This window comes from Pieris napi, chromosome Z (genome assembly GCF_905475465.1).
Source record: "Pieris napi chromosome Z, ilPieNapi1.2, whole genome shotgun sequence".
Classification (NCBI taxonomy): Eukaryota; Metazoa; Arthropoda; class Insecta; order Lepidoptera; family Pieridae; genus Pieris; species Pieris napi.
Window position 1 is genome coordinate 6,357,738 of NC_062259.1, and position 215,604 is coordinate 6,573,341.

A 215,604-nucleotide genomic window follows, 5' to 3' on the forward strand; every position below is an offset into this window, starting at 1 on the left:
GATTTTTACTGATAGGGCCCCATCAAAAGAATTGCCAGGGGCCCCAGATGGTATAGCTACGCCACTGGGTGTGTGTCAGGCACTTAAGGCTGTTGCTACTTGCCTATTAGAAAATACAAATGATCACGAAACAATACACAAATCTGAGGCCCAGACCTTAAAGGTTCGGCGTCACTGAAATAAATGTGCGAAATTTTATCATTATCTTATTCTGAATCAATTTTCGTTTCATTGGGAATCGTAGTATTGTAAATATATTTGCGAATTGTATTTATCGCAAACCATAAAAATCACATGTAGCCTTATACAATCTACGCATATGTTTAAGTTAGTTACTTAAACATTCAGTGTTTACATATACCCAACAATGAGGGCTGTAAGAGGATTTGTTTTAAAATAAGTTTCATATCAATTAACTGTCACATTGCACGTTCATTAAACACCAGTAAGCGGCGACAGGTCACAGGTGACTGCACTTGAAATGTTTGCAACAATTCTCTTTATTTCCCTGCTGTTCTGTACATCTATCGCGAAAAGAGAGAAAGACGACAGGTTATACGACGACCTTAACTATGTAAGTACAAAATACAATGTTTCTCGGCCAACTACCACAGGTCGGTCTCTGAAGGGGGAGATGGTTGTAGAGAAATTTGTTGACACATTGATGGCAAGCGAGAGATACCTAAAGATGGTAGAAACCGTAGAAAAGAAGATCAGTCACCTCGATGCAACTTTTCACGATCGAACAAACAGCATATTAAAGTATTTAGCCGAACTCTTAAGGGTTGTTAAGGCACCGCAAGCAGAAATCATGGAGGATACCTTGAGATCGCTGAAAGTTGACTTGGAAAGGTTGAAACAGTCCGTGGCTGAGAAATTAGCACAGATTCCGACAATGCGAGGTGAGACAATTTACGATTAAGTGAAAACGATTTGCTATTTATGATTTAGCTATTTGGTTAATGGAACATATTTCTGCGCCTGTCCTGATCTTGGTTCTTATTTAATTATCGCCTGGGACTCAAACTCAGTAGCGAAGGTGATTCTTTGACAGTTAAACGCGTATCCTAGACCTATAATGTCCGATTACCAGTGAATTACACAGTAGAATGTTTCTCTTTTTGCCATAAAAATTGTCTATGCAATAGGCGCAGAAATGTGGCCTTTGTAATGTAACTTAACCCAGTAGTGTTTTGAAGTAAATTATTGTTTTCTTTAATTTAGTATAAACACACAACGTATACATGATTATGTTGTATCGAAACAATTACTCGTCACAGGCAAATCATCTAAATGGTATTCATATAGAAAATGTGTTTTTGTTTGGTCGCTTCATTATTTATCAACTATCTTCGCTTCGAAATTTGACGTGCTCCAGTCTTCGATCAACAAACACGCTAGCTACTTCTCAAAATGGTAGTGAAACAGTTTTTTCTTATATACCTCTTAAGCTTTTTATGTGAAGCTAGGAGTGAGAGACATGGAAAGCACAAGAACGACCACGGCGACAAAATGTTGTGGAAAAACGAATATGAAAATGAATTAACCAACGCAATGATAACTTCGAAAAAACATAGAAATTTTACGCGGGTCCCACAATCAGCATCCGACAGTGAAATGGTGTTAGAAAAGTTGTTGGAATCAATTACGTCTAGTGAAAAATATTTAAAGAAAGTTGATAGCATAGATTTCAGACTAAATAGGTTAGATATAGAGGTACACGAAAAGTCTAATAGTATTCTTAAATACTTAACTGAGATCTTTAAAGCTGTCCAAAATTCAGGATACTCTGAGAAGATGGAACCGGAATTAGATAAAATGAAGCAAGATATAAGTGATATAAAAAAATTATTTGATAAGAATCTACGAGCGAGTGATAAGGGTAAATAATTACCTATAAGAATATTTCTATCTGCGCCTTCTCTTGCTATTCGGTATATGGTAGTAGTTATACATACGGTTTATTTATTTAATCAGACAAGATTTTGTTTCACAATGACTACTAAGTTATATAAATGCTGGTTAACTTTTTAAACTGATATGTATACCTATCCGAACCCCTGACCGAAGTCGTATCGTACTAAACACACAGCTCTAAATTATGAGATATTTAAAAAAAACCGTAACTCAATCCAGAATTAGTTGCCAATTCCCCGGGTATTTAAGAAATGATTTATTAATTTTATTGTTCAGTTGAAGGGACCGAGTACCAAATGGAATCATCATTGGATAATCGATTGACGTTTTTGGAAAGTCATATGAAGAATATAATGGCTAGTGTTGAATCAATTGCCTCGATTATATCCGAAGTGAAGACTCGACAGAATACTAGAACTGTTGTCAGGTAAGTAATATTGGTGTCTGCGATTGTATCCGCGTAATTTTGATGCATTACGCACCCTAGTTTGATAAGTAGGTATAGTAAGATGTAGCAGTCCCTTTTTCGTAAATTTTAAATACACGCGGTTTCTAATGATTTAATATATGATTTTAGCGCAACTATTATGTATACCTTCAAGTTAAAATTTTTCTTTTAAGATAAGAAAATCTCGTTAATTATTAATTTAGTCCAGATTTAGCACTAAGACTCCCTATTGATGGAATTAAGAATCGTTCCCTTACAGGCCAGACGTAACCGGATCTTTGGAAGCAATTGGACTAATTTCAGAATTTAGAAGAGCATTACAGGATCAGAAGTCCAGAAAATGTGACTGCAAGTTAGTTTTTTATGACATATATTTATCGTCGTTATTTTATTAGTAGTGCATAATATAATATATCTAAGCGAGTCTTACCACTTTTAGACGTTTATTTTAATAAGTTTATTCGTAAACTAAATTCTAAATGCGTTTATTTAATTTAATTAAAGCATTAGAATAAATTATAAGAGCTTGGTCCCCGTGGCAGTTATTTTATTGCTGGCAATTTTCCTCACTGTATCGCAACTTTTACGCAGAGCGAGGAACTCTAGGGTAGTCGATACCAATTAAACCCCATACTCCAAGAGTCTCCACTCAAAAATAATTTAGAGGAAACTCTTTAATTAAAATAATATAATATTTATTAAATTCGATTTAAAAGACGTGACGTAAATCTTCTTTATTATATTATTTAGATAGGAATCAATTTCAGATACATTTTACGTTTTATTTTTTCGTAAATGAACTCTTTGTTTCCAGGATTGGTAGAGTGGATCGCATAGAAAGATATCCAACAGATTGCCAGGAGATTCAAATGCAGGGATTCAATGTGTCTGGGATTTATAAAATTAGACCCGATGATATGGAGCCTTTCTACGTGTTGTGTGATCTTAGCAGTGCGGGCGGTGGCTGGACGGTAAGCTTATAATTTTTACTAACATACATATACGGCTTGTTTGCAGTAAGCACGTGCTGGTGGATATTCAAAGTCGAGCTCATAACATATTTTTGAAAGTCATACAATGTAACCTAATCCAGGGCCTTATATGGGGCATTTAGATTTGTTACTAGACCACAATTGTTTGGAGGCCAGCTAATGTAACGACGAAAACCATGAAAACATAGGTTTAGTTGTTTTATAAAATGTATGTCTGTGCGCTACAGAAATTTTATTTTAATTCTTTTTAAAGTAGGGGAGACCGGGTACAAAAGTAACGGCGGGTCGAAAGTAACAATTGCTCTCTAGATTCATCCAATGGGCGAAAACAGCTTCGCCGCCGTCAGGCGATAGCTGAGAGTGCCCCCCTCACTTGTAGTTAGTCGCCACGTACTCCACGCACTGTTAGGTTGTGTGAGAGGATACTATGTGTTTTTACAAACCAAAACTAAGTTTTTCGATATTTTGTTATTTAATGTTTACATAGTCGTAAAAGGATGGTAGTAATCTTTATGTTTGCATATCTATTTTTGATTAGATTGATTGTACATTGTTTAAATTTGTTTTTGTTTAGCACGTTCCGTTTTTAAGTTATATTTCATGTTTCAACAAAAATGAGGAAGGGTACAAAAGTAACATAGTCCTATGGGTACACAAGTAACAAACAAACCTAGCAAGATTGTTGCTCAAAAAGGAACTAAACAAGTAGGTGCAGTAACCTCAGAACGTGGAAGATTAGGAACTGTTGCTGTTGCCATTAATGCTCAAGGAGGACACATTCCTCCTTTTTCGTATTCCCATTTAAACAATTCCCAGACCACATGATTCTTGAGGGTCCTGTTGGTTGTGCCGGAGCTGGCAATGCTAGTGGATGGATGCAGAATGCAGAACTTTTACTTTTTAAATAAATAATTGTTGATTAAACATATAATATTGTATTAATTACCAACCTCTTCGTCTTGTTACTTTCGACCTGCCTACGTGGTCGAAAGTAACAACTGATGATTTTTTTTTAACTCTCTGTTATTCATATAAAACACACCATAGTAAAATAAATCGAGCTGCTAGTGTAAAGAACATAAACTGAATTTATATATGGTTATATTAATTTAATGACAATATTAAAACCTAGCCACAAATCAAGTGTGAAGTACAAAGTGTTACTTTTGTACCCGGTCTCCCCTACATACGCTTAGGCCTGAGCAAAGATAAAGAATATGTTATAGAGATTCATAATTGCATTTGAATTTGAAAATAGTTTTATCTGTTTATTAATATCATTTGTACGTCAACAAATTCGAATACACTTATAATTAGTGATTTATAATAACGGTTTCACACCGTTCTAATTCGCCTAAACATTACAGGTCATACAAAATCGATTTGACGGCTCGCAAGACTTCTATAAAACATGGTCAGATTACAAGTATGGGTTTGGTAACCTGGCAGGAGAGTTTTGGCTCGGCCTCGAGAAACTGAACTACCTCACGAATCAGAAACTCTACGAATTGAGAATTGAAATGGAATCTCAAACCAGCCAAGAATCTTTCGCAACATTTTCCGTGTTCACTGTTGGACCCGAACATGAAGGATACAGGATCAGTACGTTAGGAACTTATAGAGGAAACGCTGGTATGTAATCAGTCTTTTAAACTTTTATTGCCCATACCAAATATTTTGAAAATTCTGTCTCATAGCGATTTAACGGAGTCATTGAATGGTCCCTGTGCCGGAGTACCCTTAACGCCGCCAGCGATACTTATTCGTTGATTGAGGAAAGCACCAGCTTTGGGGTCACCGGTACTATCTACCAGGCGCCAGCTTAAATCTTTAATTAGCGCCTGTGCCGTTGAACCCCACGGCCCAAGAGTATCTGTTAATAAGATGTGTTATATGTTAAGATATAACAGCTAACAGTCACAGCCGTAGTATACGCAACAAAAGAAATTGAAAGAACTATTTCGAAATTGGGTACAAAAATGTATTTTCCAAATGGAAGCTACATGTGAGTCCTGTACGCAAAATAGAGTCTACAATCAATGTATGGAACTTCGGTCGATACCCGAAAGCAAAAAGTAGCTAATTATTGCTAAAGTAACATACCTAGCGTTTTCGTATTTTAGTATATTGTGTTAAAACGATAAATAATTTTAGGCGATTCTTTGTCATATCATGCGGGTCAGAAGTTTTCCACTCCCGATGTGGATAATGACGAGTGGAAGGATGGAACCTGCGCGGTGGAACATGGTGGAGCGTGGTGGTACAAGGAATGTGATAAGAGGTATACTTATTCACTAGTGTAATCAGTCTAGTGCATTTTTATAATAAACAGTTTCTTTTAAGATACCTACGAGTATGTCTATTATACACCGGTTCAAAAAGTCTTTTAGCAGGAAAACGTTTGAATATTTTATCCGCAGAAGTTTTGTTTCCACGAAATATTGTTTATGTTGACAGTAACTTGAATGGCAAGTATTCCCCTCCTGAAGATCACCATGGCCAGTCGATATACTGGATCTCATTCAAGGGGCCTAATTCACCACTTGCCAAGACCCGTATGATGATCAGGCCGCTACCAGCCAGCAGGCCTACAGATTTCACCGATCCATCTAGGGTAATATTCAAGATATTTTAATTTTAGACACAGAAATGTGTAACAAGCCTAGAATGGGTCTACCAATATGCTGCAACTTTATGATTACATTAACATTGCTAATAACCGTACTCAGAGTCGTTTTTTAATAGCCATTTAGTAAAAATTCAAGTAAGACCACCTTTGAAAGCTATAACGATTATTCACTGTCGCGTGGCTCCTTACACCAGACATCAGCTTCCGGGACTTTGATTCTGTAGTTGAATTGCACTGGTCTTTAGATAGTTAATTTATTGATCCACCTTTATGTTTACTTTAATTGACATTCTGAGTAATGAATGTTGTTTATTATTCTATTCAAAACTATAATATACACGCAAAACATAAGAGCTATTGAAGACAGAAAGCGGTCTTTATTTATTACTCGAGTATATGCAGTATTTCCTCTAAATTTGATTTTTGTTTTCTGAATAGAAAATTATGGAAACTACCAAAACAAAACCATTGGACAAGCAGGCAGCGCGTAAAGAAAAGAGCCATGACCCTCGCCACCCTCCGTACCGTTATGAGGACAACCTGCGAGCAGAGGGCTTCTTTCCGACCTACGCGTAGTTTTAAGGAAACATTATTTAGTGAAGTGTGTTATGAAATTTGACGCAACACTCGGTTTAATAGAAAACTTGTATTTTATTTAGAAACCACTTACCGACGACCTATTTCGATGAATTATTGTTTGAATTTTTATTTTCATGTTTTATAGGAAGACGTTATCTCCAACATACTTTTAAGCTAAAAATAAACTTGATATAGCATTTTTTCTCTCAATTCAATGACACCGGTTAAGTTGATTAATAAATTTTAATATTGACTTATCAAAGCTATTAAGAAAAAATCTGACGTTTTACACCATTCGCTGATCGTATACCGCTCGATGGCTTTTGTGATTTCATTATTAAGTTTAATTTTCATTTTGTTTTAGTTTACTGGTGGATATTAACTATAGTAACGTGCACTGTTTTTGTTGCTTTCGTCCATACCAATAGTGTTAATTATAATGAAAGTAAATTCTTTAAAACGTAGTAGATTAAGGAAGATACCACCGCGATACTAAAATTTTGCTCTAATAAATATTGATATACTATAAACACCATTATTAACAATTTATCTATTTTATTTATACCTATTGCCAGTGGCATAACAATAGGGTGGCAGGGCTGGCTAAATGCCACGGGCCCCCGACCCAAGAGGGCCCCTGCCCAAGAGATAATATGTTCTATGGATGAATGTGAAGTCTCCAACGCATTGGGCTAGCGTGGGGACTACAGACCATCTCGTCTAAGAGAAAGGTCTATGGTCATTAGTGGGACATATACATTATACAACCTGTAATTGAGTACGCTGAAAATTTCGAAGTTTATTAAAATGAAACTGAGTACAACGTGAAGATTTTTACTGATAGCCGATAGGGCCCCATCAAAATAATTTGCCACGGGCCCCAGTAGGTATAGTTACGCCACTGCCTATTGCAAAGATCTTACTTTACTTGTAAAGTGCCTTGTAAGTATTCGATAAATTAGATCATATCAGTGCAGATGTGTTTTTGGGTTATAAATAAAAAGCCATGAAAATTCAGTCTCATTTCTTTATTTTAGATGAATCAGCGTCTGTTAATTGAGCAACAGGAGGGACAAACTCGTTTTAGTACAAATTTTATCAAGTCTTAACGAATGTTCTATCTATAAATAAGAAATACATGGGCATCGCAATATATTTAGTATCTTTGTACAATGCTTATACTATTTGGCCCATTGTATTCCTGTACAAGCAAGCACTTATAGCAACATATCTTACCAGACGTGACACTGTGTGATGTTCAGTTTATAGTAACTACGAATAACTACGTAGTGTCGTTGAAGTTGTGAAATTGACATTAACCAAGTTGTCTTTAACTCAAAACTGTCTATTGAAGGTATTTGAGGACATAGACAATCATAAATTAAAGTAACTCGTGAGTAATTTATATACACATTATGAATATATAATATGGCCTATTATGCCGTTAGATTCTAGAGAACACAAATTATGGCGTACACTCATTACGAGAAATCGTTACAGATGGGTGTCATCATGTGTTTAAAACCGGTCTTATATTAACTGTATGGTTTAAATTGATGTATATACAGTTGATAAACAGATAACAAAAAATACCTGTAATTTGTCAGGTTTTAGAACGTACAGCGCAATATCAACGTAACAATTTCTCGTAGTGCTGCCACTTGGCGTGTTGAACACACTATACTAAGTACATTTTAATATATTTATAAACTACTATTTTACAATCATACTGACCTGTTTTTGGTATTTAACACGATTTAACTCTATAAGTAAACGATTAATTTAATGAGTGTTGGGATGAAAAAATCATATTTTCGTAATGCACCCACTCTTCAATTTTTTACAAAAGTAAAAATTATTTACTATTGACATTCATATAAGCATTTTCATAAGGTCCAAACATGTATTAAAGGTGTAAACCTCCCCAATCAAATTAAATCTGTCCCAATCACTCATATTTGAAATGGCTATACAAATTAATTATCATTATCTATGCCAGGCTATCCGTGTCAAGAATTATTCAAAATAAAAATACAGTTTTTAGTACCGTTATGTGTCTTTAGTGCACACGTAATAGCCCACTTAGGGCGGACTTTTAATGAGAAAAATGATAGGGAAATATTGCAGTTATCTAGAATATTCGTATAAAGAATATTCAAGAAATAACTAGCCGATAGAATAAAACCGGTGAATTTATCTTTAATTATTTTTGCATGCGTGTAAACGTACCCTTAGAATGACCTGGCTTAAACTTTAACAACGTCGTAATTTTTACCTAAAAATAATTCTTAAACTAATAAAGAAATATCAAATTAAAATACGTAGCACCATAAACGTAAATAAAATATTAAACACCTAAGACACGTACACTAACGAATTGCACTTGCCATTACCTATTTACACTTAACTACCCACCACCTCATTAAAAACTATAGTGGAGACTACAGAAACTTAAACATTACTTAAGTTCATTTACTGTCGCGACTCATCGATGACTCCTGTCTTCACGGGAGTTCAAATCACGACTCCGATGACCATACTAGAATTTAAATGAAAAACTACTTTTTTGCTAAAGATTATATGGGCCTCAACATCCAACATTGTTGTTACCATCAAGACATGTGGTAATTTCTGTGGGTCTTGGAGTGTTCATACCCAAATCGAAGCCGAATAAACCCGAGAGATTTTCGCATTTATCTGTGATTATTATAAAATTCACATAAATTTCACCAGTTTTTAACGATAAAGCAATAGTTCAACGTTGCAACCCCTCTATTCAATAGCCAAATTATTACGAAAACTTCCAGCATTGTACAAAAATCTCCCGTCAACTTAACCTAAAACTGTCAGCGCGTGAGCATAACAAAAATTCAAACGCTTAAAACTAATAGGCGGAGATTCGACAATGTCCAGATATACGTAATTAAAAAAAAAAGAGTAAAGTAACAGATAAGCTATTATGAAGAATACGCATTGTTTAAACAAATTATATTTATAAAAATCGCGTAATGGATACAAAACTGTGTGTCAAAAAGAACATCGATAAATTCGAATTAAAATTGTTTTGGAATTTTTTACTACAACTAGAGTTTGTGATTCCAAAGTATTTAACTTTCGTTTAACAGTTAACAATTTCGTCATTCAAATGTTCGTTTCGACTTTATATGTTTAAAAAATGTATCATTTCTAAAAAGGTATACTTATATGCCTCCAATCGGCTTTTACTTATAAAAACTGTGTGAAAAATAAGCTACTATACATTCTTAAAGAGTTCAAACATTCAAACATTATGCCTCATATCGGCTCTTACTCAAGAACTTTTGCACTCTTTTGCCTCTATCCATCAAATTTGATTTACACTGTGATGAAATAAAATAGAGTTAAAACGGTGCAATGGGTTTAATTTGTATGAATATTATTATATCATAGTCATGTTAAGGTCCACCGGAGTCATCCGGGGCCTTAAAACCAATCTGAAACAAAAAAAAAGTATTCTATAGACAAATTAATATGTATATAATTCTTCTGTGAGTGTGTATGTCACTGAACTTCTCTCAAACGACTGGACCGATTTTGATGAAATTTTTTGTGTGTGTTCAAGGGGATCTGGGAATGGTTTAGATTCACAAATCAGCCCGCCAGATGGCGCTGCAGTCGGTACTTTCATACTTTGCTTTACTAATCGCTTGAAATATCATGCAGGACAACGTCTGTCGGGTCCACTAGTTAATATGTATTTTTGTATTCTAGAAGAAAAATAATTCTGACACAATCCCGCTACGAGATGTCATTAAAGTTGTAAACATAAAATGTCCCACAACTTTAATGACGTCATGACATAGTTATTGCGACAAAATGTTTAATTAAAATATATATTATATACATAGCGGTGAATACAACAACTGGATATGAGAGATATTCTTTCGCAATAAATCAAACAAAAATATTTTTACAACCAAACCAGTAGTTTCTAGATAGTGCATTTTTTACTTTAAGTTATTTTTATTATACACAGAACTAAGTCTCGATAGTAGAAATTCAACTTAATTTTTTTTGATTCATCACGTGATCTAACTCAGATAAACGTGTATAATTTTGTTTTTTTAATTGTGGGCCAACGAGGAATGACGCCTGATTTGTAGTTTAAGAAACGGTACGCCTCTTTGAACGACTAAGTCCAATTGGTGCTTAAGACTTTGACCTAGAAAATATAAATCTATACCTCATTCATTTCCGTCAGCGATTGTCTGTTCGCTCTCCGGTCGCAACGAGTCAATACAAGCGACAATTTTGAGAGCCGGTCCAAGCTTCATAGACAGCGCCATCACCAAGTGTTCAGGTTTGATTAGAAGTAGAGCTTCACCATCCACTTCTTGCATGAGGAACTCGTCCGCATAGCCGGCACAACCCGGTATGTTGCGGATAAATTCGCATACTTCGGTAACCTAAAATATAAAATCATTCTAAGCTTTGTGACAATGTAAACGGTCAGAAATGCCGCACATAATAATATAAGTAAATAATACAGTTCTGAGATACACAATCCTAATTTGCAAGTTTTTTGATACAATTTTCGGTCCATATGACAAATGACATAAATAACAGAATCATCTAATTTCTTTTTACACGCTTTATATTAGCTTCACCAGTATGTATGTATGTAACCGACTCCTTCGGACTCGATTTTGATTTTTTGATAGTTTAAAAAACTATAAAACACGCTTTTAAAGCACATCAAACTAAAAAGTGAAAAATAATTCCTTATTTAGGCTGAAAATGGTAATGAACAAAAAATACTGGTATTATTGTGAAAAAGCGTGGGGCGCTCTATGCCATATTTTTCGTATATCGAGCAACAAGCGTGTTTTATAGATCTTTTAAACTATTTATTCATCTATGGTCTGTTTTAGCTTTTGTAAAAATTTAAACTCAATTTTTAATTTTAAGAGCAATCCCCTTCAATGTAGTCTAAGATTTGTTTTAATTTAATTTATCACTCCCCGTTATTCATAGTAAAATAAAATCAAGTAGTAAATGGATTTATTAAAAAAACCTATACTTACAGTCCACTTATGAGCATTGGGCAGTTCTTTCGCGTCTTCGTCTACTTGGATAGTATCAGGTGCCTCCGAATCTTCATTGCTAGCCTGACTAGTACTAGGAAGATTGGAGTCGTTGCTTGACGATATCCGTGGTAGACTGGTAGTAATATCCATTCTTGCTCTTTTGCCAGCTAAATTAATAAAATATCGGCGTATATAGCAGTGTTGGCCTAGTAGGTTCATCGTGTGACTCATCCCTTTCTATATACATATGAATTTTGATTTTTGTATACATATAGGGTTGTAGCGCCACAGGATTACTAATATATTGGCGTTATATAAAGCTACATAAAGCGTTGTATTGTATGGCGAAGGCAAATTAAAGGGAAATAATTTCGATTTAAAGAATTTAAATCGAGAAACGTTGAAGAATATACTATGTAAGAGGTTCACCCGACCATGAGGCAAGAGAATAGTGGGATCCATTTTGTATCCAAGATGATCAGGTTTTTTAATTCACCATAAAGATTTTTATACTACAGCCGGGACATGCAGTACTTTTAACATTATTCATTTACATATTACTTTGGGACCGATCACAGTTTTTATAATGAATACAAATCGCATGAAAACATATAAAACTGTTTGGCATATATAATACTAGCTGTTCGGAAAAATATAGAATTGTTTTGTTTATACCGTAAACATACTCACGTGGCGGTTCGTCTGTCGTCGCCTTTTCTTTCTCTTGCTCTTTATCACCAGAACTCCATTCGCGGAGCGGACGATTCACCTTAAATTTATTAGTTTTTAACCCACTTTAAAGTATTATCCGTAAAAAATTTACCCTCGTGCGCCTAAAGAAATTTCACCTCAAAAAAATTATATCATTTTTTTATAAACTTACGGCAAATGGTTCAGCTGCTTCTTGTATGACGTAGCCTTCAATCACATGAGTCAAAATGTTCGGTTTGACCATCGCCTTGGGTAACCCTTTGTCCGTAACTGGAAAATGAAAAATACGTGACACTCGGGGACTGCTGCGGTAAAGCTCTTCCATAGCATTTTTTTATAAACTTATACAATATAATTATTTATTTATTTTTTGCAGTACTTTTTTTTCTTTAATTCAAGTTTTTTCTTTGATATTAATTCAATATACCACTCTACCAGACTCAACCGATGTGAGACGCAGTATGCGTTCTGTCCCGCTCTAACGCGTACTGACACCTATATTACGTCATCGTGTGTTAGGTTCATTTCGTTGAAGAATTTCTTGATTCGGTCGACGCGCTTCAATAGCTTAATACCTTTTTAACGAGTAATATATTTTTTATTTAAATTATTATACCTGAGTTCGATTTCCGGCGACAACACGGGTTTACTGCCCATAAGGGTTCAAAAAATTGTTTTAAACATCCCAATCTTTTATGTATGGCGGTTTTTGGGTATACGTCATGTTGGTTTCTCCACCGGGGGTCGAACGTACGAACCCAATATGGGTCACGACCAATAGTGAAGATAAATACCTTGTTGCGAGCTGATGTTCCTTGGTGCACATTGGTTGCTTTTGAATGTTATCGAACTGGCCGCTACACATGTAGTCGTCGGTAACGTCATAGTCGCTGACGTCATGCTCGACGAAGACGACAACGTCGTCGAGGACGTAACTGCAACTGGTGACTGTAAGTTTTAAGATTAAAATCAGTTATCCTTTTCCTATAATTTTTTTATTTATTACTAGCTGACCTGGCTAACTTCGTTCCGCCTTATAATATCGTTGTTACTTTATATATACTTATTTTAGGATTTCATTAATGTTATTACATTAATACAACTATTTTGCAAATACAGAAATGTTTTATTGCTTGCCATTGCGAAAGAAGAATGGCAGTTTTACACATTAGGCATCTTCTCTCTAGCGTCAATATGGCGATACTGCATGTTAAGCACTTTCTGATATCCAACATCTTTTGATCAGGATCAAAGCATGGTTAAGCATCTCCTCATTCACCTCAAGATCGGAATTTGTTGAACTGACACGAATTCGACATAAAATGATGCGTAGTTTTGTCAACAGATGGCACCATATGGTTTTTGCATTCGTAAAATCATTTATTTATTTATTGTTATTCGATAACTTATCCGATATTTTATTGCTTATTCTGCTATTCGGGACGGAAACAAATCCAACAAATCAAAAACCATGGCAATCGGTCCAGCCGTTCTCGAGTTATAAGTGTTGTAACAAACACGACTTTCTTTTATATATATAGATTACGATGTTTTTCTTTTATTAAACGCAAGTCTTTCAATGTTGATGTTGATGTTGATTGTTGATGTTTTATTAAATTTTACAACTCTCCTTAAAAAAAATTCCCCTCTACGTCCAAGGAGTATTATATAATTCATAGAAATATACACAAACCATACCTGCTTAACATTCGTAGTAACCGTGCTGCTAGTGGGTGCCGAAGAGATAGAGGTTGAGACTGACGTGCTTACGGAAGCGTCTGAACGCTTAGAACCCTCACACGATGGAGAGGTATCTGTAAAAATGTTTTAACCAATATAAGTCAAAGGGTCAGGCAAAGACCGTTAAAGATTGGCTATTCAAAGTATTATTTTTATAATTGAAAGTTATATGTATAAAACATGTTTTTTAACACAGTTGCTCAAAAAGTGCCGTATTGCAGGGACGTATAGCGTTCGGGATGTGGGCTATTACACACTCGTGCTTTTTCTTTACCTTTTCCGAACTAGTGCGTTTTCTTTCCCAACTGTCAAAATAATGTCTATTAAAAAGAAAAAAACAACCACGAAGTTTTTACTAAAAAAATTCATAGAAGTTTTTATAATTCATGCAAATATTTCAAAAAAGAAGCTACTAATTTGTTTTAATATCATATTTAATGATTTGATTCAATGAGTTTAAGGTTAGGTTTCATTTTATTTCATCTCATTAAATTTCATATCAAACAAAAAATTCTACTGAAGACTTGGCTGTTTGGGCATAGTTCCCTTTGCCTACCCAGAATGGGTGAAGAAAAAAAAATCTCTGCTTATATTCTTTTACAGTTGGCGCCATTTTCCAAAAATGTTCTTTGCTAGTTTAGTTGTTTGTTATATTATATATTAAATATACATGAACAATCATACGAAATTAATAATAGTTTGTCTCAAACAGTAAATATGCAACCTAAAACTTCCCCAGTTAGTATAAAAAACTGTACCAATTTCAATGAATATGTGAATTATACCTTTTATAAGAAATAAATGATTAGTTAGTTGAGTTTATTGTGATTTTATTAAATAGCTTAATTTTTTCGCAACTGTATTAAAAATAGTCGTTCAGTACACGTGCGGAACCATCATTGCAACTTGTTCCGACTGTCAACCCTCACCTTCGGCTGCGCCTCGGCTCGGGTAGACATTTGTCGGAACTCTTTGCAATGACAAGCTTTCCGCACTCGTAATGAAATATACTATTTAAAAGGCATTATGGAATAAAATAAGTTGTAAATAATCAGTTTTCAAAAAAAAAAATAAACGTCGGCGTCACGTGACACAAAACGGTCATATTTTAGTCGAATCGACGGTGACGTAGCATGCTTATAAATAATATGTCTTCGTTTAATCCCTATAATAATCTAAGAGTTTTAATTTCGTCGGAGACTGTTTTTGATCGAAATAGGTATGTAACAGGTAAAAAGAGTAACGTGTTTAGAAGCATACGTCACGTAAGAGTTTAGGTTTTTCTTGAAATTATGAATGTTATTTAAAATCTTACCAAAAAACAGGGTGAAATATCTTGTAAAACCTTTTTTTTTTTTACTTAACAATAAAAAATTAAACCTACTTGGTGTGGTGACAGTTGTAGAAATAGTGATGTCACTAGCCGGCGCACTCGATGGCACGGCCTCCGTAGACGCGTCAGAGGTCGACACTTGTTGGACCGTCGTCTGAAAAATATTTTCAATGTAAGGAATTGGCACCCGAAACACAGCGCTCACTTTAACATCAGTCAGACCTAGCGTTGAAATCATAGTATTGTACGTTATTTAAGGTAATTGTACTCTATACTATATGAGAACAATAAAGTACTTGATAATACTTTATTTTGCGCAAGATGTGATTTTTTATTTTATTTATTTCGTAATCCTACAGCTAACATAAATTATATATAATAACAATCAGTTACACTGAAAATATAGCCAGAGATGGAATACATAATACATTTTACTACAAAAAAGTTCAAAAATTTACAAAATCAAACAAACAAAAAAAACAAAATTATTCAATACATTCAATTTATTGTAGATTTTTTTAAACGGAATTTAATGATTGGCGCTGAATCGATGTTGCCACTGGTCATTACTTGCCAGCGCCACACGGCCACATCACTTCAGTGCTCATCATATAATAAAAGAAATACATACATAATGGTCAAGTACTATGGCGATACCACGGGGTAGAGTACAAAACTTACCGAAGCCGGCATCTGCTGTGGCTTCTCATCTGGTTTCACTTGACTTTGTTGAGACACAACTTGTGACTGTAACGGCACTACGGAGCCTTGCACAGGTGCCGTTATTAGTCCAAGGCCTGAAGCCTGGATTGTTATTTGAGGTGTACTTAAACTGTTTGACGATACCTGAAAAAAAATTATAAATATTAAATCCGCTAAAACATCAAATTACGTAATGTAGAATATACCATTGTACGTCATCGTTTAAATATATATATATACAGTGTACACTCTTTATAACGTCATTATATATAACTAATACTCGTTATAACGCCATATATTAATTCTTCCCTCCCTATAACAAATCCTCTCTGTAACCACTAAAAATGCTCGGTCCCTTGAAATTCGTTATAAAGAGTTTACACTATACTTGTAAAGTTAAACGCAAAAATTTATATTAGCGCCATCTAATGGCTACTCCGATAACTATTCGATGATCTTACAATTAAAAAGAAATTATTAGGTATAATTATTTGGAATTTAAGCGTTTAACTAGATTTATCGGGTTTCGCAAACACAATTTAATTATTATTCCATTCATATAAGTTCATAAACAGACGAAATGTGTCTGTTGGCACCTTATCGTACGTTACGTACGTTTTACGTACTTAGTACTTACATTGGACATTTGAGTAGAGTTGAGTGACTGTTGTTGGATAGCCATACCAACTGATGTTTGAACCAACCCGCTTCCAACTAAGCCCTGAATTAATAAGTAATACATTTAAAAATGCCTACTACGTATAACTCTCAAATTTTCTCCTATCCTTATCTCTCTCAAGGAAATAAATGAGAGGCCTATACGTACTATATATGTAAATAGTTTTTAAAAAAGTTTTTTATTGATATTGATGACAGGAATGGTCAAGTACGACACCTAAGCACTCGAAACGTCGAGTTTATACTGTAAAAGTTTTTTTTAAATAATAGTATAAAGTTGAAATATACAATGTATAGAATTATCATTAGATATATATAGAATAGATAAAATAAAGAATAACTAAGATGACACAATGAAAATTAATAAACTTAAGTCGAAATGCGCCCACATGGCTAGAAACAGGAAAGTAGAGAATCTATATATCTTTAAATACATTCTGAAATAAGACTTATTATAAATATTGCGCCATCTATTTTCACTTATTGTAAACCCTACATTAAATTCTGCCAACCAAGTTCATTATTTAACAGTTACAGAGTACTCTGTTGAGCCATGACTGTGAATCACTTTAAATACTTGCAAAATTCAAATTTCTTTGATGAACTTAGCTGTTAGATATCAAAGTTCTATTAAGTTCTATAATAATCTTCCTACCTGCTGATGTGGAATATTTTGGACTTGCGTTAATGCATTTTGCGCTGGTTGACTAGTGTTTATTTGGCTAACTAATGTGCCAGGCTGACTAGTACCACCCAACTGCAAAATAATATTCAGCAAATAACTAAACAATTCAGGCGACTTAAAATTTAGAAAAAACGGGCTCATCTATCGTTAAGTGATAGACACTCTACCAGAAGGCAAGTGAGTTGGCGGCCTTTCAAGAATTGGTACGTTCTTTACTTAAAAGACCCATTTATAGTTAAAAAAGAAAGAAGAGAAACTTAAATCTAGATTATTCGCTGTCAAATATGTCAAACGTCATATAAAAAAAATTTTAAACAGCTCTTGGAACTAGGTTTAAGTTTGACGTTCTAGATTACTGGCCTTAACAGTTTAAAATGAACAGTTGATCCTGTAGTTGCGGGAAATCAAAATGATTTTTTTTTGCGTGATTTTCTTCACTTTATTACATTGAAATAATAGCAAAAATAAATTAAGCTAATAAAATATGTCTTTTTCAAATTTTTGTTCTTTAACCATTTAAAAAAAAAATTCAAGTGTAAGAATTCGATTAACTTACTGGATGAATTTGATGAACCATAGATATTTGCGGAAGGCCTGCCAAAGGCAAAGTCTGAGCGACTGAACCCACTGGTAATGTTTGTTGCATCCCTAGTAATCCTAGAAAAAAAAAGTGCAAAAATTTCACCTAACTGATTATAAGAAAACATTTATCCATTTAAAAAACTTCTTTAACGACATCAAACACAAACTAATTACTTAGCCACAGATTTCTATATCCGTTTGTATAGGCAAGTAGATGATTGAGGAGTAAAGGAGTAAGAGGAACAGCCAGGTCAACCCCAGTTTCCTTACGATGGTTTCTTCACAAGGCTTCAAAGCCGGCGTTCGAACCCACGACCTCAGAGATTGGAGTTCCACGCCTAAGCCACTAGGCTAAGCTCCAGTTGACAAATATTTGAATAATTATTAAAATTTGCATTGCACTGAATTTCTACAAAAAACTACTCATTACTATGTCTCATCTGGAGTTTTAACTATCGATTTTTATGCGTATCGGATAAACCATAGACAACATTAATTAAATGAATGAGTTTCATACCGGGTGTCCAAAGACCGCTCCCGAAAACTGGAAGTCACATATTCTACTCAAACTACTGAATAATATGCATGCTACAACATAATTACTCAAATAATTTTAGTTTTATTCAACACGAGTTAATATCAACGTTCCAGACTTGACATATACACTAGTATTTATTATGTCTCAATCAAGTCTTGAGCGTTGTCAGTTTAGTTAAATATGGAAATTATATCTTATAACAGGCCAAATTGTTTTTTTAAATATAGAAATAATTAGGTGTAATTAAACTAGTTATTGGTGAAAAATCGGGCGAAAGTCGCCTATATACTTTAAGAACTCGTGAAATTTATTAAGAAATTCTAGTTAAATTCGTCATATATAAACAATCACCTTGTTGATACTGTTGGACTAGCTGTTGGTTTTGCTGTTGCTGCAACAATTGTTGTTGTTGTTGTTGTTGCTGCTGCGCTTGTTGCTGTTGTTGCTGGAAAAGAATATTATAACAGTTATATATATCCAATAAGTAAGATAAATAAGCAGTATATACTTTAATATATGGAACTTTTTATTGTTATTACGATTACAATGTTCTATAATGTAAGCCTTATAATTTGTTATTAATTTTATTATTTATTTATTTTTAAATTAATTACAATAAAGAGGTAGTCTCTGTTGAAAGGAGGTATGTATACAATGATGGAGAAAGCAAATATTTGTCCTTATTTTCTACTCTTATAGTAACTTAATATTAAAACAACAGGAAACTTATTAATACAAAATTGAAACTAGAACCTAGACTTTTAATTATAATTTATAAATATTGCAATCCTTGTGAATTTAGCTACTATGCAACTAAATCAGTCATACATTACCTGTTGTAATGCTTGTTGCTGCATTATCTGTTGTTGTTGTTGCTGCTGCTGTTGTTGTTGTTGGTGTTGCTGCTGCTGTTGTTGCTGCTGTTGTTGCTGCTGTTGTTGCTGCTGTTGTTGCTGCTGCTGTTGTTGTTGTTGCTGCTGCTGCTGCACATTTTTGTTGTGAGGCTGTTTGTCTAAGTTGGCGATTTGAGTCATATGGCCCGTCGCGTTCATAACCATTATACTAGAAGTAAAATAAAAGATTTTAATGCTGAAGAATCAGTACTATTTTCTTAGTTCGTTGGGGATATATATACCAATGGCGTTACAACCTTTTACGTCTGGTACTCAGAATTCTGTGCTGTTCCATGATTATTTCTATTAGGCAAGTACAAACTACAAACACACAGTCAACTTTTTGGGTCTAATGCAATCCGGTTTTCTCACGATGTTTTCCTTCACAACGAGCGAGTGTTAACTGCGCATATAGAAAGTCTATTGGTGCACCTTCGAACTCGTTGAAACAACTAGGCTATCACTGCTCCGTCCGTCGCCAAACTTTTTTTTAAATAATAAATACTTACTGAGTTTTCTGCTGTTGCAATGAAAGTGGAGTTTTATTTGTTTGATTCGCTGCATCTTGCTTCGGCGTAGATGCACGTACACCCACCCTCATCCGTTGCTTTGCCTGTATATCAATTGCACGTGTATTAATGTACGTGTGAGATTTTTATGATTTTTGAAAAAAAAACAAAAGGAAAAAGGACGTTCATGGATTTTGTAACTATCAAATATTTAATTTTCATTTCGACGATACGGTAAACTCTTCCCTTAATTTAAAGAACGTATTTAAATAACAGTTTCGAAGCGACAAGATATATTTTTTTATATAAAAGGGGAGCAAACGAGCTTGCGGTACGACTAAAAAGGGCAGTTTTCGCAGCCCATAGACACCCATTTTTAGTAGAATGTTAGTAGTATGAAGAATTTAAATTTTATAAATGTAGAATTATGTCAGTAAATAAAAATGATTTAACTTTGTTGGTTGACAAATATTTATACGTATGTCCACAAATGTTTTTTTTTTGTAAACTAAACTACTCAAGCTACCTAAATATACAATGTTATATCGTTTTGTGATATTTCATAATAAAGTAGAGATTTTTGTATTCATTGTTATTACTTTCATAATTTAAGTTCAGCAAATCTATAAGTTGGCATTAATTGACTGTTAGGCGGCACGAAGATCTTATATTTTTTCGAATTATTTATTTAAAAAAAATCTACCACTGAATTGTAGGAATAATTAGCTTATTAAAAGATACTAGGTTAATGAAAAATAAAAGTTCAAAAAATTTCGTAAATTTGCAAGTTTTTTTAATCTGAATCCAAACGCATTATTAAAGAAAAAAAATCTAAAATATCAATATTGCCATGTTTTAAATGTTGCAAAATTGAATAACCGGGATTAAATAAAAAAATATCTTCCAGTTTTAGAACCAGCCTGAAATAAAAATCTATGAAACTATGAGTGATTTTAAGAACCATTTTCGCGAATTTAAATATTTATTAAAAATAAAACTTACAGCGTTTTGTGCCTGATTCGCGCTAGTCTGCGTAGAAACACTAGAAGCTGGTCGTATGCCACTCGAGGGCAATATGTTTGACAGCGGCCGGGGTCCTTTTGACATTCCATCGGTGGAGACTCTTGGCTTAGTGGTACTGACGGTTGACGACGCGACACTTTCACCTATAACAATATTGTTATATAGCAAATTGTATTTACATAGGAGCGCACAGCATGAGTCGCACAGCTACTCATCGATATAAATGAAAATTAATCGCAAAATATTGCTAAGCTCAAACCTCGATGACGGCTGGACCAATTGGGGTTTTTTTTTAATTTATTCCTTGAACTCTGAAGAAGGGTTTTTTAGAAAGAAAATAGGAAAAACATAAAAAAAAGAAAAATTTAGTTTTATTTAGTACATAGATATTAATTCTGGAATAACGATCAGTCTCTATCTACCAAAATGTTAGATGTGTTAGTTTATGTTGGTGCTACAAAAAGGCTAAATAAAAAAATCATATTGATGCCAAACTCAGTTCGCAGGGGGCACCTAGTTATTAATAAAATTCATTTGTGTCTTCTCTCTCAGCTTATGAAAAGAGACAGAAATATATAAAAAGACTTTTAGCCATTCAAAGACTAGTGTTGCCCATATCATCAATTTAGTAAAATCGTTGAATATATTATGTATATATAAAACTGAAAATAATATTACATTTAAACAAAATCTGTCATGAAAGTAATGGTCTTTTATTACAGGGTAAGAAATACAAGTTAAAAAGTAAAAAATTTGAAGATGTTCGTTATGTAACGTCCTAACGATTTTTTTTCAAATTAATAAATCTATTTTAATAGCTTATAGAAAAATTTTGGAAATAAGTTTTTTTACACAACAAATACCTACAAATTGTTGTTTTGTTTGTTCGCAAAATATCGGTAACTTATTATCCTATCATTAAAGGTATTAAAAAAATGTTAGCGATAACGATCCATGAATGTAGGCAATACTAACTCGTATGCTGAACATTATTTTGGGGTGAATGTTGTATGAACATAGAAGGTGGTGGATCCTGCTGCGAGCCTCGTATGAAGATGGGGTTCGGGGCTAACAACCCCCCAGCCGGTATCGTCCCAGCTTGCAATCCTCCGGCCCAAACTTGGGGTATGGCCCCTGATATCTGCCAAGGGGCAAACTGCATCTGTCCACCAGCCTGTGAAAATCACCACACATTAATTGTGCCCATAACTTATAAACATACAAAGCGCGGCAAAAATAGCATTCGCATAGATTATAGTCACATCAATGTTAAATATCAAAAACAATCGACAATCGCAACGGCATGTTATATAAGTCACTTCAATAAATCAAAATTCATTCACAAGGAAGTTAAATAAAATAGTGAAATACGAACTTTCATAAATTATAAAAATACATTTAGTATTAAAAAATTGCGGAAAATGGAAATTTTGATTTATCAAAGTGACTGCACGGAACATTGTATTAACCAACCTGTAGAGGGCTGATGATTTGGGCTTGTGGCTGTTGTCCAAGAACTGGCTGAGAGACCTGCACACATTGAGTTTGAAGGGGTACAGTCTGACCGTTTCCATTATTCACTTTGCCTGTTGTTACTTTCCCTCCACTCATCCCCTACAATTTTAAATATATAATTGCTTTAGTGTTATATGTATGCTATGTTATACTTATGCTGGATCCATTGAAAGATCTTTCATCATTAGAATTCCGCCTTAACCATGAATAACAAAGGCATTTCATGTAACTAATAAGTAGCGTGGTGTAATGTCAGTCCTGTAAACTATTTTATTCGATAACATACAAAAATATATATTATAGAAACTTGGACTAACATAGATATTACATTTTTTATTTACGACGGACTCAAACTTATTTGCCCCTTTTCGATCTCCAGAGAAATGGTTCAGAAACGCAACCCTTAAAAATTTATCAAGAATCTTCGTTTCTATTGACATGACGCTGCAATTTTAAACCTTGAGTCTATAACACAAGGTTCATTTTACAAAAAAACTTCATACGAAGCCTAGATAGATTTAAAATAGCCTGTATTATATTATCACGTTATTTAGTGACATCCATATACAATAACCATTTCTATTTACCTTATGCATATCTCCGGGTTTTTGTTGTTGATTCATGCCAGATGCCTGAGAATGGGCGGGAAGAATGCTCGGCTGGGAATTCAGCACCCCCAAAGGGCTAAACACGAATGTTTGGTTCTGCGTAGTAGGTATCGTCGGTATAGTGGTGTACCCAGGGAACGATGCTAGTAAAAAAGATAAGAATTAACAAATGTAACAATGAAATACCATCAAATTATGCCCATGAACATGCAGGTCTACGTTATCCCAATTACGAAAGTTATAAATATTAAAATTCGTCAAAGCAATAACATTGCGTCTACCCTCATTACACTGCCAATCCAAAAGCACATTCACTAAACATTATTCCAATACGATCTACATTAAATAAAAAAATACCGAATATAAAAATATTACTGCGTCCATCATAAAATTACATTGACATTCATTCACAAAACAAAAAACGACTCGAAATTAAATACACATAGAATATTTATTGTTAAAATGCCATAAACCTTGGTCCTGATACGTCGTAAGACCTGAAAAATTCACTAAAAAAACTAAATAGTGCAGCAGTTCCCTCTTAATGTGCATCGTTTATTCACTTTGAAATAATGCAACATTCGTCGACAATTTCAATTCTACTTATCGTAGATATTTTGTAACTTAAGTATTTTGGAAAATCAGTCTTATTACACCCATTAGGTACAAAAAAATCTGTACCAATATTTAAAAGAAAAAAAAAAGAGAAATTGTTTCAACGTGGAAAGGTCGATTTATGTTTATTTCGCGACAAGTCATTCCCTTACGGATAATTCAGCGGAATCTGTTTTAAAACAAGAACATTAAACATTGCACGTGATTGTCATTTCAATGAATATACTAATATTATAAAAATGAATTGTTTCATTGCATAGAAGCACCACAACCGATTTGAAGAATTCTAACCGTTACAATTCTATATTATCCCTGATAAACACAGGTAAAAAAATACTTTCAATTTTTTTTAGATCCTTATGGCGCGTCTAAACGGGCCATGTTTTGCTGCAATTGATGGCTGCACTGTTGGCAACTAATTGTCCGGCCATTAGAAAAATATTTTAATGCAGCTGATGGCCGAACAATCTATGGCTGGGCAATGTGTTGCAATATGTCTGCAATAGTATGGCCCATGATGCAGACTCCTAAACGGGCCACACAAACCGGCAACAATGGCTGACGAAATCACACTTGTCGCAGTAGCTTATATTGTTTTAAAAAAGAAACAGAAAAAGAAGAGATTGTGGATTCGACCTTACTTAAATAGGCGTGAAACTGTAGACAATTTGAGTCTAGAAATAAGTCTTGATAATAAATTATTCAAGAACTAGAATGTCAAAAGTAGTCATTTTTACGTAGTAATCTAACGTCAAATACAGCTGATCGCAAAACACAGAATAAAGCAACAGGCACACTTCACTCAAAGCAAACGTCATGTCGCGTAGAAAAGGATACACTATGCCATAACAAAGAGAGTGACTGAAACAACACGAGAACTGGCTGTGCAATATTGCAGTTGAATTCGATAGCCTAGCGATCGTCCGGCCACCCATCGGGGCAACATCGGCCATATGTGGCTATACAAAACATGTTTGGCTATATGGCCGGGACATTACTGCAATATTGCATAGTGTGGCTGCTATTGTTTGCAATGTTGCCGGCCACAGTGTTGCAGCCATCAATTGCAGCAAAACATGGCCCGTTTAGACGCGCCATTATGAAAACTTCGATAATAGGTACATCATCTACGTAAGGAGAGAAATACAAATAAAAACTCCTATATCGCATACTCTCCGGGAACCATTAACAGTGTTGTACTGTATTAGAAGACAACAAAATAATCAATACCATATTCATTCCATATTTCATAAAACAAAATTCATCCGTGCGGAGCCGGGACCGAACGCTAGTGTGTAAAATTACTGCATCAAAATGCTTATATATGTCGCGCATCTGTACTATAATAAAATCTCATATTAACGCGAGTAAAACAGATAGTTTAATAAGACTGATTTAGTGTTAAGTTTCAAGTCAAATTTCAAACTTAACCCATGAATTGTACCTACCCGGTTTTAATACGATGTTGATTTTTTAAATGTTATAAAAATACGTCTACAGCCGGCATTCGAACGTACAGTTGAAAAACGAATGCTTGACCAACTTAATTTATTTTGTTTTAATTTGTCTATAACAATTAGAGTGATTAACAAATATAGAATAGTTGTCATTGTTTCTTCACTTTGACCTTTTAGGCAAATTAATTAAAAAATGTATTCATAGAAATAATGTATACAACTTTACAGTCAATTTATACTGAGTATGAAAATTCTAGCCAAATATTCGCAAGTCAATGCCATACCCATCTGACATTTTTGACGTAATATGTCTAAACTCACCGGTCTGTCCCTGTAGTACTTGCTTTCCCTGCGTAGTCAGCATATGTGGGGCGAGCTGGTTGCCTTGGAATGGTTTGCCAGCGGCGATTACCTACACGAATCCATTACGAAAATTAATACCATTAATCAATAACTTGAATAAGGAAGCTATTCTATTAATAAAATGTACTAATTGGGGTTTTTCGTACCCGACTTTCTTAATAACCGACTTATGAGTATAACCCGGTTATCCGGGTATAGAAGTTACCCCGATATCCGGTAATATTTTATTTTAAGTGAGTCAATAAGTCTCCCTTAGCACAGTCACAATGGAATGAGATAATTCTAAGAATACATAGTTAAGTGTAGTCGATATTTCTGGGCCTAAGACCAAACATTTTTGTATGGGGTCACGTAAGCTAATATCATTCTCAAAGAATTTCGTTTGATGTTAGAGGATCGCAATGTCTCAGGCCCATAATTTTGTTTTGTAAAAAAACTAGATTTATTACCACGTAAACATGAGCGCCTATGGATATTAAAGAAATTCAGCGTTGGTTAATTTTTTTATGCTATTCCCACCGCCAGCTAATTCTTAAGGTCTTGAATTAATATTACGTCCCTATAAAATTCGAGATTTGTATGAACATTTTGAAATATTTTGGTATTTTTTATATTTCAGCTAACCGTTTTGTTGGCAGCTTGTTTATCGCTTTACTTAGTCCGCCGAGTGGCGATGAAGTCAGCGAAAGCGTTTTGCCTTGCCTGCGTGGAGTTTTCCCATTTAAATTGTCTATATTTAAAAAAAAGGGAAGAATCTGTAAATTCTGGTTATAGAATCTCCTACTATTCACATCCAACTCATCCTATTGAAACTCCAACTAATTAGGCAAAGACCCATTTATCAAAACCGCTATTAAATTGAAAGCGGAAAAAAATCCTGGTATAATTGCGGGGCGGGAAGCCCTGCCAATAGAAACTACACACACACAAACTTAAAACTGTATCATAGACATAATGAATGTACCTGTATCTGTTGCGAGTTAATCTGTGGATGTAACGCAATATTTCCTGGCATAAGAAGCGGCCCCTGTGCATTGTACAGTTGCTGCAGGTAAGTGCTATTTTGAAGTGGCTGTTGAATAACTTGTACACGTCCATGTCCCCAATCGGCACTAAAAATCGAATATTTGACATAATAATATGACATAGGTTTAGGACAGTGATTCCCAAAGTGGTCTATGTCGACCCCTAGGGGTCTATGACAACCTCCAAGGGGTCTACGTCAGCGAAAAAAAAACACTGATAGTACCTACCTATTTACTTACATCATACTATCTTATAATATTAAAACAAATACATTACAAACAAACAGATACAAAATTTTATTTTGAGTAGTTTTAATTTAAATTCAATTAATAAATGTGCAACATAATATTGTGTACTTTAAGTTTTTAACACTTAACTTCACTATAGTTAGAAATTTACAGGAAATCAATATCAGGTAAGTAGGGGGTCTACCCAACACGGAAAAACATGGTAAGGAGTCTACAACACAAAAAAGTATGGGGAACTCTGGTTTAGGATATTCATTGATGAGAAGATTTCCAAACAATTGTCTCGTAAGTCGAACCTAAATTCTAAAACCTTTAGATTTTTTCTAAATTATACTTCAAACAATAAATGAAAATGTACATGGGGGTTGGGTACATGTTATTAAATTATGTTTCTTTAAGAAATAAAAATTTACCTTAATTGCTGAGGATGTGGAGTGTTGGGTGGTAAGCTCTGTATCGGTCCCATAGTGGATATACTAGCCCCAGCCTGCTGCTGTATTGTACCAGCTTGCTGCTGTGGGACCGAAATTTCATTAACGAATTAATATCTCATTAAAAAACATGTATTTCACTTACAAAATATTGAGAATTAGTTTGTTAGAATAAAATATAATATCTGTAAAAGTATCGCCCTCCCGAGGTTTACGCCTTCTTTATTAAGGATGTTTTTTCCTTGAATCCCGAAAGCGTGCCCGTTCTATTTTTGACTTCATTATCGTATCCTGCGTAAGGCCTCCTCGTTTTCCTTATCCAAAGGGCAAAAGCGAGAAAGAAATTTTTAACATAATTAAAAGAAATTAATGTTCGAGCCTTATTGTTCGAGCTTTCTGTTTTCCTCGCGTTATTTACGCGCGGAAAACAGAAAGCTCAATGTTCGTTCCCATACTCCTCCGAAATAGCTCGACCGATTCTTATGATTTTTTTTATGCATATTCAGTAAGTCTGAGAATCGGCTACTATTTTTCAAACCCCTAAGTTATAAGGGGTGTCCACCCCAAAAATAGTTTTTTATTTAAAATAAAAAATAGTTTTTTATTGTCTTATGATACAGCATACAAAAATACTTACAACCCCTAATTTTCACCCCTCTACGCCCAACCCCTATTTTTTTATTGTTGTAGATAGTTATTCTTATTGAACTAAAAAAAAAATTTCCTAGAAATAATATACATGGCAAATCAAACGTTTGCCGGGTCATCTCATCGGATAAATTAGAACATTCTAACAACCTTCATTTTACATTACTTTTTAAATTCATTTTCAAATTGTTCCCGTAAAAAACTTACATTACAAAAAGCATCCATCTTTCGTACTGTAAACCGTTGACTATCACCCTTAGACGTAATATGACCCATTTGCTAAGTACGCAAGCTTTGCATACATCGCTATATATGCGAACAATGTTAATTTAATGTAATTCGAACATTTTTGTTTAGACTAAAACAAGAAGAGATATCAATAGTCATCAAAAACAATAGTAATATAAAAGTTACCTCAATCAATGTAGCGAATATGCTTTTTGTTTATTGAAATTACCACAGACACGCTAATATTAAAATAATACATCCAAGTACACGAAAAGGAGAAGCTTGTAGCGCAAGTTATTTAACCTTGTTGGTAATAATTAGAAGCGTAAACCAAATGTAAACAATCATCGCACACTTAAAGCCAATATGAGCACTTTAGTTTTTACCACACTTATAAATTCTATTCTCTCGTCAGTATAAGTGTAATTTAGATTTATGAACTCTTAGATAAGCCAAGTTTGTTTTAATAAGCGTCGCAACCCCTCTACCCTAATGTTGTGTTAGTTATATATAGCTCATATTGAAAGCCATTAAAGTCAGTTGTTACTCAGCTTCAATATATAGTTTCGAATTAATACTAAGAGAACTGTTTACTCATACCTAATAACAATCAACTTAGTACATGCCCGAACCTAAAATAACATGGCGCCGATGTGTCAAGCGTAGCATAGATGGCGCAATTCACAGATTTTTTATAAAATTTACATCAATTGGGTTTCGTGAATTTAAATTATCATCTAGCAGACAAACAGATAATTAAATACTGGGTGCATCCAAGAAAAATGATATTCTTAAAATCTTTTAAAATTTGAAACTTTTTTTATATTTATTTAAAGCTCAAAAGGAATAATACAAGTAAACTTAATGTGGCATCGATTATGGGAGTGGATCAACACAATACTTTAAATATAACACATATAAAGACCTTAAGAAACCTTAAGATAGAAGACTGAAGGAAGTGTTATCGGACGCTTTTCTAATATTTCATATACTTTTCTAAATAATATTAACTATTTTTAATGATTTAATAAAAAAACGTACATAATACAACATATACAATGCAGCACCCACAACACATGTATTTTTTTTAGGATTAAACTATTCTTCTAGGTCAATCGAGCTAGCTAAGTTTTGCTTAAGTTCCCAAAAAATAAAAGCGTATACTGACCTGATGTGTTGCCATACTGCTAGGCATAGAAGACACCACAGTTACTGTCTGGTGGTGTTGCTGGTTCGAATCGTGTTGTGACATACTCATTTGTTGCTGATTTTGTCCTTCTGTTATCTGTTTATTTAATATGAAAAATTGGTAGATATTATCATATTTATACACAAACTAGATGGCGCTGTGTCAGCTATGAAACGCGCTATCGTTCAAACCTACCAAAGTTAAGGAAAATAGATAGACCTACTCTATTTAATCAGAACAAAGCAAGCTTTCGGGGATACGAGTCTCCATTTATAAAATTTATGACATATCTAGATTTTACCTATCATAATTTTTTTTTTAATAATTGAATTTGTAACTCTGATTACGCAACATTACAAAAAAATACAACTCCCACTTTTACTTATTGAATTTAAAAACTAATCACGAAGAATAATTTAAAATTTTAAACTAATAGATAGTAAGGAGATTAATTTGGACCAACATTCAATATAAATACTTAATAAATTAAGAAATAAGTCGATATGAAAGACCTCCATTATGTCACAACTAATTAATATTTTGTATATGCCTCACCGACTGTTTGATCTCTCCGCTCATGCCGGGCTTGTGATTCTTGTCGAACAGAAGGTTCACGTTGTTTTGCGGTGATGCGAGAAAACTGAGATTTATTTCACCTATACCGGGCACATTGAACTGCTGCGTGTGAAGAGACTGATTATTGACCACCTGGAACAATAAGAAATAACGTAATGAGGTAACATTTCTGCATTTGAAATATGATATCATTTTATAAATAGGCAAGTAAAGTCAAAAATGCCAACAATATATCTATAATAAATACCTGAACAAATTTTTGTTGTTGCAAATCTTGTTGAGACTGAGGTAATTGCTGAATTTCAGGCTTCGTTTGTTGAGGCTGCTGCTGCAGCTGCTGCTGCTGTTGTTGCTGCTGTTGTTGCTGCTGCTGCTGTTGTTGTTGCTGTTGCTGATATTGTTTTTGTAACTAGAACAGAATAAATCGTACAGGGATTGTTATACAATAAATATTGCAAAAACATTCAGTATAAGAGATATATCGATATGATTTAAGTTTCAGTTATCTTCATCACTATCAACGAATATAAAGGGTAAATATAAGTTACTTTTTCGTGATTAGGATAATAATATTATAACTATTAAAATACTATATAATTTGCACTATTCTTATATCTAAGAACGATGTTACGTTGTATCTATTGAGGAAAAGGACCTTTTCTACATAACCGACCGACAACAGGAATACTTTATTTCGCTAAAGGTATTTTTTTATATATAATCAGAGAGATTTCCGTATCCTGTTGAAATTAATATACATATTATTTTATGTGTCCTTCATTATACATTAGTAAAAACATAGAAGTTTTAGCTACCATCACACAATCATTACTGGATGCTACTTATCGCTAAGAATGCTTTGCATAATAGATCATATATTCATTTCATTGCTACAATATTTCTCTTTCATCTCGTCAAACAAAACCATAAACAACACGCTAGTAATACAATATTAAGTATTTCCACCTACCTGAGCCGATGAGTCAAAGTACGGAAATGCCAATCACGTAACATTATACCGATAAGACGTTACTTGAGATCTCTAATAATATCAATAATTTTGACAATAATAATGAAGTCAATAATTTCATTCAAAAGCTTTTAATATCTATTTGCTAAATCTTATGTACCAATTCGTAAACATTGTCTTAGCAAAATAATATTCTCAGGTCCTCATAACTATAATATAATATTATACTAGCTGACAGCAAAGTTTGCCGGAAACGTTGTTTTGCCATGTATATTATTTCTAGGAAACATTTTTTAGTTCAATAAAAGAGCGTACTAACTATATAATAAAAATAGGGGTTGAACGTAGAGGGGTGAAAATTAAGGGTTGTATGTATTTTTGTATGCTGTACCTATCATAAAAAAATAAAAACTAAAAAAATGTCTAAAAAATAAAATGTTAGGGGTGGACAACCCTTATCATTTAGGAGTATGAAATATAGATAGTAGCCGATTCTCAGACCTACTGAATATGCATATAAAATTTGATAAAAATCGGTCAAGTCGTTTCGGAGGAGTATGGTATCTAACATTGTAACACGAGAATTTTATATATAAGATTAAAGCGGGCCATAGACGGACCCCATGTTGCAGTCGGTCTAGACTGCAACATGCGTTGCACGCACGGCGATCTGCAGTTTCCATACTAAATTCATATTCGCAATACACGGACCGCTCGAGCAGTTCCTGAGCAAACCGCATGTTGCAGTCGTCTTGACTACAACAAACAATAAATTTTTTTACAGCCATTTATTCGTGCATTTGTTTTTCGAAAACCGTGATTTATTTCATTTCCCCGTTTTAATTTTTTTCTTTGCGTCGCTCTATTTATAAAATGGAAAACCTGAAATATCGCGTTATTTACGAGTACGAGTTCCACCATGGCAATAGTGCTGCAGAAACGGCTCGAAGGATTAATGATGTGTTTGACGGCGGTGTCACAAAAGAAAACACAGTGCGTTTTTGGATCCAACATTTTCGTTCTGGAAATCTCTACGTCTGAGTTAGCTGCAGGCTGCGGTGTTAGTGATAAAATTGTATCAATCCACTTGAAGCAAATTGGGAAGGTGTAAAAGCGAGAAAGGTGGGTATTCCACGAATTGAGTGAAGCAAATCGACAAACGCGCGTCGACTGCTGCGTAACATTACTCAACCGGCACAATAATGGAGAGATTTCAAATCGAATTGTGATTGTTAAAATGAGCAGTGTTGGCTTAGAAGCTTTAGCGTGCGACTCTCATCCCTGAGGTCGTAGGTTCGAACCCTGGCTGTGCACCAATGGACTTTCTTTCCATGTGCGCACTTAATATTCGCTCGAACGGTGAAGAAAAACATCGTGAGGAAACCGGCTCGCCTTAGATCAAAAAATAGACGGCGTGCGTCAGGCACAGGAGACCGATCACCTACTTGCCTATTAGATTAACGAATGATCATGAAACAGATACAGAAAACTAAGGCCCGGGCCTAAAAAGGTTGTAGCGCCACTGATGTTTTTTTTTTAATTAAATTTTACCTGATGAAAAGTCGGAAGCCACGGATGGATATCGTGCCACAAGCGCAAATTGACTCCGAAAAAGTTACTTGTGAGCGTTTGGTGGCTAGTCCACCAGCCGGGGTCTTTTACTATAACTTTCTTAAATCTAGCCCTATTGTCTGATGTCTATTGTCAGCAACTGCAAACCATAATGGAAAAGCTAGCTGCTAAACAACCAATGCTGATCACACTGCACAACAGACCGCTACCAAATTAGAGGTGCTTCAATTGGAATATCCAAAGACATCCATATCTAAATTTAATGTATTTATTCTATTTAAAAAATCTACTTTTTGTTCTTCCCATACGAAATGTCAATTATAGTTATAATTATATTATACTCCTCTAATAGAGGCTTTTTGGAAATTGCACCTCACAGCTTCTTAGCAAATTCGTTTAGGATCTCCGCGATTTAGTTGTGGAATACGCTGCCGGAATCCATACGTTTGGCTAATCTCTTTTAAATTTCTTCAACATAAACATTTCTTATACATATCCTATTCTGCACAATCGTGACTGTTGTAATTCTTATTCTTATTCTTTTGTATTGCATTGCAATTCATAAATCCGTCTTGCACCTTAATATTTAGTTTATTTCTTTATTAGGGTTACCTGGAAGAGATCACTTGTTAGCGATAAGGCCGCCCATTGTACCCCTTATAGTTTTTGTTATTTGCTTTTCTTTTAATGTAACGCAGTATAAATATATATTAATTATTAATATATAATTCCAATACTGGGCAAATGGATGTAAAGTGTGAAGATAGATAAGAGATAGCAAGGTAATGGTTTAAGTGAACTCTTAACCATAAGTTCGAGCGTTCAAATACCAGCCGTGCACGGATTTTACTTCCCACTCCTTAAAATTTGCTCTTACGGTGCAGGCAAATATCGCGAAGCCAGGTCTTAGAACCAAAAAACTACGTGTCCGGAACAGAAGAAGAATCGCCACTTCTGTTGCAATTAAAATATTCAAGATATAATCGGTGATTAGGACCTATGTAAGTACCTACGGCCAAATATTAAATATAGATGTGTAGCTATAAATTCTAATAAAAGTAATTTCCCTGGTTTTAATTAATTTTAAGATTAGATTTCAGATTTATTAAGTTAAAATTCTGTCTACAATTTATTATTTATCAATGTAAATATTGTATAAGCCTACAATCTTAAAGGTATGCAAACCTTTTTTTCACGTCTTTGTGAAGGTACCTGCGGTTAAAAAGCTTTTCAATAAATATACCTCATTGTTCTACTCTCAAAATCCCAAATTTCAATAAGGACGACATCACTTGCAAATCTATATAACAGACAAAAGTCCCGTTCTCCAAAACCTTACGAAACGGCCTCGGAGAAAACAGGTTTGGATACCATTTACTAATTTCGGTATTAACAATCGGTGTGTAAATTTTTAAACTAATAATAAATCACCTTTGTTCACTAACCATCATTTATAAAGTTACAAATAATTGGAAAACTGAACACAGTTTTACGCTCAGTTTGTCTTTGGACATAGGATATATATATAGCATTACTTTAATACAACTGATGGACAAACAATAGTAGGTATACCTACCTATTACGATAAGTCAAAGTCAAAAATCATTTATTCATTTAGGTAACACAATGTATACTTATGAACGTCAAAAAGGAAATAAACATTAAATGCTTCTAATTTTACATTTACTGCTAGTTCTCAAATCAAGCGCATAGAACGGAAGAGAAGAACTGGCAATAAACTCTCCGCCACTCTTTTTAATCGCCAAGTTTTTTGTAATGAGCTACAACCATTACACTATGTTCCACATGACATCTTGAGTAATAAATAATAATAAAATAAATTAAAAACAAAGTTTTGTCATCTATCAGTCATAAGGCATGGTGAAAATTTCTTCTATTTAATAGAAGCACGCCCTTACATTTTCGTGGGAACAACACGCAAATACATAGTCGAAACAACTAACATCACCGCATACACGAATTCAAGTACGACCAGTCACCACAAGTAGCACCCGTTCACGAGTATGACGCCTGGCCAGCCATCGGCCTGGGTAAGTGAGAAAACTCTATAAGTGAGAGTCGGGACCCGTCATTTTAAGCTCCCAAAACCTCTAGTAGCGAGAATCAGAAACCTCTGTAAGCTCTCTTACAGAGGTTTCTGAGTCGTTTTTCCCTCATGGACCTCCGTAAGTGAGACTGCTATTTATCTATTCCTCTATAAGCGACAGTTGAGCTTTATTTATTTATATTATTTAGGAGGAACTATAGCTAAAATAAAAATACAAGCAATATTCGAAAAAAAATATGAGTTTCAAAGAGAGAAACGCTACCCATACCTAACCCATGTACCTGCATTAGCGAGGAACTCGGGTTAGTGAGAAACCTCTATAAGCGAGAATGAGATTGTGCTCCCTTGAACTCTCGCTTATCCAGGTTTGACTGTATTATTAAAGCAAGTTTTCTTTAGCGCATGCGCGACTATTTGTAAATAAGTAATGGAAGTTAGGTTTTATTAGATGCTTAGTCGCTGACTTAATAATTTAACGCGGCGTTAGTTAACATTCAATGTTTTTTACTAGGAAGCTTCTGGACCTTTTAAAAGGGGAAAGCCGGTCTAAGGCGGTTGCTCATTCAGATGACTGCACAATATTACTTTGGGATTATGATTATCTAAATTCAGAACTTTATAGATTACAATATGTGTGTGTGTCTGTGTATATATATATATGATGTTCATGACATCGTAAACATAATTTGTCAGAAAAAAATACAAAAGAGTATTATTACTGCATATAGACTTAGAAGTATATAAGGCAAACTTAAAAGCTGTTTAAAATGTATGCAAAACTAACACATTTTAGATACAACTCGTAAAAGACACATAAAAATAAAATATATTTATAAAAATTTAATAAGAAAAGTAATTTAAATTAATATGATCAAGATAAACAGGTAGATATTGTGTTGAATTTCTGAGCAAGCAAGGCGCGGGCGCCTTTTTGCTCGTTATATTTATGGCATTATATAATTATTTCGCGTTTTACATTGTGCACGAAGGGTGGCTTGATGTATCGTTCAGCTGGCGAATTCTAGATTATACGAAACACGCACTTGGTTCTCAATTAGGTTGTTTCTCACGGCCTACCCTCTAAAACGGTGCTCTTCAGACATAAGACAAACACTTACACATAGTTTGTGTTAATATTAACCTCTTCTCTCAAATTTTAAATAACCGTTGTTTCGTTTGCATACCTTTGCTTTGTCAAACATGAAAAACAAATCAGCTATACTGTCATGTTACTTTTATAGCATTCGTACAGAATTTTTATAAACGCATTGTTTCTCCAGCGTTTATCAACTACAAAAAAATTGTTTGAACTACAAGTGGAAGTAGAATGAAAATATTGGGAAAATGGGCTAAAACGTACGTTAAGTTCAGTTAGATGGAATTTTTTAATACGTCTTTACATAGATATCATGCAAAATTTTGCTCTAGCCTTAACTTAAGACTAATAAGTAACTTAAGTCCAACCTAAATTTCTAATAAAGATATTTAACATTCGAAAGAATCCAATCCTCTTTACAGCCTCTAATAAATGGAAGACACTCTGTTCTTGTGTTCTATTCTTTTTAAGTGTAAATGAAAATTATTTCAATCTAGACACGAAAAACCATAGTGTAGGAGGTATCCAGCCATGACAAATTTCCAAACTTTAAACATACAGTGTAAACTCTATATAACGACACTGAAGGGGTGTACAGTTTATTGCGTTATAGAGAGTTGCCATTAAATGGAAAGAAGACTCCTACGTATTATTTAAATGGTCAACAACAGTCGACACGTGCAAGTAATCCCAATTTGTAAGCAAAAGAACGAATTTTGTTGAAAGTTCTTATGCATGATACCGATAGTCGAGTTTATTGCGGGCTAGGATAATAAAGCGACAAAGAAACGCAGTTTTTACTAATACATATTAGCAACTTGAAAAATGTCAAGATTCTATATTCTTATGATAGGAGGACTGTGTTCTCTCTATATTTTCTAATAGAAGTATTAACTGATACTAATAGTCTTTTAACAAGAATTCTGTTGGATCTTGGATCTTGACTTAATGAAAAAATTGAAATCATTGTTTCGATCGCTGCGTCGAAAGAGTCAAATGACATGGATGTTTTTTTATAGAACAGGGAGCAAACGGGCAGGAGGCTCATCTGATGTTAAATGATACCGCCGCCCATGGACACTCAATGCCAGAGACGCGAGTGAATTTCCGGTCTTTTAAGAATTGGTGCGCTCTATCTTGAAAGGACCCTTAATAGAATTGATTCGGAAATACCTCAGTGGGTAGCTGGTTCCACATAGTGATGGTGCGCGGCAAAAACTGCCTTAAATAACGCTCACTTGTATATGATATGTCGGTGTGTCGCTAAACATCACAAGTACCTATACTATATTTGGCAGTCAAATAATGTATATACAGTCAAAAGCTGTTATAACGACATCGAAGGACTACTCATATTTGGTTGTAAAAACCGATAGTCGTAACAGCTGACGACGTTGTTATTAAGTATTTAATACAATAGAATTCAGCCGGGACCTTTGATTTTGGTCAATATAACCGGTATGGTGTTGTAAACGATGTCGTCGTAAACGGTTTTGACTGTATATATATATCTACACAGTGGAATCTCTATAACTCGAACCTACGAACCTCTTTAAGTCGAAATCCTCAGTAAGTCGAACAAATTTGCCGCTGAACCCTTAAATACGCGGTAGGTAACTATGTCGAATTATTGAGACTTTGTAACTCAAACAAAATGTTATTGTACGAAGTATTGATAATACATATTTATACTCTATAACTCGAATTTCAAAACTGAGACTCCGTAAGTCGTAGTTAGTAAAATATAATGACGTCTTACTTGGAATTTCCCGAAATAATAGAAATAAAATCCAAAATGAATATTCGGATTCGGGGCTTGTAATCTATTGCTTTGTCTTGCACACGTGCAATGAATGAATACATTATTTTTGTTTAGTGTTCAATTAAAGTAGTAGTCAAAAATATATGTAACCACAAAACTTAATTTAAATTGTTATTCAAATTCGAATCTACAAATCGAAAAATACACATAGAAATCGTGCATCTGTAAATCTCGAATTTCTTGTTAAGTCGACTTTTTTTGCATTTCCCTTGACATTCGAGTTACCGTCGAGATTCCGCTAATATACATTATATATATGTATAGATATATATATCGCCGATATTGGTGTCTTTGTTGTTACTATTATATCACCTTCGCTTTTAATGACCGTGCCAAAATATATATAGTACATATAAGAATAAGAGGAACGACTTTCAACCATAAGGTGATTTCAAACAGCGACTGCAAAACAATTATTTTTCCTACGTTACTAATTACCACAGGGGAAGGAAAACACCGTGAAACCAGAGACAACATAAATCAACGATGTGTGTCAGGCACAGAAGGCTCATAAATAAAATTATGAGGAAAACAGAATTCTACGGCAAATTGCAATTGATTGATAAACTATATTCCAAGTATAGACAATATTATGAAATATATTACAATAATGTGCCTAATTGTTAATTTTCATTTACAAAATTACAAATCGTGGTAACACGGATCAAACTGTTTAAAAATGTCCTCTTTGATGGTGTTAAGCTAGGCGTTTGTTTATTCATATATATATATATCAATTATATGTATATATAATGTCTTTAGTCTGTAGGTTAACTACAGTAACCATGCAAGACTGATGCGGCATTTTATTGTTTCACCTTAACACAGGAACAACAAGTTTAAAAATAATTTAAATTAAAAAGTAATAATACAATAATCTCGCTTATCACCGTCAAAAATTTGCTTACATCTGTAATCATTATTAAGATTCAGACGTCTAATCCTAAATCATAATAATTAGATCAAGTCATTCTTTCGTCTCTTTCTATCAAATTGCATTAAAGCCGTGACGAAAAGAGACAGTTCAGCGGTTAAAACGTGTTTGATTTAGTTTTAGATATACGCTGTTAAAACACCCCTGTTTTTTCCGTTGGGTTTTTAATATGAAACCATACTGACATAAGATTAATGCATCGTGTAGGTAGAAATAAATATAGCTACCTTTTAAACGTGGTCTCGCCCTTCGTTATTTTTCATTCGCGAGGGTCTACTAATAAGTGGCGGCTTATTTGCTGAATATTTCTATAGCATTTCTACCTAAGCATCCCTTCGATGTATATAATGGTGAATTAGACGTAGGGTACACGTTGATTTGGGGGACAATTTTTACAAGCGGCAATTTTGAACTGAATATTCAACAATTCTTTATGTAAATGGTAAACCCGATTCGGGCGCCATAGAACTGATATAACTCAAGAGTGATGACAAGGTCAGCTGTACGTTTAGGCGTGAGGTAGAAACAAGAGCTCATGCATTGTCTCGTTCTTACTTACACGTTTGGGACACGATAAGGCGAGATAACAAGATTGGCTTAAAAATTCAAATACCGTACGCTTCCATCTGACACTGTAAAATACCAAAGCGCTTTTTAATTTGGACTTTATAATGAGGCAACTTTTACTTTTACTCGGACATAAGCAAATATATCTTCATCCTATATCTATTGATCAAGATGGCGTACTAGACCTGATGAAAGTCTTTGATACATTTTCCATTTTTTACCCAGCCGTATTGAGTGGTAATGCTTAATTAAGGTTATACTAAAAGCCATTTATAAGTACATGAATTCGTAAAATAATTATTTTAGTATGTCTAAAATTATATAGATATACATATAACTATTCTTTTACTTTTAAATATAATTCAACGCACGACTGAAAGATTGGTAATGCAAATTTTGATGAATAACAAAATATTAACACAACTAGAGCCAGGTGCGAGGGAAATGGGAGTACCTATTTCTAATTTTATAAGCAGTATGAATATTCATAACGGTACTTAGTAGCCGGTGTCTTTAGCTAATTTCCCAAATGAAATTTGGCCTATGCCACTCGACAGAAATGATAAAAATAAATCAACGTTAAAATTTATATGAGGGACATGTACACAATACGAGAAAGTTATTTGGCACCGTTCGGCGAAAATATCTAAGGTACGAAAACGGGACAAGGTGCAAGCATTACAATCGCAAAATCGATACCCATACAAATGTTAGGCAAGCAGAGGGTGAAATAAAATGTAAGAAATCTTTACTATTCTTTGAAACATACAAGAAAAGAATGAGTATAGATTGAACATGCTTCCGCCTAATGCTTCAACTCAATATTGCATCATGGAAAATTCAACTTTACTCTAAGAAAACTTAATTTACGTATAATCTATACTTATAATAAAGAGGAAAGATTTTTATTCCATGTTTGTTACGAATAAACACAAAAGTACTGGATTTCAAAAATCCTTTTACTAATTGTGTCATGGACTATATTTATTTCAAAATATTTTTAAAAACCGTACGAAGGAGAATCAGCTTGCTTCTTCTTTTTAAAATTCTAATTATTTACTCAGAATTCATTTAAAACACATTGTTTACGTCTAATGGCATGTAAATACAGACTATCTAACAGTATAATTTATTGGCTTTTTTATCGTTTGTATTCATTAATATTGTACATTAGTGGAATTTTTTTAACTCATACTTGTCATGCGCCTTGTGATGGAATAAATAATAACTATCAACTACTTTAAATGGGCTTCACCAACTGACTAAATTATTTTTATTTCAACGTGAAATTACTTGCTTTTAAAGTCTATTTTTTGCTATACAAAACCGGTAGAAACTAGATAAGTTAAATAATGTTGTAACCTATCTTCAAGCGAAAACCTGTCCTAAAATATATGCCTTTTTATCAAAGTTCACTTAATGAAGTCTTTTAAAACTACGACAAACATACACGCAATACGACGGTTAGAATTGGTTAGTGGAATGAACTACCTGCTTTGTAGCTGTTGTGATCTTTCATCTTAACACAACTTGGGGCATAGTACGTGATATTTCGTATACCATCACTCAACCGTCACGCCATTCTAAACTTTCGTAATTAAATAATAACGTCTGGTTTTTAATAAATAGTATACAAAACCCGAAAAGGACAGGTCTTGTTAAGCGAAGTATTGTAAACACAAAATATGCGTACAAAGTTAAATAATTTGGAGCCCTATACAATTTGGAGGACTAAATAATTGATGTTTTAACTATGAAACTAACTGTCATTAAAACTCATACACGTAGGTACCGAACAAATTTATATTCTCAAAATTCAATGGCCGGACACGATTTCGTTCGTTTTGTTCTATTCTAATGTGTTTTTATTGCATTAGTCGGCAAAAAATATAGAATTCGTATTGTATAAGGCTTTCCTTTCTATAGTAGGTTGTGTTCCCTTTCGTCCACTTTACTTTTAACTTACATTCATTATTGGTTAAAAAAATATAAAATCTACTGTAATCTACTCTATAACTATACTTATTTGTTGGTTTTGAAAATATACCGGGTTTTCCGGAAGTAGTAGTTTTTTACTTTACCTAGTTACCTATGCACCTTTACCTTTTTATAAAAAAATATGATATAAAAGTGCGTTGTAAAAAGTTAATAGTGTGTCAGTACAACTATTTCCGACTAACTGCTGTCTTTCAGTATTCTCTTTATTGTTTTCTTGTGTGCCAAGTGGGAAAAATCAAAGTACTTACCAACTCTTGTTGGTCCTGCTGATTCTTCAGATGTTGCTGAATGGCTTGATGTTGCCTTTGTAATGCTTGTTGCTGAAATTGCTGGATTTGCTGCTGCTGCAGCTGCAACTGCTGCTGCTGCAGTTGCTGCAGCTGCTGTTGTTGCTGTTGCTGAATTATTTGCTGTTGTATCTAAAAGACATAAAAAATATTATTAAAATTATCCAATCAGAAATATAAATTAATTAAAGTAATGTCGCATAATTTTAAGTGGAAAATGGTAATTCAAGTTATTTTACAGAATTACAATCTAAGGTGTATATATAAATACCTTGTCATGCAATATTTTATTTTGTTAAGTGACAAATAAGTAAATTAGTTGTAAAAACATTCTATCTATTTAATATTATTATGTATTTACTCAAATTCCCCAAAGTAACTATACAAATAAAATATGTAATACACATACAGAAAGCAATGAGTTTAATACCTATAAACTTAATATTTGTTTTGCATGGAATAACAGATAACTATTATTATCATTTAAACCCAAATTAAAAAAAGCAAAAAAAACAATCACTTTCTAAGAAAATTATATATACAAGTATCTCACTATGTCTTATAAATTTTTTTACCTGTAACTTGTCATCATCTTCTTTTTGATTTCTGTACCTAAAATCTTCAGCCTGAGAATGAGTTTCTGGTTCAGCCTTTGGTTGTTTTAGCTCCGGCCTTCGGAATGTGTTATTCTGTTTATCTAAAGCCAGTAAAGTGTTGGCCGCTTCATATTTATCTTCAGTAGTAATACCTGCCTTTTGTGCCAATGTCTCCAAGTACTGCAAAGGTCTTTTGGCTGGTTTTGTCCCAGCTTTGGCCTTGTCAGGCTGCCCCGATCCCGGAGATTGCTTTGGGACTGTTCTTGTTATTGTTATACTATTTTTATTTAGATCGTCTTTCTTGTCATTCTTAGGCTCTAATGTAAAATAATTTTTTGGGAAATCCTTATCCTTTTCACCATTTATACTGTTATTCTCTATTAATGTTATAGTTGTAGAGTTTGTGACTTTTAATGTTTTATCTTTAGAGTCCTCCTTTGGCTGAACTGTTGGGCCAGCACCTTGTGTTGGAGAAAGGAGTTGTGTGGGGGCATGTTGTGACACTAAACTTGCACTTGGCGCTTCAGGGGTGTGAATTTGTTTTTCAGGTGGCTTAGATAACTGTTGTTGTTGGAAATTAGGACTACTTGGCTGCTCCTTTTCTTGTTCTTTCTTCTTTTGAATGTTGTCCAAAATTTCAGATCTAAAACAATAAAAAGAATTGAGTAAACAAGCAGTTTTAAATTAACGTAACAACATTGCGGTCTCACAATTACACATGACAATAATTACCTGAAAGGGTCAGTCATTGTTAAGAATTGAGAAGAAAATCATTAGTATTTTTTAGTAATTTAATAGGACTAGGTTCGTTCTCGTGCCGCGGACAAGAATTAATAAAGATGCATTTACTGTGACAATGGACCAAATGGATATTTATTGACTTGGATAAAACTATTTGATTTAGTTCAACCAGAACAAAAATTTAAAAATGTATATCTAGTATCTACAAATTAATAAACAGTAAATATTCACCAAAAAATTCATAACTCGTCCATCAATGTCATTTGTCTATGTCATTTAGAAATTAGCGGTTACTGGTTAGCATCTTTAACAGACTATATAACGTTTAGAGTTTTGAAATAAATATAAATAGTGATGTGCTTAAACCGAATAAATATATTATGAATTTTTAATAGGAAATTAAATAATTATTTTGTTTCATTAGCTTGCCACGGTAAACCATTCGTTATTGGAAAGTGACGGATTTGGTTATAACTAGTAATATAATATTGTTTCTTTTTTCAGTTACATTATTTTGATTTTAATTTATTACTATAAATACAATAACAACTAAAGCAATGTCGTTAATAATTTTAAGAAATATTTATATTCATAATAAAAATTTATATTCTCATTTTAGTAGGTACATAAACATTTATCCACCAATTATTATACATACGTATGGTATAAAAGTTAGATTATACAGTATTTCGTTTACATTTTAATGTAATATCAGAATATAATCTAAAAATGAAGCAGTATGAAAAAAGAACACCTTTTTGATCCAAATTAATTCAAAACTTAATGCTAATATTTACAACATAGGTGTGAACAATAATTTAAGTGATTGAGGTACCTTCTACTTATGAAAATAGAAGAAAAATATAAATTAAATTATTTAATTTATCTATGTAAAAGTTTATATTCCATAAATTTTCATCCATTTTATTAATACGTAGGTATATTTAGTATACATCGTGTTTTTTTTTAATTGTGCGCCATACTTACCAGGACCACAATAAGTATAAGGTTATACACCTTTTTAGGGAAAGAAACCCAAATAAAAACGGCTCGTCTGGCATTATTTCACAAGGGGAAGCAAAAAATAATGAAATGTGCGAAAGAGAGGGCTTTATACGAACACGTGTGGCATAACAGAGAGGTATATAAAGCGCACTAGGGGAGTTGGAGAGCGAACCGGTTCTGCATGTGTGCAGACAGACGGAACCCTCCCTTCCCCCGCTAACCGACCCTCGGGTGCCTCGGGCACGAGAGCCCCACATTGTCAGCATTTCCCCGAAGCGTTGCAATAATAATACCAAATCCCTTAAATAATAGTCGTTTGTCCTCATTGTATAGAGATTAAACAATGTAATATGATAACTTTAAATGTAGGTCCAAATTTTTTTGGATGCTTATTATTTTACTACCCTCACTATATTAAAATTGTATATAAGCACATGGTTTTGATGCACCAGAAATCACTATTGCTCATAAATTATTACAATAAGCCACACGCGACGCACTCAACCACAATCATTCGCATTGAAAAAGTAAAAATATAACATAAAATACCTTTTGGTGTAAAAACCGTAAGAACAACGTTCCATCGTTTCAAAATAAAGGGTTAACTAAAACGCCAACCCATGTGGCAGTTATAAAATTAAAAACAAACAAAAAAAGTAAGGATTGAGACATTCGCACGGGTGAAAGTAAACACAACACTTATTATCGACGAAAACGACATACAAACACACTTTATCGACAGTGCAGTGCCCGTCTCATTGCAACAATAACCTCCTTTCCGAATGGTGAAACACAACTGAGGTAACTGCGCGCGCCGCGTTTCTACCCTCCCCTCAAACCCCGCTAAATATTCTGTCTCAGCTTGGCCCAACGCTTACTCATCGCCAATGGTACGCCCGCTGCCGATAGTGAACTGTTATTGGTGGACTCGTTTTACGACCGTTCCACAAACAAAACCGGTTGCTAGGAACGGCACGAAAGGGCGCGAGGAACGAAATTAGCGTTTCTGCGGTATTATTACTTCTTCTATAGCTATCCTTTTCTTTCGGCTTATTTTATTTGAGAGAAAACATATTATAAAATATTAGATCTCTAATCCACTTCGCCGCACATAGTATATCTCCGCGCCATACCATTTTGTTTTTTTATTTAATTTAAAAAAGATATAATATTCTTAATACCTGGCAAGTTTAAGAAAAGTGTGTATAATATTTTTTATAGGTAATATGTAGCCTGTAGGTAGTTTTGAAGATGGATATAATGTAATACCTAAGAAAATACATATATTATGTGAAGTTATTTTTACCATGACCATGTTAAATTACACGACCAAGATGTAGAAAACAATCTTAAAAATTGAAATTCAAAGTTTAATTTTTATTAATACTAATAAAAAAGGGTTAATGGAAATAAAAGGGGAAAGCATTAACCCTTCAATTTGTGACTTAGTGATATATATGTATAAACAATTTATCTACTCGGCTTATGACTTCTGATAGATCGTATATAAGTCGATAGTCTCGATAGTAGGTACCTGCTAGTTACTATCGATATATTTATAGTAGACCTAATGTCTACTATAAAGAGATATATAGATTATAGATAAAGACAAAAACCTATTTAATTTTCATTTTTCGAAGTTATTGCTTGTAAAAAGGTTTGTTTTCAATATTATTGATTCGTTTGATTTTAATTATTGCAATTTTAAATCGGTTTTTTAATTTACCGGTATTTTATTGTTTTTGATAATTGTTGTTGTTGCCTCCAAATATAAAATATATGTTTTTTTTTACATTTGTATTTTTTCATATTTGTTGACTATAAAAATGATATATATTGGTTATTAATTATTTTTATATATTTTTACCTAATTTTGTACTGAGGTTGTATACATGACATCTTTTTTAGATTATAGTAACGCCGCTTTGATTACAGCGCCATCTGTAATTACATAATGAGACTACGACAACTTAATTAAACGAAAGCGGTTTCCTACTAGGTAATAAAAGATGTCAGTAGTAGTACATAAAACAGAACAACTTACAATTATTTACAATTTCTCCAATGAAAAGATCTCGCTCAGGACTGTGATAATATAACAATATTATTTAATTTAGCTGTTATATTTTTCGAAAACCTCTTACTAACTACTAACGTTTTAACGATAACCCTCGACTCTAAATCTTAGGTAATTAGTAGGTAGGTAATTGTAATTCTAAATAAATATTTTTTCAGAATGTCTAAACATTCTGATTCATTTACCAGACTTATCTGGTAAATGTAAAAGGATGTTCGCTGAGTTGTAGATACTCTAAACATAATATAACAAGGTGTATCGAAAGCACTGTCACCTACATACCTATACATCATAAAAAATAGAAATTTTATTAGAAGCACTAATCATAAAAATATATGTACTTAGTAAAAACATAAGTCAAGAAAAAGTAATTTTAAAGTCAACTTCGTATCAATCAAATTCTATTCATCATAAGAACTCGGGTCACAAAAAAACGGTACCTAGTCAGGTAAAAAGATTAGGGATTTTTAAAATTGTCAAATGTCTGCGGACGCATATGTTCCATCTCTTTCCCTCACGCATTGAAATCTCTCTGTCCCGCTCTGTGCGTGGGTGTGGTGGATCTGTGATGGTCGGCCGATGAACTCCAATTGCATAAAGATTAACAAATAATCAATACTGTTATGACTATATTACAAATAATTAAACTTAAAAAACGTACCTAACAGATACATCCGTTACACTTAACTTAAATATAGTAAATGTTTGTGCATCTCAGCCCGAATTGATGATTTAGGGAAGCATGATACCTATATTAGTTATAAACGTAACGTTAACAAATGAAAGCTCTTAAAAAGGTACGGCTGATAAAAAACAACTAAAGCATGATAATAAGTACCTATAGACGAATAAATTAATAGGACAACTTTAAAGATCGCAGCTTATTGATAACGAATTTGATTTACCTACGTAGTGCTCACAACTTAATTGTAAACAATAATTTATTCCAAATAAGGTGCACATTATATTAAGACCATTTCTTATAACTTCTCGATAAAAGTATGAGTAGGAATGTAGCCTAGCATAGATTTTTGGGTCTAGCTGTAGTGTCGAGGCTTGCTGATTAGTGATTGCGTCTCCCATACCTACATCAAAAACGTATTGGTTTTTTAATCCAGGACAAAATGTCTGGCATGACAGTTTTAATACGAAATTTTCCTACGTCAATCAAATGTTACTTTGCGAAAGAAATGCGTGGATACCCATATCTTAATCCTTAATTTGATGAAACTTGGACTGTATCGTACCTAAACACGTAAATTTGTGGACCAACATAACACACGAAAATTACCACCGCTGCTTGAAAACCTTAGATCATTATACTCAAATATGTATTATCAAATACCAACAAAATCGTATCCGAACTGATGACTATTGACAGACTTTTGATCCAGATACCCAAGCCAATGATAAAAGCGAAACACAAACATTTTACTAGTAAAACTTCATCATAGACAATTTAATCTAGAAAAAAACATCAGAACAAAACTACTATAACGTTTTAACATCCCTATATCTGTCGCACGTTATGGATCCAATTTAGCTATATTTAGATATAGTGCCATATAATCACGTCGGGGTTGTAGCCCGGAGTGGCTCTATCGATCGAAGGGTGGCTGCAACCCTCGTTTCCTCGCTTCCGCGATCCCTCCGAACTATACAGATAAGTTATAAAACAGGACATTGACCGAGATCAGTTGACTTTGAAACTATACGAAACCATTTGTTTACCGCGTTTAACTGCTGTGGACCGACTAGAACAATACCTATCTTTTTGTATGTTTTCTACACAGTAGTTATTCACACTTTATCGCACATACAAGAATTATAAACTATGTGTATGGTTTATCGCTATTACGAGATCTCTTACTGGCAACCTTCGTTAAAGAAATAAATATACCCATGCAAATTATAATGCATGAGTGCAAAACTTATTTTTTTAAGCAATATCTAATACATAAAATTAATCAGTTAATCATTTGCTAAAGTAAAAACTTACCAAATCAGAGTAAAAATATAATCAACTTGAAATCAAAAGAAATTACATGTAGGTAGGTATAATAACTTATTTTGAATTTGTATAGTTTCATGTTTTACAATAAACAATGGCCCTTTGACAAGTGTGATACTTGTGTAGACCAACAATTCATATTCAAGTAACGGTGTACATTAATTATAAGCGTGATAACTGAAAAGTGCCATACTCGGACTTCTTTCGAAATATAATTGGTTTTTTTTCTGCACCTTCATCTTTTTTGGGGAGGGGGATGGGCGCCGGGAGTCTCCCTCACCGCACGAAACACGAGTACAATAAGGCGAATCTATTGCATCACTGCACGCCAGCTTAGTTTGAAAAAACATCTTTCTCTAGACTTTACAAATTGGTTGTTGGAATGAGATATCTTTTTATTACATTACAACGTAAAAAGGCTTCAAACTCAGCTTTTTAAAGTTGAAGCTGTTTTCGTTTTAATCTATAATGGTCTAAGATCCCGCTATACAACGACCTTCACCGAGATGCTTATTTAATGAAACTTATTTTATATATAATTTAATATGTCAATAAATATAATCCATATGGGGTGCCTAGCAAATTTCAGTCCAGAGTAGATATGTTTAATTAATATTTAAAAAGAATTTTTTAAATCCAGCTTTCGCATTCGACGTGTCAAACAGTTTAAATTTATATTTATATGAAGAAAACCGTATCTAGAATTAGTATTACTAAAGCCTCGAATTTAGATCATGACGCGTTTTCTCTGAAACTAATTAGTTCTACCACAGAGGAGCAATTAAAATTTGGTCCCTGTCTACGTAATCGGTAAAATATTATATATCTACCTATTTAAATAGATAGAGATATATTTAATTTTTACTTGTCTACGATGTGTCCACTTTCATTTCATAATATGTGGTTATCAATGATGTCTCAAAAATATTATCGTCACTTCACATTAGGGATTCACTCGTACCATTATGCATAGTTAGGTAGGTACCTATGTGTAAACAACACTGTAACATTACCGATGTGTTGATGTGTGACTTACTAAAAAAGTAAATAATTAAAATCAGCGTCATCTTTTATTCCTTTGGATTCCATTACTGCTGAAAGTCGCCAGCTGATTAGCGATTCTCAGTACGACTTTCGTGCAGAGGCAATTGAGTCCAAGGGGGAAGCACTGCGGTAAGTTTGGACATAGCGAAAGCCTTCGATCGGATGTGGCACAGAGCACTGCTCTCGAAGCTTCTAGCCTATGGGCTCCACGAATGGGCGATTCGAATCGTCAGCGACCAGTCACTTTGCCTGCGTATTGATCCCTTGGCGTTGCGTAGAGATGTGGGGTCTCTCCGCATCTTCTACCGCATTTATCAAGGAGAGTCTTCAGAGGAGTTGTTCGGTCTAATACCTGCAGCTGAGTTTCATTATCGGAAATACAAAATACCATCCGTACCACCTCGACGTCCGTCGCTCCACAACTACCTAAACGTTATTTAAGGCAGTATTTGCCGCGCACCACAGCTATGTGGAACCTGCTGCCCACTGAAGTATTTCCCAACTACTTCGACTTAGGGTCCTTCAAGAAAAGAGCGTACCAATTCTTGAAAGTCCGGCATCGCACTTGCGAGCTTTCTGGAAATGTGAGTATCCATGGGAGGCGGTATCACTCAACATCAAATGAACCTCCTGCCCGTTTGCCTTCTATTAGGTACATAAAAAAAAGCGTGTTTATCACTGAGCCTCCACAACTGTCCCTCCTCCGATGCAATCTGATACTCTACAAACGGGTAGGCGATGATCCTCGGAATCATCCCTAACACTCACTAACGTCGAAAACCTCTGGTCTCTAGTAGTCAAAAAAAGAGATAGAAAGATGTTACCTGTTACCAAGAAATGTTGATTTTTCGTCTTTCATCGAGCGTATGTACCTACTTACATCTAAAATGGCTTCGGTAACTGCCGTGTACATTATATTGTTATAAGATGTAAGCAAATACACATCAGTTCAGCTAGTTTCGTTTTAATGAATCAAAGAACTCATGAGGGATGAGGAAATAATGGTAATTGTCCTCGAAGTAATGGTAGGAGAGCCGGATAGGGCGAAGGTCCTTTACGGATGCTTTGGGCTCGCTTCTCTCAAAACAGGGCGATTCTGAGACAGTCGTACCGGGTGGCCATAAGGGTGGCAAGGGCGTACCGCACCGTCTCTTGCGAGGCGGCGTGTGTTATTGCAGGAACTGCCCCCTGGCACCTCAAGCGGCTGCCCTAGCCAGGATTTATTGGCATAGGGCAGATAGTAGAAGTAGGGGTTTTGAAGCCCTTCCTGAACACATAAATGAGACGGGAGGCCCAAGTGTCTTACAGAAATGTATGGATGAGTTACAATAGATCACAGGGCAGGAGTCTGGACAGTTACATCTACACATCCAGTGCTCAACTTGTAGGTAAATAGAAGATGGGGAGCACTCTCTTATCGACTCGTCCAGGTCGTAGACGACACCTCATCTAACCTTGACGACCCTCAACGCAAAAATAGGCCGGTAAGACGACGACGCGATTACGCATTTACCTACTAGGTACTCCACTGTGAGCTTTGCACCGGCTTGGGCAACTCGGAAGTTGGGTTCGCAGTAGTGCAGCAGACGCTCATGACGGAGACACGGATTAATGGAAACTGTTACCGCTTGTCCATAGCAAACAGATGGGGCTGTTGGGTTTTAGTGGGTAGGGGTCCATTGCACGATACGGACCAGCACCCACACTCCCCATGTCACATTTAAAAGTTGCCCCGGCGCGGGGGTCTGTAAATCCCCAACAATTAAAAAGAAGCGGATTAATATGAACAATGAAACATTATTAATAATGGTTTTGAGTTAATCCTGTTTTATTAGACCTCACAAAGAAGTTGCCTGCCTTTTATTATTAACTGCAATCTTTTATTAAATCCAACATTATAAAAAATAATAAATTATGTATTTACAATTAGTAGGTATAGTGCTAAGGAAATATATTCAAAACCGGGGCAAGTATAACACTGCGGCAACGGGGCCGATTATATAGTAGGGTAGGTACTTCTTAACGTTCTATGATGAGCTGTAGAAATTAAATACTTCATTAAGACTTTATAATTGCAATCTAAGTAATTTGATATTTAATAACACACAGATTTAGAGTAGGTACCTATCTAACTATGCTTAACCAACAAAGTACCTAGTAATAATAATAATAATGAAAAATGGATCTATAGAAATGTAATATAATTTTTTTTTTAAAAGTGCGTGCGTATAAAGTATGAAAACTAACTTTTAAGCCTTGTTCATATTTATACAAATCTAAAACTTATATTTCTGAGACTAAGGGTGAGATCTATAGTCCGTACTTGGACTTTACTCTGACTTAACTATCGAGCTAAGACACAGTCGGTATTTATAGAGCAAACTGCGAATCCCTCCCTAGTGTTGGCTTAGCTTAATCTCAAGTCCACGAAATCGACGACTTACCAAAAACTTTGACTATAAGCCTAACAAAAATAATGGCCTAAAATTTGCTCTACCATCATATCTTTTACTGGACTTTTTATTTTTGTCGGTTTTTAATGAACGGTGTTGCCATTTGGTATCAGAGTTCCATAGACTTTGGGAAAAATAGAATTTGAATTCAAAGAAATTTTAAATGATCTTGATAAATACCTATGAAATGCATGAAATAAAATAATTATACATTATTATGGTATCTATTGTCGTTTATTTATATAAGTGTTCAACCCCATTTTTGAGAGATCTTATAAATAACTGGTGTGATATCGTATCTGTCACCTGGCAGCCCTGGCATATTATAGTGACAACGAAATTCAAACTATAACCTAACCGATGACTCTCGCTTCACATCTGTTATTTTCGTTTCCCTGAATCTTCTACCATTTATTACCTGACTACCCTAAAAAATTTGAGATAGGAGTGGAACATATAAAATTAAAAAATCTGTTAGAAATAGAATTTCTTCAACAAAAATATAAATTAGTATTAGAAATATGTATTACACTCAAAAAAAGAATCAGAAAATAAATGTTTAAAATGAAACAAGTTTTGTTTTGATATTCTTTATTACCGAACAAATTACCTAGTTAAATTGTGCAATCACAGATTGCCGGAATGCTAGACCTGTAGGAGATCTTTCATTGTTTCTGTGTTACTCAACTTCTGCTGTCAGCAAGATCACCATCATCATAAGCATAGGGGATGCTTATGACTCTATATACCTATATTATGCAATACAGCACAAGCTATAATTATATATAACTAGTATATTTTGTCAATTTTGACTGTAGTCCTAGCTGTAAACATGGAAATTTCCTTTTCTACACTCCGAAAACCCTTTCAACAATATGCCTAGTTCTTATTTGAGAATAATTATAATTATTGTCAGCTCTAGTCGTTGGATATAAAAGTGTTGTTAACATGAAGTTAAGTGCCGGATAACCGCTGTCACCTACTAAAACTCCTTCTAGTTCACCATTTAGCAGCCTTGCATACGCCTGGCAGTTTCTAAATATCCTGCTGTCGTGTGAACTGCCAGGCCACCTGGTCACTATATCAAATATTTCCATATCAGGCCCTATTATTGCTTGCACATTTACAGAAAATTACCCTTTTTTATTTCTGTATGCTTCAGAGTGAGCGATACCTTTGGGTCTATTAATTTTTATATGGGTGCAGTCAATAGCTCTGATTATACTGTTTAGGTCATGGTGAGTATTAGATCTTATTAATTCTTCAAACTTCCTTTTGGCTGTGTTCATATTTCTTGGAAAATTTACAAATCTAGGAAGTAATTTACTCAACTCTGCAGAGACTTTATTTATAATTAAACAGACTGTAGATTGGCTTATTCTGTTCAGATCACCACACACCATCTGTAATGTCAATGAATTATTATTAGTTACATATATGTTATGTTTCTGAAAGTCAGAAGACAAATGTCTTCAACATATAATGTATTTAAAATCATTTGAGAATACATAGGTACCTATAATATTCAAATCGAAAAACCATACATATTTATGAACACCCTTAGGGTGAGATCTATAGTCCGCACTTGGACTTTGCTCAGACTTACCTTACGAAAAACTTTGCTTAGTGTACACTAAGGTTAAACTATGATTTCGTATTTATAGACATTTTAACGGTGAGATTAAGCTAAGCCCAAGCTAAGACAGCAAATGTCAAAATACAAATTGATGTTTCAGTTCATGCAATACTTTGTTTATTATCCTTTAAAAAAGTAAACAATAACAAATATTTAAACATCTAAAACGGTACACATATATCTTCAATTTATTGTTATTTATGTATTCATTTATTTTATTATTGCAATAACTAGAAATTTACGAGTAACCTTTAGAAAATGTATTAATTATTTAAAGATGACAATAATTTTGTTACGTAGAACGGATCGCATTGTTTTGACAACAGCAACAGAGCACTTGTATCAAATATCAACAATTGAAAATTTTGCCTAAAGTGTTGTATATGTTCGGAACGAATACAACCAAAATCCTTCCATCCTGTACGGTGAGAATGAATTCAAAAGAAGGAACCGTATTTTGAAACACACGGTATTAAATGTGATCCTGCCACTGATCATTACAAACTTGCAACCTTATAACAACAGAGGATCGCCAAACCTACCGCAATTGCAAATACTTTTTGCATTAAGGCATAAAAATGCAACTGGATGTTTTCAGGTAATATTGTGTTCATAAATATGTATGGTTTTTCGATTTGAATATTATAGGTACCTATGTATTTTCAAATGATTTTAAATACATTATATGTTGAAGACATTTGTCTTCTGACTTTCAGAAACATAACATATATGTAACTAATAATAATTCATTGACATTACAGATGGTGTGTGGTGATCTGAACAGAATAAGCCAATCTACAGTCTGTTTAATTATAAATAAAGTCTCTGCAGAGTTGAGTAAATTACTTCCTAGATTTGTAAATTTTCCAAGAAATATGAACACAGCCAAAAGGAAGTTTGAAGAATTAATAAGATCTAATACTCACCATGACCTAAACAGTATAATCAGAGCTATTGACTGCACCCATATAAAAATTAATAGACCCAAAGGTATCGCTCACTCTGAAGCATACAGAAATAAAAAAGGGTAATTTTCTGTAAATGTGCAAGCAATAATAGGGCCTGATATGGAAATATTTGATATAGTGACCAGGTGGCCTGGCAGTTCACACGACAGCAGGATATTTAGAAACTGCCAGGCGTATGCAAGGCTGCTAAATGGTGAACTAGAAGGAGTTTTAGTAGGTGACAGCGGTTATCCGGCACTTAACTTCATGTTAACAACACTTTTATATCCAACGACAAGAGCTGACAATAATTATAATTATTCTCAAATAAGAACTAGGCATATTGTTGAAAGGGTTTTCGGAGTGTAGAAAAGGAAATTTCCATGTTTACAGCTAGGACTACAGTCAAAATTGACAAAATATACTAGTTATATATAATTATAGCTTGTGCTGTATTGCATAATATAGGTATATAGAGTCATAAGCATCCCCTATGCTTATGATGATGGTGATCTTGCTGACAGCAGAAGTTGAGTAACACAGAAACAATGAAAGATCTCCTACAGGTCTAGCATTCCGGCAATCTGTGATTGCACAATTTAACTAGGTAATTTGTTTGGTAATAAAGAATATCAAAACAAAACTTGTTTCATTTTAAACATTTATTTTCTGATTCTTTTTTTGAGTGTAATACATATTTCTAATACTAATTTATATTTTTGTTGAAGAAATTCTATTTCTAACAGATTTTTTAATTTTATATGTTCCACTCCTATCTCAAATTTTTTAGGGTAGTCAGGTAATAAATGGTAGAAGATTCAGGGAAACGAAAATAACAGATGTGAAGCGAGAGTCATCGGTTAGGTTATAGTTTGAATTTCGTTGTCACTATAATATGCCAGGGCTGCCAGGTGACAGATACGATATCACACCAGTTATTTATAAGATCTCTCAAAAATGGGGTTGAACACTTATATAAATAATGTAAATAAACAACAATAGATACCATAATAATGTATAATTATTTTATTTCATGCATTTCATAGGTATTTATCAAGATCATTTAAAATTTCTTTGAATTCAAATTCTATTTTTCCCAAAGTCTATGGAACTCTGATACCAAATGGCAACACCGTTCATTAAAAACCGACAAAAATAAAAAGTCCAGTAAAAGATATGATGGTAGAGCAAATTTTAGGCCATTATTTTTGTTAGGCTTATAGTCAAAGTTTTTGGTAAGTCGTCGATTTCGTGGACTTGAGATTAAGCTAAGCCAACACTAGGGAGGGATTCGCAGTTTGCTCTATAAATACCGACTGTGTCTTAGCTCGATAGTTAAGTCAGAGTAAAGTCCAAGTGCGGACTATAGATCTCACCCTTAGAGGGAGGGAAAAAGGAAGAAAGGAGAATTTAATTAATTTAATTGTCATTAAAATATTAAGTGTCGAAAGTTTGTAATACAAATTATAAATTAATACGTGGCGTTTTACAATTTATTAAATTTAAAAAACATATTATTTTTTTCAAATTATTATTATTATTTTTTACAATTCGTCATTTGAGATTTAAATTAATTATTTTGCATGAAATATAAAAAAGGTACTAATATTCAATAAATTCTCTTTACGAAATTTTAATTTTAAAAATAGAATTTCTATAAGGTGATTCTCCCTTCTCTTTCTCTCTCAATCGGTCACAGTCGCTCTCTCCCTTTACTTCGACAAAAACGCACAAATCTTCCTGTCGCTAATATTATTATTATTGCGTTTCATTCGTAAAAATTTTACCCTCCTGCGCCTAAAGAAGTTTCTTAAGAAACATTATCTGTTTGAAAATTAAAAATTTTTCTAACTATGACACTAATTATGAGGAATTTGATATTTTCCACCTCACCAAGGAACATGTGAGAAAATATTTGAAGGGGCGGGAAGACTCGAATTTTGTTTAGGTTGTATTTGGTATTATTTTTTGTTTTAAATATTAAATTTCAGTTTTCTGTATATATTTTTTCTATTGATGCGCTTATTTCTTTCATTTTTCTTATATAATATTGTTTATCTATGTAATCTGTTTTGGCTTTTTGTACTGTATAAGTGTTTGTTTTGTTATATTATGTATGTTAGCTGTAAGATTACTTATAATTAAATAAATAAAATAAATAAATAAATAAAATGATACTTCTATATTTTGGGGAATTGGGGATTGAGAAATTCTCAATGTTCTACCTGCCTCTAAAAAGAAATATATCAAAATATGTTTTATAAATTTGAAAAACCAATCCTAAATTTGAACAATTCCAGTTAAGAATGGGTAGCATTTTGAGCAATTATTAGAAATATTTGGACCTTAAACCTACCGTGACGTAGATCCTGGATTAATTTCCGTAAAAGTTATAATTGAATTATTAGGACACAAAAGGCTTATCCAGGAGATATTTGTTTGTCCATACCAGAAATTAGTGTTTTAAATTTTAATGACTGGTAAACAAATTTCGTCGTCAAAATAAGACCTTAAATCAAAGCAATAAAGTCGCTTTTACAAGTAAAGAGAATTCAGTGAGTTGATCCTAAATAACAATGACTGTAGTTAGATAGTTTCTGTACCGATTTTCAATATGAATGTAGTAAGAGACAAACAGAGAAAAATCTGGTTTAATAATCTTAAATCTACCAGAATAAGAGCTACAATTGCAAAGCAGCTATAGTGGGAAACGCTTTAGATATGGTTAATAAAATGTTTTTATTAATATTTATATTCTATTTTATACACATTATCTGTCCCTCAGATACAAAATCGAGATTTAGAGCTAAGTAGATATGACTCCCGTATGTCAAAATTTAATTTTGATATGAGTCGTAGTTTGCGCCAAGCTTAGAAGTAGGAAAAAAAAGTTGTGCCATATCTGTCCCCTAAATTTGGCCATGAGCAAACTATGTCGTCATGTTTTTTTAAGGAAATTTTTGTCCGTAATCGAACCAAGTATTATAAACCTAGTTGACTAGAACGCTAATGTGTTTTAGATGAGCTAATAATACAACTACAGAGCCTAATTTGGATTTCCGTGGCAAAAATTCTTGATTCTTTTTATATATCTAGTTGATATCATATAGAAATTCCCAACGCACCCTAGTAAAGGGTCAAGTATAAAAAGGCTATGACCTTATGACAAATACATAATGAATACAAATAAAGTAAAATATCATAAATTATTCATATAGGTCGCATATATGTGCAGTTAATTAACTCTAAATTTACATTTCCTGCAAGTTCTTAAACCAATGGTTTAAAATAACTAGAGCTGGCGAAGTCTCCGCCGCTATATCTCCAATTATTATTGTTTGTAGCTTGTCAGGCTGCAATCATTCCATCATGCTCTACAAGAGATTGCAGCATTATATAACAAAAATTGTTATTCAGAATGCAGTTTTTAAATTATCTATTGCCTAGCAAAAGCAGGTTGAGTTAGTACGCGCATTTTTCTGCAATGTAAAATACACCTTAATTACAAGCAGCAAAGACACAATTCGATGTGACCGGAACTGTTTTAAGGACCATAATATGTATTGTTTAAACTGCGCAACTCGGCTTCACTAATGTGATGTGTAATGATTCTGGGAATACGTCAGCAAATGATTGTTTTAGGATGTGCTTAGCTGAACAAGTTTCAATCTTTATTCTTTACTTAAAAAACCGTTAACAGACTTGTGTTGCTTCCGAAATATTTCGCTTGCGTGAATGTTTTTCATAGAATATAATTTAGATATACGATGCAATTTTATCATAGGCTTTAGTTTTAATTTTAACTCATAAGTAAATTAACAATATTATAAGTAGACTCTTGGGCCGTGGGGTTCAAGTGCACAGGCGCTAATTAAAGATATAATTTGGCGCCTGGTGTATAGTACCCCTGGTGACCCCAGAGCTGGTGCTTTCCTCGTTCAGAAAATAAGTAGGTACACGCAACGCAATACAGCGAGGAAATACTGCCAGCATCAAAGGTGCACTGCCGCAGCGACCCAACTTATTAAATTACCACTTTTTATTATTATTTTTACTATATAATAAGTTAGGATAGAAGTTGTGTATAAAAATAGTAGGTAAATGTTAAAAAACGTTACTTAACATAAGCTGAGGGAGGATAAAGTACCTACCTAATGGCTCTTACGAGAAGTGTAGGTACCTATTCAAATTTATGACCCTTATTAGTAGATTCATATTCTAAGTATTTCAAGATAATGCACACTAAAATTTAATTTGTTATCGTTATCATGGGTTTGAATTTCTCACTACTGGCAAATAAAACAGTTTATTTATACAATAGCGTTACGCACCCGTCGGTAAACTTTGTCGTGTCCCTAGTAAGCAAAAAACTCGGCTCGAATCAGGTCAGTGGGTCGACATAAACAGTTAACTTCGTTTTTATAAACACAATAAAATAAGTCTTTAATAAAGCTTTATTCATTGAATTAAGGGCTATTTAGCAAAGATATAATTTTGTTTTTATTAGATCTTCTGAAAATTAGTGGTTTCTTCGGCATTATATTACATAGCTGAGCTACATCGTAATTTAATGAACAACTTCGAGTATGGATGTACGACAGTTTGATGTTTTTAAATAAGGTTGTGTAAGTTTTGATTACACTTATAATTACTCTGACGCTCACAGTAATGAAACGAATACGCTACACTTGTAATTAAACATCGATTCAATAATCGTTCAAACGTGTGCACTTGCTAGCAAGTCATCGCAGCCCGTGCACACTGCATTCGGATCGCGTAATACCTCAGTTCAATGACACCATCGACCTATGAATAACTATAACTAACGCCATCTCTTTTCGCGTTGTGTAAACAATATTACTAAATACTCACGTCACGTGAAAGTATCAGCGGCACGAAAGCGACATCCGAATAAATTGCACATACACTCACTAAAATATTTGTTGACAAACAAAAGTCATACGAATCAACGGCACAATCCAATGGCCCGGGCTGGACTGCCCGGGAACTGGGAATCAGTGCGGTTCACTTCGATATTAGGGACGATAGATCCGGCTCAAACATTGGTTGTCGCGATAACCAATCACTGAGCTCGTTCGGCTCGCTCGCAACTGGCTCAGCATCGCAGCAGCTAGCGGTGGGGAAGGCGACATACTAATTCGCGTTCGACCGTTTAATATAATATAGATATATATGTTCTCAAATTTAAAGTACCATTGCACATATTAATGGATTACAGCATCGCGACTTACGCCCTTATTTTCTTAAATGGAGAGTTCAGCATTGAGAAAAATAATTTGCGAAAACAGACACGAATAAGCTTAACCAATTCGATTATTTTTTTATCGGTCAGTTCTCTCAGATGGCGGAAGTTAATATTCAGGGTATTTTTTTTGTTATTTGCAAAATATTGACACAAAATCTTTCTACCATCATAGGTACCTACTTATCAAATTATTAATAAGATATTCTTGTTTAAACTTGTGTCATAATTGGCATAATGTTTATTGACAAACATCGCATTTTTATGATACCGCATATCTATGTGGACTTCCGATTCCTATGAAATACGAGCCAATGTGATTCATTTTAAATTGGGAATGTTGAAATCGTTGTAGGTACTTTTTACACAAGTTGGTGGTAAAAAATGGCAAACCTTACAAAAACTATGGTGACCTATGGAAGTCATCAAAGTCTCGAATCACTTTAAGAGTCGGTCGCGGTATTCGCATCATATTTACATTAAAATTTAGGTATAGCACAAAGTTAGACCATGAGTTGATAGTGAATCTAATTTGTTTATTGTATATTATGCATAATGCAGCTCAGTCGACCTGAGAGCATGCAGGGCGATGAGAATTTAAAACGTAAGACGAGACGATACGCTGTCTCATTGTGATTGGTCAATTGTACCTACCTTAAATCCAGTCCTTACAAATATCGTTGAAACGCGATATGATACGTCATGTTATTACATCTTTTTGACCAATTGAATTTACATAATCGAACGCGTCGTCGCGTCTTTCGTTCAACACACCCCCAACTAACCCCCGAGCGGTGTAAGACGGTATAGTAGATAGTACTAAGTAGTTAAAATTAATTTATGGAAACTGAATTTTCGAACGATGATTTCATAACTCTGCTTAACTAGTTAAACTTAAAACTTAGTTATATTTTTAATCGCGAAAATAGTGTTTACTTACTTTCTCAGTAGCTTTATAATAAGTTTCACAAAGTTTATGAGTTATGACACAAACGCCTGCCTATTTATTTTATTTTCTTATAATCTGTAAGCGCGTGTTCACAAAGTTTATGACACAAACGCCTGCCTATTTATTTTATTTTCTTATAATCTGTAAGCGCGTGTTCATCAAGGATGTCTAAGCTTATTCATAAATTTTACGCAGAGCTCACTTTTATACCTTGACAAACATTTAACAATTACCTAATGTTAGTTTTGGTTTAAGTGATTGAGTGGAATTTATAAGTTATTTAGCTACCGTCTTCATATGCTAGCTAGTTACCCAGGTAATGAAAATTACCTACTTATAACATCAATCGAATTAGAAGAAAACGTGTTGTATCATGTAGGGGAGCGTGGGGCTTGTTGTAACAGGGGTAAATAGTAACAGACCTTTTTCAATAGGAATTTGAATTTTATTCACGTTTTTTTTTTACCTAATCTTAAACCTATAACGTGCCACGCCACTTTACCACAGCCAGGGTCCCGTCAGGCGGCTCAGTGAGTGGGTGTGTACAAACGCTTTATTGTTGACAGGTAACCTATAATTTTACTAACGTAAATTTTTGGTCAGTTTTACTATTTTCGTAGCTTTGAAGTTTTATGTATTTTATTTTATGCTTAAATATAACTATTTATGATGTTGTATAACAGTTTTCAAGATAACTAAGTTGATTTAATAGTTATCGTGATAAATATTAAGAACTATATCTAGGGGCTAGTTGTAACAAAACCTCGGGGCTTGTTGTAACATGTTACAATTTGCCCCCAGATTGCTGTAAGTTACTGACGGCCGATGTTCATTTTTCCCCGGCTTAAATACTCAGAAATGTTCATTCGCGGTGGACCTCAAGATTGTATTGGAGCTGGTAATTCTTCAGGGTGGATGACTGATAAAGTATGTTTGATTTTTGTAGATCATGTTATCAAAGACGCGAAACCTACCAAGAAAGAGCCAGTTACTGCTTGATAACCATGGCTCACATGTGAATATTGCAGTTGTCGAAAAAGCCAAAGAAAACAATGTTATCATGTTAAAGTTTCCCTCCCATTGCTCCCATAATTTCCAACCTGTAGGAGATGTAGGAGTCTACGGCCCTTTTAAAAACTACGTGAACAGAGCACAGACTGCATGGATGTATAATAAGTGCCATGTTGACATGATATAAGTACCTTATATACTTCATGACATGATATAAGTACCTTATATATATTATACTTCAGTACAGAATAAGAAAGATAGTTAAAATCTTAAATCTTTAATTTGTTGATTATATTTTTTTTCCAGTTAACTATTTCATAAAAAACACATTATAGAAATACCTAGTTAGTTTCTGTTATATATACAAAGCAAAATGATCCAAGATGTGAAAAAATTAAACAATTGAAGGTGTCATTTTTGTTATTACTACTTGCTCCAGCAGATGTTACAACTAGCCCCAACCACGGGGTAAGTTGTAACACTTCCCTTTTTTCAAAAAAATAATAATTGTGAGATAGTTGCCTGTAGATTTGATAATATTTCGATTAGACTTCATAGATAAATAGTTAGAGTATCGATCAAAGTTTATTTAGTAGTAATTTAGCCAATACACTTCATGATATTCAATTATTTGTTAAAATTGTTACAACTAGCCCCACGCTCCCCTATGTTCTACCTCAGAAAGATTCAAAATTCCACTAATAGCTATAGTTTGCTTAAGTTGTATAGATACTTATTTGTGATATGAACTGTCTCTGCTCAGCTTCGTAACTTGCCCAGTAGGTAAATAAGTAGGTAAGTAAGGATTTTTCTAAAGAGTATTTGCGATATAATACGCGAATATTCAATGTTATTTCTGTTCTATCATGAAACATCTGGACAAGTTACATACCGAGGCGGACCCTATGCCCAACAGTGGACATCGCTAAGAGAAGCAAGTCTGCGAGAGAGAAGGGAGTCATCTTGTTAATCTTAGACTTGAACTCAAACGCAACAAAAAAGGTTCCTTTCGAAAAATAAATAGCAAATAAGCACGAATGATTTTTTGAATACAAGATTTCTTTGTTCGAATTTTTTTGAAATTGGTGTTCCAGTCAGTCTATGAATACTTCGTCAAGCACTGATAAATTGTGTAAATTTCTCTTTTCTAGGTTATCCATCATAGGCTGGTTGCGGCATAAGGGTTTTTAGGAAACGCTCAGATGTGTAACGACGGACCTCAAGGCGACACGAGTGGAATTTTGTATTAGCCTCGATGTATTTAGATTTATATATGCCCGATTATGGAATTCAACTGTAGCTGCTACGAGTATCTGACATCAATTTAATTAGTGTTCCTATAGTAATAATAAAGCATATTTATTCAAGACTTACAATTTGTTTTGTTTACAACCTATTTTGAGAGTTCCTATAGTAGGTATACTAAATGTGTAGAAAAGGCGAATGTCTGACAAAACTATGCTAAAGTTTGTGCTAAGGAACTGAAGCGTTTTAGTATACGTCACTTCTGACAGCTAGAACATTCTATTACCAAATGTTCTATTCGAACGCTGCTAACTTCCATACTAAAATCTATCATAACGTTTCTATTACGATAGTGATTTAACGTATTAGGGACGTAATAGTTTCTACAGTAGTAATAAAACAAATTTTCTCATTTTATTTATTACATAAATGGAGGTATATCTGAGACTTCTTCATCCGGACAAGGGCATTTCATCTTCTTCCGTTCAGCCACAGTCGCCGCTTCGCCTGCCGCGTTATTCATTTCCCACCAGATGGCACCTCCTAACACATTTCTAAAGTACGGTGGAACGCTGCCTTCGCGAAGAAGGTACCTGTAAAAACACTAACTGGAGTAACTGTCTTAAAAAGTAAAACCCGTTAAAATGTTTAATAGTATATTAATACAATTATATATAGACTCGTGAAGCATACGATAGCAACTGGCACCTAGATACAACATCAAGGTAAACTTATTGAAAAGGGCTCTCTCCTAATAGGATCATCAAGCATTATTTTTTCTACGACACTAAATCCTACGACCCAAAGCCCGGGCAGAGATAATAGTTATATGTCAATCTCTATTGACTAACCTAGAATATTTAATGTTATAATTGTTAAATTGAACTATGGTGCATACTAACTGATAAAACTGTTCCTCTTTATACTCTTCACCTCGGCGACGCCAGTATCGTTTAAGATTGGAGCTCAACTCTTCAGCCGCTGCCACTTCTTGTACTAAACTAGATATTTCTTCTGTTGATTTGAACTCTCCAGTCGTCTCTCCTAAGACATATGTTTGCTTTATGGTATAAAACATTTATGTATAGTTTGACCACGACTGGTGGTAACACTCCTATTATTAAATTTTTATTCAGAAATAAAATATATAGGTATTTTGCTTGAAATATTGTAGAAAGCTAAGTCTAGCAGTTAAGCGAGTTTCATCCTTGAGAATCTAGCGCTAGACATTGGCTCCAGTAGGTAGGTACTACACTCTCAATAGCGACCATTAATTTGAAGTTAAACGAAAAGATCCCAAGATTGATTGGTTGGAAGATCCAGAAAATAAGGGTCAAGGAAGTACGGAGAAGTGTTGTAGAACTCAATGTATGTGTGAACTGAACTATGACTCTGGTTTGACAAAATACATTTTTGACAAACGGGAGACAGACCTCGCGTTAAGTCTCGTTTCTGAATCTTACCCTAAGTATAGAAACTAGATACTTATTTTTTCCATTTTCAGATATACCTAGTGGGTTTGTACGAATATAATTTTATACCGTCATCCATTTCTCCATCTATAGACATTTCTTCTTGCGACGGCGGCTCCTTTGTAGTGATTGTCATTTTGACACGACTTTGAACGTCTTCTGCCAGTTTTGTCTTCAGCTCTTCATACGTCCTATAATCAAAGGAATTTGCACTACATTTTTTTAATGATAATACAATTGAACAAATGACCAGAATCTGTGACCATATCTATGTCCGTATAAAGTATAAAGGTATGTATATATGGAGTTAGTTATCTGAAGAGTTTTCTTATAAAATGAATAAGTTTTTGAACTATGACTAATGACTACGGCTCCTGGCGAAACAATAGTTGTTACAGGTTACACAAATCCTATCGACGAGGGATTTTAATTCAACAGACTGAGATTTAAGACTGGACTATGGGGAGTTACGTAATCCAACATCAGTTAAGCTTCATATACAAATATATTTTAGTTAAAAATTGGAAGCGTACATAAATGTAAACAATCATCGCACACTTGAAGCCAATATGAGCGCTTTAGTTTTTACCACACTTATAAATTCTATTTTAACATTCCCGCTAAGTCTTGTGTCATTTAGATTGAACTCTTAGATAAGCCAAGTTTGTTTTTGTTAGTTAGGTACAAGCTTAAATTTTAAACCATTAAAGTCAGTTGTTACCCAGCTTCAGGCAAAGAGTTTTACTTAAACATCTTCATACAAAAACCGTCACCATCCTTAATTCGGGGTTAGGTTAAAAAGTTACAACTTAGCGCAAACTTTGACTTGTTTACAAAATATATAGGAAGCCTCGCTACTGAACATTACTTAGGAATCTCGGAGTTTGTTACCTATGAGCGATGGCTTGGATAATACAGTCAGTCCGGCGTTCATCTTCGGGTCGTAAGTCAATAATTGGTATATTTAGAATTGTTTTACTATCACTCTCTATAACATGACGATATCTTAGAATAGCGTACAAAAGTTCCTTGCCACCCTTCAGTTCTTCTCTTTCGTTTTCATTCCATTGTTGCTCCACGACTCTAAAGTTGAACTAAAACATCTAAATATCTCTTCTCAGCGCGGCGTAAATACAATATGATAGAAGGAGATCATGAAGTTAAAACAAAAAACAAGATTTTTCTGAATAAGATAACTTCATACACAAGGCGTGGTAACATCATGAGATAAGTAATTGTTCTGATTGGGAAAGCAAAGTCTTTTCCCTATCAGGAAAATATAAGGTCTTTAAACTTTATCGAAGCTAAGAGAAGACTATACCATGTTTCTAATAAATATGTGGTAAGTAAGGTAAAAATACGCCATGTCCAAAAGTTAGTTTTCAAGTAGTAGTAGTTGTAATAATTACGAATTGATATTAAGTATATTCAATGGGTATTAATCAACTGTACCTATAGGCTAAGTCTAGCAGACCGACGTTACCTTCAGAATAGTGGTGAGTGTGCGTATCCGGATAAACAGAATAAACGGGGTTCGAAAGAAACTCACCTAAATAAATAGGCACAAGGCAACCTATCGGGTAGAACATTATCTGGTTTCCGTGGTTTTGGTTTAAATCTTTCATATGGGCGCATCCAATGATAAAAGCCTTTACCACTATCCTTCTTAAGATCCTTATAAGTTAAATACTTGGGTTTGTCTGCCAATTTAGATTCCATTAACCATTTCTGAGAGAAGAAAAATTACGTATGAAATTCAAGAGTAGGTTTAAAACAAATTATTTAAAATATTATCATAGAAAATTTATCTGAACAAAATTGTATATACCTAATACTAAATAATTATATGTGTAGTGTAATTCAATTTCTTTAAATACAATATTTATAATTAATTTCTAGATACAGATATTGGACAGAATACCTCCGATTCATTTCTATGTACTGGAGTTAATATGGATACAATGCTTCGGTGATCGCCAAATGTGTTGTAACGATTAATAGAACACCATGGTTGCCATCGACAATCCTTCTTGTAATCCTCCACAACGGACCGATGTAGTAATTCAGAACAGGTCAAATCACTAAAAATGAAAAACCATAAGGGCAGAAATAGAATTTCGAGTCCGTGTACGTACACGACTTACCGCTTCAATATAAAGTATCTCATATTTTTCGCTTGGTATATCTCTCTACATTTTCCGTGCGTTGACATTGTGCTTGCGGATTTATTGAGAGTTGGTTTTTTACCAACTTGAACAGATTCCCCGTTTTGACAGATTTCGTCAACGACAAGAACTTCTTCAGATACCGCTTCGCTGCTCACTGATATGCTTCCTTCGTCGTTGACAACTATTTTTTTTCCAAAAGAATCTTCCATTTTTAACCAGTTTCGTTGGATTTGAGTGACACTGGACATTTCCTCATGCTTGATTTTCACCGTGCATTTTGTTTTGGACCGACAACCTGAACAGGCCTCGTAAATTATATCAAGATTTTCTCCATTAAAACACGCGGTTGTGACATTATCCATAAAGAAATTAAAATTGTTTTTGTTATTTATTGTTACGCTTGTTTCGTTAGGGGAGTCTATTGTTACATTTCCACTTGATTTGTTTATGGTAACTGTAGTGAAATTGGGATGCTCTATTGTATATAAAATTTGTACGGATACAAATCCATCTGTACGGGCCGTTTTAGTCAAATTAACCTCTTCATCAACCTTTCTTGAAGTTTCACTGACGTAGCTACTGCTATAATCAGCTTCTTCCAAATCAACACTTTTTTGCGACTCGGACCCTTTTGACTTATAAGTATCATTATCTCCTGTATCAGACTCAATCAAAGAAAAATACAGTAATTCCTCTTCATTCCACTCTGGGTATACCTCTTCATCTTCAATGAAATATTGGGTAATGATACGAGTCCCATTAGAGAAAGTAACACTTTGTAAGCCTTCCTTATTCAAAAGAATGTGAGTACCATCCATTCTTCTAGAAAACACTTCACCCAGACAATAATCTGTTGCGGTTCTAACAAGTAATTTTTCAATAAAGAAAGAATTGTCATTAATCCATTTCTCTTTTAAGCCATTTGTGTCAATAGTTATATATTCTTCAATTACTAATTCATATTCAGGTACCTTATTCTCTGATACATCTTCTTCTATAATTACATTTTTGGACGACTTTGAAGATGCTTTACTTGGTTTTTCCTTGCCTTTAACTTTGCCTTTTTTGTTTTTCTCAGAGCTAGTTTCACTGATGGTCTCCTCTAAATCATTGCAGATGCGGCGTTTTTGACAGTTTGTTATGAGTATATATGATCCATCTGGACGCAATATTTCAATGTCACCCTCTATTTTAAATACAACTACTTCGCCATTTAAACTTATACACCTCATTTCTTCATTTAAGTTTGATGTTGTGGCTATATTATACTGTTTAATATGAGATATTTGGTGAGAGTTATGTTCATGAATAGTTTCCGTGACAAGGCCATTAGGCCATGTGACAAATAACGAGTAGAAAGATATAGTTTCAAATAACTGAGGTATAGTATTGCTAAGTTTAGATGATAAATTTGGTGACTTGACGGTGCTTTCTTTCTGTTTAGCATTTTCCAAAGAAATAGTTGCCAATGTAGGTAACGGAACTTCATAAGATTGTTTTTTAACATAAATAATTACATTGTTCTTACTAACAATTCTAAAAGATTCGCAAGTATCAACTGTTTCAGGTTTAAGAGAATCTCCCAGAGCCTTATGCATCCAAAATGTATTATCACGATTACCCGGAATTATGTTTAAACTTATATATTCTAGGTTATTCGGTATCATCAATGAATATGTACTTGTAACTCGAGTTCCGTCTTGGGAAAAATATATTGAATCTTTTCCAAATACTTCAACTCTTCTATCACCCAAATCATAACCAGAAAAAGGTTTTTTAGGAGTTTCTACAAACATTGCAGATGCAGTAGTTTGTAAGCTTTTTAGAGGTTTTGGCGTTGAAGCTGTTGGTGACTTAGCTTTTTTACTACTTTTAGATTCCATTTCCGACTCTGATGGAGATTTTGTAGACTTTTTAAATTCAGAATCCTGAATTTCAGAATCTTCTGGCTCCGCATTTTCAGCTTCAATGAATTCCTTGTGTTTTAAAGATCCCTCTATAAGAAGCTCCATTTGAATATCTGAATTTTCAACACAAGATTTCGCAGTTACTTCACCAGTTAATACTTTGCATTCTGACTCCGACTTTAAAGCCATTTCTTCATCGTAGAATTTTTCTTCCTTTTGTATCCAATCATATTGTTCCTCAAGAACGAAGTCAAAGAAGTCTTGTAAACAACATGGAGTCGGCAAATGACAACGCCACTCTTCACGCGATATACCATCTGAATCATGACTATTAAAAAACATCATAATAAGGCAGTCCGTTACTTCGCAATACTTGTAGTCTAAGCAGTTAAATTTATAAAAGGCTTCGGTCATTGTTTGAAAAGCACAAGACCCACTAAAATCTTCAAAATATTCAAAATCATCAATTATATGCGCAACAGGCGTACGATTAGCAATTTCAGCCGCCGACACCAGCTCACTTATATCTGGACATTCAAAAAGAAATTTCATTCGATATGTTTCTTCATCACTCTCTGGAGACTGCACGATGTCTTCATTACTCTTAAGCATTGAAGGAAACGACGGAGATGTCGTACTCAATACACGGCACACAGAACTGCATTTTGGAAGTGGTTCGGCAAGAATACTACGTTTCAGATATATCTTTTTAAATTCTGTTATTGTACTTATCGGTAAATGGTGCTTTTTTAAGGAACTTCTATTATTGTATAGTTTACGGCAAGCTAAAATATGCAAAAGTCTATTTAATTCTGTAGTTTCTACATCGGTTCTGTCAAAACACGATAGAAGAATATTAATATGAAATTGAATTTTTGCTTCCAACTCGCCTCTAGGGTAATCGTAACTACACCATAAATTATTCGTAGGCATCCCAAATAACATACATTTTACCAAATTATCTAGATTTAAATTTCCCAGATGAAAAGTATTATATTTAACTACATCTCCAAAATTTATAATTAAAGGATTTTTATGGTTTTCGTATTCTTCACCGTAACTAATACGATACGATTTCGTCTTAGCATCAGTACTGCACAATGCATTAAACACGCCTTTTACTAAATGTTCAGCTTTATCTGCCTTATCGTCATTTTTTGAATTTTGACGAGGTTGATTGATGGTTACAGCGGTAGATAGTGAAGTTTGACTTGTAGTTTCGCCAAAATAGTCATTTTTAGAAACCGTTTGTAAGATGCTATCTAAAATGGAATAAACGGTTACGCATTCTAAAGGAATATCTTCAATAAGCCGGCAATAAAAATTATTAAACTTTCCATCACTTTCATCTTCTGGTACATTGACAATATCTACATTTTCTAAATAATGAACATGTTGCCTAGTCAAATCTTGAACATCGTACATGAGATAACATAGTTCATCGTAAATTTTTTCCGACTCACCTGATAAGTTTTCATTCTGCCAGTAAGGAGGAGAATACTCTAAAAAAGCCGTACCTTTAAAATAATCAGCTGATTGTTTTTGTATTCTTAATTGCTGCAAATCGTCCCAAAACTTTAATGACTGTTCCATTATAAGATCCGTTTGACTTTGGCCACGTTTCGTTGCCCGAAATAAACTTGACGGTATTCTAACGTCAGCCGGGTTAATTCTAATTTGTACTACGGCTGTTAAAGGTATTCCTATTTTTATAAGACTTTCAGCAAGATATGGCTCAACAAAACCTGTGACCGCAACATAAATGTTAGGACCATCTGTAGGGAAATCATCTACGTACACTTTGTCTCTCCACTCTTCACCTCTTACTCGAAGTTGCGTGTTGTACTTTTTATCTTCGTCTGTTTCTGGAACCTCTGGAATTTCCTGCTCTCCCTTTTTACCTTTACCTTTCGGGATTTCCGGGGCCGGTTCAACTGGTTCAGGTGCTTTAACAATAACAGTTCCCCGAACTTCTGCCCTGTTAATCATAGTATTAGACTCACGTCGAATGCCTTCTCTGACTTCCAGCTTTTGGCGTTTAATAAAAAGGTATTCATCTTTCATTTTCAATATCAATTTTTTTATTATTAAAGCTAAAATATCTGCCGGAATATCACGCTTTTCTTTTAAATAAGACTGGCCTTCTTCGAATACTCTAAGATTCTCATCCTTAACTTTTTTTTCCCCGCCCAATTGATTAACCATAAATATCGTTTCAGTTTTGCAGATATTTTTTATAACAAAACGTCTTTCTTCCGCTGCATATACCTCAAATTTATTTAAGTATAATCTGTCTTGGTCACTACCAGCTGCCTCAAATAAAATTACTTTAACTTTCCATGTATCATCATCTAATGCGGCTTCTTCAATGCAGGTGCGCCAGAGATATTCATCCTCTGTATCTTTACCAGGTTTTTTAGGCCCCATATTATAATATATGTAGTTGTTTAATTACAAAACAATTTATTTGTTTTATGATTATAAACTATAAATAAATATTAAGAAATGGTGCAAAATCTAAGTTCACAATAGCAAACAGTGACATTATCTGACAATAAGGTTTAAAATTTACTTTTTTATAAAGTAAACCTTATACAGCCATAAAATTAATATAATAAATAAAAATCTTGCCATTTTGTTTTGATTAAAACTTGACCGGTTTCTATGAGATTTATGTATTTTTGATAAGTATGAGAATAGGTCATTAAGTAAATTTTATTTACTGGGACAGTTCATAAAAGTATACTACCTTCACAATACTGAAGTATAAAAGAAAATAATGTTTAAGGGAAATTTTCTCAAAGCAATATTAACTTTAACAATAATATTGTAAAGTTTTAATGAGTCGATACGAAAGATAGATCAGGATTAAAGGTTTTATTAATATTACAGAAATACATGGCTTTTGAATAAGACATTTTTTAATCAAACTAAATTATATTTCTTAAAACGAGATTGTTGCTAAGGCAACTTCTTGTATGCCAGTAATCAGTATATACATACTTCACACCCTCTTAAGTTTTTAGAGAATATATGTATATAAATTCTTTAAACCCAATTGTAAGCAAAGTTCTTTTAATCTAGGGCCATACAATGGTTTCGTTAGCATATCGGCTAACTGTATCTCTGTGGAAACATGTTCTACTGTAAAGTCTCCATTGCTAACACATTCTCTAATGAAGAAATGTTTAAGTTTAATGTGCTTAGTACGCTTATGGTACTCATAGCGTGGATTTAGCGCGAGCTTTACAGTTGATTCATTGTCTAACTTCAATACTGGACTTTCGGCTTCTGTAAGTTGGCGAAGTAGGCAATTTAGCCACAAAATTTCTTGTGCTGATTCACTAGCTGCTATTAGCTCTGCTTCAGTAGATGAGATGGAGACAGTTGCTTGTTTCTGACTTCTCCAGCTAATTGCAGCTCCAGAAAATAAGCAAATCATTCCGGAAGTTGATTTCCCACTTGCTGGATCTCCACCATGATCTGCGTCACTATAACAAATTAAATGACCGGGAGATCTTCGTGTATAAGTTAAACCGATATGTTGCGTGCCTTTCAAATAACGGAAAATACGTTTTACCAACATAATATCCTTTTTGGTAGGTGAATCAAGCTTTCTTGAAGCGACACCTACAGCATATGATATATCAGGTCTCGTGCCTACAGATAAATATGCCAAAGCACCTACTGCTTGTCTATACGGAAAGTTTATATTGATATTAACTTCCTCTTCCGTCTCAGTTTCTTTTATGATTGGTGTTGGTGCTGATTTACAATTCGACATTGCATATTTTTCTAAAACTTTTCTTGTGTAAGCCTTCTGACATAATGTAATGGTCTTGTCTTTGCATATGTCTATTTCTAATCCAAGAAAATATGAAGCAGGTTTTATTGTTATTTTAAATCTGGTTTGCAATTGCTTAATGAATTCATCACCCGCTGTGCTTGTGTTATATGCTACAAGTCCATCGTCTACGTAAAGACCAATGAAAAGTTTCGTTTGTCCTTTATTTCTAATATATAAACAAGGATCCGCTTCACTCTGCATGAATCCTGATTTTTGTAAAAACTCAGCAATACATGAATTCCAACAACGTGGAGCTTGCTTGAGTCCATATAAGCTGCGTTTCAACTTGCAAACTCGTTTCGTGTTATCGGAATAGCCTTCAGGCTGTTTCATATAAATCTCTTCCTTTACTTCACCATATAGGAAAGCGGTTGAGACATCGAACTGCAATAATTTTAAATTTTCTTTAGCAGCAATTGCAAGTAAAGTTCGTACTGTGGTCAGACGAACTACTGGGCTAAACGTCTTATCATAATCGACACCAGGTATTTGGGAGTAACCCTTAATTACAAGTCTGGCTTTGTACCTTTCAATGGAACCATCAGGATTCATTTTAATTTTATATACCCATTTACAAGGCAGGGCTTTTCGTCCTTTAGGTAAATTACCCAGTTCCCAAGTTTGGTTGTCATTTAGTGAAGTAATTTCACTCAGCATAGCGTTTTGCCATTTTTCTTTATCAGTAGAATCCATCGCTTCTTTAAAGGTTGAAGGTTCAGTAGGTTTGTGAATATTTTCAATTTCTTCCGCTGCGGCTAAGATAAAATCATCATAACGCCTAGGAGCTGTGATATTTGATCTACTTCTTAGTGACCTTATTTGAACGGAGGCGTTTTCTACATTGTCATTACTGTTTACTGCTTCTCCGACACCGTTTTTAACAGGGTCTTCAATATTAGAAGAACCAGAAAGTGAGTCGTAGTCACTTTCAATATTTGTTGGTTCCTGAATATTTTGTTCCAAAATTGTATTGTTATCATTTTTCGTGTCAATATTGTTGTCATATTTATCAATGTCATCAAGCGTCATAGTAAGTTTCTTTTGTAGTGTTTGTTGTGAAGACAATTGTTGAGGTTTTGCTGTAGACTCAATTTCATTAAAAAGTGTTGAAATTCCGTACTTGTTTTCTTCGTAGTACATGCATTTCATAACTCGAATATCTTTCGAAGTAATGATTTTGTTTTTCGAAGGAATGTAGATTCTGAAAGCTTTTGACGTTTCAGAGTATCCCACAAACATCCCTGGAATTGCTTTAGGTGCAAATTTGTGACCATTAGATCCCTTTTTCAAAACAAAAGTCTTACTACCAAATATATATAGATGATTTACACAGGGCTTTCTACCAACCCATCGTTCGAATGGTGTTCGATTTTGAATGGCATTGTTTATGTTTCTATTTGCCAAATAATTAGAAGTAGCCACTGCCTCGCTCCAAAGTTTCAATGGTGCATTTGCATCTATCATCAATGCTCTTGCTTTTTCTAATAGGGTACGGTTTTTACGTTCAGCAACTCCGTTTTGGTGTGGAGTATAAGGTGCGGTAAGACGTCTTTGAATACCACACTGTTTTAAGTACGTGTCAAACTGCTTATTAACATATTCAGTGCCGTTGTCAGATTGTAAAAACTTAATTTTGTTACCTGTGTGTGTTTCCGCTAACTCTTTGAACTCTTTGAATTTTTCAAGTACTTCGCTCTTATTTTTCATTAGATAAACTCTACAGTATCGACTGTAGTCATCTATAAAAGTAACAAAGTATTTATTTTCGCGTATGGTGGGCGTATGAATAGGTCCACACACATCGCTGTGAATGATTTGTAAACATTCTGTTGTTCTTTGAGTTGTTTTATTACGTGGAGCAGGTTCACGATGAAGTTTTGCTTGTATGCATACTTCACAGTCATTCAAATCTTCCGATGCATCAAAATTTAAGCCAATTAAGTTTTCATGTCTACGCGCATATTTCAGATCTTTTACGTTCATGTGACCCAGTTTTCTATGCCAGTCATTAATACTTGATAAAGTCGTTGATTCCTTCGGAGGAGAACTTGTGACCTTATCATTAGTGACCAAATAGTTCCTTTCATGTTGATCTGGTTTCACATAGTAAAGACCGTCTTTTTGTTTATATGCTGTTAGTTTTATTCCATTTTTAGGGTTATTTACAGTTGCTTTATTGTTAGTAAATAGCACAGAACAACCAGCATCTGTCATCTTACTTACGGACAGTAAGTTGGTGCAAAGGTTCGGTACGTATAAGGTGTCTTGTAAGCGCGTTATTGCCTTACTGTTGCCATTTTTAGTTATAAAGGAAACTATTCCTTTACCTTTTATCTCTGCAGTGTACTCGTCCGTCGCAAAGTTAAGTTTTCTGGATGTACTATCTATTGTTTTAAATAAGTCTCGTTGATAAGTCATATGAGAAGTGCAACCACTGTCTAAAACCCATATGTTGTTTTTATGTTTCTTATTATTTGTAAAAAGGCACTGCATTATGTAATTATTTTTATGAGAAGAATCAAATTTCTTAGCGTGTTTACCTTTATTTTCCTTCCAGCAGTTTGAACAAATTTTATGGTGTTTGTGTTTAAAGATATTACCTCTTCGTTTACAAACTTTACACGATGCATATAAAGCTTCTTCTTGAATACAGGATTCAGGTTCGTCGTCATTGGTTTTATTGTGATTATGGCGAGCTTCATATTCTTCGATTATTTTAATTTTAAGCTCTTCAGGCTTAGGAAGAACATCTCGTGATTCAATAGCGACTCTGAAGTTCTCGTATTCTTTCGAAAGGCTGTATAGCATTAATATAGTTAAAAGGTCTTCATTGATAATTATGTCCATGTCTGCCAGTTTGTTAACTATATCCATGAATTTGTTTAGATGACTTTGTATCTCATGTCCATCTAATTTATTTAGGATTAGTTGTTTCAGTAAAAAAGCTTTACGGGCAGGTCCTTTGCTAGCGTAAATGTCTTGTAGTTTGCTCCAAACGGCTTTTGCAGATAGGCATTTTTTAATTTGGTTAAGCTCAGAGGGAGAAATCATAAGAATTAGTTCCGATCTGGCTTGTCTGTCACCTTCTGTTTCAGCTGCACTTGGATCCTTACTTAAAGGACTTTCAATGTATTTCCATAATTTGTTTCTTACTAGGACTGCTTCAGCCTGTATTACCCATGTATCATAGTTTTCTTTTGTTAGAGGATCTATTCTTGCGATCGACATTTTTTATTTCGCTTTTTCCCTTTTTTTTTTTTATTCCTTTTACTAAACGCTCTGCTACCATGTAAAGTTTTAATGAGTCGATACGAAAGATAGATCAGGATTAAAGGTTTTATTAATATTACAGAAATACATGGCTTTTGAATAAGACATTTTTTAATCAAACTAAATTATATTTCTTAAAACGAGATTGTTGCTAAGGCAACTTCTTGTATGCCAGTAATCAGTATATACATACTTCACAAATATCTTTATTGATAAAGTGTATAAACAATTATATATACAAATATATATATAAATATTATATAAAATAAAACCAATCCTAAAAAAACAAATGATATTGAGATCAAATAAAAAACAGCATAAAATTTTAATATATACTTTTAAACTTAATTCAACACATTTGAAAAAAGTAAATATTTATACTAATAATATATACTAAGAGCAATTTAAGAACATTTATATTTCAGGCAGATGCTTTTGTATCCATGAATATATGAGATTTAGTCCAGTTTTGTTTATAGAATGTCCCAGCCTATGAATAGTATGAAATTCTCCTTGGACACCTAGTGTCTTTAAGTGTTCAAAAGTAGTTTTCCCCCAAGATAAATCAACAAGATCATCACTGTTTCCATGGATATGTAGTAATGGAGGCACTGAAATATGGACTAGTTTGAAAGAATCAATTAATGTAATACAACCTACTTTCTTATTCATAAATCTTTGCACCATTTTAACTCCATTACAGTCTCTTTTCATAATATCATAAACAAAATTTGAGATAGTGAGGCAAAAGAGTGCAATCAGATTGATTAAGTTTTTATGAATAAGGAAGCCACTGTAATGCCACTTTATGAATAGTAAATATCTTTAAAAAAAATAATTACTTACCTTTTCCACCACTATCCTTAAGTTGTTTATAAACAATAGAATTATCATTTAAGAAAGAACTAAAGGCGAATGCTGCTGCTAAGTTAGGCTCCCATCTATATGCTGTGTGCAGTGCTAAAGCACCACCCATTGAGAATCCACCTGAAACAAATGCAACATTTAAATTATAAAAACTATATATGATTTTAATTTATTCTGCTCATTTGTGCATCTGTTTCATTAAGTAATTACAGTCAAGATCGTTTACGACGACATCGTTTAGAACAACATATCGGTTATATTGACCAAAACCAAAGGTCCCCGCTGGACTCTATTGTATTAGGTATTAACACTTAAAGCATTCTTAATCCCATTTTAAACTGTATCTTTATTCCACTATTATTATTTTAATTGAGAAAAGCTATATAAATATATCCTAAATCACTATCATATTATCATACACATGGGCAAATCATTTACCTAAATTAATCTAATGTATCAATGAACGCTATGAAATTAATCTAATATATGAAAAAACCCTACTAACACACCTTTGAATGAAATATTTTATCTGATATTCATAGGACACCTTATGAAAAATAAATTAATATAAGTAGTCTTACCTACTATAATCCGATTTACTGGAATACCACTTGAAACTTCTGTATTGATTAAATTTTTAACTTCTGTTTCTATTTGTGCTAGTGAAGATAAATTTTCAGGAACTTTTTGGTTAATATCTATACGATCAAACCAAACATTTCTCATTTCACCAGCTGCTGGTGTATATGGTTGTAATGGAGCTGTAGGATATATTATTTTTATTTGAGAAAATGAAAAGTTTTTAACCATTAAGTCCACCCATTGCTTCATCAAGTCACCAGTGCCACCTGGAAATAATTTTACCGTCTGTATTTAATTTTATTTATCCTCATACTTACACGTTGGAACTTCAATTGGTACTTTAACTCATTACACACCAGAGCCATGGAAAAATATAACGGTCCCTGTTTGATTGACTCCAGAAGGCATTTTTAAATGCACAGCTGGTATACGCGACATTGTAGAAAAAATATAAGATACTAATAGCAATTAGCAATTGAATTTACTATCAGGGTTCACAACCTGAAGCCAGGCAGTTATCGTACCAGAGCCGTAAAATTATCGTATATGTGATACATATACGATAAATTATCGTACAGTCAGGAAAATGACTAAAAATACTTTAAAAATCATATGAAACGTGAAAATAAAATGTTGCAAACGATTTATAGTTTAAATCTTGTAAACTTGTGTTTTTCAAATTGAAAAAAATAATACTTAAAAAAAAATAAACTTAATTCAATCTCTTCCGTCAAAGAGGAACAAAAATACGCAATATTTTCTCGTTGAACAATATGGTGTTCGCTTTAAGTGTCCTGTAACCTATTGTCCGTAAACATCGCATATTATTTTTATCACTTAAAATTCGTTAGGTATTAAAATGTTATCGAAGACTTCCAAATCTGCGTCACCATACAAATCGTGAATTTTTTGGCTGTGCATTCTGATGCGTTTTTGTGTTTGTACATTAACGCTTTGTTCATCTGCTGTAGTTGCCTTGTGACAGCATAAGTTCCTAATAGAAAAATAAGCCAATAGATGGCACTGACACTAAAAACTGTAATTGTTATTGGGCTATCTCTGTAATCATCAAATTTTTTATCAGACTGGAAATTATCGTAAAATCTGCGTACGATAGTCATGTACCATCGTACATCGTACGTAGTTATGAAATTATCGCAAATGTACGATAATTATCGTACGGTTGTGAACCCTGTTTACTATATCGCACATCCGCTCAAATAACGTCATAACTCGATAAAATGTCAAATGACTTTAATTGTACCATTCGTATCAGAATAACACATACTTCATGCTCATAAATCGTCATAGACGTAGTTCAATTATTTGTCCCTAGATGGCACTTGTGACGTTCTATTGTTTACCGAAAGTTGTGCCGCGGCGAACATAAACAGTGTCATGTTACGACTTGCGCGAGGTGGTCATACGGGCGTTGTTCAGTAAAAGTGAATTGTGTCGAATCAAGACAGTCTTTGTAAACGAGGTAAGTAACATTTTATTTTCTTTTTTGCAACTAAACTGATGCTTGTCGAGTTATGCCAGTATACGTGATTGAAACAATTCAATTTACACATTTGTTAATCACTAATAATGACCTATGCAGAGTTATGGCGGTATACGTGATTGAAATTATATTATTAAACATGTTTGTTTATCACTAATACTGACCTATGCAGAGTAACGACGGTATACGGGATTGAAACAATTCAATTTACACATTTGTTAATCACTAATACTGACCTATGCAGAGTTACGACGGTATACGTGATTGAAATTATATTATTAAACATGTCTGTTTATCACTAATACTGACCTGTACTAATGTATGACAGTATATGTGATCGGGATGATGGCACAATATGTTTTATTAGATAATAAATCTGAATTATGTTGAATTTTGACTTTATTCATAAATAAAACGACTGAAAATAAAACTATGTGTCAGCAAGAAAACTGATTTGTCTTCAATTATGCTCGTGTTTTTGACTATGATTATTAATAAAGTGATAGATTTATTAATTTAAAATTATCGTATAGTGATAGTATAAAATTATTTTAGGTACTGTTTACGCATAATGTTTTTTTTTAATTCCCTGAGGCCACATTGTTGTTTTTTTTTTAGTTTAAAACCTTAAAAAATGTTTAGGTAGGTATTTAATTGTTTTTAACTAATTGTGTTGTTCATCTTGTTCTCAGGTGTTATTCGGTTTGGCGGTGTCACTTGTAACTATGTCCAGATCCAGAAAAATATTGTCATTATGTCTGGAACCCAATGACCATCATAACACAGTAACTGATGACTTGTCTATTGTGGCGGAAGATACGCAACCAAAAGATGTAGAAGAAAATTGTGACACGTCAAATAAAGAGAATACATATCATATAAATGAACCTACTACACACATTCCCAACTTACAGGTAGAATGTAATAGAATAGAGAATGAAGACTGTAATTTGCAAGAACCCGAATCTACGGGTGAAGAAACAGACGATTCTGTTAAAGATCGTGATTATAAATTGTCTTCCAAAAAGCGTAGCAAGAATTTAGTAGTTTCTCGTCAGCGATCATCTAGTACTTCATCTACAAATTCCTCTTCGTCTAGTTCATCCTCATCTAGTTCATCTTCATCTAGTTCATCCTCTTCTGATACTCCTTCGTCTAATAGAAATTCTCCAACATCTACCTCTGTACTATTGTCACTTAATAAACAAACAAATCAAGACAACAATGAATGCTTGCCTTCAACTTCCAAAGAAATTAACTTAAATAGTATTCATTCTCCAATACCAAACGAGACCGTAGTACAGGGAAATTTCAATACACGTAAGAGACGCCGTGGAGAGGCACAATGGAAGCAGAATATAACAAAAGTTTTACGAAACTCTGGATTACCCTATCAAACGAAGTCCGGACGAAATATTTCTAAGAAACAAATGAAACCAAGTTGTGGAGAAGGTTGTAGACTTAAATGCAGCTATTTTCTTACCGATGAAATAAGAATTCAAATCTTTGATTCTTATTGGGCTTTGAAAGATTTAGAGAAACAGAGACTATTCATTCACAAACACATACAACAGATAGAGATAAAGTTTCGGTCTACCAAAGCACAGAAAAATCGAAAAATCAACTATGCATTTTACTTTGAGGTTGAAGGTTCATTAAAAAGGGTTTGCAAAACAATGTTTAAAAATACATTGGATATTAATGATAGAACAATTAGAACTGTAACAGAGAAATCTACTGGAGGATTTTTGAAAGAAGATGAAAGAGGGAAACACGGTAAACATTATACTGTAGGTGACACTATAAAAAATGATATAAGAAATCATATAAAACGTATACCGAAAATTGAAAGTCATTATTTAAGAGCACAAACAACACGAGAATACATTGATGGAGGAAAGACTATATCTGACTTACATAGAGATTATGTGAATGAATGTAAACAAGATGGACGCAACTTTGGAAACTACGTAATGTACAGTCGTATTTTTAACGGTGAATTTAATTTAGGATTTTTTGTGCCAAAAAAAGACAGATGTGAATTATGTGTAGCTTATGAAAATGCAGTTCCCGAAAGTAAACTGTTGCTCAAAAAAAAATATGATGAACATTTAGTGGACAAGGTTTTATCCAGGGAAGAAAAAAAGCGAGATAAAATAGCCCTAAAAGAAAACAAAAACCTGATTGTATCTGTATACGATTTACAAGCAGTTTTACAGGTACCTCGTGGTGATGTTTCTGTTTTTTATTATAAGAGCAAATTAAATAATATGAACTTTACGATAAGCAAATTGAAAGCAGAAGAATCGGGAAAAAAGAAAAAAAGGCAACAGACTGAAGACGATAGTTACAATGGAGACACTATTGTAAATAACAGTATTACCGATTGTTATTTTTGGCACGAGGGTCAGGGTAATCGGGGTTCAGATGAGATTGGTAGCTGTTTGCTTAAATATATAGAAAAAGAATTGCATGATTACGAGGGTGACCAACTAGCTGATATAGTTTTTTATTCGGATAACTGTTGCGGCCAAAACAAAAATAAGTTTATTGTTGGATTGTACATGTATGCAATATTGAAGTTTAGTAATTTAAATTCTATTACTCATAAATTTTTGATAGCCGGACATACGCAAAACGAAGGTGATGCCATACATTCGGTAATCGAAAAGCAAATAAAACGTTCCTTGAAAACTGGTCCAATTTACGTGCCAAGTCAGTACGTACAAATAATTAAAGAGGCTAAGAAAACTGGGGAACCACTAAGAGTTAATGAACTATCACACACCGATTTTATTAATTTAAAAAGATTAGTTAGTGATCTAGGTATTACTACTTTAAATAAGCTAAAGATTTCTGAAGTTAAAATGATGATGATTACCAAAGCCGCACCAAATATTTTAAAGTACAAAACGTCGTACACTGACATTGAATGGTCTGAAACTAATTTACTTTCTCGAAATAAAAAAATAATAGTTCCTGATCTAAAGCAAGTTTATGCTGCTAAAATAGAGATTAAGGAACGGAAAAAGAATGACTTAATGACATTACTTCTTAACAACCACATTCCTAGTTTTTATGCCAACTTTTATAATAGTTTATAAGTTTAATTATTTTTTATTACACTGTCTACTCTCGTGTTATTGCACAGCTGATTGTTATAAGTACTTAAAGTATTTTATTTTGATAGAAGTTCATTTTTAGACTTACTGTTACAAATTGTGATTTTAAATAAGTATTGAAATACCTAGATTATTTAATTTTCATAGAGTGTTTATATATTATAGTGATAGAGTGTGAATTGTTTATTTTTCAGTTAAGACGTTGTAAATTATAAGTTCCTTAATTTGATTTATTTTTTCAATGCTATAGAGGTGTACTACCCTCGTTTTAATTAAACTGTTGATCGTTTTGAAGTACATAGATTATTTAATTTTGATAGAAAGTTGTTTTTTTTTCAGTTATAAGTTTGAAAATTTAATTGTCTTTATATAAAAAGGCATTTCAAAGTCTAATATGTGTGTAATACACGTTATATTAAAGAATATTATATTGTATTTCATTACAAGTTAAAAATACTTGTGTCATTATAATAAACAAATTATAATAAAACTTTGTATTTTTTGTACATATAGTGTCACAACCCAGATTATTTCAATGTTTTTTTCAGGATTTTCAGATTACTAATAATATGAATTTATAGAGCTTAAAAAAACATTATAACTCGGTGAAGAAAGTTTTCTTCTAAAATAGTTCCCTTTTTAATTATGATCCAAAAACTAAACAAATTAAGTTGGGTAAACTTTAAATGTCTTTCCTGAAAAATGTAGTTTTTGGAGTTGTGACGTTATTTGAGCGGAGGTGCGATATATCTTTTAATTTTACTTTTCAATAAATAAACAACATTGCTAGAAATTATATAATAAATAATTATTATCTGTTACAACAAAATGCTTTGTTAACGTCAAGAGTTTTGTAATTTGACATTTGTGAATTTTGATTTTGACGTACGCAGACGCGGCTTAATTCAAAAGGTGGTGTTTATTAAGTGACAGGAAATAAATATGGAAAGATTGTAGTGAATCACAACTAAACAACCATTCTCATTCTGACTGTAATATACCAAATTTATTCATAATTATGAATAATATGACTCTAATATAATAGTTTTATCAAAATCTCGATATCTGATACAGTCTATAGATATTTTCGCTGTATTTCCTTTACATCGCTATTTATTAATTACGCATTATTATTTGCACCAATTTTATTATAAATGTTCCAGAATTGCTTAAGTAGTTGCAATCCACATAGCTGATAGCTGCTAAGGTGTGTGTACTTAGGTAGACGCGTTAGAAGTTATGTTTCTTTGGCGTAACAAAATAAAAATCTTTTCAAAAATTTTATCTTTCACCTTTTTCTACTTTTGTAGAAAAGAATTTCCTCTCATCATATATCCCTAACGCGCCAAAAGTATTACAACTTCAAAAAGTGCTGATAAACTCAATGGTTGATCGGATAAAATAAAATATTACCATAGTTGGCCGGTATATAATACCTACAATCCTATTTGTCCCCGTTACTTTAAACATTTTAATTTTTAACAAAACAACGTAGTACTTTCTTTTCTTTTTTACCACGTTTTAACTTGGATCCAAAACTATCAATAACATCATCTGGATTTAATAATTCTATTGACCTATTTAGTAAAATCAATTCTTTCTCTTCATTATTTAGTAGTCTTGATACTCCTGGCGGATTCCAATGAAATTTATGCTGATTTATAATATTACTTTTTAATCGTTCGTTATGAGTGTGTAAAATTGTTTCGATACCATTAGAAATGTTGTACTCATTTGGTGCAGGGCTCTGTTTATTGCAGGGTAGGAATCTCTGAACCCTTGTTAACGGCCCATGGCTGACTGCAGGGTAACATCTTGCTTTTTCTGGTTTGTAGTAAGCTGGTCCAGGCGTTTTAACCTTTGCATGAACCGCTATCCAGTTAAACCAAGGTCGAAATCTTGCTTCAGATGAATAGAATGGTGAACAATGTTGTAACTCTAGCTGTCTTTTTTTTATGCCTGATGGTTGCGCATGAATTGTAATGGATCTAAGAGCTTCCTTTTTTAAAGGTCTCATCCTCACCGTTTGGGATTTAAACTGCCATGTGGGATTTTTTGTTATTGTTATATCTTTATCCTCGCGTGAACCATTTTCAAATTCTTCAAGATAGTCGTGATCTTCTTCTTCATCATAAATGGTTTCTTCAAATCTTTTTGTGGACACAAGAAATGGAGCTTTTGAACATCGAATAAATTGGCAAGGTTTATATATGGGAAAATAGCTTGCTGGACTTAAATCAACTATTTTCGGAGTTTTTAGTCTTGTGGCGTGAGATAAAAAAGGTGCTCTTTGTGGTAAGATTGCTTTACATAATTTAATTGGACGTTTAGGTAGATCAAAGTCACGTTGAAGATAATGGTCTGCTGGTCCAGGCCATTTATTTTTATTCAAAATAGAGCCAGGAAATCGTGCTGTCTTTGGTCCTAAATAACTTAATTGAGTCCCTTTAATATTTTCAGGGCTATAACTACTCGGTCCAGGCAAATTGTCTAATATATTTCTTCTTTGGACCATTTCTATAAAACGGAATTGCTTGGATGTTTTTCTTTTAAAGGATCTTACTTTTTCGGCACAAATTTCAGTAATATTTGGCTCATGCACTAATGAATAATGTGCCGGCCCAGGAAAGTCGTCTTTAGCCATAGGAACTTTACCTGTCCTGCGACTCCACTTACAGCCTCTATAAAACGCCGTGGATTCATTTATTGCCGTATTATAAAATGGAGGACATTCTTTCTCAGGTTTTATAAAAACACGTTTTTGGAAACCATCTGGGGTGACCTCAAATCCTTTATCTTTTTTCGAAGGAGCTGACAGTCCACAACTTTGGTTGGATTTTGGTGGTGGGCCTTTATATAATATACGTCTAACCTTTCCTTGACATATTACTTCCGGTGGAATTTTACTATCACTTTCGCATTCGCAAACATTTGGTTCTTCGCATTCACATAAAATATCTTCGATACTAGAAAATTTATTAACAGCTTCATACGGAAATCGAGGAATATTGGACATCAAGGCAGAACAGTTAGGAATGAAGGACGTAGTATTGTTGTTATATATTGCATGAGTCCATATTTTATTGCCAGACTGTATTTTTCTTTCTTTTTTGGATAGAAATGGTGCTTTATTGCTTTTCACTAACACTGTACCAATGTTTTGATATGCGCCAGGATCTAAAATTCTAAAATATGGAGGCGATGAGGCAAATCTTTGATTACGGTTGTAAGCCATGATTGTGATCAATTTATATATGTAGGTAAAATTTTAGGAATAACAAAATAAATTATACAAAAAGTATTTTACGAAAATATTACAGTGACAGTCATGACTCGCATGGACGTTAAAGTCAACAAATTTATATCCGTCTCCTGTTTGACTATGGTCTGGCTTTTGTTTGGTTGCCAATCCTCCTACTCGCTAGATTTTATAGAGAGTACGAACCATGTAACAACTCTTCTCTACTTACAAATGTCTAAGAAACCCTCTCAGTTAACATTTCAATTTATCACATTTCACAATGCTGTTTCTTTATATCCAACAAATGAATTAAAAATATTTTTATTTTAAGTTCAAGATAGCGGTTTGCTTTTGTAAAGAAACTAAACACGTATTTAAACGATTTATGTAGGACTAGACCATTGTAAATTGTAAAATGTTGATATGTAATAACAAATTTATTAAAAGTTCTATTTATTACAGTTATTATAAAACCACATTATTTTTGGGAGAGACAGTCTAAAAAGTTAATGACATTAAAGCTACGATTAATGAGTTATATAGGGTGTCTCAGCGCCGAGTTTAAACTTTTAATATTATTACAAAAAACAAATTGTGTTTGTAATATTATGATTGCAATTAATTATATTGTATTAGTGCGGATTTTATGTACGGAATATTTAGTTACACCGTCAAGATGTCTTCCATCACGTTAATGCACTCTTGAAAGCGGACTATTGAATTTGCAGAGAACGCTGCAGGACGTCAACTGATAGCTCTCACTTCTGTCGTTATTTTAGTCTTCTAATCTAATAAATCTCTAACATTTTATGACTGGAAATTTTTCGATGGTTGTAGTCTTCTGGTTTGATTTTTTGGACCTTATAGGGATGTTCTCTTAAGTCCAATCTTTATCCAAAATTCGTTGAAGACTTGAACAGTGAAGCCACAAAGAGGCAGCATGTTTTCTAACTGATCGTCGTGCATGTCGGTCGGCGGTCAATGGTTTCAATCGATCGCAAAGATCTTTTTCGCGGACTAATTGAATGATTCACTGCAACATAGCAATGAGCGATTAAAAAATCCACACTCGTCACCTACCGATCGCTACCACTTCCCTCCCGGTAGTCCCGCGGGTTACGAGAAATTTTCGTTTAAAGTTTAAAATCGACACTTTATAACAATGAAGATATTATATAGATAGAAGATACGCCTTATCTGTGGCTGTTCGCAGATTCACAAACTATGGTTAAGTTCTTTTTTAATCTGTGACTTTTGTTTTGATCACAGATTACAATATAACTTGGCTTTGACTTTTGATGTTTACATCTTAAGACTTCGTACTTCGTAAATCCGCATCTAAACTCTAATTTAAAAACTACATTCATTTATTACTGTTCAGTGCTATTATTTCAACTGAGTTTATTTCAGGGTTCAGATGACCATAAATATAATTCAAGTTTAATTACATTTAAACACACAACAGATGAATTCTCAAGCCTTAGCCGTTGGCTACATCGCTCCAGAATAGTTTAAGTCCCTTGATGACATTGCGATAAGTGCATCAATTACTTTAATTACTTAATGTTACTGTAAAGAACGCTGCGTCGCCATTGTAATAATGAATAAATAATCAAGTCTATCTGCTGTTTTGTTTGACAAATCCCTAGTACAAATCATGTTATAACTGTGTACTTGAGTCAGATATGGGATTAACCCAATTCCTGCTTTGCGCGGCCCTGGGATGCATAGCATTAGCCTTATGCATAAATGGAGAGAAAGACAATGCTATTAGTTGTAATAGTACAAATCAAGAATTTGTAGAATATCAGTTCACAACTGATGTTGTGCGAAGTGAGCACATAGTTACATTTACTGGTTATTTTTCTAAATTATCTAGAGAAAACTATATTACAGCTGCACTTAAGAATTCAGGAGTAAGTGTTTCTTGCATTGAACTTTGAAATTAATTTAAATTAAGACTAGGTCCTCCAATGTTAATATTTTTGGTAATATATGTAAATAACTGCTTTGCGGGCCCTGGGATTAATAGCATTAGCCTTATGCATAGATGGAAAGAAACAGACTGCAAATAGTTATAGTAGTACAAATCCAGAATATGTTGACGATCAGTTTACAGCTGATGTTGTGCAAAGTGAGCACATAGTTAAATTTTCTGGTTATTTTTCTCAATTATCTAGAGGAAACTTAATTAAAGTTGCTCTTAAGAATTCATGAGTATGAGTTTTTTTCCATTGAACCTTGAAATTAATTTCAATTTAGACTACTGAGACTCCAATGTTTATATTTTTTTTATTTGTGTAAATTACTGCTTTATACATAAGTTACACACTCTATAATAATTCATTAACTCTATAATGTATGATTTGTTCATTTCAGATAAAAAATTGGACTATCTTGGAGAGAAAAAATGCAGCTATAGAATTCCCTAGTGACTTTGAAGTTATTGTACTTAATGAAGATCAAAATCTGGCTATAAAATCACTCGGTGATCACCCTGCCATACGACGAATCACAGCCCAACGACAAGTACAGCGCACTATAAAGTACATCAAAGAGGTATTTAATTATATTATATGAACAGACTGACAAAAAACCTGATATATGTGTAACACAAATTGGTTACTTATTTATAAACAGTGATATCAGTAGAAATGTGGTAAAAAAATCCATTCCTTAGAGATAAATAAGTCTTGCTGACTGGATGTTGTATGTGAGCAACATAATTAAAATGCTTTTCTACCTATTTCCTGATAACAGTGTAATAGTTAATATTTTAAATTTTAAATATATTATGGCCTGGTGACAAAGTAGTAATTAATAATAAAAGCCTACTATAGATATTATATGTGATATGGTTTCTGTTATTTCTTCACTCGACTCGACTTCTAAACAAAGTAATTGTTTTATTACAGGATGACTGTGGATCACCAGAATGTCTCTACTCTGGCTGGAGAAGTCAAAGTATCAAGGGGCAAGCTTTACACTCTCTTAGAAAGTTGCAAGAAGTTAGTACCTTATTTATTATTACAGGGATATTCATTACTATTTAGGCATACAACACAACAGCAATAAATCATGGTGAATAACCAATTGCATACAGATCAAAACTCATTGCCACTACGCCACTGTCTATCATACTATGTGAGAAATTGTATTAAGCATGATTCTATATAGCAATATAAAACAGCATTCCCTCTATATTGGGAATTTACACTTGCCTGTACACAGGAAAGCAATGTGAATAAACTGGCATCTCTTGGCATGACAAACACACAGATGATCACCTACTTGCCTATAAAGTTTACTTTATAGGAAAGTAGGGTAGATATTTATATCAATATTATTCTTCCTCTTAGAATGATGGCTACTCCTCTCGAAAGCTGTTAAGAACTGTACCACGACAGATAACGTCAGTATTGAAAGCAGATGTGTTGTGGTCCCTCGGTGTAACAGGTAAGTTCTGGTTTCCTACTTGACTTCAATGTAATTTTCTCATACTTACCATGTCTTCCATGTTTTGTCATAATCTATAGTCAAAAACAGTTATGACTATGAAGTTATGGAAACTAAAATTTTAAACCTGCCTTTATTCAACAAAATTAAGTAAGTTTAATAATTTGTTCAGTCACATTCAATTGTTTTTGTAGTGATAAGATAAGGATATATTATAAATAAGTTAAATTCAAAAAGGTGTTTCCTAGTTAATGCTTGTCTAATTAGTTATACATACATTTTGTAGCTAGCAAATTTTCTCTTGAATGTACCACTAGAGATTTAATGTTAGACTCTGAGTAAAGGAGTCTCACACAAATAATAATGTAAAATTAATTGTAGGTGAAGGCATCAAAGTTGCAGTATTCGATACCGGGCTGTCACGTAATCACCCACATTTTGGTCATATACGTGAACGTACCGATTGGACCGGGGAGAAAACGCTAGATGATGCCTTGGGGCATGGGACGTTTGTTGCTGGAGTCATCGCTTCAAGAGCAGACTGCCTTGGATTCGCGCCTGATGCTGAATTGCATATATTTCGCGTTTTTACTGATAACCAGGTTTTTTTTTTGTTAATTCCATGGGGATCGAACATGCTGAAAAACACAGCCACAACCTCAAATTGAGTAGATATTTCTGGGTACATAACATTGATCGTTAACAAGTAGGTGAGCAGCCAATTATGCATTGCATACAAATACTATTTAATTATTGTATTACCTGGAATCTAGCTTCGGAAAACCTCTGAAAAAGCTATTCGCACTAACCACTTTAACAGAGGTGGCTAGAAGTTTACCTACATATCATAATTAAAAACTCTTCAATAGCAAAGATGCTGCTTAAAGTACGTTTTTTATGAGATTTACATTGATAAAACTACGCGCCGGACTTTTATACTGCTTTTGTTTTAAAGACAGTGTTAATAAAGTCGATATAAATCATTTTTATAAAAGAATAGAACATAAAATTATTTTTAAATAACCTTAAAAAAAAATGCTTAAAACTCAATAAATAATAAAAAAAATTAAATTTTCTGTGAAGTATTTAAATTAGCTCCATAAAAAAAATAGAAAAAACATGTATTTTTATAAAATTTGAAGTATGGAAAATATATTTCTGAAACGCGGTATCGAAGTTTTTCCGATTGTTAGATATATATTAACCGAAGGTTGACTACAGAGTAGGGTCCGATATTACACAGTAAGCGGAAATCGTCACGATTCCGTTGTTAGACGATTTGATTTCCTCAATGATTATAAGGGGGACCCGTAAGTGTGTCCTCTGAACCTAACTGTGTAGCAGCTTTGACCCGCTCTTTTATTAAAGTAAACGTTTTTATATTGTAATAGTAATTTTATGATGGGATTTTTTTTGGGCATAAAAATTCAACATGTAATCGATATATATTAATGTTGTACAACATGTAATCGATATATAAAAATATTGATTTTGGTCTTTTTGTGTATACATTGAAATAAAATTTCTTTAACCGTTAATTTATTATATTATTTACACAACTTGATCTGGCGATTGCGTTCCAGCATAGGACTGCTACATCACGTTCATAGATACCTTTTTGATATTCTCATTAGGGTCCTTTCAAATATTGCCGTATTAATGCCATCTATTGACGCAAAGCGATTGAAATATTCGCGGGTTTTTTTTTAAAGCGAATGATTGAGGAGACTTATTTATTAGTAGGACTTATCTTGGATTTAATTAATTGACAACAGGTCTCTTTAACCACTATTTATTTTATCATTTACACAATTTGATGAGGCGATTGCGTTCCAGCGTACGACTGCTACGTCACGTTCATAGTCCATACCTTTTTGATATTCTCATTTCTCATTAGGGTCCTTTAAAATGTTGCCGTATAAACGCCATCTATTGACGTAAAGCGATTTGAAATATTCGCGTGCTTCTTACAAAGTCGGATTTCATTGAGTCCCCTTATTTATTAGTAAGACTTATCTGGGATTGAATTAATTGCCAACAGGTCTCTTTAACCGCTATTTATTTTATTATTTACACAATTTGATGAGGCGATTGCGTTCCAGCGTACGACTGCTACGCCACGTTCATAGATATCTATTTGATATTCTCATAAGGGTCCTTTGTCCGTATAAATGCCATCTATTGACGTAAAGCGATTTCAAATATTCGCGTGGTTCTTACAGAAAGTCGGATTTGATTGAGTCCCCTTATTTATTCGTTTTTTATAAGTTAATAAAGGAATAGTGTTAAATGTTTAATCTAGGTGCAACATACTAAAAAAAAATAAAAAATCACCCTGAATGCTTCAAATCCACGATTAAGTCTTCACTGAAAATATATTTCTGAAACGCGCTTACGTTGTGATTCCGATTGTTAAGTATATATGAACCGAACGATGAATACTAAATAGGGTCCGATTCTACACAGTAAGCGGTTTTCGTCAAGATTCCGTAATTTGTCGATTTGAGTTTAACTCTCATTATCGGTTGGTCCATAATTGGGCCTTCCAAACATAACTGTGTAGACGCTGTGACCCGCTTTTTGGTTCAGTTTTCTTTTGTCATAATAAATCAACAAAGAAAAACACTTTAAACTGTGAAACTAGTGAGTCTCAAAGAAAACTAGTGTAAAATATACTAGTTTTTTTGAGACTTACTTTCATCTACTTCCAAAACAATAATAAAAGAAAACATGTATAATCATTAATTTAAATCATAGTCAAAATAGTTTGAGCACCAAAAACAAATCAGTAATACAGGTACAGAACAGAGATAACATACCGTTGAATAAATCTTTAATTTGTTAAATTTCCATCGGTTATTAAATATCACAAAGAATTAATAATAAAATTATTTTAGGTGTCCTATACATCATGGTTCCTCGATGCATTTAATTATGCAATTATGAAGAAAATTGACGTCCTAAATCTAAGTATAGGTGGACCAGATTTTATGGATCACCCATTTGTTGATAAAGTATGGGAATTGACTGCAAATAAGGTGAGCTAATAAATCTAGAAGTTCCATTGTATGACGTATACACACACATACATCTTAGTATAACATATATGAAATTGGCGTTTTGTCGTACTGGTCACTTTGACCTCAAATATCTCTTTGTGTAGGAATTCCAAATTCAATTTTTTATTTACTCGAGCATTTGTTTTTTAAAACCATGATACATTTCATTTTCTGGTTTGATTTTTTTCTTTGCTTCACTCTATTTATAAAATGGAAAACATGAAATTATTTAAAAATTATGAGCGTTATTTACGAGTTCGAGTTTCACCGTGACACCAGTGCTGCAGAAATGGTTCGAAGGATTAATGATGTGACATCACAGTGCGTTTTTGGTTCCAACGTTTTAGTTTTCATACAAAACGCCAATTTCATATGTAAGGCCCTAATATTTTATTAGAAGCTTAAATTTATAAACATTTAGGTTTTGTGACGTTTAAATCAACGCTGTTTTGAGTAATAAATCTAATTCTTTTGTAAAGATACAACTGTGAAAAGAACTTGCAAATAAAATATTATATTAATTGATAATCAATAACAATAAATCCTAACACACAAAAACAGAGAAAAATAATTATCAGATAAATGTATGTTACTTTATAATACATTGATTTAATTTGTTTTATATTTAAATTATTCAAATTAATTATCGATATCGCTACACAATACATGCAACTCACCGGTGGTCACGGGAGGTCACTCCTGAAATACAGTTCTCACTACTTCAGGAGCCTGCTATGTAACGTGTTTATGGCAACAAAATTATTATTATTAAATAAACTTATCGTTCATCGCTGTCCATAAACTTGCAACTTAGTGAGGTTGCCGGCCTTCAATGTTACGCTCTTTACATAACTCTTCCCACATCCGAAATACTTTATGAATTTTTACTGACAGCTGGTGGTTGTTAGTGGTGGCTGGTGGTAGCAGAAAGTGCCTTAAATAGCGCTTTGATGTGTCGAAGTTATAATGAATTTAAACTGTTAAAACAGGTGATTATGGTATCAGCGATTGGTAATGATGGACCGTTGTATGGTACATTGAATAATCCAGCTGATCAAATGGATGTTATCGGCGTGGGTGGCATCGGGTTCGATGACCGCATAGCAAAGTTCTCCTCAAGAGGGATGACTACGTGGGAGTTGCCACATGTAAATATTTTTAATATTCAAAGCGGATTTACATTTACCTTCACATGTATGGTTACACTTACAATTTACATTACATACATTTTTATACGTATAATTAATCTCTTTGTACCGCCTATTTTTCAAGGACTTTGTAAAATACCTTTTTTAATAAAAAAACTTGAATACAGCTTTTACAGCGTTTATACCAGGAAACAAAATTTCTAAGTGAGAATATAAAATGAATATAGGAGTCTTTTTCTTTTACCTATCTAATATATTAAACTCTCGTGTCACCATGTTCTTTCCCATACTCCTTCGAAACGGCTCCACCGATTCTTATGAAATTTTTTATGCATATTCAGTAAGTCTGAGAATCGGCTACTATCTATCTTTCAAATGCTTAAATGTTAAGGGTGGTCCGGTCCACCCCTAAATTTTTATTCTTATTTTTTAGATTATTTTTTATTTTTTTAATGATACATACAACCCTTATTTGTAACCCCTCTCCGATCAACCCTTTATTATTAAAGTATTTTTTTTTATTGAACCTAAAAAAATGTTTCCTAGAAATAATATACATGGCAAAACGACGTTTGCCGGGTCAGCTAGTATTATTATAACCATAAATTGTTAACTTTTACTCACTCACTCACTTTGCTCTGCGACCGAAAATGTATTAGCTACCGAAATTAGAAACTTCCAGCAATTCCTGTCCTATTCCACTTCCCGTTGACTTCACAATTCCTTTCAGTTGTAGCAGGTCCACCTCTACTCTGTCGATCCAGCAGTACCTGTGGTATACCTTCGTCCCTGCCCGATCTTAGCTCAAGCGTTCAAGGTGGCCCAGTCAAAGTAGTACATGCGTCTTGTATTTGGCTATAATATTGGCCACTAATTCTTCTATTTTGCCATTCTTTCGAATTGTCCATGACCCGTCGTTGACGGTCGACAATGATAGATTGTACTCAAATATCCAATTCCAACACTTACTTTTTTTAATCGGTTGCAACAGTTTCGCAGGGAGTCTCATAGCCTAGCGGTCTTATTAAGTGGCAGCTAGGTGAGGGGTACCGGGTTCTATTCCCGGTTCGAGGGCAATTTTTAATTTAATTTAAATTTATTCTCGGCCTTTGTGAGGGTTGTGCGGTACCGGGCGAGTGCCTATACCGTACATGGAGGACATGGTCGAATTTCTAAGGCAAAATGCACGAATTATAAAAATCTTATACTTGACGCTGGCTAATGCACAAACCGTGCCAGAGCCATAAAAAAAAACAGTTTCGCATTTTTAAATCTCATGATATTAATTATTTAATATGGTTGTATTGTCAGGGTTATGGCCGCGTTAAACCCGACATAGTGACGTATGGGAGTGGAGTCCGTGGGTCTAGCGTGAATGGAGGCTGCCGGTCTCTTAGTGGTAAGTCCAAGAAAAACTATCGGCTATAAACTATAAAAATGCGAATTGTTTTAATAATAACCCGATGATCTGTTATTTTATTTATTAACACTACACTACACATACAGATAAAATATTACACTAAAAATACAAAAACTGCATGACGTACATATGTGTATTAATTCCTTACAAAAACAGAAAAAAATTATAAATAAGTTTGTTTTGTTAATATTTTCTTGAACCACATATATAATAAAATTATAAATAATTATAATATAATAAATTTAATTAAAATAGAAGTTATCTGTTTTATTAGAGGGGAATTAATGCTCTGTTGAAAGTGTTAGAATAATTAGTTAATTTGGCTTATGCGAATGAAAATTCCTGTATTGCGAAGTAAACAGTTATACAATTAATGAAAACGTATTATTTTATGTATATATAATTTATTTAGGTACCAGTGTTTAGTTTCTAAAATTGCCAAAATATTGATTGTTGCTATGTGTGTAAACAATAACGAATAACATAGGAATTATTTATTTAATTTTCTATACCAAATAAATGTATAAAAATTCTAATTTTAATTTGAAGCAATAATAAATAAACTACAATCATGAAGGTATAAAACAGAAAAAGTAAATCAAAGTATGAGAGGTGCAATATTCTTTATATAGCTCCTTAATCAGAGCCCAACAGAGCAGAGCACACAACGCATTTTCTGAAAGGAGGGAAATATAAGATGACTTGGTGCTTTGGGTACCTAGAGGGTACATGACTAATTCCAGCATTTCTTTTATATATACAGTTTAAATTCTATGTAACGTGAAACTTTTTAAAAATACACGGCTTTGGTGGTAAGAAAATAAACAGGATTTTTTTACGGAAACAACAGGTACATCAGTAGCATCGCCAGTTGTAGCCGGTGCAATAGCCTTATTAGCTAGTGGTGTGCCGAGACAGAACCTAACGCCAGCTTCTGTCAAACAAGCCTTGTGCATAACCGCTCGGAGACTGGTAGGGCCTAACATGTTCGAGCAAGGACACGGGAAATTGGACCTTATTAGCGCCTATCAGGTAATGTGGGAGCTGAAAATTGTCCGTGTCTTAATCGGCCCGAAATAAATAAAGATAATAGGATTTTTACGGGGTTAAAATCTATGTTTATGACAAAATAAATAAATCTCATATATATTATGGCTGGACCGATTTGGCTTATCTTGAAATATTTGTGAAAGTTCAGAGAAGGCTTAAACGGAAAACATAAATAGTAAAGAAAAATACAAATAATAAATAAGGTTATTCAATTTTATGTCAGAAATTTGTATTTCATATCTAAAGTATGTAGTTGGTACTCTTTGGTCTGTTTTAAAAATGTATATTTAGCTTTGACATAAATATATATATGTAGGTGATTCGAAGATCTCCGGGTCATCTAGTTATTCATATTCTGACATTTCGGCGTCATCTGTTTTCAATTATTATGTTGAGAGTTAGATAAGCACAAGACAGCCGAATCTCTCTTTCACTGACAAAAAGTATAAATGAATTTTTAATAATAATGGGTATTAATCAATCTGGCACTGTTTCGGAAAAACACCTTTTGTATGGCAATTAAAGTTTACAATAAATTACCAAAAGAATTAAAACATCTTCCGACCAGTCTTTAAAAAGCGACTTAGTGTATTACTTTTTGAAAAAAATTATTATTCAATAAATGATTATTTGCATGAGACACTGTAATTGATATAAATTTAATAAAGTATGATATGTACGATACAGATAATATAGGAATTGACTTTGACTAATAATGTAAAATTCCTTAAGACAAATTTGCGCGCCATTGTGTGTGGCAGAATATGCGAACGATTTACGATTGTACCACCCTAACATTTTTTTACCATATTCTTGCAATAAATAAATTATTATTAAAATAGAAGCGAATGCGAAATACCATCCGTATCATCTCGACGTCCATCGTTCCACAACTGAGCGTTTTAAGACAGTTTTTCTATCACTATGTGGAATCAGCTGCCCACTGAAGTATTTCCGAATGGATTCGGCTTAGGGTCCTTCAAGAAAAGATCGTAGCAATTCTTAAAAGGCTGCCAACTCACATGCGAGCCGTCTGGTAATGCCCGTTGGCCCTAGTTTAAAAAAAAAGAAACACTGACTAAAAATGCGTCACTTTAAAACAGTGTAAAGCCCCATCCACACGCTTGACAAACAATGGCAAACAGCCAACAGCAAACAGCAAACACGGACGTGTGGATGGGTGTTTGTCGTTGTTTGCCTGTTTGTGTTTGTGTTGGGCAGTGTTCGGCATCGGTGTCGGTTTTAGTTGCCAGATCAAAGGATGTTTGGCAAACAGTTTGCTACGTATCCACACGTTTGGCAGCGATCAGTATGCGCGCGAGCTTGCGGGAGGCGGACGTATTTACTTGCTACACTTTTTCAATTAAAGCCCAAATAATAAAGTCTAAAGCAGTACCATGTACGATTTCTATGTATTTTAATCATCCACCATCGTCTTTGCTTTCTTCTTTTTTCTTTCTCTTGCTTTAATTTACGTATAATAAAAATATGTCAACCCGAAAGTAATAGCTGCCACAAGCTCGTCGTCCGCCATGTTTGCCGATTCGGAATGTTATGAACGTTCGCCAAGCATGTGGATGGCTGTTTGTGTTGGGTGATTGTGGTTGGTGTTTGGGACTTCGTTTGCTGTTTGCGGTGTTTGTGACAAACAGCCAGCGTGTGGATGCCCCATAAGCTAAATCAAAATCGGTCCAGTAGTTAGATATATATCATATTTACAAGTCAGTGTAAGGTTTTTAATTACTTTAATTTATATTATGAATAATTCAAATTTAAGTTTCTTCGTGAATACGAGCCTCAAGCTAGTCTCAGTCCGCCATACATTGATCTAACGGAATGCACGTACATGTGGCCGTATTGCACCCAGCCGTTGTACTACAGTGCTCAGCCAACGATTGTCAATGTCACTATTATAAATGGCCTTGGAGTAGCTGGAGAGGTGGTAAGGTTAAATTTATTCTTATTAAAAGAATTGGCTAGGGAGCGTTCAAGTATTACGTCACTCATTTTTTGGAGATTATTGACCCCCCCCCCCTTCATGTAACGTGCCGTAACGTTTTTCTGTACCCAAGTAGGTTTAGTAAAACGTTTCGTGACCACCGAGTGACTTTATATTCTTTATACCTAAAAGTTACCATTATGTAGTGTAAAAGTACCTACTGGAAAGTCGAAAATAATATTAACAATAACGCGTAATTCAATCTCCGCCCCGCATCGGAACGTTTTACAAAAGGAAAAAAAAATTCGTTACGTAATACTTGAACGCTCCCTTGAGGTCCTTTACACCAACTGAAAGACATTTTTGGATTCAATAATGTTTATCAAAGCAAAACAAAACATCTAGATTTACTAAACAATTTCGTTTACCTACTTTTCACTTGTGATGTAAATAAGTAATAACATTATGCACGTAAATAAATTATCCTATAACATTTCCTGTTTTCAATATAGACAAGAACTGGAAATAATCTCCGATACTCTTTTGCATGAAAGTTTTATTTTACAAAAATGTTAGGAAGCATTACAATTGGCTAAATTAATAAATATTATTAGTATTTGTTTCGTGATCATTTGCATTTTCATAGGCAAGTAGGTGGTTAGACTTCTGTGCCTGTAGTAGTCCCCAGGATGTTGTACCGAGTGAGTGTTACAAGCACATCGCCAAGTTCGTTGGTGGACGACGGGGTACGACCTCAGGAATGAGAGTCTCGCTACTAGATCATCACTGCTTTTGAAGAAATATATACGAATATATGTCGTTGAGATTTTTTTTTCTGAAACACACAAATACTTAAATAGACAAACAGATATGTCGTCTGTCGATGTTTTTCTTATTACAAGCACAGGCGGGATTCGAAGTTAGAACTACCGCAACTTAGGGTCGCTAATCCAGTATAAACCGGTAGTTTAAACCGCACCACTATTCTAACTTCTAATCCCGGCTAAACAATAATTGTTACGCTATGAAAAGAATCACCTACATGACTAAACCCATCAATACATTTATTGTTTTCAGAAACTTGTAAAGTGGCACCCACATTTGCCGAACGGTCTAATATTGTCGGTGTCGGTGGATTATATTGATATCATTTGGCCTTACTCCGGTTGGCTGGCCTTAAGGTTCACTGTGTTGGAAAGTGGGGCTGATTTTGATGGAATTGTTGAAGTAAGCTCTTATTAGCTCCACCCAGTAGTTCCTGAGATTAGCGATGTCAAGCTGTCAGCTTTATAATTGTACCTTATTCATAAAATAGTTAAAGAAAAGAAAATAGTTTTAATATTATAATATTAATTTTGTCCACTACTTTTATATCACTCGACTTTGGCTTGACATTTTTTATAGTACACCCTGTATGTTATAAATAGTAATAGCTTAATAAAACGTTATTATTCTGCGAATTGTACAATGAGTAAATAAATTTCAGGGACATGTGAACATTACAATTGAAAGTTTTGACGAGTCGTTTCGGCAAAAGACGAGGAATACAACTCTGATGCTACCAGTACGGTATGTTTTCAATTAATTAAACATTTTGATTGTACAGTAAATAAAACATGTAACTATAAAATTTATTAAGCAACAAATATTTCGAAAATAAAATAAACCTTTTTCAATTGCTTGTCTACTATGTCGAAATTTAAGTGGTTTTTGACATACAGGGGTCATACGTAGCGGGTTGTTAATATAAATTGTCTCCGTACTGAGACATTGAACATTACGATCTAGCGTTAGTTAATACTAAGTAATTTAAGTCTAACCTATTTCACTTGAGAATGCGTCCAATAACACTACTTACAGTCTCTATTAAGGAGTCTGTTCTTGTGAATGAATGCCTTTTTTGGGTTCTTTTGCCCGAGCCTACGGAACGTTTTCAAAAAAGGAAATCTGGAATGGAGTCTTAGTCTCCTTTCTGAATCTTACTCATTGAGCCTAGACCCCAGCCCGCCTATAATAGCTTATAAAACCTTTTTTCAGTGGGCGTGTTATCCCGGTACCGGTTCGATCGCGTCGTCTCCTATGGGACCAATTCCATAGCCTCCGATATCCGGGCGGCTATTTCCCAAGAGACGATTTAAGGGCAAAACACGACCCGCTCGACTGGCACGCCGATCATATACACACAAACTTTAGAGATATGTATCGAAGACTCCGGGAGCACGGATATTATGTTGAAGTTATGGGTGAGTTAATCATGTTTTTGATTTTCATTGTAGTGCGTGCATAAAGGACACGTTGTACAACGGAGCGTTTGTCACTGCCCGTTGCGTGGTTTAATAGTGATTCAGTTTTTTTTATTTTATTGTTCCTCGAAATAACTTCCTATAGGAGGTTTAACTGTAAACTAGATGGGCACACACATATATAAATAAAAATTAAATGGAAAATATTTTCAATTCCAACTGGAGTATTTTATTCCTTGAACACTGAGATTTTTATGAAGAAAATATAAAAGAAAATAGAAAAAAAATCTTGGTTGTTTGTAAAGTAGGTTTACGATCGAGATGTTTACGTGATAACGTCTTATTGGTGATATAAGTTTTTGGGAAGTAAGGAATTAATGAAGATAACAATTTTTTCAAATTTTAAATTACATCTATCGTTTTATTCACACTTTTGATGATAAATTTCGGGTGTAAAATGACAAGTTTACTTATTCGACTATGATATACATTTTTCTTCATACATTCACGGAATGACTGGCAGCGCTCGAGATGAGACGGGAGATCGGTCCGTCTCTCTCTCGTTATACCTGCGATCGCGCTCGTGAGGTTTTGGTGTGACACAAGTTTCTGAACATGTCACCCGACTAAAACGATTTTAAAGACGTTATCACGTCAAAAAGTTGTTTTATTTAATACTTAGGTTTTTATTCTGGAAAAGCGAACAGTCTCTATGGTTCAGCAAAAAGTTCCATATAGTCGTATGTAGCGACTAAAAAGTTAGGCTTCGTAAAAAAATCATATTAAAGCGAAACGAAGTTTACGGGGGCAGCTAGTTGTAGATAATTATTACCAGTTTATGGATCCTACTAGGCGTGGTTTTTAATCGAATCAGACATAACTGGGCTCACGTAATTCGTCGTTGCATGATTTTATAGCCACCACATATCAAACACATTTTTTTAAAATTATAGTCAGACCTCAGGTAGGGCGTTCGTTCCAACAATAATCGTTTTATAGTATTGTCTTTGATTAACATAACCTTTACACATTTAAAGAAAAACGCTTTTTACGTCGGATAAATTTAAAATTATGTCAAATAGTTGTAAATTTATATATATATAATACATAACTTTAATCCGGTAAAAAGCGTTTTTCTTTAAATAATCGTTTTAATAAATATCGATTTTTGAGTTTAACACAAGGTTTATATGTTTTAGGTTCTCCCCTCACGTGTGTTAATACGTCGTTGTACGGTGCCCTCATGTTGGTAGACCCGGAAGACGAATATTTCCCAGAGGAGATGGCGACTCTGAAGAAGGCGGTGGATTCAGGGTTATCGCTCGTTGTATTTGCGGATTGGTATAATGCGTCTTTACTACGGCACGTCAAGTTTTACGACGAAAATACGAGGCAATGGTATGTTTGCTATTAGATATTTTTTTTATTTTTTTTTATGGCTCTGGCACGATTTGTGTATTAGCCAGCGTCAAGTATAGGATTTTTTATAATTCGTGCTTGTCTTTAGAAATTCGACCGTGTCCTCAATGTACGGTTTAGGCACTCGCCCGGTACCGCACAACCCGGTATCGCTCCCAAAGGCCGAGAACAAATTTAAATTAAATTAAAACTTGCCCTCGAACCGGGAATCGAACCCGGTACCCCTCACCTAGCTGCCACTTAATAAGACCGCTAGGCTATGAGGCCCCTTTTGATAATTTTTATTTCATTTGATTCCAAATTGTTAGAATGTACGTGGCTGTAGTAATAAGGAATATTTAGTGAATACAATTTATTTTGATATTTGATTGATACTAACCAAGTACAAAAATTCCTGTTGTGACAAAATGAGAAACGAAATTGATTGTTGTCCAAGTTTGTGGTAAAGTAGTAGAAGGACCTCTCATGGCAAAATGAGGAACTGAATGGTTTGCGTTCAAGTTTGTGCCAAAGTAGTGAAAATCTCGTGGCAAAAATTCGAACTAAATTGGTTGCGTTTCAAGTTTGTGCTAAAGTAATGGAAGGACCTCCCGTGGCAAAAAGTGGAACTAAATTGGTTGAGTTCCAAGTTTGTGCTAAAGTAGTGGAAGGACTTCTCGTGGCAAAAAGTGGAACTAAATTGGTGGTGTTCCAAGTTTGTGCTAAAGCAGTGGAAGGACCTCCCGTGGCAAAAAGTGGAACTAAATTGGTTGAGTTCCAAGTTTGTGCTAAAGTAGTGGAAGGACTTCTCGTGGCAAAAAGTGGAACTAAATTGGTGGTGTTCCAAGTTTGTGCTAAAGCAGTGGAAGGACCTCCCGTGGCAAAAAGTGGAACTAAATTGGTTGAGTTCCAAGTTTGTGCTTAAGTAGTGGCTGCGATTAGCATTTCATAGTGAAGCCCCATCTCGTGCCACTATTTACAATTGGTTTAACGAGTTTAAGCGTGGACATAGCAATCTCAATGATGATCCACGTGAGAGACGTCCTTTAACAGCGACTACTGAAGATAACATCAGTGCTGTGCGACGCATGTTAGAGGAAGATAGAGTGACCAATCAGCAGATACGGGCAAGCCTAGGCATTGGTATGAGTCAAGTTCAAAAACGGACTGTTGAATATTTGACTATGGCAGGTGTCGAGATAATGAGTCATCCGCCATACAGTCCTGACCTTTCATTTATTCCCAAGAACTAAAGATAAAATTCGAGGTATTTGCTTTACGAACCCTTAAAATGCGGTAAAAGCGTATGAAAATGCCATAGAAGGGACCCCTAAGGAAGAATGGGCCCACTGCTTTTCTCAGTGGTTCCATCGAATGCGACGATAAGTAGAGATGAACGGAGATTACTTCGAAAAACAATAAAAGTATTGGTTCTACATTAAGACGTTTTTCATTTTCTAAACATTTTCAGTGTTACCTAGGTACTATCACTTTACGACCCACTAATATAAAAACGATTTAAGTTTTTAATACAAATATTACCTACACGTTATTACGTTCTGTGGTATATATCCAAAACTGATTGTTGTAACACTAAAATTGTGTTTGGGTAACTTAATCAATGTTTTACTCTCAGGTGGATACCAGAAACGGGTGGTGCCAATGTACCAGCGCTGAATGACTTATTAAGCATGTTCCAGGTAATTGAAAATGAGTAGTATTTATTCAATAATATTGATAATGGAAAATCAGTACTATTTCTTATAAAGTATTTTAAATTAATTTCTCTAACGAAATGTATTTTTAAATTGGTTCAGTTTTCACGTATAGATAGTTGAAATGTTGCCATATTAACGCCAGCGATTGGCGCGAGAACTATATATTAATTAAAATATAATAATTTTTATAGACTTGTAATCATAACAAATTGTTATCTTGCAGTCTCTGACGAAAACTCGAAAAGTACGTAATAATTTCGCGTATAAATTTAAATGTGTAATAGAATAAATTACAGTATAGGCCGGCAACGCTGGGTGCGTTGCCGGCCTATACTGTAATTTACTACTCACATCTATCTATACGCTGCGGTAGGTGCCTTTTATGGCTGTCCCGATTGCTGTTGTTTAAAAAAATCTATAGAATTAAATTTTTAATTTTATGAATAAAAATCGTTAATACAGGTGGCGTTGGGTGATCGAGTGTTCGAAGGTACTTTTACTCTGGGCGGTCATGCAATGTACTACGCGAGTGGTACACACATACACAGCTTTCCCGAACATGGCGTGCTCGTCAATGCTCACTTGGTCGATCAGGGACAGCAGGTGTGTACCAAAATGCTCGCTATCAATACAAGTAAAAGATAATTAACTTCAAATACCTGTTATCTGAAATTTACCATATTATATAGGTGTCTATATTTCATAAACTACTGAACTGATTTTAATTAGGTACTTAGAACTAAGTAAGGCCTGATAAAAATGAAATTCATGTGACCTAGACCGAGACAAACATTTTTTTTAAAATTATATAAGACTATATAAGACTTGTGTCACTGTATAAGAGCAGTGTTGGCCTAGTGGCTTCAGCGTGCGACTCTCATAGGTGAGGTCGTAGGTTCGATCCCCGGCTGTGCACCAATGGACTTTCTTTCTATGTGCGCATTTAACATTTGCTCGAACGGTGAAGGAAAACATCGCGAGGAAACCGACATGTCTTAGACCCAAAAAGTCGACGGCGTGTGTCAGGCACTGGAGGCTGATCAACTACTTGCCTATTAGATTTAAAAATGATCATGAAACAGATTCAGAAATCTGAGGCGAAGACCTAAAGAGGTTGTGTGCTACAAACTCTTTCGGTCTTGATTAACTGATTTATTTATTATATTTTATATAAGACTTCTAATAATAAAAAAAAATATAGATAAACATACGTGATCGTGTTCTAGATAATGTCTGGGGGCAAAGCTAGTGGTGGGAGTGGTTCAAATAAATCCCCAACAGTTGATGTACCAATTTTGGGTCTACTACAGACAGACGGAGAAGCCAAAGATTATACCAATAACACTATTAATAAAGTGCCCAAGGTAATATATATTTTTTAAATTATTCATCGAATTGATAACCTTACCTTTTAATCTGTTAAAAATGCCGATGCATTTAAACACCTATTAACTAAATAGCTCTGAACTTATAAACAAAGTTTAATTATCCGTTCTCTATATATTTATTTATTTACACAGGCCAAACTAAAATATTCTAAAACTATTACGCATTATTTAACAAAAAAATATTTTAATTTAAATACCAGAAAAGCGTTTTTCTATACATACTTTTTTCTAATTACGTTTTTAAAGCAAAGTATATTACCAGTATATTATTCAAGGTTGTTGACTATGGACTGTAGTTATACGCATTAGACAACCATTTTGACCATTTAAAAATAATATATAAAATTTGATTTTGAAACACCTGATTATAAACCGCCATCTTGTCGTTGTATCCTACGCAATTCGGTTTATAATAAATAAATAAAAATGTGTTTATACTTTATAAATATGCAATACAATGCACAAGATTTGGGAACCCTTTTAAGTAAATATACAGGTACAGTAATATATAGGGTTATCAGCTGTTCTTTAACAAACATAATACTGAATTCCATAAAACCAGTATTATTTTATAAAATACAAATTTAAATTTTTCTATAAAATATTTACGATAATTTCTTCTCCTAAGTTTTATTTATAAGTGAAAAAATAATGTATAATTTGTATTTGTAGGCGGGTAGACTAGTCGTATACGGTGACTCGTCTTGCCTTGAAAGTGGGGCTGGGCGACCCTGCCATTGGTTGCTGTTAGCTGCTTTGCAATACGCGCTTGGAGGTCACGTTCCTTCAGCGCTTAAGGAAGCTGCTTCGAAGCATCGAGACGTGCATATTATACCTTCTGGTAAATTTAGTTAATTCTGTTTTGTATCTGCCTCAACCCTGAGGTTGGCGGCATCAATGGTCTTTTCATATAACACTCACTCGTGAAGGAAAACGGCATTAGATTTGGATACTTCTTGGGAAGTCCGACGGAGAAGGCTAATCTACTTGCCTATAAAAAAGAAAGGTCATGGTATATACAGAAGAAAGCCAAGACCAGGGTTATAGCACCACCGGCTTTTCTTATACTCATATTTATTTTTATGATGTGCCTAATATAGTTTTAGCTTACAGTGTCCAAGACTTATGAGTGTCGATCACAAAGATTACCATAAATAAACTAGTTTTTCACTGTTGTCTATTCCTTAAATGTGCAATGTTTTATCTCTGCTCAGTTCTTAGATAATACGATTGACACATTACGATGCATTTGTGTTTATTAATTGTGATTTGCTTTGTTCGATCTTAAAATATAATTCATTACTTTGTGTTATCTAAAATATCTAATTGTCGTAAAATGGTATTGTTACATTAAATTTTATGACAAAAACGTTCGTGTCTATACATTAATTATTTTACAGTTAACAAGGTCGTAGTTATTTCTTTAACTAAAGAACCTTCTTTAATTTAGATCTTCAATAGTACCTGTAAAGTATAAACAGTCTTGCGAGATTTACATAATGGTCTAGGGCCTAGGCATTTAAACACAAACTTTAGGACATTTAACGTTGTTTTTTCTGGTTTTTTGAAGTGAAACTTCTTTAGGCGCATGAGGGTAATTTTGATTTTGATGTATAGCGTTTTTGTCGAAAGGGAGAGAGCGATTGAGACCGATTGAGAGAGAGTGAAAAAGGTGAATTATCTTATAAAAATTCTACTTTTCAAATTAAAATTTCGTAAAGAGAATTTAATTTTTAATAAAACACGCTTCAAGATACTGACGGCCAACCTCCAGTAATGGAGAGGCACTAGAAGAAGAAGAAGAAAGAGAATTTATGAAATATTAGTATTATATATTTTATGCAAAATAATTTATTGAAGGCTGTTGGAACGCAGCTACGAAATTAAATGTCTGATGATTTAAATTTTTTTTTTCAAAACATTAGTGATTGAATGTATGAACTTATAAATAAGTAGTTATAATATATATATAATATATATAAGTAAATAGCTTAAATAACACTTATTTCTGTATTTGCTTTATTTTTCTTAGACTGTTTTTATTGTGACTAAAAGAAGAAACTTAACAAGTTTTATATATATGTGTAACTAGATTTATATATTTGTTATTTATAGAGTTACCACAGCGATCAGAAGGCGGTCGCTTGCACGCGTACTCGCGCGTATTATTACCTGACGGTAGCGGTACGCGTACGTTACCCGAATGCGTGCGTGACGTTCCGCTGTCACCCGCGCCCGTACAAGCTCCGCCCGCCGCACGCACTTTGGCCCCACGACATCATCCTACTGATCCACGCAGCATTGGTATTTATATATTATTGTAACATTTTTATTATTTAAATCAATCGTATCTTAACTTATATATAACCAAGAATAAAAAACTTACACGAAATATTTTGGCGCCATTTAAACGTTATACACAAATATAAAATTTTATGTAAGTTCTTATTACTCTATCGGCCATCTGCTCCTTACATTGATAATATGATTGACGGAATCAAACTCATTTTATGTTTTTCACTAAAATTCTACTGCCTTATTATATTTGTATTTGGAATGTTTAAAGTATCAATCCTCGATACAAATTACTTTCCGAAAAAACTACGAACCTTTTAAAAAAGGTTTTGTAAATAAATTAACAGTAACTATCGTAATACATTAGTGACTAGACATTGATTTCAAAATCATGGTCGCCTACAAAGTCAAATGCCAATACTGAATTATAACAACTCAATACGAAAACATTTAGGTACCTCAGTCATTTCGTATTATTATTAGTGTGTAGTACTGCGAACTGGCGTGAAGAAAAATCCTGTTTTTCCATTAAGAAAACTAAATTATCTTGACGCAGAGTTTTCATTTGTCATTTTATTGCCTATATTGTATTCAGGTGCGCCAGAAACAGAAGGCACAGAGCCAGCGCCTAGGGCCTGGCGTGGGGCTGGCGTAGCTCCGACGAAAGTCCTATCTGATATCGAGCAACAATCGAGTTATAGCAATCGAGCCCTAACTGTCATCGCAATAGGAGGCATAATCTATTGCACAGTTATCTTTTGGAAGAGATACGGACGTAAAATGAAACGACGGAAATTAATTTCTTTGGCTACTTAGGTAAATTTTAATATTTGAATTCGAATCAAAAACCAGTCAATTTTATTTCCGCAGAAAAAATCTAAGTTTTATTGAAGAATGCATGTAATTGCGAACACAATTAAAATGTTTTTATACTAAATGTGTAGACTTTGTAATGTATACTACTTTTTTTTTTAGTGTTACACCTGAATGTTTTTTAAACAGGTTTTTTTGTTATTTATCGCAATACAGTACTCTCGTTAATTTGAACTTCCCTTGAAAATACTTGATAAATTACTGGCCTACATGTGATAATTTGAAGTCAGGGATTCCCTACTCTCTATAATTTCAAGTATTTAGCATGGACAGACGTCGCTGTCGTTTGTTTTTAAAATTCTTTGAACATTGATAGACTGAAGTCGCTCACTCAAAAAAGCTAACGGACTTTTTTTCGAAACTAAAATTTGTTAATAATTTTAGTATTACGGTATTTTATTATTAATAATTAGAAATAATAAATCGAATCTTTATTCGCTTATTATTTTCAGCTCTTGTTAATGTGAAATTTATCTCTGGTCGCTAAGTCTCAAATTATCGAGAGTCGACTGTGATTTCTTTATTTATTTTAAATTACTACAATCAAATGATGCTACAATAACTTATTCGACAGAGTATTATAATGAGATTTCTTATACATAGTTGTTCCTGTATGAATAAATTTATCAACTGTTTTAAGTTGATTTATACATTATTTAAAACATGTTTTTATACGTTAATCTACTGCGTACCAGTGAATATAAATAACATCTAAATTATACACTTTTTATGCAATGTATCCCGTATATTAGATATCAACTTTTGTAGGGCACATAAGTTGGTAAATAGAAGATCAGGCTCTATACTATGTATTAAGTAATATTTGTTATACATAAGACTTAGTCAAATGTATGTAGTAGCTAAGGTGATAGTAGCCATGCTTTTAGCGAATCACTACTATTGTAATTTTTTGTGATGGAATTTGTCCGTTCAGAGGAATTGTTCAGCAGCTGAGTTTGATATTAGGACCGGGTGGAATTACCATCTTTATGTGGACCCAGCTGCTGAAAGTATTTCCGAACTATTCGACTTCGGGTCTTTCAAGAATAGAACGTTCCAAAAGTTAAATGCCGGCAACGATCTCGCCATAGGATGCTTAACATGAAGTGTGGCTCGTGCCCGTTTGCCACCATTTGTATAAAAAACCTTAAGTATTAGTTACCATACAATTATTTCTTGTTATTGGACGTACATTTACACTAATTACCTAGCTTAATTAGGTTTAGATAATTATTGTTAATCTTATGAAACTATAAAAGTTTATTTCTCCACAAATAATGTTAATGCATTTTTTCATCTGTCGACCGACGAAAGTAGGTAAAACACTATGTAGAGGCCTCACCATCATGTATTGCGTAATTTATAATTATTAAAGTGTAAGATGTTTAATGCAATTTAAATTTTCATAAGTAGTTCATTGCTAATAAATAATATTTTTATTTCAGTTCTCAAGCCTATCACGAATTAGTTTAGCAAAATATTCCATTTGTCAAAATACTTGATAATACCTATATTCGCAGACGTTTATGGTATATTAAAGTCTAAATGTAAGCTAGATTTTGACATACGGGAGTAATAATTTGTGCTAAGTCTCGATTTTGAAACTTTACCCATAGTTGGGACTTAAAATGTAAAATTCTGAAGTATGTTTAAGAAGGAACACTTTACTATCACGTAACAGAGGAGAATTAGGATTTTATCGTAACTAAGATAGGCTTACGTTGGAATTTCTAATCTATGGGGCTTAGAATTTACTGAGCGTAGGACAAGAGCTTTGTAAAAAATTCTTCCTACGTATAGACTTTTTGACAGGAGAGAAAATGCACTGCAACTTGTTTAGGCGGCCACCAATAATGATTTGAAGTGAGAACAGCGAGCTTAGTATCTAGACACATTTTTCATATAATAATGGATTTGGACTTTGTACTTTTACAATGACTATTATAAATGAGATAAAAATATTGATTATTTTCTAAATTCCGGTGTCATGGAGAATTTCCATCTTACGATTTTTTTAAGATGATATTTCCTTTGTGATGTTAATTAGCACAAAGATTGTTATTTAATGTCAACGTTTCTAGTGAAGTGTAAATACGTTAAGAAAGCATTTGTGTATAAAAGACTCGACCACGTGAGCATTATTTTGAAAATAAAGTATATAAGAAATAAAGTATACATTGTTCTTTTTTGTCGTAGGATTAAGAGTCGAGACTAGCGCTACAAATGACTCCCTGCTGCTAAAACCCAAAAAACGTCATCTGCTTCACACACAGAAAATTACTAATTACATTTAAAATCGCTTAAGTAGCCAGTATTCTAATAAAAGATTCCGAGTTTTCTAATTGCATCGGAATATTATATCCAGTGAAATTGATAGTATATAATACATACAGAGACCATCTTAGTAAATATATGCCTAATTTTAGAATATTTTCTAAATGCCAAACTTGAAAATTTTAGTTTTCTCGGAAATAGAACTCGTAATACCTTAATAACCTTTACTTAATAGACGCAAATCTAATAATTGTACCAGATGCATTAATTAAATTACCATGTTGTACTTGCTACGTAATTAGCTATAAATTAACCCAAGCCAACAATTAAGAAACCCCTCATTATTTTGGCGATACGTGCTCAATGCCTGCCATGATCAATTCACAGCAGTATTCGCTGTGGGTACACAACGCGCACGCGCGTCTCATGCATGCGTCATTCTATACGTAATCGGTTTCGTTTGGAGTCTCTGTAGCCTGACTTTACCGTGCATTCAGTATCAGTAGACAGTAACCGATTGAACGCCATCATAACCAGACGCATTTACTGAGACGCGATTATCAGGCTCTTGTCGTTATGTCGCGCGTTTTTCAACCTTCGGCTCACGTAGTCGGGAAGTCGAGATTGCCATCGTTCGATAAATACAATGAGATGTACAAAAAGTCACTCGACAACCCGGAGGAGTTTTGGTCGGAAATAGCCAAGGAATTCTATTGGCAGACGCCGCATCAGCCAGGAAAATTCGTCTCCTATAATTTTGATGTAACGAAGGGTGACATCTTTGTGAAATGGATGGAAGGGGCCGTCACAAATATTTGCGTGAACCTCCTAGACAGGAATATAGAAAAGGGGCACGGAGACAAGATCGCATATTATTGGTGAGTCAATTTTACTAGTTATTTTCAATTAGGAATCGTCAAGGAATCAATAGACAGCTGTGCGAATGAGGCACTGAGACGGCGCGCGAATTATTGATTTTCCCTGTGTTATAGCAATTTATTTCCTGTTCATAACAAATCTAAATTATGATTTAATCATATGGTCTCTAAAAAATATTTCATTGCGAATTATTTAATTTTCTTTGCGCACTGTTTTTATTTTTCAGTTTTATCATTCCGTCTTTTCATCTTAAAACTATTTATTAATTAACTAAACTATATTAAGCCGTGGCTGACGTAGTATGTAAATTAATAATATCATAGCTTATTTTATGAAATCTTTCCATTGTTCGCAACTTTCTAAAAGTCAAATAGATAGTATATATTAACTCAATTTAAGTTAGGAGATAAAATAGGTTAAAAGTATTAAAAAATTGTGAAAACTGCAATGCGCCGCCGCGGCATTGATTTTCATCTCGTAATCCTACAAACCTCTATCCAAAAATGTATGTATTTGGTAAGATAATAAAAGAAGATATTAGAGATTAATATATATTTTTATCATAGAATGACACAACGTATCTTAGATCTCACGTTGAAATGGCATTTTGTGTTACCACTGATTTTAATATAAAACAATTAATATTTATTCAGTTCATTTGACCCCTGATCTATGTAGAGCTAACATTTCAAAGCGCGACGTGTAAAACGTGTGCCCACTATATGAATACAGTCGTATCATTTTGTGCGTCTTAAGTTAATAATTGTGAAAGTTTCATACTTTCACTACACTGAATTTCTAATTTAACAGCTTCGTTAAAAAATACATATTTATGTTACATAATTATAAGTATAAAAGGTATGATATATCTATATATCAGTCAAAATTTGAAGGAACGCGAAACCTCGACTTATATAAGGGTGCAGCGCTGGAACGATGCCAGATTCATAATTATCTTAAACTTAAGGATCTTCAAGATATTTCTATCTTAGCAACTACCTTTCAATATTTAATTGGAACATATAACTATAAAAATATTAACAATGTACCTATTACAACAATATCGTAATAAACTGGACTGATATGACGTTTGGGGTATTTATCCTCAAAGAAAAATCAGGTTGACAGAGTCAAGACTAAGCGATATAATGGTGTACGACAAATCTAACCTTCATACGGATGTCATACTTAGTCTCGGCTAGTCTTCTTTATTCCCTTATTTTCTACTATTACAGTAATTTAATACTAAATAGAAAATGTATTAATATTTTTTTTTATTAAGAATAAGATCACATCTCGAAACCACTCGAACACACACTCAAAAATGTTAGCTTAGGAGGAGTTTAATTACACACACACACTTAGAAGACAGACTCAAATACAGACGTTCTACTAAAACTTGCCCTGTGAAAATGTCAAACGAACTTATATAAAACTAAAGATACAAATTTGTTCCCATACTTACGATAATTTTACGAAAAAAAATAAAGCACTATTATCAGAGCACGTTACGGCAGTAATAGAATGTTTTATTTCGTTCGTTTTCAGTGTCATTTTTGGTATTTGCATTCTCAGACTCAAATACAGACGTTCTACTAAAACTTGCCCTGTGAAAATGTCAAACGAACTTATATAAAACTAAAGATACAAATTTGTTCCCATACTTACGATAATTTTACGAAAAAAAATAAAGCACTATTATCAGAGCACGTTACGGCAGTAATAGAATGTTTTATTTCGTTCGTTTTCAGTGTCATTTTTGGTATTTGCATTCTCAGACTCAAATACAGACGTTCTACTAAAACTTGCCCTGTGAAAATGTCAAACGAACTTATATAAAACTAAAGATACAAATTTGTTCCCATACTTACGATAATTTTACGAAAAAAAATAAAGCACTATTATCAGAGCACGTTACGGCAGTAATAGAATGTTTTATTTCGTTCGTTTTCAGTGTCATTTTTGGTATTTGCATTCTCAGACTCAAATACAGACGTTCTACTAAAACTTGCCCTGTGAAAATGTCAAACGAACTTATATAAAACTAAAGATACAAATTTGTTCCCATACTTACGATAATTTTACGAAAAAAAATAAAGCACTATTATCAGAGCACGTTACGGCAGTAATAGAATGTTTTATTTCGTTCGTTTTCAGTGTCATTTTTGGTATTTGCATTCTCAGACTCAAATACAGACGTTCTACTAAAACTTGCCCTGTGAAAATGTCAAACGAACTTATATAAAACTAAAGATACAAATTTGTTCCCATACTTACGATAATTTTACGAAAAAAAATAAAGCACTATTATCAGAGCACGTTACGGCAGTAATAGAATGTTTTATTTCGTTCGTTTTCAGTGTCATTTTTGGTATTTGCATTCTCAGACTCAAATACAGACGTTCTACTAAAACTTGCCCTGTGAAAATGTCAAACGAACTTATATAAAACTAAAGATACAAATTTGTTCCCATACTTACGATAATTTTACGAAAAAAAATAAAGCACTATTATCAGAGCACGTTACGGCAGTAATAGAATGTTTTATTTCGTTCGTTTTCAGTGTCATTTTTGGTATTTGCATTCTCAGACTCAAATACAGACGTTCTACTAAAACTTGCCCTGTTAAAATGTCAAACGAACTTATATAAAACTAAAGATACAAATTTGTTCCCATATTTACGATAATTTTACGAAAAAAAATAAAGCACTATTATCAGAGCACGTTACGGCAGTAATAGAATGTTTTATTTCGTTCGTTTTCAGTGTCATTTTTGGTATTTGCATTCTCAGACTCAAATACAGACGTTCTACTAAAACTTGCCCTGTGAAAATGTCAAACGAACTTATATAAAACTAAAGATACAAATTTGTTCCCATACTTACGATAATTTTACGAAAAAAAATAAAGCACTATTATCAGAGCACGTTACGGCAGTAATAGAATGTTTTATTTCGTTCGTTTTCAGTGTCATTTTTGGTATTTGCATTCTCAGACTCAAATACAGACGTTCTACTAAAACTTGCCCTGTGAAAATGTCAAACGAACTTATATAAAACTAAAGATACAAATTTGTTCCCATACTTACGATAATTTTACGAAAAAAAATAAAGCACTATTATCAGAGCACGTTACGGCAGTAATAGAATGTTTTATTTCGTTCGTTTTCAGTGTCATTTTTGGTATTTGCATTCTCAGACTCAAATACAGACGTTCTACTAAAACTTGCCCTGTGAAAATGTCAAACGAACTTATATAAAACTAAAGATACAAATTTGTTCCCATACTTACGATAATTTTACGAAAAAAAATAAAGCACTATTATCAGAGCACGTTACGGCAGTAATAGAATGTTTTATTTCGTTCGTTTTCAGTGTCATTTTTGGTATTTGCATTCTCAGACTCAAATACAGACGTTCTACTAAAACTTGCCCTGTGAAAATGTCAAACGAACTTATATAAAACTAAAGATACAAATTTGTTCCCATACTTACGATAATTTTACGAAAAAAAATAAAGCACTATTATCAGAGCACGTTACGGCAGTAATAGAATGTTTTATTTCGTTCGTTTTCAGTGTCATTTTTGGTATTTGCATTCTCAGACTCAAATACAGACGTTCTACTAAAACTTGCCCTGTGAAAATGTCAAACGAACTTATATAAAACTAAAGATACAAATTTGTTCCCATACTTACGATAATTTTACGAAAAAAAATAAAGCACTATTATCAGAGCACGTTACGGCAGTAATAGAATGTTTTATTTCGTTCGTTTTCAGTGTCATTTTTGGTATTTGCATTCTCAGACTCAAATACAGACGTTCTACTAAAACTTGCCCTGTGAAAATGTCAAACGAACTTATATAAAACTAAAGATACAAATTTGTTCCCATACTTACGATAATTTTACGAAAAAAAATAAAGCACTATTATCAGAGCACGTTACGGCAGTAATAGAATGTTTTATTTCGTTCGTTTTCAGTGTCAAGAGAGTGACAAGGACACTATTCAATAGCTGTTCGACTTTGTGAATAAGATTATCTTAATACACAATAACTTACAACTTTGTATAAGGTTATTACTTATTTATGTCCTGTATTTGTCTCTTTTCGAAATACCACCTCCAACTGCCGCTACAAATGCTATGAAGCGCTCTTATCTCTTAGTCGGTTACGAATTAATCCCTTACGAAAACAATGAAGCGTATCGCTTGCTTGTGATTGGTCAATGTGTGGATCTAGATATACTATTGACCTATCACAATAGAATCTTGCTCGAATTGTATTGCACATATGTTTAAATAATAGCGTAGTATTCAGATGTTGAAATAATTTTTCAATTGGTCTTTGAGTTTATTCGTTACAAACATACTAAAATAAAAATCTTTCCTCTTTATTGCATTAGGTACCTGACAATCCCGAAATCCCAAATCAATTTTATTTAAACTCATCCCTCTGATGACTTTCTTGTTGATGACGTGAGGTAAAGATAGATAGTATAATTTTAAATGTATATTAAAATATAATTTTTATTTTAATAAAACATATATACAATTTTCTTAACCTACATAGTAATAATTAAAAAAATAATAATTGGAAAATTAAAAATTAAAACAATAAAATAAGAATATATAAATATATAAATGGTCCCTGTGGCAGTGTATCTTTAACTATGGCAGCATATCATAGCTGTATTGCGGCAGCATATCATTCTTATTTGTTAGGCGAGGAAAGCACCAGCTCTAGGGTCACCGGTACTATCTACCAGGCGCCAACTTAAATCTTTAATTATCTCATGTGCACTTGAAGCTCACGGCACAAGAATCTCTACCCCAAAGGGAAGAAATACTTATATTTATTTTCCGCCTACTCTGCGGCAGCTCCACCTATTTAAATTACTTTTCTTACATAACGGCCTTACATTTAAAAAAAACTTCTATTAACAAAAAATCTTAATATTTCAAAGTATATTTGAGGCCGTAATAAAATTTTGTTTGAAGGATTCCTTTTACGTTCCTAACGTTATACTCGTATTTTCATAAGAAAAATTATTATAAAATTATCATTAGAGGTTAATCAACAGTTTAATTGTTCGGCCGGCAACAATTACTGTACGCACGAATTAGGTATTTGCGACTACTAAAAATAAGTCTGTTATATATAAGAACAGGAAATTTTAAGCCTTATTTCATCTGAATCGGACATGCTCGTAAAATTTATAGACAAATCAAATCGGCTGGTCATTGCCAACCTCTTTCAATGTTACCTTGGAAAGTACAACATAATAATGTGAGATAATAACAATGAATAGAAGGAAACTGTTTAATTAAGGTTATTCAAACATTAAAATATAATTAAATGTAATATGTATAATGTATATAGTAATAGAACACGGAGTGTACCTACCTACATTCCGTGTGATTTAACAATCTTACGCTAGAGTTTTTTAACATGTATGTAGAAATTTAAGGTAATGAACGCGACGTACAATAATTCAAATCTTAGCCTGACGCAAACATTGCTGTTAAGATTTGCAAGGACATTTGTTCAAGATGTTTGCCGGTATCTGTAATTGAAAATAAGTAGTATAAAACTCTATAAACCGGAAGCGGAAATATGTAGGCTAAGTCACATTAAGGATTCTCATTATTTGTTAGTACCAAATTAAAGCTTATCTCCAAAACTATATTGAATGTGTTTATAAGACACAATATTTTTTTTAACCTCTATACATGTTATTTTAAATACTTTTACCGAATTAAATTTCCTACCAACTGAAAATTAACTATAAACATCACTATACCTAACGATGAAATAACTAGTGATGCAACGAATAGGAATATTCGTATTTGCCGAATATAATATATTCCCCGAAGCTTCTACTAGTACTGTTGCCTCAAAAAGATTATTTTCGACTACTGGGAATGTACAAACAGAAAAGAGAAATCGCTCAATGCCGGAAATGACAAATGATGTGCTTTTTGAACAAAAAATTGATAGTAGTTAATTCAATTCAATTCAATTAAAAATAATAGTGTCACTAGATGGATAGACTTCGATGCATCACTAGAAATAATTTTACCGAAGATATTTAAATGTACTGCTGACAATTGCAAACTAGAATTCATTAGAGATACAAAAAGCTACATTTAAAATGTATCTTTGATAATTATATTTTTAGAGTTTGTTTTTTGAAACGTTTACATAATTTTACACGACTAATTACTTTATGTGCATAAAGATAAAGAGCTTGATTCTATGTGGAGACTAACGGGATCAATGACTTCCATCAACTTGTCAAACACAGTTTTACCCTAAACAACACACTTTAGTGATAAAATTGTTTTAATAATATATCATAAAAAGATACAGATAACTTCCATAAAATCTTGGTTAATTCGCTAAATAAAAAAAATTGTTTACAAAGCGTGACAAAATCTTTGTGACCGACAAAACATACCTAATTTAAGGCGTAATGTTGGTTGTTATGGCCATCATGGCTTAAAGGTCGACTATATTAAGCATATTGACAATTCATACGTAAATTACGCTTGTGTATAGAAAAATATTTGTATATCAATACACATAAGTGCGATATCGCGTGTTAAAACGTTGTTCGACAAGTATGAAAAACGTTTAAATAATTTTTACTTTACAAGCTTAACCACGCTTCACAAAAGAATGCTCAACACAAAATTTCACCCTTAATTTAGTTTAGTTGGAATGTCTTACGGAACGGACCAAGTTTTATCAAAATTGGTTTACGAGATAGCACGCTTTTCTATATTGTACTTATAACAGTCATGAATTAATAGTTAAATTTCTTTTTTTGGTATTTGCATTCTGTTATAAAAAATAAACAGATTCAATATAGGTTTAGAGATTAGCTTCACGTTGGTACTAATAAATAATGAGAAACGTTAATGTATCGTAGCCTACATATGCCGCGTCCGATTTATTGATTTTTTTAGGTAACTAACTACTTATTTTACGTCGCAACAACAATTGTCGCGTCAGACGTATTAGTATGATATTAAGGGTCTGTTTCACAATGTACGGATAAATTCTACATAAGTTCCAAATTAGCTATTTATTACTTATTGGTAGGATAAACACTATTGTTGCGTTTCACGACTTTCAGATAGCGCTATTCGTCACATAAAGTCGATCATAAGTTAAGAGTCCGATGAATGTCAAATAGCACAATTTATCTTCCAAATAATTTATATGTTGCATAGCTATTTGGTACTTTATCCATACATTGTGAAACAGACCCTAAGCCATTTCCATACATCCTAGATAAAGGGCTACACTTTCCTTTCTTTTAATGTCTTGCTTATTTGTAGCGCATTACGGATTTTCAACGCTGGCGGTATGACTCGTAGGCTGTAGGAACCTCATGGCTAAAGGCTAACGAGGTGTCGATCCCATGACCTTTACGCGAATATTATCTTTGTATGAATATATATTGTTTTTTTTTTTTAATTTAAAAAGCCACTCGTACCATATTTTGCGTGGACGAGTTACAAAAAATCTCCACCACTTTCGCGCTTATGTCATATCTAACATTGATATAAGAGTTATGGGTCTTTGTAAGACTTATTTCAGTTTTTCATTATAGGGAAGGAAATCACCCGGATGACTACAGTCGCATAACATATAGGAAGCTGAAGGATCTCGTATGTCAGTTCGCAAATGGATTGCGATCTCGTGGCGTGGGGAAGGGAGACCGAGTTTCCATCTATATGCCGATGATATTGGAGACGGTTGTTTGTATGCTGGCCTGTGCTAGGATTGGAGCCATCCACTCCGTTGTAGTACGTATACCTATTAGAAATTCTGACCTAGCTGTAAAGATATATCCCTTAACATATATTTTTATATTAGACTGAAAACCATATTAAAGCTACTTCACAGCAACAGTAAAAGCTGTGTCAAATTAATTGTATTTAATGTCGATATTAACCGGGGTTTAATAATTTTAATTTGTAGTTTGCAGGTTTTTCATCGGATTCTTTAGCTGAACGGATGTCGGACTGCAAGGCCAAAGTGCTGGTGACGTCAGACGGGGCATGGAGGGGTGAAAAGCTGCTGATATTGAAGAAAACCTGTGACGAGGCGTTAGAAAAGGCAAAAACAAAACACGACCATACAGTGGAATCGTGTATCGTTGTGTCGCACCTCGCGAAAGCGTCCCCATGCGGCAAGTTAGGAGATATCAAATCTTTGGTAAGACATCAAAGATTACGGATGTTCTGAAGCATTTGCGAAGTGTTTAAGTTAAACTATTTAGTTAATATTTAACATGTTTACCTGCATTTGCTTCGTTAAGTCATTAGTTGATTAGGCATTAAATTATTACTTTGGTTAGTTGTGTTCCAAGCATCTCTCTAAGATAAATCCACGGTCCGGCTAAAGAGTAAAAGTATGTGGTTTTCTCATGTCATCAAGGCTTAAATACCTAAAAAATCTAATTATTAAAATAACCTTAAATCTTTCTTAATCTAGATAGACTTGAATCTCTTCTTGATTAAAAACAGTTTTTTCGTGTTTATTTATTCAGATTTTCTTCAATTTACATTTGATTTATATTTGCATTTTAATTAATATAATTAAGTTGTATCACGAAGGAATTATATTACTGCGTAGCCACTACGATAACATTCAATCCTTATTATTGAGTTGTGTATATGATAATGATCTGTAGTACGACATTACTTCATTGTATTTATTGTGAAGCGTTGTCCTTTCTTATATGTTTATCTTGTAGGTTGTGGAATATAAATTAGTGTCATTGCAATTCCATACAAGTATTGGATATAAATAACGGTCGTAGGCACTTTCTTTACTACTGTACTTAATACCATATTTTTAATTTAACTTAAAATACGCATGAATCTATATATAATATCATAGAATATATGACATATAATGTCTACGACTAGAACCCAACCAAGAAACTAAACCAAATAAAAACTCCAAGCGGGGCTACAACTGAAATATCAAAAAGCTATAAATTGAAATTTATATAGGGTAGAGCGGGGCTAGTTGAGCATAGGGGCAAGTTGGGCAATCGAAATATCTCGGAAACTATTCACCTTACGCGGGAGTATCATATAGCGAAAAGAAGGAGTCGTAGGAGAGGTAATCATCGCACGATAGCTAGTGGCAGCTCGACGAGTGAGTGAAGTGTCACGGCGTTTTGTTTATTTTGTGACCAAAAAGTAAAAACATTGTTTATCGCAAGTTTTCGTCTGTCTTTGTCAAATGTTCTCTGTTTTCAATCAGGAGAGTGTTAATCTTTCAGAAGATTATTGTATTTTTGATTTGTAAATAGGTTTTGGGTCTAATTCTAGGCATTTATTTACAATCCTACTTTTCTTTTAAAATTCTGGGTTGGGGTAAGTTGAGCAACTATAGCTCAACTAACTCTACGACTTAAACAACTGATGAGTAATGAATCTTTTATTTTTTGTTTGGATGCGGACTTACAAATGGAAGACTACAAGATGTTCTTACACTACTGAATACTTAAATAATGCTGCAAAGACTGTCCACGATGAGGGAAAAAGTGTGAATACCGCCGCTAAAGAATTCGGTATTGGTTGACTTTTAAATAAATTAAATGAAGGTGATGATTCATTTATGGGCTATACAACACCGAGGGAAGTATATCCTCTCTCACAAGAGAACTGTTGAAAAAATTCTTGCTACAAATGGCATTTTTCTCCAAAAGACGTCCGTCGCCTTGCCTAAGAGTGTGCTGAAATTCCACCAAGCTGAATTGCAAAAAAGATTTCCGGAAAAGAATGGTTGATGATGTTTTAAAAACAAAAAAATCGTAGCTATCCATACAGAAACCAGAACCCACCAGCCTTGGTAATCTTTTTTAGAAATTATCGGAAGTAATGGATAGCTATGGATGCTCATGTTTTGTTGATTCTAGTTTCGGTTAAATATACAAAGAAAATTTCTTTAAATTTTGTTGTTCTGTCAATAAAAGACTATAAATGTGTAACACACTGTCTAACACATATTTTATTTCATCTCAAGTTAACATAGAACCCATGGTTTGGCCTAGACATTCTTAGTGCTCAACTTGCCCCATACCCTTGCTCAACTTACCCCACCTATGGGGTACATTGAGCATACTTGACTTTCTGCATTTAAACATCTGTAGCTATTATATTGGACTTGTTACAAAAAAATACTATGGACACATTTGTTAAGGGATAAATTACTAATCCATCAGGACACATAACAACTCATCGAGACTTATCATTGAGGAGCTATATCCAAGCAAGTGAAAAATTGCTCAACTAGCCCCGCCCTACCTACTACTTGAATGTATTTTAGAAGATTATTTGAAATTAACTCTCAAATCGAGTGTACAACAAAAACTTTAGGGGTTTTAATCATATAATAATTAAAGGTATTTGAAGTTGGTTTAAGGAGGATTTTCTCTGTACGAGTTGGCATCACTGGTGGCAATCCCATCTGGGATTCTCAGTAACTTCCAATAGCTATACAGATCGCGTGTTTGTATTTCGATTTAGGTCCCTCAATATCGTAGCCCTGTCACAATTTTCGGATTGTGTATTACATAAATACAACATTGAAATCGGGATCGCAATAGTTATCACTATTGGAAGTCATAGAGTACCTTTAAAAATTAAGATGCTGCCTTTAATTTGGGAGGTGCCAATTTAGCCACCGTTTAAATGAATCCATGTTATGCTCTCTAGGAAAGACTGAAGGGGTCCGCTCTTTTAACCAAATTCGACGATGCATATCGTGTATGGCCACACACTTGGGGATGTCAACAAGTGTCCAGTGTGCTTCTAGAACGTAGTTAAAACCTACCGTTACTATATTTAGGTTCGTGTTTCAGTAGGATTTCAGATTTTTACACATTTCAGTTCGACTGGAACGCTGATATCGACGTGTGGTGGCATGAACTTATTGAGGATCAATCTATTGATTGTAAGCCGGAGTGGATGGACGCAGAAGATCCCCTTTTCATGTTGTATACTAGGTAACACTTTTAATGTTCATATAAGCTTAATTATCAACTACATACAATTCACAATTTTTCTTTCTATGTGCGCAATTCATACTTGCTCGTACGAAGGCAAAAATCGCGGGGATTCTGGCTTGTCTTACTATCAGTTACGAGTCTTAGCGCTAAAGGTCTTGAGTTTGAGTCTTGACAGTGAAAGAAAACCTTGACGTCCCATTCATTGACGTATGCACGCGAGGCTGATCAAATTGCTATAAAGACAAATGATGTGTTTTCCTCATGCTTATCGAGGCTTTACGAAACTAAACACATACGATTTGTAAATTACGAGCCAATGTACTTAGCTAAATTGCAGCGTATATAGGATTATTTTTTAGGGGGAAGGGGGGAGGTTGCAGCCCATCCCAATATGGATGCCAGGTGGATAGTGGGACATCCCAAAAACTTGTGTTGACAACCAGATAATATAAAAAAAAACTTTTTCTGCGTATGAACGTTAAATCAAATGATTATTCATTAGGATTTAGTGCCAGTTCTCAAATCGAGGACATCTGATGCACGACAAGAACTGGCAATAAACTCTCTTTTTAATCGCCAAGTAATTGGTTTTACTTTGATTATAAAATAGATAAATTACAATTTGCAATTACTATTGATAAGTAATTAATGTAATATCTAATTACAAAGAAAATGTAAATTAAAATAAATTATTTTCTACGGTATATTCATTTTTATAAAAAAATTATGGCAATAAGCAATAGATAAGTTTACTACTATCCAAATAAGTTAAGACATCATAATCAACCAACCTTTGCAGTTTGTACCCAGCAGAATTTCTTAACCTTGACAATACAGCCTTAATACTCTAAAAACACGATATTACCTTGACAAATAGATTTTATTGCTGCATTATAGTAATATGATGAAGAATATATATACCCATTATTACCGCTTCCAGTGGCTCAACGGGCAAGCCAAAAGGAGTATTGCACACAACAGCAGGCTACTTGCTGTACGCGGCTACAACATTCAGATACGTCTTCGATTACCAGGAGAATGACATCTACTGGTGTACAGCTGATGTGGGCTGGATCACAGGACACACTTACGTTGTTTATGCGCCCCTGGCCAATTGTGCAACGTCGGTTATGGTAAGTATAGCCCATAAACATTTACGTTTCGTCTGATTATGTGGTCCTTTTTGAACGAGTGATTGAGTCGAAATCCGAGAGTTTTTTATAAAACTATCGCATTGAATGATAATGAAACTTAGCGCGAACAATACAAACAAAATCCAAATTGTTTATGACATACGATACTTAGGGCTACGACTCAGACTATGACCCTCCATTTTACCCCAAAAATGCCTAATTATAATTTAAGGATCGCAATAAATACAGACTTATTACTACTTTGATCTTGGGTTCGTATATCATACAAAAACACAGACACAAAATTATGACCTTACTTTTAAAATCAATAAAACAATCTACCAATTACAATGCGTAAAATTTTAGGTTATTTAAAATATACCTTTGCAGTTCAGGAATCCTTATCTCACGACACGATATCTCTCAAGTTCAAAGAGACTCATTGAAATTGTGTCAAGAGAGCAACTCACATCTGCATTCCTTATCATACTCTAACACACTTGTTCTGTATTAACATTTCCTGCAACTTAAATAAATTAACGAATTTGCGTGTTAAAGAAAATGCCCATGACACGCAGCAACACGGTCCAAATTCATTTAGTACGAAAAATAATTACATGTTCATTAACATGTCTAGTAGCCACCTATTAAAACAAGTCACTGTACACGAGATTTATTTTTTATATACATATTTTCCGCCTCCCTTTCTGAGGTTAAGATACATACATTAGATAGGCGTAAACTTTCCGTATTTCAAATTCCAATACATTTTTGAGTTTTGACGTACTGAATTCAGTCTCTGAATCTAATCCTAACAGTAGGATAACGATGAATTAGAATCAAATATATAAAACTTCTTAACACTTAAAGGTCAAGTCCAATTATTTTGATATACGTTTTATCGATAAAATAACTGTAGTTGCTAAATGATTAATATTATTAGAAATATCGTTAATTTAACACGAAATAATTTTATCAAATTAAAGACAATTTTAAAGACATTTATCTCAGGTTAAACTAATAACTTTCAAACCGCTTTCGTAAGAAGTACTTCCTCGGTCCATTATTCATGATTAATTATTATTAATAAAAGAAATGTAATCTACGTTCAAATTATATCCGATGAATATTGAAAATGTTGTAAAATTTAACCAAGTTTTAAAACGAAAGCACCAAGAAGTAGATCCAAATGGAATAAAGAGAAATGGATGATGCTTTTAAGAAAAATAACAATTCTACGAAGAGTTACAAAGTCACAAGACATATTGAATCATTTCTAATCAGAAACAGCCACGCGTTTTCTCACGAATATGCTGACCGACTATCTAGTTCCAAGTCTCAATAACAGAAATAATAAGTGAGTTTTAAGATTATCACCATTGTAACAGGACAATAGATGTATAATTTTAAAATATATCTTTTTAAAAATGCTCCAGCGCGACATTCGATTTTGGCTAGGTTATTACCTAAATACGCTGCGAGCGAAAGCTAATACCTATTTATCAAATGTTTTCTCGTAACTATCTTACACCTTATCATACTACGAATCTTTGAAACGTAATAAAAATTTTAATTTCATCATAAATATTGTTCTTACGTAAATGCGTTACACATCTCCGTAATCCGACGTAGATTTCTTAATAATGATTTTGCAGCACTTTTACTTTGTGAAAACAGTTCTATTAATATTTAAATTATGGATTTTCACACTAACTAGGCACTCTTTCATCCGTATTTAGTTGTTTTATAAAAAAATATTCGTTTTGCGACTATTTATGTGCGAAAAAACAGAAGGATTATACTATATAAGGGAAACTGTGGATTGTGTTCATTATTTAGTTTAACTTTAACGAATATTGGAACGCTTATTCATTTCAGTATAAAGTGCAATCGCGGACTGGTTCATATCATTTAACTATGACGATATGAAAAACCTGCTTAATTGTTTGGAATAAGTATCTTTAATGATAGGATTAATTAAGTCAACTAATTAATTAACTCATTCTTCGAAAGAGCTGATTTTGGCCTCCACTCTCTCTAAATCGAAAGCTTTATATAAGTTTTACTTTGTGTGAATATTACAGAATTAATAAAAATAAATACTATTAAATAATACAACACGTTAATTTCGTTCCGATATAGTCAGTTAATTGGGAAAACAATTTCCGATAGGAGATCAAGAAGGTCAACCTGAACCTTAAAAAATATTTAAATTGTTTTATAGATAATAATCGCGTTTATGTGTAACCTCGCTATACCCAGCCCAGTGATTGGTCGATTACGAGTCTCTGACCAATCGTAGGGTGCTGGTAATGTTGGGTGTACTTAAACCCAGAATTTACACTGAATCGCCTAAATGTATATGTAATTTCATTGAATTGGGATTTAAATTACTGACGATATCGTACATTTTTTACGTGTTGCGTTAGGATCTGAATTTATCAGAATAATGAAAGACAAGAAGAGATTACTAAAGAGAGAGGGGTTCTAGCTATTATTTTAGGTAAAGTAAATTATTTCAGCTTAAAAATTACTTGCTTGAAAAGTCGATTTAGAACATGTACATGTTACCTACAAAGCTTCTTAGATTTTGTCTTAACTCGTTGTAGAGCTAGAGATCGCGAAAGCTCTAATGAAACAAATATAATTTAACTCTATCGATAGGTACTGTAGGTACATTTAATTGCATAACTATGAAGGCACTCCAAATATAAATAAAATCTTATATATGATTTTAAATTTACACAAAGATATTTTATAAGAATAATTACGCATCGTTCTAATTAATACTCCATCTCCAGTTTGAAGGTTCGCCGTTTTATCCGGACAACGATCGCTACTGGGACGTGGTGCAAAAGTACAAGGTTACCCAGATGTACACTGCACCAACAGCCATCAGATCCCTGATGAAATTCGGAGTGGAAAATGTCACCAAGTAAGTATTACTTTTTTTCTCTCTTTATATCTATATCTATATATATATTATATATACATATAAAAGAAAGTCGTGTTTGTTACAACACTTATAACTCGAGAACGGCTGGACCGATTGCCATGGTTTTTGATTTGTTGGATTTGTTTCCGTCCCGAATAGCAGAATAAGCAATAAAATATCGGATAAGTTATCGAATAACAATAAATAAATAAATTAATTTTACGAATGCAAAAACCATATGGTGCCATCTGTTGACAAAACTACGCATCATTTTACGTCGAATTCGTGTCAGTTCAAGAAATTCCGATCTTGAGGTGAATGAGGAGATGCATAACCATGCTTTAATCCTGATCAAAAGATGTTGGATATCAGAAAGTGCTTAACATGCAGTATCGCCATATTGACGCTAGAGAGAAGATGCCTAATGTGTAAAACTGCCATTCTTCTTTCGCAATGGCAAGCAATAAAACATTTCTGTATTTGCAAAAAAGTTGTATTAATGTAATACTTAACATTAATGAAATCCTAAAATAAGTTAAATTAAAGTAACAACGATATTATAAGGTTGTAGGGCGGAACGAAGTTAGCCAGGTCAGCTAGTTATCCATATATTTTTGACTAAACAAATATATAGTATTAAGCTTTATTTAGTTTTACTTAGATATATTGAAACATAGTTTTACCAGTTCACTTGCGATCCAGGAACTGACCAGTAAGTCATCTATAATTTAATTAGTGAACAACCGGGTTACGATATTAGTCCCAGATCCCCTATTGCCAAGGCTGGCGTGGCATAATGGCATATTTCGCTGGCACACCCATGGCTTTATATTAAACGTATATGCTGGAGGTACCGATTCTCTGTGTGTCAATCAAATGTACGAATTCTGGTTCCAATACTGATACACGATCATTTTAGACACGACCTGAAATCTCTACGAGTATTGGGCAGCGTGGGTGAACCAATAAATCCCGAGGCGTGGCACTGGTATTACAACCTGGTGGGCAGCGGACGCTGCTCAATTGTGGATACCTTCTGGCAGACTGAAACTGGCGGTCACGTGCTGACTAGTCTACCTGGAGCGACACCTATGAAGCCTGGAGCTGCTGTACGTATACCCTGATATATATACAGAGATATAGATATATAGAGATATTCGGAACGTATTATATAGTAAACTAGCGTTTTTTTTGTAGTTAAGACTCGGTACGTTAGATTTTATCATATAGTATTCATTAAATTGTCGGCCCCGTCAGTCAAAATCTGTGATCATCATTATCAGCATTTATTAATTATTTTCAGAATGATATTTTTTTCTCTAAATTAAATAGAGTGGACCTCCCTATATGCTCGATTAAGACTTACCATCATTAAAAGTATAAATATCGTAGGGAAACCGACATTTTTTTATATCCAAAAATCGATGACGCATGTCAGGCACGAAAGGCAAATCCAGAAATCGGAGGCCTATGGGTTGCAACGACCTTTGTTATCATAATAAAATATTATATTTTCTTTACAAACGATAGCTATCAATTATAATATAAATAATAATTGATAACTAAAAACTTGTTGTGAATAATCTGTTTATGAATTTATCTTCCCCAAGGGATTTCCATTCTTCGGTGTTGCCCCCACAATTCTGGATGACAACGGAAAAGTTATAGAAGGACCTGGCGAAGGGTACTTGGTATTTTCCCGACCTTGGCCCAGCATCATGCGCACTCTTTTCGGAAACCATGAGCGCTATCAGAGTGTGTACTTTTCCAAATTCCCGGGATATTACTGCACTGGAGATGGTATGTGTTCTGTTAGTTTTAACCAATATACTCGTAGATTGTTTAATGGTATGTACCAGTATCCACAAAGACGCGTCCTTGTAATCTTAGTCAAGATCAAACTTTACAAACATACTTTAAAAAATGGCTCTAATATTGTTAGCAATGTATAATAATAAAAATAACTATATGTATTAAAGACTTTCTTACATTTTATGTAACTGTGTATGTTTTAATTACTACGATTATGTTAGTATAACATTGTTTTTTTATTGTGTTTTTGTTTTCTTACTTACCCCTAAAATATTGGAATAAAACAACTGTTATTTCAGGCGCACGGCGTGACGAAGACGGTTTTCTGTGGGTAACCGGACGTATTGATGACATGCTCAATGTCTCTGGACATCTCATGTCCACAGCAGAAGTGGAGAGTGTCCTTACCGAAGATTCCCGTGTCTCCGAAGCAGCAGTAGTATCCCGCCCACATCCTCAAAAGGGCGAAGCACTACATTGCTTCGTAATTCTCAACGCCGGAGTCCAACCAGACCCATCTATCATAGACGCCCTTAAAAAGCACGTTCGTGCAAGAATTGGCGCTTTTGCAGCACCAGATACGATACAGTTTGCTCCAGGTCTCCCAAAAACAAGGTCCGGGAAGATCATGAGACGCATATTGAGGAAGATCGCGGTGGGTGACACAGATATTGGGGATACGTCGACCCTCGCCGACCCATCCGTTGTAGATCAACTCTTTAAGAGTAAACCCTAAACGCTTGTTCCTTAAAATGCCGATTACAGCCATCCGCTGCTTTTTTGACGTGAAAGGATTTTTACACCGCATCCTAATATAATAGGCCGACTCAAACTAAAACGAAATGCGCAGGTAATCATTATATTAAGGCTTAGGCAGTATTGTATACCTAATTTAGCGTCATTGATATAGGCCATAGTAGTGTTGGAATGAGAATAGAAAGAGAAGGTTACTTAAAGTTACACTAAATATTTACATGCTCTTGTGCAAGTGAAAGCTACATGTGAGCAAGAAAGAAATGAATGGTACCTGGCAGTAAGCGGTTAACTAGTCATTTCAACGGCCCGATTTCTGTTATATGAAAGAGTAGGTAACTGTTTTAAAAAAGGATGGTTAAAGATCTTAACAGGTAGCTCTGGTTTCACCAAAGACGTAATGCATTTCTTCGCATTTTTAACGTAAACTTACCATTTCATACGTCGCCTATATTATTTAGATCCTGCTGTTAGGTATTTTAATATTATTATAAATGTTATAGAATCTGGCTCAGATTCTACTTTTAATATATACATATATATATTACTTGGAAACACATTCCATAAGTCAAATGTTTTTCGTTTTAAGCTTTTTAATAAAATACGTGCTACCAAAAACTAGAACTGTTTTAACATAGTTTTAAGTATAATAATGTGGAAATAATTGTTTAATTTGTTAGTCGTTTTGTGATATTCAATGGCTCTTAAGGCACAAGCAAATGTTTTAATAAACGTTTTTATTTCTTACCGTGTAAATCTATAAGTTATAAATGAAAATGTCGACAACATTATACTTTTATATATCAAAACTATTATTTATGTACCACGCTTATGCAAAGCTTAGTCTATCATCAGAGAGATGTGGGCCTACGTACCGTTTCTTTGACGGCAAAAGCCGGGATTTTTCGTTAAAATTCATATGCTCCAACCACATTTTATGGATAAGATTCCTACAAACATTTTTGAACTTTACTGACACTTGAGCAAAACATTTGTCGAATCTGTAGCAATTTATTATCTGCCTTGGTTTATCCATGTATCTCAATCAGTCTATTAATAAATGTTCACGATCAAAGAAAATCCATATAAAACTTTAGTATTAATGTGTTGTGACAGCACTTCTATGACATGTCGATGCACAATATAGATGTCTATTAAAAAATAAATTAGATTGTCCTATAATTAGACAGTGTATAACTCTGTTTGGAACTCTCAATATTTTAAACTATTACTATTTCGATGCTATACCTAATTTATATGGGGTGGAGTGACTAATTTATCTTATACAGAAATTTTAATTACTTGAATGTTCGAAGGGTTTAGAGGTGACAGGACATTTATCATATATTTGAGAGAGATTAAAATGTAATTGTTTTTTTTCACGCACATTATTATTTATAAAAAAACAAAGCTAACGACGTGGAGTCATCTGAATTAAATGCTTTTAATTATAATGTTGTATTATTAAGGGCAATATTAGTGTACGATTACCCACATAAACTCCTTATTAAATCAACATTTACGATTATAATACTGTGACGATAAATAGGCAATGAGAAAAAAAACTTCGAAATTTCAGATATACCGAATTTTGTTATAAGAATTTTTAAAAAAGGTTTTATTCTCTTGATACTTTTTAATAGTTGCACAAATTATATCTACAATTAAAATAAAATCAATGTCGTATTACGTTAATTATTCTTAAAAATTGTTAACTTGCTGAAAGATGGTTTGAGTTAGAAGTTCTTTGACGAATTATAATATTTAATGTTATCTAGTAGAATATAAGTGTTAGTAGTATATGTACGTCGCTTAATCTAGAAAAAATTATAAAGAATAGTAATAAAAATAAACTCACTTTAGAGGGCAGCACTGTTGACTGTAGCATAAATTTTCTTTATAGTAAAAAAATCGATTGTAGTCTACAAAAATATGCGTGCAGTTATTAAGTGTATATGCAAATTGCGAATTCTATTAAACATTGTTACATGGAGACATTTTGAAACTTGAATAAGTAATTACTTATTCTAATTAATTACTAATTTAATTAAATTTAACCGAAATATAAAATGGAGGCTTTTAAAAATTTGGTAAAGAGTGGTGCTATCTATGAGAAGCATTTTATCTCATTCTCATCGATATATTAAGAATGAAAAATTATGAACTATATATACTTGATTAACCGCACTAATGTCTATGTATAAAGGCTGAATTTTCAAACGATGGTTCTGCTCCTAACTTGTAGAAATTCCGGTTGAAAAATCAGCCAAATTAGTAATTTTAATGTGATCGTGTAACGGACATATCATTAAAGGTGATATTATTAATCACAACTGTTTTTATTTATGTTTTGATATCCTTACTTATACATTCTGTTGGTTTTGACCATTTCTATCATGAGTCATCTCGGTTAACTAATTTTATTCTTCTTATCTTGACATGTGTAGTAAACAAAGATTAATATAGACTTTTTACACTGAATAACTAACATGTAAAAGTAAACCGATTCCATATTACCTAGCTACGCTTCATTAAATACCTACCCTTTACGTTAAACGCTGAAACTCAAAAATTTAATTTTTTTTTAACCGATTATAGCCATAGGATTTTTTTAGGAAAGAGGCACCTCGAAAAATACTTTTAACTTTAAACATATAATAAGTTGAGGCCTGTGTTGGCCAGATACCACCTGTGCACCGCTGTTTTATTCTTTTTATCGCTTGCATGGTAATGGAAAAATCGTGAGGACACAAGCGGCGGAGTATGTCGATGATCCTTCGACCGTCTCCTGGCGATTCCACCTTTTTTAAGCGAGCAAAGGAAACCGAAAGAGAATGTAATCAATTCGACGTATAATTTTTTTCGACTGTTCATACTATCGTAAGTCTGTAGCGACTCCACTTCGACTAATTTTCGGCTACACTTCAGTACGACAAAGAGATACCCTGACGCACTAACTTATTCCGGCCGCTAAGGTATACAACTTCTTGACCAAAGATTTTTGTGCACTTGTTTAGACGACATTACTTGACATTATTCACACGTTTAGGCGAGCCCTTTAACTTAGAGGAAGAAGTAAACCATCCATCCTACACAATTATTTGGTTAAGTTTGTTGTTGGCAAATATTTAACTAACAAACTGCTGTGGTTATGATGGTTGACAAGATTACGAACTGCTTTAAAAAGTAAGAGTTGTTTCTCTAAACGATGACTTAGGTACGTATATGACCGAGTGAGAAAGCTAATTGACGCTCATGACTTAATTAAAAGATTGTCGTAGATACTTTGGAGTCGTTTTATTACATCAAATTAAATGTGTAGGTCAAATTTTAGAATAATAATTAATAAGTTCCGTTTGGAAACTACAATAGAACAAAAAATGAAGAGATTTGTGTTTTTTGTAACGCTGTACTAATTTGTTTACAGGAGGAAAAACAATATTTGTCTTCTCGTAATTAATGTAAGAAGGTAAGTTAGAGGTAATAACAAATTTTTATACAAGAATTATTTGTCACGCAATCGGTAACACGTGAGCTTTCTCTAAGTTATTCATGATATAAAAAAAATATACTTTTTTATTTAATTAAAGAAACGCAAACGCTGCAAAATCAATGCAAATCAAGAATGAACTGGCCATTATTAAAATCAAACAAAAAATGTGTTCTGTAGTCTTTTCTTTGGCCACGATTTTATAGTTTAACTAAAGTTTTTAGAATTTATGCCAGTACAAGTAGGTATCAGCAAATAAATAATCTGTGGTATATGGGTTTATTGGGGTACAGTGCACTGTGCTATTGTTTACAAATGAGAAATGATAATTAGGAATTTGTACTTGTTATCAAAAGTCTGATTATTTTATACTGTAACAAGGGCAAAATGATTGCGTAATTCTTTACTCATTTTATCTTCACCGAAGTCGAGAGGCGTGTATTTTGTTAATATGTTCAAGGTATTTTGAGGTTATGTCTTTAAAAATAATATTAATTACTGATAAAGATTAGTAAAAGAAAACTTGAATATTTGGGACATGTCTTACGTAACACCAAAAAATACGAGCTCCAACCAAGGAAAAGCGCCTGACCGCAGACTCGTGTCTTGATTAAACCACCAAATCATTGTATATAATATTCAAATTTCAATATTAGCCAGGTAGTATAAGAACACTAATACTATACCTAACTTTAATTTATCGTTAAATATTGACAGGGTCTTGTTGGTATCGTCACGGGGGGCGCGTCAGGCCTGGGAAAAGCAACTGTTGAACAGTTGCTAAAACAAGGAGGACGTGTTGTAATATGTGATCTACCATCAAGTCCAGGTGCTGACGTCGCCAAGCAATTTGGTAATGATACAGCATTTGTTCCCGTAGATGTAAGTGTTTAATCCCAATAATTACTTAACCATACTGTAGCTAAACTCTAAAAATATTTCTGGAAGGTTATAAATTGGTTAAATTTAGATTTATTTTGAGTTTCTAAATTCTGGCATTTTTTATGCTTCTTTATTCACTTGTATTTTATACCAAAAAGTTCTAGATGTTTTGCCTTCACAGGGCTTCACCATAATGTTAGGGAAGTGTAATACATTGTTATTATATTCTTTATCGTCAACTTATCTTTGTTAACATATGAATTACAAAAACATATCTTAAATTATTTACCACCTTTTTAGTCCTATATTTATTCTAGGTATGTTGTGGCTTATTGTGTGTTTATACTCTTTTCTGTAGAACTGGCACCAAATTGCCGTAAACTAATTCCATAATAACTATTAGTCAACAAATACAGAGGACATAAAATGTTACACTAAAACATTCTAAAGCCCATTTCCCCATTATAAAATTGTTTAATATTATGCCGTTTAATAACCGTATCTAAATTATACATAATAATAGCTTCTAATTTGCATACATTAACTTATCCTTAGTGTTAATTACAAAAAATACTTTAATTAAATCTTTAGCCTTTTTTATAGCTATTAATAATTATGTAAATTTAAATTTAAAGCTTTTACAAATGTTAATATGAATAGTTTCGAAATTAACAAAATCATTAAGTGGAAAAATTACCTCTGAAAATCTATTTAAACATTCATTACGTTTATGATCATGTTATGTGTACCAATGTGTACCCATTTGTTATAATTTAGTAGGTTTTCAAATGTCTCTGAAACAGAAAAAATTCTTTGATTAATTAAACCAATGACCTAATTAATTAAGCCACACAGACTACTCTTTGTTAAATAAAATTATTTAATATAATAAAAATAACCATTACAGGTTACATCAGAAAAAGATATTAGGAATGCTCTTCAGACCACAGTGGACAAGTTTGGAAGATTAGATGTAGCTGTCAATTGTGCTGGAATCGCAACTGCCTCTAGAATATACAACTTCAAGAAAGAACAACCATTTGATTTAAAATCCTTTCAAAAAACTATCGAGGTTTGTAGTAATAGAAAAACTAGAATCATCTTTCAAAAGTTCCATTTTAGTTGGTCTAAATGATTTGACTTCGACTTTGAAATAAATTTACATAATTTATATTTAAGGTGAACCTAGTGGGCACATTTAATGTGATTCGACTCGTGGCTGGATTAATTGGCAAGAATGCTCCTAATGCTGATGGTCAGAGAGGTGTTATTATAAACACAGCAAGTATAGCAGCCTTTGATGGTCAGGTAAGAAAAAGCTACATATTGCCTATTCTATTGACATTAATAAATGAACTAACAATAATAAGAACTCAATCTCCAGTATGAAGTTAGAGAAGTTTTTCCAACATGCATACAAAATGTACATTAAAAATGAGTTAGCGGAGCTCACTTTAAAGGATCTTTAATAATTCTTTACATTACATATTAATAGCTTAAGTCTTATAAGCAATTTATTTTAGAAAAAAACAGATTTATGTTTAACTTATAGTGTATTTTCTCACTTAGAAGTTTCTCTTATTGTATGGACAATGTAATTTACAGATTGGTCAAGCTGCTTACTCAGCGTCGAAGGCTGGTGTTGTTGGTATGACGCTGCCCGTGGCCCGGGATCTTGCTAAGCAAGGCATTCGAGTCGTTACAATAGCGCCAGGTAAATAAAATAGCTAGCAGCTAATAATATTGTACACTTGGGGTCAAGGGTAAAATTTGCCTGAGCGAGTTTCAATATCTTAAAGTTACTATAAATTTGTAATTTCCTATTTGTTTGAGAGTGTTGCAGTGTTTGGCGAACTCAGTTTCCGCACTTTGAATCCCACTAGATCCGTTGAGCGTTGAAAAAGTACGTTATATGTAGTGCGGAAAGAGATATTTTCCTGCGCCATATTTCATATATAAAAAAAATTAACGTTTAATTTAAATTTTTTCATATAAAGTATCAAGATTATTTCTGTCGTATTACAATGACGTAACAGTGTTGTCAATGAAATAAAAAATATAAAATTGCACTGCTGTGACCATAACATTTGCGATGTTTGCAATATTATGTATATCTTTTTTTAGGGCTCTTCATCTTCATGATTAATCTACTATCTTAACTGTCTGAATATTGGAACAAATTTCGCAAAGCAATTCCCAGAATTACGTTTTCTTATTGAAAATTATCTTATACATTATTAGTTTCTATATCCATTACATCATAAAAATCTCCGTGTAATTCTTAAAAAAATACGAGTGTAAAGAACTAGAACTGCATATATTTCAAAACGTGTTTACATTTAATTTACAATTGTGACATACTCTTACCTACTTCTTATACCTAGTAGTAAATGAGAAATGTTATGGATTAAATAGATTCATTCTACAGGTCTATTTAGAACACCAATGATGGAACAATTGCCGGAACCAGCTATTAAGCAGCTGGAGTCATCTGTGCCATTTCCATCAAGATTGGGCCGTCCAGAAGAATATGCTTTGCTAGTGCAAAGTATTATACAGAACCCAATGATAAATGGAGAAACAATTAGACTCGATGGATCCCTTAGAATGCAACCTTAATGTTTTAAGTAAAGTTTTTATTGGATTTGTTTTTATAAAAGTAGAATAAATATTGTTGAAGGAATTGTGGTTTTATTGTATTGAGAACGAGTATCACTTTATAATTATCATGGTTTTGTATTAGAACTAGAAGAAAGCTAAATGTTTAGGAAATAGAAATAGGGAAACATGTGCTTAAATATAAGTCTCTATTACATAGTAATGCCATGCTCTTTGATTTATAACTGACAGGACGGGTAGGCTAAAAGCGTAAATAATTATTATCGTGTTCACTAATAAATATATTTTTCAATAGTGTACAAGCCTGATGAATAACTACAAAAATTTAAGAACATGCTTCGTACTATCTGACATTAAAATTCTACTACTAAAATAAATTTCTTAAACGCACTTTGGTAGAAAGAAAAGACAATTTAAACGAAAATATTATTTATTTCTACAGTAACGGCCGTCGGCGGCCATCGCCACCGGCGACGCGTCGTGCGTCTCACAATATTCATTAAACACCATGAAAATAAATACACCGAATGGGCGGTGACAAACCGCCACATAATATATGTATCTAAGTCGACATCTATAAACACATTTTGTGTTCGCTGTTCAAACTTAACACCTCGAAATACAAATAAGGATAATAACAATAATGTACAAAAATGTGAGGTAATGGACTTCGGGCTCCTTTGTTCACTGAAGTACGATATGTTTAGCTTTCGTGTGATGTGGTCACTTGTAAAGTTCGTGTGATGTGATGACGTTCAGTTAACAAAGGGGCGAATGCGTACTGAATTTATGAAGCTTAGTTTAAATACAAAAATTACAACTCAAGGCCGAAAATACATATTGTAAAACACATCCAATATACATTAAACGGAGCTGCAATCAGCTCAAATTATATTAATGTTCATTTTTTGTATACCTCGAACTATCTATATTTACAATATACAATACAAGGGGAGTGCGACATCTAACATGCGAATTGCAATAGATTGTTTTTAGACGTCTGCAACAACCCCACGCATCGTGCGCTTCGCGAACAAAGTACGTTAGGTGCAAAAGAAGAAAATCACTTAGGTACTTAAGATTAACAGCTATCATGAACCCTCCAGGCTTAGGCGTGTCGATTCGCTCATTTCACGTTATTCACATAAACTTAATTGAAAAATACTATACACAAACTAAATTAAACAACATCGACTGAGATTAAATCTAACTTATCGTTAATGAACAACAAAGTGGTTAACTAACAAATTGTAACGCATTTGTTGGCGTGCGTTATTACGTTAAGATTATTGTTATTTTGGAATGTGTGACACGCCCTTCCCACGATTGCTTAGTGTATCAAAGTCCACTCGTCAAAGTTCGTATTCTCCTGAATTAAGCGTGATTAAAGGAACAAGTGTAACCAAGATTAAGTAATTATAGAATACATTAAATCGTCAAACTAAGCAATCGAGGCTGCCGGACGCTACAGAACAAAGTGCTCGCAGTAATTCAATTGTACACTTCATGTAGTACGCAATTGAATCACTGATTTGCCTTTACACTACGAAACTACAATGTTCTCACAAGGTGACCGTTTCGTGGCGCTTTCTACTACGGATAACTTAAGTTCTGAGTAATAGATGGCGCCACCAACTGTAACATTGATTATACCCGACCCGACGCAAATGTTTTTTAAATATAAAATTTTATCGCGATTCATAGTTGTATTGACACAACTAGACTTCAAACTACCATTCACCTCCACTTTTGTGTAGGTGAATGAAGTGTGACGATTTTAAATGGAAACAATAAATCCGATCCAGGCATAGTAGTAAAATGTTTCGTAATGTACAGGAGACTTCGTTTCGAACAAGTGTGCCCTACGGCAACGGCGGTGACCAGCGAACGAATATAAGCGAATGCCTTAAAACTTTCAAATCCCAACAATGCACCACACCGTTACCGCGTGGGCCTACCAACGCCAATTTGGTATGTATTTCACCTCACCGAAATAATTAAACACTTCTCTTACTCGACGTTATAAAACACTTACTTACAAAACACTATACGACATAAAGTTGCGTTATCTAACTTAGATATAGTAGTTTAATTAAGCATAAACTATTTTATCAATATAGCGATTATTTAAATATCAAAATCATAATCAAATTACAGTAGGGTGAAAATAAATTGTCTTAACGTTATGAACACTGACATGCTTCCGATGTTGTCTCCTAAACCTCATCTGTTTTGGGAATGGCACTCGTTGACCACATCAAAAACTGATTAAAATAAATACTGTAATAAAATATAATTGGTACGTTGATTGTGTCAAATTTATTGACTTTAATTGTTTAAAATACTGCAATAATGGTAACGCGTGCTAAGAAGCACAAAATGGTGTAATAAAAAGAAATTGTCCAAAAGCGCGCCCGATCTTTGACTCGTGTTAAGTGAAATTCGAAGGTAAATAATTATCTACAACTGGTAAAAAATTGGATAAAACTGATTTTGATAATGCATTAATATTATTAAATGTTCAAGGTGTCTGCAGTGAAATATCGTTGCCCCATTAGTAAGGAAAAACCCACAGCCTATGTACCTAACTATTTCATACCATCACAGATCAGCTTTGCGTTCAATAAAGCATCGAGTATAAGAAATTTTCGGATTTATTATTATATATAAAATTATATCTCTGAACAGCGACGGAACTATATACAACGGGGTATCCTGCTGCACCATACTGTACTTTAAAACGATATTTCCGATCTGGCAACTTTTGAGGAACATTAAATTTTATTCACCAATGAACTCTAAACTAAATTGACGCGAGACCGCAAGATTTTATTAAATCAGTTCACTGGACGGTTTAAATACAAACGGTGCAATAATCCCTAACTATATATAAAAATTTAAGAGCCACAGTATGCGTGTGAAAAGACTCATAAAATCTAAATTATGTACTGGATGTGGCACTTAGTGCGAAACGAAATAAACAAACCGACAATCACATTGAATTATTGAAATCCGCGAAAGCCTTAAATAAAACGTTCTCAAATTAGATTTGTAACGCAAGTTGTATCACACAAATGATTTTCGATTACATTACGCTATGTTAGAAAAATACGAAATAATGTACTTTCAGTTAACATATTATATATGTTAATAAAGAACAATATGCTTTATAAAAATACATTGTCTCCTCGCATTTGACGCTAGTACCCATCTTTTTAAAAATCTATGATTTTTAAGGCTTTACAATAGAATTAGCGTTTCCACTGTTATGTGCTATTTAAATATTTACAAAGATTAGGTATAATTACATATTTGTACTGGTACGGCCGATAAATTTCATATATATTTTAATTTTATACAACATTTAGATTAGATTTTAAAACTCTTTTGAACAAATGTAAAGTTAAAAGATGATCTGAATAATATACCTGTGGTTATAGATTTTTAAATATAAACTCTTAAAACTGAAATAACTTCAGCCAAATAACTACATTACATTATCAACATGAAACACCGTCTTAACAACTTCATAAGAACACGGCTGTGCTCTACTTATAAACAATTAATATATTTATATAATAAATGATTTATATTAAAATGAATGAAAAGCGGTCTCCCCGCTCACATGATTTTAAAACTAACATCTACACAACACACTAACATAATGGTTCATCAATTTTCGTTTAAAATCACAGACGTTTTCCTAAAATATGTATATTAATTCCCTTCATGCACCGGAATAAGCTTATTTAAATCGAAAATTATAATTTTGATAAAACATATTTACAGACCACGCAATTTCTAAAGACACCACGTAGATCCGATTCCGATAAATAAATAGCTACGCGACTGTTCAATATTTCTGCATTTAGATAAAATCTGTGGGACTAGGTACGCCTAATGGCGCTCGGCACAATATACATAACTCACACCAAGTTAAACTAAATTAAATCAATAATAAGTAATATTTTGTAGTAGCTATTTCATTTGCTGCTGGAGGAGCCTCGATAATAACCTGCTCCTCTTCAATGGTGTTTCAAGATCTGGAAAAATTTACAGTATTAACTAGATTTTAAAATGTTTTTTTTTTAATAGTTTATAGCATGGATACAATTCAGTCAAGTGTGACGTGAGGTTTGGCAAAATGTAGTCAGACTAACAAATATTAAATTTCCATAAAATCAATTCCATTTCACTATTACATATCGACGTAGCGCTAAGAAGCGAACATGTGCAAAACATTTGCGTGTCTCATTGAATCTATTTAATTTCGACAAAGATAAGTGTTGACTTTAGCCAAACCGAGATACTTATTCGGGAATCGAATGGTTGGAAGAACATTTAAGAATTCAATTTTTTTTAGTCTGCATACAAAGCGCCCAAAAGATGTTAGGGGGCGTCCATAAATTACGTGAGGTGTTTTTTTAAATTCTCTGTACCTCCCTCCCCCCTGGTGAGATGTCGTGAGATTTTATTCAACCCCCTCCCCCATCCCCCAATCTCACGTGAGATTTTTCTAAATGTAGTTTTCTTACGTAAACGCGTTGGATTGTTATTGTAAAAAGAAGAAAAAAATTGCTTCGTGCTTTTATTTACGACTAAAACAAAATAAGTGAAATGTTGAGCGTTTAGGTATGGAGTTAACGGGATGTTGCAGAGATAGCCTTTACGGTCAACCGTTTTCCAAATTTTTTTTTATTTAGAAAAAAAATTGCGTGATATTTGCCGAGACCCCCCCTCTCTCCAACGTAAGATTTAATGAGATTTGACTCGACCCTCTCCCCCCCTTAAACACCTCACGTAATTTATGGACGCCCCCTTAACCAGTCACCAGGACACCTGTTAATTGCAAGCGTCTATGAGGTTAAAGTGCAGTGTAACGTTTGAGCCGCATAACCATGAATTAATCGAAATATTAGTGCTATTTAGTGAGAGTGCTGAGAGTAGGTTGTTTCAGAAATAAGTACAGTAGTATAAAAGGAAAAATATTAAAATATGAATTTATACAATCTCGACTTTAACATATTAGTTCTTGTGAACCGAAGATAGAGTATGTATGACATTTAAATGAAATTTGAAATAAATTGTATTTATTACCACGGAATAGATAACAAATGTTTGATCGAATTTTGTCTGGATCTCATTGTATAAATGCTAATTCAAATACCAATTAATTTATCTATTCCTTGGGAGAAGCCAATACGGTTGGTGTCTGAAACAATCCACTTTTAAGTGCAAAAGGTGCCTTTTGAGACAATATTATAATGCTTACTATATAGGAGCATGCGGCTCAATCGTGTCGTTGGGCAGGAAACCGCACCTGACATAAACACAAGAAATTTAAAACTTAATAGCCTAAATAAAGGTCTACGAAAATATAAAGAATTTAATTTAAAATTAAATTGAAGTAGGTCACTGCAATCTTGGCAACTAGACTATGACCGCAATACAGTGTCTAACGCTGGCCATAGACGGACCGCATGTTGCAGTCAAGACCGACTGCAATATGCGGTTTGCTCAGGAACTGCTCGAGCGGTCCGTGTATTGCGAATATGAATTTAGTATGGAAACTGCAGATCGCCGTGCGGCGACCGCATGTTGCAGTCGGTCTTGACTACAACATGCGGTCCGTCTATGGACCGCTTAAGGCTTCAACGAGTTGACGAAACAAGCTCACTTTTTGGCTCATAGATTTCTTAATGCTCTGTAAGATTTTAAAAATCTTAAATAAAACGTGCCGGCTATTTAAATAAATATGATTCAAAGTGCTAAATATTTTCAATATTTTCTTAATTGCACAATATTTTGAGTGCATCATTCGAATTGCAACGAAAATATTTTAAAAACGACGTATGCAAATATTGCAGAGCATAAATAGGGCGAAGCGAGATCTGTTCGTCCCACTAATCTAATTTATAGTATTCTTCGTACTGACACGACCTAGTTATTGTTTCCAAGTGGAATAAAAATTGTATAGAAAATTTCTCAAGACTTTCGTCGGTTTTTTTCGTAGTTTTTTTGGCGTTTGAGACTGTATCTAAACAGTTTTAACTAGAGTTCTCTCTGTCTCTTTTCAGCATATGTAAATACAATTTCACAGAAAAAGATAAAAGTTCTCTAACTAAAACAATGCCAAAAATGCTAAAAATAGGCAGTTTTACGTATAAGGTGAGAAGTCTAGACAGTAACTTGTTAAGATTAAGTACTTATAAAATTACCCTAGAGGGTTATAAAACCTAAATCTACTATGAGTCAGAAAAAATTAATGACTCCTAATAATCTTTGTTAAAAACTAGAATTGATATAAAATAATTAAATAATACATACACTAATATTTCCTTAAACATAAAATGGCAATTATTATATGCTAAAATTAATGTAATGAAAATATATGTTGTGTGTGCAATAAGCTATGTGATGAAATATTATTTAAAAAAATGAGTTAATTTGCATTTCACTAATTTAATTGGATTTTTAGTAAAAATAATTTGTAAGAATCCAATTTACTTGCAAAATTTTATCTAATTACGTAATGTATATATTTGGTGCGAAATGCAAATTATTCTATAAAGTTGCCAGTTTTATATAATATATAAATAATTTAGAAAATTTGGCATAAAATATACTAGATGTACTTGGGTTTTTGTCTGGCAACTCTATAAATGATGATTGCATATAAATATAATAGGTAACATACAATCTGTCTAGAGTTGACGTGTGCTCAGCATTCCGGTTAACCATATCACCACCGTTTGGCCTAGAATAATACATTTACCATATCTTTTAAACAGTCTGAATTTATATTATTTCTTGTGTTCCAGTCTGACGAAATTAGTGTCAGACAAATTATGATCGGTCAACAGCATCTTGTCCAATACGTGTTACGTGACATACGTCATATTACGTTTGACCAATCAACGTTGTGTCTAACAATCAGTTTATACTAAATCTATTTATTGAAATGAGAGCGAATCGTGTCCGATCAAGTTCTACATTAATCATTTGAATATAGAAGCGAAACGAATTCTAAGAATATATGTTCCAATTTATCGTAATCTGTCAAAAATCATTTGACATATTTATGACAATTGAGTCCGTGAGACTGCTTTAAATGTTACTATTTAATATTTTTTTTATAAGTTGAATCGTGTTTAACAAAAAATATAGCTACATAAATTAAAAGGTGGGCTAAAAAGTTTGTAGGCTGACCATAAAGGGCTAGGCTTTAATACTAGTATTAAATTAATATGATTTTAGTCAGCCCTAATCTTCATAAGACACCGGTATAAATTTGACAACTGTCATACTATTAGTTTGTGAGATATATAGTATTTTGTGTATTCCAGGAACATTTGTGGCTTTTTTTTGTAAAAAAAATAATAATATTGAAGACAAGGCTTGGCTTGCTATTTGTTACTTTATTTACTTTTAAGTTCGCCTTTTTTCTTAATATACGAGCATTTATTCTTCCGTTCTTTAGGTCTTATTTGAAGTACAAATTTATTCAATATACACATATGACAATACAGGCCAAGATGCATGACATCGCTTATCGAATATTTGGAATTCCACATCTCCGAATGGACAGTAACAATGAACGACATTTTGATTATACAACTTAGTTAAACGTATATTTGTATAAAGATTTGACTTCGAAATTCTTTGATATTGCTGTCATTAAAATTTAAATTACCATGAACATTTTGAGCAGCGCTCCGCTGGTAATTTTGGAACTGAATAGAAGACATCATTATATACGTTTACTTGTCCAAAATAGTTGTGTGATGACAAATTAAGGGTCGTAAATCTCAAAGGGAACTTACTTGCGTTTAGCGTGCAGCATTTCCATAAGTAGAGTCTGTGTAGGCGCCTGACCCGCGCAATGTCGCTGATACAAGTGCTCTTCGCCTCGCGCCGCGAGCGCATGAATTTCAGGCACCACCATCACTAATTTGCCGAATTTGTCCTGAAAATTAATATTACATATACAAATTTATGTTAAAATATGTAAAAACATGATATTTTACATATATATAACTTCTGAGCCAGTTGATAATCCGTAATTTTTCAATCTATATCGTACGGCCTAATTATAAACAAGACGAAAAGTCAGTTATAGACTATTGAATGAAACAAATAACGTACTTGCATTTATAAGAAAAGATGGAACGTCCAGAAATGTGTTTACAAAAGTTTATATAAGTAAAAGAAGCTTTATTTTAGTCACCGACACGATATTATCCATCCTTTTTCATAATTAATATCAGAAATATTAAATTATATGCCGTTAGAATTTTCCTCAATTACCGACAATCCTAATATAACAGTGTTAAAATGAAACCGATATAAATATTGCATTGTATTACGACGAATCAGTTTTCTGATAGTTTCGCTATCAAATCTAATGCTGTGTATATTAAACAAGCAATTTGAACGAAGCCACATTAATAGTATCAAAAACGTATGTAGTTAATAAAATATACGATAGAGACTACAAAAATAATTAAATAGTTGTATGAGTAGGTATAAACAGGAAAAAAAATTGACTTATTTTTATATGGGTTTGTTTTTCGGTAATAATAATAACTCATAGTTAATAACATTAAAATGTGAAATTCAGTATTCAAATTGCTTATTTTGAAAATTTAAATTAAACGCCTGTTATATTGCGTTCATGATATACATAAATCATTTTAACGAGTTTAGGAGAGAATTATGGGAGAGATATAATATAATAGTATGTAGAATGTTTATTTGTTTTGTTTATATGTTTGTTTGTCATGTACTGTTTAGGTACATTAAACTTCATACGTTACCTGTATCGTGGGATAGCAGGTAAGTGTGTAGTCTAGAAGTGCGGCCTGCACTGTCTGGTAACCATCTCGGACGCATTTCACGTTTACGATACCCCGCACGTCTGAAACCCGAAGAGAACTCTTCAAACATATAAAAGAAGTCAAAAATCTTCATAAAAATCAAACAGAAATAAAATTCGCCACAATGCGCACATAAATCACACAAATTAATAAAAACATTTAAATAACACAACAGAAATACTGACCAGGGTTTAAAAGCAGGAGGAATTTCACACAGATGTAATCAGGTACGTCGAATTTGAGCTCAGCTAATTTATTCTGCAGCTCGTTGAAGTGGTCTGCCAGTGAAGGCACCCCCAGAAGACCGAGGCAGAGGAGATCAAACTTCTGCCCGTTGTGAAGTGTGGTTTCGTCTGGTAGCCCGTTATGCATACGTTGGTGAAGGTGGTCCAACACCAGCATATCCGACCACGAGTGTTGCAGCAATTTCATTTGATCGTCAACCTGAAAAGCGATGCGGTTCTAAACGGAAATTTTATAACACCAATTCTGTAATGTGTATCGGGAACAGAGCGGTTATATAGTTGTATTAGACGTTCGCAAGGCAGAACCGCCCTGTTCACCGGAAGTTCTAAGGATCTGAGGACGTGTGACGCAACTGGTTATGCATTATACGAAACCGACCGAATACAACGCGACGACCTACATTATTTCGAGGGCTGTGAGTTTACGAAACGTCACAACTGAAGTTTAGAAACCACCGATTACACAATATCAAGATCAGGCCGACATCCGTCACCGAAATCTGTTACATCTAGAACGATTTCATTATTATTCAACTGTTAATTTTTGGGCGTTTTATAATCCGTGTAAGAAGATGTGTTTTTATTATTGACTATCCGTGATGCCCGCACAAGGCAAATCTGGGTCAAAGTCGCGTCGACATGCGAGTACCAGATACCATACTAATACGTCAATTTAAATATACCACGCCTTTATCACGCAGATTAAATAGTTAAATTTGTGAAAAACTCACATTATATTGAATATATTTTTTTGCCCACTTACGTTAATAGGTTTTTGTTCGATTCCAACAAGTCTCACAAATGCGTTTAAATTTATCAGTTATTACTTAATTTATATAAGTGCATAATAAATAGCGTATATTTAACAAAGAATATGTAGAGCGTATAATTTGCCAGGCTCATTGTTATTATGAGCGGTTTTGAAACCGAGGCTTGGCTAATATCTTGGCAAAATGTGGCACGATGTAATAGAAAGGCGAAATACTTAACCAAATTGCACGACATAGACCGTGTAAATTATGCTGTGTCAAGAATTTACAAAGAAAACTTACAATTCTCAATAGTGTTCATTCGATCGCTCGTCTGATAAGTGGTCATTAAGCATTGACGTGACGTCAATGCGTGTTCGACTCAATGCGGTATGCGCCTAAACTCGAAACTTATCGTGACTAGTTGGATGTTACGTAAGAGAAAGCAACGAAAGGCCGGTTAACTAGTTACGTCTCGGTTAGCAGTGTTACGAGCGCGGTAAAAAGTGCTTTCTCGCGGCAACTCGGCCACGGGCACTATGTCAAGAGCACCGATGAAAGTACGACGTTGCCGCACCGCACGCCATTCCGTTACATCATATCCGTCTGGAGAAAGCATAGCATCAACATTGATCTTGTAAGCTCTTACTCAACCATCTAGCCCTCTATTAAAGCCGATGAGGTCATTATAAACAATTGTATTGAAAGATTTGTGTCCTGGAACGTACGCGGATCAATATACTTATATTTTTAATTTCCGTAAACACACTTTTAAATCTGTCTGATTTGAGATTCGTGTTCGTACGCTGCCATCCTAATTCTCAGAATGCGTCGTAAACAAGCATAGTCATTTAGCACAAATTAAAATTGCTAGCTGCAAAGTAGAGGCCGTCTGTGGGAGCGAGAAGATGAAACACGCGGCGCGGCAACGTCGCAAGTCCACGTGACCGGTTACGGGTCTTGCGTAAGCGTACGGCGACCACGGAGCGCGAGCTAGCTTCTCCGTTGGCTTTTTCTGATTGATTGAACTCCTGTACAAATACGCATAATTGATCGCTGGACACGGGATCATTTGTATTCATGAACAATGTTCATGAATAGGTTAGATCCTTTTGGAATATAAATATTTTTACATCACCGGAAACTACTGCATGTATGGATGTCGACTAGGATATAAATATCAAGTAAGAAACAGTTTCGAATTAAACAGGAGAAGTTCACAAAATACTATTGTCCTCGTTGACCTAGTCAGTGATAAGTAATGTAATTAGGAACGTTATTATAGATCGAATAGCATTTGGCGGCATGCTTGTCGTGGGAACTTGACCCAGTTGCGGCGCGTCGCGGGCGGCAGAGTATCGATTGCCAACGGCACCGCACCACTATGCGTCACACGCTCTCCTATTATCAAAATCATACCCCTATCTTATTATCATAAACACAAAAATACTTCGCATAGCTCAAAAAAATCGCAAATACAATCGCAAAATTCGCTAGCATTTGGTGTACACCGGACGGGTTGAAAGGATTCGGGATAGGACACTTATACTTATCTGAAATTCACCTTTAAATACTTAAAGAACACGGTGTTCCTCGCCCAATCCACTTGGGAGAACAGATTTTGATCCAGGACTTTGCACATTAGCTCGAAGAGATCCACTTCACATTGGTTGTAGGTTTGGCTCTGTAGGAGGCCAAAAAGAGAGTTTTGCCACTCTCTGTCGTCGATAGTCTGGACGAATTCTCGTATCATGGGTGACACCCGAAGCGTTTCAGTGCTGGTGGCCTCTGCAGTGCTGGACGGCGTGGCAGCCGTTGTGGCTGAGTTGTCGAAGGCAAAGGCGTCCGGTGAGGCGGAGTGTGGTGAATGAGCGTCCCACTTGTCGTGGGCTGGAGGGGGCGGTACTTGAGGCACCTGTGGCTGTACTGCTAGAAGTGCCGGTCCTGGTGACGACTCAGGAGAAGACGTCAGCGAAGAAACTTGTGGGATCTGTATCTCCTGTTTCACAGGCACCGACGTGTACGGTGAACTGAATCCAAGCACCAACCCGCCATCTCCGAGGGAGCCGCGAAGGGTTTGTACTGCAATCTGCCTTTGTCTCATCATTTGTAGTTTGCGGGCACGGTCACGTTTGTACATGGGTCCGAACTTATTGCGGCCCCCACGCATACGATCTGCTCGCACAGCTGGAAAATTGAAAAATATAGATATTAAATTTTCATAGCAGGAAAAGTGTTACTTTACATTTACGAATTGGATAATGATGGTGACTGTTTATGTATATATTTCGTTAACTTATTTTGTTGTTCTCTTCAAGAAAACTTAGAAGAAACGAAGGGTTATCGAATACGTTGATTGGTGATTGAATGATGTCACGGTACAAACATCAGGATAAAACTCAATATAGTACTTGATTCCGAGACAAAATTTTAATTTGAGAAAAACTAAAACGACTTATTCTACTTGTAAACTATGGTATAAAATTAGACTAATACGGTTTCATTTCTTATCAGCGTCGCAAAGATAAGACTTCATTTCGAGAGCTCACTATACCTACGCTACATTCTTCCTATTTTGTTACAATAATTTAAAAGATGACTGCTTGCCTCAACTGAATATATTTCTGGATATGTTCAGACCATGATAAAACTAAAAAGTCTTCTATTGATCAAAACAATCTTGGATACTCTATATTTATACTACAGTCGTGGTAATCGAGCCCACAGGGTATTATCGTAGCCTATGAATCGATAAAACTTGATTAACATTCTTGAAATTTAGGACAGCGTCCCCATAATGCACACAGACTACTGTACTTTATTATATTGGCAAAATTCCAAAGTATTAAGCGGCTGCTTCACACGGTATCAGCAATTTATGCTTGTTCCGATTCTTTGAGAGGTAGTGTCTAAAAGGGTGCCTCTAGAATGAGAACAAATATATTATCATAATTTACATATACACATATGTTTCAAATTAATACGCGCCTCGACGTGTATACCGGATACGCAGCCCGCGGGAAGCAGAGGGAACTAGGAGCTCAAACGAGACATGACGTTGTTAACACATTTCTCAGCCAACTTGAAATTGCTAAACAATACGAAAGTATATTGAAACATGGCCTGTAGCATCTAGGCTCAAGAGTTGGAATGCTTTAAAGTGATCTCGACACTTCTTATTTCCCAATCATAAATGAATCAAGTACATTACAAAAAGCTCAACACGACGATAAGGAAGGTAACAGACAAGTTATCGGGTCTGTTACAAACTGTAAATAAATAAGTCTGAACCTGGAACGGAAGGGGGCTTTCAGTGGCTTGCCGACTCGCCCAACCCACGAGTTAAAAATAACAACCAGTTTTTATTGTAGCCAACGCGCCTGTGTGCGAAAAGGACAAACTTATAGGGCACGTCAGAGAATCCAAGAGAGATGCCAAGCGTAACGGATTTGAGCGTTGTTGTGTGCAATTCCACAAGTTTCGTATTGCAGTCTGTTTCACCAAAGAATTTATGTACTTACCACCGCACCGCAGAACGGGTAAAAATATTTTAAACTTTTGCTATTCTGGCATCTAAAAGATACATTACAATTTTAAAAAAAGCCTATCGATTCCAGCCTAAATCCTGTTTGACGATTATATTTTTTTTAATATGAATAAATTCTTTCCCAACGACTAAAGGAACTAAACGTAACTGTTACATTGATAGTCCACACATTTGTCAAAACAGGTTTACAGGGTCGTCCCTTGACACAATTTGATTGAACTGGTTTTAATTCTTTTCTTTCTCTTATCATAACGTAAATTACATACTTGGAAATAATTTACGCTACTTTTCTATTGCGGAATCAACATTCTTTTTAAAATTTTACACAGCCATGAATTAGCATGCGATAGAACAATTAGTTTTTAATAATACGTCATCATTGAATTTAAATTATATAGTGCGTACTTAGGTTAGTAAAAACAATAGCACTAAAAAAATATAACATACATCGCTCTACAGATTAAATTATTTTGATCATAATGTAACGAAAACCATCATACAAATATTGCTTCGTAATATTGGCAAATGTTACCTTTCGTGAATAAGCTGAGTTCCTTTGTGTCGTATGTATGCCTTATTACTGCTTAAACTAGTTATTTGTTGTAAAGCGATTTCGAGAGCTATTGATACATAACTATTATTATGCCTTATAAATTCAGTACGTTATCAATTAATTTTAATTTCCTCAACGACGTTTTCATGAGGTTTTATGAAACTATTCTTTTAGCCGGATATTATGTGAAGCACAACTAATTTACTTTATCATGACTAATACCAGCACATTTGCGGTTTCCATTCACTGCCTACATTGTGTATGCGAGTATTTTAGTTACTTCTTTTAAAAATTTGAGTAACAAACCAAACAGACAAATTGTCTTTGATTAATTTTTATTTATGTATAATTGATGTTTCAACCGTACTTTATAGTAAATAAAATAAACTTATTTTAAATCTACCTTTGCACGATCTAGGTCCGATACTTAAGTTGAGTCAATATGTTGTTTGCGTTTGGTAGCATTTTCGATGGCGTAGAGAACATTTTTTATGAAATAGTGCATCGAATAATATATCTGTATTATAATGAGCAAGCGATAGTAGCTGATAATATTGGAAACGAGGTCAGGCACTTATAACACAATATAAGTAGATCAAGGTCAAGGTCAGTTTTACAAATTAAAAGCACAACTGTGTGACAAAGAAACAGTGCGAAAATAGCAAACGAATATGTTTACCTTGCGTTCTAAAGCTATTTGCGGCTAAGATAATATGGCCTAGTTGCTGAAGATGGGTCAAGGTCGACCCTAGCGACACGCACACAGCAGATTAATCCGCAGCGACCTTAAACGGCGCAAGCCACAATCAGTACATGACAAGATCGAATCAGTGATTACTGAGATATGACCTTGGAATATACATCAGGGTCGTCAAATGAAGTAATCGTGTCAACGAGATAAAAAATTGTATGTTCCGAAAGGACGGGAAGAGGTGGGGAACGCTCCTTGTACCGACGAGTTGGTGAAACTTGGTCAAGGCTGGCGGCGCCCCCCGCTCATCGCCTCGTTACGTACGACCAACTCCGAATATAGCCGAATAACCGAACGCCCGCTCGCACCTACTATATCGCGCTTAGTAGATACTAGATAGTATGGCTGTGATCGTTACACAAGAAAACAGAGATAAATCAACGTCCATGTTGAGGTACCCAACTATGTCAAGATCTCTACTGTTCTGATTACAAAATCAATGAAACACTTTTGGCTCTCGAGTTATAAAGCGCTCACAAATCAATCGCTTTATCATTTAACATATAATGTCCACCATTGAATTTCTGACACGATTATTACGTTACGTACCGTTTATACCCCTTGCTTTTATATACTGTTAACCATTTTTTTTTAATTTTCAACTAGTTCCCTACAATTGCCGTAATAAGGTAATGCCTAAAAAATAGAAAGGCCCGGTTTACGAGGCCGCTCTGTCGAAACGCTTAATTCGGGTCAAGGCAGCGCGCCGAAATAGTCGGCTGGCGTGCGCGTTTTTATTGTCATCTAACATCTGTCGCGGGCCACGAACGCCTGAACCCGGTCCTTTCTCTCAAAGGTGTGCTACTGGTCATAAATCAAATCTCATTGAATTTTAAAGATTACGGTAAAAGTAACTTAAGTGTAAACTCTAATCAGATCCTAATTAGAATTAAAATACATAAGTCAACTAAAGACTTTGGCAAACAACGTATTATAATCATTTACGTATGGTGTAATAAAATTGCGTAATTAAATATAGAGAACTATAAAACCAAACACTGAATAGAACATCAGCCTGAATACTGATTACGTTTTAACTGTCGCTGTGTGAAACAAGCGTAGCGCGGCGACGCCTCTGATTACGTAAGGTGATGTGAACTGTGAACACCAATTTGTGGGCAAACGTTTGAGAATCAGCAACGTTTATTTGAAAATATTCTAATGCTGCATTTTCACATAAAACAAATGCATCATTTGAAAGTTTCATCCTTCTCCTAACGTTTGCAATCTTGAGATCCAATGTATTTGGAATACATGGTACATAGAAAACTGTATGCATAGTTTTTAAGCTGTAACGTGATACGTGTTCAGGTCACATTTGGGTAGTCCATTGCGACAGGTCGAGCGAGGCGTCTTGTGAAATGACGCTTGCGCAGCGCACCCCACTGAACGGTCGATTGTGTCGAAATACACGACACAGTCGCTTGAGTATGCTTCACTCGAAACTACTACTTAAAAACTGTTTGATAACCGCTTGTTATGATGACAGATGATGATGAATATAAGATGATTGGAGAGGACTTGTTAGATATTTGAGTGGCTTGTACTTGAGCTACATCACAAAGCGACAAACTTCGAACAGTTTAATGTTTAAAACTGTAAAAGGGTTTCACTATTAAAAAAATACTAGATACAAAAGTATATGTCTAAACCAACAGTAAAATAGTTTATGCATTACACAAGGCTTGCTTGGTTACAGGTCGGGCGGTGCGAACCTCTCGCAACAGCCGCTATTCGGGTCACCAACCGATTTGTGAGAATTGTGCCATCTCACATAAGCCTCTGTACTACTACATACCTACTACAATATTTAGGGTATTAAAAATACAATCCCCTGAAATTTGCGCATTATGCATGATGGATTGAGTCTGTCAAGACCGGATCAAATATGTGGAGATAATAATACACACATATTTATGAAAAACTATTCTGAATAAATGACTCAACCCACAAGGGAAACTGCTTATATATGCATATATGCGTGTGAAGTGAATGGACAAGAGATATTAACAATTCAATAACATTTATATATGTATTTTTGCCAAATAATTACAATAAACTTTCTTTTGGTATTTCGTCAAATTTGGGAAAGCCAAACAGTGTTTCGGGCGTATAATTAAGCAAATATTATCAATACACATTTCAATGGAAGTACTAGATGTTGCAAACATCCCAGCATCTGGCGAAACGCGCAATGGCGAGTGGCTCACGCACACATTTACAATCATCTGTTGCGTACATGAACGCACAAACAGGCAGCGCGCGCGCCGCATCGCGGCCCCGCTTGCAAGTAGGTCAGGGCGCTATGCCGCAGCGCGTGTTTTAAATTTAGAATGATCTGCGCTTCAAACTCCGCCCCATTTGATCACCGAACTAGTGAATACTTAACAGTAATTACGCTACAAGTAAAATTTTTGACTCAATCTCTGAAAACAATAAAAACTAATTATATTTTAAAGAGAATCTAGTGACGATTAATTAATATAGGGTAAAAATTTAAGTATTATTTGAAAATATGTAAAAAATCTAAATGCGAATTATATTACGCATCGAAAATTAATTACACAATTATACACAACATTAAAAACAATGAATAACATATTAAAATATGACAAGGCTGACTAAATGAAAGTAAAGCAAATTAATTTTGTTGAAAAGTGTCAAAGGCGTTCAATGAATTTACCCCGGTTACCGCTGAAATATAAAGTATTCAGATAGAAAATGACACAAGAAGTAGAAAACTAGATTGAAACGATTATCAGAATCAATAATACAGCTTCCCAGTTTCTATTTTTAATTTCAGAACGTAATAATAAATATCGACAATTCTTTGTTTCCTTTCATTCTGATTAGGTTCAACAATGTATTAAAATGTGGCAGATCTAATACGAAATGTGTTAATATCAGGGGGAAATTATTAGACTAATCATAATGATATTGATCACTTCAATGAATATGGAACAACCAAATAAGTTTTTCAATTCGAAGACATTAGGTAACGGTTTGGCGTACCGCGTACAATTATTGCCTAATTGTTTTGAGCAATGGAGTTAAGCAAATCAGAAAGTCGACTTAACTAAAAACTAATCCAATTTGAGCAAGTTCTCATACGAGTTTTTTTTAAAGATAGATAAATAACGTATTAGAATTTTTTTAAATATATCTCGGGTTTTCGGATTATATCTGCTTCGTGATAAGATAACGATCAAAACTAGGCGAAGGTCGCAGTTCTCTAAAGTCTTAACACAGTCACCACCCATCCAATTATTTATGGAAGAAAACCAAATTTAAAAAAATCCTGTTTAAAATAGTAAAAAAGGTTCTTATATCTAAACTTACCTTCTAGTTTCATTCCAACATCCAGACATTTCTGGAAACGGCAGAAGGGACACCTTTTCCTCTGGGTTTTATCAATATGACATGCACGTTCTGCTACACATGTGTAAACCTTCTTATTCTGTACGGTCCTCTTAAAGAAACCCTTACAAGATTCACAAGTGAGTAGACCGTAATGGTATCCACTAACTTTGTCTCCACAAACAGGACAAAGTTCTTCTATCACATCTTTTGTGTCAGTTTGATCACACACTGTCCCAGCTGCGGGTAAGTACGCTCCAGATTCTCCACCAGGACCTGTCGGAAACAGATAGGAAGCGTCCAAGTTAGCGTACGCGAAGGGTTGGTTATCTGATGTGCATTGGTATGCAGCCCCTTGGGGCACGTATTGCTGTGAGGCTCCTGATGGTCCACTGCCAGAGCCAGAACCTTCTGGACCGGGACTTAGATCAAAAGGAGACATGTTGAGGGACATGAGGCCTGTCTGCTGGTCCATCGTCATGCTCGGCCGCACTTAGCGGCAATTTATTATAAATCCCTACGACGGCGTTCAACCGAAACAACGTTCACACAGTCACTGAGTTCACTGGCGGTCTGACCGCAACACTATCTGCCGCTGGCGGGCTGCACCTGTTCAAGCACTATGGTAAGAGGCACATAAATCCAGCACATTTTGTTCAATAAGAATTTATGGTTAGAACAGAGAAGGCGCCGAGCGCCGAACTCAGTAAACTATCGCGACGAAAACTGTTGTTGGAGTTTGTTGACGGCGCGCGTCGTTACGATCGCGACAAGTATTGTAACCGCAGCAGTACACGTGCCTATCAAGAGAGGTCCCGCGATCGACTGGCGGCCGGCCGGCGACAACGGCGCGCGTGCCGGCGCCTCCCGCATGCGCGCCCCGCTAACCCGCCCGCCCGCTCGCACAATGGAAAACGATTAGGAGCCCATGTAATAAGTGAAAGTGAGTCGGTGACCCACTTTCCCGCGATCCAGGTCTATGTTAGTGCGCGTTCGCGCGGTTGCGCCACCGCGCGGGCGAAGAACGGCGCGGGGGGCGGCCCACTGACCCAGTTGCGCACAGTGCCGCAGCAGGGCAGGGTTGCCTCGAACAACGAGCTTATGTTTACGTTCGCATAGCATTGGCTCTTGTCTAAAGAGCATTTGCTGTACGTAACAAATCTAATCGTTGCAGTACTCTACAAACAAATTCACTATCTTATTTTCAGTAAACGGTGTCAATGTATATTTATTCTATAAGAAAAATATGGTTGCATCAATACTACTCGGTATGGTGTAACATTTATGCACACATACATAGATAAAAACGTACGGTAAAAGTTAAGAGAAATTGCGCAAGTTATTATTTTTGACCCTAGTTACTAAGTACCCTTTCTAGGCCGCGTATAAAATCTTGAGGACTCTTTACAGCGATGGCGTCTCACAATAAGTCTCGTACGTCACGAATTAAATACCAACAGCCATACTAAATAACAATATTTATCGGAGAGCTAGCATGTCTCAAACCAACTCATAGCAACTATATTAATAATTAACTCTTAATAACTGAAAATCTATGATCACACGATTCAATATAGGCAATAATTATTTTCTCAAAACATAAAACATTAAATTTATTTAATTGTTAATGCAGTTAAGAAACTATTAGAAACATTCAATATTACAGCAGAGTAAATTAAAGATCTTGACCTGGATTCGGTTAAAATCAGTCAACGGGTCACGAACGACAGACTGCCTTTGACAGCCTTGTGTCTCGGTGTGTAACGCGAGACGTGTCCTAATGTACTAAACATTCAACGCAGAAGTCTTTATGTGACCAGCATAGGAATGCCGACCAATAAAAATTTTTTACAACTGAAAACCTTCAAACTAAAAAGTAAAAAGTACACGCATGTTTAAAACAAGAGATCGCGGCAAAAAGCCAAAAAGTGTAGGTTTAATTTAGTCCCATTCAATTTGCTTATCCAACGAGCCAATAATTGAAATCACACGTAAAATCACGTACGCTTCAGTTGCAACTAAAACAACTCAGTTGCGTTCGTATTCTCAAACCACAGGAAAGCACATATTGCGTACAATACGTAATGAGTCAATAAGTTTCGATTTCATAATCAAGACCTGAATACCGGATGAAAAAGCGACAGTTGCCGTGGGTACACAAAGTGTGTCATTTTCGCTATCGTGCAGACGTCGCGACCTCCTACGAAAGTAAGAGTGGTCGACTCACGCGCATTTGCTTTCTTCGCATGCGCAACTGACGTCATGCTTTCTCTGTCGGTGACGTCCACTGATGTAACTATCGTAATCCGCAACTATGTAATAGACGCGCCGTCATCGATAATATTATCGGTTCATGATTATATATTATGTGTAATATATGGGTATATGAATTACGGTTTCCATCTTAATTGTTCATTAGCTGACTGCACTGATAATGCAGACTGAGATAATTTAAGTTTTAGAGATATTTTTCAATAAAGCCGCGGAGAAAAAAATAATTCAACGGGTTCAAAGGCCGCAGGGATAAAACTTTTTTTTATTATTATTATATATATTATATATAAACGTTAAGAATAGTTAAATAATTAAGGAATCGTGTAGAGTACATTTAATGTCATAACCTGAAATAAGTAGGTATATTCGGTATAAAGAAAAATATAACAAATGGAAAATGTTAATAGAACAATAATATGAAAGAGAATGAATAAAACTTACTTAGAAATGTTCCTATTAAATTTCTCAAGAAAACAATCTAACATCGATAATTCCCGCAGTCTTATATAATTTAAAATTTCTTTTCAATTTCTTCTTGTTCACAATATACAATTTCTTTACCGGTAACAATTTTCTAGGTAAGAAATAATTCAAATAATTTGTTTCCCAGTAAAACGATCAAAGCAATTCTATCTTTCAACTTCATTTACTAATATTGAAATTTAACACGTTAAAAACGTCATTTTATGATTATTTCCAATTAGCCAATCTCTCCATTATTCCAAGTAAGTATGATAAAGCTGACAGAGGAGCTTTTCAGTGTCCTTAAATCCATTAATGTTGCTCTAGAGCAGTGATTCCCAAAGTGGTCTATATCGACCCCTAGGGGTCTATGACAACCTGCAAGGGGTCTACGTCAGCGAAAAAAAATTTGGGGGACCATGAAATGAAAATGGGGGTCCACGGTAGTGAATCTCAACACATACACTGATTCTACCTATTTACTTACATCATACTATCTTATAATATCAAAACATATACATTATTTATAAAAGTACCGACATATCAGATAAAAAAATATTTTGAGTAGTTTTAATTTAAATTCAATTAATAAATGTATAGATTAATATGTGTTTTTACTTTAAGTTTTTAACACTAAACTTCACTACAGTTAGAAATTTACAGGAAATCAATATCAGGTAAGTAGGGGGTCTACCCAGAACGGAAAAACATGGCAAGAGGTCTACGACACAAAAAAGTTTGGGGAACTCTGCTCTAGAGTCTAGACAAAGAGAAATTGAAAAATATGGAGGAGGCTTTTACCCTAAAAGGGGCCATTCACAAACTAGACGACTAAAAAAAGAAATCTAAATTAATAAAAAAACTTATACTAACAACTTAAGATTAAGGAATGCAAACTAACTAATTTTTGTGTGGATTAATAAAGCTTTAATAATAATAAAAAAAAATCCATTAATTAATCATGAGTTCTTAGAAGAGCGACTCATTAGCGTTTATGCAAAAATAATTCGAGTAATTGTTTAAATAAATAAATTAAACAGTTTTTCATTCCGAAATGTCTGTCTGTCTGTCTGTATGACTTCAAACCTAGTATCTGATGGTAACCATGGTAACCGTTTTACTATTTAGATTTGTGTGATGTAAATTTAAAACAAAAGGCGAAACGATGGTGCGGACTGCTTAATTGTGATTGGTTCATGGAATCCTTAATCTAAGAAGCGAAGACACAACATGTAATAACAATAAAAGGCCGAATACAGTGAAACTCAGAGAATCGATATAATTAATTGGTATTTCGCGTGATCCGGCATAAGCTCGGTTGGTTTGTGCGTGAGTGGGAAGGATGGTTAATATATAAGTCAAGAGCAAGGGGTCAGTGGGTCAACTAATTTTCCTTTATTCAACCTCTACGTAAAAGTTTTATTGTACAGGGGCAAACAGACAAAGCTCACCTGATGATACCACCGCTCATGAACAGTGTCACTGCCAGGCTCGCAAGTGCGTTGCCGGCCTTTTAGGAATTGGTACGAACATAAGAATCTTGAAGAACACTAAATCGAATTGGTACTACTTAAGTAGGCAGCTTCTGCCACATAGTGGTGGTGCGCGGCAAATGGATCCCTAAAAAGCTCAGTTGTGGAACGACGGGGTGATACAATTACCTATTAACATTAATTTATAAGTTTCGTCTGTTACGTTCAAATAATTTGATAGATTCTCCTACACATCAGTAGTCGGAATAGCTAGGACTCGTAGATTATATCAAACGCGTTTTCTATATAAAAATCTATATTTAGTATACGTAATAATTCGTAGTATTCAATAATATTAATTCCCTTAGTTATAAGTCTGAAGTAGTTTATAAATATCTGGTAGCTAAACAGTATTGTTAAGCGAATAACTATTATTAAATATAGAATTACTAGTAAAAACTAAAATTGGAAGTATTATTTTTATATATATATAATTTGAAAGAACTTGAAAAATTCTTCTTGAAAGACGTTTGAGTAACGATTGGAAACTCGAATAGCTATCGAAGTGGCTATCTAACAAGACTTTTGTATTCATAGTACCGCGGTTTGATTTTAACGGTAGCAGGAATTGTGTGGGAAGCCCGTCCAAGTGGTCAAAAACATCGTATACACACAAATATTCGTACTAAGTAATAATAATGTAATTTCTCCACTGACGGTATTTTTGGAGAATATTAAGACAAATCACGATTGCTTTGTGAAAAAGGCCTAAATATAAAGGTACTAAAATTAAGAAACGATGACGCGAGCATGAATCCAATCAGTCACTATCCAAGCTCACCTACTTTAGCAAACAAAGGCGTTGGTATAATGTGCTCCAGTATTGGAGATGCTTGGAATAACAAAGTAGTTGTTGCCCAACTCAATAGTTGCAAAGAAACTGACCCGATTCCAAGATACGACGATTTCACTTGTCCTCAAAATATGTTTCATAATGTTAATCATATACCGTGTGAAACAAAGAATACAGTTTGACCTTATGTCATCCCCCTTTAAAAAACATAAAACCTTACATTTCTCCAACTAAAATCAGCTACCTAAAGTTACAATTTTAAGTATATAATTATCTCAATGTAATTTAGTATACCCCCTTTCGTTGTGGAGGAGGCAAAAAGTCAAATCAAATTATAATTTATTCATATAAGGTAACTTTAATGTACACTTATGAACTCTAGTAACAAAATTATTGGTTCTAAATTTACAGCCAGTTCTCGAACGACCAGTTTTCCCTTGATTAGGCATCATCCCCCCTTTTAAAATTTATTTTAAAGTGCCGAGTCCTTGCGACAAACTGTTTACGCTTCGGAAATAGACGAATAGTATTTTACCTTATTAATTGGTAATGATCTCACGATTTGTACTCTTTTAAGTAACTATTTTGTCTCTTTTATCGAGTGCATCAAGGCTTATGTGTAATATATACTAAAATAGGATTATAATAAAATATTATTATGCGCCCCAAATGTTATATGACTATCCGTAAAATTGAGAAATGTTGATCATCAAGCAATTATTTAAAACAAAAGGAAAGCTCTTAAAGTAAATCTTATGCGTCAAAAGCATTTCCTTGAAAATTTACCTTTTGATAAAAAGCTGAAACTTTGCAGAAGCCAATGAACGTACTCATTATACAAGTTAAATGCCAAAAAACGTGTAAAAACAATGTTTCCAAAGAGTCTTTTGTTATTTAAAAGTAATTGAAGGTAGCGTTACGGAGCCAAAAGGGTAACAACGTGAGGAGAATTTCACCATGCGTCAATGTTTCAAAACGTTAAACGCAAATCGAATATACGTATATAATTTAATTAAGTTTATACTATATTTACTATCATTAACACATAATAAGGTAGTAAATATAAAGGGTATATGAAAACATCTGTTCTATGGTCTATGCCCTATGGACATCAGTCGAAACGACATATAAACTTTAATATATAAATAGATTACTACAAATAAACTAACAAACTCTATACGATATTTAATATTCATAGATATGAGAGACTTCTTATCTATGAATATAACAACAATTCTTGTCCAAACCATAACTTAGTATCAATCGCTCGATCTATAAAGCTCGGACTGATAAACGCTGATTATACACTGTGGCAAATGAAAATTAAGGTCTTTTTTATAAATAAATAAATGTTCTTCTTTTATTTGAGTATAGTCTGTGTAAAGTCTTACTGCGTATGGTGATGTTGACATATGACAATATGCGTAGAATTTTAATTAAATTGAATGTGTCGTCACGGCATTTCTTTAGATAATTACCAATTCGTAATATATTCAGCGTTATTGGTAATGCGACGTATTCCCTTTAGGAGATGTTAAGTGTGACTATTTGCAAATTTAAACGCCCCTCCCCCCTGCTAATGCAATAGTGAATTTTTAAATTGTTTTAGCTTTTTCCAAATAAGTAAACAATTTATTAAAAAGTATTAATTAAAATCAGTTTTTGTTCTGATTTATAAATACAATTAAACACTGGTTATATGTCAAAATTAAAAAATAATATCGGTCTAAATTAAAAAATTGCTAGACGAAAAACTATATACATATTAAATTTTTATCCCACTAAAACACGTTAAACGTGTAACGGAACTTGGCTTGTAGATTTAAAAAAACACAACCGTTTCCTAAGCTCTCCAAAAACGCATACCAAATAGAAATTTATTAAAAAGGATAAAAAAATATATCACAAAGAAGAGATTTATAGCGGGCGGGCTAAAATTATCGCACATAGTCACCCGTATCACCTCCTATCGGAATTACATCGCATTACCAATAACCCTGTATATGAAAGAATAATTTCAAAGTACAAATGCAATCAACTTTAACAGAAATCGTGGGGAACATAATCGACGAGTAGACCAAATACTGACCATTTCAAGATAAAAACAGGTACAGCAATAAAATTAAAAAGTTTGTAATAACTGTTAAGGTCCCGTTAGCTAACTATTAATTGTTAGACAACCGAAATCTCCAACAAATGTTTTATTAGGGGTATAAATGAAAGCGCTGAAACGTATAGCAATATATATGACATTCCGAGACCAATACTCGTATACCAATAGAAAATTTAGAGAATTTCATTACACTATGGAATGAAAATATTCTATAATTGAATTTTTACTAAATGAAACTACCAATAAATATTGTTTTAGCTAAGGATTTTAAAGGGTCTACTAAACAGCAGTACACCGCCCGTGTCTGCGTACTGTCGTATATATAAATCATGGTTGAAAATCGCATGCCAGTAAGACTGACATTTCAGTATCAAATTATACTATCACGATTCACGAAATACACTGGATGTGCTTGGTGACTGAATTGTTCAATTACAAGATAACAAGGAATGACAGTACTGTTAGGCGCGCGTTATACTTATTGATACTGTTAGTTATGTGATAGTTATTACATATAAAGACTTTTTCAGTCTATCGAATGGTCTATCCTCTCACATGGTAGAAAAAGATGAATATACATCTTTCGAAAAAACACTATTAGGTCAAAGGTAAGTCTAATGAATGTATAGACCCCTAAGAAAGCCCAGAGAGTCTATATAGCCCTTTAAAGGTTTTTAACAATATTTTTATATTAGGTGAGGTATACTTTCAATTGTTCAAATTTTCTATTACTTTAGAATGGCGTATGGCGAAGATAAGGAGCATGTTTAGAAGTTCAGATCAAAATCGACGACGTGTGTCAGGCAAACCAGGCTGATCCTTGTCTAAAAGCCACACATTGTTAAGGAAACATGCAGCCAACTATTATAAACAGTTGCAGTGTAGCTGGATTTTTTAAATCATCTAATATATTTATATTTTAACTAATATATCCTCTCCACATCACTGCGCTTTTAAAAGCACTATCTGCCGCGCACCACCTCTTTCCGATACGACTTCGATATGGCCTTGGGAATTGGCCATTGGAAAAAAAGCAAAAAAAAAATTCCATGAAAGTTTGGCAACACACCCGTTAGCCCCCATTCCAGGTGGCATCACCTTATTCAAAGTATAACGTTTGCCTCCTGTCCCATAAAAAATAATAATAAATATTGCGGGCAAGTAGGTGATCAGCCTTCTGAGCTCACAAAGATAGAGTAATTTGTATTTTATCAGTTCTCAACAAAGGCTTGTTCGGAAAGTAGGTCATAGCAACAAGCAATCTTTACACACACTGAATATCTGAATAAATAAAATGCTTGGATTCTCTCTATGCCACGTTTTAAACCACATGTACCTAATAAATCTTTTGCAAGATGCGAGATAACTTTTATGTATGATTTGTAAGTGTTCGAATCTATTATTACCCGCCTAATACGATTTTAAATATCATGTCACAGTAAAGAAAAAAACATAGTATTTCTCGTTTAAGACGATAGTTAGCTGAATAAATAGTTTTTTGCCGGTTCCCGACAGTCGCGAGGCGTCACGTAAAGGCTCTCGGTACGAGTGGTAGCAACTAAGAAGTAACATATCATGTCGTATATTGTTTTTTTTTTTGTTTTTAACCTATATACGAATAAAAACTTAATTAATTTAATTTCTTGTCTTTTCTGATCCCTCTTTTTGATTCCAACTTATTGGTTCCATTTGATATAATTCCCATAAAAGCGGCACACAAAGCGTAACTCCAGTCCGTCATTATAAAAAATATCCGCGTTCTTACTATTAACAAAATTAGCGTACGCGAGAGTGTGGTTGATTCTCTCGCCTCGCGTCTTTGCGCGGAAAACGGAACGATAGCGAGGCGAGGTAAGACGAAGAAGGCACACGAGGGCCCTGTCCTTACGTTCGCTCGTGTAGCCTAATGGAGTCTTTATGACGGCTAAAACGGAATATAAAGTGATATATGTATAAAGGTAAATCTCTTTAGTATTTTTCTTTTATTTGTAATAGATAGAGTGCTGTAGAAAATTTGGCTGTATTGGAGTGAAGTTTCTAAAACGTATTTATCTGCTTTAAGGCGAGGATGCTTACTGGAACGCAGTTAAATTTTATTTATAAGTAACATTTTTAAGTTGAAGAGTTAATACTGTATACGGTAATAAGAACAACTATATGTTTAAAGAATTCCAATAGAATACGGCTTTTTCTCTTTCTTCAGTCTGATTCTCCGCTTAAATTAATGTCACAATATGACAGAAAGAGTAGGTAGGTAAGATAGAGCGGACAAGAAAGAGCACAGAAGTAAATTAAACTATGAATCTTTTGGATCTTAACATATAAATAAATGAATAGAAAACTAAGACAAATTTATAAAGTTTGGTTCCTGTGACATTGTATCCTTAAAGCTGGCAGCATTTCGACACTTTTTCGTTGAGCAAGTAAGCACCAGCTCTGGAGTTCGGTACTCACTACCTACTCACTACACTACTGAAATCTTTAATAAAAAAATGATAATAAAATATATCTGAGTTTAATCAGAGACAAAAACATACATTGGAATCAACATATACTCGTTGAATGCCGTCTCCGATAAGCTCCGACAGTTTTTAGTAGGTACAAATAACAATACTCAAAAAGCGGATTCCATTTAAAACCAAACTAGTATTTTACAACGCACATTGCGAGTCAATAATTAATCGCGGTCTAAGTAGCTTCATGTAACCTCCAACTGCGAATCCTCAAACGTGTTGTCTCGAACATACGACATCGACGCATATAAAAATGAAGGAAGGGAAATTTTTTAACATTGTAAATTACTGCCCATAATAAAAATGGTGAAATAGTTTTGAATTGTAATGAATGAATTATTATTTAGTTTATCTTATACTGTAAAATAAATGATGTCGGCTCCCTTTGACTATCTATCTATCTATCTATCTATAACAAACTAGCTTCTAGCGTCTTAGCGTCATACACAAAACCAAATATTATTTTTAATTTAACACTGTAATTTATAATAGTCTCCAATCTTTTAAGGGTTTAATTATTTACTACGTTTAAAATAAATATGTAGAAAATATTTTTTCCTAAATGCAATAGGTATATTTTTTATTAAGATTTCTGTATTCTAAATATCAATATATTTTTGAAAAAATTATTCATTCAACACTCCAGTTTTGTAACCCCATTTGCGTTTATAACAAAGAGAATTTAGAATATTTTTAACATATAAGATGTTATATTATATATTCTTGTTTAAAAATATATTACAGAGAATTTTAAACAATTTTATTGTCCACCGAAAACGGTTAAAAAAAAGTTAAATGTAATGTACATAATATTTAAGTTATTAGAAGTTTAAAAAATGTTCAATTATCTTTTATTTTTGCTATTTATATAATATCTTTACATTTAGATTTCCTTTTTTCTCAATTTTATTATTAATATCTTAAAATTGGACATATTTTCATCAAAAGCGATTAAAAAATTAAATATTTATGTTGAAGGAAACTTTCCACTCGTGGAAAATTCCCTGAAAATAGGCAACCTTACAAATACCTTAAAAATGTTGCAAAGTAAAACAAATGAAAAAGTTTAATTGTTTGTTTTCTTTTGACATTTAATTAGGGTTTGAATTGTTATTGTATTGTGTACAATAACAATTCTTAAGTACTTTACTATACATAATACACACAAAAGCTACCGAATAAAAATTTTACTAACGGCGAAATCACAAGAAGCTATCTCCGCATACGTTTAAAAAATAACAGCTGAGTTTTCTCAAAAATATCAAATTAAATTGAGACTAAATATACATGTATACAGTATATCGCCATTCATAAATTACTCGACTTTAAATTGTCTTCTGTTTGCCGCTATATTCTAGTTTACACTGATATAAAGCATATTCTACGATTGAGATCCAATATAATATTGGCATTAATAGTTCAACCGCTTTGTAGAGCGACGTTTTTCGTCATGAGCGTACATTCTGGAAGGCCCCAAGGTCAACGAGTGGTTTACGGAACAAGTAACTACTGTCTCCGCGGACACTTTTCTCGTTTTACTTTTATTTGTCCTCGTTCAATGGCTCGTACACTGGCTCTACCTATAAGTCGATCAAGGAAGTCCTAAAGGGCTTGGAGTATACTTTGTCTTATTATTTGGACAACTATAAAGATACCATCTATTTCAACGTTCCTTTATCTAAAATACTAGATAAAATTTCTAGTACTTATAATCTGAAGGTGTAGGAAATGTATATCTTTAATTAATTGTAGTGCAGTTATTATGTTCGACAGATAAATGTAAAGCCGCTCCAAATCAGACCTTAGTGCACTTCCATTGTTTCCGAGAGTATCCATTCCTTTTAATTCAAATGAAATATCGAATATTTCTCTGTTATACACAAATCTGACATGAAAATGTTATATTTTTGAAAGCATTACTGTTTGAATCGTGTTGGCCTACTGGCTTTAGCGTGCGTGTCTCAGTCCTAACATCGTGGGTTCGATCCCCGGCTGTGCATCAATGGACTTTCTATGTGCGCATTTAACACTTGTACGGTTAAGGGAATCATCGGGAGAAAACCGGGATTACCAAGACCCAAAACAGTCGACGGCATGTGTCAGGCACAGCCTATACCAAAAAGGTTGTAGCGCCACTGGTTTGTGCAAAACTCTTTTTATTTATTAAAAATGGATGTATTTTCATTAGATTGCTCAAACAATATATTTTTTCTAAGCACAAATTTAGTCTTAAGGCAAAATGTTACTACCGTATGTCAAATACTTTACTAGTATTAATCTTTCTTTTTTTTATAAAATTAGTTTAAAAATCTACGTGTTAGGCGACATTTTTTCTACCTTCACCAAGAAAAGTTATCAATGATACACAAATTAGAGTCCAAGAAAAGTTCATTATTAGTAAATACAATTTAGACACATCACGTTATGTTAACATGTACATCCCAGATCCAAATTCAGAAATGAAGTCAAAACCCTATTCATAACTGATAGTAGGTACCTACCTAGACTAAAATTGCTATATAATGCCAAACTCAATAAATATTAAAAATAATAAACGTGACAAAACATAGGTATATTATATTTATAAAGAAGATCGAAAAATGTGGAGATTAAGAGCTTATTGTTTTTATCAAATGTCGAATCAAAATATCCTATCATTTATTCACATAGGGTAGGAAGGTAGGTTACGTCATTCAGAAAAGTAGTGTAGGGCGAACTAAGACACGTAATGTCAAAATCCAACATACGGACTTAGGCGCCAAATCGTTTAATTCTAAGATCCATACCCAGTACCCAACAAATGCAATACGTTTCAAATAGGCTTACTGGAAAAAATAACAATTAAACAAATTACGTTTATTGCGTTGAATTCGAGCTTTTGTAATAAAAACCGCTTTATAACACATTTTGTAAACACGTGAGAGGTGTTAGACTGAGGGGGAAGAAAGGTTAAAATTGCTAAATAACGTCGTAAAGAATAACGTGACTAATGAATGTCCTCGTAATTCTATTCATTGTTTTGAAATTGTTGAAAATGCTAAGGTGTTAATTTTGAATGAAACGCTTTATATCATGTAGTTCGATGCCTACTAGGCTTTTTATATATAAAATTGTTAACTTTAAACCTGTTTTAATAAATTTATTTTTTATGAAATATCTATATAATATATATTATAAAATCTAATTTGAGCAGTGTTGGCCTAGTGGCTTCAGCGTGCGACCCTCATGCCTGAGGTCGTAGGTTCGATCCCCGGCTGTGCACCGAGACATGTCGTTTAATATAAAAAGCACATTTTTATTTGCGTCGAATATTTTCCATTCATAAAAGCAGCCCTAAACGGCCTTAAAGTGTCCCCAATGGAAGTATAAGTAATAAGAAAATCAAGAAGGCTGTTGCAACAAACGATTTCAGACGCATATCACGAAAATCATCGAACGCATGCATTCGCATAAATCCATCAGAAACGATACATAACTTGGTACTGGTACATTAAACATAATTAGGCGTCGACCCACTTTTTTATCAAACTCGAGGTGAGCTGCAAAACGACGCGGGCGCACAGAGAATAACACATCGACGATTTTGGTAACAATACATTCGGTGTTTATCTTATACAACACGTATGTATCTTTTACGGCAACATCGTATTTGGCTCAGTCATTCTAAGTATATTTACGTATAGTTATATAATCTATAATTTTCATCTAAGAGGTTTTGTCAACTGGTTAACGAATGTTATAGATAAAAACATCCCAAACGCAAAAGTTTGTGTTTATTCGTGAAATTCAAACCCTTTTTGATTTGGGGCTGCTCAAAAAACAGTTGTGAAATTTTTACAGTTAAATAAATTCAACGAAATCGTATGAATAAAACCGAGGATACGGTTATTAATTCCGAGGACCCCATTGAAATTCTAAGTGAAAATGCATTACGAAATATGAAATATCGTATTTCATATGACAGTTACACTCGTATTACACTTACATTATTACGAGTGCTCCTCGAGTCATTCGGTGAAGATTTTATGTTACTATCCAAACCGAAACCAGAAAAGCTTTTTACTATTTGCTTTGTTGAATCGGTCGTAAACTAAGCAGGCATTAAACTTCAGAGGTGATTTTTTTTTCACATAAGAAATAATTTAAAGTCTCTGGTAAGATAAGGTACATTTTATATGAATTTGTAATGTGTTACTTTGTAAACGAAACAACATTTATGATCACATACATACAAAATATTACATCTAAAACATTGTGTAATTGTTATTTAATTATTTATCTTCCTATAAAGATGTAAATAATTATTAATATGCGCATTGGTTGGTACTTAATAACCGTTAGAAACATGGTAACCCATAATACTTGTGGCACTCCTACCCTCTTGGCTGCTGATTAGGCAGCCATTTGTGCCTGACACATGTCGAAGATTTTTGGGTTTTAAGTCAAGCCGGTTTCCTCACGATGTTTGTGTTCATAGCATATATACGCACATAGTAAGAAACGCCGTGATTCGTACCTCAAACAGCTCAATAGCAAAAATTAAAACTATTTTGTATTGTTTAAGATTAGTGCATGCATAAACGGTATTTCTCACATACGTGTAAATAAGTGGAGCCTTGGCCCACTTACCACGATTTTAGCATCGTTACAAAATTATGTGGCACCCGCGTTATGTGCAACAATTTGTTCATCGCACATTTTAAACAGCCGAAATCGTAAATATATATAAAATGTAAACTTATGAATGAAATTAATAATTGATAAATCAATTATTTTTATGTCAAATTTATGTCTTCGTGCAGCATTAACTTAGTATCATTCCCATCACAATAACATGTCGCCTTCGCCTAAACTGTATTTTAGTACGGGAGGTAGCAACGTTTGAAAAAAAAGAATTTTAGGTCAGCTGATTTTGTGATATGTCTTCCTTCTTGCACTTCCGGTTAGAGTCTGGGCAATCTGGCTGGCGGTAGCGGTTGCGTTCATTAGTGCGCATCCTATCTGTCCAGGTAATAATCCTGGATTTTAAAAGCATTTTAAGAAGCGTAATTTTTAATTTTTCGTTTTTAAATACGTCTACCTGACATACTTTTTTTATTGCCAGACATTTTTCACGTTGCTAACTATGTGCCAGACGCGATTTTAAGTTTTATTTTTATAAAAATTTCAAAGCATTTTAGAATGTCTGTAATTTTAATATTATGTTATATAAATATAAGAAAAACTGAAAATGAATTTGCCAGACATTAATTCGGTTGTTAAGTCTTGAATTAAAATGATAAAGTATTACAGTATGATGAAGCATTGCATTTTAAGAAGCGTAATTTTTAATTTTTCGTTTTTAAATACGTCTACCTGACATACTTTTTTTATTGCCAGACATTTTTCACATTGCTAACTATGTGCCAGACGCGATTTTAAGTTTTATTTTTATAAAAATTTCAAAGTACTTTAGAATGTCTGTAATTTTAATATTATGTTATTTAAATATCAGAAAAACTGAAAATGAATTTGCCAGACATTAATTCGGTTGTTAAGTCTTGAATTAAAATGATAAAGTATTGCAGTATGATGAAGCATTGCATTTTAAGAAGCGTAATTTTTAATTTTTCGTTTTTAAATACGTCTACCTGACATACTTTTTTTATTGCCAGACATTTTTCACGTTGCTAACTATGTGCCAGACGCGATTTTAAGTTTTATTTTTATAAAAATTTCAAAGCATTTTAGAATGTCTGTAATTTTAATATTATGTTATTTAAATATAAGAAAAACTGAAAATGAATTTGCCAGACATTAATTCGGTTGTTAAGTCTTGAATTAAAATGATAAAGTATTACAGTATGATGAAGCATTGCATTTTAAGAAGCGTAATTTTTAATTTTTCGTTTTTAAATACGTCTACCTGACATACTTTTTTTATTGCCAGACATTTTTCACATTGCTAACTATGTGCCAGACGCGATTTTAAGTTTTATTTTTATAAAAATTTCAAAGTACTTTAGAATGTCTGTAATTTTAATATTATGTTATTTAAATATCAGAAAAACTGAAAATGAATTTGCCAGACATTAATTCGGTTGTTAAGTCTTGAATTAAAATGATAAAGTATTGCAGTATGATGAAGATTTGCATTTTAAGAAGCGTAATTTTTAATTTTTCCTTTTTAAATACGTCTACCTGACATACTTTTTTTATTGCAAGACATTTTTCACATTGCTAACTATGTGCCAGACGCGATTTTAAGTTTTATTTTTATAAAAATTTCAAAGTACTTTAGAATGTCTGTAATTTTAATATTATGGTATTTAAATATCAGAAAAACTGAAAATGAATTTGCCAGACATTAATTCGGTTGTTAAGTCTTGAATTAAAATGATAAAGTATTGCAGTATGATGAAGCATTGCATTTTAAGAAGCGTAATTTTTAATTTTTCCTTTTTAAATACGTCTACCGGACATACTTTTTTTATTGCAAGACATTTTTTACATTGCTAACTATGTGCCAGACGCGATTTTAAGTTTTATTTTTATAAAAATTTCAAAGCATTTTAGAATGTCTGTAATTTTAATATTATGTTATTTAAATATAAGAAAAACTGAAAATGAATTTGCCAGACATTCTTAAAATGTCTTTTGCTTCTTAAAATGCAATGCTTCATCATACTGCCATACTTTATCATTTTAATTCAAGACTTAACAACCGAATTAATGTCTGGCAAATTCATTTTCAGTTTTTCTGATATTTAAATAACATAATATTAAAATTACAGACATTCTAAAATGCTTTGAAATTTTTATAAAAATAAAACTTAAAATCGCGTCTGGCACATAGTTAGCAACGTGAAAAATGTCTGGCAATAAAAAAAGTATGTCAGGTAGACGTATTTAAAAACGAAAAATTAAAAATTACGCTTCTTAAAATGCAATGCTTCATCATACTGCAATACTTTATCATTTTAATTCAAGACTTAACAACCGAATTAATGTCTGGCAAATTCATTTTCAGTTTTTCTTATATTTAAATAACATAATATTAAATTACAGACATTCTAAAATGCTTTGAAATTTTTATAAAAATAAAACTTAAAATCGCGTCTGGCACATAGTTAGCAATGTGAAAAATGTCTTGCAATAAAAAAAGTATGTCAGGTAGACGTATTTAAAAAGGAAAAATTAAAAATTACGCTTCTTAAAATGCAATGCTTCATCATACTGCAATACTTTATCATTTTAATTCAAGACTTAACAACCGAATTAATGTCTGGCAAATTCATTTTCAGTTTTTCTGATATTTAAATAACATAATATTAAAATTACAGACATTCTAAAGTACTTTGAAATTTTTATAAAAATAAAACTTAAAATCGCGTCTGGCACATAGTTAGCAATGTGAAAAATGTCTGGCAATAAAAAAAGTATGTCAGGTAGACGTATTTAAAAACTAAAAATTAAAAATTACGCTTCTTAAAATGCAATGCTTCATCATACTGCAATACTTTATCATTTTAATTCAAGACTTAACAACCGAATTAATGTCTGGCAAATTCATTTTCAGTTTTTCTTATATTTAAATAACATAATATTAAAATTACAGACATTCTAAAATGCTTTGAAATTTTTATAAAAATAAAACTTAAAATCGCGTCTGGCACATAGTTAGCAACGTGAAAAATGTCTGGCAATAAAAAAAGTATGTCAGGTAGACGTATTTAAAAACGAAAAATTAAAAATTACGCTTCTTAAAATGCAATGCTTCATCATACTGCAATACTTTATCATTTTAATTCAAGACTTAACAACCGAATTAATGTCTGGCAAATTCATTTTCAGTTTTTGTTATATTTAAATAACATAATATTAAAATTACAGACATTCTAAAATGCTTTGAAATTTTTATAAAAATAAAACTTAAAATCGCGTCTGGCACATAGTTAGCAACGTGAAAAATGTCTGGCAATAAAAAAAGTATGTCTGGTAGACGTATTTAAAAACGAAAAATTAAAAATTACGCTTCTTAAAATGCTTTTAAAATCCAGGATTATTACCTGGACAGATAGGATGCGCACTAATGAACGCAACCGCTACCGCCAGCCAGATTGCCCAGACTCTAACCGGAAGTGCAAGAAGGAAGACATATCACAAAATCAGCTGACCTGAAATTCTTTCTCGAAAACGTTGCTACCTCCCGTACTATTTTATATATTCACAAAAATACATTCACTTTCCCTATAGTACTAGGCCAATATGATAATATCGAAAAAAATATAATTAAAATTTAAATACATAAGAAATCGCTTCTGTGAACAAATAAAAATTTCGATAGTGTCGGATATTTAATTTATAATTTAATTAATACATTACAGATTAATATAAGTATGCATGAGTAAGTGCGTATACATAGTGACTAGATAATCATACTATACGAGTATATATACTATGAATAACAATCGCAAAATATGTTAAGCTTAAAACTCGATGACGGCTGGACCAAATTGAGTATTTCTTTTTATTCCTTAACCTCTGAGGGTTTTTTTATGAAATATTTATAAAAATAGTTTTATTTAGTTCTTAGGTTTTTATTCCGTTAGAGGAACGGTCACTTTGGGATAGCATAGCAAAATGTTCTACAAAAAACATATTTAGGCGAAACGAAGTTCGCGGTGCAGCTAGTTTCTTATACGAGTAAATACACATATAATATTAAGTAGATTTACTTCAACAACTAATACCTCAATTGCCTTAATTGTAATGTAGCTTAGTTTCTTATCGTGTTTTCCGAGCTCCAGTTTCAGTGAATTTACATTTTAATCAAATTTAATTTAAACTAGGTTAAATAATTGAATAAAGTATCGATCTAATTATTAATAATTAAAACAATCGCTTTTATTCAACGAAATAATGTAATAGCGACCTCTTTAAAAATATTTTTGGGTACGTATTCAGACGTAGACCATGTTTGGCCGTGAAATTTACGATCTTATACTTTTTAGTATTAACGCTATCGTATATATATATATATGTGTATACAAAAGAGGACAATCTGACTACAGAATCAGAGCTAATACTTTTGAAGACGTACAAATCAGATCAAATAATCTTTTAGTTCACAAATAAATCGCCTTTGTACGCCTTTATAAGAACCGCCACCTTAGCTAAATTTCCCATGTTCAAAGGAGGTATTCGATTCATAGGGAAAGCTGATAAAAAATAATATATAAAAAAAACAGTGCGTGTACTTATGTACGCGCGTAAGAAGTTATACTTCTTTGGCATTATTAAAAATAGTTTATGATTGCATGCAAATAATTAATTTCAATTAAATAATCAAAGACTGGAAAGGGAGTCATTATAGTCAATAAAGTTCAGTTTACATTTGAAAAATTAAATAAATAAATATTTATTATTATTCTATTACATTAAGTGTAACATAAATTCTATTATTATTTGAATGTTTATTTTTAAATTACATATGTCCAATGCCGAAGCATCTTCCGTGGGCAACTTCATTCTGTTAATTTTGTGTCACGGTGCGCGCGCATCGTAAAATTTCACTCTCATCAATTTTTCAAAACGCGCCTAAATAAGTATAACTTCAAAAACCACCTCCATAGCTCGTATTCTCCATAATCATGTTTTCTGACGTTTTCTTACGTTGACTGATTGACGCGCTAAAAAACATTTAAAGCAATCAGTTTTATTGTTTAAATTTATACGACCTACATAGAGAATGCAAAAAGTACGTAATTGTATACTTATAATCAGTGTTTTTACGATGGAACATATCATTTTAATATTGAAATAAATTAGTTCGGAATATACATCAAAACAAATATGATAAGAACTAAAATAAGTTTTTGAATCAAGTACTCAATCAATTTAATTTTTTTAGAAGTTACACCACCTCGTGCCTGTTGCAGCATTGTGTTACAAGCTTACGACAAAATTCTTGGCGATTAAGTAGAGTGGCGAAGAGTGTGAAACAAAGGCGTCTTTCGTCGTCGTTTCTATTTTATTCTTCTATTCTAAATAAACCATCTAATCAGTGATATTCTGAGGAAACAGCACGTGTAATCTGCATTCTATTTGAACATTTGAAACATGATAATCAAATCGGACTAAATCTTCCATAACTTCAGTTGCCATGCCAACGCCATAGGTTACTTCTAGAGCCGTTTATTTATATGATACATGTAATCTTAATATACCGGGAAAGAGAAATGTCATGAGTATTTAATATGGTGTTTGTAAAAAATAATTTTAATAGAAATTATACAAAGGTATCAAAAACTTTCTAACTAAACTACTAACTATTTAGTGAAACGTAAATCAAATCAAAATTTATTTATTTATATGTACACTTATGAACGTCAATAAAAAAATCTTACTTTTCCGTAAAACTATTTTAAATTCTTCCTTTTTTTTACGATTACGATTTACGAAAACGAACACAAAAAGGAACTGGCAAGATACTATCGCCAACCTTTATAATAGTAACATGAACCTCTATAATCAAACATTTATTTTTATCGTTACACTAATAGGGCATGGGGCTAACAAATTTCTGGGTTTCACTTGAAATTTTTAAATAATTGTTTAGATGTAAAACGAACCCAGTTTTATGGTATGATTAGTTAAATCTTTTCAGAGAAATACTTTATTTGACGACCTGCTTTAAGTAGTAGCTTATTTCTATAACTTCACAATTTAATACTTGTAGTAAAATACTTTTAAAATAAGCTTCAAATTTTCGGGCCTGCCGCGCAAGAGTTGTGTAAGATTGCAAGGTTAAACGATTAAGAAACGCTCTAACCTCAGAATAAAGTAGATAATCTAACGTGTACATTTAATTAACAGATACTCTAAGTCGTAAACACTTCTTTTAAATTCATTTATTATCGACAGAATTTTACTTTCGGATTACTTTCAATAATTTTTGTCTCTGCAAAGGAAAAAAAGCCTGTTCTCTATATGCCTCTTTTAAACAGCATCATTTTCATCAAGGGTGTACAGCCCCTAGTGGGCCTTAGCCTCCTCCTATGTTTCGATATCGGTATCGGTAGTAATGATGATTTTGATGTCCCTATTTGGGCACTGATGGTAGGTAGGTGTTTTCAAGAGTGTCATACCACAGGTCCTTAGTTAGTTCATCCGCCTTTTCCGTTAGTGCATGGGCGTTGATGATGCTATAATTAAAGTATTTATCTTTCTAGCGCAGCATAATCGATCACTCACAGCTTTTATTTTGCTTAGGGCAGAACAGAGTGCATATAAGCCAGAGGACCATGCGATTTTAAGAAATACCGCTTATGGACAAGCTGCCAGAAAGCTGGCAGGTCCAATTGTATCGGAATTAGTTTAATGGGCAAGTTTAAAACGCTCAGTTGTGAAACGAACGTCGAGATGAAAATATCTTAAAAACAATGAAAATAATGAATGTGAAGCAAGTGTTGAAACCATATAAAACTATTTTTATCTGTATACTATTGTGATTTCGTATCACAAGATACTGTTGCAAAATAAGAGCAGAGATAATATTTTATCGTATTGTTGCCAGACGTTTTCATGAAATTGCTCCAACCATCAAAGTAAGAAGTTAATCGCTAGGGAAACCAAACACATTATAGGGACATATTCATAAAAAATACATCAGTCTTCCTTAGTTTTAGCATGTCTCTTTTCATTATAGCGTAAACACGATTTGGCAGAAAGAGACGAAAGTATTTTAGACATTATACCTAAACTTGTTTAAATAGATTGTCACGTTTACACAATTTTTAAGTACCGAGTGATTGATAAAACATAAGTCATCATACCTCCAGACGTAATTTTTCCTAAGCAAAAGCCTATTATTCTCTTAAAATACTTTTTATTGTACTATGTATAGTTTATTATATATTATTTTATATCTCCACTGAATATGAATATTTTCTGTCTCTAGTTTAATACAATTCATTGCGTGAAAGGTCCTGCTTGATTACCGGTAGAATAATAATTGTTTCAGGGTGAAACAGGCTCTATGAAGACTTGTGTCCCACATAGCATTTCTCTGACGTGCGAACATAGGCTAGAGGAGGACTATGATCATAATCATTTTTATTGCTATTTTGCCCTTCAACACACCAGGATTTTGCCTAAGGCCTAAAATTCGGTTCAACTCCAAAATCCTCGAATCGAATTCCATTATTTAAACTATACTTTAATCCTTTTGAATTTGTGTGTAGCGATCTTACTGTTTAAAAAAAGAACTAATGTATGTTCTAGATGTATTGAAATGTACTACGACGGATCAAACCACACACATAGACTTCTAAAATGTTCTGACAACGTTATTATTATTTTGGTAGATTTTGAGTTGGATATAAGATTTAGATCGAATCTCATCAAAGTTTTTTGCCGCACACCACTATGTGGAAACAGCTACGCACTGAAGGATTTCCGAACCAATTCGAATTAAGGAACTTCAACAAAAGAGCGTACCAATTCTTAAAAGGCCGGCAAAGCGAGGCCTCTGGAATGGACAGTGTCTATGGGCGGTATCACTTAACATCAGGTGAGCCTCCTGCCCGTTTGCCCCCGTTCCATGAAAAAAACGAAACAAATTGTGAGCGTGTCCACTCCATCCATTATAATATTAGAATCACGTAAATAAACATTTTGTTAAAAAGTGCGAATACGACAGCAAATATGATCTCCATTGTCGTGCGCAGAGACAATATTTTTCACGTTTCTCGCGACATCGCGAACGGCAAAACAAGTCCATTGGTACGCATATTGCAAAACATTCGCTGTCCCACTTACCAAGATAAATTGAAATTCAATTTCGCCAAAGGGCAACACACGTATAAACAGGCTGAATGCTAAATAACGGCACAGTCTATGTTACTGCGAAGACTTCAAGGCTTGTAATATATCAAAAGTACACGAAAAAGTTGTATATGGAAGTATTATTTTTTCTTAATGAACCGTGGTTTTAGTAAAACTATTCAAAGATTTTACTGTAATGATGAACTGTGAAAAACGAACATGTAATGTAATACCGTAATGTCTTATAAAGCCACTATTTTACTCGCATAATATATATGTATCTATATATATATAAGAATTGTAATATAAAATATATATATATCTTAAAATACTGAACTACTAAATGTTTGTAGACTATTGTATAAAGCGAAGCACAAGTACATTGTATTGCCAAATAACGTCACATCAAGCTAATTAAACTTAAATGATATAGTAAGGCAAAATAGCAACACATTAAAAAAAAATTCAGTATAAGATACCTACGCTCAACTTAAGATACCAAACTTTATGCAAACAGATTTTGTACTTTATGTATAGGGTAGGAGATAAATTATTTCATGTTGTAACATCATTATTATTTATTTTGATATTAAAGGGTATTTTAATATGTTGTCATTGGAGAATCGCAGAAAATTAATTGATATAACGTTTGCAGCTATAAGATATTTAATAATCAGATTGATTGCCCGAACCTTCTAACTAAATTTAAGTTTCGCCCAGGCATCCCATTATTCCATTTGTCCCTCCTTTCCGTAGAACGCGTTTTGGTCAAATCTCACCGATGTCCAGATTAAGCATTCTGATAAACGAGCTAGGTCTGGATATCCATAGTTGCTATACACACTGCTTGCACACACTTTGCTGCACACTTTAAAATCGATTTTTGTTAAGTTTTTTGTAATTGTAATTTTTTTGATTGGTTTTTTGTTTGTAATGTTTGTTTTGTTTAATATTTGTATGATCTCTAAATGTATGTCATGTTTGCCTTTAAGTGCTTGTCACATTAAAATTGTATTTTGTGTTTGTTTTTACCAATGTATCAGTGTGCAGAGCGTTGGCAAGCTTTATCAATAAAATAAAATAAAAATGGGTATATTTTTTTGTAAGTTCTACAACTAGTATTTCTTTTCCCTTACGATTCCACCTACAGAACGTCCTTGCTGTATTGCAAAACTCTGTTCGATGTAATAATTTTTAAGTTTACTAAACAACTAAGTGCTACCAAAAGTGACTTTCCCAATACGAGAACAACCCACAGCCTGCCAAACGGATGTAGGCGAAAATAAATTAATCGACGTGGCTTAAAGCGAATTCTTGATGTGTCATATAACAGAGATATATACACACTTATATGAATACTCCAAAACTAATGTAAATCTAACCTATGCACGGAGCCCAGGCCAGGCTGAAAGTTCGTGAATGACAAAAGCGTCTTTATTACTTTCCATTAAGGTGTATTTTAAAATGGACAAATATTTCCTTTAACTGTAGAACTCGTGAACCCTAACTAAAAGCCCGAGAATGACTCAGAAATGTTTCGTGTTTGGGTTTTTGTATCTTAATAAAATCGTCTATAGATATGAAAATTATATTCCAAATGATACAGACAGTGTGCCATTTACGAAATTAATAACAAAAGCACATTTTCTGTCATCAGCAAAATACCCTAACTTATGTTGCTATACCCATAACCAAGTATGCTCCCAATACTATTCTATTCAATATAACTATTCAATTATATTGAAATATAACTATTTCAATAAGTTTTCTGGGGCAATCTTTATTAGAGCAGATAGTGTTATTATAATTGAATTATTAAAGCCCTAATAACAAATGTTCCGCTGGAAACTAGGTAAAATCAATACATGTGCGCCGGTTACGAAGCCTATAAAACTCTTCTCATTTGATATAAGTGCACTTACAAAATGTTAATCAAATGCGACTGATTAAATGATAGCTATGGAATAATATTTTTTTTAGCATTAATGTTTTTAAATTTATATCTATATATATATATATCTATATATATATATTGCTGTTGAATTCTACCCTTTGTATTACTTTTCTTTTTCTTTACTTAGATCGCTTGTTAGCGATAAGGCCGCCCGTTGCCTCCTTAATTTATGTTATCTGAATGTATATGTACTAAATATGTACAGCAACAAAGCGTTAATATATATATAAATATTATAAAAAAAATATAAAAATATTACGTGTTTGTTACCTTTTTTAATAACCTATTAGCTGAGATATTCGAAAATATCGATTGGGTTAAGTTTACTGGAAAGTTCAGTAGCGTGCTTTGGCCTTTCATGTGTGCAGTGCAGTTTGAAAACCGCAGCAGTAAGCGTAGTGTTCCCAGAACAAACAAATTACCGCGCAAGGCTACTTGTGTCAGCCCTAGACCCTTTACCACGGACATTTAACCACGTAAAAACTGTAACAGCAATGTTTACAAACCCATTAAAGGGTTTTTATTTGATATAATAGATTATAAGCTATATCTAATTATGCAGAATAAACTTCATAAGCCTCAGGTACATTAGCGTATAAAAGTTGTCAGTAAATTTTATGTACTATAAAAAATTAACCGAGAAATGGGCCAGTTTTGTTACATTGCTTACGCAGTACAAATCCCCATATAATTGATAACAATGTTTTCCCTTAGCGTTATTGAGTGAATTGCAATCTCTCGGGACCTTGGGGCAGAGTGAGGGAAGAGGGAACGGGGGGTGACACGGCCACGGATGACGCGCGACCTACTGACACACTGACACACTTACCTACTGACAGTGGTACTCCTTTTGGTGCGACGAGGCCGCTTACGTATGATATTATGTATTGATTAGCACTAACATGAGATGAAGCATAGAACATATGGTTTAGGTTCTATAAGTGACTCACTAAATAAAAATACATGGATTATTTTATATACGATATGTACTACCAATTAATAATAAAAATTCAATTATATTAGTAAAACTGAATAAATTATATGGAAATGAATATATGGGAATATAACAGCTGTCTCTTAGTACAATCAATATGGTGACACAAGGCACTGATATAGTACATAATATGAAGTAGGCACTCCAACGGCAATGATGTATTTTGTCCTCATTTATATCTACTATATATATTGTAACTAGCTGTCCTGACAAACTGTTCGCCATAAGATTATAATTAGTAAAGTTAAGAACAGAAATAATTAAAAATGGGTGAAAATGAGGGGTTATATTTAAAAACAAGTGCGTGAGTACACAAAGTACACATGTCAGAAGTGAAACTTCTTTGGTAAACGAATTTTTAGGTCTTGTTCATATTTATACAAATCTAAATTTTAGATTTCCGAGACTTAGAGGGAGGGGAAAAGGAAGATATATTAGGAATTTAATTGTCATTAAAATATTAAGTGTCGAAAATTAATACAAATTGTTAATTTAATTTATTTCTTCAATAATAAAAACACGTGGGATTTTAATTTACAATTCGTCATTTCAGATTTCAATAAATTACTTTGCATAAAATATAAAATACTAAATAATAAAATATAAGGTCGATCTCAATAGCTCTCTCTCTTTTCTTCGACAAAAACGCATTATCTTCGTGACGCTAATATTATTATTATTATTATTATTGGGTTTCATCCGTAAAAATTTTACGAGAATAATGGAATTAAAACTCGTTCTTATACATTTTTGGTAGCATATTTAAAATAACAGACAGTGTAGCAATATCGAAATAGTGTTTTGAATCAGTTTAGTAGTTATATATTTGTCACTTAAGCAAGTGGAAGAAGACGCGTGGGTGAAATCATTTATTTTCCTAGCTTACGGCGCGCTCTTAAATAGACCACGAATACCTCTTAAAGTGTTTTCAAGTAATTGCCGAAATATTTTGATGTCAAGGTTTATCGTGTTGCGCATAGAGGAAAGGAAAAATATACGTTGCCATTTCAACCTTGCAGAATATTAAATTAGTAATTAAAAATCACGATAACATAATTATATTTTCTATACCCGATCCACATACATTTAATTATATATTTAATTTTAGGTACTTGAACGTGTTTTTACTTTTGATACCAATTACTCTGAAATACTTAAAAATCCATTAATCTACAAAAAATAAAATCTATTATCATTCGATATAATAATACAGATCGTAACAAGGAAGATATTTCTTTGCCATTGGGTTGATCTAATAAATGATATTAATTTTCATATCTTTAGGGATTGTGAAGAAATGATGAGACAATGGCCGAGAAAATACAATTTATTTATTGCCCTTGACTGTAATAATATTAGGAAATAGAACTACATATACAGTTTGAGATGAATAGTGAGCGAACCATCTTCTTTTACGTTTAAAATAAATTATCAGTATAAATCAATAATAGCAAAACATTTAAATTAACATTATGCCAACACCTCTTTTATCTATATACATATATAAAAATGAAACCTGTTTTCCGTTGTCACGACATAACATGAAAACGGCTTGACCGATTTGTCTGATTCTTTTTTTATAATATTCCTTGAAGCACGAGGATGGTTCTTACGGAGAGAAAAATTTAAAAAGTTAAGTGAAAAAGTCTAAAAGCAACACTTTTCTATATTCCCATATAAAATATTTGTTATAACTTATAATATTTAAAAGCAATTTGAACTTTAATACCATATCATAAAGTTCAAGTGTTAGTGGAGGGGTTCCGGGATGGTAAATTTTTATTTTTTGACATAATGTATTTGTTGTATTATCAACTTTCTTTTTTTATCTTACTAGCTAGACCGGTGTCCCGAATAGCAGAATAAGTATTTAAAAAAAATAAAGAATCGACTGTTAGGCGGTACGATGTTCGCCAGGCCAGCTAGTAAATAATAAAATATAATACCTATATATATAATAACCTCTGGAATCTGGATGTACCTACTGAATAGATTTAGAAAATTATTTTACCAATTGAAAGGCACGTTATTTGGTAGTGTCATAGGCTTATATATGAACCAAAAAAAAAGGAAAGAGTTTGCCATGGTAGACGTCGTAGTTTGTGAATCCAATAAAAAAAGCGGTCGAACAAAAACTTCACGATGAATATGTTTTAGAGAACACGGAATTTATTGCAGTTTTCACAAATATCCTAGAATTAGTTTAGGTTAGGTCGCCGAAGCCGGGGCGGGTCGCTAGTATAATATGTGAGCATAGTTTTTGCATGTAATAAAGGAAGCCACGAACGTCGTAATAAGATGCGGATGCGAAAGTTAAAAAACCCCGATGATTCAATATGCGTAAAGTGTCGTTGCGACAGCTTGCAAAACATGGGAAAATAAACCAGGATTTTGAGAAAGCTACTGTCATCTCAAATATCGCCTGTATAACATGTTTACTAACAAAACAAAGTTTTGTGTAGCTTTACGCTTTAAACGACTTAAATATGACTACAAATGGATTTAGAACTTTGAAAATGTAAAAATAAATTATCATAAGGGAGCGTTCAAGTATTGTGTAACGAATTTTGGTTGGTTTGTTTGGGTAAACCGTTAAACGTTACGCGTTATTGAAAATATTACTTTCGAGTTTCGACTTTCCGGTACTTTACACCACATAAATGGTAAATTTAAGGTATAAAGAGTCACTGAGTGGTAACGAAACGTTTTACTAATGGGTACAGAAAAACGTTACGGCGCGTTACATGGGGGGGGGGGAAATCTTCAAAAATTACGTGACGTACTTGTTTGTCTCTCTTCATTACCAAACACAACTTGACAAATTGCGATTAAAAAGAGTGGAGGAGAGTTCATTGCCAATATATATTTCTTTTTTGACGTTCATAAGTGTACACTGTGTTCCCTATATGAATAAATGATTTTGACTTTTTTTGACTTGACAGAAAGAGGCGGAAGTGTACAAAATTTAAGAGTTTGAATACACTGATTTAGTATTTATGAATAAGTGGAAAGGCATACGTTCCCAAATTGAATTGATAATTTTTCCCCGAATCAAGTAGGTACATTATGCTTACATGCAGTGTAAAACCAGCCTGGGAAAATCACACCTGGAATCAAGTCTGGGAAATAAAGTAATGGTTTCAAGAACAGTTTTAATAACTACAATAATTAGTCTTTGTAAAAGTAGAAAACAAAAGCATAAAAATTGATGTTGAATATTTGATACAAAACCTGGGCATGGCGCCATAAAGTTTTTAATAAATAAGTTGTTTCGATTTAGCCGCCGCCGATGCAAGCATCGATCCATTTTCAAGAATCAGACGACCTCGACACAATTGTGTTTCTGTAGAATAGTATCTGCTTTTTCCTTATTTCCTTTCAAAGGTTTTACAACACTTAGCGCTAAGTATGTCGGAATGACACATATTGGACAGGAGTCGCAATTCGGGTTAGGTCTCGCCTCTGAATTTTACCTTTTTAAGTTTTCTTGTACACGTATTTTCGCGTCTCAAGACAATGGTTGCCATTTCGCAGTTGAGCCATATTGCCACGGGTTTTGCAATCCGTCGTACGGTGATTCTCGGCTCTGACATCTAAACAATATGTATATGATTCTCATGCCCTTATCAAAAAATATATATTTTTGTTCCATCAGTTTTGTCTATATAACTATTATGTCTTATGTATTTTTGCAGTTCTTGCGCTTACCTTATTTAATTTTGTTTTTCTCACAGTGGTTGTCACCAGTAGCCCTCCTTTTTATTTAATTACTAGCTGACCTGGCTAACTTCGTTCCGCCCTACAACCTTATAATATCGTTGTTACTTTAATTTAACTTATTTTAGGATTTCATTAACGTATTAACGTAAAAAAGTATTACATTAATACAACTCTTTTGCAAATACAGAAATGTTTTATTGCTTGCCATTGCGAAAGAAGAATGGCAGTTTTACACATTAGGCATCTTCTCTCTAGCGTCAATATGGCGATACTGCATGTTAAGCACTTTCTGATATCCAACATCTTTTGATCAGGATCAAAGCATGGTTATGCATCTCCTCAAGATCGGAATTTCTTGAACTGACACGAATTCGACGTAAAATGATGCGTAGTTTTGTCAACAGATGACACCATATTGTTTTTGCATTCGTAAAATTAATTAATTCATTTATTGTTATTCGATAACTTATCCGATATTTTATTGCTTATTCTGCTATTCGGGATGGAAACAAATCCAATAAATCAAAAACCATGGCAATCGGTCCAACCGTTCTCGAGTTATAAGTGTTGTAACAAACACGACTTTCTTTTATATATATAAGATGTCAATCGTATTATATTTATGTAAATGCAACGAAGTGTTAATTAGTAATATTAGTTAATATTTCTGACGCTGTACCTTCGCTTTACAGTTCGACTCTAAGTAACATAATTTTAAAAACTACGGATCTGCGAAATTATATGTATAACTAGCGAACCAGAGAGAGATCGTCCTGTACACAGGTCTTAAAAAACATCTTATTGATTTTTCTCGACACACAGAAAAAGCTCGTCGAAAGCGGTTTAAGACTTTTAAAAATTAAATATACGAGTATACTCACACAGTAACAGTCAACAAAAACTTCAACTACATTTAAAAATCAATTTTCTATCTATAATATATTTGACAGCAAAACATTATATATATTTTTTATTATACATGTTTCTCAAAACCTTCCATGAACTTCCACAAAAATTCGTAAGATAAAATCGGTCCAGCCATTCTCGAGTTTTAGTGAGAGAAAAGATTATATATATGTAATAATTTGTTTTCATATAAAGGATATAGTATGGTGAGACAAAATAAAATATTACAGTTCACGTTAAATTTACAAAACGTGATGTTTACGTCAAGAATGGCATAAAAGGAGTTATGTTTAAGAGAATAACCCCAGTATCTATTTATAACAGCTCAGATGGTGGTCCGACGGTCCTGTGTTAAACAATGTTTAAAATCTGAACTGGTACACTAAAAATCAGCTGTCCAAATCTAAGTGAGTGGCAAACTATTTAATGGGAAGCGCATCAAAAATTATACCTTAAATCAAAGAGTATTGGATATAATATACTCAACAATATACTAATAGCGATATGTATTTCAAGTATACTTTAAAACCTTTCCTATGTAACAGTACATGTGCAGTAAATAAGGCAATTCAAATTTTCAAGGTGCAAATATTTTTATAAAAAGCGGCTTTGAGTACAAATTAATAAATGTGCATACTCGTTATAGTATATAAACAGAAAGATCCGGAAAACAATGGAAAAAACCACTGGTTAAAGCCATCAAGGTCTGATGCTGTTCTTTCACTTAAACTAGAATTTCTTTTAAGGACTTCCCTTGCAAGACTGTGTCAAGGTGTTTCTTATTGTTACTCTATTAGTCGATGACCATCATGATCAATAATAATTAAGGTAATTTTAAATAAGGTTTTTAAAAATACATAATACCGGTTTTACAAAGTGCGTAAAATAAAAGAGCTTGTTTGTTGCAACGTGATCCGAGGAACGAATTGAAAAAATTGTTTTGTGTTGAATAAAACCGCAGAATACTAGTTTACTTATAAAAACGAACCTGGCTTATTATACTGTCAAACTTTATCCATATTGTTCTGTCACTTTGTCTAAGCTGTGATGAAAAGAGACGGTAATAATAGTACATAGTTAGGTTAGCATGTTGTTACTATGTTGTCTGAGGCGTTGGGTAATGTATATGTATATTAGCGCATAAAAATAGTATTACTTATTTCTGTAAACAATTCTGTATTATATTGACAGTAAATTTTAGGAACGTTTTAAGGCTAGACTAGGCGCTCTATGTACCTACTTGCGTAGGAATCCAACGGGCAAAAGGGGCATTAAGTTACCAAGTAAAAACTCTTGTCTAAACCTAGTTACCATTACCATACCACCTTACCTAAATTACCATAAATCCTATAAATTACGCAGCTACCTATATTCTAGAAATACATCTATTTAATTTACCATCTGATTTGCGTATCAACGAGAAGCTACTACGTAATATGGGCCAAGTTCACAAAAGTAGGTCACGGGATTACACACGGGACAGCTAATGTACAGTCCTGGACGGATATTTCTGTTACACGTTTCGTAATCACTCTCTTGTTTGTATTGGAGCCGTAACTAGAAACATTAGAAATAGATTTGAGGTTATACTAATCAGTCGATATGGATATTCAGAGCCGGCATAACTGACTACTATTTGTGAAAATATTTTTACAAACGGACGTCATATTTACCGTTAAATCGCTCCTTTAACTTCCTTATTCCTTAACTTACAAACAAAGTTCTAATTCAAATAAAAAAATAAAAGATTCTCATGAAAAAAAGTCTAATTGCACCGTATTAACTAATGCACTCACCTATCTCTTTTAAAGACAGCGTGATCACAATTTTACAGACAGAAACGGAAGAGTACAATAAAGGAGTAAATTCGAGGTCTTATACTCTATGTTTCCATAAATCTGTAACTCACCAAGTATTAGACTAAGACACTAATTATAGATTTAAGTTGGTGCCTGGTAAATAGTACCGATGATTCCAGACTAGATGCTTTCCCGCTCAATGGATAAGCATCGAATACAGCAAGGAAATTCTGCCAGCATTATAAGGTGTACTGCCACAGGGACCAAACATATTAAATTTGTTTTAATTTTCTATTCATACATTTTTAATTGTTATTATTACTATGTAGATTAAGAAAATTGTAAATACTGTATATTTGTGTTGGAAATAAATAATTTATTTCAACAAATCATTTCGTGGCAAAATTGCACTGCATATATATAATTAAGCATTTGAGATAAATTAATGGACAATTGTAAGTAGTTAGTCATCAATAGTGTGTATAAACATTCACAATTCTAGCCATGTTCATTGAATTGTTAGGTTAGATCACAATTTAAAGTATCTATAGATCCTATATGACTCACACCCTTGTTTAAGCCGCGTGGTAGAAATGTTAGGTGTCTGGAAAAAAATATCCTATTTTATGGGCGATAATTCTAAAGGATTCGGAGGTCCACAGCTATCGTCATCATAATGTTGAGATATGTTCCTCGAAATCTGTCAACAGTCAGAATTATTACTGTTTGAATAAATACCCATTAGTCATCAAATTATGGTTTAAGAGCCTCGTTCAGTTGCTGAATTGCTAGACTTGTGGTTGTAGCACAAGATTATGAGTATTTTTCCTACTATTTAAACACTAAAAATGAAATTTTATATTTAATATTACACGATATGTGCGTACATATCGGATGTAAAAGATTAAATCATGTGTCCAGAGAAAATATTTTTTACGGCAAAACTACGCATCGCTAGTCGCTTGCATATGAAAAGAACAATATAATTTCATAACAACGTCTTAATGGGATTGTTTCAGCAACAACTAGAACTGAGCGTAATTGGCATTTCCTACAAAGTAGGTCAAGCGTGTCAAGATCAACTGAAAAATAGGTCACAGGGACACTCGTTTCTCCCTTGACATAGGAGGGTAGGGTGGGACTCATCCCGGTGGCCTTGTTGGGTCTCGGAGTCCTCCCACACTCATAATTGCGATTATATAACTTTTCTCGATCAATTCGAATAAAATTCTACCTAATGTTTAGCTTTTTAAATTGGGAATTTTTAACATGACCTGGTGTATTTTAAGTTTCAAAAGTATATAAATCAAGTCTTTCTACTAAACATCGTAAATAAAATCACAAAAAACAAGCAACTTTACACAACAAAATGGAATCTGAGTGAAAATCTTAAATATTTAGTTTTTTTTTTCTATGATACTCTCTTTAGAGTTCTAACGTTATTTAAACTACATGGACAATCTAAGGTCTAAAGACACGAAACAGTTTCAAGAAGAAGGATGTACCAATGGTTTCAACTAATAGCTCAGTCATTCAAATTTGTATTCTGGTACTGGCCAGAATAACATATAACGTCAAGTAGCAGGTAAACACTAATGAATTACAAGTACTACATTTATTTATTAGGTATTCTACGCAAGTGTGTCAAGTTCAAATAATCCGGGCCAGAGGATAACAGAAGTGCAGTTGACACGATTCAAAAGTAGGTTACACAAATAATATTACGTCATTTAGTGAGATGTATAACGCGACTATTTTTAGTTGAGGCCTTATAAACACGATACAACCTTCACGAAACGTCTGTGAATGTATGTTGGAAATCAATAATAAATTTGTTGGGTAAACATTTTCCAGTTCTATTTAAAAACAAGATGTACTGGGTGTAAATAAAACACCTGTTATTAATGGCTCTACAACCCTATATGGATATTGGCCTCAGATTGCATCTGTTTGTTTGATCTTTTTATTTTTCACGAGCTAGCCTCGCAAAACTTCGTTTCTTTTGATTTAAGTTTTGATTAAAATTTAAATTCACTGAAACTGGAGCACGGAACGCACGATAAGAAACAAAGATACAGTTAAAGTAAGGCAATAGAGGTATTAGTTGTTGAAATAATTCTAATATTGTATATTTATAACAAACTGCTACCCCTGCAAATTCGTTTCCGTTTGATATTATTTTTTTACCTAGCGTACATTTTTAGTCGATACATCCCAACGTATGGAACATTTTGCTATGTTTGCGTTTTCGAAATAAAAACCTAAGTAGGTACTAAAGAAACCTAAATTTTTCAATTTTTTCTTAAGAGTTCTAAAAAAACCCGAATTGCATTAGCAGTCTTTGAGTTTTGCGCTTAACAACATGTCTTGCGATTCATTTTTATTTATATAGATAGATGAGTAGGTTATCAAGTGAGCCTTCTGTGCCTCACATATTTCAGTTTATATTTTAATGGCTTAGAAATAGAATAGAATTTCCTTAAAATGTTTGATTTCACCTAGGTTACTTGTGCTCAAAGAAAAATATATTGGTGCAGTCGTGATTCGAAGCCACGAGCTCAGTATTGGGATTCGCACGCTCAACTTAAGAATACCTGTTACGTATTCGAAATTTAAACTTTTCTTACTTCACCGACTTGGGAGTTTTCATTTACCACGATCCTAAGCGATAACTGAAGTACGCAAGTAATATATAAGACGTTTGGAAATACATCCTCACAATTATTGTCATTAAAGTTTATTTCAACAATCTTGTTAGAGAACGCCCATGCTAACATTTAAATATTCAATGCACTGCAATAGATTTGAGGTCACCTTTAAAATCTCTATTTGGATAAGTGGGTTAAGTAAATATGAGCATATTTGTGTGATATCTGAGCACTTAATTAATATAGTGCAGGGTTAATAATTAATAGTTTAGATCGCGGCGCAACAAAATTTAATACCTAAATACTAATAATAAAAACATTATTCATGACAGAAATAGGTTGTGACAAAATTCATCTATTAATAACTTACCAATACGTTGTACATTTTTATGTGCCTAAAATATGTCAATATTATTATGTATTTAACCGACGAAATTGAGTTTTTTTTTTACAGAAAAATCGAATATTAGACATGAAAAATACTATTCGGTTTCCACTTCGAAAAAATGTCCTTTGCCTCATACACGTGAAATTAGTATTGATAAATATAAATAGTCTCAGAGAGTGAGATAGATAGATAAACGTGTGTTATGAAAAGATTTACAGAGAGGTCGGATCCGACCGAGTGAATAACTAGGCGAAGGTTAGCCGCCATTGTGGTTGGCTTGCAATGACGTTACTCTATAATAGATAAGCACATATTATCAGTTACAACGCTAGTTCACCACTTTCAATTTGGAAAGGTGTAATCGGCTTTTCTTTTTAGAAGTCTGCTCAAGACTTTGTTGTCATGAAAAAGTTTAGGAATAAATTTAGGGACAGAAATTAAAATTAAACTGCTTTATTTAATACCTTTAATTTAACTAGCTTTTTTCTTATAATTGATTGGCTCATTTGGCGGTTTTGACAATGACATTGTGTAGAATTGTATTCTGATTTTATTTTAATTGTGCTGTTATGAAAAGTTTAGGGATATATTAGGGACAGAAATTAAAATTAAACTGATTATATACAAAAACCTTTAATTTATCTTTTTTTCTTAGCTGTAGCTGGTTTCGACAGTATTGTGTAGAATTGTTTTGTCAAAAAATAATCGTAATTTTACATTGGAACAAAAACCATGACCGTTCTACTATCACCTCAATATATTATAATATTGAAATTTTATACATCGCGATCCCAAGGATCGCCGAACCATGAACCAACAAGAAACCGAAATTTAAGGGAAGGGTTCAACTTCATGGTGATTATATGGGAATAAATGAAGTTTTACCCATGTGGCGAGTTGCCAAGTCATGTAGGTATATAGTTGGCTCATATACTATGTGACCCAAAAGCACAATCAACGCATCGTATGCACTGCAATTGAATGCTAATTGCATTAAGTCACCTTGTCACAATTAAATATCAATTTGAGCGCACACTGTCAATGTTATTGAGTCCTGCATATCTTCACTTATCGTGTAATGTCAGCATTCGCATTATAAGAGCCAAAATTATGTATATAATATTAGTAAGTATCCCGTGCGATGCCTTCACGAAATAATAACCATAATTAAATTGCAATCCATTATGTATACTTTGAACGCAAATAATAAAAAAACCTTACTAAAACAATAATAAATAAATAATATAATATATCGGTACCAAATCGCTTTTATGTCTGTCGCTTATAAGAATGCAACTACTGGAATATTAATATTTTTTTTAGATTTCTTCCTACAATGTCACACTGAGACTATTCCTTATTCATAAAATCTAAACCTACTCTTCAGTCTCTTTCTGTTTACACTGAGCTTGAAAAGAGACACATGAGGAGAGTACTTTAGTGGAAACGGTCTAGATAGATATATTATTTATAAATTAGACTCGAATCAAAATATATCACATATAACCTTCATACACGCAAAACGAAATAATAGCATAAAGTATTTACATAGTGATCATACTGACAACTGATACCTTACTTGGTGTCGAGATATTTTAATTTTATTTTTCTGGCTTATAACTTTTGAGTGCCTTGAAACGTAAGGCCATTCACGCAACAACAAACTTCGAACAAACAACATACCTACAGTATTGACCACGTCGGTTGTACCAAGAGTAAACTTAATTGAGCACTTTTATGGCTATATTGTTTACATTAATATACATTGACGCAAATAAATAGACGAAGTTCCACAGACATTGGTCTCGAGCGGCATTGGACTGCAAACTCGGCGATCGTCAGTAGCTATGTAGAGTTAACGTAAGTTATAACACTGAATTTGTAGTTGTTTTCCTCGACCTAGTCTGCTTGTGAGCCATCTAAGGAGACCGATCGAGAGCAGGGCCATCGAGCCATTAAGGAGACATTGTTGTGCCATTTTTAATTTAATGATATATTTTTTAGCCCTTGAACAGCGTCCACGTGACAAGCAAAACGTTGAATCAACGTGATTCATTGGTTTTCATTGGTTTCATTTTGTCTTTATTAATAGGTTGGTAATTTATAAATCATTCTTTTGTCATGATGATATACACATTTGTACAATAAAATCTTAATTGATTAGGTGCTACATCTTTTCATTGTCTTACGTTATTTTTTTATTATTTAGATATAAATCGTAAATTAATTATATTGTGTGACAGAGAACGGCTATTTCCTAATGGTTATATATGATTATATGTAAACAAACGTTATATTCATAATACCTCAGATTCATATATTCATGTAAAACCAAATCTACAGTAAGTATCGTTGCGACACTCCAAATCGAATTAATTACCTCGCAACCGAGCGTAGTATTAAAAAACTGTTTGCGCAAGAGTCGATCCGCACCTTGACACAGATAGAGCTCAAACTGTCGTTTTGAATACACAAAACCGGACGCTGCCTTCACTATTTTAAAACTCACTATACAAAAGCCGTTAAATTATTTAAAAAAAATAATAATTTTAATGTGTTAATCCTAGTAAAGACCATACTTAACATATAGTTTGAGCAACCAACTTTATATATGTATAATGTATATGCCTTTTTAATGCTTATACAAATAAAAACAACACAACCATTGGTCATGGCCTCAAATTTCTGTTCTTAATCATATGTTTTAATAGCCCAAGTAGGTGAACAGTTTTCTGCGTCACGTCGTCTTTGATGTAGGTATTATTGCATGAATATCACTACTCATACCCTCTTTCCCCAATTATCATATATATTCAATCCATAGAGAGAGATTAAATACAGAATTTATGGCTTTATCAAACTCCGGCGCCGAGAAAAAATACAAAACATATCTTTTAAATTCCACGATGACGACACCAGATCGTATTTATAACAATATTGTTAAAGCGTAGTATCAAATAATTGCGTAATTACAAGCGATTAATAAAGTGTATTTGACATTTTAAAAGTATATCGAGAGGCTCCTAAAGTTTTAAACTTGATTTCGCTGCCATTTTGTTTTTCTTGAATATGTAGCTGCCATTAAAATACAAAGTTTCAAAATTTAAGTGTTTGGTTAGTAGTGTAGAAATGTTTGCTAATAGTAAATAAATTCTCTAGCTTAGTCTGAAATGTTTATTTTTTTTAAATTGGTATGATTTACCTATATATGAAATTAATGAGGTTTATTTCAAGTAAAAATCTTAGTTTTTATAGTTGATAGGTTAAAATTCTTTGTCAACACTTGAAAACTAATGACTCCTGTATAAAAACGTTTTGGTTTTTGGCATACGCCATACTTCGCGATGGAGAGATACCGTGGACTCGCTCTGCCTCTTTCAGGGGTCATAGGGCATTAAGTCAACTAAATCAATGCATCATAGTTCATAGCCTCGACTCTTACTATTAGCAGGATAAAAATGGTGAAACCCTTTTGTATAAAGATTTAAAAGTTGGCTTCCAATTCTTATACTCTACAATCCCTTGAAAAAAGTTAAAACAATGAGTCACTCAAAAAGATATTGTGACGTTAGCGCCTCGTGAATTGTGTTGCGTAAAGTACCTACTCGTCAACGTGCCTACATCGTAACTTTGTTCCAAAATAGCTTATACAAATAACAATCGTTTCGCTTATCAAGCACTGAGGTTTAGTTGTAAAGAAATCCACGTGTTTTCGTTAATGTCTATCAAGACCGCGATGTTAATTGCTCATAATATATAGACATTTTTATACATAGCTGGGGATCAAACATACGGTCTCAGTGAGTCAACACTAGTTGACGTTTAACCACTAGGTTACGTTAAATATTCGAATTAATAAGCAACACTAACATCTTGATTAAGACCGAAACGATGGTTAACATTGACATTATGCACCACGCCCTTATATGCAAAAAAATATACGTTTAAAAAGAATTAACTGTGTACTACACAAGTAAGCAAGTGATGTCACTTATCACTAATTGTCAGTGTCAATTTCGTCACAGCTTATAGGTTCTAAGAAATAGAATCACAACTATATAATACAAGGCACTTCATGAATATTAAAAGACATTGAATGTGAATAATCTAGTACCGACATACAGATGAAACGTCCACGAGAAATACAACACGAGAGAAAATTGCTTCCCCACGGATCATATAAAGATTTTAGGTAATTTTCCTATATGATTTCAAACAATAGGCCCGACAAATCCCCACGAGTCTCTCATTACGAAATATCAAGGACATTTCCTATAGTGGGAAACCTTACAGCGCACATACGTCGATGCTGACAAAGTTGATTACATAGCTCGCCAACATTTCACGTCAAACAAATGCGGTATATTAAGTGTCAAATACAAACTTATTTTAAAAATATGATTCTACATTAAAGGTTAATTCTGCTAACAACCAGTAGATGTAATTGTATATACAATTTGAATTACTAAGGACCTCTTATAAAATAGGTAAACATGTAAATCCTAGAAAAAATGCTTGATCTAAGCCACCGTCAATACGGGTTTATGCCACAAAAAAAGCACAGCCTTATTGACTATATACGAGACAAAATTAACAATAAAAACTGAATAGAAATTAACGATATTTTGTTTGGACATAGAAGGAGCCTTTGACAGTGGCTGGTTCCAATAAACTTGAGAAAGAAAGTTGGGGATGACGTTAATAGAGATACAACCAAAGGATGCGAGGGATCCATAGGTGGCCTCATTCTTGAACCTACTTTTGGAGACATTGCTGCAAGAAACGGAAAAAGAGGATACGTGCTACTGTCAAGCCTTTGCAGACAACGTGATCGTGGTGTTTATCGGAGGATCGGCACTTGAAATTGAAATAAAACGACATTCAAATGCTGCTCTTGCCTATGTTATAGACAAGATATATAGTATCAAAAATAGACTCAGATTTGCACCACGAAAATGTCAAGATATAATTATAAGAAAAAAAAGTAATATCCAAACCACGTCTGAGTATGTATCTACGTCTATCTGATGAAAAAAAAATACTTGGTTTGATTCTCCATCCTAAATTGACCTTTAATAAACACATCTATAATATATGCAGGAAATCAATAAATATTTACAAATAATCAGCAAGGGCGGCGAGAAATTGTTGGGGTTTACATCGAGATGTAATTCATAATCCTATATGCGACAGCAGTTTGGACTCTAGCCCTTAAATAGTAATTATGTAGCAATTAAATTCAGTGCCACGGCTTCGCGCTGAAGTTCTGTAGAGCTTACCGAACCGTATCGCTGAACGCCAGCTTGATCTTCGTCAGACTACTGCCCTTAGATCTTAGAATCCAAAAGGCCACTGTGAAGCAAAGAGAGCGTTATTTCAGTCTGAATTGGAAGGCGTCTTGGAGCAAGGAGTATCGTGGATACGTATTCCTCATCCCTTCAAAAACCAGATTGATGCATCAGCAGTAAAGCTATATACGGGCGGAAGTATACTAGACGAATTGTTTCCTTATGTGAAAATGGTGCCGAATTTGAGTCATAATTTGAAACTATCTTCATGCTGTTTCGTGTATCAAGCTGAACTGATAACTATTCTTCAAAGGATCTTTTGCCACTCAAAAACCACCTACGGCATATATTTTGGGGACTCCCGATGTGCTCTCGAAGCTATTGTAGGAGGATAAATAAAGCGCATAAAGCGAACATAACACGCATGCGGGCATGGAGGGGAATGGAAGCTGCGCATCTAGAAGTGTCGGCCGTATACAAAGAATCCCCATAACACATCTGAAGAACTGTCTACGTGCAAACACGATAGAAAAATGGAGGCACAGATATAGCAACGGCGATACAGATGCAATAACTAAGTTATTGTTTCCAAATGTTATGTCGGCCTATTAAATAACTAAACAAAACCTACGGGATTGACAACCCACGTTGACAGGTCACGGTGCATTCTTATCGTATCTTCACAGGTTCAGAATTAAATAAAGTTCCGCCAGTCCATGCAGCAATACAGCTGAAGCTACGTGTCCTGAATGACTGTCCAATGTATGGCTACGACAGGTAAAACACTGAACAAGTTATGGTAATGAAAGTAAAAGAGACTTTATAAAAATTGCTGTAAATATTACCCAAAAAGTTGTTAAAAGAAATAAGCAGTGCTTCATTAACTTAAGTGATACATACACATAAGTTTTTTAATACCTTCGACGACAATATAGTCGAAGCCAAAAATGGGGGTGACCGCTTTGTTCTTTTATTACCTATACTAATACTAAAATAATAAGTGTCACCATGCATATTATAAAAAAGGCTTTTGTATCATAATAGTACATTTTCACACATTCAAAATAACTTCGAATCAAGCAGCATTATATGAGACCAAGAGTACAATAATTATTATTATTTACTAGTTACGATAATGAAGCTGTATAATAATATTAAAGTAATACTAAGATCTGCCTCTGAGGCTCGATTGTGCGAGGACGATTTCCTATCGATCGAATTAAAGACCTTAAACGCCGTACTGTCCACTGGGCGTTGAAGTCTAAGACAAGGAGAGGGAAGAAAACTATGCGGCAACACTAACAACTTGGATTGATTGCAGAGAGAAATGCGTAGTAACATGTGGTCATAGAATTTTTTGAAACTTTGAAACAGCTCTAAATTCTTATATATAACGATGTAATTTAATTTTACGTTATTATAAAAACTAGATTTGTGTCAAGTCGATGCAGAACTTTTTCAGCTCGACTCCATTCAGTCCCACGTCATTCGGATTCATATTATTGGCAATGTAGAGGTATTTTAATGCTTTTTATTTCAGGATTTTGTTCCAAATTTAAAGTAAACCAGTAAACGCAAAAATTGCCCACTTTATAGGTCAGGGCGATTTTAGATAAGAGGCGAGTTCGTATAGGAATCTTACGCTTGATTAGACAAGGTTCGGGTAAGCCTTCTACAATTTTTTTATCATCTATGTTCAGCTCTACGTATATATAGTTAAGAATAATGTACAGTCAAGTCAAATTTATGCACATGACACTTCTCCCATATAGACCAATTATAGCCCATCGCCCTGTCTCATTCTTGAATGGTCTGGTAAAGAATTAAATTGTCACCTGATTACATTTAATTCTTTACCATTAAATCTTATTGATTATATACTACGAGGAGTCAATAAATATTGATAATGCGATATATTCTCTTATAAAAAAGAAGAAAAAAATACGGTCAATTGAGTCACATCCAAACGTGTGCTTAAAAATGGGGAAAATTTTAGTTAGTAATAAAATATCTTTGCTTAAAAATTTCACTACAGAGCTTGTAAATCAAGACTGAAGAGCAATATTTGGTTCAAGCATGAGGAAGAACTTCCATGACGAACCCCAACGGGACACCCAACATCGGTGACTAAACAAATTAAAAACGTTTAAAAATTGTCTAGTGATTGATTTCTATGAGTGTGATAACAGCAGAAAGCTCTATCAACTGACATTTCAGTAACATAGTACGTATGCGGTTATACCGCCTATACCGTAAGCTTTACCAATTTCACATTGTTTCCGCTTGTGTCGACAGATGGCGCTTTAACCATAGTACCACAAATTAAAGTTGTTTAATATTTAAAAACATTTTCTTATACACTTTATTCACAGCAAGATACTCGTGGACAGTTTAATTGCTATTCTGAAGCAAAGTAGGTCAGTGGGTCAGAGACGAGGTCTACTGATAGTGAGTAGTCATTTCCCAAATTGTATTTATACTATATTATTTACAGTATGTTTTTATTTCAAAATATCATTTGGGTAAATTTATGTTTATGGTAAACTTTTTAAACAAAATTATAAAAAAGAATGATAAATAATTTTTTTTTCCTCTTTATCGAACAAGGTACGTATTAAGTGTAATGCGTATATGTTGTGGTTGCAATTGGCCCTGGCTCAACATTATGCTAAGAGACTGTTCCACAGCGCTGGTCATTCTGCCAGAGACTGACCTTTTTGAAGTGTTTCTGCTATTTTGACATTACAAACGGACAATTACAAGAGACAGAATTACTGACTCTATTAATATATATAGATAGCCTAGTTTCCGATAGCTTTTAACAGACAAGCTCACTGTGGCATAATCGAATTACATTCTAAGAGCGTGATTTTAAAGCTCACAACAACAATAGACCACTATTAGCAATATTGTTTCATGATTAGGTACTTTGTACACTGTAAAGTCTATATATAACGACACTCAAGGGATTGCCTATTTTGACGTTACAAAGAGTTCCAGTTAAATAGAAAGAATAATCTGTATTAGAAAAATAAAGGTTATTTCAGAGTAGTGTTCGTAATTACATAAAAACAATTCGTATTTGAACGCTATTGCGTTGTCTGTTATTTTTGTGCTGTACCAGTAGTTAGGTTGTTTTTTTTTACTTATTTAATTAATATCTTGATATATTGAGGCATCTTCGTGATAAAGCACATGCAAGCGTGCGCAATTTGAAAAATAAAGAACGGATTTCATGGAAAGTTCGGTACGTATCAGACGACCAGTCGAATTTACTTCTAGCTAGGAAAATAAAGTGACAAAACAACGTACACAGCTCCGCAGTTTTAACTAATTTCGGAAACTTAAAAAGTACTTTTTTTATTTAATTCTTGTCGTTATTGAGGGTGGGTGTAACGCTATGTAGAGTGACCATTGTATAGATGACAAGCTAAACCAACCAAAGCCGCGGTGTTTCGACGCTTTAGGGGATTTGTTTTTAAATCAAGGGACGTTACATGGAGTTTACACTGTAATTGTCCTTGTAGTTTTGTAAAGCAGTGTCGTCAGTGGTTGTTAATATCGATCCTAAGGCAGTGCAACCACTGGTCGTACAACTGGCGTAACCTAGACATATCGTAAAATATAAATTCAGCACTAAATCTATTGAGGTGACTGGATCATTAAAACTGCTTTATACGTGTGTTGAATTTTTTATACGTTACGTTACTTTATTCGTGAAAAACTCCTAAACGGCCGGACAAATTTTGATGAAATTTGTGTGTTCAGTAGATTTACAATTATGGGTTTAAGGGTCCAAGCTTTTGTGTTTAGGACGTCAACGGCTTTCGGATCCGCTAGGCTTAATTATTCGTTAATATTAATATACCTGCAATAATTCACATCAAACTTAACAGATGGAAAATAAATTGCATCTAGGTCAGATAGCCTACACGCTGATGGAAAGTAGGTCGCAACACAGCTCATAAATCTACTATTACAGAATACAGCGTTTTTATATAAAATCACGAGCAAAACACTCCACGTTGATGAGGCAGAAAGCAATTTAAAAATTTGCAATTAGAAATTCAACTAACGTTATATCATAGTTAACTCGTTAGCTTTTTTAAATTACCCTCAAAGACCTTTAAAAATTATTTTACTGCAACTTCCGCCCTTACGAACCTTCGGTATTTACGGAATCCTTTACCGTTCCTGTAAACAGCATTACGTATTCAGTATATGTTAATATAAACATATATTCACGAATACGAATATAATATTTTACGATTTGATAAGTGTATTTACAGAATCCTTTAGATTTACCGCTCCTGTCAACATGTTTTTTACGCATTCCCTGTATGTCAATGTAAAGATATATTCATGAATGCGAATATAAACTACGGCTAATGTTCAATAACACCAGTCGATTTGAATTTATCGATGTTTTTTACGCATTGGTTATATATTTACAAAGAACCCCGCGTAAACTCATTTTCGACATATAAATGAATGTAAATTCTGATATTATGTACCTTGGCAGTAATATAAGTCTTATTAAAACACGTTAAAATAATTCCATAAATTAAAAAAATTAATAAACAACTAAATACAATTCAATTTAAAGCTACAATAATCGATGTTTTAATTTTCAAAATAGTGCCCCTAAACAGAACTACCACAGGCCCTTGTGTATTTCATATTACGGGATAAATCTTCGACTCCGGTCGAAATACTGTCAATTGTTTGAAAACCATGTTTTCTTTATATACATTCTCAATAGTTATTGCAGGTGGAAACTTCACAGGAAGGATTCTATATCTAATTCATTACCCAAATCGATAATTGAGCCTAAATAAAAAAAAATAAAAAGCCCGATTGAAATAGAATGATCGCTCGGCCTACTTCCTAAAATACGTAAAACGTTTACGCAATAGCACTATGGGAGCGATAGTCAATCTGCAAAATATCCAGTATAGAGCTTCAAAATGTCTAATTTCAAAGCGGCGCATTTTGAACGCGCACTTGTTACCTAATAGTTGCCACATGCCCCTATCTGCAGGTCTAATTCATATAATCTTGCTCTAACGTCTCTAATAAAACATAGCTGCTACAAACATACATACAGCTGGTTCACGCCACGCATTTATTATTAAAATAATTCAGATAGTACACTCGCTTTTTGTTTTACTTCACATTGCTCCTTCTATCATAGTCACCGCGAAATGAGAATGCGACGTTGCCGCACCGCGCGGCCGAGTGTACGAGCAGGTAGTAAGACTACCATGAAGTATGGTCTCAACAATGCACGTAATTATTATACAACCAACACTTGTCTGTTATGAATAAAAGCATTCATTACCCTTTCAGCCTCATGTCCCAAAACTTGATTCTAATTCATTGTAAATATGTAGAGTTAATTTTAGAATATCCTTCCATAAATATCAAACAATATTTTAATGGTAAAATACTTAATCAATTATTCAGCTCCTTTTTATTCACCTGATTGTCGGAAGATGTTTTAAAATTTACTACATTTGTGATACATGTGACACATTCATTATAACGGAACTAAAACAGTTTATGAGAGTCGTCTGTGCAAGCTAAAATACATACCATTTGTAGGATCGACATAAGCGATTTTTAGCTCCATTTCTATGTTATTCTCCGATGTCTTGACTTCTGTTATATTAATATTATACTCCACTGGATTTTCTATTTCGATATCGGTCTTCATCTGGCTCGTTGAAGCAACCAAACCCTGCGCAACACTCATTTTGGGAGAATGTTCATGCATCATTTACAAATAGTCGAGCGAAACAACTAAAAGCTGCTCGCAGTATGCATAAAATACCATTTAGGCATAAAATATAAATGTTTTATCTTAAAAATTTTACACAAAAACCAATAATTCCATATAAAACACAAATGTAGGTCTCTAGGCCACTTCACTTACACTTAGATATTCCGACATAACTCGGACTCAATAGAAATACTCTACTCATGACTGACATTGAAATATGTCGGTAAAGGGCAGTGGGAATTTAACCTAATTTTACAAAAGTATGTCATGGCCTATTTTAAAAAAAAAACATTATTAGAGTAACTATTGAAAACATTATTCCAAAATACTATTTAATTACTGTAACATAAAACAAAAATCGTAAATTTTAATTAAAGTGCTCCTTCTTGCAGAGTTTCGATGTTACTATTTCGCAATAAATTTTCTGTTAAAATTCATGAAAATAGTGCAAAATGACTACATTTGCTTATGAATACGCTGCGTTGTGTAATAAATGACCGTTTCTATTGCACAATCTTTTCACAAGGGCTTTGAATGTAGGTCAATCTGTATGAGCATGATTGCAAAGCATTACAGTTCCAATTTAAATTATTCTGTTTTAATTTCAGAAAATACGGTCGTTATGGTTTTTTCTTATTATAAAAAAATGTGCAAAAGTTACTTATAATAGAGAAATATTGAAAAAACAGATAATAAAAGTGTGAGAATAATTTTAACATCCGGTGTATATCCACGCCATCTACTGGTAAACATAATAACCAATTATAGATGTCGCTATCTTCAAAATTTAGTTATTTAATCAACCGAAAGGTGTCACTATTTCTGACTTCTAAGTAACAACATATTTTTATGCTATATAAATTATTATGTATGTTCAAAAATAATTTAGGTTTTAATAGCTTTACATACATGCCCTTAGCCTACTCGATTTGCTTATAGTCACTATTTTAATCAAAGTGTATGTATCACCGAATATTTGTGATTATTTTCAGTGCTTAGATTAGTTATGATACCACTGATTGAATAGATAAACGCCAACTTTTCTAGGAATTATTTTTAAATCTTAGGAAATGTAGGCAATCTTCTTAATTTTGTATGTACGCGGTTAACATTAAAATCAATCATTCTTGGACGTCCGTCAGTCTGTGTTTATGGATTCATGTATGTGGCAGGGAAATTGGTCGAAAAATGTATCGTACCAGAATACTTTTTTTCTTATTATATCAAGTTATACCCTGGGCTGATTCCTAGTTAATATTAGCGTTCAAGTACTGCCGTTTAATTATTATTTGTAAAAAACTAAAATACGACTGGTATTTGTATATCTATATATACATTTATTTTAGTATATTTATTTTTCCTCACCTTAGAGTTATGGCGCCACTATATATATTTATTATATTATTGTTTTTTTTTCAATAATTCATTTTCATTTATTTTTTATTTTGTTTGTTATTTTGTTTTAAAACACTTGAGTTTTTGTTTTAGATTTTTTTTTTAAATGTGAATGACCGCTATGAGGCGTGCACTTTTGGATTTTCCAAACTATTCTAAATCTTATCTCAACTCACAATCCCGTACTGAGCGCTGTCAAATCTCAAACTTCATACAGAAAAAGTATAACACGGACCTAAGTTGTGTAAATTAATATGCAAAATACATTTAATTAATTATATTATTATTATTTATTATCCATCTTAAAAATCATGCTTCAGTACAGTGAAACTAATTTATTATTTTACAAATTTTATACCAGGATAATAATGTAATTGAAAAACCTTTGTAAGGGAGTTTGAGTTTATTCATGATTATTTAAATACATACATGTAAAATATAACATTTCCATGGACTCCGAAAAGCTATACAAAAATACGTTATGACTTTAACTTACAAACTACCAACAAATAAAACAATTTATACCATCAAAAAATATTTATAAAAAAAGGAAGTATATAAGCAAGTTCATAGCAATACGAATAATTACACTTACGCTATACGTATAACAAAACCCACATGAACTAATAAATCCCTTCTATAACACGGTAGATTCGTTCCGCGTTATAGGAAACGTGTTGTACGAGTTTTCTAGAATAACACGCTTGTATGACCCCATATAACGCGTTGAATACAACTGAATCGTTAACTTTTTCTTGTTAAAGGTATTTAAATCGAATATTAAGAAAAATCTAAATTTCATAGTACAAATCATTATAAATTTAACAATACAGAAAAATCCCCGCGTTATATGAGGGACATCGGTGTTATACGAGGGACTGAAATCGCGTAATATAATATGCGTAGTATAAGTACCTTGATCAGCTGTTTTATATCAACAACTTTAAACAGTATCACAAGGTTTTCGTTATTTTGAAGTTTCACGTCAGTTTTGCAACTACATACATACATTACATGTCAAATTACACAGAAAAATATATAATATATTGAGCCCTTTACGCCATTGTGATGTATATTACATTAAATTATATATATTATATTACATATTTAACATAGACAAATATTTGCAAATGTAGAAAAATGAAAACGAAACAATATAATCTGTGATTAACCAAGGGTTGGACGAGTTTGGAGTTTTTGTGACCATTAATGTCAAAAGCACTTACATTTTATATTGTTTCGCTTAATTACTTATTGTAAATTAATTAACCAATTATACCTTTAGAAAAATTCTGTTTTTAAGCATTAGACTGCTTAGCAGCTGTCAGTATCTCCCTTGAGATAATAAGTCTTTGAATTTGTGATGTACCTTCGTATATTTGGTAAATTTTCGCGTCACGCATTAATTTCTCAACGGGATATTCTGTATTGAATCCATTTCCGCCGAATATCTGAACCGCATCTGAGGCAGCTTTGTTAGCGATTTCTGAAGCGTGGCACTTCGCGATTGAAGCCATCAATGTGTTTCTTTGTCCTATAAAATATATTATGTTTAAAATAGGGCATAAGTACTTTTAGAAATTGGAAATACTCAACTTTTATGGTTCTTTGGTTACCATGGTAACCATTACCGTAATAACTTTAATCCACATAGTGAGGCACATATTCTTCAATACATTTAGCGTAAATTGACCCTAAACATTTTGATATTCATAGACTAAGAGCTAACTATGAATACGTTTTAAATACACAGTAGGTATATTAAAAACGTTGTCTTCGACATACGCCATTACTTATGAAAAATTTGCTGAAATTATAATACAGTGTATACTCTATAATTTCGACAATAGACAATTAAGAAACAATACAAACCAGTCAAACTTATAGAGTAATTTCATTTTAGGAACGAAAATTGAATTATAATAAAATTACTATCTATAAATATTGTTAAGTATTTTTATTTTTTAGCTTATGTCTGGAAGACACTGCCTACATATGGTTTATCCTGCATTTAATACGTATAGTGTTTTCCAAATGTACATATAGAAACGTCGATTTTTTATAGAATAATATGCCCCCTGACAAACGAGCAGTAAGGTCACCTGATGTTTTGTCATACGATCGCCCACACATATGCAAGGTGTGTTGCCGGCCTTTTAAGAATTAGTTTTTTCTTTTCTTGAAGGAATTCGAATTGTCATAGATTAATAGGCAGATGGTTCCACATAGTGTAGTGTCCGTCATCGAGGTGGATGGAATTTCGTATTCCGCCGACCACTAATGTAACTCAGTAAGCAACTCGTTTGGTTATATCATAAAGTTATTACCGTGGTCAACCATCCAGGCGGCCCTTTGCCAGGCAAGTCTGGCACTCTCAACACCAATCGCCATGTCAGCGATCATAAAGGCCACTGCCTGGTGAGCCGCGATTGGTACACCGAATGTTTTGCGTTCTAACGAATATTTCGTCGCTTCATATAATGCTCGTGCCGCGAGACCGGTAGCGCCAGACGCGACCTACAAAATTAAAAGTTATAACCCTTCAACCTTTAGCCCTTAGTGTCTGTTTCGTGGTCATTTTAATAGGCATGGTGATCAGCCTCATGTGCCTGACATGCCGATGTTTGAGTCTAATACCCTATTATTTCTTTACAAGACGCTACACCGATACGCCATATCTCAACTGCACCGATTTTGATGAAATTTGGACCTAAGATACTTAATAAATTTGCAGAAAATTTGAACAGTTTGGAAGCCTAGTTTAAAAGGCCTACAAACACAAGCTGCGATATTATCCAAGTCCACCGGAAAGCTTAAATAAATTTCAAAACGCTCCACAGCTGTTGGTATGTTAAAACCTCGGGGTTTATAAAAAAAACTTAGAACACTTCACATATATCTAGCTCGAATTCACTTATTTTGAAAAGCCACTATTCCATTAACCATTAACATCTGCCCCCGTGAACTTCGTTTCGCCTTAATATGATTATTTTACTTAGCTTATCTTTTTAGTAGCTAGATTGACCAACAAATAGAACATTTTGCTATGCAACCCCATAGACTGTTCGCTTTTCCGGAATGAAAACTTAAGTAATTATTCAATGATTTTTTAGTTTTTTTTTTTAATTTTGCTCAATATAAACTTCCTCAGAATTCAAGCAATAAATAAAAAAAATGGTTCAGCCGTCTTCGAGTTTTGAGCTTAGCAATATATTTTGCGATTCATTTTTATTTATATAAATAAAAGGAATTATGTTTTAATCACAATGGTTATTCATTTCATAGTGAATTATTTCTGCACAAGTATAATGTTCGATTAAATTGGCTCTATGTTCTAATTCAATACATACAGGTGGACGAGTCTTGTCAAAGGCCCCCATAGCGATCTTGAAACCATCACCTTCACCAAGGAGAACATTCTCTTTGGGCACGCGAACATCTTCGAATGATATGCCGCGCGTATCGGACGCGCGTTGTCCCATGTTCAATTCCTGGAAAGAAATATTTTTAGAGCGCAGAATGTTTCTTTTTTGTTTTCTACATATGTATAGTGTGTATAAGAGTAGCTGTCTCCAAGACATGGGTCCACTAAATCAGTGTTGATGGTGGTGGCCGGTGCAGAGCTTTGCATTTCGTTTGTTTTGTGTATGCTGTAATGAACCAAATAATTTTCCTTTCATCCTAAATTAGCCAAGTTCATAATTATTTGTTTGACAAGTGATTTTAAATGCAACGTTTTATTTGCGAAGACAAGTGATTTTAAATAGTTGAAGTCGGTGGCGGTTGTTCTATGAATATGTTCAAATATATATATATACGTTGAATGAAACTCCGTCCGTAACTTACTCCATTCTTAGATTGCGTCACGGTATTCCCATTCGATTTTAGAAATAGGTCACCGATATTTCTCTAATTTTAAGAAGACTTTTAGTGATAATATATCGACGCAATCCTACCGACTGCGCCAGTTAAGTACGGTAGCGGTTGTTGTATAGATATGTTCAAATATATGTTTGTTTAAAGCTGGGTAAAAACTGTCTTTAATTGTTTAAAACATGAGCTTATAACTAAGATAAGAACATTAGGGTTGCGACTCTTTAACAATAAACTAACTTGACTTATTGGAATTCGTAGATCTAAGTGATACTTATTGGACATTATCGGAAACCAGAATGTTAAATTACAATTTATGAGTATGGTTAAAACTAAAGGACTCATATTGGCTTCAAGTGTGCGATATTGTTCACATTTTGTTTACGCTTTTAATTATTAACTAAAATACATATATAACTTAACTAATGTTAGGTTACATAACTCTTGCTATTAGAGATTTCCATTCAAAACACGCGGCGCAACCTTGGAGTTTTTGAAAAGTCAGTAAAAGTTGTTACCATGGAAACAAGGCAAATAAAGTTATAGGTAAACAAGTATTTTTTAAATGCAATTTAAAAAGTGGCATCATGTTAGAAGTATGGTGAACAATGCCTTAAGAGATCTTTCGAGTCCAGAAGATGACGAAGTTCCAGGGTATGACGTCATCGCGTCATCGGTTTTCAGTTTTATTGCAAATAGCTACTATTGAAAACGAGAAAGTACGTACCTTGCGTCCAGGGTTAACGCCGGGCCAATCTCTCTCCACAATGAAGCCAGTGAATGCCTTACTAGCTGGGCATTTGGGGTCCGGGTTTGTTCTCGCCAACACAAAGTACCTAATTTTTAATATAGTATTTTAAATAAGAAAACGTGTGTGTACTTATGTACACGCGTTAGAAGTTATACTTCTTTGGCGTAATTTTTTTCCCTCTTCGAATTGCTTTTCTTGTCTATTTTAATGGTCACTTCCAATCGAAACGATATGATATGTACTAATCATGATATTTAACAATAAACCTTATGTTTTTTATCACATCACGTTTTCTCGTATAGACATCATTATTTTGGTTCAAATAAACACGACTCTGAAAAATACTACGCCATGACAGACAATGCAACTTGTCGATAAAACAGAGCAAGCGCCAACTTGCGGCCCAGACTGGTGTCGGTTTTTGTGACGGTGTGCGGGTGTCGGGTTTTTGGAACGGCGTGCGCGCGCATCGTAAAATTTACTCTCATCATTTTTCCTAACGCGGCAAAACAAGTATAACTTCACAGAATAGTAATAATTGCGCATACCCTACACAACAATAAAAAACATAAGAATTACCAGTTGGCGACACCACCATTGGTGATCCACATTTTCTGGCCATTGATGATCCATTCGTCACCTTTCTTTACTGCTTTAGTCTTTACTCCAGCCACGTCAGACCCGGCACCAGGTTCCGTCACACAGTAAGCCTGAAATAATTCTACATTTGAAGGTAAAAGTAGGCGTGGTCCTTACATGGTTTTATGGTCGTTGTTACAGGTCGAAGGAACTTAAATTACGTATATTCAGCTTAACGATAAGCTGAATATACTGAATTACGACTAAGTTTATTCTTAGGTAATGACACTATTTGTTAGTTACTTAAGCTAATAATGTTTATAGATATAAAAAATAAATATAAAATGGATGTTTTTTTATTTTTATATAACATGCAACGTGTAATATTCTATTTGAGCGATGCATTCTCGGGCTTCCGTTTTGTTCCCATCAAGCACTTCTTAGTTTTCCATTAAATCGTTACTATACGACATCGATTCGATAACATGCTTGCCTATTCGTTTTGAGCAATTAAATAGACGCAAATAAGTAACGGCTATCACTATGTATATTTTATATTGTAATTCAGGTTTGAGGGTCATTGACCCTCGGGAAAGACGGGCAAGGTACTCCAACCTAAAGATCTACAAATAGCTTTTTATAAAATTATAATCTAATTATTATGATATTTGTGAATAAGGTATATGTTGTGTAACCTCTAGATAGTCATACCACTTGACTTTCCTTTCAGAAAAACGCGTTGTGGTCCAAGCATTCTAATTAACAATCTAGGTAAGAGTTCTTACCGTATTTCAAAGTGTAAGCGGGTAATATCCAGAATGCCCCCTTACACTTTTAAATAATTTTTTCTTTACTTTTTTTTTCTCTTGTACCTTTTCTCTGTACCTATATATATCAATGTGCCGAGTGTGGGCAACTCTTTGTTTATATATTTGCGCCCCTCTAAACAAAATTAACGTTAAAGTTCATTCGATTTGCTTGACAAGTTCATTAAGTATTCGTTTGATCGTATAAACGGTGTACGATATTTTGCAGTACAAACGCCATGTGAATGGGTCTATATACAATTTTTAAATATTATAATTAATAATACTTACGGCAACAAGGGGTTCGTCGATGAGCCTACCCAAATACTTCTTTTGCTGTTCCTTATTTCCGGCAATAATTACTGGCGTTTGCTGAAAACATTAGGCATCTTTGTAAGATCTAATCCAATCGATATGAATGTAAGTTAGCCATTAGTGACAGTTAAAAGTACCTATAGAAACAGGAAACCAGGACCACATTAAAGGTATAAGATTCATAAAATTCAATAATAAATAAAATCAATAGACTTTCGCTAATATTAAATCATTTATAGTGAAAATAGTTCTATTGATTTTACTTTATGAATGTTAGTATATAATTTAAGATGTATTAAGAAGCATGACCATTACCAAGTACTCTTGGAGAGCTTTGACAATTGAACTTCGATACGTAGATATTACCTTAATATTTTTTTCCAACACTCTCTCTACTTTATGTATTAAACCTGTACAAACTATAATGTTTTTTATTTTAATTTATGTATATAGGGTTTGAAATTCATTAACAAGCATCTAAGCTTGGTACTACACGACGAGACATGCACTAGCTCATGCCATAATTATAGATTGGTATTTGCCACTCACTCCAAGACCACTTGCTTCCAATGCAGTCGCTATGCCTGTACAACCGAACGCAAACTCCTCCCCAATCAAACACCCATCAAAGACTCCCATATTCATTCCACCTGTAATTTAGGATGATTCAAGCGATAAATATGAGTCGAGTAGAATGATTTAACCTTTACCAACAGTACAGTACTATCATAGGAGAGATGAGTTCCTGTCTCCCACTCAAAACTATATTGAAATATTAATAAAAGAATAATTGTGTTTGGCATATGTCAATAACACGTACAAGTATTTTTAGTTATATTCATGGTGATCAAAGATGATATTCACAGTGAAAACTTTACAATTATCCTGTATCTACTTTCATTAATTTAATTTAAGAATTTTAATTCAAACATCAGTATTTGATAAAATCAAATATAATGTTATATCTTAGTTTACTTTGTCAATAAATAAACAATTCCCAATAATAATTAGCCAGGAATATATAAAAACTGTTATTATATACACAAAAGTACAATAAATTCTATAATAATATATGATATAATGATCCCTGTACATGAGGCTCGTTCGTACATTCGTGCACTCATGAGTTAGTAAAAAAGTAAATGACAAAGATATATGTACTTAAAATAGAGAGTGAGTAGAGGTTTCTCTAAGTCCAAAACGGGAGAAATATTCCATTATGTTGTGTTTTATTCCTGATATAGGTACCTTTAACCGCTTAAAGCGACATGTCAAAGCAGTTCACCCAGTGCCAAAATAAGATAAATAATTTACGACTTACTTCCGTATCTATACAAAGTTTTAAATAATTTCTAAATTAAGCCATTATTTCTAACGTTCTTAATGAATATTTTATGTGTAGTACACGCACATTGCTTATGTAGAAATTTAGATCCACTCTAGCTTAATTGTTACTTATTTACCAAGTTGCAAAGAACTGCTAAGTATGATTTCGTAAAAATATTCACAAATTTATTTTTACCAATTTCTCAACTACAGTATAAAAATTGCATAATCAAATACTTAATTAAACCATATAACTATAGATACGGAGGCATGTTAACTCATTTACCGAAACAATTTGAACGCCTTATGTTACATATATTTCGGCACCTTAAAAATTTTTGATAATCCCAATAACTCACTCCCAAATTCGTTCCACCAACAGCCGTTCCGATGCCGGTACAACCGAAAGAAAACTCTTCACCGATGAGACATTCTTCAAACACTCCTAAATTGCCTACACCCCCTGTAATTACGCCTTTTAATAATGCAAGCATGGCCGATATCAATAAGAAAAGAATAGACCGCATGCTTTCCTAATCACACAAATCACAACATTAAAGTGCGGATGCTCACTCCGACTTCACTGATGTACAAAGATGCCATCATTCCTGAACAGCCGAAAGCTAGCTCTTCGCACACGATACAACTCTCCATAACGCCTAAGCCTAACCCGCCTGAAATTAAAATGCTGATAATGCTCAGCATATTTTATATACCTTCACCGCAAGTATTAACATACTTTATTATATATTGAATCATTAGGATCTCATCCTTGTCTGTTAATTGCTATATTACAATCAGAATACTATATCTCATTCGGACTTACACCTATATTAGAAAGACGGTTGCTTTAATACCAGCACAGCCAAATGCCACTTCTTCAGTTACCAAACAACCGTCAAAGACTTCTAATATTAGTTCCTTACATATGAAATTGGCGTTTTTTACGGGAGGAACAAAAAGTAGTTTTGTAATTTAATCTATATTTAATTAATCAAAGTATGTACCATTGCTATCTATGAACTTTTGTCATCTTATATGTTCATTGATCCCTTTACTTAAAAAAACATTCGGACGGGAATAAATTCTTTGAAGGCGGTTTCGTCTGCCCCATCAGAGTTGAATTTTTTACCTTGCAAGAAGTTATCAAAATTTCGAAAAAATGTGTTCTGTTGGAGCAAGGTCCGGGGAGTACGGTGTATGTCTTAGACTTTCCAATTGAAGCTAACAAATTGAATTTGGACTTCCTAACCAAAGAGATATTTGAGGTCAAAGTGTACGATAAAACGCCATATGTAAAGATCTAATATTATTACAGATTCATCTGTATATAAAGAATATCAAAATAAAACGATGCATTTTAGTCGTAGTCCTATTAGATTACATGATAATCAAACATAGGTAAATGGAAAAGAGATTGAGATTTTTTTCTGTATGAACATGAGAAAATATTATTCTATTTATGCCTTCATATGCCATCGTCCGGAACGAGATATGTAGAGTTGTTTAGAATCCTCCGCTGAAATTCACTCTCCTCGACTATTTTTTTGTATTATTCAATTTATAGTCGCCAAAGTAGGTTTTCGACTATAAATAGGCTTGTGAATAATAAAGCTATGTTCTAAAACACCTACCTTTTCTGCGTAGTCCAGCCGTCTTCAAGAAAGATATAAAAAATAGTCATAAGTTATCTTCGTAATATAAATGGAATTTAATTAATTTGATACTAAATGTTTTTATAACAATTATGTATAATTTTATGCCTGCCTAGAAAAATTCTGAATTCCATAGAAAATAAGTATAAATTAGAATTAATAACAGATAAGATTATTGTACTTTGTACGATGATCATCGGGTAATTACATAACATATTTATTGATAGACTCAGACTATAAACAACAGGATGCAAATGTGACGAACCTAACGTGAATAATAAGGTGAAAAATATTTCGGTACGAACAAAGAAATATATATAACAGTCAAAAATAATTTTCTTATAACAAATATTTATATTAATTTTCTAGAACAGGGGGGGGGGGCTGTCACGAACCTAGTTTCACTTGAAATTACTTCTACTTCAAATATAATTGAAATGTAAAAAAAAAACCCAGTAGAGCAACAACTTCATGAGCATTTCTTTTCTTAATTGGCAAGAAGGTGATCAGCCTTCTACGCCTCACACACGCCGTCTAAGTCTTGCCCATTTCCTCTGGATTTTTTCCTTCACCGTATGAACGAGTGTTAAATTGCCACATAGAAAGACCACTGGTGCACAGCTGGGGCTCAAACTTTCGACCCCAGGGATGAGGGTTGCACGCTGAAGCCACTAGGCCAATACTGCTCATAACTAATCTAAATGAATAATGTAACTACATAAACATTTGAATGTGAGATGACATTACCACAGTGTTCCGGAATATGTCCATTCATAAGCCCGAGCTCCCACGCCTTCTTGACAATGGGCCATGGGTACTCCCCAGACTTGTCATATTGAGCTGCTACTGGTGTAATTTCTTCCCGGGTAAATTTCCTTGCCAATTCTTGAAGTGCTTTTTGTTCATCAGAGAGTTCTGAAACAATGAATGTTATGTATTATTAAATTAAAGAGTAATTTAAACTAAATTAGCAAATTAATGAATATAGCAAGTTTTATTTAAACTTTGTATATGATTCGTATACCGGGATCGAGACTGCGCTAATTATGTTAAAAACATATTGAATTTTGACATACTGAAGACATATTTCGCGTTACGGATTAACTCTGTATCTAAAATTAATTCATTAACGTTTATAAAATTAATTATTGTTGAAGCATCTTAATTATATCTAATCGCTCCATTGTGTTCTTGTGTATCTTTCTTATGATCATTATCAAATCAAATGAAGGACACATAAAATCCACAAACAGATATACGTTAACTGTTTCATTCAGTTCCACGTGTCGACGTATAAACAATATTTTATAGTAAAATTACTCATTGAAAAAAAAATATAATTCTGTTTTTGTTAAAATTTATTACGAAAATTTTGTATTACGTAAGTGACTTGGTGCCTCAACGAGGAAATTTGTAAAAAGTTTAGAATAATTTAAGAAGTAACGACCGTATGAACCGTTTTATTAAAAAAAATCAAATTACAAGTAAAATATGTTAAAAAAATGACTAATTGCCCCTTCCAAAAGGTAGTTTCATATCCAGAAGAATGAGCAAGAAACTCCATACTTACTCTTTTAAAATAGTTTTTACAATATTTTGTATACATTGATTTGATAATTATATATGAATACCATGTACCTAGAGTAAAGTACTATTTATCGTTCTGAAACATACATACATGTAAGTGTTTGTATGTTTTTACTTTCCTCATCTATGTATCCAACAAGTATATTTATGGCGATTTACAGCGGCTTAAAGTTCAAATTGTTAAAGAGAATGTTGTAGCCTTTAGTGTTATTGAATAGTCATCGGCTTTAGTGAGACATTTTTGTTTATTGAAGTTATACTTCTTTAGGCGCGTTATGAAAAATTGATGAGAGTGAAATTTTACGATCGCGCGCACCGTGACACAAAATTAACAGAATGAAGTTGCCCACGGAAAATGCTACGGAATTGGACATAATTTAAAAACAACATTCGAATAATAATAGAATTTATGCTACACTTAATGTAAGAGAATAATAATAATAATTTTTCAAATGTAAACTGAACTTTATTGACTATAATGACTCCTTTTCCAGTCTTTGATTATATAATTGTAATTAATTATTTGGATGCAATCAAAAACTATTTTTAATAATGCCAAAGAAGTATAACTTCTTACGCGCGTACATAAGTACACGCACCCTTTTTATTTCTTTTGCTGTATCTCTTGTAAAAATCCGAATGTACGAAATATTGTTTGCATTTGTTATAAATGTAATAAGTTCTTTTTGATTATGTACTTATTTCTCCTTCTCAAAACTTCAATCAACAACTCTCCTATTGCACACTAAAACACCTTGCATCAAGTCAAAGGTGTAACAATAATAACAAACACTTCTTAGATTGATAATAGATATTAAAAGATAATTAATTTTATATCTCGAACCAAATTCGATTTTACGATAAAGGTTTCCACATTGTCATATTATATCTGTGTTAGATAGATAGATAGATATTGACGTAACCTAAATGAATTAGATAAGAAAATTAAATAGAATTTGTGTTAAAATAGGACGCGATATTTTCAAAGTGATAAATATTTTTAGAGTTGGGTAATTGTATGAAAGTTGCCTTATTTGATTTTCCAATAAAAACGATTTTCTTTTCCATATGGCGAGGGGGCGATGATGAATTTGAACAGGTGCTACTTGTGGTACTACTAGTAGAACTGGCAGTTAATGTTAATTTAGATGCATTTAATTATTTTATACACTATGTATAAGTGTTTACACATAGTTTTTATAAGTGTACTTAAATTAATATTTTGAATAGTGTTCTGATATTTTCGTTATAGTAAATTTGTTCATAGAAAAAGTATCTTGTAACACACAAGAAATCTTTTGTGTTACAAGATAACTTGTGTTTATCTCTGTATGTACACTTAAAATTTAAATTATAACTGAGGTTTTGCTGCATATTTTGTACTAACCTAAGTCTTGACAACAACCGGAGGCAATGATATCTTAATCCTTTTAGTGTCATATAAAATTTCAATTTATTTTTATATATGTCGGAGCCAACTAGCTTATATAGCAGTTCAATAAACATTCTAGCCGTTTAACTAACGGCTTGAAAGATATTCAGCCGTAGCGTTTGTTACCACATTTAATAAACTGGCTGGCTAATACTTAGGCCATTTGTACGATAGAGTTATAATTTGGCAGAAATAAAAAAGATAAACATATGCCATAAAAAATAATGCTTTTAAAATTGAATTGCAAATTCACATTAGGTATTATAGACACTACACTCTTTCATTGTATTTGTTGTTTTTCATGAAAATTTGGAAAACACCATCAAAGTTGTGGTTTGCCGACGCCATATTGACAGTTTGTAGAGTTTCGTTTCTAATTTGAGAGTAGCAAAAAGTGGAGTTAAATTAATTTAAAAAAAAAAAAACTATTGTGTGTTTATTAAGTTAAAGTTTTAAAATTTTGGAATTAATAATTAGTTATGAAGTAATCAGAATAATTCAAGAGCCAATTAGCTCAACTGTTATGTAATTATAAATTAATATCACTTTATTACTACTAAATTATGCATACTTAATTATTATAACTATTATGATTAATAGAATGGTTAATTGTCTAAACGTTATTAATCATTAACTCCTTCAGGTGTGTAATTGGGAAATAAATAATAATATGTAAGTAGCTCCATACTAATATGTGTGGACCAACAGCAGAAACAATTTTGTGACTAAACAGTTCATAGATTCACTATCAGAAATAGCGAATGACTCTGATCATATAACAAGTCACTCCTTGTTAGATTACATTTATGTAAATACTGATAATTTTGCACAAAATATTTAGATTTCTTTACTTACCAAAGCACAAGCCAGTAGATGGGATTTCTTTGGCTTGAGATGCACTTGACACAGATGTGGAGAAAGTGCGATAGATTGGCCTGGCAGCACGTACAATCTGTATTTACAATAAAATTATACATCTCACATGGTTTCAGCTAATACTGATTATAGTAAACCGCTAAAGTTTAAAATTTGGAATAAACAGGAAGTGAAAGCAGATTACAACATAATGCTGTGAAGCACACATGGATGACACTTTTTATTTTGACAATGTAGCTCTACAGTGATAAAAGAATCGAAGGATTATATTAAACAATCAGTGGTCTAAATAGCACATTATAATTGTATTGGTTTAGTCATTTAGTTGCCACAAATGGCTCAGTAAACAGACAGATATTTGTCTGCTTCATAATCTACTGGGTAGAGTATGTCCTCACCATATCATATGTACCTCACAGTAGAGTATGGAGGCTATGGAAAGGTTTTCAAACACACAAACAATTGTGTAACATCACATTACAAAAGTTGTATCAAATAAAAAAAATAATAAATAAATTACAAACCATAATTCACTTTGCTTTTGATAAACCTATGCTTACATGACATCAGCATTACTTTTTTTACAATTTTATTTGGTAACATTTGTATAAGTATGTCAAATAGATAGGATTTACCACAAGAAAAAGTAAATATCAACATATGTAATATAAATAATTCTTAAAATATACAATTTTTCGCCAAATTTACAAGAAAATAATGCCATAATATACAAAAACAAGACTTGCATGCATAAACAAGTTTTTAATGTAGGACAGTAAAAACCAATATATTTAATATCCTTGTAGACCCCGAGTGATAAACTATATTAAAAAGCTATTTATATGATATATTTCATCGCTTCGCAAAAACTTCAAAATTATCGTGATACGAATAAAATTAACTAAAGTAGTTGTTATGTTCCATTGAACTTTGGACTTTGTATCTACAGTCGTGGAGGTGTACCAGTATGATTGAAATAGTAAAAGTAGGATAACACATTGCCTTAGAGCATTAATTAACATAATTGTAATATTTTAAAGCCGCGATATTTCACTAGAAAGATTTTAGATAATTTAAAACAAAGATATTCTTAATTATAAGAAACTTACTTGGCTTAGAGGATTCATAATGGTCGACCGGAGATAATGGTTATTTCCTTATTATAAGCTGTATGGAATCGTTACAATAAAAAATTCAGTGGCCACGTCCGATATTAATAAACTTTCGATTTATAATAAGAAGTATAAAATCCCAAGTCCCGACAAAGAGAATGCTCGATTGCTATACATTACTCACTCACAGAGGCTTTTCACTTTTGTAACCAGTGATGCCAACTTCTACAGAATGTTTCCCCTAAGAAAAACTTTAATTATACGATAAAATATGCATCACAAATACACTCAAGTAGTATAAAATTCAAGCTTGGAGCTTTCTGGTTCTGGTACAAAGTACTCCTAAAAATTATCCTAACGGCCGCATTCTATACTCAATCCCAATCCAATTTTTACTACTAAAGATTGATATTTCAATTCAATTTAAATAAAAAATTACAATAATGTACTATCTAAAAATCCTCGAGAACAACTTGATCCCCCTAAATTTGGGGAGAAATCACTATTTGTGTGTACTAAATGGCCGATACTGGATTACGAACCTAAACCAAGTAAAAAGAATAATTCTCTAAAATATGTTTATCTCTTTCGTCAAACACAACGACACTGAAGACAGAAAGGGACATATATATTTTACATTACGTACCATAAATGATAAAAAATAATTTAAATGTTGACAAGGGCTTCTCAAAACATGAAGTCTAGCCATATCGCTACCAAGTTTCTACATACTATACTACATGTACACATACTATTCACTAACATTCCCCTATAGAATTGGCGTTATACTGTTGAAAACGCTTTCTTAGCAGCGAAGGACCACAGGTATTACGATTTACGACTCTACGTACACATTCAAACAGGCATTTGCGTGTGGGAAAAAATACTGTCTAGATTTAAGTTCAAACGTTTCGTTTTCTATGACAAAAAAATGATAAAATCTCAAGAACAGTTCGTATTTGATTCGATATTGCCAAAAAATGCTGTCATTATAAGGAATTATTCATGACTGATTCTGAATATTACATAATTTTTATCATATTTTTGGTTATAGGTATATGGACCCCACTTAATTTTATTTTAATCAAATGCTAATTATCGAATTTATTGAAATTGGTATTTATGTTCAAATTTTCCTATAGTATCATGATCAAAGAAAAAATCTCTAAAGTTATATAATTATGATGAATTTAATACAAAATTTATTCAAAAAACAAGCCGTAGTGGTTTCCCAAATTCCTTTTTTGTCGAATAAAGCCTTCGTATTAGAGAGAGTGTGTTATATATCCTCTTACCAATAGCCTCTAACCATTTCTTCCATACAATCTAATTTTTCAAAATCTATGAATAAAAAAACATCAAATTATTTTCTTAATTAGATAGACGACCATGTTTTCTTATTACATAGGTATTAATATATACTAATAAACATACTTTGTCGAATAAATAAAAACAAGTAATTTTAAAAAATTGTGCTATCAATCATATGTTAATATTATGTGGTAAATGTGAGTGAGTGTTAAAATATAAAATTTAGTAAACTACGAGTTGGATCACAAAAACCTGACAAATTAACTTTAATATCTAGATTTTTTACTCTACAAGCCAGATTATATTAATTAGTGTAGTGGAAAATGATATGAAAGTCTCTCTATCAGTTAGAATACCTTGACACGATCAAGGAACGGAATAAGGTGATGGACGGCGCTTTGTTTTCACATTGGTATAATTTGTGAAAGTAAGAGCTTTATAATGGCGAAATACAAGAAGAGTTCCGGTCCGACATCACTGAAGACTCCTGCTGCCAGAATAAATGACAGAGCGCGTTTCAGTCTACGAAGG

The 215,604-nt window shown here is 33.5% G+C and overlaps 11 protein-coding genes and 1 long non-coding RNA gene across 23 annotated transcripts; 6 read left to right on the top strand and 6 right to left on the bottom strand.

The window, feature by feature from the left end:
• The first annotated feature begins 465 nt into the window (after window positions 1-465).
• On the top strand, window positions 466-7,017 carry LOC125062824 (angiopoietin-related protein 7-like). The gene is made up of 8 exons (XM_047668999.1): window positions 466-902; window positions 2,194-2,344; window positions 2,625-2,717; window positions 3,180-3,336; window positions 4,725-4,989; window positions 5,512-5,638; window positions 5,815-5,971; window positions 6,425-7,017. Exons 1-8 carry the CDS (start codon window positions 482-484, stop codon window positions 6,560-6,562), a joined length of 1,509 nt encoding a protein of 502 aa, XP_047524955.1. The 5' UTR covers window positions 466-481; the 3' UTR covers window positions 6,563-7,017.
• A 943-nt stretch (window positions 7,018-7,960) lies between these two features.
• LOC125062883 (polyhomeotic-proximal chromatin protein-like) lies at window positions 7,961-44,392 on the bottom strand. Its single transcript, XM_047669111.1, has 29 exons — window positions 44,135-44,392; window positions 41,819-42,482; window positions 41,205-41,375; window positions 30,177-30,338; window positions 29,909-30,061; window positions 29,333-29,449; window positions 27,271-27,371; window positions 26,548-26,695; window positions 25,542-25,632; window positions 23,128-23,291; window positions 22,499-22,639; window positions 22,001-22,199; window positions 21,005-21,168; window positions 20,003-20,106; window positions 19,578-19,662; window positions 18,952-19,057; window positions 18,580-18,606; window positions 18,037-18,137; window positions 17,451-17,552; window positions 16,755-16,838; window positions 16,097-16,261; window positions 15,467-15,569; window positions 14,041-14,156; window positions 13,137-13,290; window positions 12,515-12,612; window positions 12,322-12,400; window positions 11,629-11,798; window positions 10,788-11,010; window positions 7,961-10,038 (listed from the first exon to the last, which is right to left on the bottom strand). Exons 1-28 carry the CDS (start codon window positions 44,167-44,169, stop codon window positions 10,789-10,791), a joined length of 4,026 nt encoding a protein of 1,341 aa, XP_047525067.1. The 5' UTR covers window positions 44,170-44,392; the 3' UTR covers window positions 7,961-10,038; window position 10,788.
• An 8,587-nt stretch (window positions 44,393-52,979) lies between these two features.
• LOC125062885 lies at window positions 52,980-54,396 on the top strand. Its single transcript, XR_007119353.1, has 2 exons — window positions 52,980-53,404; window positions 53,568-54,396. It is a non-coding gene; the product is annotated as an uncharacterized LOC125062885 (long non-coding RNA).
• An 8,217-nt stretch (window positions 54,397-62,613) lies between these two features.
• On the bottom strand, window positions 62,614-70,587 carry LOC125062661. 2 transcript variants are annotated; one of them, XM_047668712.1, is made up of 7 exons: window positions 65,838-70,587; window positions 65,615-65,774; window positions 65,243-65,421; window positions 64,585-64,776; window positions 63,763-63,884; window positions 63,124-63,265; window positions 62,614-62,814 (listed from the first exon to the last, which is right to left on the bottom strand). In XM_047668712.1, the coding sequence occupies exons 1-7, from the start codon at window positions 70,193-70,195 to the stop codon at window positions 62,643-62,645; spliced, it is 5,325 nt and encodes a 1,774-aa protein (XP_047524668.1). In that variant the 5' UTR covers window positions 70,196-70,587; the 3' UTR covers window positions 62,614-62,642. The 2 variants fall into 2 exon arrangements, with proteins under 2 accessions (XP_047524668.1, XP_047524669.1); XM_047668713.1 differs by lacking the exon at window positions 65,838-70,587 and having other exon boundaries at window positions 65,615-65,833.
• Window positions 70,588-75,283: 4,696 nt separating this feature from the next.
• LOC125062778 (lysophospholipase-like protein 1) lies at window positions 75,284-81,809 on the bottom strand. 3 transcript variants are annotated; one of them, XM_047668932.1, is made up of 5 exons: window positions 81,707-81,809; window positions 76,691-76,822; window positions 76,334-76,600; window positions 75,732-75,872; window positions 75,284-75,496 (listed from the first exon to the last, which is right to left on the bottom strand). In XM_047668932.1, the coding sequence occupies exons 2-5, from the start codon at window positions 76,770-76,772 to the stop codon at window positions 75,300-75,302; spliced, it is 687 nt and encodes a 228-aa protein (XP_047524888.1). In that variant the 5' UTR covers window positions 76,773-76,822; window positions 81,707-81,809; the 3' UTR covers window positions 75,284-75,299. The 3 variants fall into 3 exon arrangements, with proteins under 3 accessions (XP_047524888.1, XP_047524889.1, XP_047524890.1); XM_047668933.1 differs by lacking the exon at window positions 81,707-81,809 and having other exon boundaries at window positions 76,334-76,619; XM_047668934.1 differs by lacking the exon at window positions 81,707-81,809 and having other exon boundaries at window positions 76,674-76,790.
• On the top strand, window positions 77,527-81,139 carry LOC125062776. The gene is made up of 2 exons (XM_047668930.1): window positions 77,527-77,817; window positions 78,531-81,139. Exon 2 carries the CDS (start codon window positions 78,564-78,566, stop codon window positions 80,940-80,942), a length of 2,379 nt encoding a protein of 792 aa, XP_047524886.1. The 5' UTR covers window positions 77,527-77,817; window positions 78,531-78,563; the 3' UTR covers window positions 80,943-81,139.
• On the bottom strand, window positions 81,563-84,293 carry LOC125062777. Its single transcript, XM_047668931.1, has one exon. It carries the CDS (start codon window positions 84,193-84,195, stop codon window positions 82,432-82,434), a length of 1,764 nt encoding a protein of 587 aa, XP_047524887.1. The 5' UTR covers window positions 84,196-84,293; the 3' UTR covers window positions 81,563-82,431.
• Window positions 84,294-85,464: 1,171 nt separating this feature from the next.
• On the top strand, window positions 85,465-108,360 carry LOC125062443 (membrane-bound transcription factor site-1 protease). Its single transcript, XM_047668379.1, has 20 exons — window positions 85,465-86,117; window positions 86,581-86,760; window positions 87,117-87,209; window positions 87,561-87,657; window positions 88,039-88,259; window positions 90,555-90,695; window positions 91,706-91,864; window positions 93,176-93,263; window positions 94,135-94,316; window positions 96,112-96,276; window positions 97,351-97,500; window positions 97,760-97,842; window positions 98,311-98,516; window positions 99,716-99,914; window positions 101,551-101,614; window positions 102,095-102,235; window positions 102,859-102,996; window positions 103,693-103,861; window positions 105,136-105,324; window positions 105,911-108,360. Exons 1-20 carry the CDS (start codon window positions 85,887-85,889, stop codon window positions 106,129-106,131), a joined length of 3,117 nt encoding a protein of 1,038 aa, XP_047524335.1. The 5' UTR covers window positions 85,465-85,886; the 3' UTR covers window positions 106,132-108,360.
• A 527-nt stretch (window positions 108,361-108,887) lies between these two features.
• Window positions 108,888-129,340, top strand: LOC125062446 (acetyl-coenzyme A synthetase). Its single transcript, XM_047668382.1, has 9 exons — window positions 108,888-109,340; window positions 116,964-117,159; window positions 117,335-117,571; window positions 120,262-120,377; window positions 121,321-121,513; window positions 124,315-124,448; window positions 125,368-125,557; window positions 126,059-126,248; window positions 126,560-129,340. Exons 1-9 carry the CDS (start codon window positions 109,039-109,041, stop codon window positions 126,994-126,996), a joined length of 1,995 nt encoding a protein of 664 aa, XP_047524338.1. The 5' UTR covers window positions 108,888-109,038; the 3' UTR covers window positions 126,997-129,340.
• Window positions 129,341-130,788: 1,448 nt separating this feature from the next.
• Window positions 130,789-134,068, top strand: LOC125062863 (3-hydroxyacyl-CoA dehydrogenase type-2). Its single transcript, XM_047669078.1, has 6 exons — window positions 130,789-130,963; window positions 131,221-131,385; window positions 132,293-132,457; window positions 132,565-132,693; window positions 132,991-133,099; window positions 133,814-134,068. The coding sequence occupies exons 1-6, from the start codon at window positions 130,955-130,957 to the stop codon at window positions 134,002-134,004; spliced, it is 768 nt and encodes a 255-aa protein (XP_047525034.1). The 5' UTR covers window positions 130,789-130,954; the 3' UTR covers window positions 134,005-134,068.
• Window positions 134,069-134,416: 348 nt separating this feature from the next.
• On the bottom strand, window positions 134,417-198,234 carry LOC125062862 (nuclear hormone receptor FTZ-F1). Of its 7 annotated transcripts, none has more exons than XM_047669073.1 (9): window positions 197,869-198,234; window positions 152,065-152,358; window positions 145,439-146,061; window positions 143,066-143,324; window positions 142,821-142,921; window positions 141,828-141,970; window positions 140,702-140,761; window positions 139,277-139,324; window positions 134,417-138,047 (listed from the first exon to the last, which is right to left on the bottom strand). In XM_047669073.1, coding segments are annotated over exons 1-9 (1,713 nt in total). In that variant the 5' UTR covers window positions 198,053-198,234; the 3' UTR covers window positions 134,417-138,046. The 7 variants fall into 7 exon arrangements, with proteins under 7 accessions (XP_047525029.1, XP_047525028.1, XP_047525027.1 ...); XM_047669072.1 differs by having other exon boundaries at window positions 152,065-152,691; window positions 197,869-197,948; XM_047669071.1 differs by lacking the exon at window positions 197,869-198,234 and adding an exon at window positions 161,794-161,874 and having other exon boundaries at window positions 152,065-152,691.
• Window positions 198,235-199,838: 1,604 nt separating this feature from the next.
• On the bottom strand, window positions 199,839-213,953 carry LOC125062195 (probable medium-chain specific acyl-CoA dehydrogenase, mitochondrial). Of its 3 annotated transcripts, none has more exons than XM_047667928.1 (10): window positions 213,760-213,953; window positions 212,630-212,726; window positions 209,503-209,670; window positions 206,324-206,424; window positions 205,751-205,831; window positions 204,654-204,784; window positions 204,051-204,159; window positions 202,801-202,941; window positions 201,778-201,967; window positions 199,839-200,984 (listed from the first exon to the last, which is right to left on the bottom strand). In XM_047667928.1, the coding sequence occupies exons 1-10, from the start codon at window positions 213,775-213,777 to the stop codon at window positions 200,749-200,751; spliced, it is 1,272 nt and encodes a 423-aa protein (XP_047523884.1). In that variant the 5' UTR covers window positions 213,778-213,953; the 3' UTR covers window positions 199,839-200,748. The 3 variants fall into 3 exon arrangements, with proteins under 3 accessions (XP_047523884.1, XP_047523883.1, XP_047523885.1); XM_047667927.1 differs by lacking the exon at window positions 206,324-206,424 and adding an exon at window positions 207,460-207,563; XM_047667929.1 differs by lacking the exon at window positions 206,324-206,424 and adding an exon at window positions 207,674-207,774.
• Window positions 213,954-215,604: the final 1,651 nt, after the last annotated feature.

Excerpts from the sequence above, each read along its gene's own strand:
- LOC125062862 (XM_047669072.1), bottom strand. The coding sequence starts at position 152,563 with ATGACGATGGACCAGCAGACAGGCCTCATGTCCCTCAACATGTCTCCT. Across the intron at positions 142,922-143,065 it reads CCTCCTGCTTTTAAACCCTG|ACGTGCGGGGTATCGTAAAC; the intron begins GTCAGTATTTCT and ends TTCGGGTTTCAG. Across the intron at positions 139,325-140,701 it reads ACGTCAACTCTAGACAGATT|GTGCGGTTTCCTGCCCAACG; the intron begins GTATGTTACCTA and ends TGTTTATGTCAG.
- LOC125062443 (XM_047668379.1), top strand. The coding sequence starts at position 85,887 with ATGGGATTAACCCAATTCCTGCTTTGCGCGGCCCTGGGATGCATAGCA. Across the intron at positions 91,865-93,175 it reads CTACGTGGGAGTTGCCACAT|GGTTATGGCCGCGTTAAACC; the intron begins GTAAATATTTTT and ends TTGTATTGTCAG. Across the intron at positions 102,236-102,858 it reads TGGTCGATCAGGGACAGCAG|ATAATGTCTGGGGGCAAAGC; the intron begins GTGTGTACCAAA and ends ATCGTGTTCTAG.
- LOC125062446 (XM_047668382.1), top strand. The coding sequence starts at position 109,039 with ATGTCGCGCGTTTTTCAACCTTCGGCTCACGTAGTCGGGAAGTCGAGA. Across the intron at positions 117,572-120,261 it reads TAGGAGATATCAAATCTTTG|TTCGACTGGAACGCTGATAT; the intron begins GTAAGACATCAA and ends TACACATTTCAG. Across the intron at positions 126,249-126,559 it reads ATATTACTGCACTGGAGATG|GCGCACGGCGTGACGAAGAC; the intron begins GTATGTGTTCTG and ends CTGTTATTTCAG.
- LOC125062777 (XM_047668931.1), bottom strand. The coding sequence starts at position 84,195 with ATGGCTTACAACCGTAATCAAAGATTTGCCTCATCGCCTCCATATTTT.
- LOC125062195 (XM_047667927.1), bottom strand. Across the intron at positions 207,564-209,502 it reads ACATATTCCGGAACACTGTG|GGGGTGTAGGCAATTTAGGA; the intron begins GTAATGTCATCT and ends GCGTAATTACAG. Across the intron at positions 205,832-207,459 it reads TTGGTGGAACGAATTTGGGA|CAAACGCCAGTAATTATTGC; the intron begins GTGAGTTATTGG and ends TAATGTTTTCAG.
- LOC125062863 (XM_047669078.1), top strand. Across the intron at positions 131,386-132,292 it reads CAGCATTTGTTCCCGTAGAT|GTTACATCAGAAAAAGATAT; the intron begins GTAAGTGTTTAA and ends TAACCATTACAG. Across the intron at positions 133,100-133,813 it reads AGTCGTTACAATAGCGCCAG|GTCTATTTAGAACACCAATG; the intron begins GTAAATAAAATA and ends TTCATTCTACAG.
- LOC125062778 (XM_047668932.1), bottom strand. The coding sequence starts at position 76,772 with ATGTCGCGTATACCAGCTGTGCATTTAAAAATGCCTTCTGGAGTCAAT. Across the intron at positions 76,601-76,690 it reads TATATTTTTCCATGGCTCTG|GTGGCACTGGTGACTTGATG; the intron begins GTGTGTAATGAG and ends AATTATTTCCAG. Across the intron at positions 75,873-76,333 it reads AGTAAATCGGATTATAGTAG|GTGGATTCTCAATGGGTGGT; the intron begins GTAAGACTACTT and ends CATTTGTTTCAG.
- LOC125062824 (XM_047668999.1), top strand. The coding sequence starts at position 482 with ATGTTTGCAACAATTCTCTTTATTTCCCTGCTGTTCTGTACATCTATC. Across the intron at positions 903-2,193 it reads ACAGATTCCGACAATGCGAG|TTGAAGGGACCGAGTACCAA; the intron begins GTGAGACAATTT and ends TTTATTGTTCAG. Across the intron at positions 2,345-2,624 it reads AATACTAGAACTGTTGTCAG|GCCAGACGTAACCGGATCTT; the intron begins GTAAGTAATATT and ends GTTCCCTTACAG.
- LOC125062776 (XM_047668930.1), top strand. The coding sequence starts at position 78,564 with ATGTCCAGATCCAGAAAAATATTGTCATTATGTCTGGAACCCAATGAC.
- LOC125062883 (XM_047669111.1), bottom strand. The coding sequence starts at position 44,169 with ATGGAACGTTGTTCTTACGGTTTTTACACCAAAAG. Across the intron at positions 27,372-29,332 it reads GCAGTATGGCAACACATCAG|CAGCAAGCTGGTACAATACA; the intron begins GTCAGTATACGC and ends TCGGTCCCACAG. Across the intron at positions 12,401-12,514 it reads AAGCAGCTGAACCATTTGCC|GTGAATCGTCCGCTCCGCGA; the intron begins GTAAGTTTATAA and ends AATAAATTTAAG.
- LOC125062661 (XM_047668712.1), bottom strand. The coding sequence starts at position 70,195 with ATGGGGCCTAAAAAACCTGGTAAAGATACAGAGGATGAATATCTCTGG. Across the intron at positions 65,775-65,837 it reads AGATACTTTATATTGAAGCG|TGATTTGACCTGTTCTGAAT; the intron begins GTAAGTCGTGTA and ends TTTCATTTTTAG. Across the intron at positions 64,777-65,242 it reads CCTTGTGCCTATTTATTTAG|AGTCGTGGAGCAACAATGGA; the intron begins GTGAGTTTCTTT and ends GTTCAACTTTAG.